We start from the raw sequence: 288,358 nt of genomic DNA, 5'->3' as shown, positions 1-288,358 counted from the left end.
GTACGGCGTTAAACAACAAACAAACAAACAAACAGATATGGTCTGAGTGATTCTCACCCCATCGTATTCACGTTTTACCCTTAACGGAATTTCCGTAATTGGAGGTCACCAGGGTCAACACATTCGAGTGATTTCTCCGACTTTAACCATGTTATGGTTGATCTATAATTTCGCATAAATTTTGAATAATGACCCATAGTTGTTTGTTTTTAATTTGGAGAATTATTTTGTGCTCTACTTTCTTTATTACGGTTGTAATGTGGCGTGTGTCCTTCTCCAGTAACTTCGACACATTGAAATGAGTGAGTATGGTTTTACGCCGCTTTTAGCAATATTCCAGCAATATCACGGCGGGGGACACCAGAAATGGGCTTCACACATTGTACCAATGTCGGGAATCGAACCCGGGTCATCGGCGTGACGAGCGAACGCTTTAACCACCAGGCTTCCCGACCGCCCCTCATTGAAAATGAAGATTTACTTTATGCAATGTATAGATAATACCTCAGTAAAGACATGCCAAGGTAGAAAGTCATACAAATCGGTCATTATTAATTAAGCCAGAAGTTATATATAACTGATCCGGAACTTGTCTCGATTGCTCGAGAAAATAGTGTTACCTAGATGAATGTATCTTCGACGAAGATGTGAGTGGTATCATCTACGTAGATAAAAGAATCATCTGCGTAGATTATATTATCATCTACGTAAATGTAAGTATTATCTACGTAAATGTAAGTATTATCTTCGTAAATGTAAGTATTATTTACGTAAATGTAAGTATTATCTACGCAAATGTAAGTAGTATCTACGTAAATGTAAGTATTATCTACGCAAATGTACGTATTATCTACGTAAATGTAAGTATTATCTTCGTAAATGTGAGTATTATTTACGCAAATGTAAGTAGTATCTACGTAAATGTAAGTAATGTAAGTAGTATCTACGTAAATGTAAGTATTATCTACGCAAATGCACGTATTATCTACGCAAATGTACATATTATCTACGTAAATGTAAGTATTATCTTCGTAAAGGTAAGTATTATTTACGTAAATGTGAGTAGTATCTACGTAAATGTAAGTAATGTAAGTAGTATCTACGTAAATGTAAGTATTATCTACGCAAATGTACGTATTATCTACGTAAATGTAAGTATTATCTTCGTAAAGGTAAGTATTATTTACGTAAATGTGAGTAGTATCTACGTAAATGTAAGTAATGTAAGTAGTATCTACGTAAATGTAAGTATTATCTACGCAAATGTACGTATTATCTACGTAAATGTAAGTATTATCTTCGTAAATGTAAGTATTATTAACGTAAATGTAAGTATTATCTACGCAAATGTACGTATTATCTACGTAAATGTAAGTATTATCTACGCAAATGTACGTATTATCTACGTAAATGTAAGTATTATCTTCGTAAATGTAAGTATTATTTACGTAAATGTAAGTAGTATCTACGTAAATGTAAGTAATGTAAGTATTATCTACGTACATGTAAGTATTATCTACGCAGATGTAAGTATTATCTACGTAGATGATACTTTCATCTATGTAGATATGTTTTTAGACTGTGGCACTGATACGCTTCCATAGTATTGCAATACACATGGCTGTTGGTTTTCTCCGTCCATTATGTGTTATATCTAAGGTTGCATTTTATGCGTTCTATTTCGGGTACTGCCCTAAGTTAGCCTTGATTAACGCTGGTTGACTCAGGTTGAATCTAGTCAACCCTGGCTGTCAGATATGTAGTGAAATCAGCTGACTCAGGTCACTCAAACTGTAATGATCGAAAGAACCTAGTGGAATGGTAGACCGATTCCATTCTCCGTCTCGTGCATGCTCCATACTGACTCACAGCCTACAGATGCGGTGTGGTGAGTTTGCATTGTAGTGGCCATTGCATTAAACTCAGTCTGGTATTTCGCAAATATACATTTGGGATTTGAACCATTGATCAGCGGATCCTGGAACGACAACGGGACGCAACTGCACCGCAAGTTGCGGAGTCTTAACCCACTGTGCCACCTGTGTCTCTCTTTTGGAAGATGAGCACCTGCCAACATCATCTTCCAGTCCATCCTAGATTGTACCGGGTATTATATTTATTTATATTTTATTCTCTCCTGTTCAATGCTTTGAACCCATTCAACCACCCCACCCCCCCCCCCCCCCCCCACCCCCACCCCCACCCCCACACACTCACTCACTCACTCACTCACTCTCACTCACTCACTCACTCTCACTCACGTTGGGGCGCGTGGGGTAGTCTTGTGGTTAAAGAGTTAGCTCGTCACGCCGAAGACCCTAGTTCGATTCCCACATGTGTACTCCGCCTTGATATTGCTGTAATATTGCTAAAAGCGGCGTAAAAACATACTCAGTCGTTTCGGAAGTGACGTCATCACTTCTATCGTTCCCATCACCGTGTTAGCACAACATGTCTCTCGCTCAAGAGATTTGATTGGTCGACTTTTCCCGCGTCGGCCTTTCTTGCTATGGTAGCGAATGGTTAGAACGCATTCATGAAAGTAGGATGGAGCTACACACTGGATAACGGGTAAATGAAACCTTTAAAGAAAGACAATAGGCTCGTGCAATGGTGTGCGTGAGTGAGTTGGCTTTAACGCCGCTTTTAACAGTATTCCAGTTATATCACGGCGTGTCAGCTTAATGTGGAAGGAAAGCCCGAAGTGATGCAGGTCTCAGACGTTTACCACTTCGGTGAAACCCACGAGCACGGGTATGGTGCTGACAAACCTAGAAACATAATCGGGGCGAACCGGGATTCGAACCCACAATCATAGGTTTCTGGCGAGCCCAAGGGACGCAACTCTGCACGGCGAATCGCGGCGCCTTAGACAACTGGGCTATCCGTGCCCCCTCGTGTAATGGGAAGACCTGACATCTTTCATTGAAAAAAGTTGTAACAACACTTTTTTACGAGTTTTTTTCTGCTCGCTCAAACTAGAAAGCGAATAATCAAACAGGGTATGGATTACCGAGGCTTCAGTTTACACAAACAGTAAACTACGTTTATAACCAACACGCTTATAACGAACTGTCTTTTTTGGTCCCCTCAATTTGCTGTATATATACTGTATACATGCTTATTACGAACTACGGTTATAACGAACTACAATTCCATTTGAGTTCGTTGTAACCGTAGTTTACTGTACATGTTATGTGAAATAAAGAACTACAGAAGCAACCTGTTTTCATTCTAACACTTTATTGCGTCAAATGTATTTCTGTACATACACATATACAGTTATAACTTTATACAAAATATATCATAACAAACAATCAAATAAATTATACAAACATATGTCTGATAGATAAAAAGACACAAAACGAGTTTTATATTCCAACAAGAGCACTTGCGTAGATGGTTTGTGTGTTTTTTAACTCCGCGCACGTCATATATGTTTCTCTGCGTGTGTAAGTTTGAACATGTTGTTTGTTTGTTGTTTAACGCCGCACTCAGCAATATTACAGCTACATGACGGCGGTCTGTACATTACTGAATCTGGACCAGACAACCCAGTGATTGACATCATGAGCATCGATCGTCGCAAATGGGATACGATGACATGCATCAACCAAGTCAGCGAGCCTGACCACCCGATCCCGTTAGACGCATCTTACGACAAGCAAAGTCGCCTTTAACGACAAGCATGGGTTGCTGAAGACCTATTCTACCCCACAACTGTACTGTTAGCTATAGCACGTGGGTATGAGGTCGGTCGAAACAACGAGGAGAGGATCAAGGTTATTCAGTATTCATAAAACAAACCACTATCACGTGACCTAGGTGGGGAGACAACGTCTGTTTGAATACTCCCAATCGGGGTGGCATTAAAAGGTATCAGCAGTAGACGGATGTAGAGTGAGTGAGTGAGTGAGTATGGCTTTACGCCGCTTTTAGTAGTATTCCAGCAACATCACGGCGGGGGACACCAGAAATGGGCTTCACACATTGTACCCATGTCGGGAATCGAAGCCGGGTCTTCGGCGTGACGAGCGAACGCTTTAACCACTAGGAAACCCGACCGCCCAGACGGATGTAGAGAAACTCCCCATCACCTGACATCACGAACTCACATGTATTTTCCTATGTTTTTGTCAGAAAATCAGTAATTTGGGTACAACAAAGTCATTTTCAACGGAAAACCAGCTCCGGATATTACGAAGTTGCAAATACGGGAAAATCAGCTCCTGATGTAACGAAGTTAGAGGAAAGTCAGCACCAGATATAAGATCATATAACGAAGTCGTAAATGCCGAAAAGTCAGCCCCCGGTATAACGAAGTCGTAAATACCGAAAAGTCAGCCCCCGGTATAACGAAGTCGTAAATACCGAAGAGTCAGCCCCCGGTATAACGAAGTCGTAAATACCGGAAAGTCAGTTCTTGATATAGAGAAGTAATATAAACCGGAAAGTCAGCTTCGGATTAAACGAAGACTACACAGGAAGGTCAACTCTGATTATGCCACACTTCACAGTGAATTAATATTGTTTATGTGGATAACGAATTTAAGTTGCGACGAAAAACAATCGCAACAGTTCGTTACATCAGAAGATAACTAGATTACAGCGTACTCCTGTTGTTTCGAACTCAGCCAGCCAATATTGTTCTACTGACAAATAATCACATGTCATGCTACATACCCTATATATCATTCTTGCAAATAATTGATTTTGGACTAGACAAGCCAGAGATCGATAACATGAGCAACGGTCAACGCCGTGTAGGTCAACGGTCAACGCCGTGTAGGTCAACGGTCAACGCCGTGTTGGTACATTGAAACACAATCGGCCAGGGTCATCTACTGGAAACTTCCGTTCACATTTAGCTTTTACGGGTTTACGAGTTTATTATAGGCCTATTCGGCCTCGAGTGAGATTGTTTAACGCCGCTTTTAACAGTATTCCAGTTATATCACGGCGTGTCAGCTTAATGTGGGAGGAAAGCCCGAAGTGATGCAGGTCTCAGACGTTTACCGCTTCGGTGAAACCCACGAGCACGGGTATGGTGCTGACAAACCTAGAAACATAATCGGGGCGAACCGGGATTCGAACCCACAATCATAGGTTTCTGGTGTGCCCAAGGGACGCAACTCGGCACAGCGAATCGCGGCGCCTAGGACGACTGGGCCACACGTGCACCCCATTCGGCCTCGAAAACCCAAAGTAGCATTAATTAACCGACACTGCCTCTTGTACCATGTGGAGATCGGGAGCCTCAACGGTGTTTGTCTTCATCATAACAAAGCCCAGTGTCGATATAGTCAAGAGCGGAGCATTTAAATTATCACCAGGAATTGTTCACCGTCCTTCGAGACCAATTTTGTCTACTGAGGTCTAGTTGATGTTAATAAGGTTTGTCACGTGATGCACGTGCGAGGACAAGGTCAGCGCGTGCTGTGTTTCAACATGGCGCCTGAGGTCCACTTTCCGCTGAAACGCGCGACCACACCTGTCGCAGGCAAAGGGTTTGAATCCAGTGTGTTTGCGGCTGTGGGTGATGAGGTTTGAGGACTGGCTGAACGCTTTGCCACATTGAAGACACTTGTGAGGTTTCTCGCCTGCAATACAAACAAATAAGATATATTAATTCATTAATATCACAGGGCGGAGTGAGCGGGGGCCACGGGTGGCCCAGTCGTCTAAGGCGCCGCGATTCGCTGTGCAGAGTTGCGTCCCTTAGACACCCCAGAAACCTATGATTGTGAGTTCGACTCCCGGTTCGCCCCCATTATGTTTTCAGCACCATACCCGTGCTCGTGGGTTTCACCGAACTGGTAAACGTCTGAGACCTCAATCACTTTCCTCCCACGTCAAGCTGACACGCCGCGATATAACTGGAATACTGTTAAAAGCGGCGTTAAACCCAACTCACTCACTACTAATATCACCCGCCATATCACGTCGAGGCAAGCGCTGATACAGCTTTGTGGAAAGGGGAGGAGCGTTGTGTGATTGGCAGTTCATGCTGCAATGTAGCCGTGTAATTAATTGTCGTGAAACCATATCACTATATGAGATATTTACAGTATTATGATACGTTTTGTTAACCTTTGGGTTAGAAATAAAAGTGTTAATAAAAATCGTATGTACACTAGTGCAAATATCACTTATGACACCAGAGTATTGTTTACGTCACCCGAACGGCATCGTTGACGTCATTCGAATCGTATTGTGACGTAATGCAAAAATGACGTCACACTAAAACAATGAAATAATGGGTAATAAAGACACGTGTAAACTCGCATGTTGGTCGCACTGATTTTACGAAATCGTGTAAGAATTCATGTATTACCCCCAATTCTGCTCGGGAAATCCAAACATTCTGTCACTCGTTTCGGAAAATCATTATGACACACTACTTGTATAATATTTTTTATTTATCAACCAAAACTGGCTCCTATCCTATCGCTACAATGAAATTTCATCACAATGCCTTGCAGACCATTGTGACATCATTGTTACCACGACGCCACAATTAAATGACATCACTAATCCCTGCCATTGAAACTGGTTAGTTGTCCGTTTTACGCTCAAGAGACGATTACTGTTTATCATCCCAAACTGGCTCCCACAGGAGATATCGCTTAGATTAGATCAAGCGATATCTACACTGTAGATATCGTTGCAATGAAATTACATCACAATGCTTTGCAGACCATTGTGACATCACTGGTTACCATGACGTCACAATCAAATGACATCACTAATGGCTCTGCTACTGAAGCTGTTAGCAGTACTTTTTTACACCAAAGACACTGCTAATTACTGTCTACAAATTGAAAAAGTTGGAAGAATGATGTTGGATGATAAATAATATCTCACCCTCGTGTCTTTTGATATCAAATATATCAACACTCGTTGATAAAGTGGCCAAAATCCTCAGCAAGCCTCGGAATTTTTCCACTTTTATCAACTCGTGTTGATATATTTGATATCAAAAGACACTCGGGTTAGATTCTCTATTTACAAACTGTATATGTTGGAAGAATGATTTCGCTAATAAACAGAATCTCACCCTCGTGTCTGTTGACATGAATTATATCAACGCTCGTCGATAGAAAATACAAACCCCTCGGAAAGCCTGGGGTCTATATTTTTTATCAACTTGTCTTGATATATTTGATATAAAAAAACACTCGTATGAGATTGTCTATTACACTAAGTACACCCGATAAAAAAACAACTTCCGAATGGATGGATCCAGCTGGTTTCAGAAGGGGATCTGGATCCACGGATGTGTGGAAAAACTCGGCGTGATGAGCGAACACATTCGTGACCAACTCGTGTTATTCCGGGACAAGCCGCAGGTTACGGAAAGAGGCGAGTGGTGACGAATGGAGCGAACTCTTTACCCTCCAGGCTAACCCTTGGGGAAAAATACAGGGTTTATTATGAGCGTGAGTTTTTGGAGAAAGGCCAGAGTTATGAAAGCCGTGGTCAATTTACGACTCGGTAAAAAACCCAAAACACGGGATTGTCCAGACACATCACATAACATGATCGGGACAATACCTGGTTACAAAACCACGATCAGTAGATCCTACGCGGCTAAGGGACGCAACTCTGCAGACAGAATTGTGGAGCGTTAGACCAAGGATTACCCGTTACCCCGTGGACAAAACACAGAAAATAAAATCAAGTCTCATTTTTGTATTTCACGTGTTTCGCACAATCGTTAGTCATTCAATAACATAATGATTTTTTTCACGAATGATCAAGAGCATGTATTACGTCATACATCAGTGCCAGAGACATTGAAATTCCATAGAATCAGAGAAATGCATAAAATATGATCCACGTAAAAAATGTCACCGAGATAATGTCCCTATTTTCATGGGAAACAAACGACTCTCGTAACACCCTTCTCTCGTTAAAGGGGGGCACCCGTCTAAATGTCATGTCCTGTTCGAGTCATAAACGTGATTGATGCGGCGGGACGATATGTCAACAGCGAGGCTACATTAAATATTTATAATGTTAAAAGTCAGCCTCATACCAATCAGCGTGCTTTACGCAGGGGCGTTACGCGGATCAAGCCAAAGACAAATCTAATGGCAGAATGTGGTTTTCTCTTTCCGATCTCAATACCAATCAGACCACCCGTTGATAAATGATGGCGGACGGCGCGCGGTCCGGCGGTGACGTTTATCCTGACATTTGAAATCTGAGCTCGTGAAATGTCAAGCTCCATTCATTAAATCCCACATGGAAACTCCTAATCAGTTTAATCCTGAAGGTGTCCAACAATCCTACTGTGGTCGTACAGATTGTCCAGCATCCTCCATTGAACCATGTTTGATCTTGGGATGGGGGGAGGATGTAACAATTAGTTTATGAAGTAATGGGACAATTAGCGCACGCGAACCAAAGATGATAAAAGCATGTTCTGTGTATAATCTCACTTTAAAGCTTTTGAAAGAGAGAGATTTGTTTCTAGACGGAGTGTCACAAAGTACTAGAGCTGATGAGCGAGTGTCGTTTCAAACAACGTTTACATATAGTCCGGCAATATCACGGCAGGGGGTACAAGATTGGAGTTTACACGTTGCATCCACGTAGAGAATCGACCCGCGTCTTTAAATTGACGAGAAAACGCTTTATCCATTAGGCTACTATTCCGCTCTGCGTACAGCCGAGATGAGCAATGAGATTTACAAAACCAAACTGATCTACGTGAGAATGAGAGTAATGCAATATGATTTATTAAACAAAGGTTTTCTACGTGAAAATGAGTTATGAAAGTGATTTATAAAACCAAAGTTTTTTTATGTGATTATAAGTTATTTTTTCGCTTAACTTTAATACGATAGTAAGAAAGACGTTTTTCTAGAGAAATAAATGTTTGTGTGCAGATAAATTGAGAAACATCTCCCTCTGCTAGATTAACTTAAATTAAACAAAATACATAGGACAAGGTGTTTAAGACATGTCAGAGAGGAACTTGTTTTTTAGGTTGTCATCATCGGCTGTCAAACGAGTGGGCTATAAATACTAAAGAATACCAGCTTCAGAAAACAAACAGACCAGCTGTTTCCTCGTATATGGTATATAGGTTTGTAAACTCTGTTTTTCGTTTGCACATGTTTTTTTACGAATCTATTACAGGGTTTATTATTGATCATATACATGTGTCTTTATACAAATTTGGGCGGTCGGGTAGCCTAGTGGTTAGAGCGTTCGCTCGTCACGCCGAAGACCCGGCTTCGATTCCCGACATGGGTACAATGTGTGAAGCCCATTTCTGGTGTCCCCCGCCGTGATATTGCTGGAATATTGCTAAAAGCGGCGTAAAACCATATTCACTCACTCTATTATACAAATTTATAATTATAAATACATTCATTCTGTTGAATATTAGATATCGTTTTGTCTATGTTTAGAGCTGACCTGAAACGAAGGTATTTATTAAATTCATTCTCAGAATATAAATCATAATAATTCTCGTTATATTCAAAGTAATAATACTTATACATTTAGACCTTATATCTATTTTTTTAGTAAGAGTTATATTTTCATTTGTATTTATACGTATATTAACAGCGTGAATTATACGTAATGATCTACATTTTAAGATAACACCAAGAATTTATCTTTGTACAACGGAACCTGTCGAAACCGTACTTATGTGGTACCAAAAGTTTAGTCCGGTTTAGACAGAGGTCCGTATTGGTGAGATCATAGCAGAAATAAATATAAGGTTGAACAAATATCATTATTTATCAGAGTAAATTCGGAACCGTCAATATCTGATACAGACAGAAATCCGGATTACTCAGAGTCCGGTTTTGACAGATTCCAGTGTACATTCATTCACTGATCTATAAGTAGAGCTTCCCCTGATTGCACCCATTCTACCGATTATGTAACAAAACATACATAGGCTGTTTAGTTTTATTCACACATATATTCATATAACGTTAAACACTTAAATATTAATCAATACTTTGAGAAGTTTAAGGACAGTCGCGATTAGCGTCCGGGGTCTAAGCTTAGCGTAGCTTATATTAAACAACGTGAATGCCACATGCAAACTGAAATAAAAAATATGATATATTACGAAAATATCTGTATAAGATTCGATTACATTATTTAATTGATACACATCGCTGATGCTCTTTAACTCCGATAAAACTTAAGCGTTACCCGTGTTCATTGTACCTGTGGCCGCATCTGCTACCAGCTGGGGGCGCACGTGCCCATCGCATAACGGGCATAGAAGGTGTGTGCGTGTGTGTGCGTGTGTGTGTGCGTATGTGCGCTTCGAACAGCTGTGGTAGGTGTTACACACGCATTGTCACAGAAGTCTTCAGTGTTAAAAATCGGACCTGTGACTCACTTAATCTCTGTCACAATGCATTTAACCATGTATTACTTTTTTTTACATGTTTACCGCCAACACACGTTGAACGCGCGCGACATCCGCCCTGTCAGTTAGGACAAAAGTTTTCTTCTTAACCTGTTTCCAAATAATTCGTATGTATCTCTTTTACAGCAAGAGCGTGGCATTTGATTCCCTGTACAGGACGTAGCCGTCATTTGTCAAAAAAACACACAAAAAAACAACAACAAAAAACAACTTTGTTTATTAGCCGAGCAACATATGGTTTTATTGCTCTGTAAATCTATCTAAGTGGTGCAGGCACAATGAGACCCGCTCGGGTAGCCGGACGTTCCCGAAACGCCGGACACAAACTAACATCTGGGGAAATAATTGTGTTATTGAATTGTGTTATTGTTGTATTGAAATTTCACCAAACATAATCCCATTAATCACGAACCAGAGATTCATGAATTACCGAACTGAATACAACGTTTCTTTTGTCTCGTTAAAAAATAAAACATTAAGTATTTTTGAATGTCGTTGACTACATGAATATCGAATTCGATGTCTATTATATTTTGTATCAAAGTTTCACTTTTGTTAGTTTGAATATCTTCTCGTGTGTGTATTTAGTTAAGATCTTAAAATCTATTTAGGATTCAGTTTTGATATTACTATTTATACACGCCGTGATTCAAATAAAATTTTGACATAATGGCCCGACATTACACACCTTGTTCCGAATAATACGCCAGGAAGAAATTAAAGTATACAAACAAGTATACAACTCATGGACTCAATTACATAGCATTACCTATCGGAATATGAAACATAAAAAAACCGACTTTTTAAGAATTGCTTGGCCTTTTATAATGACAGGTAACTTGTGCTTTTTAATACAATTAAAGATTCTTTTATTACGGTATGGCTGGATTCGTAATCCTTTAAAGACGTCATCGATTTAAACTGTTTACTTTGTATTAATATTTCGATGTCGATTGACGTTGTGAGTCTTTGTTCTCCTGTACATCAAAATTCACGTTCCGAGAGTCAACGAATCGTTTAGGATACAAAGGCAATTTTGACACAAACAGGTGAACATTTGTACATTTCAATTTAAAACGCGACCCTCTTTGAAAGGAGAGAAAACAAGCCTATTCCAATGACACGTGATTCATACGCCACATATGCACGCTCATCAAAATAAAATGTTTAATTTAATTTAATAAACTGCGACATCAATTGTTTATTTTTAAAATGTTTATCATTAAATTGAGAAATTAATGCATTATTATCTGTCTATGAAAAAAATAATCATTTGAGGTGTAACAAGAGTCTTTGAATGTGAGGGAAGTGATGCGGAATATAAAAATACTCATGTCGAACTAGACGTCAATATAGCGATGCGCGTCCAAGCTGACGCCGTCAACAATGTTTTTACTGCGGAGGAGCAGCAGGAAGACCTGTTGTTGCTACTGTTACAATTCTGTCAAAGACTTCGCTGACGTGGTTGATGCATATGTCATCGTATCCCAAATGCGTGGAACGATGCGCATGGTTTCAATCACTGGATTGTCTGGTCCAGTATTCCAGTTATATCACGGCGTGTTTAACAACAATAGTCAGTGAATGAGTGAGTGAGTGAGTGAGTATGGTTTTACGCCGCTTTTGGCAATATTCCAGCAATATCACGGCGGGGAACACCAGAAATGGGCTTCACACATTTTACCCATGTCGGGAATCGAACCCGGGTCTAAACAACAATAAAATGAATTAGAACATGATTATAGTTACTTTTGACTTTTTGTGTATAAACTCAATCTTGTGTTAGTAAATGACAACAACACTTATTTTGTTTAACATTCAAAATTTGAGAACAAACACGTCGCGCCACGGAGCTTACAGTCGGGTAATGTTAAAGGGGGTCTACACTGAGGATCCCTCGTACGGCCTGGGTAAGAGTGTTGGGACGTTCAAAACTCATGTCTTTTCGTGTCATTAGGGACATTCTAAAATTAATTCATGACCTGCTTCATTTAAAGGGTCATAATTTGAAAACAAATAGACGAAGTGGGCCGGTCCCGACTTCCAGTCGTCCTCGAAAGTCCAATCTAGAATTGGAGATATATAGCGGTTTATTTATTAAATGGCTGGTACACTACTTGTGGATCTGTGGATAAGGCAGTTCATGCTGAAGACTCGGCAAATTAGTACACTGTCGGGCAAAAGAAAGTGTCCTCTGATAGTGGCTAAATAGAGAATCTCACCCGAGTGTCTTTTGATATCAAATACATCAACACGAGTTGATAAAAGTGGAAAAAATTCCGAGGCTTGCTGAGGATTTTTGCCACTTTTATCAACGAGTTCAATTTCTAGACAGTAATTAGCAGTGTCTTCAGTGTAAAAAGTACTGCTAACAGCTTCAGTAGCAGAGCCATCAGTGATGTCATTTGATTGTGACGTCATGGTAACCAGTGACGTCACAATGGTCTGCAAAGCATTGTGATGTAATTTCATTGCAGCGATATCTACAGTGTAGATATCGCTTGATCTAATCCAAGCGATATCTCCTGTGGGAGCCAGTTTTGGATGATAAAATGACAAAAAAGGGTTAGTTTGTATTTTTGTTGTTGTCAAGTCCAATCTTCAAGTGTGTACTTTCTTTGCCCGGCTGTTTACTAAGGCAGCAATGTTGGACCAATTTTTGGCGTAGAAAACATTCCAGGTTATACAAACCCGAGACCCATCTGCCCTTATACACGTGACATTAATTATTGACCAGCAACACATCGACTAAATGATCAATGGATCCAAGGTCGGTTTATATCGATCTGGCTGGATCTATCATCGATCTTGATTGTAAACTGAGAATATGATGACAGTGGGCAATGAATTAGGTCAGGAGTAGCAGTATGAAGTACACATTCATACTACCCCCTCCCGTGAGTGACCTTCAAACCCCACGAGTGACCTTCAAACATTGCTTCAACATGTCACAACACGTCCGCTTTATTTGAATATATAAGATAGCTACACGATAAATCATAAAGAACAATGAAGAACGAAGCGTGGTTTAATTCACGATAAAACATTGTTCGATCATGGCGTCATTTCTGGAGATTCGAATATGCGCTTGCAACTTGATGACGTCATACATTGGACGACGTTATTTTATAGAGGGCAGTGTCTAGCGAGTGGCTCACCATAGATGCAGCTGGGCTACGCAGATATCAGGAGAAGAGGTACATGTGATCGACGTGAGGATTGTGAGAATATGCCGAAAATACCAAACTTTCCCCACCTGTTCGTAAAATGGACTTGTCCGACATTTCCGATTTGGGTAAATATTTTTAAAGTTAAAACATTTTATCAACATCCTTAAAGAGGTTGTACATGCTGTTTATATCTCATATAAGAAAAACACTTTAATATATGTTGTTGGACTTCTTCACTTTTTGGCAACCACAATACGTCGATGGTCATAATCGGCGCGAATTAGGGCATAGACCTACCCCGTTTTCAATATAGAGGTTTCTAACGTAGATTTGATACCTCTGGGGGACCAATCAGAATGAAGGATCCTAAAATGTCATGGTAAAATCTAGGAATCGAACCCACGACCGTCCGATCATCCTGGGACAACTAGGGGGCGCAACTCTGCACAGCGAATTTTAGTTCCTTACTTAGAACACCCATATCTTTATATTATCGGGACAGAAATCTCCCACCTTCGATATTAACAAAGTGGCGAATGATTTTTGCTGACGAATCAAATATGTCCATGGATACTTTTTATAAAAATATTTAAATTGGGGATATTTTCGTTTGTGTCAATATTTCACTGGCTTTCGATCCGGGAAGAGTTCGATATACTGTCAGTCAGTCGTTAACTAGAAAAACAACCCTGGTCGTTTATGTAGTGGTCGTATTTACTTAATTGGTTGTAATTTGAATGAAGAATTAATGCAAATACTCAAATTGATTTATTACACCTATACAATACGTATCACCTTTCTACGACTAAACTGTCTGTCTGTCTGTCAATACGTTGAAGAGAACACATGTCGGTTTAACGTTCTGTTATGAAACACCTCAAGAGACAATATATCAACTACGTCAACAGAGTAAGTGGGTGACAAACGGGTCTGGCAAGGGCCGCCGTGAGTGAGTGAGTGAGTGAGTGAGTATTGCTTACAGATAGCAAACTTGCTGCTGTTCTGGTGGCGACTCGAGATCTCAAGGCTGTAACACACACACACACACACACACACACACACACACATATGCCGGACGCTAAGACAAGGCGGGAAAACAGGCGTGGTATGATGATGATAGGCCTTTTTTGGCCATGGTTGACCCTTAGATCATATCCTTGAAGGACCTAGATGGCCCAGCGGTCTAAAGTGTCACCTTGACCTTGCAAGGATCAGTGAGTGAGTGAGTGAGTGTTGATTTAACTGTGAAAGGTCAAGTCTGCACCAGGCACATCGGGATCTGAAATCATGAGCAAAGAACGAGACACCCGATCCCCAAATAACGAACCTTCAAAAACGTGACGTGACGCACCAAAGAGCAGACATCCGAATAAGTGTTGGTTCGAATCCCGTAACCAATATCCTTCTTTATCTCGATCTGACCAGTGAAATATGTCGTAGTCTAATAACTGTGAGAATCCCCGTGAAGATACGGATTAGAATAGGTCTTCAGCAACCCATGCTTGTCGTAAGAGGCGACTGAGGGGATCGGGTGGTCAGGCTTGCTGATTTGGTTTATGCATGTCATCGTATCTTAATTGCGTAGATACATGCTCATGATTTCAATCACAGGATTGTCTGGTCCAGACTGGATTATTTACAGACAGCCGTCATATAGTTGGAAAATGGAGTACAGCGTTAAACAACAAATAAACAAACAAACAAACAAACAAACATAATCGACCTACCAGTGTGGATGTACGTGTGTTTTTTCATATCTGACTTCTGGTGGAACCGCTTCCCGCAGTAGGGGCAGGGGTAGGGCCGAGTGTCGCTGTGAATCAACAGGTGCGTGGACAACGTGGACGATCTCTTGAAGCACTTGCCGCACTCCTTACACTCGAAGCTCTTCTCCTGAGTGTGCACAGACCGATGCTGGTCCAGACTCACGGAATGACCAAATGTCTTATTGCATACGTCACAGGCAAATGGCCGCGTGCCACTATGGCAACGTCGCACGTGCACCTCGAGTCCGTGCGGCGTGCTGAAGAGTTTGCTGCACTGCGCACACTCAAATGTTGACGCGATCTCGTGAGAGTCCTTTTTGTCCGACATGTGAAAATTGTCTCGGAGGTTCCCGCCGAGTCTCGAGAACAGAGTGGGATCTTGCCTTGTCGGACACTTGACATACTGGTAGGGGTAGAAGATATTGTGAGGGAAGAAAAACAGACTGTCCAAGGGCACGTGCATATCCTTGGCGGGGCCCGCGAACAGGTAACCCGGATGTTGCCCAATCTGACTGTTTTCACATACGGGCACTGCAAAGAGATGACATGCATCATTGAATATATCCCAGTGATTGCTTCAAGTACATGTGTCTCATGAAAAAAACAAATTACTTCTTAATAATAACCTTTAAATTCTGTTAATAACTTCATTGTGTCGTGTGTCTACCGAGATGTTGGGAACGAGAAAAAATATTGTTATCATGAACGAATACTTTCAATGCAGTGTCTCAAACTTCAAGATTGACATACTCTACCCGTCAACAAAACATATCTTTGTTTAAAGCGTATTTAGTTTAATTTTGCTTTTCTTTCCAATTTATACACTCACAGAAAGCTTTCGAATGGGAATCTTTCACGGTCGAGAGTTGTGTCCCCTGTTCTTGCGTCAGCCATGGCCTGAAGGCTGCAAAATTCCCACCAATGGTTGATATTTTTGATGACGTCTCTTTGTCCTGATCGGAACGGTCACCTGATATATGTTCTGTTCCGTGGTCGCCTGTATTCACAGGGGAGGCGCACTTGTTGTCGTTCACATCTGGGAAATGAAAAGCTGTGTTTAAAATGGTTGACTGGAATTATTCCGCTGTACCTACATATTTACCTACATGCCTTCCATGGGACCGAACCGAGTGATAAAACCAATAACAAGTAGGTGCTTGGCCCGTGCTGACATGGTGACGTCATAGTGGTTAATGTGACGTCACACACTCGTTACGTCACAACAGACTTTCACTTTGAAATGTCACATGACAGTTTTTCGAATTACCACTCCTCATGAGGATATCAAATTACAACAAGGCCCTAGCAACCTATACGTGCCGTTAAATGTCACTAAATGGGTTGGGTTGTCGGGCTCGGTTAATGCGTGTACCCCACGGTGTGAGACGTTGCTCATGCTATCAATCTCTGGTTTACTTAATCCAAACTCATTTTTTTACAAGCCGCCGTCATATCACTGGAAAATTGCTGAGATCAGTGTTAACGAAGTAATAAAACAATTAAATTGCCACACAATAATTATTTTACAAGAACGTTTTTTCAGTGAGAAAGTCGCAAATTCCTTATATCTCTGAGTATAGAATTCGTTTCGGATCTATCAGCACCGTATAGCGCTTTGTTGACGCGGATTTTATCATAACACTTGACAATTTACAAACAGTATTGCAATGAAAATTTGTTCGTGTCATAGTTAGAACTAGAAACCAGTGCATCACGGCCCGCTATAGACACGCTAAACCAACCAGGAGTTGTCTGCCGCATTGTGACAGCGGAATGGGCTTGCACATGATCGCTCAGCTACCAGAGGTACAAAGAATTAATTTCAGTGAACTATTTGTGTGTGACTGCCATTAAACTCGCAACTCCAAGGCAGAACAGGGTCATTTGTGACGTCACAAGCTAATGACGTCACGTGTCGAGTTTATCATACGAGCATGTGTGTCATACTGATTTTACGAAACAAGTGTCAGAATTCTTGTATTTCCCTAGCGAGAATTTTGGTAATACATGGATTCTTCAAAATCAGTATGACACACATACGAAGATAATAGTTTCTTTATTACCCAGTGTTTCTTAATCATTTTGAGCTCCTCCTTTAGATACATGCACTGATAAAGACCTCCGTCTTACAAACAAATTGTCGAATGACGTCAACTTCAGTATGACATCGTTTCTCATGTGACGTCATTCCGACCGAACGTCACAATAAGTTTACACCGTGATATAACTGGAATACTGTTAAAAGCGGCGTTTTAACCCCAACTCACTCACTCACAATAAGTTTCTAATGAAGTCAACAATGGCCTCAATGACTTAAACGATACACTAAAGTCCGCGAGAAAGAATATTTACACCAGTGCATTATTTGTGTTATTATCACACTATGGGTAGTAATAACGACTGTGACGTCAAGATTTCCATTGAACGGGATAATAATACAGTTTAAAAATAATAATAAGTTTCTACTCAGACATCTAGATAATGTAAAAGTAATGATAAAACACAAGTGTTTATTGGAACATTCATTTTTTATGACAAAACTAAAACTTTAAATTTAAAATTCAGAACAAATGAGGAAAGGGTTGACGCGTTACCCGTCTGTAGTTGATTATCCGTTCTTTTTTAATTTAATTTTTTTTTAAAGAAATTGCAAATATTACAAATAATTAAATATATATATTTGTAACAATGACTTCACCGAAAGAGGGTGGTTAGTACATATAACATATATCTTTTTAAATTTGATTTATTCTTTTAAAGAAATTGCAAATATTACAAATTATTAAATATAAAAATAACAATGACTTCATTGAAGGAGGGTGGTTAGGATATATATATATATATACTAGTATATGTATCCCTTTCTTACATTGCGGACGTTTTAATCATGTTTATCTTGCCTTCTTTATTACATTTCTCACCAAAACGAATGTTGATATAAAACATGTGAGTAGAATTGAAAACCTAAATGCAAAGTATTTTTTTAAATGCAGATAAACATATTCATTGCCGTAGGTTTGGAGAAGGGAAGCCAAACTGACCTTTCTGAAAGTTGTTCTATCTCATATGACCAAAGAAAAACAGCTAACTTCACATTCGTCATGAGAAAACTGTTGCCAAGCCTTTAAATGTATATGAAAACATGCTCATGTTTTACAATCGTACAGTATCAATAAGTATTTACTCAAATCTCTTCCAATCCAAAATAAATATCTTCATGTTTTGAAGAAAGGTAAAAACAAGAATCATAAGCGCAATCAGTGGCGTATAATTGTTTTCTTTCCTTTTCCCATTGATTTTCCACAATTACTATTTGCGATATATTATTTTGGATTCGGAAAAATCAGTGTAAATAATTCTTCTGTGACCAATTAATCTCCACTGCGTGTAGAAGGGCGTCTGTACGCGTCGCCGGGTTATAACTCGAGTGTGCATCTTAGGCGCTGATCAAAGAAACATCTAGATAATATAAACATTCTATATTTTCCGATCTCCAATACAAGCACCTTGTGTCATTGAAGTACTCGGATTTTAATGCCAAGTATCAGTTCTCCATATTCTTTATGGATATTATAAATATTTGATATGAGTAATACGAAGCACATGCAACGCACTGTAAATATATAGGATTTTGTCGTGTAGTTAAACACTTACGTTTACATAAATGAAACTTAAATCATTCACAGAGCGCGCTGTTTTGCCCTCATGTCAGCATATAGGCCTAGAAATATTACCATTTTTTAAATAATTTTTTATTAAATATGGTGTTTATGAACATGGAACCGCAGCACTGTGTACGTAGATGTATCATAAATACGTGAATTAGCATTCGGTTTCGATCACAAACCAGTGCCGTTCAAATAGAAATACAAATTATCCCAACACATACTATGATTGTGAAGTTTAAATTTTTTCAATTTTTTGGAATCCATTTTTTAAATTGTGAGGTTAACACTTATTTTTGGTTTTTTAATGTGACTCTTCCGTGGCTCGGCATCATCAAAAGACATTTAACTTGAACGTCCCGGTTATGTTTTGTGATATTATCCAGGGTAGGATATCCTAACCAGTGCTGTTCTGTGAAGCAAATATCATTAATAAAATATATTTTCCTAAAGTCTGGAAATAATTATATTAAGAAAACATCGTCAAATATGAAATTGTCGCTTAGCTGATATTTCTTTTTGTTGTTTTTTCTCTGAAATACTGTTATCAATTTTATCAATTCTTAGTTTCCCCAAATAACTGAAATTTTGTGACACACCAGAAAACATTTAGGATACGCGTAGTGTGTTTTGTTGAAAATAAATATTATAGAATTTTAGAAGGGTTGAATGTTGTTAAACAGTCAATCATCTCGGCGAGAACAAGACCTTTCTTTATCCATACACAACGGCTAAAACTGCATAGAAAAAAAATCAAGTGATAAATAATTTTCATAAAGTTATAACACGTCTTTTTAATTACAAAATCGTACGTACATTGAATATATGAAAATATGAAATGGCTAGGATATTCCTCTCCTTACCTTTTCTCCGTGGGATGACGAGCTGGAAGGCACTAGGTGTGCAGTCGGAGGAATCTTCCAGGGAGGTAGTCATCTTCTTTATCAAAAAGGATCTTGGCATCACCCAAATCTGATTACCTTAAATCTAAACACTTAACTTCCTTTACCGAACGCACAAACTTTACCAGATTAAATCAAGTCGCGTGCACTCTGTCCATATACTGATGTAAACCCCGCCCCTAGCTAATCAGATAGTTCCGCCGCACGTGCGCGTAGTAATCTGTACACCAGCTGCAACCAATCACAGCTAAGCTTTCAAGTAGCGGTCGCGTGGCTGACAACCACACTCTAAGATTAAATACCAGCGCAAATATTTAGTTCATAGAACCGTGGCTCGATCTTTACCGTTAGAATTAATACCGTGTTTGTGGTACACCGCGTCTCAATAGACGGTGCCTAGTCACACATGGTTTGCGGTTAAAAGCAAAGTACCCGCACAAGGCAGCAGAGCTCTGCGAGCAAGCACTACGCGTCGACTCCACAGCTGATGTCTCGGTTAAAATGACATAAATTAGGAATATTTTTGAAAATTTAAATTTAAATTTTAAAATATTATTTAAGCCAAAAAAAAAAAATCTCCCTCAGCTGTGAAATGAGGCTTGGAATTTGAAAAGGGAAGAAAGTTTTCGAATGATTTATTGCCTATGAAACACCCATAAACTGACTATCTTCTTGAATAGCCTTTATACAAGTTGTATTGTCAAAGAACGACGTGCAGAATTTTTTCAAGTGGTAATTGGTTTTGTTACACTTCTTAACCCAATAATAACGGAATAGTGAGGTATTAACGAATATTTAAATATCCAGCATCTATAGGCGAAGAACGCGTAGGCGGAGTACAGGCGGGATAAACTGGTGGTGCATGTCTCAAGGCAATATCTTGAATTGTCCCGTATCGCAACTTTTGATTGGCTACACACGAAATGCACGTGCTTCATTAATTAACCAGTGGACTAGGTTGTTAAAGGTCAGCTTAACTCTTTATCAAGGTCACGTCCGATCGGAGACAATAGTTTCTGTGAATATTGGCAGGGTGTTGTGCAAGAAAGTACAAATTTGTCCTATTTAGCAATTTCCCAAATTACCATTATATAAATCTCAGAAAGCCGTATTTTATAAATGGTGAATGGTATTATTTAAAGAATGAAAATTGTATAAGTGAGTGAGCGAGTTAAAGTTTTAATTTACGTCGTCAGTATGTCGACCATGTTGTGACGAGAGCCCGTGATGCATTTTCTTGCTTAGAAAAAAACTGTCATGCGATAGCAGAATCAGTTATAATATTCGACATTTTACTTTTTTTTAAAAACAAGTCGCAAACAGATTCTGGAAAAAACACATATATTCAAATACAAATACTACTCAAAACATATATTCAAAAGGATCTGAAAAGAAATATATATATAATTTAGATAGATAGATTCTTTCGTGTAGCGGGCTTGGGTCGTTCCTGTCATCGTCGTCGTCGTCGTCATCATCATAATCATCATAATCATCATCGATCATCATCATCATCATCATTATTATTATTATTATTATTATTATTATTATATAAGACAGGAACAAGGTTTATATCCTACTTAATATCATTGAGTAAAGTCATCATCGTCGGTTTTGATCTGTGTCACATGACGAATGTCGTCGCTGTAGCCGAGATATAGGCGGGGAAGGCGGGGATGCTGACACGCACAGACTTGTACAAAACCTTTACAAAATAATTCATATTTTCAAATGAAAAAAACCCATCGCTACTGCTATAACGATATAGTCAGTTTATTTTGCTATCCGAGATTCTTCCTATCTGCTCATTTTATTTCACCTAAAACCACACAGCACACTGGGTCAGTATCGTCTTCATTCTCTTGGAATACGTGGATTTTCAAATCAATCAGATTTCCTTTGTTCGGCAATTTGTATCCAGTTGGTCAGACTATAGCGCACTACCACACAATTAAAATGTGATCTCTGACAAGATTCTTCCAATTCTATTATTGGGGCTAACCGCTCGGTCAAACCCCGCGGGGACTCCGTGTTAGAATTGGTCCCCAGTAACCTATTGTGGTCGTAGGAGGCGGCGTAATGACAGAGTGAGTGAGTATGGTTTTACCCCTCTTTTAGCAATATTCCAGCAATATCACGGCGGGGACACCAGATATGGGCTTCACACATTGTACCCATGTCGGGAATCGAACCCAGGTCCACGACGTGAATAACGAACGCTTTAACCACTAGACTACCCCACCGGCCCCTAATGGCCTGGTTTATTAAAGTGTCACGTGCTGAACACGTACCGATGAAAGCGTATGTTTAACATCCAGCCAAATCTTGGCTCACGGGACACTAACATAGCGTATGCATATCAAAATAATTTTAAAACAGTAAAATCAAATAAACTTCGATTGATAAACTACGATGCATTGATAAAATTGGTATATACATATGAATGAATAGAGTTTAACAAACTTTCTGGCGTCTGTAAAACTATATCTCTTACAAAAGCAATCTTCATTACAACAGAAAAAAAGCGGCCAATTGAGAGTGGTAGGCACAAGATGTATCACGCCATATCTAAGATCAGCCTAAAAAGACATTCTAGGAGACTGTGTGCACCAATGGATCGACTTGGTTGATTGTGTATTATCGTACCTCGATGACGTGGGATGTTGCTTATAATATCAACCACTGGATTGCCTCGTCCAAACTCGTATTTATTTCCGCCTTCATATATCCATATATCATATACCCCGTCGAAGTATGATATTGTTCATAATATCAACCACTGGATTGCCTCGTCCAAACTCGTATTTATTTCCGCCTTCATATATCCATATATCATATACCCCGACATCTTCCCGAGGCAAGGGAGTTAACTGATTATAAAAGTCCAGTTTCCACCCATGCCGAACTAGGCTGGTATTATGGAGTTACATTTTGGCTGGACTAATAAGTCTAAGCAGTCCAATCAAAATCGCGCAACGACATCGAAATTCAGTTTGTAAACTGTCGTGCAGATTTCGATCGATTGCAGGATTTGCAAAGACAACTCGTTGTCAGCAGATATTTTCCAAATCTTTTCATGTTTTTAATCAAGGTGCTCACATGATTTGATGCATTTCGCGATGTCAGACCCGTTTTATCATAATATAGATCTTGATTATCGATCAGATTGACTTGGCGCCATTTTTTTTTGGAGCGAATGCAAGTGATACGAGAGGTGGAATGTGATTGGTCCATAGGAGAGGTTTAGGAGGGACATAACTGTTAATAACCACTGGTGGAGCTACGATCGAGCCCAGTAATTCCAGCCTAGATCGGCAAGGATGGAAACTGCACTTTTGAAATCAGTAAACACTCTTAGATACCCCGACAAAGTGGGACGTTACTTTTAATATCAATCACTGGATTGTCTCGCCAAACTGTATTTAGTGGCCGCCTTTAGATATAGCTGGAATACTAATGTCTGTGACGTTAAACAAACAAACCATAAGGTGTTAAACGTGTTGGACATTTGATGGAGTGAACGCTCTCTGAGCTGTTTGCTGCTCGGAAGGTCAACTGAACCGGCGTTGGAAACTCGCGGGACTGGGGATTGTAACGGCTCCGCTGAGAGACATAATTGATTGATATAAACGTCATATCGGAAAATGTCTGATTTCCTTTTTTGAAAGTATAAATAGGCAGATATATTGTGTATTATAGGGGTTCACGATGTGAGTGAGTTCGACGGCACGCCAAGGGTCATAATCACGACGGATTAGTTTTGTCGAACTTTGCACTTTATGTCGAGCAATATTCCAGCAGCTCGAGCCTTTTGTGTCAACATTTAACAAGTTGTGAGTTATAATCGAGGTTCCTCTTTCTACGAAGATTCCAAGAGCGTCATACGACTCTTGCTCAGAAGTTGTTTGATCAAGGTTACAACATTCAAGGCCTCGGTAAAGCTTTTAAAACGTTTATTGGTAGACATGTGGAGGACAGTTCCAAATTTGACGCATCAGTCACAAAATATGATGTTCGATGCAATTCCCTATTTTAACTTGTACCAAATTTTCCCGTGTTTTTTCAAGTGAACAATTGACTTGCCTTTGCATGTGTTACAATATTTAAGGCCTTAGTAAAGCTTTACTGTGTCTTTTTCTCAGGTGAACGGTTGACTTGCCTTTGCACGTATTTGTGACGAGTGCCCGCAGAATACGCTCACCTTTTCGCGAACACTTGGTATCGTCACTATTAATGAGTGATTCATAAACACATGCTCGTGATATAGTCGGAATCGTTCTGAGGTCTCTGCTTCTTGCAGAAATTTCTATGTTTATGGTTGGCTGGTTTGTTGTTTAACGCCGCACTCAGCAATATTCCAGCTATATGATGGTGGTCTGTAAATAATCGAGTCTGGACCAGACAATCCAGTGATTGATATCATGAGCATCGACCCACGCAGTTTCTATGATTATGGAAAGAGTTTGATGTTTTTATTTACTCGTGTGAAATCAGTTAAATGTTGTTGTTTTTATTTTCCCTTAGTTCTTGTGCGATAACTGAAGAATAATGCGACATAAATATCTACATTTATTACAATTTGATACGATTTGTCTAAAAGATCACGTGGTTCCAATGTACAGACAAACAGTCAGACAGATCATTTAATAATTTCCACCCATGTGTGTACAAAACATTATGAAACAAATATGACAGTAAAATATACGATGACATGAAATCATAAATATTACAGGCACCCCGTTCCAAAACGGATTTTACGAGAGGGTAAGTTCTTACAAATTATACAGAGGGAATTCGTATTCACAATACAACATAACTGGTATAAGATAGAGTATAAACTCTACATCACACACATGTGTGGAACCTGACTGATTGCGCGTCGCCAGACGGGTGAATCGTCGCTCAAAGTCGCCAAGTCATGATCAGTCCTGGATTGTCTGGTCCAGACTCGATTATTTACCGCCGTCATGTTGATGGAATATTGTGTAATAGTGCGGCGCTAAACAACACACAAACAAATTCAAGTCTATGACTGTTGTCGTCTGCTTGGACGACGTGGCAAATACACCCAAATGTTAACCCGACTACGAATGGAAGGATACACATGCGCGTTGATCACTGCTACTGATGTTAAATGTAATTAGGGTGTCAATTTAACGCCCCCCCCCCCCCCTCCTCCTCCCCCGTCGAACCCCTACCCCTAGGAGTTAAAGGTATGGATTTTAATTGAAAATGCGAAAATATGAAGGCTGTAGTGTTTGACAAAGTAGACACAATTTATTGATAACAACTTCTTTATTTGCTGTATAGCTTTGTTTGACAACGGTATAAAGATCTATAGTCCGCCTTTACAGTAAAAAAAGAAGTTGTTATCCATAAATTGTGTTACATGTCATAAGTCAACTTCTAAGTCAGGCCTATCAAACAATTCACTGTGGTGTTTGTTTTGTTACAGTTAATGCTATTCCCCCAACACCCAAACAAATGGAAATATGTCTCTTAGAATGTACACATAATGTTAGAATAAGCCTCTTTGTAAACCAGGATAGAGAGGTGTCTAAAGCGTTCGCTCGTCGCGCCAAAGATCCGGCTTCGCTTCCAACATGAGTGACATTATTGGTATCAGTGTTGCTAAAACATTACTAAAGTGGCCAAAAAACCCGTCGCGCCAAAGATCCGGCTTCGCTTCCAACATGAGTGACATTATTGGTATCAGTGTTGCTAAAACATTACTAAAGTGGCCAAAAAACCCACTCATCCACTCACTCAGTAAAATAAAGGAATAAATAAAAAACACATATACTTGATATTGATATAGGCTCTGCTTGCTCACAATAGGCACATGAGCACGTGCGAGAAACAGACGTAATTGATAAATATGCATGAGATGGTTCTATAAAACCACTTAAGTAGCCCTAACCATGCGTTTAATTACAGAGTCTGCGGGCAATTGAGACGTCACGCTTGAGGGCGCGACTATGAAACAAGTAGATGCGTGTGCGGTACATATTGGGTAAGGCTGTGGACACAATGATATATAATCATCCTAAGTGGTTTTAGTAATATATGGTGTTAGTTTATGTCTGTTATGGCACTCGAACGCACGCAAGCTAACCATTTCAACGAATAAAAGCACAAGTTAAAGCGCTTGAGAGAGACCGTCATTTGATGACGTGGTGCACCTTCTCTGCCGACAGTAAATATCACATGACTGTGTGCTGCGCGTGCATTCGTGTAGTGCCTTATGTTTTATTTGTTTCATGTATACCATAGATGTCACGTGACATCTTTTGGGGGATCTACAGGTAAAGATATACCAGGTACTAAGGTATACTAAGATACACTAAACTACACTAAGATATACTAAGATACACTAACGTATACTTCAGTATACTAAGATACGCTTATTAAGGCACTAGCGTACAAAGCAATACTAAGGTATACAAAGGTGTACTAAGATTCACTTATTAAGGTACTAGTATACTATGGTACACTAAGATTCACTTATTAAGGTACTAGTATACTATGGTACACTGAGATTCACTCATTAAGGTACTAGTATACAAAGGTACACTAAGATTCACTTATTAAGGTACTAGTAAACTATGGTACACTAAGATTCACTTATTAAGGTACTAGTATACAAAGGTACACTAAAATTCACTTATTAAGGTACTAGTATACTATGGTACACTAAGATTCACTTATTAAGGTACTAGTATACTAAAATACACTATGATTCACTTATTAAGGTACAGGTATACTATGGTACACTAAGATTCTCTTATTAAGGTACTAGTATACTATGGAACGCTAAGATTCACTTATTAAGGTACTAGTATACTATGGTACACTAAGATTCACTTATTAAGGAACTAGTATACAATGGTACACTAAGATTCACTTATTAAGGTACTAGTATACTATGGTACACTAAGATTCACTTATTAAGGTACAGGTATACTCTGGTACACTAAGATTCACTTATTAAGGTACGAGTATACTATGGAACGCTAAGATTCACTTATTAAGGTACTAGTATACTATGGAACACTAAGATACGCTAAGGTACACTAAGATACACTTGTGTATTCTAAGGTATACTAAGGTACGCTAAGATTCACTTATTAAGGTACTAATATACTATGGTACACTAAGATACGCCGAGGTATACTAAGGTACGCTAAGATTCACTTATTAAGGTACTAGTAAACTATGGTACACTAAGATTCACTTATTAAGGTACTAGTATACAAAGGTACACTAAAATTCACTTATTAAGGTACTAGTATACTATGGTACACTAAGATTCACTTATTAAGGTACTAGTATACTAAAATACACTATGATTCACTTATTAAGGTACAGGTATACTATGGTACACTAAGATTCTCTTATTAAGGTACTAGTATACTATGGAACGCTAAGATTCACTTATTAAGGTACTAGTATACTATGGTACACTAAGATTCACTTATTAAGGAACTAGTATACAATGGTACACTAAGATTCACTTATTAAGGTACTAGTATACTATGGTACACTAAGATTCACTTATTAAGGTACAGGTATACTCTGGTACACTAAGATTCACTTATTAAGGTACGAGTATACTATGGAACGCTAAGATTCACTTATTAAGGTACTAGTATACTATGGAACACTAAGATACGCTAAGGTACACTAAGATACACTTGTGTATTCTAAGGTATACTAAGGTACGCTAAGATTCACTTATTAAGGTACTAATATACTATGGTACACTAAGATACGCCGAGGTATACTAAGGTACGCTAAGATTCACTTATTAAGGTAGTAGTATACTATGGTACACTAAGATTCACTTATTAAGGTACAGGTATACTCTGGTACACTAAGATTCACTTATTAAGGTACTAGTATACTATGGAACGCTAAGATTCACTTATTAAGGTACTAGTATACTATGGAACACTAAGATACGCTAAGGTACACTAAGATACACTTGTGTATTCTAAGGTATACTAAGGTACACTAAGATTCACTTATTAAGGTACTAGTATACTCTGGTACACTAAGATACGCCGAGGTATACTAAGGTACGCTAAGATTCACTTATTAAGGTACTAGTATACTCTGGTACACTAAGATACGCCGAGGTATACTAAGGTACACTAATGTTCACTTATTAAGGTACTAGTATACTCTGGTACACTAAGATACGCCGAGGTATACTAAGGTACACTAAGATTCACTTATTAAGGTACTAGTATACTCTGGTACACTAAGATACGCCGAGGTATACTAAGGTACGCTAAGATTCACTTATTAAGGTACTAGTATACTCTGGTACACTAAGATACGCCGAGGTATACTAAGGTACACTAAGATTCACTTATTAAGGTACTAGTATACTCTGGTACACTAAGATACGCCGAGGTATACTAAGGTACACTAATGTTCACTTATTAAGGTACTAGTATACTATGGTACACTAAGATACGCCGAGGTATACTAAGGTACGCTAAGATTCACTTATTAAGGTACTAGTATACTATGGTGCACTAAGATACGCCGAGGTATACTAAGGTACACTAAGATTCACTTATTAAGGTACTAGTATACTATGGTACACTAAGATACGCCGAGGTATACTAAGGTACGCTAAGATTCACTTATTAAGGTACTAGTATACTATGGTACACTAAGATACGCCGAGGTATGCTAAGGCATACTTCAAGTCGTACGATGGCAGTAGGTCGTGAACGAAAGAGTTCACAGGCATTGTTGGAAAGGTCTATGTTCTCATTTGTAACAATTCTTTCGTGTGAAATATTACTTTATGTGATATCCAGACTTGCGAACTAATAGAGTTGCAGCTTTCGCATAAGGCCATTTTAAATAAAGTTTACTCTACAACCGACAGACAATTGTTTCTGATCTCATGGTTCTATAATGACGTACACATAGAATGTATTTCCTGGTATAAAATATTAAAATATTTTACTCAGTAGGTCATTAGCATTGACCAAGTACATAGAAACTGTATAGGTGCAGGCTAAACAATATCATTGGATATATTGTCCATGTTTGAGCTGTTACCTTTTGAGTTTTCTTTAAGGGTTTTTTATACCAAAGTTTGTCTTATTGTATTAGACGGTGCGGAAATATGGAGACTAAAAGTTGTTAAGGGAACACAAGCTGTACATTCAGCAGGTGTAAACAAACTTCAGGAATAAGTGGTATGTGTCAGCGCATGTTGTCCGAGGTGAATATGGAAGGTATCCATGGCATATTTATACCATCAAAAGGTCTATGAAATATTAGTGCAAAATATTGAAATTTCAAGTGAGCATTAAGTAAATAAATATTATAATATGCTTGTAAAAATGTGAAAGTGATAGTTGGGTATCTAGCTTTTAGCATACATTGTAGGTCTGTGGAGTCGGATTTGTGGATAAGATGATTCAAACTGAAACATACATTTACAGGAATTTAAGGTAGACTATCAACAAGTTTCAAATTTCAAGTATGGTATCATCAAGACTGGCATTTGGCATAAGGAAAGGACAAACATATTTGGATATTCGTTGTTTAGACCTATTTTCGGTGTTGAACCATATTCCACTTAGTGAACTATTTGAAACATAGACGTGCTCTTGCTCCGTTTAGATCGGGTTGCCATAAACTACGACTAGAAACTGGAAGGTATATTGGAGGAGCTAGAAATGAGAGATTATGTCACGTCTGTAGACTGTAGTGTCTTGAAGATGAATATCCGGCATATGTAATATACAACATATCATAACTGGCATATGTAATATACAATTTGTCATAACTGGCATATGTAACTTACAACATATAACTGGCATATGTAATATACAATTTGTCATAACTGGCATATGTAAATTACAACATATAACTGGCATATGTAATACACAATTTGTCATAACTGGCACATGTAATTTACAACATATAACTGGCATATGTAATTTACAACATAGAACTGGCATATGTAATATACAATTTGTCATAACTGGCACATGTAACTTACAACATATAACTGGCACATGTAATTTACAACATATAACTGGCATATGTAATTTACAACATAGAACTGGCATATGTAATATACAATTTGTCATAACTGGCACATGTAATTTACAACATATAACTGGCATATGTAATTTACAACATATAACTGGCATATGTAATACACAATTTGTCATAACTGGCACATGTAACTTACAACATATAACTGGCATATGTAAATTACAACTTATAACTGGCATATGTAATTTACAACATAGAACTGGCATATGTAATATACAATTTGTCATAACTGGCATATGTAACTTACAACATATAACTGGCACATGTGATATACAACATATAACTGGCACATGTAATATACAACATATAACTGGCACATGTAATATACAACATATAACTGGCACATGTAATTTACAACATATAACTGGCACATGTAATTTACAACATATAACTGGCACATGTAACTTACAACATATAACTGGCACATGTGATATACAACATATAACTGGCACATGTGATATACAACATATAACTGGCACATGTAATATACAACATATAACTGGCACATGTAATTTACAACATATAACTGGCACATGTAATTTACAACATATAACTGGCATATGTAACTTACAACATATAACTGGCATATGTAATTTACAACATATAACTGGCACATGTAATTTACAACATATAACTGGCACATGTAATTTACAACATATAACTGGCATATGTAATTTACAACATATAACTGGCACATGTAACTTACAACATATAACTGGCATATGTAATATACAACATATAACTGGCACATGTAATTTACAACATATAACTGGCATATGTAATTTACAACATATAACTGGCACATGTAATATACAACATATAACTGGCATATGTAATATACAACATATAACTGGCACATGTAATTTACAACATATAACTGGCACATGTGATATACAACATGTAACTGGCACATGTAATATACAACATATAACTGGCATATGTAATTTACAACATATAACTGGCACATGTAACTTACAACATATAACTGGCACATGTAATTTACAACATATAACTGGCACATGTAATATACAACATATAACTGGCATATGTAATTTACAACATATAACTGGCACATGTAACTTACAACATATAACTGGCATATGTAATATACAACATATAACTGGCATATGTAATATACAACATATAACTGGCATATGTAATATACAACATATAACTGGCATATGTAATTTACAACATATAACTGGCACATGTAACTTACAACATATAACTGGCATATGTAATATACAACATATAACTGGCATATGTAATATACAACATATAACTGGCATATGTAATATACAACATATAACTGGCACATGTAACTTACAACATATAACTGGCACATGTAACTTACAACATATAACTGGCACATGTAACTTACAACATATAACTGGCATATGTAATATACAACATATAACTGGCACATGTAATTTACAACATATAACTGGCACATGTAATTTACAACATATAACTGGCACATGTAACTTACAACATATAACTGGCATATGTAATTTACAACATATAACTGGCACATGTAACTTACAACATATAACTGGCATATGTAATTTACAACATATAACTGGCACATGTAACTTACAACATATAACTGGCACATGTAATTTACAACATATAACTGGCACATGTGATATACAACATGTAACTGGCACATGTAATATACAACATATAACTGGCACATGTAACTTACAACATATAACTGGCATATGTAATTTACAACATATAACTGGCACATGTAACTTACAACATATAACTGGCATATGTAATTTACAACATATAACTGGCACATGTAACTTACAACATATAACTGGCATATGTAATTTACAACATATAACTGGCACATGTAACTTACAACATATAACTGGCACATGTAATTTACAACATATAACTGGCATATGTAATTTACAACATATAACTGGCACATGTAACTTACAACATATAACTGGCATATGTAACTTACAACATATAACTGGCATATGTAACTTACAACATATAACTGGCATATGTAATTTACAACATAGAACTGGCATATGTAATATACAATTTGTCATAACTGGCACATGTAATTTACAACATATAACTGGCATATGTAATACACAATTAGTCATAACTGGCACATGTAATTTACAACATATAACTGGCATATGTAACTTACAACATATAACTGGCATATGTAATATACAATTTGTCATAACTGGCACATGTGATATACAACATATAACTGGCATATGTAATATACAATTTGTCATAACTTGCACATGTAATTTCCCACATATAACTGGCATATGTAATTTACAATATGTCATAGTGAGTGAGTAAGTATGGTTTTACGCCGCAATATTCCAGCAATATCACGGCGGGGAACACCAGAAATGGGCTTCACACATTGTACTCATGTCGGAAATCAAACCCGGGTCTTCGGCGTGACAAGCGAAATATTTAACCACTGGACTACCCGACCCGCCCGTAATGTGTAACATACATTATGTTATGACTGGCACATGTATACAACATATCATAACTGGCGTATGCCATATGCAACTGATAACTGACATACATGATATGCAAGTTATAACTGACCTATGTAATATACAACATATTACAGCTAATGTTTGACGTGTGTTGTCCTTATCAATCGGGTACCCAGAATTCTCCAGTGAGTTCAAAAATGTTGTTTTTTTAAAGCATGATATCTGTAAACATCATTTCACCATTATCATGCAAATGTATTTCTGTGGAATATTTAAACATAAATTCTACCATTGTCACTTAATCAAATTTGCAAAATCAACGGGCGCTTTGTTTGGGTTCAAGAACAAAATATATTCCTCGCGTCCTGGTGAAATGTTGGTTTTAACACTGCGAGACACACATGAACGATTCGCTGAACTATTATTATATAATTTAATCGGATAAAACATTAGGAAATTCTCTCCCTTTTCACCACGGAGGAAATCCAACCCATTTTTTGTTGCGAAGGCGTTAATACGCCGCCATCACGTGACATCCGCCATGCCCCAGTGAACAGCGGGAATCGTTCGGTAAAATACGCCCGCCTCCGCAATCCGCCGAACAATGGAATCAGCTTTACTTCATAAGACTTTGTCATCAACAAGGATGTATCTTTATCAGGGACGATACCCGGCCCCGTTTCTGCAGCCAATTTCACTACATATTCCCAAATTGAAATTCCCCATGTTCCTAGTCATATAAAGCGAGTTACAACCATTGACAATGAATGTTATGGCTTCGTAAAGGCTGCTTGTATTACACTGATCACACGGCCAATGGAGTAGATCGAAAAGGCTTTGGTATTTAGTTCACTATCGCATGGGATGCAATGCTAAAATACCTCTTAATTTGAGGGAAAAAAAGTTTAACAAACATTTATATTTTAATAAAACATTATGAGTTTTTTCAAGTTTATCTGCCAAGGACACTGAGTTTGGAATCCTTAATCCAGGAATCGATCTGTGTACTCCCTTTACCATTTATTCAACAAAAAACATTACACTCTCCGGTGTGATATGTATTAATAAATCACACAAAGTACACACAACAAATTGAGTTTAAAAAATGTTTGTAAACAGAGAGATATTTTCAATCCAGACAATCAACTAGGTTTGTGTACACTATCAACCTAAAGCATTTAGATGATTAATCGAATGACCATTTACAACGATCACGAGGGAGTTTCATTCAATAATCTTTGTCATCTGATTTTAAAACGTGTCGAATGTGTACTTATATTGTTAAGATTTAATGCATTTTCACAACTTGCACAACTCTACCTATATATGTATACACGTACAGCTAACACTAGTCAGTGATGTCCTCTTGAAGGTTAAGATTGTATTGAGCTACCAGTCAACCGACGAAATCAAAGAGAAACGAATAAAGTCGATATTATCACTTTGGTTTTAATTTTGGTGTAATCGATGAACACTATTCCAAAGTGGTTTTCGATCAAACACTCGCACTCTATATATAGAGAGGGGGTGAAAAGAAAGATGTGGTTAAAAGGAATAATAAAAGCGGTTGGTAACGCGCCGAGCTTGTTTGCGTGTCTTTGAATATATTATGCTGAGGTCAGAAATAGTCTATGTTGCGTTTGGTATAATAGTTGGGGTGCTTGAATATATTATGATGAGGTCAGAAATAGCCTATATTGCGTTTGGTATAATAGTTGGGGTGCTTGAATATATTATGCTGAGGTCAGAAATAGTCTATATTGCGTTTGGTATAATAGTTGGGGTGCTTGAATATATTACGCTGAGGTCAGAAATAGTCTATATTGCGTTTGGTATAATAGTTGGGTTGTTTGAATATATTACGCTGAGGTCAGAAATAGTCTATATTGCGTTTGGTATAATAGTTGGGGTGTTTGAATATATTACGCTGAGGTCAGAAATAGTCTATATTGCGTTTGGTATAATAGTTGGGGTGTTTGAATATATTACGCTGAGGTCAGAAATAGTCTATATTGCGTTTGGTATAATAGTTGGGGTGTTTGAATATATTACGCTGAGGTCAGAAAGAGCCTATATTGCGTTTGGTATAATAGTTGGGGTGTTTGAACATATTATGCTGAGGTCAGAAATAGCCTATATTGCGTTTGGTATAATAGTTGGGGTGCTTGAATATATTATGCTGAGGTCAGAAATAGCCTATATTGCGTTTGGTATAATAGTTGGGGCAGCGTGCCTGTGATATTCCTTGAAAATTGCTAAAAGCGGTGTAAACTTCAACTCACTCACTCATTTAACCTTCTACTAAAAAAATCAGCTTGTTTTCAAATATTAGAATAGTCATCGGCTCAATCCAAGATCAATATTTTAAAAACAATAACTCATTAATTCACTCACAAAACAGAGCACATATATCATCTGGCCATGCATGGCACCATATAACAGGTCTGAATTCTGCTCTCTCTCTCTCTCTCTCTCTCTCTCTCTCTCTCTCTCTCTCTCTCTCTCTCTCTCTCTCTCTCACACACACACACACACACAGAGCTAGCAAGCCTATAGATCATAACTGTTAATCCAATAGAAAACGTGATATTTTCCCGTTTCCCCCCCCCCCGCATATCAAATTAGAAATGAAACGCCAAAAAGTATCGCCCCGAAACGACAGTCACGTGAAACGAAGCCGGAGGTGTTTACAAACGGAACGTGCATTTATTTTTTTCGTTGAAATTCAATTCAAAATTAATGCCGCAAGTTAAAACGTGTTTACAAAAAGCGAAGACCGTTTCGAAATCAATTAAGTAATTCCTCAAATTGTAAACGCTAGAACGAACTGTTAGTCGAAAAACATTATCGGCGAACTGTTAGATGGGGCAGCCAATGCCAGTCCATCCCTGATATGTTCAACGTGCTGGTACATTCAACAAATTCGCCGATTTCCAAACACCGTTGAAAGTGTATAATTTTTTCGAGGTGTTCATGAGAAGCCTACAGGTGCGCACACAGTGTCTAATTGTCTCGGAGACCAACCGCCCATAGTCGATACTCCTCCCTCTTAGAATCCCAGTTTCTCGTGTGTGACCCCAGTAAGACGAAAATCAAAGAACGCGTTTAAATACTACCTAGCTTTTGATTCAGTGGATGAATTATTCATCGTCGTACAACACCATCGATCGACCAGGTTGGTTTAGCAACTGAATTAATCTGGGGGTTCCCTCCCCGATATAGTGACTCACAATGATTTGGACAATCATTGTGTTGTTATTCTATAGCTATGGTATTATTCTTTCAAGAAGGAGTCCCTTTTTTCTTGAAAAGCAGAAACATCAACACGCTTTGATATTTTGATCCGAAACCAAGATCGAAGAACGGTTCTATTCCGGTTCGAGCACGCGAGTGTGTAATTGCTCGTGCACGGACACAAAGGCTCAATGGGATTGGATGAAAAAGCAAATTACTACGTCATTAACTGCCCGGATATGCTTTGTAAATAGTTCCGGCACTTGCTTCGTAATTGGTGTGAGGAGCCCAGGTTGCGGCGCTGCGTGGAGTGTGTAAACAGGGGCTGCATTAAGCGATAACGTACATGTGGGCCCTGGTGGGGGGAGGGGATGGGGGGAGGGGCGTTGACGGAGTCGGGCACATACACCTGCGGTGTTAAATGAACAGGTATACCGATGTAAATTTATGTAAAAAATGAGATAAGCAACTATTTCTGTCTGAATTCAATCTGTTGGCGTTATATCCGGAAAAAACTTAATACAACGGATGCACGTAATTGTTGATTTCATATCTGATTTTTTTTCTTCCCAAGATGGAGTTTCGATGCCCACGGTATGATGCAGATAACGAAGATATGTTTGTCAAAAGCGGACAAGTTTAACGAGAGTAACCAATTGATGCATTAACAACGTTAGCATATGTTACATCAAAACGCGTGTAGTAAAAAGCCTTCTTTCCTTCAAACTTGTGAAAAAGTTTTTTTCAGTAACACTTTGATACATAACTAGAAATAATCGAAACGTTTATTACTCATCATCAACCAAAAATAACTTATTGTTGTAACTTTAGAGAGCATTGCAATCGTAATTGGAAATTACAAAAACTCGAAACGAATTATATCTTCCTCTGAATCTTCACCTCTGAATGACAATCACCGGATTGTCTGGTCCAGACTCGAATATTTACAGACCGCCGTCATATAGCTGGAATATTGCTGAGAGCGGCGTAAAACAACCAACTTACCCACCTCTGAATGATCTAAACTTCCGAAAATGTTCTGACTTTTTAAATATGAAAGCCGAACAAATATTTGAGATTTATATAAGAACATAATGGCTCGAATGTATTAACAAAAAAAACAGTGTGTATGTTTTCCTTTTGACTTCATCTGTACAGTGTCCTGAAACACATGTGTTTAATTTGTTCTTTGAATTAAAAATAGCCCAAACTGGCGTCCACGTGAGCTGCATGTCAGCCGTCAAAGGAGTGCACTCGGCAGGGACTATCAATATATAGCAACAAATAAAGAAAAAATAACATATATTTGAATAAGTTAATGGGTCTGTGTGATGCTAATTTTTATACCATGACATTATCACATCTTTAAAAAAGTATTACGAAGGATACCATGTATGGAGGAGAATTCATGGATGTCAACTTCTTTATTATGAGGAACACAACGTTGATATCCACAAACTCTCTTCCTAATGTGTCTCACTGCCTTTCAAAACCTGGATATCTGTATGTTTGATACTAAATACGAGAAAGTAAAACAAAATGTATCCATTCGCGTTAAATATCAATTTGGTTCAGGCACGTTTATGAAAATATAACGCTTTCTCTCACGTCTAGTGCTGAAGAAGGCGACCCTACAATTGATCCTATTCTGTTTTGTTTTCTATCCGAGGTACATTTTATTCAATGCCATGTGTGCTCTCCGATTGCATCAAAATATTTTGGAAATATAAAGTTCTGAAAAAAATGTTGCATTTTGTCATTTTAAGTGACCGTTAGTTTGTTTCGTTGTTTAAGTTGGTGTCCGATTTTTATTATAATTTAATTTATTATAATACACGAGAAACCCATGGAGCCTAACAAAAGACTCCCCGGTGTGCTTCAGAAAAAAGCTTCTCACAACAAGCCCGACCCCGCTATTGTGTGGGTAACTACAGGTAAAGTCCACAGTAACCTGTAGTATTTACCTCCTTATCTTTGTGTACATACACTCTCTCCCGCGCCGCCCCACACAGACCCCTCCTACCCACCCCAGTCCCCTCCCCCCCCCTGTGTACCCCGAAGAGTGAAGGACAATATTTGTCCGCTTACAACGAACAATGGCGCCGCTCAAAGATGAAAGTCGCAATTATTCCCTGCCAAATTTTGTAAGTCTGCGGGCTGCAAAGTAACAAACGTTAAATTTGATAAGCGAACTTAATTCATAGAGAAATTTAAAAAAAACCTATTATACTCCAGTTCATTTGTCCATCTTTATTTCCCAATTAGCGAACTGGCAGCTTTCCCGATTCCACGGTCGCAATACACAGTCGTGCCTGTGTTTGACGTCGTGACGTTAACTCCGGTTGAGATACACTAGATTCCTTTTGCAAACTACACGAGGCTTCTTCCAGAAGTAATTTCAAAAGTACATGTGTATGAGTGAACGAGTGTGGTGTAACAGAACGTTCCTACCAATAATGCTTTGCAATCTGAAATCAAGCGAATAACTAGCACCAACAATATTTAAAATAATACGGAAAACTGTAGCACTGTTGTAAATGGACCAATGAATGCCTTAAGTGACGTTACTTATCTAGGATGACCGTATGGCCTACTGTATCCCCAAACATGGGCGTTCATTAACAGCGGCAAAAATAAATGCTGGCCTGCTAACTCGTGGCTTGTGACATTTTCAAAGGGTGAGTGAAATGTGCAGGCATCAAAACCAGTCATTGATAATTCACAGCTCACGCAGAAAATATGATTTCAAAATATGATTTATGGAAACATTGTTTCCGTTTGTCAACTGCGCAGTCACACTTAATTCACACAGCAATGTTTTGAGGGTTAGTAAATATTTTAGGCAATATTCCACATATATCAAGGTTCCATGCTGTCAGTAACGCACAATACACCCTACCCCAGTTAGTCGCTAGATGCAAGTACTAGTTGGGGGCCAACATCTCACAGTAATACCAGTGTGATATCACATGTGAAGGCCTATAAAGTAATACCAATAATATATCACATGTGTTTGTCTACAGAGTAATACCAGTGTTATATCACATGTGTGGGTCTACAAAGTAATACCAGTGTTATATCACATGTGTGGGTCTACAATGTAATACCAGTGTTATATCACATGTGTGGGTCTACAAAGTAACACCAGTGTTATATCACATGTATAGGCCTACAAAGTAACGCCAGTGTTATATCACATGTATAGGCCTACAAAGTAATACCAGTGTTATATCACATGTATAGGCCTACAAAGTAATACCAGTGTTATATCACATGTATAGGCCTACAAAGTAACGCCAGTGTTATATCACATGTATAGGCCTACAAAGTAACACCAGTGTTATATCACATGTATAGGCCTACAAAGTAATACCAGTTTTATATAATATGTAAAGGCCTACAAAGTAACGCCAGTGTTATATCACATGTATAGGCCTACAAAATAATACCAGTGTTATATCACATGTATAGGCCTACAAAGTAACGCCAGTGTTATATCACATGTATAGGCCTACAAAGTAACACCAGTGTCATATCACATGTATAGGCCTACAAAGTGATACCAGTTTTATATAATATGTAAAGGCCTACAATTGTATACCAGTGTTATGTCACATGTGTGGGTCTACAAAGTAATACCAGTGTTATATCACATGTAAAGACCTACAACGTAATACCAGTTTTATATAATATGTGAGTGAGTGAGTTTGGTTTTATGCCGCTTTTAGCAATATTCCAGCAATATCACGGCGTGAGACACCAGAAATGGGCTTCACACATTGTACCCATGTCGGGAATCGAACCCGGGTCTTCGGCGTGACGAGCAAACGTTTTAACCACTAGGCTACCCGACCGCCCCTATATGATATGTAAAGGCCTACAAAGTAATACCAGTGTTATATCACATAGATAGATAGATAGATAGATAGATAGATAGATAGATAGATAGATAGATAGATAGATAGATAGATAGATAGATTTGTTTAGTCACGTGATATACATGATATATAAAAACTATCTGACAGAATATATGTTTTATCAATATGGCTAATGAACGTATTACAGAAGTGATGTTGGATTTCATCATTAACATCTTTTTTTTTTATGTCTGTTGTTAAACATCGGAATATACTTTTTTCTAAGAAGTTCATACTTATCACATTACTAATAAAACATGAAGTTCATCCTCAATTTCTCCTTATTGGCAATTGTTACAGATACCCATTTTAATGTCCCCTTTTCACATCTACGTCTAAAAATTTACACTGAAATTGTGTAATGACACTTATGACATACTTATATACTTCTCTGGTTCTACAGCAGATTTGATATCCTTGTAATGGCTTAAGAAGGGAGAAGAAGATATACTATCGTGCCAGTTTTGACTAAACATATCCCGTAACCTTTGTTTAAAAGAGTATAAGAACAAATTTGTATCCCCTACATCTTGGGATATCCACATAAATGAATAACCACATGAAAGTCATAAATATCTGATACTGGATACCCAATTCGTTTTGCCTTTGTCATCAAGAGCTTTCAGGAGTTTATAACATTGGTAATGATATCCTTGCGGCTCCATCCTCAGTAATTTTAACCAGTATTTTGTCATTCGAAGTTGACTTAATACATGAATGGGATAACGTCCTGTTTCACCTAAAATAACTTTGTTCGAAGTATATTTTCCAACCATTAAAAACAATTAAAGTAGGAAGCATGTACTTTTTCAATAGCGTCGTTATATTTTGCGCCCCATATTTCTGCTCCATATAGCAAGATTGGCGCGTTTTTGCCGTCAATATAGTACAAGCTGTAGAAAAGAATACATGTATATTTTTGCTTGAAAAAGTTATAGATATGTATAATTGCTTTTGATGCTTGCGATGCTAGTTGTTTGCACGCAAATGACCATGATAGTTTAGATGATAGCGTCAAGCCTAAATATTTATACTAAGTAACATTTTTTAAGGCGATATTACTGTATGTCCATTTTTGGCAATGATACCTCCATTTCTAAAAACAAATACATTTGTTTTTTGACAAATTAACTTCCAATCCCCATCTACAGCAAAAAGAATGTAATACATTCAATTGTTTCTGTAGACCATTAACAGAGTATGAAAACATTATAATATCATCAGCAAATAGAAGTAACATTAAATATCTTTTGTGACAAACCCACCATGATGACACTCGTTATATATATCTGTCACGAGCTCATTAATGAAAAACAGAAACAAAACTGGACTTAATATACATCCCTGACGTACACCACTTGATGTTAAGAAGCACTGTGTTCTACCAGATTGTGTTTTAATACAAGCCTTTACCGATAAATACACATTTTAGACACAATTTCCCATGACATCTTTTGGTTAGAAGTAAATCTAACATTTCTCTATCCACATAATTGAAAGCGTTTTTGAAATCTACAAATGCACAAAAAACGACCCCTAGGTTTACACAAATATTTGGAACATACAGCTTGCAATATAAATAGATCGTCAACCGTTGAATAGTTTGGGCGAAAACCAGCCTGTGATTCAGATAGAAGATTATTCACATCCAACCAAACTCTAAGACGCTTTTCTATGATAAAATTAACAGCTTTCCCGTTACATTTAAAACAGAAATACCCCTGTAATCACTTGGCTCAGACCTTGTACCCGATTTGTACAATGGTAATATCATATCAACGTTCCACGACTCTGGAAACACTCCAGTATGCATAATTTTATTAAATAAAAGTTGTAAATGTGGAATTTTGCCCGATAACCTAAGTATATATAGACCTTCAGCAAAGGCAAAGTATGAGTTCAGAAACCTGAAACTTGGTATGGTAGTAGGTTGTAGCTCTTTTTGGTCTTTTTGGAGTTTAGAGGAGATTTTAACTAAACTGAGAAGCAAAAGAAACAATACCTTTACAATATTTTTAAAAACATAATTTGACTTAAAACTTTAAAAAATGCAGAACTTCTGATGGGCATCTGAGAATCTTATATTTGAAAATAAATAAATGTGGCACAAATTTACAACATTTGAAAATTCCTTTTCTACCCCTGTCTTCATTGAACCAATGTAATTTTACACAAACGTACCCAGTCACAGAAACTGTTTCGGGAAGGAATGATGATGAAATAGACATCCTCAAATTCTTTCAATTTTAATTAAATGAAAAAGAAACTCGGTATATTTTCTTTTGACCCTCAGTTTATTTTCAAAGTTGACTCATTTACCAATCATTTTTAAAATGATCTTTTAACATTTTACTTAAGTGAACACATCTCAGTCGCATAACTTAGTATGAGGTTCCTAGCCATGCTTCTGAGAAGAATGTTTCGATAGATATTTGCAATAAATGAGACTTGTGTTAATTATAATGTAATGAAGAAACCTGAGTGCATTTATAACAGAAGGAAACCCCCGACAAATACTGGATCACAATGACAACGGGTTTGGAGAAAAAACATCAACAAATCCCCGCCCCTTTACAGTCACGTCCCTTTACAATCCCCGCCCCTTTACAGTCACATCCCTTTGCAATCCCCGCCCCTTTAAAGTCACATCCCTTTACAATCCCCACCCCTTTACAGTCACGTCCCTTTACAATCCTCGCCCCTTTACAGTCACGTCCCTTTACAATCCTCGCCCCTTTACAGTCACGTCCCTTTACAATCCCCGCCCCCTTACAGGCACATCCCTTTACAATCCCCACATATTTACCCTCACCATCCCTTTACAATTACTATCTCTTTACAATCCCCATCCTGTTACAACCCTTGCCCCTTTACCATCACTATCCCTTTACAATCCCCATCTTTTACAATTATCACCCCTTTACTGTTACATCTCTTTACAATCCCAGCCCCCTTACGATCACTACCTCTTTACAATCCCCACCCTTTACAACCCTTACCCCATTACAATCACCATCCTCCTTCTACAATCCCAGTCTATTTATAATCACCACCCCTTTACAATTTTCGCCCAATTACAATCTCACCCCTTAACAATCACCAGTCCTTTACAATCCCCACCCTTTACAACCCTTACCCCATTACAATCACCATCCTCCTTCTACAATCCCCGTCTATTTATAATCACCACCCCTTTACAATCACCACCCCCTTTACAATCACCACCCCTTTACAATCACCACCCCTTTACAATCACCATCCCTTTACAATCACCACCCCTTTACAATCACCACCCCCTTTACAATCACCACCCCTTTACAATCACCACCCCTTTACAATCACCACCCCTTTACAATCACCACCCCTTTACAATCACCACCCCCTTTACAATCACCACCCCTTTACAATCACCACCCCTTTACAATCACCACCCCTTTACAATCACCATCCCTTTACAATCACCATCCCTTTACAATCACCACCCCTTTACAATCACCACCCCTTTACAATCACCATCCCTTTACAATCACCATCCCTTTACAATCACCATCCCTTTACAATCACCATCCCTTTACATTCACCACCCCTTTACAATCACCACCCCTTTACAATCACCATCCCTTTACAATCACCATCCCTTTACAATCACCATCCCTTTACATTCACCACCCCTTTACAATCACCACCCCTTTACAATCACCATCCCTTTACAATCACCATCCCTTTACAATCACCATCCCTTTACAATCACCATCCCTTTACAATCACCAACCCTTTACAATCACCAACCCTTTACAATCACCACCCCTTTACAATCACCAACCCTTTACAATCACCATCCCATTACAATCACCATCCCTTTACAATCACCATCCCTTTACAATCACCACCCCTTTACAATCACCACCCCTTTACAATCACCACCCCTTTACAATCACCACCCCTTTACAATCACCATCCCTTTACATTCACCACCCCTTTACAATCACCACCCCTTTACAATCACCATCCCTTTACAATCACCACCCCTTTACAATCACCACCCCTTTACAATCACCACCCCTTTACAATCACCACCCCTTTAAAAGCTCACATCTTTACAATCTCAACCCTTTTCAATCCCCGTTCCTTTACAAATCCCCACCCTTTTACAATCCTAAAACATTTGCAATTTCACCCCTTTACAATATCACCCCTTTACAATCTCACCCCAATACAGTTTCACCCCTTTACAATCTCACCCCAATACAGTTTCACCCCTTTACAATCTCACCCCTTTACAATTCCCGACCGTTTACAATATCACTCCTTTACTATCCCCGCCCCTTTACAATCCCCGCCCCTCCCCGTTTACTGCCCCCTCCCCACTGCCCACCCATCCCTTCACCATCCCTGCGCCTGAGCATAACGTCAGGTGGCGTTCACGCATTACGCCCAGTGCTTACCTGTGTTCAATTAAACACTCTCCCTGCAGGTGTTGTATATACGCTAGAATGCAGTCAATGCGCCCGTCTGTTAGTTCCAGATATGACAAATTACTTCATCTTATAAAAAATCCTACAAGTATTAATAACCCGTATCCGCCAAGGTAACGCCGCTCTACCCCTCTCCTCACCGCTGTCACTAATGGAGGACACAAAATTACCTTTCCAGAAAAAAAATCTTTAATTGTCTTTTTCCAAAAATATTGAGGAATAAGGGCGGACTGGTAGCATATTTTCCAAATCCGTGAGCATACAGTTCCCCTTTAGTAAACATAAAATCTCGTTGTCTGCATAACAAACTCAATCTTATCGTCTTTACAATACTGTTAATGCACACGAAACGGCCTTAATAATTAATACCCTCTAACAGACAAATGGCCCACACCTTATCGTTGAAAAAACACGTTGTTAACTTTTCTTATTCGATCATGACCGTGTATAACTAGATTCGTTGACCAGCTCTCTCTGGGGATTATTGTCCTTATTCAACGTGTGTAGCGCTATATGTCTGTTGCATATAACGACACAATCAGCCCCTATCCTGCTTAACCGTGCGTTACGTGCATTTACCGTTAGCTTTAAATTCACCGTTTAACCCCATAAGTGCAGCTTGGACCGTATTGGGATACTCTTTAATTTCCTTCAATTTCTTGTTTAAATGACAGCTAATTAATAGGCTGTGGCCGTTACAATCCCATCGAATAAAAACGGACCAACTTCGCTTGTTTCCGGCTAATTGCTAGATAAAGTTGCACTTTTATAGCTCTAAATTTATGGGCGGTTAAAAGGGTACTCTTGAATCGCATAGTATACATTAAGTAACGCGAGACTTTCCTCTGGTTTTAGGCCAAGCAGATGATATACTAATATATCACTGTTACCTTGGTAACGGATGTAACTGACTGTAGTTTATAGATAAAAAAACGAGAGATCGAGGAATATGTCATTCTCAGATTAAAATTAAAATGAAAGAGATAAAGGGCGAGTGGTTAACATATCATTTATCATACAGATTGACACACAAGCTTCATAATCTGTGCGTACTTAAGGGTGAGGGGAAATGGGGTTTAACGTCGCGTTCATTCTTCTTTTACTGATATAGCCACGTGCCTACATTACCCCTCGGGCCAGTGAAGATCAGGGGTAGAATAGGTCTTCAGCAACCCAAGCTTGCCGTAAAAGGCGACTATTCTTGTCGTAAGAGGCGGCTAGCGGGATCGGGTGGTCAGGCTCGCTGACTTGGTTGATGCCTTGCATCGTGTGCCAATTGCGTGGATCGATGCTCATGACATCAATCACTGGATTGTCTGGTTCAGACTCGATTATTTACAGACCACCGTCATATAGCTGGAATATTGCTGAGTGCGGCGTTAAACAACAATCAGTGCTATTCCCATTCGGTGCTTAATTAACTGTTGGCTTACACTTGTCCATTGCTAATCACTAATCAGCCCTCATTTACTGTTGGCTTCCATTTGTCCATTGTCCATTGCTAATCACTAATCAGCCCTCATTAACTGTTGGCTTCCACTTGTCCATTGCTAATCACTAATCAGCCCTCATTAACTGTTGGCTTCCATTAGTCCATTGCTAATCACTAATCAGCGCTCATTAACTGTTGGCTTCCATTTGTCCATTGCTAATCACTAATCAGCCCTCATTAACTGTTGGCTTCCATTTGTCCATTGCTAATCACTAATCAGCCCTCATTAACTGTTGGCTTCCATTTGTCCATTGCTAATCACTAATCAGCCCTCATTAACTGTTGGCTTCCACTTGTCCATTGCTAATCACTAATCAGCGCTCATTAACTGTTGGCTTCCATTTGTGCATTGCTAATCACTAATCAGCGCTCATTAACTGTTGGCTTCCATTTTTCCATTGCTAATCACTAATCAGCGCTCATTAACGGTTGGCTTCCATTTGTCCATTGCTAATCACTAATCAGCCCTCATTAACTGTTGGCTTCCATTTGTCCATTGCTAATCACTAATCAGCGCTCATTAACTGTTGGCTTCCATTTGTCCATTGCTAATCACTAATCAGCCCTCATTAACTGTTGGCTTCCATTTGTCCATTGCTAATCACTAATCAGCCCTCATTAACTGTTGGCTTCCATTTGTCCATTGCTAATCACTAATCAGCGCTCATTAACTGTTGGCTTCCATTTGTGCATTGCTAATCACTAATCAGCCCTCATTAACTGTTGGCTTCCATTTGTCCATTGCTAATCACTAATCAGCGCTCATTAACTGTTGGCTTCCATTTGTCCATTGCTAATCACTAATCAGCCCTCATTAACTGTTGGCTTCCATTTGTCCATTGCTAATCACTAATCAGCCCTCATTAACTGTTGGCTTCCATTTGTCCATTGCTAATCACAAATCAGCGCTCATTAACTGTTGGCTTCCATTTGTCCATTGCTAATCACTAATCAGCGCTCATTAACTGTTGGCTTGCTTTGTTCCCTTTCCTGGACTGGGATTTTGTCAAGAGATTAAATATTTTTTAAGCTATATTATTTATACCTGCATGATTGTGAGTGTTGAGTGGTATATTTAATTATACCTACATGATCGAGAATGTTGAGTGGTATATTTAATTATATCTGCATGATTGAGAATGTTCAGTGGTATATTTAATTATATCTGCATGATTGTGAGTGTTGAGTGGTATATTTAATTATACCTACATGATCGAGAATGTTGAGTGGTATATTTAATTATATCTGCATGATTGAGAATGTTCAGTGGTATATTTAAGAATTTACTTTCACTTTGTGTGAGTTGACTGGAGTATGGAGGTTCATATCAGGAGAGCTCCTCACTAGGAGAGGTGACATGAGCGTATATATAAACAATGTGCTCTTAAGAAACAACACGTCTTCAAATAACTTCCCCATTAGATGAAAAAACGTGTTAAGAACTACTCCTGTAAGTCAGTCACAATGACAGCGCGTCGTAATACATTTACATCAAGTACAAGACGTCAAAATGGCCGACACGATATGATGATTGAGAATGTTGAGATGTACATTTCATTATACCTGCATGATTGAGAATGTTGAGATGTACATTACATTATACCTGTATGATTGAGAATGTTGAGATGTTCATTACATTATACCTGTATGATTGAAAATGTTGAGATGTACATTTCATTATACCTGCATGATTGAGAATGTTGAGGTGTACATTTCATTAGACCTGTATGAATGAGAATGTTGAGATGGAATTTCATTATACCTGTATGATTGAGAATGTTGAGATGTATATTTTCATTATACCTGTATGATTGAGAATGTTGAGATGTACATTTCATAATAATTATACCTGTATGATTGAGAATGTTGAGATGTACATTTCATAATAATTATACCTGTATGATTGAGAATGTTGAGATGTACATTTCATAATAATTATACCTGTATGGTTGAGAATGTTGAGGTGTACATTTCATTAGACCTGTATGACTTAGAATGTTGAGATGGACATTTCATTATACCTGTATGATTGAGAATGTTGAGATGTATATTTTCATTATACCTGTATGATTGAGAATGTTGAGACGTACATTTCATAATAATTATACCTGTATGATTGAGAATGTTGAGATGTATAATTTCATTATACCTGTATGATTGAGAATGTTGAGATGTATAATTTCATTATACCTGTATGATTGAGAATGTTGAGATGTATATTTTCATTATACCTGTATGATTGAGAATGTTGAGATGTACATTTCATAATAATTATACCTGTATGATTGAGAATGTTGAGATGTACATTTCATAATAATTATACCTGTATGGTTGAAAATGTTGAGATGTACATTACATTATACCTGTATGATTGAGAATGTTGAGATGTATATTTTCATTATACCTGTATGATTGAGAATGTTGAGACGTACATTTCATAATAATTATACCTGTATGATTGAGAATGTTGAGATGTATAATTTCATTATACCTGTATGATTGAGAATGTTGAGATGTATAATTTCATTATACCTGTATGATTGAGAATGTTGAGATGTATATTTTCATTATACCTGTATGATTGAGAATGTTGAGATGTACATTACATAATAATTATACCTGTATGATTGAGAATGTTGAGATTTACATTTCATAATAATTATACCTGTATGATTGAGAATGTTGAGATGTACATTTCATAATAATTATACCTGTATGGTTGAGAATGTTGAGGTGTACATTTCATTAGACCTGTATGACTGAGAATGTTGAGATGGACATTTCATTATACCTGTATGATTGAGAATGTTGAGATGTATATTTTCATTATACCTGTATGATTGAGAATGTTGAGACGTACATTTCATAATAATTATACCTGTATGATTGAGAATGTTGGAATGTACATTTCATAATAATTATACCTGTATGGTTGAGAATGTTGAGATGTACATTACATTATACCTGTATGATTGAGAATGTTGAGATGTACATTTCATAATAATTATACCTGTATGATTGAGAATGTTGAGATGTACATTTCATAATAATTATACCTGTATGATTGAGAATGTTGAGATGTACATTTCATGATAATTATACCTGTATGACTGAGAATGTTGAGATGTACATTTCATAATAATTATACCTGTATGATTGAGAATGTTGAGATGTACATTTCATAATAATTATACCTGTATGACTGAGAATGTTGAGATGTACATTTCATAATAATTATACCTGTATGATTGAGAATGTTGAGATGTACATTTCATAATAATTATACCTGTATGATTGAGAATGTTGAGATGTACATTTCATAATAATTATACCTGTATGATTGAGAATGTTGAGATGTACATTTCATAATAATTATACCTGTATGACTGAGAATGTTGAGATGTACATTTCATAATAATTATACCTGTATGGTTGAGAATGTTGAGATGTACATTTCATAATAATTATACCTGTATGACTGAGAATGTTGAGATGTACATTTCATAATAATTATACCTGTATGATTGAGAATGTTGAGATGTACATTTCATAATAATTATACCTGTATGATTGAGAATGTTGAGATGTACATTTCATAATAATTATACCTGTATGATTGAGAATGTTGAGATGTACATTTCATTATACCTGTATGATTGAGAATGTTGAGATATACATTTCATAATAATTATACCTGTATGACTGAGAATGTTGAGATATACATTTCATAATAATTATACCTGTATGATTGAGAATGTTGAGATGTACATTTCATAATAATTATACCTGTATGATTGAGAATGTTGAGATGTACATTTCATAAAAATTATACCTGTATGACTGAGAATGTTGAGATGTACATTTCATAATAATTATACCTGTATGATTGAGAATGTTGAGATGTACATTTCATAATAATTATACCTGTATGACTGAGAATGTTGCCTGTATCCTGAAAACAATGAATTGACCTTCCCCTTTTACGAGTTAATTGAGATATGAACGAACACCGGGTACACGTGGACGACAGTGTGTGAACCTCAGATTCGCGGTCACGTGTCGGGCCACTCCTCCAACGCAAGAACCGGATATCGAGTGAACAACGTCACACAATTAACAGGTAATGAAAGCAACAATGGGAGTGCAGAATACAACAAGTTGTCGTTCAGATTTTTTTCAACTTTTGAAATGTGCCTGGATCGATCCGGTTGAAGCGAATCTTGCAACATCCTCCAAAACGTATTGTTCTTGATGTATTCGATATAACACGGCAATTACAACCTGATCTCTGATCTAATGCGTTTCTTTCTGCGTTGAAGGGTGTCTACGATTCAAATTATAAAAGAATTACATTTCCATTATTCAAAAATATGTTTCCTGCTGTCTGAGTTGGTCCGCGTGTTATCGGAAAATCATCATCTTTTTTTTCTGCACGTGCTTTGTTGTTTTGACAACACGTGGAGAATTAACGGCGCGCTCTCACTCCCGCGTTCATTTGTATCCATTGTAGAAAAACAAATTTGTCAACACAGGTCGGCACGTGCGCGTGCCCAAGTGGCGTATTGCCCCGGACAGGAGAATCAATGACACAGTTCAGACCCTCATCAAGATTCAAGTGTGCTTCCACGTAGGCAGACTCGGTAGACACAGTGGAAGGAAGATCAGGAGGGTGACACGCCGGACAGTTCACACAGGGTGGGCCCGGGGGTGGGGTAAGGAGGGGTGACACGCCGGACAGTTCACACACCGTGGTGGGCGTGGGAGGGGTGACACGCCGGACAGTTCACACACCAGGGTGGGGCCGGGGGTGGGGTAAGGAGAGGTGACACGCCGGACAGTTCACACTGGGTCCGGGGGTGGGAGGGGTGACACGCCGGACAGTTCACACAGGGTGGGTCCGGGGGTGGGGTAAGGAGGGGTGACACACCGGACAGTTCACACAGGGTGGGCGTGGGGGAGGGAGGGGTGACACGCCGGACAGTTCACACACCAGGGTGGGTGCGGGGTAAGGAGGGGTGACACGCCGGACAGTTCACACACCAGGGTGGGTGCGGGGTAAGGAGAGGTGACACGCCGGACAGTTCACACTGGGTCCGGGGGTGGGAGGGGTGACACGCCGGAAAGATGACACACTGGTGGGCGCGGGGGAGGGAGGGGGTGACACGCCGGACAGTTCACACAGGGTGGGTCCGGGGGTGGGGTAAGGAGGGGTGACACGCCGGACACTTTCACACAGGGTGGGCGTGGGGGAGGGAGGGGTGACACGCCGGACAGTTCACACACCAGGGTGGGTGCGGGGTAAGGAGGGGTGACACGCCGGACAGTTCACACACCAGGGTGGGTCCGGGGGTGGGGTAAGGAGGGGTGACACGCCGGACAGTTCACACACTGGTGGGCGTGGGGGAGGGAGGGGTGACACGCCGGACAGTTCACACACAGGTGGGGCCGGGGGGTGGGAGCGTTGACACGACGGACAGTTTACACACTGGTGGGCGTGGGGGTGGGAGGGGTGACACGCCGGACAATTCACACACCAGGGAGGGTCCGGGGTGGGGTAAGGAGGGGTGACATGACGGACAGTTCACACACCAGGATGGGTCCGGGGGTGGGGTAAGGAGGGGTGACACGCCGGACAGTTCACACACCAGGGTGGGGACGGGAGTGGGGTAAGGAGGGGTGACACGCCGGACAGTTCACACACCGTGGTGGGCGTGGGGGAGGGAGGGGTGACACGCCGGACAGTTCACACACCAGGGTTGGGCCGGGGGTGGGAGCGCTGACACGACGGACAGTTCACACACCAGGGTGGGCGTGGGGGAGGGAGGGTTGACACGCTGGACAGTTCACACACCAGGGTGGGTCCGGGGGTGGGGTAAGGAGGGGTGACACTCCGGACAGTTCACATACTGGTGGGCGTGGGGGAGGGAGGGGTGACACGCCGGACAGTTCACACACCAGGGTGGGTCCGAAGCTGGGGTAAGGAGGGGTGACACGCCGGACAGTTCCCACACCAGGGAGGGCGTGGGGGAGGGAAGGCTGACACGCCGGACAGTTCACACACCATGGTGGGTCCGGGGTGGGGTAAGGAGGGGTGACATGACGGACAGTTCACACACCAGGGTGGGGCCGTGGGTGGGAGGGGTGACACGCCGGACAGTTCACACACCGTGGTGGGAAGGGGGGGGGGGTGGGGGTAAGGAGGGGTGACTCGCCGGACAGTTCACACACGGGTGGGGCCGGAGGTGGGAGCGTTGACACGACGGACAGTTCACACACCAGGGTGGGGCCGGGGGTGGGAGTGTTGACACGCCGGACAGTTCACACACGGGGCCGGGGGTGGGAGCGTTGACACGCCGGACAGTTCACACACGTGGGGCCAGGGGTGGAAGCGTTGACACTCCGGACAGTTCACACCCGTGGGGCCGGGGTTGGGAGGGGTGACACGCCGGAGAGTTCACACACGGGTGGGGCCGCGGGTGGAAGGGGTGACACGACGGACAGTTCACACACCAGGGTGGGCGTGAGGGAGGGAGGGGTGACACGACGGACAGTTCACACACGAGGGTGGGGGAGGGAGGGGTGACACGACGGACAGCTCACACACCAGGGTGGGGGAGGGAGGGGTGACACGCTGGACAGTTCACACACGAGGGTGGGGGAGGGAGGGGTGACACGCTGGACAGTTCACACACCAGGGTGGGGGAAGGAGGGGTGACACGCTGGACAGTTCAGACACGAGGGTGGGGGAGGGAGGGTTGACACGACGGACAGCTCACACACGAGGGTAGGGTAAGGAGGAGTGACACGACGGACAGATCACACACCAGGGTAGGCGTGAGGGAAAGAGGGGTGACACGACGGACAGTTCACACACCAGGGTGGGGGAGGGATTTGCAACATGCCAGAAAATTCGAACCAGTGAATATGGCTTTGTTGGCCACACATTCAGAAAACTGGTTCTTGCAGAAATTCTGCCGCGAGACGAATGTTTGCGGTGATTTTACTGACACTTCGTTGACATTTCATTGACCAGCTGTGTTTGCAAAACCACGAAATGCGCGGTCATTAATAGATTAACATTGTACTTAGAATCAAATGATTTCATAACAAATATTCAATGCAGTTTATTTTTTACCGGTGAAGATGCGGGGTAGAACAGGTTTTCGTCGTAAGAGGCGACTAACGGGATCGGGGGGTCAGGCTCGCTGACTCGGCTGAATCATGTCATCGTATCCCATTTGCGTGGATTGATGCTCATGATGTCAATCACTGGATTGTCTGGTCCAGACTCGATTATTTACAGATCGCAGTCATATAGCTGGTATATTGCTAAGTGCGGCGTTAAACAACAAACAACAATGCAGTTTTTTTTTTTGTAAAAGGCGCAGTACCATTGACCATTCAGTTAGATTGAAGTCATTCGTTTAGAATGCCATTAACGTGTATTGTAACATAAATGTAGGTATGTTCCCTGATCTGATTGGTTAAAAAGTGTTGTCGAATGAGCATAACATCGCTGAATTTTTGGGGTCTCATCACCGTGTATGTATACATTAATTAATGGAACTATTTTTGAAATCATCAACATGGAGGAACAGATGGAAATTTACCCTGACTTCCACATCGGAGATTTCGATAAAATATTGAGTGAATGGGGCGACGAGACATTTTCTGAGATAATACAAGAATTTGAAGGTAAATGAAATTTACCTTTTTCCATTAATTACAAAATCATAATCATAAATAATGTAATTTTCTTGGGCTTGGCCAAAGGAAAAAACAAAACAAAATCAATTTTTAACACAGTAAAAAAACATTTATTGCAACTCTATAATGACTTTCATACATCCACCTAATTTTGTTCTTATTATAACCCACAAAAAGCTGTTGAAGCTGAAAACCGTTCTGAGATGGCCCCCGAACTAGGAAATACAGCCAGCGTTTCCGTAGAGCCCAAAGTTCAAGCGTCCAGTCACCGCTTCGCGTCCCTTGATACAAAAGCAGTACAGGACATCGTGGATAGGAACCTCTCCAAATCTACTGGGAGTTAAAATATTTCGACGTAAGCCATTGAAACATAAAAGAATACATAAACAAATAAAAAAAAATTCCTACGCAGATTCTATCAACATCAGCGAGAGTTACCTCCCTTACACCATTGCCATAATAGCAATGTAAAGCGTGACCAATGTGTCATCGCAAAAATTGGCAATAATATAACGAGATTGACCAAAATCTTAACATAAATTAAATATTTCGTTTTGTAAGATTTGAGATATGTTATACTAAATGGATATACGGAAATTTCATTTAAACACGACACCGTAATAATAACGAATTACTCCCACTTACCGTCACATTTGTACCCTGAACAAGGCAATCTTTTCACTTCCAGAATGGCTTGGTTTCCGAGGTTTTGAACCCACGTTCGAAGAGCTTCCTGCTTTTCAACTGAATGAGAGACTGAGGTTCTTTTATGCCGAAGTCAGAAATGCTGAGGGAGAACTTTACTCAAAATCGAGTTTTGTTGGGTTGCGTGCTGCCATACACAGGCATATCAGGGGCCGCCATTTGAGCGCAGCATAAACATTATCCAAGACCGGGAATTTCACACTGCAAACTGCCGTCACTTTACTGTCAAACGCAGGTATTGAATCGCGAGATTTGCAGAATTACCGGCCACAAATCCGATGAATCGTTGAAGCCGTATTCCATTGACTCGAGCTCGTCTCAAAAACGACATTATTCGAACATTTTTCAGAGACAGCAGCAGCTCGCTAACGAACGTAATTTGGTACCTGTCATAGATACAAGAAATCCTGCCACTGTCCACTGCTCCCGTGAATAATTTCCAGGTTAATTCTTCTGCTAATTTCCACGGCCTCTCTCACATATGTTAATCCACTGTAACAGTAAACAACTTTTTCAATCCCAGCTAAGCTGCATGTCTGAAATTTCGCACATGTTTGACGTCTCTTGTCACCACCTCAGTTTCAGGCGAGTTGACACTATCTTGTACAGGGGCCAAACAGTATGTACGTCTTTTCTAATTTTGATTATTTGTATTTCATAGTTACGCATAACTACAAATTACAAGTAAGATGAGGAACTGTGATAAAGAATTGAATTTGTGATATTTCCTGTTGTTTGTTTATTTTCTGAGAAATGAGCTTGAACATGTGACCACCCCTTTCGTAAAATGGACCCTCATTATTGGAGTACCTCGAAACCATTGATCGGTTTCGCGGCACCCCATATCATGCATCTTTTCGAAGGTGAGCACGAGGAGACGTATTACTAACGACAGTTTTGTTGTGTCATGCGCTCAGTAAATTAGTTCCTCCTAAATATCGATTTAATTAACGTTCATGTTACAATGTCGATAAATATTTCGTTTTGTAAGATTTGCGTGATGTTATGCTGAATGGATGTACGGAAATTTTTCATTTGAACACTCCGCCTTACGGCGTCGTGTTCAAATGAAATTTCCGTACATCCATTCAGCATAACATCACGCAAATCTTACAAAACGAAATATTTATCTCCTAATTGTAACATAAAAGTAGGTATGTTCCCTGATCTGATTGGTTAAAAAGTGTTGTCGAATGAGCATAACATCGCTGAATTTTTGGGGTCTCATCACCGTGTATGTATACATTAATTAATGGAACTATTTTTGAAATCATCAACATGGAGGAACAGAGGGAAATTTACCCTGACTTCCACATCGGAGATTTCGATGAAATATTGAGTGAATGGGACGACGAGACATTTTCCGAGATAATTCAAGAATTTGAAGGTAAATGAAATTTACCTTTTTCCATTAATTACAAAATAATAATCATAATTAATGTAATTTTCTTGGGCTTGGTCAAAGGAAAAAACAAAACAAAATCAATTTTTAACATAGTAAAAACATTTATTGCAACTCTATAATAGTTATGACTTTCATACACCCACCTAATTTTGTTCTTATTATAACCCACAACAGCTGTTGAAGCTGAAAACCGTTCTGAGATGGCCCCCGAACTAGGAAAGACAGCCAGCGTTTCCGTAGAGCCCAAAGTTCAAGCGCCCAGTGACCGCTTCGCGTCCCTTGATGAAAAAGCAGTACAGGACATCTTGGATGAGAACCTCTCCAAATCTACAGGCAGTTAAAATATTTCGACGTAAGCCATTGAATCATAAAAGAATACATGAACACATACCAAAATTTCCTACGCAGATTCGATCAACATCAGCGAGAGTTACCTCCCTTACACCATTGCCATGATAGCAATGTAAAGCGTGACCAATGTGTCATCGCAAAAATTGGCAATAATATAACGAGATTGACCAAAATCTTAACATAAATTAAATATTTCGTTTTGTAAGATTTGAGATATCTTATACTAAATGGATATACGGAAATTTCATTTAAACACGACACCGTAATAATAACGAATTACTCCCACTTACCGTCACATTTGTACCCTGAACAAGGCAATCTTTTCACTTCCAGAATGGCTTGGTTTCCGAGGTTTTGAACCCACGTTCGAAGAGCTTCCTGCTTTTCAACTGAATGAGAGACTGAGGTTCTTTTATGCCGAAGTCAGAATTGCTGAGGGAGACCTTTACTCAAAATCGAGTTTTGTTGGGTTGCGTGCTGCCATACACAGGCACATCAGGGGACCGCCATTTGAGCGCAGCATAAACATTATCCAAGACCGGGAATTTCACACTGCAAACTGCCGTCACTTTGCTGTCAAACGCAGGTATTGAAAATCGAGAGATTTGCAAAATTACCGGCCACAAAACCGATGAATCGTTGAAGTCGTATTCCATTGACTCGAGCTTGGCTCAAAAACGACATAATTCGAACATTTTTCAGGGACAGCAGCAGTTCGCTAACGAACGTAATTTGGTACCTGTCTAAGATACAAATATCCTGCCACTGTCCACTGCTCCCGTGAATAATTTCCAGGTTAATTCTTCTGATAATTCCCACGGTCTCTCTCACATATGTTATTCCACTGTAACAGTAAACAACTTTTTCCATCCCAGCTAAGCTGCATGTCTGAAATTTCGCACATGTTTGACGTCTCTTGTCACCACCTCAGTTTCAGGCGAGTTGACACTATCTTGTACAGGGGCCAAACAGTATGTACGTCTTTTCTAATTTTGATTATTTGTATTTTATAGATACGCATAACTACAAATTACAAGTAAGATGAGGAACTGTGATAAAGAATTGAATTTGTGACATTTCCTGTTGTTTGTTTATTTTCTGAGAAATGGGCTTGAACATGTGACCACCCCTTTCGTAAAATGGACCATCATTATTGGAGTACCTCGAAACCATTGATCGGTTTTGCGGCACCCCATATCATGCATCTTTTCGAAGGTGAGCACGAGGAGACGTATTACTAACGACAGTCTTGTTGTGTCATGCGCTCAGTAAATTAGTTCCTCCTAAATATCGATTTTAATTAACGTTCATGTTACAATGTCGATAAATATTTCGTACGTATTTCTGTGACGTCTTTCTTTTGTTCGAGTTGATTGTGTTCGTTGCCACTGTTGCACGTGCTCCGTCGCGAGCAGATCTTGTTTTATGGCTCTTGGAATGTCTTGTCAGAGTGTAAGAGTAGAGGAAACAGTCGGGGAATATCCCTCTCCGTGGAGAATGACTCGGACATTCCTCTCTACGTAAGATCAGATCGTGTGGGGAATGAGTTCTACCTATTTCTTTCCCTGTTGTACCAAACAAGGGAGTGAGTGAGTGAGTATGGTTTTGTGCCGCTTTTAGCAATATTCCAGCAATATCACGGCGGGGGACACCAGAAATGGGCTTCACACATTGAACCCATGTCGGGAATCGAACCCGGGTCTTCGGCGTGACGAGCGAACGCTTCAACCACTAGGCTACCCGACCGCCCCTGTATCCAACAAACTAAGCGCAATCACACAATCTATTCATTTTCACTTTCAACACAAAAGTTTTGACTTTGAATTTTTTCCACAAAACATACCATACACTGTTTCCCAAATGTCAACAAACTATTCCTTTGCGGGATACAGACTTATTAGTGAGTGAGTGAGTGAGTGAGTGACTTAGGTTTTTACGACTCTTTGAACAGTAGTCCAGTTATATCACGGCGTGTCTGCCTAACGTAGAGGAAAGCCCCAAGTGATGCAGGTCTCAGACGTTTACCGGGTTAGGTGTTGCCAAACCCAGAGACATAATCGGGAAGAACTGTGATTCTAACCCACGATCACAAGTGTCTGGCGTGCCATGTGACGCACCTCTTCTCACAGCGAATTACAGCAGCTTAGACGATTGGGCCATCCGAGTCCCCAACGTCTTATGGGGGTGTCATCAGATCTTCACGCATGTGTTAAATACAGACAAACATAAAAAGTATGTAAGAAAAGATTTAATTCGTAATAGTATAGGAAAACAAAGTGATGCAGTTAACAGACCTGATACTCTGCCCAATTCGTCACCATTCGCCCCTTTCCGGGCGGTCCCGGAATGACACGGATAGTCACGATGGTTCGAGATAAGTTAACAGTGTGGAAAACGTGTGTTAAATCTGAAGAATAGAATATTGCTATACCATCTGGTGACTGAAGGTTGTACCTAAGCAACCTGCCGCCAGGAGGCTCTCGCACAACCATGACGTAATCAGAACTGGAGACTTCCGGTTTGACAATCAATCCTGGGAGAACCGGAAGAATGTGAATCAGGAGAGCCGGAAGTTACGATTCGCAACTCGTGGTTTTTCGGTACAAGCCGAATGACGAACATCTTCATAAGGCATTTGAAGGAACACATTCGGTAGGACACAAATGGCCACAAATTATAAATTTCCAATCATCCAAGAAATTCAACGCGAGAATGTCGAGATGTGACCAAACGGCTCACCTCAATCCCCATGTCACGTGGGTGGCGGAAATAGCCGAGAGGGAACGACAGACAATTCGACAATGATAGCTTTCCAGTTTTCCCAGCACAAATGGATGTTCCAACTGATGTTTCTAATTCCTACCGTGATAATGCATGCAGTAGATATTCACGTGGTAATATTCAGCTGTCGATGTGGGCCTCTGCTATAGATGCACAGCAAGTAATGCTACACTAACAATTCCATACCTGAGTGTTCTGCCTAAATATAAAAGCTAGAACTAACTTAATAGTAACCTCGACAACGACTAGGACAACATTCATGGCAGGTGTTATCGTGTGATGTGAATGACATTAGTTATAAGATAAATAGTATAATTCTTGTCACTATCAAACATCTTACTCTTCAAACATTCACCAACTCTGTGTCAACTTACGCTATGTTATAGCTGGAATGTGAATCGTGTCAACCAAACATTCAATAACGTATATACTTAATTAAATATATATAAAATATCACACTAATCGAAAAAAAACAACGTGTGTCGAGTATGTGACCCGAATAATCACAGAAGAATTTTGCAAAGTGGTGGGGGGTTGAGTATACTTGGAATGATTTCAAAGTGAACATTTTCGGCGCAGAATGTATCACTGTTTCGAATTAACCGGCTTCGAGTTATCGAGAGCCAAAATTGTGACATAATAGAAACACTGCATTTAAAAAAGTGCACAAAAAGCAGCAAGAAAATACATTGCAACAAACAATAACAGTATAGAACTCTACATAAACAATTATCTCAACAAAGACTGTGTCTCTTATATATCAAGCTTCTTTAAAGTAATCGTTTTTTCGAGGGTGTTGTTATTCGCTACGGCCAAAGACTTCGTCATCTCTATAATGTCATTGGTCAGGATATACTGAATATTTCCTATAAGTATCGTCCCAGAATTTCGAGAGCATTTTAAATTATGTTATAAAAAAATCCAGTTCCTGTGTATTTTGTTTTTATTCTTCTCTCAGATTCAGCAGTTTCACCCCAAATATCAGGAAGGCGATAATTATGTTTCATATTATTATTTAAAATGGAAATTTCCATTAAAAATTGTAAATCTTTGAAAGTTTGAAAATACTGACCTTCTATAAAGCTAATGAAGCACGAAACAGAAAAACAAAATGAAATGAAATTAAGACGTCATTTTGAAACGCACGACGGTGACGGTGGTCAAGTCATCTCCGTCCCCACATCTCCGTCCCCACAAGTCGACCAGTTGAGTCAATCAAAGCAAACAAATAGCCCCTTTGCTGCACTGGTTTAGAAAATATTTTTTGTGGCTTCAAAAATGAAAAATGTTCTCAGTGCTCATCTTTAATGAGAAGTTTACCGTGTTCAAGTGTATTGATAAAAAAACACACGCTCCACTGATGTGTCACGTGGTGCTGTTTAAATGTTTTCGGGTTGGTTTTTTTAGTAAAAAATACCAGCATTCGTTTTGGACAGTTATTCAAAGTTAAATAAATCCCCTCCTTCATTATCCAGTGTAATATATCCTATTATCTTAAACACCGTGGGCCCATTCGCCATCATTGATTCGTTTCTCCATCTATCTTACCATTAACCTAGCACAATAATGACCTTAAACCAACAACCAATCAAAACCCCTTTCTGAACGTGACTTCGCATAAACCTACATTCAAAATTTCCGACTCTGGCGAGTGAGCCCTTGACGTATTTAATCAAATTAATGAACTTGTAGCTGTCAAATATATATTCCTGAGTATTAAGACAAATTCTTTTCCTACAAGCAGGTGATTTGTACCAATTCTATCGCGGATGTTTCAATTGTTAAAAAAACAGCCCAACTTTACTGGACGTCTGTATAGGCCCGTGCGATTCGAGCCAGACTGAGAACGAGGCGAATAGGTCCATGATGATTATCATTATAGAATAGAGATATAATACACTGGTCATCGATGATGATATACCCAAACTGTCTAAACACCGACGCCTTCAACAGAAACCAACATGGCTACGTAAATGTTATATATACACAAGGCGATTCCGTGAAACAACGCGACACTGTGTAGCAATGAATCCATAGTACTAGTATTGCATATACCTCCACAATTTCCAAATAAATGGTTCCATTTTCACAAACTGTTCACTCTCACTAATGATGACTGCATTTTAGTTATGACAAATCACTACAATCTCATCCAAGAGGTTGAACTTGTGGAATTAACTGTGTTGTGTCATGATGAAATGACGTCATGTGCATTATGACGTACTAAATGTCTGATGACGTCATCATGCTTCTCCGATGAGACCAAGTAGAATCTTCCTGTAGTCGCCGCTTGTGTCACCCTTGATGAAGCTCGCCAACGTTTTACCGTAGTTCCGCTCAAATTCTTCTTTAATCAGTCCCATATCGATCTAAATACAAAAAGAGAGAGATTAGATTTCGAACTATGTCTAAGCTTCGAACTATGTCTAAGCTACAGAACATTATGTCAAGGATTCATCCATTCGTGACCAACACGTGTTATTCCGGGACAAGCCGAATGGCGACTCGTGCCCCTCTCATGGCCATTTTTGCGACCGGGTTCCGTCTTAGCGCAAACGGGCATACCTAAAACAATTCTCAACTCGTTGCGTAATGGTTCACATAATATTTCCCCATGTATTATATATATTTCATTTGAAATTTTAAGCACATTGGGACGTGCGGAATTATACAGTATGATTGAACACATTTAACTGTGCCTTGGGTATATTTTAAGACATATGTAAAATCAAAAATTATTTCTGAGGGATTCTTTGACGAAGAACTTAAAATCTTACGCGCATTCTGAATGGTTTGTCGTATTTTCGCACATAACATTCATCGACAGGGGGACGAGTCTTTTTGCAGATTACAGAAAGGGGCGAGTGGTGACGAATGAATATCATCGTCACCACTCGTTCCTTTCCGTAACATTCTTCCTTTTCCGGAATTACACGAATGATCGCGAATGCCATCATACGAAGACATTTTTCATATCTTATTTTCTTAAATACACAAAGAAAAAATAGTTCAAATACAACTTGGATATGATTAACTATTGTTTCATGCATCTACATGTTCGGGGAACACTGTTTCTTCGTATTTCACCGAATATCCTACCCATATCTAAAAGAATGGCGTCAAATTTTTAAATAAATAAATTGAAGTGTTTCCTTAAACCAAAAAACATTTTGGATGATAATAGATTAGGCGGAGATTGTGTTAAATTATTGTGCTGAATGCCGTTGTTGTCCACATTGTTTGTGTGTTAATGAATAAATAAGCAGTATGTGAAGTTATTATTGTTAACGTATTTATTTATAAGAACTGACTTCAATATGGTTTTGCACTTATTGAGGTGTAAACGTCAAAATTACCTCACGCATTGTGCACACTGGTTCCATAAACACAAACCATTTTGAAGTTAATTCTTAACTTACTGTTAAATATGTTCTTAGTTTATAAATTAAGTTAATAGAACATGTCTGGCTAAGTACCCGAAAAACGTTTATGTTAACCGCTCGCATGCAGACACTCACTCACTCAAGAAATATGTTAAAAGAACGCAAAGGGGCACTTCCGTAACCCCTGTCTCGAATTTAAATAAAATATTTAAAAAAAACTACCTAGAAGTATTAAATCATCATTTATATCGGGCTAAGTTGCCGTAGCACAAAATAGAAACAGGTGTTAGGGGCGGAAATCTTCTCAAGTCAAGACTGTCCTGGAATTTAATCAGTGTTCTTAAACATTGTTGCGGAGATTAGGAACATGTGTGAGTAACTCCCTACCTCACAGCGGGAAACCACGAGTCTGATGAGGTGCTTGTCCTTGGTGCCGGCTCCCTTCATGCTCTTGTACAGCAGCTCAGCGTAGAAAGCCGGAGTGTTCCGAACCAGCTTCACTGCAAGGGAGATAACTCCATGTCAACATATTTATCACACGGGGTATTCACCACGACGCCCATGTTTCCGCAACGCTATCTGTCCGTGACACTAGCGGTCAGGCGTGATGCGTGAAAATAACTGAAGATTATTGCACTTACACACCGACATGCGTGTGCGTGTGCGTGTGCGTGTGCGTGTTGCCCTAATTATGTTTCTAGGTCTGTCAGAACCATGCTCGTACGTCCTGATGCAATTACTTTGTAACGATATTACTTGATTAATCAAAAGCTGTATCTTACTTGGCAGCCAGTTTTGGGTGATACATATGAGGTTGACTCACTAACCAACAGAGATCTAGATATTCTCTAACGAACAGAGATTCACTAACCAACAGAGATCTAGATATTCTCTAACGAGCAGAGATTCACTAACCAACAGAGATCTAGGGATTCTCTAACGAACAGAGATTCACTAACCAACAGAGATCTAGGGATTCTCTAACGAACAGAGATTCACTAACAAACAGAGAGATTCACTGACTGACAGAGACCTAGAGATTCACTAACCGACAGAGATCTAGAGATTCACTAACCAACAGAGATCTAGAAATTCACTAACCAACAGAGATCTAGAGATTCACTAACCAACAGATATCTAGAGATTCACTAACCAACAGAGATCTAGAAATTCACTGACCAACAGAGATTTAGAGATTCACTAACCAACAGAGATTCACTAACCAACAGAGATCTAGAGATTCACTAACCAACAGAGATTCACTAACCAACAGAGATCTAGAGATTCACTAACCAACAGAGATTCACTAACCAACAGAGATCTAGAGATTCACTAACCAACAGAGATTCACTAACCAACAGAGAAATTCACTAACTGAAAGAGATTCACTAAGATTCACAAACCGACAGAGAGATTAACAAGATTCACTCACCGACAGACAGATTAACTAAGATTCACTTACCGACAGAGAGATTCACTAAGATTCACTTACCGACAGAGAGATTAACTAAGATTCACTTATCGACAAAGAGATTAACTAAGATTCACTAACCGACAGAGAGATTAACTAAGATTCACTCACCGACAGAGAGATTAAGTAAGATTCACTTACCGACAGAGAGATTCACTAAGATTCACTTACCGACAGACAGATTAACTAAGATTCACTTACTGACAGAGAGATTAACTAAGATTCACTTACCAACAAAGAGATTAACTAAGATTCTCTTACAGACAGAGAGATTAACTAAGATTCACTTACCGACAGAGAGATTAACTAAGATTCACTTACCTACAGAAAGACTAACTAAGATTCACTTACCGACACAGAGATTAACTAAGATTCACTCACCGACAGAGAGATAGGCTTGTTCAAGGTGCCCGCTTGTCTCCTTCTTGATAGAGGCCTCGATGTCCTCCCCGCAGGCCATCTGGTATGCCTTGAACACCTCCTTCAGCTGGCTGTAGCTTCTCAGACTCAGGATGCGGTTAAACACTGACTCATCCGTCCCCAGCTTCTTCACTCCAGCCTGCGAATGTGAGTGAATGAGTGAGTTAAAGAATGAGAGAATGAGTTTAGTGTGTTCGAGAGTGAGAGTGATTTAGGGAGTGAATGGTATTTCATGGAGGATGGAACCTGCCCCTGTTTCGAATTAGAATTATAAAAATAATTTTGAGATAAAAAAATATTCCTCTTCCCTGGTGTGTTCCGAATTGTGACAGTGTTAGACGCCTGTACCCCTATTTTATTACCGTAGTTTCTCGATTTAAGGCACTCTTTACCCCGGGGTTTAATAGCAAGGATCATAATTGTGAGAAATCCATGCATAAAATAAATCCAGTGTTTATTCTCGGTTTGGCAATATTAAGATTTTGAAAAATTGTGCAAAATTCACTGACTGATATAAGTATATATGAATTATTTGGCTTCACCTTGACAAGTTCCTGGGCATCAATGAGTGCGTCGCTAGGATTCACTTCTGTGGTGTTAGACCGATTGGCTGTTACTTGTGACGTCAGAAAGCGTTTGAAGTGACCGCTTGTATCTGATTGGATGTCCTTCTCAAGATCCTTTTGAAACACTGAAACAAACACGCCGCATGTGGTTAAGACGAGCTCTGTCCGCGGGAGTGAGTTAACATTTGACGTCGCAACAGCATTATTCTGTCCATCTGCTGGATGAAGTAGGCGGGAATCACCCTTCTACCTCACCTGTTTATTATCACTGAAGGGGTGGCTGTCGTGTAGGGCACTGCAGATAATATGTACGGTGACACCCCAAGGCTTCCTGTCTGAATACCTGATCCATTTCAGTCGATTCTTTCAATAAACATACGAGATTGGTACCAATTCTAATCAATCAAGTCACGACAGCTTACGACAGTCACGAGGAAAATGACAGTCTGACATGGACAGAATTATTTTCAGTTGTATACCTGATGCGATGTGATCGAAATGGTAAACATCTTTTGCATTGTTTTCAAAATAAGTGAGACCGTCTCCACTTTCTAGTTATGAGAGAGTCGGTCTGAGGATTGATCCCCGGCCAATCATTAAAACATGTTAAAAGATAGTACCCTGACACTCAGCAATATTCCAGCTATATGACGACGGTCTGTAAATAATCGAGTCTGGACCAGACAATCCAGTGATTGACATCATGAACATCGATCTACGCAATTGGGATATCATGACATGCATCAACCAAGTCAGCGAGGCTGACCGCCCGATCCCGTTAGTCCCCTTTTACGACAAGCATGGGTTGCTGAAGACCTAGTCTAAACCGGATCTTCACGCATGGTGCTCACAAACCAAATAACATAGCCATGGATTGGAAAACGCGATGGCGCCCAAGAAGACTAGCCCACCCTGTGCTCCCATCTTATTATATGAAATACCCTTACATCTTTTATACTCTGCCTTGATTTCCTCAATCTCCTTGTTAGTTCGGCAACACAGGATCTCGATGAGGGTCGTTTCGTCAGTTCCAGCCCCCTACAAGGAGAAAATCTCAAATACTCTCGGATCTCACTGATATATACTGAACGAATAAAGTTAAGGATCACACATTATTTTGGGGAACATTTTTATGAAATTGTTTGCTAAGTCTTCACAACAAAAAATGTCCGCCAAAATATTCAGGATCCCGACTTTGCACAGGGTACCTGTAATAGCTAGTTACTGTTTTTGCTAACTTTCCGATGAAAAATCCTTTGAGAATTAGTATAACAGCGTGAGAGTGTTTAACGCAGATTTAAACAATATTTCAGTCATAATTAGCCTTTCTAGCTTAATACTGTGAGGTGAGGTGAAATAGGGTTTAACGTCGCGTCCAAGATTATTGCACTTATATAGCGACGTGCATGCACGAGTGTGTGTGTGTGTGTGGCTGCTTGTACTAGTCCGGACTAATGCCGATTTATAGTGCTAGCTCACTGAGATACCATGCCGCAGTTTAACATGAATACCCCACTCAGACACAGTATACTGACTCCGAGCCTACCAGTCCTTGTTTTAGCCCCTTAATGCCGAGCGCCAGACAGGGTAACAACAAGTACCATTTTTTAACGTCTTTTGGTATGACGCAGCCGGGGATCGAACCCCGGACCTTCCGCTCTCCGGGCGGACGCTCTACCACTAGACCACGGAGGCGGTCTCTTAATACTGTGAGCGAGTTTGGCCTTGATTATAGTGTCGGCGTAACGAACGTGAGTGACGATTTACACGATGGTACAAACCACGTGACATGGTACTCACAGCCACAAGATAAAACTCAGAGCGAATCTAAGCTTCAACCCAAGACAGCACATCCTGGCACGGCTGAGGAACGCAACTCAGGGAGTCACACTTTGACCAACTGGCCCCCCGTTTCCCCGAAGATCAAACGTACCTTTATTGAGGATTTGAGTTCTTTGGCGTCGAATGTCCTTGGGGCCTCCAACAGCGCCAGCGTCACGTCCTCGAACCGTCCGCTCAGCTCAGATTTCAGTTCTGCTCGTAAATCCTAGAAGTCAAACAAAATATTTTTACTTCAGTACGTGCTTTGGTATTTTGGCTGGAGCCAAAAATATTGTTTCGGTCACAGCTTCATACGGAAGCCTTTTAGGGCCATTCGTTTTTTTGTTTTTTTTTCGATACTATCTTGAAATTTCAAGATACTAAGTTGAAATTTCAAGATAATAAGTTGAACTTTCTATATACAATCTTGAACTTTCAAGATACTAAGTTGAAATTTCTATATACTATCTTGAAATTTCAAGATACAGAATTGAAATTTCAAGATATAAAGTTGAAATTTCAAGATACTAAGTTGAAATTTCAAGCTAGTATCAACTTAGTTTCTTGAAATTTCAACTTAGTATCGAAAACAATTTAAAAAACAAATGGCCCTAAAAGGCTTCCGTAGCTTCAAGAAAGAGCCGACCATTTTTTCTCCCAAACATATAATATACAACACATCCAGCATGTTAAGCCACGTTATTATTTTCAAGAATTTTCCGGAATAATATTTTCTTTCAAAAGGATTCCAGGCTCCCCAAATTATTGCTTCTCCCTCCCGAAATCCCACCATGTATATACCCGAGGCGCCGTTTTATATGTTCGTATTTCTCATCACCCGATTTGAATTATTTTACTTCCGCATTGAAGAAAATGAAGACACGAATACAGAGTTACGTCCCTTGACAGGATTACGTCCAGGCCCCTCACTAGCGCGTGACACCTTCGTGAAGGATTGTGCAAATCATATGATAAATTGATTTTTTAAAAATTCAAATTGTTTGGCCGAGCGTCTGATTTGTGTTTTAACCTGAAGACTACGTAAACTGCACAGTTTATCTCTTTCCCTTGTTCTGTGTTTTCTGAATCAGATAGGAAGTGAAAGAAGCAGAGTGAAGAGGGTTGACCATGTCAGTATATCAGTTACATCACGGCGTGTCAGCCTGATTTTGTTTGTTGTTTAACGTTCCACTCAGCAATATTCCAGCAATATGACGTCGGTCTGGACCAGACAATCCAGTGATTGACATCACGCGCATCAATCCAATTGGAACACGATGACATGCATCAACCAAGTCAGCGAGCCTGACAACCCGATCCAGTTAGTCGCCTCTTACGACAAGCATAGTCGCCTTTTACGGCAAGCATGGGTTGCTGAAGACCTATTCTACACCGGATCATCGTGGATCCCGTCAGCTTCAAAGACAGGCGCTTTCAACTTTCATGAAACCCACGGGTATTGCGCGGACAAACCAACCAACAACGACCATAATGTAATATACAAGAATGATTCCACCGCTACATTTTCAGATGCTCAGCTGGAAGACAGATCACAGAATAGCTCTGACAAAAAATAGTATGTTCTTGTATGAATTTCCCTAGCCTCGGGCTAGCGGGCTAGCAAATAGTGAGTGAGTATGGTTTTACGCCGCTTTTAGCAATATTCCAGCAATATCACGGCGCGGGACACCAGAAATGGGCTTCACACAATGTACCCATGTCGGGAATCGAACCCGGGTCTTCGGCGTGACGAGCGAACGCTTTAACCACTAGGCTACCCGACCGCCCCGGGCTAGCAAATAAAGTGGTTACCTTTCCAAACATGGTTTTGAAAGTTTTCTCGATCTCCCTCCTCTGTCTGTTGTCGTGGGTCATCATGATGTTTATAATGATGCCCTCGTCCGTTCCTGGCAACAAAGACAGCAATGCATAATTCCTTAGTTAACACACAAGTTTGTTGGCTTTGTAGACAGTAATCTCATCAAAATCTGATCTTAATTCTCGCTACCGCTAAACAAAAATCTGAGGACATTCCCTTACGGGTCACGTCAGAACGACCTTTCATCCGACCTATCAGAGCGTCGCTTACCAGATCATGAAAGTGACAGTCGCAATGTGATTTCAAATCATGCAACCTCGAAAACTTTAACACGGGTATTCCGAACGATAGGTACGGGCTTAACGACTGAATCCATACAATCTAGACCATCTATTAGCCATTCTAGAATGTTCTCTAGTTCAGGTTCAAATTGGTAATAGAGAATTTGTCGAATTATGTTTTGAAGCGTAGTCGCCAATTTGAAATTAGTGCCGTAGAGCACGAGAAAACTGCCTTCTGATTGGCTAATGTCTATATCTTGTCATTCAATTGGTCGGTCAAAGCTCGCGAAAGGTCGGTCTGAAATGACCCGGAGTGGGATGTCTTCAGATCTTTGTTTAGCGGTAGCGAGGACTAAGGTCTGATTTAAATGAGACTGTGTAGCCAGGAATATAACGGTAATATAAGTGTGGCCTGTAAATATATTTGTTTAAACACGGTGCTTCCAGCTACGTGACGGCGGCCTGTAAATACCGGAGTAACTACGACCAGCTCAGGGTGGTAGAGACCTATTCTATCTACCCCGCTTTAAGATAGCCGACACTGGACAACGCTACTTTGTTGACAGACTTAATAAGATTCTCAAATGGAAAGCAGCTAGACTTGCTTACGCAAGGGTTACTTTGGTAAATCTTTCCCCATTTCGGTGTCGATGAGTATATACAGGTTTCAGGGTTGCATATATATAGTGCACGTATAACATTATATATGTGTGTGTGTGTGTGTGTGTGTGTGTGTGTGTGTGTGTGTGTGTGTGTGTGTGTGTGTGTGTGAGTGTGTGTTAGTTACACGTGTTTATATAATATATATATATATATATATATATATATATATATATATATATATATATATATATATATATATATATGCAACCCTGAAACCTACTCTCGATGTTGTATATCGGTAAAGATCGATCAGATCGCATAACATTGATTATAGATACCCTGTATAATTGAATGTAGCATCGTTTACTTAAAGTGCAAGTCTCATGGGCATAAACAACTTTGTAGGTTTGGATATATCGTAACATCGTCAATGCAACTATCGTTTTAAAAACATCGAAAGCGGCGGAGGAAATTACCTCCAAAATAAAACGCTTGATCGAACACCCAAATCGAAATGGAAATATCTTACAATGTTAACATTATATATTTCACCTTAAATCAAGGGTACTCGGCACGCCCCTACTTGCAATACCCTTGACATACATGGAATCAATATATATATAAAACACACGATTGCACATATTCTGTACCCGGCTGGTAGAAAAACACAATCAGCTTGCAGGCCTAGCCGTCCGTCCGTGCTAATTAAGCCACGCCTCCTCGTTAGCGCTTTTAAGATTCGTTTGGGTTGTTACCAATATAGAAATGTTACCAATGACATCGAGCATCGATTGATTACGTTACTTTACATTTTCACACTAGTGTTCTCGACCATCGTAATGTACATCATACTGGCTCACAATGATACAAGAAAAATCTATCAATATTTGTTAGATACTTGCACTTGAAGTAGCTTAAGCTTGTCTTTCAAATTGTTTGAAGCAACGTAAAATAACCCACGTTTAGTCAACGCTATCATACCAAGCAGCGAGAGAGCTCCAATGCTATACACAATTTAAAGGACCTTTATATATGCAAAATAAAACACAAACTGGTCGTATTAGATCCATTCTCACAGACAAACATAATTTCTGCTCAGATTTTAATAGTAGTTGACAATAAGCATTTATCTTTCGAGTTCAATATTGATGATGAGGATTTGTCAGTCTGTATGGATTGTCTCTTCAGCTACGCCACATCATCAACCCAACACGTACAGGAGAGTCACCCCATCCTCCCCTAAAGCCGTAGTCTGGACCAGACAATCCGGTGATTGATGTCATGAGCATCGACCCACGCAAGTGTTTGTTTGCTTGTTGTTTAACGCCGTACTCAAAAATATTCCTGCTATATGACGGCGGTCTGTAAATAATCGAATCTGGACCAGACGATCCAGTGATTGACGCTATCGATTGATTGAGCATCGATCTACGCTTTTGGGATACGATGACATGCATCAATCGAGTCAGCGAGACTGACCACCCGATCCCGTTAATCGCCTCTTACGACATGCATGGGTTGGTGAAGGCCTATTCTAACCCGGGTTTTCAGGGTGGCTTGGACCAAGAAAACCAGTGAGTGACAGCATGAGCATAGACCCACGTCAACAGGGTGTGACAACATGCAGTCAGCCAAGTCACGTACTCTGACGAACCTCATAAGTCGACTGCTTAGACAAGCATGAGATACTGGGACCCTTTTTCCTACCTCTGCATCGATGGATGAATTACGCTGATGATGACTAAATATTATTTAGAAGTAGAGAATTCCAGACTACAACATACCAAGGCCTTTCATCGCTTTCCTTAAGGCGTCCGCCGCTTGCTCGGGGTTGAAGGGCTCAGCTGCGAAAACGGTTGGCTGAAAAATAGAAATATGCCATTGAAAATATGGAAAATGTAATCCCTTTAAGATAACGCATGCTCTCTAAATCTTGTGAAACATTGAACACATTTCTATCTCACGTGCTCACTTCATTGTCTTGCATATGTATAAATAAATAACCGTTTTATTTCCAATTTTATTTCTTCAGTGTATGTTTGTTGTTTAACGCCGCATTTCGCAATATTCCAGCGGTCTGTAAATAATCGAGTCTGGACCAGATAATCCAGTGATTGACATCATGAGCATCGATCTACGGAATTGGGATGACCGCCTTGATACAATCAGGACATGCTTTACCGTGTTTCATCACAAGGGATGCAGAATGGAAGAACCTCACCCTTTAATATATATTCATGAGTATAACGCGATTGACAATCCGATCCAAGTCAGCGAGCGTATGTACCAGTCAAGTCATAAGTGAATGAACTACGTTTGGCGTGTAATTACACATTCCCTTGGCGCTAAACAACACAAATCAAAATGAGTGTTATTTGTGAAGCAAAAATACAAAACATGTACTTTGTATTAGGAAATTGGGTTTAACGTCGCGTCCAAGATTATTGCACTTATATAGCGACGTGTATGCACGTGTGTGTGTGTGTGTGTGGCTGCTTGTACTAGTCCGGACTAATGCCGATTTATAGTGCTAGCTCACTGAGATACCATGCCGCAGTTTAACATGAATACCCCACTCGGACACAGTATACTGACTCCGAGCCGACCAGTCCTTGTTTTAGCCCCTTAATGCCGAGCGCCAGACAGGGTAACAACAAGTACCATCTTTTAACGTCTTTGTATTAAGGGTCGTGGGTGGCCATTGCATCTAGGCGATCCATCGTCAATGTAGACCCAGGTTCGAGTCCCTAAACACGTACATGGGTTTGTAGACTGGCATTTAGTCCTAGAAGTAACGTAATCATTTTTAAAAATATATATCTACAAAATCAAAATAAAAAAAACGCGAAAGGAGCCTAGAACAATCCTCAATTTCACGCAATCTAGATTTGCCAAATCATTCGAGATTTGAGCTGGACTCCTGTGGGTTGGGTGTATATGGTAAAATAGCATTTGTCTCAGAAAATACAGTACTGTACCGTAAGAATTCTTTCGCAGCATAAAGGAGAAAACTATTCTGTCTCAAACAAAAAATACCCCCCCCCCCCCCCCCCCTCGCATTCTCCGTACGTTGTATATTGGCACTTCTATCAAGCCTTCATGACTGTGGTACATTGAGGTCCCGCTACCACACAACCCCAGGTCATACAACCATACAACCCCGGGTCATACAACCATACAAACCCGGGCCAAATATTTCCAGCACCCCCACTACACCCTTACAGTCACATGTAATAGTCGGCCCCATGCAGAGCAACGTTGCGGGTACTATAATACACGATAACGCAAGTCACAACCTTGTCCACCATTTTAGTCGGCCCTTACGACCAGCATTAGACACGGGTCCTATTTTAACCACCAACTCCGACACAACGGACAGCTGCACTGTTTGTTTGTTTGTTTGTTGTTTAACGCCGCACTCAGCAATATTCCAGCTATATGACGGTATGTAAATAATCGAGTCTGGACCAGGCAATCCAGTGATTGACATGACGTGCATCGATCCCTGCAATTGGGATCGATGACATGCTTCAACCAAATCAGCGAGCCTGACCGCCCGATCCCGTTAGTTGCCTTTTACGACAAGCATAGTCGCCTTTTACGGCAAGTGTGGGTTCCTGAAGACCTATTCTACCCCGGAATCTTCACGGGTCTACAGCCACACTGGGATGCATTGCTTGTAGCCTGCCATTGCTATTACGTTACCCATTATACACTACCTTAACTGTGCAAGACATGTTACAATTTGATCCAGTCTTGGTCGTCTCCGTCAAAATAGTAAAGATGTAAAAATAGTTTGTCTTATATACCCTTGTCTATTTATACACATTTTACTCAGAAATAGATTCGTGACGTCACACCTTCGTTCATAAAATCACGGGTGCGCGACTGACGTCACGAGATTTCGACACTGCTGGAGTCTTTCCACACTTCGCGCGTCAGTAAAATAACCTATTGATATCACCACTTCTTTCAACGAGAAATTAAACGGATACTTCCTTCTTAACTGCACCGGTATCTGCATAGTGTTTTATTGTGTTTACTTCGCTACTCGGGCCAACGAGAGAGGGCACGATGTCACCCGACCAAAATATTTTATCGAAACATGGCCACAAATGTTTCGCAAGATGAGTTATTCCCCTTGGGCGTTCACCCTCGCACCTTGTTTGGAGAATGAACCGTGTCTAATTCAGGTTGCAGTTATGCGGAGCTTTGGGTGTGCGACTCAGCGTTTCCCAGTTTGTCATTCAAATGACAAAGCCGTCAGGGAACCACAATGCAAAGCCGCTTGTACTCAGTGCACTGGCCATGGTGCATAGTTCTCGTATAAACTTTAATTATGTCCATATTCATGAAGATATATGTTGATGTACCAGTATTTTTGAGGTCGTTGTTAGAAATGTTAATCAAAAACCGTGTCTCCGGGTCAAACTTTGTGAATATCAACGAGGAATAATAATATATCTTCTGCTTTAGGTCGCTGTTAGAAATGTTAATCAAAAACCGGCTCTCTAACTATATCCATATTCATGAAGATATATGTTGATGTACTAGTATTTTTGAGGTCGTTGTTAGAAATGTTACTCAAAAACACTCTTCGGGTCAAACTTTTTTAATATCAACGAGGAATAATATTATATCTTATGTTTTAGAATGAATAAGCTAATAGCGGTGTTGTGTTGTTCGTCGAAAATCCGGAATGTTTTTCATTGATAATCAAATCATGATTAATGTGATAATATTTATAAAAAGACACCCACAAGGCTCTGTAGCTCACCTGAATTATTACCATTTTGAGGCTTTAAACTTATTCTGGTGGGAAAGATCAACAGTGAATTTGCAATATTTGTGGACAAGCGATAAAACTAGAAAATGAATGGAGGAACGAGAGTATGTGGAGGTCAAAGGTAGTAGATTGATCAGTAATCAAAATATGACCCCTTAACGTATTCCGCATACCATCTACTTGATGCATACTGCATGCTTGACGCATACCGCATATCATAATGATACCAACAGAAAAGGCTGAGAATTGGGCGGGAAAAAACATTTCAAAATGGCGTCCATGTTTAAACTTGGACCGGAATTCTGTGAGCAGTATTCAGAGATAACATAACTGGGATCTTTATTCCGAGCGGACAAGACGGACGACCGGACTACCGACGACGGACGACATAAGCACACGTGACAATACGGTATACTAGTCTTGTCCTGTTCCCTCCGCCATTAGCTGCCTCAGATGCCGGAAACAGCAGCAGGAACCTGGACATTGATAATCTGTGTAAGTAGGTGCGTTAACGACCCATCTCCTCTCCTCGTCGTCACTCAGTCGGCCATGTTTATTGTCTGGCTGGCAATTTAACAGATCGACTTTTCTCAAATACTGAGACCGCAGTCGCTGCCTGTTTGGCATCCGAGATGTATGAGTGTGTAACGCCAGGCCACCGTTCCACAAAAGCGATCGTAGCGCTAAGTCCTAAGTCTGTATAAAAATATTGGAGTTTTGATCACATTCGCGCTAAGATCGCTTTGTGGAACGGTGCCATGACACGGTCCCCTTAAAGTAGGCGAATCACAACAGTGCTAATATCGCTTTGTGAAGATGGTCCTCATCCATTCGTCAGTTCATGACCGGGACCCAAAGAACCAACAGCGATTCCAGTGCTTGTGAGCGAATTCCTTTCAGGACAACCATTTTTCATTTCTTGTGTTTCGAGACATCAGGTTAAATATATGAATACAAATATGATCTCCAAAACCTGAAGACATGACCATTCCCCTTTCGTACTGGATTCCAAAGCTCCATAAAAAATCCGTACTAAGAGGGATATATTCTGTGTCCAGCAAATGTGTCACCAAATCCCTGTCTCAAGAGAGACTAACCACAATCCTTAATACAACCAATGAAGGACTTTCTTCATATTCACAGAAGCTATTTGAGACAAGTGGAATTAATACTATGTGAATTCTCAAAAACTCAAAGGATTTGCTTGACTTTTTGCAATCTCAGAAAAAAACAAAAACAAGTTCCATTCTGTCAAAACATTTAATTTTTCAATTTTGTACACTATTAACCACATGAAAACCTTAAGGAAAACCATCATTCCTTGATCCATGGGGCTTTTGTTACAAAACGTGGTGAACACAGATACAGTTACGTTCAGTACAATTTTTGAAAAATGAAAGAAAATATGTGAAATGCTGAACTTCCTCACTGATAACATCTATGTAAAATTTGGGGTAAAACATTTAGTCAAGAAGTAGGCATCCCCATGGGCACCAAATGTGCTCCCCTTCTTGCGGATCTGTTTCCTTATGCATATGAATCGGAATTTCTGTTCGGATTAGCAAAGTCAAAACAAGGTCATTTGGCCAAGAAGTTTAAGTCAAGCTTCAGGTACTAGTATATCGATGATCTGATATCGTTCAATATCAATCAAATAGCCAATTGCCTTCCACTGTATTACCCACCTGAACTAGAAATAAAGGAGACCAGTGAGACCGCCTCATCTGTTTCATATTTAGATCCATGCATAAAGATTCAGGGTGACAAAACACTCTCAACAAGACTGTATGACAAGAAGGATGAATTCCTCCAACAGTCAACTTTCCCTTCATGTCGAGCAATATTCCAGCAGCTCCAGCCTTTGGTGTTTACATTTCACAACTTTTAAAATACAACCGAGCATGTTCTTTCTACGAAGATTTCAAAGAGCGTCTTACGACTCTTGCTGTTGTTTGATCAAGGTTACAACATTTAAGGCCTCAGTAAAGCTTTCAATTTTTTTATGGTAGACATGTTGAGGACATTTCCAAATTTGACGCATCTGTGACAAAAATGATTTTCGATGCAATTCTCTATCTTGACTTGTACAATATGTTCTCGTGGTTTTTTTTCAGGTGTACAATTGACTTGCCTGTGCATGTGTTTGTGACGAATGCCAGCAGTGGGGCAGGATCGCTCACCTTTTCGCGAACACCTGGTATCGTCCCTATTTGATAGCGATTCATAAACACATGCTCATGATATAGTCGGAGTCATACAATCAACTCTGCTTTATGCAGGGCTGACTATTGGATAAGTACCAATACCCAGAGTTTTGTGTTTACTTCGCATGTCTCGCAGTACAGTGGATTTCAAAAGCAGACGTGATAATACCAAGGGAGGCAACTCTGTTTTCTGTGGCTATCACAGATAACTCCTACCAGCACTTTCTTAAACGAGTCGGCTGGGAAAAGAGTGAGTGAGTGATTTGGGTTTTACGCTGCTTTTAACATTATTCCAGTTATATCAAGGCGTGTCAGCTTAATGTGGGAGGAAAGCCCCAAGTGATGCAGGTCTTAGACGTTTACCACTTCGGTGAAACCCACGAGCACGGGTATGGTGCTAACAAACCTAGAAACATAATTGGGGTGAACCGGGATTCGAACCCACAATCATAGGTTTCTGGTGTGTCCAGGGGACGCAACTCTGCACAGCGAATCGCGGCGCCTTAGACGACTGGGCCACCCGTGCTCCCCCGGCTGGAAAGACCCTCGGTTATCCATATCATATCCATTACCTATAGCTAGAATGGCGACATGATACACTGGATAATCGAGTATGGGACAGGAAAATACCATGTTGAGTCAGCAGTGAAAAAAAGGACTGGGCAGCCACAAAAATGAGAAACATGACAATAAAACCGGCGCTCTTAAAAGTCATTCTGTCGTCTCCATCCCGGCATCTGTGACGTCACGAGCTGACCATTAGACATGGCCGGCGCGTAAATCTCAATGAGGAATGCCTGTTTAAATGACACCCAGTCTAGCAATCTCCGAACTTTATTTTCGTACACGTGTGTCTGAAGTTGCGGTGTCCCAAGTGGGCTTGGTCCGTTTTATGGAGATTGAACTCCGCCAATCTCTGGTAGGTGTGATTAGCGGATGCCTTGGATGTGAGAGAAGTCTGCTTCAAGTGGCAATACAAACAATATCATTATTGGTCTGGGCGTTTTAACCTATGTGACTATTTAACAATCAAGCCTCTATTTCATTATCGACTTCCTTTAGACATGGGCCCTTTAATCTACCAACGTCTCGCCAATTCTCGCTTCCATCTTAATGGTTTGTCCGGAAGGGGTGCCCTAAGTCAATCCAAATCTCGTACTGTCTCGTTCGGTTCGTGATTCCCGTGTCCGCCATTACATGCATCTCGTAATCCCCTGTACCGTTTGTGTTACATAAAACGACAGTAGACCCCATCCATGTTAAAGCAGCACGATATGAACTTAACTCTCGCGGGGCTCTCTCGTCATACTCCGAAACATTGAAATCTCCAACCGTATACATACATATCTATATCGCAAGCCAAGTCTCGCCAAAACCCCATTCTGACGCGACTTCTAAACTATCACAGCCATTTACTAGAAATTAGCGCACGCTGACTGATCCGTACTTTATCGGAACCCCCGAGCTCGGTACAGACATCGACTTGCATCTACCTCCTATCTATCATGACGACCCTCAATGGCCCCCCAATCGATCCCTCCCTCGCGGAGACTCCACAATAGCCCATTAGGGTTGAGATCACGTGATTTGATGAGAATCAAGGGACCAACTGAAAAGCTAAGAATACATTTTCGGATACACAAACATTACGTGACAATGACACCTAAGGGGGTATTACATCATGTACTCCATCAAACAGCAGTGATGCGAACTAACATTACTATAGAGCTTCTCCTAGACTGGGAGCAGTCCCTATTTTTTTTTTTTTAATGTCTACAATAAAGAAACAAACAGGACAAGAAAAAATAGAAAAGAAACGTTGTTCTTAAATGGTCAGTTAATGAATTCGGAACACACAGGTGACTAGATATTTAACATCCCTACGATTTTTCCAGTTTTATATTGGAAACGGAGACTGCTTCCAGTCTAGTTTTCTCCGCGATGGAGATCGATCGAGTGCCGTTGAAACTGACAATTATGCCATATATGCTTTTAGCGTATATTGTTCCATTAAATTGTCCAATGGTGCTTCTTTAAGTGATATAGTTACGCTCAGACAGCGAACAGCGACCTCGATAAACCAGATAATTGAGTCGTCTTGTCTCTGGAAAAATCCACTGAATTCCCACAGCCTTTTATTTCTTTTCCATAAGCGTCTTCTTACCCAGAGGGGCGGTCGGGTAGCCTAGTGGGTAAAGCGTTCGCTCGTCACGCCGAAGACCCGGGTTCGATTCCCGACAAGGGTACAATGTGTGAAGCCCATTTCTGGTGCCCCCCGCCGTGATATTGCTGGAATATTGCTAAAAGCGGCGTAAAACCATACTCACTCACTAATACCTGTCGGCAGATGTTTGAAAACCACAACAGAACACAATAATACGAGCCCGCTTGATTGCCTACCAACAGTTAACAAGATCAGGGACTGCACAGATAATGAATTTTACAAAAATAATGGTCTGCAAGAAATGGGTTTTCGCACGTGCACAGCTTTGCGCAATGTCTTCAGTCAGCACAACACCTGCTACAGACACCAACTGTGTGACTGTGTGGCCCGCCCTCACGTTGGGAACATGAAATGGATGGGGTCCCTCGGCTAATAAGACGTTTGTCTTTATTCTGATTTAGAACTCAAGCCAGCTCCTTGACAATAGACTTCAAAGCTTAGCATGAAATATGCATAGCGTTGCCGTGCAGCTAATAGACGTGGCCAATTACCGACTTGCCTTGCTCAAGCGGAATAAACTCCACACATCGCAGCTGCCAGACTCCACACAGTGTTCCTTGTAGGGATTAACTGCCGTCAGAACTGATGCAATATTAAGTTCTCTGAATGTCCCGCCGACATTGATACCAGCGAATAGCGTCGTTGGTTTTAGATCATAACTTTGTAGCTACAAGTTTGCTAACACGCCTGTAAATGGGAATATGTATATCACAAAGATCTGTCTCTCGTGTTTTCATGTCAATGTGAAAAAATGTTCTGCGCATCAGCCAGACCCTTTCATAGATTCCGTATTCAATGTAAAGCATTCAGCTCCTGTGCTCTGAGCGACGAATACTGTCTAATAAAACCAGTGATCGATAGCGTGAGCACCACATACGCTATATGGCACCCTATACTTTACTATAAGCTGACCGTGGTCTACACTACGACACTGGACTGAAGTCACCAACACGGATGCCAGTGGTCTTCCGTTTGGCCAGTCGAGTGAGTGAGGTAATTAGGCTGATGATGCTTTCAACAACAGCCTGCCAGTTTACGTGAGTGAGTGAGTGAGTATGGTTTTACGCCTTTAGCGACATTCCAGCACCACCACGGCGAGGGACACAAGAAATTGGCTTCTCATTTTCTACACTTAGGGGGATTCGAACCCGTGTCTTCGGCGTGACGAGCGAACGCTTTAACCACTAGGCTACCCCGCCACCCCGCCGCCACCCTGTCAGTTTAATGCGGGAAGTGAGGCTTCCGTGGACGTTTTCCACTCGGCGGGAACATATGTGCATAGGGGCAGACACACCAAGGGTCATAATCGGAGGATAATAGGATCCGAGGTCACAACCAGCGGATCCTGATAGCTAGCAGACTGGAAGTCACTATTTATCAAATTGATAAAACAAATTTAAAAGATCCGGGGTATATTTTTCCCTTCATTAGATGTTTGTTTGTTGTTTAACGCCGCACTCAGCAAAATTCAAGCTCTATGACGGCGGTCTGTAAACTATCGAGTCTGAACCAGACAATCCAGTGATTGATATCATGAGCATCGATCTACGCAATTGGGATCGATGGCATGCTGAAGACCTATTCTACCCCGGATCTTCACGGGCCCCCTTCATTTGAGAATTATTTGTTCCGAATGATAAAAAACAATATCTGTTGCAATTTGTTTATTTGTTTGTTTGTTTAAGGTTATATGGTACATTACATAATTGATATTACAATAAAATGGCGACTGCTCCAGTTAAAGTGGCAAGGTACACATCTGGTTGTTTATTGTCCAATCATGTAAGAGCGTTACAAAGATAGCTGAACCATGGCGTTGACCAATCAGCAGTCACACATTATATCATTCGTGACCAACTCGTGGTATTCCGGGACAAGCCGAATAGCGACTCGTGCCCCTCTCGTGGCCATTTTTGTGACCGGGTTCCCCTTACTCGCAAACCAAATACCCAAAACAATCGTCAACTCGTTGCGTAATGCTTCACATATATTTCCCCATATATTATATATATTTCAGATGCAATTTAAAGCACATCGGGACATACGGAATTATACACTATCATTGAACACAATTAACGGTGTCTTGAGTATATTTTTAGATGCAAGACATATGTAAAATCAAAAAATATTCTTGAGGGATTCTTTGACGAAGAACTTGAAGTCATACGCGCATTCTGATTGGTTTGTAGTATTTTTGCCCATAACATTCACCGATAGAGGGACGAGTCTTCTTGCAGGTTACGGAAAGGGCGAGTGGTGACGAATGGGGACGAGTCTTCTTCAGGTTACGGAAAGGGGCGAGTGTTGAGGAAAGACATTATACATGTCTCCACTTCACAACATTAATGTCCGTGTGAGGTTTCAGTTGCAAATGACTCTTTCCAATTTGTTTCCTCTAAAAGTGTCAACAGTATCGATTATTCTGGACATAGATTAAATACTGTTTACATTGTATGGCCTCGAGTGCTTGTTTTGTTCTTTGTGATTAACTCCCGTCAATATGATCACGTGACACAGGAGCATGTGTACAACCCTAATTTGAAACACTGTATGATCAGAAGCATCTCGCCTCTGAGTGAGTGGGTGAGTGAGTGAGTGAGTGAGTGAGTGAGTGCCGTTGGGTGGGTGGGTTGGTGAGTGAGTGGGAGAGTGAGTGGGTGGACGGGTGGGTGGGTGATTGAGTGAGTGAGTGAGTGAGTGAGTGTGGCCGTTGGGTGAGTGGGTGAGTGGATTGGTGAGTGAGTGAGTGAGTGAGTGTGGCCGTTGGGTGAGTGAGTGAGTGGATGGGTGATTGGATGGGTGAGTGAGTGAGTGGGAGAGTGAGTGAGTGAGTGAGTGAGTGAGCGAGTGAGTGAGTGAGTAATAGTGTTTAAGCCGATCCTAGCCACATTACCGCAACATCACGGCAGGGAACACATGTTAGATATCGAACCCAAGCCTTTGTCGTTACTAGCGGACGCAGTACCCGCCAGGAAGAAGTTCGTCAAGAGAGGATAATAGTGACTCCAACATTGTGCACCTCACACCTATTTAACAAATAATTTACTTTAACACTTTATTGTGTTTTTTTAGTTTGTCAAATACCTCACAAACAATTTAGAAACGCCTCAAAGGATCTTTCAAACCATTTTCAAAGACTAAAATTGGCGAGATTGGAACCAGAAGGGTAAAATGGCATCCAATGATAAAGAACAAATTATACGAAACAGGATACTTTCTTGTCAATAACCTGCAGCTGAAATAGCTGAAAATCAATAGCAATCACTTCCATTGACAAAAAACAGAAGGGCCACTATCACTGAACCGAAGCCGGTATTGGAAGAAGCCGAAAAAGAGCGCCTGCGTGACAATTTCCACGTTGTTTCTCGCGAGATCATCACGTGATAATTATACCGACATTGATTGGTGTTTGTTTAGTTACATCTCGAGCACTGATGCATTACGACCCTGCAGAAGACATCGCTCCTTGCAGCCCTGGAAAATAGGCCGCACCACGAAGCAGTTTACACGCAAACTTCAATTATCCCTACGTGAAGTCTCGGCGGAATAATACATTAGCACCACACGTACAGCAGGCTAATAAGTAGTATTATCAATCCCAATTAGGAGCAAATGAGTAATCAATATTAAAGCAGCTGATTACCAACAGAGCTTGGTACAATCACTGCCACCTGTGTGTACGTATGCCATCGACAACTGTCAGGAACCTACAGATATGGTGTTTGGTAAATACGGAATGACAGATTTAAGGACTGTGGTCAAAGGGTTGACCATCGCACTGTTATTGTCGTTTATCAAAATAACTAATAATAGCCACAAAAACTATTCACAAGAAATTCCTGCAAAAAACAGTCGAGTGTACGATTCCGACTATACCATGACCATGTGCTTATGAATCACTATCAAATAGTGATGATACAGGTGTTCGCGAAAAGGTAAGGCCCCATCGGTGTTACCGTCACAAACATTCTTTGATATCTTGGCGAGAAAGAGCATGCTCGATTGTACCTCAAAGGTTTGTGAAATGTAGACACCGAAGGTTGGAGCTGCAGGAATATTGCTCGACATGAAGGTAAAGTTGACTATTGGAAAGTTGAAGTCATCCCTCTTGTCATACAGTCTTGTGGAGAGTGTTTTGTCACCCTCAATCTTTATGCATAGATCTTAATAAGAAATAAATGAGGCGGTCTCACTGGTCTCCTTTATTTCTAGTTCAGGTGGGTAGATCAGTGGAAGGCAATTGGCTACTTGATTGATATTGAACGATATCAGATCATCGATATACTAGTACCTGAAGCTTGAGTTAAACTTCTTGGCCAAATTACCTTGTTTTGACTTTACTAACCCGATCATAAATTCCGATTCATATGCATAAGGAAACAGATCCGCACGAAGGGGAGCACATTTGGTGCCCATGGGGATGCCTACTTCTTGCCTAAATGTCTTACCCCCAAATTTTACATAGATGTTATCAATGAGGAAGTTCAGCATTTCACATATTTGCTTACATTTTTCAAAAATTGTACTAAACGTAACTGTATCTGTGTTCACCACGTTTTGTAACAAAAGCCCCATGGATCAAGGTGTGAAGGTTTTCCTTAAGTTTTTCATGTGGATAATGGTGTACAAAGATGAAAAATCAAATGTTTTGAACAGAATGGAACTGGGTTTTTTCTGAGATTGCAAAAAGTCAAGCAAATCCTTTGAGTTTTTGAGAATTCACATGGTATTAATCCCACTTGTCTCAAATAGCTTCTGTGAATATGAAGAAAGTCCTTCATTGGTTGTATTAAGGATTGTGGTTAGTCTCTCTTGCCATACAGTCTCGTGGAGAGTGTTTTGTCACTCTGAATCTTTATGCATAGATCTAAACATAAAAAACACAGGTGAGGCGGTCTCACTGGTCTCCTTTAGTTCTCGTTCAGTTGGGTAAATCAGTGACAGGGAATTGACTATTTGATGGTTCGAGTGAGTGAGTGAGTGAGTGAGTGAGTATGGTTTTACGCCGCTTTTAGAAATATTCCAACAATATCACAGCGGGGGACACCAGAAATGGGCTTCACACATTGTACCCATGTCGGGAATCGAACACGGGTCTTCGGCGTAACGAGCGAACGCTTTAACCACTAGGCTACCCGACCGCCCCTGATGGTTCAAGAACGATATGAGATCATCGACATAACTGAAGCTTAAGATAAACGTCTTGGCTAAAATATTTCGTTTTGACCTTGCCAATCCGAGCAGAAATTCCGATTCATATGCATGAAGAAATACACCAGCAATTAGAGGAGCGCAATTGGTGGCCACGCAGCAAGATTAGCGGCCTTGTTTAACCACCGTGAACACTTGGCACTGGTGCACGTGCTAATTGTAATTGTCCAAAGTTCGAATTTCCAGAATAACGGTGCCCAAATATAATAAGTGGCATTACGTATTGCAGCTGACAACCTTCCCTTATTCCACCACCAACATTACAGCGACACTGTTGCCCGCTTTCCTTCTGATAAGCAATCCCCGCGAAGATCCGGGGTAAAATAGGTCTTCAGCAACCCAAGCCTGCCGTAAAAGGCGACCATGCTTGTCGTAAGAGGCGACTAACGGGATCGGGTGGTCAGGCTCGCTTAGTCGGTTGATGCATGTCATCGTATTCCAAGTGCGTTGATCGATGCTCATAATGTCAATCACGGGATTGTCTGGTCCGGACTCGATTATTTACAGACCGCCGCCATGATACTTTTACAGTACTTATTCATGAACATGCAGATGCGCATGCGCACGCATCCTTGGTATCCTTTATTGTACAAATGTGTCGGGGGATAAGGTTAACTTTCACACTCCATGTAACCGAGGAACAATTCCGTGAAGAATATGGATTGTGTCGGAATTGATGAATTGATCACGTAAGTTGTTTGTTTGTTGTTTAACGCCGCATTCACCATTATTCCAGCTATATGACGGCGGTCTGTAAATAATCGAATCTGGACCAGAAAAGCCAGTGATTGGCATCATGCGCATCGATCCAAGCACGATGACAAGCATCCACCAAGTCTGCGAGCCTGACCACCCAATGCCGTAAGTCGCCTTTTACGACAAGCATAGTCACCTTTTACGACAAGCATGGGTTGCTGAAGACCTATTCTACCCCGGATCTTCACGGGTCTGATCACGTTAAATAAAGTAAACGAAATATACATCGGTCAATTATAATCAAAACACCCATCTGGTGTCAGTATCGATATCGATTTGTATCTTGCATCAGTTTGGGTTTGGTCACATGACCAATCGCATTAAAATCAATTCTTAGTTCAACACATATCTCGGGACATCACTTTACATGTCACGTCAGAACGACCTTTCGCGAACTTTGACCGACCAATGAAATGACTTACGAGATATCGCCATTATCTGAAAGTAGCTTTCTCGCGCTATACAGCACTAGTTTAAACTGGCGACTTCCATGCCATGCCACGCTTGAATAGTATTTTGACAAAGTTTTCGATTCACAAAATTTGAAAAGATAACAAAAGAACATTCAGGAATGTCTAACAGATGGCTTAGATTGTAAGGCAGTACTTCACACGTACTATGCAAAGTTTTTCCGTTCAAATGTTTTTTTTCCAGTCGTAACGCATCTTCCTGAGGCTAGGGAATTACTGACCAGTTTCAACCCTTGCCGAACTATGGAGTTATATTTTTGGCTGGACTAACGAGTCTGTGCATAGTCCAATCAAAATCGCTTAACGAACTAAAGTACTCAAGGAAATGAAAAAAAAACTGTTTTTTCGATCTCAGATTTTAAATAAATGCAGTAAATATACAAAATATATAAATACTCAAACAACTCAATTAGTACTAATTAAGCCTTGGCACAAATACAGCGTATCAAAGGTTTTTATGTCTTTTTACACGTAAAAGTGTGTTTAAATATTAACAAAACAGACTATTGTGAAACTGAGAATAACCAGGTGTTAGTAGATCAAGGTGAATGTCCATGACCTATGGCACCTTGACGACAGGTGAAAACTGGTGCTTGAAACCCACGTGCATGTGATTTGTCAGTGGTTAGTGATTTGTGAGTGGCATTGTGGGATAGTGAATCATCGTCAAAATATCAGAACGTAAAAGTAACATATTCCCTTCTCAAACAACAACTTACATGTCATTATCATTATGTACATGAACATAGCTGTTATCTTTATTGTTGTTTTGATAACTTTTTTTCCAGGCTAATTTGCATAATGTAATAGCATGTTTCTACCATGTCAATTTGGACTTTTATTTTTGAATGTTGAAAGTGCCTACAAATTACCTCCTGTAAAGTACATTTTGTATTGAGCACTGAGATAAAGCTAGCAAATCCAGACAAGTACTTTTCCAGTTGTTTTGTTATTTCGTATTTACATCTACGTAATGCTTTGTGTCGATTATTAAATCCAGCAAAACAGTTTTTTTTTCATTTCCATGAGTACTTTAGATCCGGTTTGTAAAGTGCCGTGCAAATGTCGGTCGATTGCAGGATTTGCAAAGTATATGCACCGACAACTTAGCGTCTATAATATATTTTCCAAATATGTTTATCTTTTTAATCAAGGCGATGGGCTTCAAAAATTGTACCCATGTGGGTAATAGAACCCGGATCTTCGGCGTGACGAGCGAACGCTTTAACCACCAGGCTACCCCACCGCCCCTCTCTCTAATGTAGCTTTGCGGGATGATATAATCTATTCATTCTTAGCTGCGTTAACCCAAACTCACTCACTCACTCACTCACTTTTGCAGCAGGCATGTCTCACATGGAAACGGGAAAACATCGGACAACGCGCATGACACACACGAATGATTAGGTGAGCTAAGCATGTTATCGGATCAATTCACTCTGGTGTTGTGAAAATGAAGTATTATTGATTTTGATTCCGAAAATTGCAGTATTTATTTCACTTGGGATTTGAAGTGATATTGTTATTCTTCAATCATCGGCCCGACCAGCCTGTCACACTCTGGGCTGTTTAATGCGTCCCTGTCATTTGCACGCATAAAGCTTCGGGTGAATAAACAAAAAATAAACATCATTGCCATTGATTATGTTTTAGGTACACGCCGTCAATCGCAATTTACATGCTTGGCGCACATCGGGGATCGAAACTTCAAGATAAAATACCGTAAATGTCATGTCTATGTGAGTGAATGGGTTTTAATTATTTTTCAGCTTCTGATGTAGGTAATCGATAACTGATAACCCACTAAATCAGCCCAGTCACTGGTTCACGTTCCAGGTCAACCACTTGATCACGATGTTATCGCCGTTTATGAGATGCTTGGGGCAACTCCTCATGGATACTACAGCCATGAGCTATTTATTCAATGATTTACGGTAGGTAGTACTCCATCGGAATGTTCCTGTGTGAGTGAGTATGGTTTTACGCCGCTTTTAGCAATATTCCAGCAATATCACGGCGGGGGACACCAGAAATGGGCTTCACACATTGTACCCATGTCGGGAATCGAACCCGGGTCTTCGGCGTGACGAGCGAACGCTTTAACCCCTAGGCTACCCGACCGACCCCCGACCCCCGACAACCCCCCCCCCCCCCCCCAGGGAGTTTTCGGGAAAAATATTCGGTGCACGAAAATCTGAATATCCGAGTATGACGAACTCCAAATACAGCAAATATGTCGTTATTCCAGGAGTTCGTTATACAAGGAGTTCGTATTCCAGGGGTACGTTAAACCGGGGTTTGTTTAACCGTGGAATAACATAGGAATTACCGGACAACGTAATTTATAACCGTCTAAAACGATCATTTGGACCCCTTTCGACTATTCGTCACACTGACTTCAAGTCTCGTTTGGGCACCCAGCAGTGATCGATGGCAACCTTTGATTATCACCAATCATCTAATATTACTAATCAACGCTAACAGTTTCTACGATAATTGTTTAAAAAACATTCCAAAAACCAGCTTCTAACGCAACAAAGGTCTGCCATTTTCTCAGCACGCTGGAATGTGAAAACAACAACGGGTTTTCCTTCACGGGTTTTCAAGCAGAGACTAATTATATTACCGTATAAGGCTGAAAACAGTGAACGCTGTCTGTTATAAATCTGCACCCAGTAACGCCATTGCTTGATCGGGAGCACCGGCGTTACTAGTGTCGATTTAATCATGTGGTACAGTTTGAGTAATGTAAGTCCATGACATGTGCTTAAAGATAATCACCAAAATAAGGGCGTTGGGTTCGATGGTGGTAGTGTAATGTGTAAAATAACATTTCATCGATGCATCAATATCCGTGGCTGGCGTTAAGTTGGGTAAGGCTCAATCTGCCCCCTGAGATGCGGAGAGCTGGGTTAAGAGATAAATTGAACGAAATTAACTCCAAGCTTCCACAACAGCTGTTGCTTAATTAGGAGCAAGACCTGTCGTGCTCTCAGTTTCCAGTTGAGTTTAATTACAGATTTCATAGTGGGTACAGGGCGTTTTATTTCATCGTTTACAGATTCAAAAGAACAATACAAAGAGTTTGTCGCTATGAAAAATATTTAAAAACGTTGTTTGAAGTGATCTCTTGAAACAGGAAACATGTATGAGATACGAATGTTTCTTGCTTATAGTATTCTTGGCCTAAGGAAAGTAAATATTTTCTTTGAAGATAAAAATGACTTATAAACATATACATTTTACGCTAATTAAAACCTTCCTTACTATGACCCACGATATCCTGACAGAGTTCCTTCGCACACTTTTCTGTCACAAAATCAATCAACAAATTCATAAATATCGTTATTCATGCGTAAACTCAACGTCTGACGCCTGCAGCCGTTTGCGCCTTACCGACTCGTTACTCATCACTCGTGACCATTCGTAAGTGTCCGTAGACTGAAACAATGGCTACTCGTAACCTCCGTAAGTGTCCTTCGATAAATTTCTATGAGTCTAAATATGTTTTTAACTAATCCTCTTGCAGAAAGATTTTTTTTGTGGCTGATAAGTTCTTTTTCTCTCAACAGTTTGATGAATGAATACTTTTTCACGCTTTTTTAGAGACAATTTCTTTTTTCGATAAATCTTTCAGCCCCTCACCCTAAATGTCAAATGGTCGGCCCCTATCTACACTCTATCGTCACTTATTGGTTTGAATCAATGTTTATACAGAAAGAAACTACCAACGTTAATGGCATAACGCGAAGCACTAGAGTCTTCATCGCCCCTGGCAACCAGACATGGGCACTGTCTCGACGACATTACTGTGAATGCCTCACAAATCGTACGCGTCACACACATCATATCTCCCAATTGACACAAACATCCCAAATAATACCCCTCGATATACCAAGAACAGCTTCAGCAACCACAAAGTAGGAAGTTTTATCTTGATGTTCACACGGCATAAGGAAAGAAAACTGGTGCTCTTTCCCTGTCGTTTGGGAGCCGGATAATTCCTGTTCAATTCTGAAATATCAGATATACATATCGTATAAAGGCTTCAATAACCATTGACATTTAGAGTATTGATTCCCTTGGCCAATATAAAGTCGTGTTTTCGGGGCAAAAACGGCGCACGATTCTGTTGATGTAAGATATATAGCAATTACGGTTTGCCGTATGTCTGGGACAATCATCTCGTATACGTCATACATACGTTACATGGGCGTCTCGTGGTTTATTTATTGGAATGCCAGATATATAATCCAATATCTTTTGGTAATGGTATTCTCCGGCGAAGGTCCAACTTAAAGAAGTGGTGTTCTGTAACAAAATGAAAAAGTCCAGTGCATGGAACGAATTCATTGTCAAAGTTGGTTGGTTGGTTTGTTGTTTAACGCCGCACTCAGCAATATTCCAGATATATGACGGCGGTCTGTAAATAATCGAGTCTGGACCAGACAATCCAGTGTTTAATATCATGAGCATCGATCCACGCCATTCGGATACAATGACAAGCATACGCCAAGTCAGCGAGCCTGACCACCCAATCCCGTAAGTCGCCCCTTACGACAAGCATGGTCGCCTTTTACGGCAAGCATGGGTTGCTGAAGACCTATTCTACCCCGGGTCTTCCGTGTCGACAAACATTAACTTACAAACAATAACTACCTTACACACAATAGGTTTAAGTGAGTTAAATTGTACGCAACTTTTAACAATATTCGAGTAATATCACGGCGGGTGGGCCCTTCAAATGGGGGGGGGGGGGGGGGGGGGGGTCGAACCGTGAACCTTTGACGTGAAGAGCGATACTTTAATCACTAGGCTACCAGACAGCGTGTAAAAAGATTAGAGAGGGATTTTCCGATGTGAGGGCGTTTCTGGATATAGACATAGCTGAAATTCATTGGCACTAAAATGGGGTGAACAAACCTTTATAACTGTATTCAAACGCGGAAAATACACTCGGCTGAATGAATAGCTAGACCACACGGCATCAATTGACGTAAAATTGCCAAGCATTCATGGTTTTAGGAGACACGGATGGCTTGGATAGGCTGGCCAAGTATCTAATGGCGGCGGCAATTTGCTGTACGCAGTCAAGTAATTGGCTCAGCTTGGCAACACTGGGTCATCGATCCCTTGGCTCCTCGTATCTCGTTGTGGCATCCATGGCTTGCATCAACACCCTGTGAATGGTTTACTCGCTCTTCGGGCCAGTGGACAATCACAGGCATACCGTAAATATTTGATGACATTTCTTTGCAGAACACAAGACTGGCACCATCAATATCAATATAGTATTGGCTGCTTTTATACGGACATTGTGTAGCCTAAGTCTGTTCTATTCTCAAGTGGGTGGCGATTCAAGGCAGATCTTATAGAAAATTATGTCTGTCATTGTTGTTCAGATTCCGAAAGTGTGTCACATTATTTCCTCGAATGTCGTAATTACACTAAGTCTAGATCTCGCAGATTACTAGTGCATTAAGTTTCTAAATTTGGCATACAATGTGCTCTTAATGCCTTTCTCTATGGCGACCAAAACTCAGATGGCAGTGTTAATCATTTCCTTTCTAAGGTTTAAATGGTTGTACTTTTGACAAGGAAAGGATGGAGTAAGAGTGAATGAATATGGTTTTACGCCGCTATTAGCAATATTCCAGCAATATCACGGTGGGGGACACCAGAAAAGGGCTTCACACATTGTACCCATGTAAGATCCTGGAGTTCTTTTCCACACCTATTAATTACCAACATCAATAAAATATGCTTGAATAGAGTGAGTATGGTTTTACGCCGCTTTTAGCAATATTCCAGCAACATCACGGCGGGGGACACCAGAAATGGGCTTCACATATTGTACCCATGTCGGGAATCGAACTCGAATCTTCGGCGTGACGAGCGAACGCTTTAACCACTAGGCTACCCGACCGCCCCGCTTGAATGAATAAATGACATTAATGACGAGTGGGTGGAGCGTTGAATGCAGTACTCACGGCTGCCTTAATTTAACAGAACCCGTACCGCACACAGACCAGTGGTCAAGGGCGTGAACAGCGGGAAATTGAGTCCGGATATGACGTCATAGGTCATGACAGAAGGTCAGTTGTACTACCTGCCACCTGTATGGGAGCTCATTGTGAAAATAAACCCGATTTACATAAAAAAAACTACATTAGTGTAACGGGATCGGGTGGTCAGACTCGCTGTCATGGCTGATGCATATAATCGTATCTCAATTGCGTGGATCGATGCTCATGATGTCAATCCCTGGATTGTCTGGTCCAGACTCGATTATTTACAGACCACCGCCAAATAGCTGGAATATTGCTGAGTGCGGCGTTAAACAACAGACAATCAATCAAACATTAGTGTAGTGGGTAGAGCGTCTGCCCGGTGAGTGGAAGGTCTGTGGTTCCAATCCCTGTCCGCATCAGACCAAAAGATGGCCATGTTAGCACGTACCCAGCCTGGCGCTCGGCTAATAGAAGCAGCTACACACACACACACGTGCATGCACGCAATATAAGTACAATAATCTTGAAAGCGACGTTATCTATCTACCTATATAGACAGACAGACACACACACACACACGAAAACACTGTGACGTGCATGCACGTGTGTGTATGGCTGCCGATTTTATAGTGCTAGCCCACTGAGATACCATGCCGCAGTTTAACATGAATACCCCACTCAGACACAGTATACTGACTCCGAGCCGACCAGTCCTTGTTTTAGCCCAGGCAGGCAGGGTAACAACAAGTACCATCTTTTTACGTCATTTGGTATGACGCGGCCGGGGATCGAACCCCATACCTTCTACTCTATGGGCGGACGCTCTACCACTAGACCACGGATGCGGCCAACACCAAGTGAACTTATAGTGGCATGTTGTAAGCGATTGCAGGCAACGGGGGGAAAGGCTATTTATTTGTCGAGTCTATGTTAATTCGATATTTGTCACCGTTTGATAGCTTCACATTTTTGGCTTAACGTCACACGCTGCAATATTTCGTCTCTATAGCGACGTTCCGCTATTCAGTTAGATTTATCACGTAGCCGACCATCAAAGTACTGTTTGTATGTTTGTTTAACGCCGCAATATTTCAGTTATATGACGGCAATCTGTAAATGATCGAGTCTTGACCAGACAATCCAGTGATTGACATCATGAGCATCGATCCACGCAATTGGGATACGATGACATGTATCAACCAAGTCAGCGAGCCTGACCACCCGATCCCGTTAGTCGCCTTTTACGCTGAACAGTTGCTTGAAGAGAAAATATTTGGACTATGGTGGAACACCCTGGTCTAAAACCTGCTTGTGTTTCATTTAAGATAATGTAACTGTCCCACCAGGGCTCACTTGCACAAAGCGATCTTTGCGCTAAGAATATTTACTTTTGTAAGTAGAAGTATGGGAGTTACGATCATCATTGACATCATGAGCATCGATCCACGTGGGATACGTATCAAAATGCTGAATATAATCAAACGCCATTGTAACAATGGAGCCCTATCATGACCCCGTGTGGGTAAAAGTGATTCACCACGCTCACTGAGCTCACTTCGGTTTATTTTAGTTGACAATCGACAATACACGTCAATTCTCATCCGACACCTCTTATGTCCCCGACAATACACGTCGATATAGGGTTCGAATCCCCAAGTGGGAACACTTCCGATAATGCTGCAAGGCCGTGATTAACTGAATATGATCTAAAAGAGGCCACTTCTCAATAACCTGTCAGACAGATTTACCTCCCAACTCTCCATGTGAAATATCGTGATTTCTCGTGGCACCTGAAACATCCTGGTACCCTAGGTTTGGTACCCGGATGTGTATCTGAAACACTAAATGATCCAGCTTGTCTCCCAAATTTTCCTTGAAGGACTTTCCCCTTATGTTCGTTAACTCCACTGGGGCCGACGATAGTATTTGGCGTTTTAAATGGAAAAACGGTACGATAAAATACCCCATATGCACTAGTCTCTAATAAAGAAGAAAGGGGGCGGGGGGGGGGGGGGGGGGGGGGGGGGGGGGGGATATTAATCAACCAGAGGATTGTGGAGGTCCATGCCTCTCAGACAGAGAGGCTCGCGTGACGTTAATTTCAGCCACATTGATACGAATGTCACGTGATCTACCTGGTCAAATTCGTAAATAGCAGAAAATCTATATATTGACGTACCGGCGCAGATTCAATAGCGATAGTGGTTGATTCTCCCGAAATGAGATGAGGGGATATCATATTTAGTTATTTTCGATTGGCACAGATGGACAATTGAATAGGATATCAAATTGAACGATTTATTTAGGTCGGAATACAGGCCACAGATGAGAGAGCATGGGAGAGATTGGCTAGTCCTTATAGCATACAGCCGAGTGAGTGAGTGAGGGTGTGCGTGAGTGAGCGTGTGCGTGAGTGCGCGCGTGCGTAGGTGATTGCGTGCGTGCGTGCGTGCGTGCGTGCGTGCGTGCGTGCGTGCGTGAGTGAGTGTTTTTAGCAATATTCTAATCAAGTCGGGGAACACCAGAAAAAAGTTAAACATAATATACCCACTTTGGGAATCGAACCCGGGTCTTTAAAACGAGTGAGTGAGTTGGGTTTAACGCCGCTTTTAACAGTATTCCAGTTATATCGCGGCGTGTCAGCTTAATGTAGGAGGAAAGCCCGAAGTGATGCAGGTCTAAGACATTTACCACTTCGGTGAAACCCACGAGCACGGGTATGGTGCGGACAAACCTAGAAACATAATCGGGGCGAACCGGGATACGAACCCACAATCATAGGTTTCTGGCATGCCCAAGGGACGCAACTCTGCACAGCGAATCGCGGTGCCTTAGATGACTGGGCCACCCGTGCCCCCTCTTTAACAAGAAGTGCGAACGCTTTAACCTCCCCACCGCAGCGGTTTAACACGCAAGATCTGTTACAAAACTTTGTGAAAAGGGAAGCATGGCTTCATAAAGTTCAATGCAAACCTCGAAAAAAACCTTCGCAACATACGGTAACCTCAGAGCTCTCGTCAACGAAATTGAATTTACTTAAAAGGTTTTATTTTAGAGGCACGATACAGAAAAAAATATATTTAACATCCTTCAGACAGCTTGTGAGAAGCTCTTCTGGTTAAAAATGATACAAAACATTTCAGTGAAGATCGATAATATCTATGCCAAGTGGGATATGTATATTCACTTGGGGATGTCTGAAGAGCAGGGGGCGCTCAACGACTGTCGACGACGATGCAGCTAAACGAAAAGCGGCCTTAGAAGAGGCGAATAAGAGGCGGGAGTACTCGGGAAAGATCGATAGCTTCCGTTAATCTCCGTGATGGCATGCTTCCGAATGTCGATAATGTTTATTTAGTCGCTGATGTGGTATTGGGAGATGAAGTTGCTATTGCTGTGTGTTTCAATGACCTACTCTCGAATGAACATGACCTACTCTCGAATGAACATTACCGACGAATGTATCGACATGTGGATGGGGGAGCCGGTAGCTGTTACGCTTTGGCAGATGTGTAGTTGAGTTGAAGTGTATAAAACGACAGTCGACAATAACGCAATTCTATTCCCAGATGCAAGGAGCGGTACAAAAAGTCATTGTGTTTTTTTTTAAAGAAAAAAATAATACATAACAATCTGATTTTGCGGACAATGTTGTCTGGTTTTACATTCATTTTAAGTTGTGGTGAAAAACTTTTCAAATTCTACCTGTACCGGGAATCGAACCCGGACGGATCTACGGCGAGACCAACTTTGACCAGAAGGCCATCCAACATCCAACCCATGCAACATGTGAAAGACGTTGTATTTGTTAAATGGGTAATTACTCGTCACGCTGAAGACCAGGGTTCGATTCCCCACATGGGTACAATATGTGAAGCCCATTTCTGGTGTTTCCCGCCATGATATTGTTGGAATATTGCTAAATTCGGCGTAAAACAATACTCACTCCCTCAGTGTGTAATTAAAACTGCCATGCATCGTATTTCAAACATAATCTCTCTGCAGCTGTTGTCGTGCTGCCGCAATCTGTGCGCTGATGTCGAGGACGCACCTGTTGCCACAAGCTGACACGTCTGGTATCGGTATAGCAAATACACACGCTAGGACTCAAACAGCACATACGGGGCTAAAACGTTGTCAATCGGCTACAACCTGTTTTCTGATTACAGGTGTGGCGCGATAGCCTCGTGGTGCAGGTGTTCTCTCATCGCGACTTAGATCGGAGTTCGATCTGACAGCTTTATTTGTTCGTTGTTTAACGCCACACTCAGCAATATTCCAGCTATATGACGGCGGTCTGTAAATAATCGAAACTAGACCAGATAATCCAGTGATTCACATCATGAGCATCGATCTTCGCAATTGGCATACCATGACATGCATCAACCAAGTCAGCGAGCCTGACCGCGATCCCGTTAGTCGCCTCTTACGACAAGCATGGTCTGTTGATCTTCACGGGTCTCGAGCTTCAGAGCAAGCTTTTATGCCGTTTTCAGCAATATTCCAGAATATCACGGTCGGAGGGTAACAAGATGTGATAAAATGAGGTGAAATGGGGTTTAACGTCGCGCCCGGATTTAGTGCACTCATATAGCGACGTGTGTGTGTGTGTGCGTGTGTGCGTGGTGCGTACGTGCGTGTGTGTGTGTGTGCCTGTACTAGTTCGACCGCCTCCGTGGTCTAGTGGTAGAGCGTCCGCCCGGAAAGCGGAAGGTCCGGGGTTCGATCCCGGGCCGCGTCATACCAAAAGACATTAAAAAATGGTACTTGTTGTTACCCTGTCTGGCGCTCGACATTAAGGGGCTAAAACACGGACTGGTCGGCTCGGAGTCAGTATACTGTTTCTGAGTGGGGTATTCATGTTAAACTGCGGCATGATATCTCAGTGAGCTAGCACTATAAATCGGCATCAGTCCGGACTAGTACAAGCAGCCACACAAACACACACACGTACATGCACGTCGCTATATAAGTGCAATAATCTTGGACGCGACGTTAAACCCCATTTCACCTCACCTCACATATACTAGTTACTAGCCGATTAATAGTGCTAGAGCACTGAGATACCATACTGCAGTTTAACATGAATACCCATTCAGACACAGTATACCGACTCCAAGCCGACCAGTCCTTGTTTTAGCCCCTTAATGTCGAGCGCCAGACAGGGTAACAACAAGTACCATCTTTTAATGTCTTTTGGTATGACGCGGCCTTGGTATCGAACCCCGGACCTTCCGCTCTCCGGGCGGACGCTCTACCACTAGACCACGGAGGCGGTCGAATACCCATTCAGACACAGTATACCGACTCCGAGCCGACCAGTCCATGCTTTCCAGACAGTGTAATGCCTTCACAGAATACATTCCTGTGGAGATTCGATCGCAGATCTTCGAACGTTTTAACCAGTAGGATACCCTCATCGCCCCGATTTCATTGACGGGTTTCATTTCTTCTAGACTGAATCCACACACTCACTTTAGAAACGGGTGAGGGAAAACCTACCCATTGTGAAACCAGTTTACAGTTGGTTGGTTGGTCTGTTGTTTAACGCAGCACTCGATGAAATGGGATCTATGACATGTATCAACCAAGTCAGCGAGCCTGACCATCCGATCCCGTTAGTCGCCTTTTACGACAAGCATAGTCGCCTTTTACGGCAAGTATGGGTTGCTGAAGACATATTCTACCCCGGAATCGAAACCAGTTTACAAAAAACGGAAACCCTTAGAAACGGCTTTGGGATAAAGGGAACAGTTTGGTGAAGCCGGTATCCATTTGAAACCGGTTGAAAGAAAAAGGCATCTCTTTAAAACCGATTAGGAGAAAACGCTTACTCTTTTAAACAGGAATAGAGAAAACGAAACCTCCTTGAAACCGGTTATACAAATACGCCAACCATGGAAACTAATTTAAAGAGAGCGTCATATAGACAGTGTTTGAGATCAACTCAGTGTCTGAAATCAAGTTTTCAAAGGGTGTTGATTTCCAGAGATGTTGAATTATAGAGAATGACCCTAGTTGGGCCTTTTGTCGGCCAGATTTACTGATTGGAGTCAGCGTTTGGCCCAGCTTCAGAACCAGAGAGTAATTGAGGATATACGGTGTATATAGTTCTGAGAGCATCGGCACAAAAGATGATTAATCACTTAAGTAGGTATTGATTCAGACTCTTACACCACGGTAGACGGTTGCCGGACCCAGTTGTTAAAGGTCAGAAAGGGGTTTAGCAGAAGAAAGATGTCGTTATTCATACGAATACAGTAGGTTTGAATAACTATAATCAATTTTTCTGTAACTGTTTATACGTATTCAAATTCAAATGATGTGACCAATCAACATGCGTCTAAGTACTTGTCGCATTCCGCGAAGCGATGACAAAGCCGAATTCCATTTCCGGTAAATATATTGTGATGCAAATTGCACAATCTGAACTTTGCTTGCAGCATCTGTTTCCGTTCACAGTTAATCTTTGTACCAGCGGCCGTTGACGTAGACTGAATCAAGTCAAGTTAATGCACTGCACATCAATACCTATGACAATAGGCTCCACATAGCGCTCAATATCTGTTGAGGATGCCATTCACAACCCATATAATAGGATCATGTATACTTAATAGTCAGTTCATTCTTCAAGGCTGGGATTACACGTACTAGCGGTTGAAAAGGCTTTCTACTTGGTTTCAGCGTAGACGGAGGGGTGATCGGATAGCCTTAAGGGTAAAGCGCTCGCTCGTCACGCCGAAGACCCGGGTTCGATTCCCGACATGGGTACAATGTGTGAAGCCCATCTCTGGTGTCTCCCGCCGCGATATTGCGGGAATATTGCTAAAAGCAGCGTAAACCCATACTCACTCACTTACTCAGCTTAGACGGTCTGTATGGTAAACTGTCACTCTGTTCTGGCATTATTCAAGTCACGGCGTGTACGCTTAATGTGGGATGAAATCCCGAAGTAATGAATATATGAGACCACTCCGGTAGAACCCACGAAGACGGGTGTGGTAACGACAAACCCCAAAACATAATCAGCGCAAGTTTGGGCTTCGAGCCGTCTGATTCTGTCACGTCTAAGGGACGCAACACTGCACGGCGTATTGTGGCGCTTTAGGTGACTGGATAACTCATACCAACGTGAACAGACAGCTAATGGCATTGATTTGATCTATCCCGTGGTCATGAATCCATTACAGTGAAAGCTCGTCACCTCGTCAATACCCCCCCCCCCCCGCCCCCCCCCCCCCCCCCCCCCAACCGCAAAACACGCACGCACGCACGCACGCACGCACGCACGCTTCCGAGCGACGTTGGGGACCTTAACGCAGCCATTGTGGCCATCCAATCTGCAACGGGTATCAACCTCTGGTTTCACCAAATTTCTATATAAATGCAGGGAAGGGATGGGACCTCAAAATAATATAGGACGATAAATAGCTGTTACCGACCTCAAAGATACAATCTAAAACGGAAGATTACATTTATTCAAACGGGACTACGTCCAGTCTAGAGCTTATTGAACAGAGATGTTGCTGATAAGCTTAATAAAGAAATATGCCTGCAAGGTGAATGCAGTCTAAATTCCATCTTGACCGACCAAGGAACGTAACTACGTCAATAATTCGTTTAAGTGTACGTTTGCTTTCAGAGCAGATTAACCACACAGTAACGCAGCGCCAGATCCCATCCTGTATCTGTATCCTGCAAATTAACTGTGTACACAGTCAGACCGAGGCTTGATGGGATGAGGCGCCATGTGCCGCCTGCAGCACGCGTTACTTGACTGCATGGTCGGAGGCAAGATGGCGCCAGCGGGCAATGAAGTGCAGATTGATTGGCCCAGTCGTCCTGGACCAGTTTATGTTCATAATGGCTGGTTTAAACTCAGATCACACTCCAGTTTATTGGAAGCTGCAGCATGTGGGTAGTCAATAGTGACCTACATGTTCACCCAGCGCGAGTTTGCAGGAGAGGAATGGGCCGCATAGCGAAGGGAGGATGGGCCCGTTCCCCAAAGCGAACTTAGCGTCATAAGGTGATTGTAACTCCCATACCAAACAAAGGTTGACGATCACCGAGGCGCTAAGATCGCTTTGTGGAACGGACACAGGTCAGCGAGTCAGTGAATGTTGTTTTATCTCCATTTATTCTACATGGCGATAAGACCCGTGAAGATCCGGGTTGGAATTGGTCTTCAGCAATCAATGCTTGCTGTAAGAGGCGACCAGTCTTGCCGTTAGAGGCGACTAACGGGAACTGGTAATCGGGTTCGCTGACTGGGCGGATGCATGTCATCTTATCCCAATTGCGTGGATCAATGCTACCGATATCAATTACTGTATTGTCTGGTCCAGACTCGATTATTTACAGACGGCCGTCATATAGCTGGAATATTGCTGAAAAACATCAAACAAACAAAAATTGCGATAACTGCGGTTTACCAACGCAGATGGCGTACGATGATGTATAATCAGCAGTGTTACATATTTCTCAGCATCTGATCCATCTGTTTGCTAGTTTTGTATCATTGTTGTACGCGGCAGTCCGGGCTTTCTAGCTATATGACGGTGGCTTGTGAAATACTGCGTCTGGACCAGACAAACCAGTGATTGACGTCAACAACAGCGTCCCACGCTGTCGAGGTATGATGATAGGGAGTATGTTTGTTTGTTTAACGCCGCACTCAGCTATATTCCAGCTATATTACGGCGGCCTGTAAATAATCGAGTCTGGACCAGCCAAACCAGTGATTGGCATCATGACCATCGATCTACGCAATTGGAATACGATGACATGTATTAACCAAGTCAGCGAGCCTGGCCACCCGATCCCGTTAGATCAGTATCGGGATCTATCTTGGATTCGAACACAGGAGCAGATACTTAGCAGATCAGGACTTAACCCCGTTTTCGTAAATATTGCAGTGATATCATATCAAAGAACGCCAACATTGGTCTTGATTGAGAATCGATCTTTGTCATAGGTGTATCGAGCGAACGCATGACCCACCCTGCTACTTCAGACATCGTGAAGGTACTGTTGACTCGCCACGTAGGCTCTATCAGGAATCGACCCGTGAAGATTCCGGGGTAGAATAGGTCTTCAGCAACCCATGCTTGCCGTAAAAGGTGACTATGCTTGTCGTAAAAGGCGACTAACGGGGTCGGGTGGTCAGGCTCGCTGACTTGGTTTATGCATATCATCGTATCCCAATTGCGTGGATCGATGCTCATGATATCAATCACTGGATTGTCTGGTCCAGAAACGATTATTTACAGACCGTCGTCATATAGCTGGAACATTTCTGAGTGCGGCGTTTAACAACAAACCAACAACATCTATCGGGAATCAGCCTGGAAGTCCGCGTGAGGAGTCAGCTGTCAGCTGACCACTGACCACTGACCAGCCCACCGTCCCAGATGACCAAGGCTTGACAGAGGCTACTCAATCAGATTAGAGAGCAGATCGATCTGCTGGAGTCGTGGCAAGACCAGGTGGGCAGTGTAATGGACAGTGTTGGGGAAGCAGAGGGTGATGGAGCAGATGCGGGGATGGAAGGTGCTGCTACTTTCACTCTGAGTGTGTGTGTGTGTGTGTGTGTGTGTGTGTGTGTGTGCGCGCCTGCGTGTGTGTGCGTGCGCGGGCTGCCATATAACTACTCATAGCAGCAGAGAGATTAGTGATGTCATTTCATTGTGACGTCATGGTAACGATGACGTCATAATGGTCTGCGTGATTGAGTATGGTTTTACGCAGCTTTTAGCAATATTCCAGCAACATCACGGCGAGGGTCAAGAGAAATGTGTTTCACACATTGTGCCCGTCCTCTGCAAAGCGTTTGCGAAGCAATTTCATTTAAGCGATATCAGCTGATATCATCTCCCGTTGTCGGGATTTATAATTTCCAAACAAGCTGAATGTCATTCTTAAACCAAACTGCCGAAAAGAAGCTCGTGTTAACGACATTCCACAATCTTCTCATCAACGTCACTCATTCCACTCATCTTTGAAAAGTGCAGAACCGAGTTCGTTACAACAAAGAGACACATTGGCCGTCGGTGTGAACACCAAAGTTTCATTCAGAGTACTGATGCCCCTAAAACCATGCGTACTGGTCAAGTAGACTTAAGAGGTCTTGGTGATTCTAAATTTGGCTCAAATCACCTCGTCTCTCTTATCAGTTGATTACTTGACCTGTGGGAAATTGGTAAAGGTTCCAATTGATCTAAGTCAGTCGGTAATATTCCTTCTGGAACAAAGATCTGGAAGATCACAAGTCTACAGTGACTTTGTTGGAACGCTTCTACGTCAGTCCTATTGATTATGAAAAGGCCCGTTTAAAAAAAGGAATATGGATTTCAAAATCCGGATTTGAAAGAAACCAAAATGCTCCTTTTTACCATTCGAACATGGAGTGGGGAATGATGCTGCTCGTCGTCTAATGGCAATGCCTTGTCTTCGGAGGACATCTCAAACCAATCGTTCACGTGACCCAAAGGGTGCACGTGCCAAAGGGGCTCGAGTGGCCCAGACGTTTAAGACACCGCGATTCTCTGAGAATCTTGTGCGTGCCAGAATCCAAAGGACGTGTGTTCGAATCCGGAAGTTTCACCAAAGAGGTGAAAGTAAAGACCTGCATCACTCCTGGCTTTTCTTTCCACATCAAAAGACACGCCGTGATATAACTGAAATACTGTTGAGAGCGGCGTTAAACCCAACTTCCCCCTCGCGTGCCGAAGAGGTCGGAGAGGAAAGGGTTTGAGGATGCTCCATACTTGTCTCGGCTTACACTCACTGATTACACAAGACAGGTGCGCGGAATCCAGTGACTGACATCATGAGCATCGATCCACGGAATTGGGATACGATGACATGCATCAACCAAGTCAGCGAGCCTGATCACCCGATCCTTGTAGTCCAAGCTAAGGATGCTGGGGACCTATATTCCTCCCCAGCATCCCCACTGAATCACTTTGCTACTTTGAGTGAGTGAGTGAGTGAGTATGGTGTTACGCCGCTTTTAGCAATATTCCAGCAATATCACGGCGGGGGACACCAGAATGGGCTTCACGTATTGTACCCATGTCGGGAATCGAACCCGGGTCTTCGGCGTGACGAGTGAACGCTTTCACCACTTGGCTACCCACCACACCTTTACTACTTTGAACTCCATGGGGACTAGTAGGGTGCTGAAGCACCAAAGATAATAATCGGACACAAGCTTCGGATCCTTGCAGACTAGGTTGCGGCGCCACCACTGCCCACACACCATCCAATACGAGCACAGTACTTATCTATCATCAAATTGTCTTATTTCTGCACGAACGTCAACATGGCCAAACTGCCTAATATTACAAGACAGTGAAACCTCGCTCGACCGACCCCCGTCAGGCCGGACATCCTGCAATCTGGACAAATAACGTTAGAGATGGTTTTAAAAGGATATGGTTCTTTACTACGAACTTCGTTAATCCGGACGATGTCAACAGCACTATCCGGATTAACGGGGCCTCGCTGTAGGTGTATTTCAATTGTATTGTTGTTGAACGGGTTTGGATATGAGCGTCGCGCGCTATAAGTAATTTAATTTTTTCCCCAGAATATATCTCTCAACACGTCTGAATGAAATATTGCCAAGACTGCATATAAGATAATACCACAAGCTTCAGCGACCGCGAAGAGCAAAGAGTAGCTGCAGAATTATTGATTCATTCTGTAAATCATATTTTCTAGTTCCCGAGAAAGCTATTTCATAGATGTTTCTTCTGAATACACCAGTTATGTCAATATTATAATATACTACTCAACAGTTGCTAAGGACCAAAATAATCATTTTTAGACAGGTTTGGTTTCAGCCACAGCACCTCATTTAAGCTGGCTGTTGGTTGGTATGTGGAGCGAGTGGGTTGTCTTAGGAAGCATTTCACTTCCTCACACTTCTTGAACGGGGCCAGTCATATGTTTAATGGCTTGGTGGGTTGGGGTACAGGGTTCGATCCCTCGGAAGGGTCCATCCCCTGTACCCCAACCCACCAAGCCATTAAACATTGAGAACACACCAAATCAACCAGCAGCGCCTCGGATGTTGAATTTACGGAAACCGGAACTAACGAGGTCATCGGAGTATGAGAGGTCATTTTCCCCCAATAACAATTACGGGCAGAGAAAGCGTTCCAAGCTGAAGTCAAATCCGAAACAGCTTTCTCCACAGCGAGAGGGTTTTTTAGTGAAGGCTGGAGTGTCTGTGTCTCCTCTAAAGCAATATCGACACAACTGTTCCATATTTGGCATCGACCCGAGGCTGCGCGGCCGGAGCCCGGTGGCCATGTAGCCCTATCGAAAAATATTGCTGATCTCCCTCATCTTAACATCTCCGATATATATTGATTCGTGGTATTTTTAGCTTGAATGGACCCAGGGCCAGTCTATAGCACCAGGAAGCCGGGGTTAGGAAGAGGGGGTAGGGGGAGAGAGTTTATTTTGTTAGTTGAAATGTCTTGTTCGTGCTTTTAAGTAACGTTGAACCGGTTTCGGGACATAGTTTGAAGTTTTGCGTTTAGTGACGGTTCGGAAGGCGATAAAGCCTAGAGGCAATGGCCATAGATTTGTTTAAATCTGCCTTATACAATAACACGCGGTAACCTTACATGACATCCTGTTCAAAGCGGCGTTAAAACATTCTCCTCTCTCTCTCTCTGTCACGCTCTCTCTATGTTTGTCGTAAGTTTTCAATCACTGGATTGTCTGGTCCAGACTCGATTGTTTAGAGACCGCCGTCATATAGCTTGAATATTGCTGAGTGCGGCGTTAAACTCTAGGATAACACAGTCCCTATCTCAACATATTGCCTAACTCTAGGATAACACACAGTCCTGTCACGACATATTGCCTAACTCTAGGATAACACACAGTCCCTGTCTCGACATATTGCCTAACTATAGGATAACACACAGTCCCTGTCTCGACATATTGCCTAACTCTAGGATAACACACAGTCCCTGTCTTGACATATTGCCTAACTCAAGGATAACACACAGTCCCTGTCTCGACATATTGCCTAACTCTAGGATAACACACAGTCCCTGTCTTGACATATTGTCTAACTCAAGGATAACACACAGTCCCTGTCTCGACATATTGCCTAACTCTAGGATAACACACAGTCCCTGTCTTGACATATTGCCTAACTATAGGATAACACACAGTCCCTGTCTCGACATATTGCCTAACTATAGGATAACACACAGTCCCTGTCTCGACATATTGCCTAACTCTAGGATAACACACAGTCCCTGTCTTGACATATTGCCTAACTCTAGGATAACACACAGTCCCTGTCTCGACATATTGCCTAACTATAGGATAACACACAGTCCCTGTCTCGACATATTGCCTAACTCTAGGATAACACACAGTCCCTGTCTTGACATATTGCCTAACTATAGGATAACACAGTCCCTGTCTCGACATATTGCCTAACTATAGGATAACACACAGTCCCTATCTCGACTTATTGCCTAACTCTAGGATAACACACAGTCCCTATCTCGACTTATTGCCTAACTCTAGGATAACACAGTCCCTGTCTCGACTTATTGCCTAACTCTAGGATAACACACAGTCCCTGTCTCGACTTATTGCCTAACTCTAGGATAACAGCAATCCTCATTTCAACGCGTTGCCTAACTTAAGGATACCTCATGTCGAAGCCACGACTTGTAGAGACACGCCGGTTACATCCGGTCTCGGGTCAAAATGGAAATTCAAATTCCAAGCAATCAGTCATGTTGAACAGTTTGATGTGTATGCATTGTCAGGCTGTCGAGTTCACATTCAGTTAAACTGAACAAATTTTGCAACTATATACAACCACCGTAACCTAGCAACAACATTCTCCTATCACCTATTCGTAAACATGTCTCCTCATGTCTGTCAATATCTGACTGCTGTGATCTGATTTCAGAGTGGTGTTAACTTCATTTAAAGGGGCTCGTCGAGCACTACTAAATAACTTCCAGCGTTAGATGAAAACCGACGCAGTCCGTCTGATGTGATTCAAGCACTGTATATATCCCCTTCAGTGGTGCAGATAGTTGATTATACACTATCCATTCAACATATGTATTGTATACTATATGTCCCGTGAAGATCCGGGGTAGAATAGGTCTTCAGCAACCCACGCTTGCCGTAAAAGGCGACTATGCGTGTCGTAAGAGGCGACTAACGGGATCGGGTGGTCAGGCTCGCTGACTTGTTGATGCATGTCATCGTATCCCATTTTCGTGGATCGATGCTCATGATATCAATCACTGTATTGTGTCTTCCAAACTCGATTTTTACATACCGCCGTCATATGGCTGGACTATTGCTGAGTGCGGCGTTAAACAAAAACAAAAAATACCCACACGTATCTGACCAAAGACCTTTCAGATATTTTAGGTGTCGTGGCTGTGCTCTTCATCTGACTGAAGTCGGTACTATATGGAGTGCATGTCCATGTCGGATTCAGCTTGACGCTGCCGATGATTGACAGTTTCCTTTTCCGTGCTGTCAGCCATGCGTTGCTCTACACGAGAATGCCATAACAGCCATTCGCGTAGTCTGGCCACCGCCGATGTGTCGTTCGGTTTGTTTCATCGCCTAATGGCGGGTCTATGTAGTTCCGTATTCCTACTCAAGCGACGCGCTGCACTCAGACGGATCACACCCTAATCTCGTTCCGCTTCCTCATGTGTGACTACGTTAAACAAAAGCCGATAATAGGATTCACTTGGGATTAAGGGTAAATGCTAGACTTGGGGTCATTTAGATTATCTCCCTTTGATGAAGTCACTGCCTTACAGGTTCAAGGATACATAATTATTACTGTCACGTGATTTGACGTATGAATATTGGCTTGTTCGCTGCCATGGCGATGTATATTGCTGGTGTATAACGGCCCAGGGCGAGGAATGGGCTACACCATTGTTTATACACGATAGAGCGGCTGGGGGGTGGGGGTAGATACGTCACTCAAGGGTAGCCGTGGGTATTCATGCAAACAAAATCTGTGTCATTATCTATTACTTTATCTCGGTCGTAAGGACAGACTTTGGTCAGTGAGTGAGCGTTTGGGTTGCTTGAATATTGCTAAGGGAGACGTGAACTTCAACTCACTCACTCACTCACTCACACGCGAAAGTGTAGACCTATAAGATAATTCGGAGAGCAGTCCAGTGGTTAAAGCGTCACGCCAAATACACGGTTCGATTGTCCACATAGAAACATTGTTTAAACCCTTTTCTGGCATCTAAAAAGCCAAAGCTAAAAAGATCTATTATGATAAGTACAATAGAATTGAGATATGATTCACAGGGTAGCCGAGGAGGAAATGCCGACAACAATGCCAAAAGTGGCGTAAAACCCGATTCACTCACTCACACACTCACTGTTAGAGTAGGACAAGACAGTTCGCGCCTGACATAATTTTTCAAAGCGGCGGAATGTTTCTAGGAAATATGATATATATCAGTGTATTGCCATAATTGGCCAAATGTCAGGCAAAGGTCATGGGTCAAAGGTATACACAAATAACGAACCTTGGACGTTGCTAACAGGAGGTCAGATCAGTCATGTTTCCTCGTCGTGTCTGATACAAACATTATTGGGCTCGACAGCTGCCATATTACAATGGCGATTTCAACGCTCGACGACAATAGCCTTCGTCGGGCTCTATTTCAATACATCAATTTGTCATACGCTACATCAATACAATCAATGGTATTCTTGGAAAATGGAAACATCACGTGTTCCACAGGAACCATCCAATTCACGCAATTGGGATACGATGACATGCATCAACCAAGTCAGCGAGTCTGACCACTCGATCCCGTTAGTCGCCACTTACAACAAGCATAGTCTCCATTTACGGCAAGCATGAGTTGCTGAAGACCTATTCTAAACCAGATTCTTCGCGCGTCTTTCAAACGTTGATCGATTATTGGTCAGTGATTGACATCATGGGTTTGTGAGGTTTGAAGTGAGTGAGTGAGTGTTATTTCACTGTCGATATAAGCTCACGATTGTAATAGGCTTAGCATACCTCTATTCTATAATAGAGGTCGGGTAGCCTAGTGGTTAAAGCGGTTGCTCGTCACGCCGAAGACCTGGGTCGTGATATGACTGAATATTGCTAAAAGCGGCGTAAAACCATACTCACTCACTCTAAAGATACTGTCACCACAATGTCACCAGCTTCAACGTACTAAAGGTGTAAGGACTGGATATGTTCCATTGCCGTGAGTGAGTGAGTGAGTGAGTGAGTGAGTGAGTGAGTGAGTTTGTGAGTACGGATGCTCCTCATCGACAGGGTTTCGATTATTCTCTGCTTATAGTACATGTAATTCGATTTCAAAAATGATATTTGGGTACCCCATTCTATCCGGGACAAAACATTCAAGTGCTATCAGTTTCCGGAATCATGACAATTATCACAAACTTTCCTCTATTTCCTGCACAATTGTCATAGACGACCACAGATAAAACTGACAATACATATTCCACATACAATATATATTTCATAACAGATCAAGGAAGGCTTTTATGTCTATGGATTTTCTGTTAAATGTTTGTTATTTTTGGCTCAGGTGCAGTTATTTTCTAGGGGCCGCGATTCGCTGTGCAGTGTTGTGTCCCTTTCGCACGCCAGAAACCTATGATTGTGGGTTCGAACCCCGGTTCACCCCCGATTATGTTTCTAGGTTTGTCAGCACCATACCCGTGCTCGTGAGTTTCACCGAAGTGGTAAACGTCTGAGACCTGCATCACTTCGGATCTTCACGTGGGGAGACAAGCATGGGTTGCTGAAGACCTATTCTCTACCCGGGATCTTCACGGGGGAGACACGCATTGGTTGCTGAAGACCTATTCTCTACCCGGGATCTTCACGGGGGAGACAAGCATGGGTTGCTGAAGACCTATTCTCTTCACGGGGGGAGACAAGCATGGGTTTTTGAAGACCTATTCTACCCCGGATCTTCACGGGGGGAGACACGCATAGGTTGCTGAAGACCTATTCTACCCCGGATCTTCACGGGGGGAGACACGCATTGGTTGCTGAAGACCTATTCTCTACCCGGATCTTCACGGGGGAGACACGCATTGGTTGCTGAAGACCTATTCTACCCCGGATCTTCAGGGTGGGAGACACGCATTGGTTGCTGAAGACTTATTCTCTACCCGGATCTTCAGGGTGGGAGACACGCATGGGTTGCTGAAGACCTATTCTACCCCGGATCTTCACGGGGGAGACACGCATTGGTTGCTGAAGACTTATTCTCTACCCGGATCTTCAGGGTGGGAGACACGCATGGGTTGCTGAAGACCTATTCTACCCCGGATCTTCACGTGGGAGACACGCATTGGTTGCTGAAGACCTATTCTCTACCCGGATCTTCACGGGGGAGACAAGCATGGGTTGCTGAAGACCTATTCTCTACCCCGGATCTTCACGGGTCCGAGTGAACATGGAATACGGTTCAATGCTATATATGTTAATATCTACTCTGGAATATATACAAAAGACTATTGCGCGGTGCAATGCTGCGTTCAACTATAGTACCGACACTTTATCTACAGAACGGAAACGGACAAAAAGCTATTGCAAAGTGATGAATTGAAACTAGTTGTTTTTGTTCGCTTTGGGAATGAGGACCAAGAATCAATCGACGCATAACAAAGCTCGCCGTGAGATTTACAACTAGCATCAATACAGACCTGACATTTATTAGAGACACGTTTAAGGCTAAAGTAGGTTAGTACGTGACACTTTGTTATGGACAACAATTTCTAGTATTCTTTGTAACGGCGTTTCAGAGCTCCTTCTTGCCCTTTCTTCAGGCGAAAGTATGTTGTTCCTAAGCCATAATAACGTACCATTCAAGTATTTTGCTACTGAAGATAGTTTCTAGGATTGTCAAATCCATCTCAAATATTCAGAGGCTTTCTTCACTTTCAAACGTTGTTGTTGTTGTTGTTGTTGTTGTTGTTGTTGTTGAACCCCCTGGATGCCACAGGGACATATATGTCCTTCATCTACAACCCTCAAATTGAAATGGAATAAAATTCTAAATACACCACCCACACAAATGCACTTCACAGTTTTGAATATGGTGGGAAATTCCCTGTTCTCGTGATATCATCCACTGGCATTTTAGGCCAAGCAAAACTACTCAAAATGACCCCTGAAAATGAGGTACATCGTAAATGTCGCCATTTTTAACACATTACTAAATCTCCACTCACGGCGTTATTTACAGTATGTTTTGAAATCGAAATTTCGGATATTTACTAACGGGATCGGGTGGTCAGGCTCGATGACTTGGTTGATGCATGTCATCGGATCCCGATTGCGGGGATCGATGCTTATCAATCACCGGATTGTCTGGTCCAGACTTGATTATTTACAGACCGCCGTCATATAGCTGGAATATTGCTGAGTGCGGCGTTAAAGAACAAACAAACAAACAACAATATACTCTGAAAATATCTCTCGCTCACTCACTCACTCACTCAGAATGTAGAGGTTTTGTACCCGTCGCTGTATAAGTTGATAAAAAAATAAACCCCTTTAACCTCACCACGTGGTTTTTAAAGGAAAACGCTTGAGCATCCACGTGAAGTGAGCGTAGAGATATATATGTGAAGCAATTACAAATCCCTGGGCCATATGTAAAACAAGATTGGACTCATTCTCCGTCCGTGGGTGAATGAATACACAAGACGCTGGGTAATTGGGTCGTCTTTAGTAAGTTCTGTCAGATCACATCGCGGGTCATCAGAAAAGGTTTTCTTATTGTGTACCAATAGAGGGAATTAAACCTGCACACCGACCAGTTGGCCACTCGTCATCTTACCAAGGCAAGTGAGATAACTGATTGTAAAAGTCCAGTTTACAGTTTGGCTGGATTAACGAGTCTGTGCATAGTCCAATCAAAATCGCCCAACGAACTAGATATCCGGTTCGTAAACAACATGGATTTTAACTTGCAGATTTCGGTCGACTGCAGGAGTTGCAAATCTTTTTATGTTTTTAATCAAGATGCTCAAGTGATTTGATGCACTTCGCTGAGGAAGACCCGTTTTATTAAAATGTAGATCTTGATTATCGAACAAATGGTCTTGACTCGGAGCCGCCATTTTGTTTGAAGCAAATGCAAGTGATATGAGAGGTGGAATCTGATTGGTCTATAGAAGGACATCGATGAGATTTAATTTGAAATAGCCACTGGTTGCGCTACGATCGAGTAATGAAATTCCAGTCTAGTTCGGCAAGGGTGGAAACTGGACTTTTATAGTCAGTTAAAGCCCTAGCCTCGAGAAGATGGATCCACGTGTCAAGGATTACTTCTGTCTGAGTGTGTTGCTGACATGAAAGTGAGAGACTTTGGTTTTACGCCGCGTTTAGATGGATCACAGCAGGTGGCACCACCAATGGGCTTCACACGCTGTACCCATCTGGTGCCGAGCGAACGCTTTAACCATTAGGTTACCCATCCGCCCCCTTAGAATGAAGGTTGGTGCGACCTGTATATTTAAAGAGCATATGATGGCACTGTCGTTTAGTTCATGTATTTTCTTCTCGCCCTTGTTATTTACTCTCGACCTAAATATCTTTATTTTATTTCCGCCGACGCACGGTCTTAAGCAGTGATCGTCGGGCCCAGCAGACACGACGGAAATATAGCTTTCGCTAGTTAAATATGACGGAAATATCCCTTTCACTCGTTATATGTACGGAATGTTTCATATCAGTTTCCCTCGTTATTTATGACAGAAGTATCGCTTTCACTTGTTAGACACGTTTTGAAACAACTCGTTGTAAGATAAATGGTACCTGTCAGACGCATACAGTAATCCCTATTTCCGCCATGGTTACTGGGCATGACGGTCAGTGAAACAACAACTTCATGGTATATGAGTGAGTGAGTGAGTTGGGTTTAACGCCGCTTTTAACAGTATTCCAGGTATATCGCGGCGTGTCAGCTTAATGTGGGTGGAAAGCTCGAAGTGATGCAGGTCTCAGACGTTTACCACTTCGGTGAAACCCACGAGCACGGTAATGGTGCTGACAAACCTAGAAACATAATCGGGGCGAACCGGGATTGGAACCCACCATCATAGGTTTCTGGCGTGGCCAAGGGACGCAACTCTGCACAGCGAATCGCGGCGCCTTAGACGACTGGGCCACCCGTGCCCCAACATGGTATATTACAAACACGAGTGTAGTAATCTGTTTCTTGCACACTCTAAACTCGCACTATTTTACTATCGAATCGATGCATATTTGGTCTATTCTTGTGAATAGAGACCTGGAATGCAATCTCACACATACGTCACACAAGTTAGCTCAAAAAAGTTTCTCATCCACGGGTGTGTTACGTGAACCACATCAAATTGAAACTAAACCAATTCCTCCATTTGAACTAATTTCATCACAAGGTTGGTTTGTTGGTTTGTTGTTTAACGCCACACTAAGCAATATTCCAGCTGTATGACGGCGGTCTGTAAAATAATCGAGTCTGGACCCGACAATCCAGTGATTGACATCATGAGTATCGATCCACGCAATTGGGATCGATGACATGCATCAACCAAGTCAGCGAGCCTGACCGCCCGATCCCGTAAGCCGCCTCTCACGACAAGTACAGTCGCCTTTTACAGCTTGGGTTGCTGAAGACCTATTCTACCCCGGATCGTCACGGGTCTCAAATCACACAAATACAATTCCCATCATTTACATCTGACCGTACATTTTTCCACACACGTATCTCATATAAACTCTTGGGAAAATAAACTGCACAAATTTCAAGGATGTAACATTCTACGTGAGTGTCGTGGAAATCAAATCAATCCTTCTATCCTCCGCGTCAAGCCTTGATGTGCCCCGGAGACCAGCCAGTAATTGGGTTCCGATGTCCTCAAAGTGACAACGATGTGTTCTCGGGGCAGAGTCTGGGATTAGGAGCTGGGTCTAAGGTTATTCGCTCGTGGACTGTCTGCTGAGATTAGAGTTTATTACAGTGGAATGTGTTTGATGGCGGTTTTGTCTTAAGTATAATCAAGTAATAGCTTTTTGTGTATTTGTAAGTGGCAAGGGAACAAAAAACACGGCGAAATAAAATAAATTCTTATTAGCCATGCATGGTTTGAAGCAACAACACACTCTTAAAGGGACTTTCCGAGGCTAAGCTGTGCGTACCAATAGACGTTTTTTAAAAACATTTTTTACGACACCATCGACTGTACTACATGAGTGGATAATCAAATCTTTTTCCTATCCTAATGTAATCTAATGTTGATTTGAGTGAGTGAATCTTATTACACACCGCAATCATAACTTTTGCAGCATTACCACGGCAGCCTCAAAATAATTGGGACTATACAAGGCTTGATGTACCATTATATTTTGAAATATTAAGTCTGCCACCAGTAATTACAAGTGACAAAACCCTTGTCATATGCACAAAAAATCTCCGCTAAGAGCAGAGTCTATAGTACGATTCCGACTTTGTTATGATCATGTGTTTATGAACCACAATCAAATAGTGATGACAACAGGTGGACGCGAAGGTGAGCACATCCTGCCCCACCCGTGGCACCTGTCACAAACACATGCAACGGCAAGTCAACTGTTCACCTAATTAATAGGGAATTGTACCTTCGCTAAACCAGGTACTTATCACAACTGTGCAAAACATTTATCTAATGCTGCTGTTGGAATTCTTCCTCACGTTTTTTGTGTCATGAAGACTATATATCAATCTGTAGATCTACATGTTGACACATCGGGGTCTAGGGGGGAATAAATACATCACATAATCACATTTCGTGTAAATTGTAAACCTTCTTTTAAACCTCCAAGGAAACCATGTTGAAAGTGCGCGGACCTCGGAGAAGACAACATTGAGACGTATTGTGTGAACACCACAGACTTAGCGTTTTGAGAAATAGAGTTACACAACAGACTCATCTGTTGCGGAAAGATAATGAAATTTATATCCATGATTCGGAAAATGTATTTTCACTTTATGTCAACTTTAAATCAAGTTTGCTGAAACAAGGAAACAACCGATATGTGCCAATTCGTGTCAACACAGTTACTGAATTGGCCGGGTGGGGTGAAATTTTCAGCATATTGTCGGTAGGTCAGCTATCGCCCGTGTTGTGTAACCTTGTCTTACCGCTGATTAAGTTTAGGATATTATAGTAGAGTTTGTGTATAGGATATCTGAAGTATAAGATAACAAGCAGTTACATGACTGTGCATGTGCAGATAACACTGGGGACTTGCGTTCAGGAGGCTGATAACACGAGATAACACACTGATTGGCTAGTGGCTAGTGTCAGAAGTAGAGCAAATACTTAAAGATCACTTTTTTCAGAAATGGAGAAGTGACGTTAATTCTAGTTCTAAAGGCTTATACTATAAATATTTAAAGGACACTCCGGTTCTCGATAAATATCTTCTATTGCCAAAACGAATAGCAATTCCAATACTACGATTTCGAACCTGTAATCATAATTTACCTAATGAGACTGGTCGATGGAAAAATATTCCAAAGGAAAATAGAACTTGTAAATTATGTAATTCCCCATCTATTGCTGATGAATTTCACTACTTATTCAGATGTAATTATTTTAAAAGAGAGAGGCGAACATTTCTCTCACCATATTATACTGATTGGCCAAATATTATAAAATTTGTAAAACTCTTATCAACAACAAACACACAGGATCTAAAAAAATTATCGAGATTCATTGTAAAAATGTCCATTAGTATTAAAAATGCTAGGTAATCACATGTTGTTATTGATTGCCATCTTGTCTGCTTTTTGTACATATGCATAATTATTTATTGTAATATGCTCTTGTACCACCTTTTGTGGTTTCTGAGAATAAACTGATTCTGATTCTGATTAGAGCAAACATACCTCGAAGGAGACATGTTGGAAATGCGCGGACCTCGTAGAAGACAACATGGAGATGTATCGTATGAACACCATAGCCTGCGGGAGTGACAATTTTTTATCAATTGATATATGCGCAAATATAGTTCTAATACAAACATATTCGTATGATGCGTTGCGAGCAATCCTACCTTACCACATTGTATAAGGGTGAACACTTATCAACCTTACGGATTAACGAATGTGACGGATTAACGTTCTTTGAATATATGTCATCTATGACGTCATACGGAAAAGACGGTCCTGTTAACCAACATCCGTGTTACGGCTATGCACGTTGCAAGCAGGGGCAGTATTGGCTTTTGCAGATAACATTAATAACACTTATTACGAAAAGCATAAATGCTACTTGTCACGGACAGTGTACTTGAACATTTGTGATGACAAAGCATTAGTTTTTTACCTTACGATGATAAATATGATTATTTCCTAGCTCTTCATAAGATAAAAATACAAGCAAAACAATCCCGTGAAGGTCCGGAGTACAATAGGTCTTCAGCAACCCATGCTTGCCGTAAAAGGCGACTATGCTTGTCGTAAGATGCGACTAGCGGGATCGGATGGTCAGGCCTCGCTGATTTGGTTGAAGCATGTCATCGATCCCGATTGTGTGGATCGATGCTCATGATGTCAATCACGGGATTGTCGGGTCCAGACACGATTATTCACAGACCGCCGTCATATAGCTAGGAATATTGCTGAGTGAGTCGTTAAACAACAAACAAACAAACAATAAGCAAATCAGATCAGCTGTCTGAAGATGCATGTTATACCGCTATACCATGGTGATGCACGAGTGGTGGAGCTGAATCCAACTAACACCTACTCCGTCTTTTGCTGGAGCATTTCCGGATAATGGCGGGACGTTCTCCATCGTGTCTGATACTGTATTTCAGAGGATTTAAGTTACGTCCACACATTTCAAGGATGTCACCTTCGCTTGTTGATGTGAGTGTCCGGTCAGTCGACAGTCTTCGTGCCAAGCAAGTGTCATTGTGCTCTTCAGAAACCATACATTGCCTTCACAAGAAGCATCTCATGTGCTAATTACCGCAAATAGTGAAAGCTTGTCATGACGTTAACGCTTAATTGTGCAGCTTGGTGTCTGTATGCGATGACTTAGCATTGATGGGTGGTGAGTTTTACACCGTCTTTAGTAATATCCAAGCCATAACAATACGATAGGTACACGTGACCCGGGGTAGAATAGGTCTTCAGCAACCCATGCTTGCCGTAAAAGGTGACTATGCTTGTCGTAAGAGGCGACTAACGGGATCGGGGGGTCAGGCTCGCTGACTTGGTTGAAGCATGTCATCGATCCCAATTGCGTGGATCGATACTCATGATGTCAATCACTGGATTGTCTATATAGATTCGATTATTTACAGGCCAAAGTCATAACGCTGGAATATTCCGGCGTTAAACAAAATAACAATACGAATAGCAACATTCCCGCAATATCACGGCTGGGGATATCCGAAATAAGCCCATGAAGGGAAAGAACCCGGGCCTTCGGCGTTACGAGCGAACGCTTTAACTAGGCTACCCTAAGTAATTGAAAAATATATCTAGAAATAAAACTAAACTGTAATGGTTAAAAATAAAACTGTCAAGTCCTCACGGATTGGCCGTTAGCGTACCATGTTCGAAGTGCTACGAATTCTAAGATCTGTAAGACGATAAATGCGGAATGCTGTAAAAAGAAGAAATACAAAGCAACATTCAACATTGCCCCAGTGGTGAGAGGCCCAGAGGTGAGATGGCCCAGAGGTGAGATGGCCCAGAGGTGAGATGGCCCAGAGGTGAGATGGCCAAGCGGTGAGATGGGCCAGAGTTGAAATGGCCCAGAGGTGAGATGGCCCAGAGGTGAAATGGCCCAGAGGTGAGATGGCCCAGAAGTGAGATGGCCCAGCGGTGGGATGGCCTAGAGGTGAGATGGCCCAGTGGTGAGATGGCCCAGCGGTGAGATGGCCGAGGTGAGATGGCCCAGTGGTGAAATGGCCCAGAGGTGAGATGGCCCAGCGGTGAGATGGCCCGGCGGTGAGAGGGCCTAGTGGTGAGATGGCCCAGCCGTTAGAGTGCTGGCTTGTCAATGACCGGGGCGGAGTTCTCCTGCTGCTAAAGCGGACACGAGATTGAGGTATGTTTCAATAAAGACAACGTGAAGTCACTGGACGTATTTCAGCACCATCTCTATAACGTCTTGCATTAACATAGACGTATTTATTATTTCCGCAGTTCACAACAGTTAATTCCACTTAACTCCAGGCTAGTTGCAGTCGACTGTGTTTCCGTCTTCTACCGAATTTCTAATCTCTATGTCGACAAGCTTATCTGCTAGCTCAGCCTGCCGCGACCCCCCCCCCCCCCCCCCCCCACGTCAGGGTCCTTACGTTGGTCGACGCGTGTATATTCCCAGATTAGCCCCGTGGGGTCTCCCCGATATTTCAGACGGGCTGACATGGCAGAGTCATTTGTTATTCATGTTGGGGTATAACATACTACCATCACCTGGTGTATGTCGTATCTTGTTCATGGTGCACTCTCGTGATACGGTACCTGTGTCAAGACATTCCCACGATACTAGTATCTAGGTGAGGTGAGTTGAAATGGGGTTCAACGTCGCGTCCAAGATTACTGCACTTATATAGCGACGTGCATGTGCTTGCTCGTGTTTGTGTGGCTGCTTGTACTAGTCCGGACTGATGCCGATTTATAGTGCTAGTCCACTGAGATACCATGCCGCAGTTTAACATGAATACCCCACTCAGACACAGTATACTGACTCCGAGCCGACCAGTCCTTGTTTTTAACCCCTTAATGCCGAGCGCCAGACAGGGTAACAACAAGTACTATCTATTAACGTCTTTTGGTACCCCGGAACAGGGGAAACAACAAGTACTATCTATTAACGTCTTTTGGTACCCCGGACCTTCCGCTCTCCGGCGGACGCTCTACCACTAGACCACGGAGGCGGTCACTTATACAAAGACACTCCCACGGTACGATACGAGTATCAAGTCTCCGTCATAGTACATGGGAAAAGGTTACGTCACGGCACCAGCATTCATGATAGGTTGTTTGCAAACTGCACGCGGCGCAAACAACAACGAGGCACACAGCGACATTACCCGACCGTCACCTACAACAGGTGCGGTTTGCTTTGGGCTCTGTGTGCACAGGCAAGCAATCGTCAAACCTGACTGCGTTGACCTGCTTTTGAAAGCTCCGCGGGTCATTCCGTGTTGATTCAACTCATTAATAGGTTGTACGTATTTCACAACGCCAGACACCAATATATAGACTGAGAATACCATGTGATAAAGCATGGCGAGTGGGCGAGTGGGCGAGTGGGTGAGTGGGTGAGTTAGTGTAACACCGTGGGTGCCGTTGTACAAAGTGATCTTAGCGCTAAGGTGATCGTAACTCTCACACCTTAACATAGACTTGCGACAGTCGTAGGTCGTAGTAATATTCCAGCTACACCATGTTGGCTTCTAAATAATCCGGGGCGGTCGGGTAGCCTAGTGGTTAAAGCGTTCGCTCGTCATGCCGAAGACCAGGGTTCGATTCCCGACATGGGTACAATGTGTGAAGCCCATTTCTGGTGTCCCCCGCCGTGATATTGCTGGAATATTGCTAAAAGCGGCGTAAAAACCATATTCACTCATTCTAAATAATCCAGTCTGTACCAGACAAACCAGTGATTCTTTACAAAGATCACAGAAAAGGCAAATTAATAAATAAAATTATTTAAACAACGTTGCAAATCGTTTACCTATTTAACTACTGATTTGGTGTTATGCTATTGCTGATTTTCAGCCAGGAATTCGCTGGCCATTCTGACCGTTATTCTGCTATGCCTTTTGTTGTGTTAGCCACGTGTCTTATTTTGGGCGAGTTGAATCGACTACCGGAAGCAAACAGATTCGGGTGATTTGGGGCGAGTTGAATCGACTACCGGAATCAAAAGATTCGGGTGATTTGGGCGAGTTGAATCGACTACCGGAATCAATAGATTCGGGTGATTTGGGCGAGTTGAATCGACTACCGGAATCAAAAGATTCGGGTGATTTGGGCGAGTTGAATCGACTTCAGGAATCAACAGACTCATGTGATTTCTCCGACAAACTGAGTCTATGGTTGACTATAGAATATTTAACATGTGTTAAATTGTTTGAAACCCTGGCACACTATTGAAGTAGAATAGGTTTTTCGACACAGCAGCTAAAACTTATATAACAGAACGACATTCCTTGTAGGTGTAATGAGTTGAGACAACACAACATACAACAGGCAGTTTGACATTACAAATGTCATATAATGCTCAATTTCCGATTTAATTCTCTTTGAAAAAGAGAGCTCGTCATTTTCCGCTGAATACCATCAGTTCATGAGATTTAGTATTGCAACACAGACCTTTGACCGGGTCAATCTCGCCATTGTCTGGTTTTGTATGAGGCAATGCCCCGTATAACTGTAACAGGGGGATTCACAGACGGATTGTCCGAGTAGCCGTTATTTCTAAGGAATAGGCTGGGGGCGTGGGCATATGGGGGTTGGGTGACGTCGTGGGGGTCTAAGGGGTGGGCGGGGAAGGGAGGGACGGGGATGGAGTGGGTGTGGGAAGGAAGATGTCTGGGTTACGTTAAGTCTGGTGTGTGTTGGATGGTGGGTGGGGTTTGTGGTGGGTGGAGTGGCAAGAGTAGGGGGTGGGGAAGGAAAATGTCTGGGTGACGTGTCTGGGTTACGTTTAGTCTGGTGGGTGGCTGGATGGAGGGTGGAGTGGTAAGAGTAGGGGCTGGGGGTGGGAAAATGTCTGGGTGACGTGTCTGGGTTACGTTTAGTCTGGTGGGTGCTGGATGGAGGGTGGAGTGGTAAGAGTAGGCGGTGGGGGGGGGGGGGGGGGGGGGGGGGGGGCACACGGGCACACTACGAATGATATTTTCATTGGAACATTTTTATTTCCAAATTCTCTTATGAGACTAGCCGATTTTACTGAGGTGTACGCCTATTTTTCACCTTTACATGGGACGTGTCTCGCACTGACGGACCACCAAGTCTGCTCTAACACCTTGTCTGCAAACTCAAACAACATGATCGAAGGAAACTGCATTGAATATATGACATCAAGCAGGCATTTCCCCTAGACAGGGGCAGAGCATATACAGAGATTGAAACAGGAAGTAATATGATAATGAGGATACCACCAATAGATACAAGTTTTCGTGATATAACTGGTTTTCTGTTTAAAGCGGCGGTAAACCCAAGTCCCTCACTCACTCTTGCAGACCTGGTGCATCCACGTGCAATCAAGCACTAGGCGCACGTTCTCTCTGTTGAGCAGGCATTAGGCAAACTTTCTCTCTGGCGTCGGGGAATTCTCTCCAACAGGTCAGCGAGGAACGCCATTTTTATGGTCTACTCTGATCAACCTAATTGAAAAGTGGAAACTATCTGACAGTGATAAAATATCGAATTTAACTTCGACACGACTATAAATTACAACTACTCCCTGTTGATGTCGGCTCGCTGCCCAACACGCCGCTGCAGATTGATTGGATTTTGATGATAAATAGCTAGATGTACATGTGTGTTTCCATCTATAATTGAATTAATATATCTGGTAAAATATCTCCTGCCTATCTGTCTTAGTGTATCGCCGTGCCCCCCTCTCCGTCTCTCTCTCCCCCCCCCCTCTCTCTCCGCCTCTCTCCCTCCCCTTCTCTCCCCCTCTCTCTCCCTTCTCTCACTCCCTTCACTCTCTCCCCTTCACTCTCTCCCTCCCTCTCTCTCTCCCCCCCCCTCTCTCTCTCTCTGAACACTGGGTTATATATCCTCTCTACACTCAACGTGTGTTGGCCGCAACAAGCACTGTTAACGGATCTTGTCAACTCGCACGAATCACCGTCTCCAAAGCACGAATAACATACGCATATCCCCTTAGTGGGCGTTGCCTTTTACACGAGCACGTAAATAGCTCGCTTTGGTCCACTAAATTCAGGTCCAAGCACATCTTCACAAGATGTACATAATTTCCTGCCTATTCATGACCGAATTCCTCTTCGAGCGAACGATATTGAGTGATATTGATTAATGCCCCCGTCAATCACACCTGCCTGCAGTGATGATTGCGTGCTCGACAGGTGATAACAACAACGTACATTATGTTTTATAGTGACATATACAACGGCAGTACTTACCGCTGGGGCAGGGGTAGCCATGGTTGGTTATGTAGGTAAAATCCGGTATATATACACACGAAGTAAACGTGGGGAGCACTGGCGACACACTTGAGTCCACGGCGAGTGAGAGCACACTGCAACAGTTTTCCGAGGGGAAGCGGTTTAGTGTACACACGACCTTGGCGTATCAAGTGAGGCTCTGGATGAGGAGGCCTTGAAGGCGCTTCTTTCATATTTCGTGGTAAAAATCGATAGCGTGACTTGTGTCTGGCTGGTTGTGGCGAGGGGGGTTGGTTTCTACACTGGAGGAGATAGATTGTATGTGTGTAAATAGCGGAGTGAGTGAGTTGGGTTTAACGCCGCTTTTAACAGTATTACAGTTAAAGTGAGTGTGTGAGTGAGTTGGGTTTAACGCCGCTTTTAACAGTATTCCAGTTATATCACGGCGTGTTCAGCTTAATGTTGGGAGGAAAGCCCGAAGTGATGCAGGTCTCAGGACGTTTACCTCTTTGGTGAAACCCACGAGCACGGATATGGTGCTGACAAATTTTAAACCTAGAAGCATAGGGATTGGAACCGGGATTGGAACCCACAATCATAGGTTTCTGGCGTGTCCAAGGGACGCAACTCTGCACAGCGAATGGCGGCGCCTTAGACGACTGGGCCACCCGTGCCCCCGAGTAAATGGCGGAGGTTTCGACAAAATTCAATCTATTCTCTATGTATATTGATGTTCTGATGTAAGGCTCCACTTTCGCGTAAGGAGGCCGGTCGGGGTAGCCCAGTGGTTATTGCTGGAATATTGCTAAAAGCGGCGTAAACCATACTCACTCACTCACTCAAGTAAGGAGGATGGTCTTGGAATATCCAGGCATGTCGTTGCGGAACATTGGGGCGCCTCGATTTGCTTAGCAGAGTTGTTTCCCCTTAGTCGTGCATGGATCTGCTTCAGAATAATGAGTTAGAATCCCACAATCTTATTATACTCCTTTGTATGACAGCATCATACTCGTGATTGTAGTTTTTTTTAAAAAGTGGTAGCTCGTGAAATCCGGGTAAGAATTCGGGCGGTCAGCGGGGTCGGGTGGTCAGGCTCGCTGACTTGGTCGATGCATGTCATCGTATCCCAATTGCGTTGATGGATGCACATGATATCAATCACAGGACCGCCGTCATATAGCTGGAATATTGGTGAGTGTGGCGTTAAAAAAACAAACACTGAGATACTGAGGGGGGCTTTATATTTACGACCGGCATCACTTTACGTTCTTGGCTTCACAATTGGACGAGAAAGATTCATTGCAATTTGTAAGTATATACAGAGAACACGTTACACTTGATGAAATAATATATATAAGGTTGTTGAAAGAAATCTGATTTGTTCAGTTTCTGATCGTCTCCTTTTACTAATAACTCTAAACTCTCACTCTAACACGACCATGATATAAACTCTAACACGACTTTTAAAAAATAGTATAAAAACATTAATTCTGATACGGACCCCACTCCTCGTTACCCTCCTGACCACGGGACAGTCCATTACACTAACAGGGTCCACGCAACAAGACTAACGACTTCACGGAGAGAATCCTCGAGAGGGCTGATACATTAAACATAGCTATTGACGCCTCAACCGAGTGTCTCGGTCATCACCGTGTGTTTCGAGATGTGATTACACCTAACTTGGTTTGAATTCCATCTCACAGCTCAATCGTGTGAGGCATGTGACTTATATTGGATCAGGGATAAAAGTCGAAGACGGAAAATGGTTAATAACACGCTTATCGCCCCTTGTTTTAACACCCAGCCAGTTAAAACATGACGTTGCCGGATAAGAAATGCCAAATTACACTGACGTCTAAATGTTTCAACGGACGTATCTCATTATTAAATAAATATGGTTAAATAATGTATTCACCTGCCTTTATCGTTTGTGCCGTTTTCACAATGCACGTTATTGTCAGTTGTCATCAGTCGCTATTCACTTTAAGTAAGTCTTCAAGTGTGAATAAATTTAGTTACAAAGATAGTTTTAAATCGGTTTGGTTTGGTTGTTTTACGCCGCACTCAGCAATATTCCAGCTATATGACGGCGGTCTGTGAATAACCGAATCTGGACCAGACAATCCAGTGATTGATATCATGAGCATCGATCCACGCAATTGGGATCGATGACATGCTTCAACCAAGTCAGCGAGCCTGGACCACCCGATCCCGTTAGTCGCCTTTTACGGCAAGGGTTGCTGAAGACCTATTCTACCCCGGATCTTCACGGGCGTTTTAAATCGGCTGTACGCGTTAACACGAAAGTGCAAAGTGATTCCATGTTCCAGATCCGGCAAGGTGCTTGAATTTCAGAAGCTATATAAAACCTTAACATTTCCAGTGTGCCATTTTTGCTCTTTTGTAAATATCCGTTATTTAGATTTCAAAACATACATAAATAACAGCGTGAATGGTAAAAGGTCAAAAGTAGCGATATTTATGATGAACCTCATTTTCAGCATCTTCCTGAAAATGTTCGTATACCCGAACACACATCTTCACAAGGCAAGAGAGTTAACTGACTTTAAAAGTCCAGTTTCCACCCTTGCCGAACTAGGCTGGAATTTCTGGGCTCGATCGTAGCGCCACCAGTGGCTTTTACGAGTTATGTCCCTTCTATGTCCCTGTAACTAACCAATAAGATTCCACCTCTCATATCACTTCCACTTGCTTCAAATAAAAAAATGGCGCCCCCAAATGAAGAGGATCTGATTAATAATCAAGATTAATATTATTTGTTTGTTAGTTGCTTAGCGCCGCACCTATATTCGACCTATATGAGTACAGATGGTCTGAAGTCGGCATTGCAAGATGTCAGACATTCTGGCATGGTCAAACTACTCATGGTTGTCGAGACAGTTTCTGGTTGAGTGGTGGTTTACGGATGTTATGATAACTGGCGTTGTCTATGACAATGACGTAGAGGGGAATGTCCGAGTAACTCTCCATTCCTTAAAAATAATGGAGCAGAGGCCCGCAGGGTCCGAGGCCCATTATTTTTAAGGAATGGAGAGTTACGAGGATATTCCCCTACTTAAAACTCATCCCTACTTTAACACTTTGACAAAATATTCTGTAGTTGAAAATATTTGAAAAATTCAAATGCTGCTTCAAGATAATGTACAGTTGACAAGCAACTCTCCATTCCTGAAAAATAATGGAGCGTTGAAACAATAGAATGACGTCACAGATGTGTTTTAAACTGGGGTAGTTTGGATTCGGCAGTGGCTCCGTGAGTCCGTGAACACATCCCCATCATTTCCTCATGTTAATCACCAGTTGTCCTTTTCGCCTCGAATACTAGCTCACATCCATCAAGAAGTCCGAGATCACGGCTCCGGTGTGCAAAACATTGACACCTTTACCTGTTCCTTCACCTGACGCTGGTCACATGTAGTCAGTGGAATGATTCTTATACACCCAGATTTAGTCACGGGAAATGATCCCTGACAGCGATAGTCGGGGAATGGTGCAGATAATGTGACCTCATAGACAATGGAATATTTTCCCTGGAAACTGCTCGGTACTCACCACGTGCACCGTATCGAGCCCCATCTCGTGGACAGCAATTACTATTTAATGTAGTCCGGAAAAACATTAATTGTGCCTTTAATTTCCTCCCGAATTCTACTACAAGTTGGGGGCTACATTCTGCTGATAAAGCTTGTACACAGTACGCGTAATCACCCCTTTATCAAAACTGTCGAATTTCCTTTTTCATACCGGTTTTGTTTTTGAGACGACCATTACCGTCTTTGTTATATTTACAGCATCGTAGACTTGTTGGTATAAAAGCCTAAAAGTTTGGAAGTTCTGTAATACACCCTATCTAAACCCATAATGTTTCCCATCTATCTCTCTCAAGTGTAAAGAACTTGTATACATTTCGACGTGTGGCCCAGTCGTCTTTGGCGCCGCGATTGGCTGTGCAGAGTTGCGTCCCTTGAGCACGCCAGAAACATGTGATTGTGGGTTCGAATCCCGGTTCGCCCCGATTATGTCTCTAGGTTTGTCAGCACCATACCCGTCCCCGTGGGTAAACGTCTGAGATCTTCATCACTTCGGGCTTTCCTCCCTCATCAAGCTGACACGCCGCGACATAACTGGAATACTGTTAAAAGCGACATTAAACCCAAACTCACTCACTCACTCACTCACATGTGTTTACGTGACGTACACGGATTACTCCCAAGCTTCGATCAGGGTTGGCATCTCTTGATGTAGGTGAACAGCAGGCATAGTCGTCAAAGATGTCGTGGGTTTCATCAAAGTGATAAACAGCTTAGACCTGCATCACTACAGGCTGACACCATGATATGACTGAAATACTGTCCAGCAACAAATGCAGCATCATTTTGTTATTTCTTAGATACACTTCTAAACTTTTCTCCAATTGCCTTGTCTTTGTAGATTAAATTTTTATGAAGACCTTTCGTAGCAATTCTGACAGCACTTTGTGTGGCATTTATTGACCATATTATCAGTCTCGGAGCTACCAGTGTCAAATCAACATAGGGGCTAATGGCGCTGGAAAATGAACCCGGTCCGTCTCGGGAATTACGCAGGTTATACCCGGAAACAGAAACATGACAAGTAATTGGTCAAACAAACATGTTTCGTCCGTGTTAGCACAGGGTACGATCGTCATAGCGTCATAAGTTAGCTTTACAGTGCAACGTCGCTCTCTCTCTCTCTTTCCCTCTCTCTCTCCCCTCTCTCTCCGCTCTAACTCCCCCTCTCCCTCTCCCCTCTCTCTCTCTCTGTCTCTCTCTCTCTCTGTGTGTCTGTCTGTCTCTCTCCCTCTCTCTCCGCTCTATCTCCCCTCTCCCCCTCCCCCCTCTCTCTCTCTCTCACACTCTCTCTCTCTCTCTCTCTGCATTTTGAACCAAAGACACAACAGAACAAGCAGTATCACATAACTCCACCCGCAATCCACTGCTGAAAGACGGGACATGATTGCCGAACACCAGGTGTCCATTCATAAATGTTCATAACAGTTTTTGCATTGTAAAGTAAATGGAATCCGTAACGGAAGGTATTCGAAAGCGTTATTTCTCTTTCGTTGATGTTTTAAATGTAATACTCCCGGTGACAAAATAGTTGTACAATAATATGTTCACGTGATGCATTATATAAAGCGTTAACCGACCTGTCATCAATATTTAATATTTGTTGAATTAATATTCTCACTGGTTAATATCCGACGCACCAGGGAACATGACCGCAAATGCATTAATTTAGAATAAAAATTCAAAACAAATATCACCGTTCTTTCTTCACGAGGAATATTAAAACATGTCAGATTGCAAAATTTTAATTAAATCCCATGAAGAGAATCACACATTATTCTGTATTGGCTATAGAATAAGTAGTCAACTGGTTAGCGTTAAATGACAGCAGTGCGTTATTAAACAGTTTGCCTTTGCCATTCAGTTGCGTGTGACGGCAGATAATTGAGCAACACTCGTATTCCTTACAGAAACTGAAAATAACAGCAACATATCATGATTGGTCTTGTAGAGTTGATATTTCGAGGAGGTAGAAAACGAAAACGGTGTGAGTGAGTATGCTTTTCCGCCGCTTTTAGCGATATTCCAGCAATATCACGGCAGGGGACACCAGAAATGGGCTTCTTGTACCCGCGTCGGGAATCGAACCCGGGGTCTTCGGCGTGACGAGCGAACGCTTTAACCGCTTGGCTACCCCACGACCCAAAACGAAAAACTATTACCGGGTTCCATTTCCAAGTGGTACAAAGTTTTTGTGCCATGTACCCCGCGTGTAAAGCACAAACAAGCACTCACGCAGGCACTCACGCAGGCACTCACGTAGTCACTTGCGCGGGCACTTACGATGCACTCACGCAGTCACTCACGCAGTCACTTGCGCGGGCACTTACGCATGCACTCAAGCAGTCACCTCACGCAGGCACTTGCGCTGGCACTCACGCAGGCACTTACGAAGGCACTCACGCAGTCACTTACGCAGGCACTCACGCAGTCCACTTACGCAGGCACTCACGCAGGCACTTACGCATGCACTCATGCAGGCATCTACGCTTAGTTGCAGACACACGAAGGTACATGTGCAGGAGCCCATGCAGGAAATTCACGCAGGATTTCACGGAGGATTTCACGCAGGATTTCAAGTAGGATGTGTCGTAGCAGCCACGGTGCAGCCATTGTGGTCACGTGTATTGAACTCATGTTGGGAATACCACTAAACCACTAGGCTCTTGAACCTGAAGCACTGTTAACACTGCTTTATTTCAGCAATATCACCAGACACGGGCCTCACACGTTGAACTCATATTTGGAATCGAACCCGGGTCTTCGGCGTGATAAGAGAGCGCTGTAACCACTAGGCTACCCTTTCATTGCTAATAGCCCCAGCATCACCATATTACATCACAGTCAGACTGTACGGAGGCTAAATGAATATCCTGTCCCGTCCTGCGATATATGTCACACGTTGTTTGCGGACGCGGGTGGCCCCGTGATCGGAGGCGCCGCAGTTAATTGAGTAAGAGTAATAATAGTTGCGTCCCTTAGCCATGCAAGGATCCGATGTTTATGGATTATCATTATCCGAACACGGATTTACAAAATATGTAAACATTTTACGCCTTTCCTACCGAATTAAACTAATACGCCGTATTTTGATCGAATACTGCCCCTAGTGGCGTAAAAAAAATACTCACTCCTCATTCAGACATTCACGCTTACCCCCTCTTGTCCATCCTCACTCGCACTGGTTTCTAAATTCTTTATCGCAATACAAATTTCCTTCAGCAAGCCAGACCTTCACAGTTATGGCCTGGCATAATCAAAACAAAATTTGATATGGAAGAAATGCGAAGATATCCATGGAATCGATACGACTGAAATTATCTAGCTACGGAGAATGGCGGTCAGGTTGATTTACCATAACATAGTTTGTAGCTGATGAAATAAAACATCCGCGGTACGATCGATAACTCGGTCACTGCTATGATATGGAATATGAAACGCGTTAACTGGTTATTGGTGTTTTATAATCTCGACGACGGCCCGTCTCACTAGGACATCGGCCCTGACTGTGTATATCTATGATTATGTGAGACATTTACCCTCGATTAGAGAATCTCCTTTTAACTAGTCTTAGCGTCGTGAGTCGACTAACTGCTCAACGCTAGCAATGACGGATGCGTGGAGCGGGGGTGGTGGTGGGTTGGTTACGATGGTACTTTTTAAATGGGAATCCACTCCTTCCCTTCCTTCAATGAAGATTGCCCCCCTCCCCCCCCCCCCCACCCCTACCTCAACCCCCCCCCCCCCCCACCCCCCCACCCCCCCCACCCCCCACCCCCAAACCCCACCCTCTCGGCTATGCACACAGTCGTCAAAGCGAATACTTACCAGGGGTGTGACCAAGGGCCACTTGATCATCAAGTAAATGCTGAGTTAGAACATCTATGTCATACACTTAACTTTGGAGTAGTAATTTGAAAGTAGTTATCTCCAACAGCCCCTTCTGATGGCTGTAAATAACAATGCCAGGAGTCACCCAGAGGAGCCATCCTCAGGAGCCTTCCACAGTAGCCATCCACGGGAGCCTTCCACAGTAGCCTTCCACAGGAGCCGTCCACAGGAGCCAACCACAGGAGCCGTCCACAGGAGCCTTCCACGGGGGTGGTCCACAGGAGCCTTCCACAGGAGCCTTCCACAGTAGCCATCCACAGGAGCCTTCCACAGGCGCCGTCAACAGAAGCCTTCCACTGGAGCCGTCCACAGGAGCTGTCAACAGGAGCCTTCCACAGTAGCCTTCCACAGGAGCCGTCCACAGGAGCCTTCCACAGGAGCCGTCCACAGGCGCCGTCAACAGAAGCCTTCCACAGGAGCCGTCCACAGGAGCTGTCAACAGGAGCCTTCCACAGTAGCCTTCCACAGGAGCCATCCACAGGAGCCGTCCACAGGAGCCTTCCACAGGAGCCGTCCACAGGAACCAACAACAGGAGCCGTCCACAGGAGCCTTCCACGGGGGTGGTCCACAAGAGCCTTCCACAGGAGCTCCCTGTGGATGATTCCTGTAGATGGCTCCCGTGGAAGGCTCCCGTGCCGTCCACAGGAGTCTTTCAAAGGAGCCGTCCACAGGAGCCTTCCACGGGAGCCATCCACGGGAGTCTTCCACAGGAGTCTTCCACAGGTGCCGTCCACAGGAGTCTTCCACAGGAGTTATCCACGGGATCCTTCCACAGGAGTCTTCCACAGGTGCCATCCACAGGAGTCTTCCACAGGAGCCTTCCGCGGGGGTGGTCCACAGGAGTCTTTCACAGGTGCCATCCACAGGAGCCTTCCACTGGGGTGGTCCACAGGAGTCTTCCACAGGAGCCGTCCACAGGAGTCTTCCACGGGAGCCATCCACGGGAGTCTTCCACAGGAGTTATCCACATGAGCCTTCCACAGGAGCCTTCCACAGGAGCCTTCCACGGGAGCCATCTACAGGAATCAGCCACAGGAGACTTCCACAGGAGCCGTCCACAGAAGCCACTTCCACAGGAGTGGTCCACAGGAGTCTTCCACAGGATTCATCCACAGGAGCCTTCCACGAGAGTCTTCAACGGGAGCCATCTACAGGAATCAGCTTTCAGGAGCCTTCCACAGGAGCCGTCCACAGTAGCCATCCACAGGAGCCTTCCACAGGAGCCGTCCACAGAAGCCACCCAAAGGAGCCGTCCACAGCAGTCATCCACGGGAGTCATCTACAGGAGCCGCCCACAGGTGCCGTCCTCAGGAGCCATTCACAGGTACCATCCACAGGAGCCTTCCACGGGGGTGGTCCACAGGAGTCTTTCACAGGAGCCATCCACAGGAGTCTTCCACAGGAGCCTTCCACTGGGGTGGTCCACAGGAGTCTTCCACAGGAGCCGTCCACAGGAGCCTTCCACGCGAGCCATCCACGGGAGTCTTCCACAGGAGTTATCCACATGAGCCTTCCACAGGAGCCTTACACGGGAGCCTTCCACGGGAGCCATCTACAGGAATCAGCCACAGGAGACTTCCACAGGAGCCGTCCACAGAAGCCACTTCCACAGGAGTGGTCCACAGGATTCATCCACAGGAGCCTTCCACGAGAGTCTTCAACGGGAGCCATCTACAGGAATCAGCTTTCAGGAGCCTTCCACAGGAGCCGTCCACAGTAGCCATCCACAGGAGCCTTCCACAGGAGCCGTCCACAGAAGCCACCCAAAGGAGCCGTCCACAGCAGTCATCCACGGGAGTCATCTACAGGAGCCGCCCACAGGTGCCGTCCACAGGAGCCATTCACAGGTACCATCCACAGGAGCCGTCCACAGAAGCCTTCCAACGGAGCCATCCACAGGAGCCATCCACAGGATCCATCCACAGGAGCCATTCACAGGAGTCATCCACACGGGTCATTCACAGGTGCCATCCACAGGAACCATCCACAGGATCCATCTACAGGAGCCATCCACAGGAGCCATCCACAGGAGCCATCCACAGGATTCATCCACATGAGCCATTCACAGGAATCATCCACAGGATCCATCTACAGGAGCCTTCCACAGGAGCCCTCCACAGGATCCATCCACAGGAGCCATCCACAGGAGCCATCCACAGGAACCATCCACAGGATCCATCCACAGGAGCCATCCACAGGAGCCATTCACAGGAGCCCTCCACAGGAGCCAACCACAGAAGCCGTCCACAGGAGCCATCCACAGGAGCCATCCACTGGAGCCATCCACAGGAGCCGTCCACAGGAGCCATCTACAGGAGCCTTCCACAGGAGCCGTCCACAGGAGCCATCTACAGGAGCCATCCACAGGAGCCATCCACAGGAGCCATCCACAAGATTCATCCACAGGAGCCATTCACAGGAGTCATCCACAGGATCCATCCACAGGAGCCATCCACAGGAGCCATCCACAGGAACCATCCACAGGATCCATCCACAGGAGCCATCCACAGGAGCCATCCACTGGAGCCATCCACAGGAGCCGTCCACAGGAGCCATCTACAGGAGCCTTCCACAGGAGCCGTCCATAGGAGCCATCTACAGGAGCCATTCACAAGTACCATCCACAGGTTTCCTCCACAGGAGCCCTCCACAGAAGCCGTCCTCAGGATCCATCTACAGGAGCCTTCCACAGGAACCATTCTAATGTCACTTCTAGAATTACTTTTCTTTAATTACTTGTCACGTGAAGCTGAAAATCGTCGGATGAGTCATTGAACAATTTAAAATTTTACAAGATAACTTCCACGAAATTTGCATGCCAACTCTATTTGTGCACTGTGCTGGTCGATTTAAGACTTCGATTCTCGTTTGTAATATGCTGACCGATTATGTCTAATCAGCCATTAAAGTGAACAGCACTTTTGGGGGAAAACGCACAAAAATCATATGATATTGCAGAACTAAGACCCCATCATAGCGCGCGTGGTGGTATAAACAGAATAGATGATACTATGGTGTTTAGTGAGTTTATTATGTTTGACGCCGCGTAGACTGGGATGATGAAAGTGAATGATTGAGTTTAAACGCCCCTTTTACGATCATTCCAGCCATATCGGGGGGGGGGGGGGGGGGGGGGGTACAAGCCAATGCTTTCACAAAGAGGCTACCCAACATTACCCAGTAAGATTCGATTGTGATTGAGTGAGTGAGTGAGTGAATGAGTGAAATCTGCTTTACGCCAATAGGTGTAAGTATATACAAATCCAATACGGCTCGTGTGTCAAGAAACCCAAAACACGATCATAGGTATTATAAGAAAAAGACATGGAAGATAAAAAGGTCACGACCATTGACGTGGGTGACATGACAATAGTGTAGTGGACGTATATCTAACTTACAGTCTCTTGTTTCTGGGTCAACATTAAGCATTAACCCTTGACCCGGACATTCTCGAGGCATATCTTGTACCGGAAGTACGCCCAGTTTCGGTAGTCGCGCCGGAAGTCAGCCATCAGCCATCAGCCAGACTTAAAGTCCCTTTGTTATGGACAGTTTGGCCGAGAACTTATAAATATTTAACAGCCAAGTGTGTCTTATGAGTGCTTGTTGATGTACATAAAAACGCCACAACCATCTCCATAATCATAAGAAATGGCTGCTGAAGCAGAGTCAGTAGTAGGATGCTGACTATAACATGAGCATGTGTTTATGAATCACTTTCAAATAGTGATGAAACCAGGTGTTCGAGAGAAGATGAGTGTATCCTGCCTAGTCGGTGGTATTCATGACATGCATATGTAAAGATAACGGATACTCTCACTCCATTAAAAAAGCTATCCCAAAATACCCCAATGAAAGAAAACATAAACATACACTGCTTACTTATATCGACTAGCAGGGGGGAGGTTGTTAAACAACATAATTTGGGGACTGATTGATTGTGATTGTTTGTTGTTTAACGCCGCACTCAGCAATATTCCAGATACATGACAACGGTCTGTAAATAATCGTGTGTCGACCAGACAATCCAGTGAGCATCGATCCACGCAATTGGGATATGATGACATGCATCAACCATGTCAGCGAGCCTGACACCCGATCCGTCAGTCGCCTTTTACGACAAGCATGGGTTGCTGAAGACCTATTCTACCCCGGATCTTCGCGGGTCAACTTGGGGAGTCACAGACATCAATGTTCCAGCGTGAAGGCGTGTTCACAATAATGCCAGGGCCTTGGTCAAGCAAACTCTTAGCATTATCAGCGCTACATTCGTGAAGTAATGATAACAGTCCCTCGACTGTAGTGTGGATTCGAACCCGATTGGAACTCCACTATATATGTTATGAAGAGACGGAGCCCAGTTCAGAATAAGTGTAACCTTTAGCAAGTGTTATTCCTACGCGAAGGCGTCTCATTTTTCGTGACCCAATCACGACCCTTAACATTTATAGTCATCCGAGCGGAGGAGTCAGCTGACATTTACAACAATGAGGTCGTACGCTGAAATAACTGATGGATATTGATTGTGTGGCCGTGTATCTCCAAACTGACGCTCATTAAAGATTAAATGAAACACGAACAATATACGTTCTTCACGTGCAACCCTACACCATCACAGATCCGTCAAGGTCGTATGTAGATCATCTCACCTCAGTGTCTTGGGGGGGGGGGGGGTCTTTTGATGTGAAATACACTCCCGGGCAAAAGAAAGCATACACTTGAAATCGCATTTGAGGTGAGGTGAGGTGAAATTGGGTTTAACGTCGTGTCCAAGATTATTGAACTTATATAGCGACGTGCATGTACGTGTGCGTGTGTGTGTGTGTTTGGCTTCTTGTACTAGTCCGGACTGATGCCGATTTATAGTGCTTGCTCAATGAGATATCATGCCGCAGTTTAACATGAATACCCCACTCAGACACAGTATACTGACTCCGAGCCGACCAGTCCTTGTTTAAGCCCCTTAATGCCGAGCGCTAGACAGGGTAACAACAAGTACCATCTTTTAACGTCTTTTGGTATGACGCGGCCGGGGATCGAACCCCGGACCTTCCGCTCTCCGGGCGGACGCTCTACCACAAGACCACGGAGGCGGTCTGAAATCTCATTTGACCAAAACATTCATAGAGTGAGGGCCTACATATGTAACTGTATGAAAGGAGTTTGCTTACATGAAGTCCAAGACGTCAAAATGGCCGACGCGATAAACGTGACGGGAGAGATTTCCGGAGTTTCCAAGTCGCTACGGTAGTTTGAATGTGCTTTTCTTCGGGTTTTTTTCTAAGATGAGTTGTAGCGATTATATCCTTGAACGGACATGCAATCAAACTCTCTGACTTATCCCAATGTATGCCAAAACGCTGAGTTCAAGATTAAAGGCTCTAAATGATCAGAAACAACGATTCTGTGTGTATGAATGTGGAAGTAGTCCGTCAGTGTTTACGTCATTTCAAGAACACGGTCTCGTGAAAAACATATGAACGTCTCTTTGTGTCGTTCATACACGTATGAACGTCAATTTCGCGGTCATGTGACCGACCTCTCTTTTAGACATCATCAAACATGGATGTATACTTTCCATTTCCCGACAGTGAATAACAACGAAAGTCGACAAAGGTGAGAGACTTTCATCGAGTGTGGATATACATGTATTTGATATCAAAAGACATGAAAGTGAGATTCTATTTATCATCCAAAATAATTCTTCCAACTTTCTCAGTTTGTAAACAGCCTTGATTGTAAATAAGTACAGTAACCAGCTTCAGTAGCAGAGAAATTAATGATGTTATTTGATTGTGACGTCATAGTGACGATGACGTCACAATGGCCTGCAAAGCATAATGATGCAAGTTATTGGCTTGGAAGGTCCGTGTTTTGTATATAATCTGTGATTATTACCCATATGGGCTCAAATATGCAGTGTAATAACTTTTTGATATTTGCACAGTGTGCAATTAGTGATTCTCGAAGCTGATTGGTCAGTGGAACAAAGATCAATTTTCATTGGACAACGGAACTATTTTTTTCTCATCCCATTCATTCACAAATCCAAGCTTTTCCCTTCAGATGTTTTACGTGCTACAATCTCACTGATTCGAGATTTTTAAGACAAAACACATAGTTTCATTAACAACATGATTTCACATTATCATTTTTTTCATTTATTTCACATGATTTTCATTTTACAGTAAAAACCAAAACTACGTCCGCGGCCCCGTTTGTAAACAAACATGGCTGGCCATTTGAGACCTGTCAAAGTAAGTGACCTCGTTAAAGCGGACGGAGATTTGACTGACATGAAAAGTTATTCGTATAATTCAACCTCTGAACACATTTAATGTCTTTCTTGTCAAAACTGCATATGGCCAGATTGAAGTTCCAAGATTCAGATTGTGATGTTGTCAGAAACTGTTTCTAGGGCGCCAAGATCATCACCATCACACCGTCTGTGTTAGAGGGCTTGCTGTTTGATGAATTTTTCGACCACCCGAATCCAAAAACCGGACTTTGTATGGACAGGTTTGCCTTTGTGAACGATGATGACATCGATAACTGCCAATGAAAATGAAAACACAATGAAAAAGTCTAAACTTGACAAGTTGACATGAACTTAGTTCACAAATGTATAAAGAAAAACACAAAAAATATGACTACTCACACTTTCAACGATGGCATGAGAATAAAAACAAATTCATTTTGCAACGACATTTAGACTTTCCGAAAGACATCATAAAGATACACTATTTTGTACAATTTCGTAACGTTGTGTGAAGAAATAAGGACGTGACACTTTTTATACAATGTATACGTTTTTCGTAACCGCGACGTCTGCAAAGTACGGCGCAGAGCGGTAAGCAGGCTGACTGACGTCCGCTGACATTATGACTATGAGGGTTAATGACACAGTAAAGGTGCAACTAAATATTATTTTTTGCAAATATATCATTTCGGCATGCACATCAGACAGTTCAGAATTCGAACTGTCTACTTTGAAGGAGATGAAGGGTAGCATGGAGTGTTACCTTAGCGACATGATTACCAGCATCTGGCTGCAAAATCGATGCACTTTGCTGAACTCGGAGGTTTTGAAATCAAAACAAAAATAATTAAAAATACAAGGAGAGGAAAACGTACCCCAGTGAGCTGATCCTGTGTCCGATATTGAACTAAATGAAATCCGTGAATGCGGACAGCTTGGCGCCAAATATCCAGATACCGTGTTTGTCTCTCAACAGGTATTCGACCATTATGAATCACATCAAAATATCAACAAACTCCCGTCATCTGACTGTGTCCATTCCGCGTTTGACAAATACTCCTGAAATCCCACATGCACATGTTTCCCATCAGTGACACTTGTCTCAAATCACACACGATGTTAATTAAACTTGTTGTCCGGATTAAACTGTAACTGGTTCTCTTGTCATTCCTGGTTTCGGCTGTCTCATATCTGGGTCAAGTCGGGTCATTCATTCCGACACTGTGACAGCAATCGTACTTTTCAAAGTTTACCTACTTTTCGTAACTTTTCTCTAACAAACAAGACTTCTGTACATTCCGTCTATGTCGTTGTTATAGGTTTTTGCATTTTTGTCAAATGACACATAAAACAATTGACAGGTTTTCCGCGTTTCCTCTTCTCAACGTGAAATGCATGTAGCCATCTGCCGATGCACGACGGGGGCTGTCTGTCAGTGACGAGATCTTGTCAAAACAAGCTTTGATTAAAAAACCTGATGAACCTTTTTGGATACCTGTCTTCTTTATCAATGCTAGATAGTGTACGCTGTGTAAATCGGACAGAAATATAACTGCAATAATGTGATCTTTACAATTTTTTAACAGAACTATTTTTTTTCACGCGTAACAACACGTTAATTGAATAATGCGGTTGGAATGCGTGGACAGTATTTTTTTCACACGCGAATTGATACAAAACAGCTGATTCTTGATCGGCGAAAGTTGATTGTTTTTTTCTTGAAACTTGTCTTTAATATGAATATGGGTAATAAATATAATAACCCACTCGGTACGAGTGATTACGGAAAATATGTCACTCGTGAAATTAATGTTTTAAATTCCTCGCTAAAGCTCGGAACTTAAAACATTAATTTCACTCGTGACATATTTTCCGTAATCACTCGTACCGAGTGGGTTATTCTAAATGGACACGCATAATCTACAGTGTGCGACACGTTTGATAGTTTGAATCAAGTTGACTGAATGTTACATATTACTCACATTTTCTTTATTTTGATACAAAATACACTCAAGATACACTACAACGCAAACGTTTGTTTTCGTGTTCTGCAGTTAATACAATTACGAATAAACCGTGTAGAAATATACAAGTATTTAATTTATTACTTGCCGTTGATAGAAAAAAAACAAATAAATCGTGTGTGAATAGACAGACATGAACGTGATCCACACCTTATTCAAATTGAATTTAACAGAATAATTAGCACGTCAAAAGTTGATACTTACTAATTTAATACCATAAAGCGACCCACCTTTAGAATTCAGGGGAATTCACAGACTTACGACTGTCGTTGCGCTGCGAATGCCCTTTGACGTTTTTTGTGAATTTTGTTGCAAGATTCACCGGCAAAACAATGCCATGTGACGTCATCCTAGCAACAGGGTTGCTGGGGTCATCGAGTGGGCATAAGCTCCTCTCAGTGATCTATCATCTCTACACGCAATGTCATGGAATCATACAGCTGTATTTTCATTAACTGATAGATCTCAACACGGTAAAGAAATAAGTTGCAAACAATTTACGAATAATCCGCGAATTTCTGAAAAGCTGATTTATTTGTTAGTAAAGGACAATGACATGGTCGACGCATGTAGGGCCATGGCAATAGTCTCTATTAATATCAGGCTGAAATCTTAAGATGTGATGTACAATGTGCTGCAAGTTATTCGAGTACCGTGTAGGGTATTGCAATCAGACAGACGCCAGTACGGAAGCTTTTTAAATGCCTTGTGTTTATTTTTTAATAAACGTGTTATGTACACCAACTGCCCTCGGTGCATCCGGGTAGTTTCCATCACCTGGACATATGCTTTCCACTATCCTGTTTGGCCACATGTGACAACACGCAATGTTTTGACTCAGCTACTTTATCAGGATTTGTTTTGTGTATGCAAATATATCTTTCAAGATTTTCCCTATTTGCTGTGTGCCGTATGGTGAAGTTCGTTAAATGTCTAGACGGCCAGGGTCTACAAACAGTCACGTACAAGTGGTTCAATGTGGATAATTCTAGACGGAATTTGAAACCAGGATCGTATCGAAGTTCATAGGCTAAATCCTGTATTGTTTTGGGTCGTTCATACCACATGACATATTTCTTACATTGTCTTTTAAGCTGTATACAAAGGTCAGATAAACAATCGTTGTGTTTTCTCTAGATATTAAACAGTACATCCAAGTAATGTTTTCGATAACGTGTGGGGTTGCAGGCTAACCTATCAGTTGATGCATTATCTTGTCACGTTAAGATTCGGTTTGATGTCCCATATGAATACAATGTGAACCTGTAATCTGGTGTATTTATTACTTACGAGGGCCTATATCACTATCTCACTCCACCCGTGAAGACCCGGGGTAGGATAGGTCTTCAGCAACCCATGCTTGCTGTAACAGGTGACTATGCTTGTCGACTGACCGGATCGGGTGGTCAGGCTCGCTGACTTGGTTGATGCATGTCATCGTATCCCAATTACGTGGATCGATGCTCGTGATGTCAATCACTGGATTGTCTGGTCCAGACTCGATTATTTACAGACCGCCGTCATATAGCTAGAATATTGCTGAGTGCGGCGTTAAACAAAAAACAAACACTATCTAACTCACAGAAACAAAACGTTGTATGACAAACAGTTTTTAAAAAGAAGTTTAATGTTTAAAATGCTCAGCTGGCAAAAAACAACACAATGTATATGTACAACCCTAAACGAAAATAACTGAATATAGGTTTAAGTAACTTTTGAGAGTTTGTTTATGATTATTAATGAACCAAGTTTGATTGTTCTAACGCTTGGTATTTACGTAAAGTGTATACGAAAATCTTACATAGTTATTACACTCTAGTGAACAATCGGAACTTTCGCAATTCCCCGTTTATAAATTTCCATGTTGAGATAAGCCATTGAAGTCGTTATCACCAGCTTCCTTATTTTGAATATTTCATATCCTACATTTTGCATCGTGTCAGGGTTTGTTACGAATTATGTCGATCATAATCATGCGTAACCGAGTTCCACAAAAAGGCGACAGCAACCTCCATTTACTCAGGGGTTTTGGTTTTATCCCGTGTAGAACGTCACACTGAAGGCATTATACTCGTGAACACGGTCATGTTTGGAAGCAGGATTGTCCAATTAACATCAGTGAGAGAGTGAGTGAAACGATTCCAGGAGGAATGGCGTGGTATTATCAATAAAACTAAAATAAGAATAGTGAAAAACATTCAAAAGTTAATCATATACCATATTTTAACGACAAGGGATAGAACATGTTATCCTCCACACCTCTTGCACCGACGCCCGAGAACCATAACAATAATTATCACCATACAAGGGGCAATAAGTTTCGCAAATATCGGCTAGTAATCCGCAGTAGTTCTACATTGTATTTGCGTAGCTGCGCGGAAATTTAAAAGACTTATTGGCAGAGGGGTAGAATGGTTATCGAAGTAAAGAAGTACAAGGGGTTATTTATCTATTTTAACATCCGTCGTAAAAAACATGAAATCGGCCAATCTCGAAAAAATCGTGTATTACATCGATGCAATAAAGCCTTCGACCGAGTAGATCGAGATTGTCTTTGGTATAAGCTATTCAGACTGAGAGTTAACAGGAACATTGTTAAACCTAAAATGTGGAATCGATATTGACAAAACCATTATAAGTCTACTGTTGTATGCCGAGGATATCGCTCTTCCAGAAGAAATGGCGGTCATAATTTGGTTCAACCTATTTTATCATATGGTTCGACAATCTGGGATACCAAAGAATTAGATGGATTAACGCTATGCAGAACAGAGCATGCCGTTTCTTTTTGAAAGTGTACAATAAAACTCTCAATTTGTTAGTGAGGGGTGAAATGGGTTGGTTATCTAGTGTAACAAAACAACAAAGAATTGAAATTCCCCGATATCGGAAAAAGGCCTGTAGCTGAAGAAAACAGGTTAAGTAATTTTGTACAACATGGGGCAATATTTACATCTTGGGAGCATACAGTTGTAGAACATTTTAATGAATTACAGCTAAATATTGTTAATGTTTTACCAGGTTTTTAAAATGTAAACAGTAGACGTGTTAATATAGATGAGGAGATATGGTTTAGAAAACTGTGGTATGACACGGGATTTATTAATGGTCTTAAATAAAGACATGTCGATTGTTTAAATCCTCTTTGGGTGTTTTTATGTGTGTAAGAGTACTGACAGATTGCAACGCAGTACTCTGACAACAGTTAGATGTGGCACAATACCTCTTAAAATTGAACGCGGTCGTTTCTCAAAGCCAACACTCCCCAAGCAAGACGTTCATGTAAATACTGTATGCTCACACTATGGAAGACGAAGAGCATTTTCTGCTGAGGTGTAATTATTATTCGGACTTAAGAATATATCTTTTGAACCGCGCCTGGTCTATTAACCCAGACTACATATCTTTTTCACCTATATGGACCAGACTAGGGCTGGGACGGGTAACTCGGGTACTCTGGTACTCGGGGCGGGTACCCACAGGACTACCAGGACCCGTGGTTAGTCACGTGATATACTCTTAATGAGTGAGTGAGTGAGTGAGGTTTTACGCCGCTTTTAGCAATATTCCAGCAATATCACGGCGAGGGACACCAGAAATGGGCTTCACACATTGTACCCATGTCGGGAATCGAACCCGAGTCTTCTGCGTGACGAGCGAACGCTTTAACCACTAGGCTACCCCACCGGCCTTAATTATCTAAAACTCTATGGTTACACTACAAGTCACAAATGTTCGCATTTCTTTCTTACTATGCACCCATTCCTTCTGACTTTAATATGTTTGAATAAAGATAAAACTTCATGCAGTAAACTTCAGTGTTTACATGATCAGATCGTTTTATACGTGTATCTAAATACATTTTGCCAGGGCAGACTTTTCCCAATCGGACATTTTGTACCTATCTCTAGAGGCCTACAGTAGGTACCCGGGCAGGGTCGAGTAATAGGGGTTTGTAAAATGGTGTGTGACGTATATCGACCATATTATTTGGCGCTGAAAAATGAACCCTCTCTCTCTCTCTCTCTCTCTCTCTCTCTCTCTCTCTCTCTCTCTCTCTCTCTCTCTCTCTCTCTCTCTCTCTCTCTCTCTCTCTCTCTCTCTCTCTCTCTCTCTCTAATCAGGGCACTAGGAGTAGTCACCTGAGGACACTTTATTTAATCCAGTACCATTCTAGGCACCCATCAGGTACAAACCGTATGTAGATGTAGACATGGAGATGTTGAGGGAGGGTTGTTTCTATTGACATTACGAGAAGCCTGTGGTCTCCTGTGGTCTCCTGTGGTCACGGGAGGCCCAGTCGTCTAAGGCGCCACTGTTCGCTGTGCAGAGTTGCGTCCCTTGGGCACGCCCAATATCGTGTGTTCGAATCCTGGTTCGCCCAGATTTTGTTTCTAGATTTTGTCAGCACCATACCCATGCTCCTGGGTTTCAGCAAATATGTAAACGTCTGAGACCTGCATCACTTCGGGCTTTCCTCCCATTAAGCTGACATGCCGCGATATAACTGGAATACTGTTATAAACGACATTAAACCCAACTCACTCCAAGTTGTTCAGTACCGGCTTGTGGACGGCATCAGTGTTACTTTGCCTTCCAAACTCAAAATAATCCTTCTTTTCAACGATTCCTTGTTTCGTGTGATGGTGCAGCTAACGTCCCACAGCTCCAAACAGTATGCAGCCCTCATCAATACGGTTTGGTGATTGACCCTCTCGGGTAAACACTTGGTGACGGCTCCATACTCAGTATTGTCCATGCATAGCTAAGGGGCAGGATACCTAAGAAACGAAATCAATGATCAACACTGGATTGAAGCACACCAAGTTGGAAAAAAGAGGAATAAAAAAACCAGGTCAATATTAACATATGCAACTCCACTTTTGACAGGGATATTTTTTTTATCTTTCCATGATACACAAAACTGATTCTTAAAATATTTCAAGTTTAAATATAGTTGATTAAGTGTGTATTTAAATAGGATGACACAGCTGATTATCCCTATCCCTGTAACCCATCTGGGTAGAATGACATACGACTGGACACTTTTTCCGTCTTCCTTTTCAAACATTAACTTTTTCAAAGTGCTTTCCCAGACACAATCTTATGAATCAATACCACAAGAATGTCCAATCACCCCGATACGAACATTCAGCAGTTTTCCCAACTGTCGACGCTCCCAAAACAAATAATAGCTGTGTCCCTTTGCAAGTTGACACCCGGTCGAGATCTGTATTGGGGGTCATCTCAAAACCAGTCCAGTCCTTTTGTACAAATGACTCAAATGAGTTACATGAACATTCTTATCTATTGTAAAACAGAAGGCGCTCCTGGAATATTGTACTGTCTGCAAACTGATGGTAATCACTGAGTCGGGGCGTCACAGAAATTCTGCCATGTGAGTGAATGTTGTTTAAGGCAACTGTCTGCAATATTTTGTGGGTGCGTGTCTATGTGTGTGCGTGAATGCCTGCCTGACTGTCAGTCAGTCAGTCAGTCACAATGAGTGAGTGAGTATGAGTTAACGCCGCTTTTAGCAATATTCCAGCAATATCAAGCAGGGGACACCAGAGTGAGTGAGTGAGTATGGTTTTACGCCGCTTTTAGCAATATTCCAGTAATATCACGGCGAGGCACACCAGAAATGGGCTTCACACATTGTACCCATGTCGGGAATTGAACCGGGCTCTTCCGCGTGACGAGCGAACGCTTTAACCACTAGGCTACTCGACCGCACCCAGTCAGTCACAAAGCCAGACTTACACCACAAGCATGAATTACAGGGGGCTTACCATAGCATGGAATACCCACCAATCTTTGCAATATCTACAAACCAAAAAACAATTTATATGGATTAATAATATTTATTAAAATATATCTTTTCACATTTTGTTAAACTTTTGTACAAAGATGCAACATTTCATTGATGTACAACTTCGCCACCATCCGAGCTTATAAATATAAGATTTCATTGCAGCAAAATACAAAATTTAATTCTCTCCAAGTCGTATTCTGACACCACACTCCCTTTCACTTACATTTTACATAAGACACGAGCATTCAGCACCACGGAAAGAAAAATATAGAAAAGGAGCCTTTTTAAGTCTAGCTCCATCTCCTGCCTAATGGTGAAGGTTAACACAGCTAGACTTTAGACAGGCTTCTTTGGATGTGTACACCTACTTTTATTAACAATAACAAAGGCTAACATTACCATCACATCCTACCGGGTACCCATTCACTGCTGGTTGAACAGAGGCATACTCACGGTCAGCCATCCAACTACTCTCCGCGACCAACGTGTCTTATCTTTGTATGATTTGTGGTCTGTGCGCTGCGCAAGGCACCACGTGCCACCACATAGTAACAGATTATTTTTAATTTTTTGAAACAGCTATTATTATTATTATTATTATTATTATTAGAGGATGTTTGGTCTGCACTGTATAACATTCCACAATTCTATGATTCCTTATCTTGGAGGAGGCCACTATGAAACAACACTAAATAAAATAACATGTACATGGAAGGACGTTCACATCAAAAACAAAACATCAAAACACAATGTCCAAATGCACAAGATTGCTGTTTTGCACTTCTCATGATAGAGATGTGGATTCTTGCACTAAACGCAATGTCGTCAATCTTAAACATGTCGCAAAACCTACCTTCCATAATGTTTGAGCATTTGTAATGAAAATAATTATTATCAAAGGTGACTTTTTTAATTGTTTTTAAATAAGAGGGAACCAAGTGAGTGAATATGGGTGGTGCAATAAATCAACCATACTAGGACCAAGGACATCAAGAGGAGAACTGAACCCAGACCACCGAAGTCCATCAAACTAACAGAGAGTCCCATGAAATCAAATAACTTCATGATAATTCTGCAGAGAAGTTCAGCAAGTCGAAGATATGAACAGAACGAATGAGGACCAATTCTACATCGGAACCCACCAGCTTCCCTTGTAATAACCCACAATTTGTTTACACAGATCTCCATGGATACCGTGCCGCCACCTAACTCTCCTCAGACCTGACGATCATTACCCATTTAGTGAAATGTGGTTAGAATAGGGAATTCCCATAACACGATAACCATTGTGATACTTAAAGAGACTCAATGAAATCCAAGCATTAAGTCACATTTAACATTCATAACCATTAATACCCATTTCTAGCTGTTCCCCCAGCGAGTTTATTCAGCATCAAAGAAGTTATTTACACATGCAGATTGTGGCACACATGATTCCCATAAACTCACTGCTCCTATCACAGAGCGATCAATACCAATTACCTCCCTTTGACTGAGCGATCAATACCAATTACCTCCCCTTGACTCCCTGACTCATTTCCATAGCAAGCTGATGCCCTCGTCTCAGTCAGCTCACAGTGGTGACGATGCCATATCATATGTTTTGCAAAAAAACCTCTAAGAGCTGTGTTAAAGATAGATCAGCATGTTGACATACAGTGAGTATGAGTGAGTGAGTATGGTTTTACGCCGCTTTTAGCAATATTACAGCAATATCACGGTGGGGGACACCAGAAATGGGCTTCACACATTGTACCCATGTCGGGAATTGAATCCGGGTCTTCGGCATGACGTGCGAACGCTTTAACCACCAGGCTACCCGACCGCCCCATGTTGACATACAGACAACCGAGTGTCTTTTGTATGAAGTATATCAACGTAAGTCGATAAAAGTTTAAACTATTATTAATGAGCAATGATACAATTAATAGCAACAGAAATGAGGTGAGATTCTGTCCATCATCCAAAATCATTCTTTAACTTTTAACTTAAAGAAAAAAAAATTAAATAAAAAATTTAAAAAACAAAAATTTTTTTTTTAACTTTGTGACCCGTATTAACAAGTGTCTTGAAAGTAAAAAGTAGAGCTAACCAGCTTCAGTGGCAGAGAGATCAGGGATGTGAAGTCATGGTAACCGTCGCATCACAATGGTCTGGAAAGCATTGTGATGCCATTTCATTGAAAACCAGAGCCTGATTACACACAAGCACTATCTCTGGGGTAGCCAGTTTGGGATGTTATATAATAAATGACAAGAAATGGTTTCAATAAATCTTAAATAATTCCATGAAATTAACAGAACAATTTCCAGTACCCAACACAAATGTCTGTAGAAATAAACCGATTAACATGGTAAGAGCGATGCAATATGTGAAACAGAGGGCTTGTTTCTCAAAGGAGATTTCTGGAGTGGTATCATAAGAATATATTGCACAATAACACATGCAGTTTTCACTATTGCTGCTAAACCACATGAAAAACTGCATGAAAACTATTCATTTACAATAACAAATTGTGAAGGCTGCCATAATGACTGAAACTTAGTGTTTAACTCCTTACGGCCTTTCAAAACTATTGGGACGATGGAATATACATAATATACCACTGTTTTATAGCCTCGACCTTATACATCATATTGGGACGATAGAATATACATAATATACCATTGTTTTATAGCCTCGACTGTATACATCATATTGGGACGATAGAATATACACAATATACCATTGCTTCATAGCCTCTACCTTATACATCATATTGGGACGATAGAATATACATAATATACCACTGTTTCATAGCCTCTACCTTATACATCATATTGGGACGATAGAATATAGATAATATACCACTGTTTCATAGCCTCTACCTTATACATCATATTGGGACGATATAATGTACATATTATACCATTGTATCATAGCCTCTACCTAATATCATATTGGGACGATAGAATATACATAATATACCACTGTTTCAAAGCCTCTACCTAATATCATATTGGGATGATAGAATATACATAATATACCACTGTTTTATAGCCTCTACCTTATACAGCATATTGGGACGATATAATATACATATTATACCATTGTATCATAGCCTCTACCTAATATCATATTGGGACGATAGAATATACATAATATACCACTGTTTCAAAGCCTCTACCTAATATCATATTGGGATGATAGAATATACATAATATACCACTGTTATATAGCCTCTACCTTATACAGCATATTGTATCCAACACCTTGTAATGTTGAATATTTTTGAGGAGTGAGTGAGTGAGTGAGTATGGTTTTACACAGCTTTCAGCAATATTCCAGCAATATCCCCCCAAAATAAATAAATAAATAAATAAATAAATTACCAGAGTTAAGAACATAAAGATGCTAAGAAAACGTACAACTTTATGGATAACAACTTCTGGTTTATTGCATGTAGCAATGTTTGGATGTAGATTCTCACACCGTTATCAAGCTAGAGTGATAACAACCAAGTGATGAGAGGTATACATGCATGACATTGTGATAACAGCAGATTAACATAGACAACAACAGGTAACAGATAACAAGTAGCTCACAGAATATTGAATGAAGCCAGATGTACAGAAAGAATAACAAACAGAACACAGGTAATGAAGCACACGGGATATGAAGCCAGATGTACAGAAAGGATAAGGATTGAAAGGATTAAACAGTTGTGACAAGCTGATTGGATACTCACTGAAATACCGTATTCGACGTAATAAGCGCCCTGCTCTGATAAGCGCCCACGGCGATATTTGCTAATATAATGGCTAGTGAACAATCCCAATTAACACCCCTTCCGAGTGATCAATGTACATAAAACATATTTATTCATGTATAATACGCACTCGTGTGTTATACATGTTATATGCACCCTTAATTATGGCCAATTTAATTCTGGAAAATATATATGTCGTGTTAATACGCACAGACTTTTCTTTTGTATCATTTCAGGCTGTCGGCATAAACCAAGAAATTTACAATCTTTCAACAAAATAATATTCTAATGAGGGCCCCTTATTTTTAATTTTGTGAGCGCCCTGGGCGCTTATTACGTGGAATACGGTAGTCTATTGCTTGATTAGATCTTCATAGGCAGACAAGTTGTCATACCCTTGATCGCTGCTTATCAAAGGTTTGTGGCGGCGAAGTTGTTATCCATAAAGTTTTCCGTTTTCTTACTGACTACCCAACTTCTAGAATGCCAATCAAACAGTTAAACAGAATTGTCTCCATAAACTGCATCCATATCATAACATTGATCATTGGTGATATGTGATACACATCTGCACCCAAAGAGTGAGTATTGTTTTATGCCACATCAAGATTCTCGCAACACCACGATGCAGTCAACCAGAAGAAGACTTCACATACTGAACCAGGTAGGGAATCGAACCCAGGGAGGCAGGACAAGCAAACACTTTAACTACAAGGCTACCCATCTTAAGTTAAACGACAGTTAAAGATTTATATGCCAGAAAGAGTGAGTGAGTGAATACGGTTTTATGCCGCTTTTAGCAATTTTCCAGCAATATCACGGCAGGGGGGACACCAGAAATGGGCTTCACACATTGTACCCATGTCAGGATTCGAACCCCGGTCTTCAGCGTGACGAGCGAACGCTTTAACCACTTGGCTACCCGACCGCCCCTATGCCAGAAAGAAGAGCTATCATATTAAAATCAGACCTTCGCTGGCTACCGCTACACAGAGCACACAATATAGAGGTAGTGAGCACTGAGATCTGATAATAATAAGACTGGAAAGACGAGTAATCTGTGTCTTATACAAGGTCCAACAGTAGTTCAACATTCAGCCACAATCCTGTCAGTCCTCTTTCACCAAACAAAATGAAATAAGGCCATTGTATATAAATTACTAGATTCCACCATTTGTCTTGCCTCATTTTGTAAATTGATAACATACATCATATCCATAGTCCAAGCAAACACTCCTGTGAATCACATACATCCACAATTTATGTACACATTCCTTGAATAGTTCGCTAAAATAAAATACAAATATTCCCCCATGTCAAACGTGGACGAAAATCTAATCATTAATTTATTGTGGCATGGAACATCGGCTGTGGCCTAGGGCGAATACTGGGAAACGCTTATCAAATCAGACAATGCAATGACATTTGACTAGAATAATATATATACACTGATAAGGATATACAACTTTTACAAAGATATATACATTTATAACACTGATATATACAAGATACGAGTCATGACAAAATGGAGTATATCACAATATGAGTGGGTGAGTGAGTATGGTTTAACGCCACTTTTAGCAATATCAGGGCGGGGGACACCAGAAATGGGCTTCACACATTGTACCCATGTCGGGAATCGAACTCGGGTCTTTGGCGTGACGAGCGAACACTTTAACCACTAGGCTACCCGACCGCCCCTATCACAATATGAGGCATTACACAAGGTTTATATACTCCCATGGGTTCACAGATTATCAAATTGTCATATTTAGTGAAACATAATCAGGACAGTAACCTGTCCGGAATAATAAGCTTCCCTGGTAACAAAGTGTCTTCTGATATGAAATATATCAATATGAGTCGATAAAAGTTTATAGCCATGAGTGTGAGATTCTATTTATCATTCAAAATCATTCTACCATCTGTCTCAGTCTGAAAACTCAAGAACCTTGAGTGTAAAATGTATGAGAACCAGATTCAGTGATATTAGAGATATGGCAGAGATATTGAGGTGTCATTTGATTCTGACGTCATGGTCACTAATGACATCACAATGGTCTGCAAGGCATTGTGATGCATTTGAGATATCTCCTGTGAAAGCCAGTTTGGGATGATAAACAGGATTTCAACATGTGTAATGTATTAAAATCAATGCAAATATTCATTCAATCAAAAACTTTCAACTTAAAAACCTGGTTGTTGCAACACATGCCTTTCACATACCTTGAAACCTGCTCTCTCAATTCAAGGAAGTACATCACATATAAATAGAGAGCTGTCAGGTTAGATACATCTTCCCGAGCAAGGTAGTTAACTGATTGTAAAAGTCCATTTTCCACCCTTGCCGAACTTGGCTGGAATTTCTCGGCTCGATCGTAGAGAACAAGTGGCTATTACGAGTATTTCCATCCTATTGACCAATCAGAATCCACCTCTCCTATCACTTGCAATTGCTTCACATATAATGGCGTTGCCCAGTGTAGACGATCTGATCGATAGTCAAGATCCATATTGTAATCAAAACAGGTCCTATTTTAATTTGGAAACTATCTGTTGATGCTAAGCTGTCGGTGCACATGTTTTGCAAATCCTGCAATTGACTGAAATCTGCAAGGCAGTTTGTGAACCAGATGTTGATTTTCTTTTGAGATTTTGAGTGGACTATGCATAGACTCGTTAGTCCAGCCAAAATGTAACTCCATAATTTCAGCCAAGTTCGGCAAGGGTGGAAGATGGACTTTATAGTCAGTTAACTCCCTTGCCTCAGGAAGATGGGTTAGATACCCGTCACCAACTGACAACATTGACACAAAACACCTTTTTGACATTAACTTGAAGGAGTTACCTCCCCTGTATGTACACAAAACACCTTAATGACATTAACTTGAAGGAGTTACCTCCCCTGTATGTACACAAAACACCTTAATGACATTAACTTGAAGGAGTTACCTCCCCTGTATGTACACAAAACACCTTAATGACATTAACTTGAAGGAGTTACCTCCCCTGTATATACAAACCACCTTCAACATCATGAACATTGGAATACACTGTATCAGGAGTTATTGTGTGGATTACCATCAAATAGTTTCCAAAACCACTTATCCCACATCTTGTTCGTCTTGTATCCTTGCCCAGTGTCATACAAGCAAAGATTCCATCGGGACTAGCATGTTACAGGAAGCATCTGAGGTACCATGCGATAGATAGGGAGTTATTTATAGTTTCAAACAAATGGAGTACTGACCAAATTGTAGAAACGTTTGTTGTTTATGCGACAGCAATATTCCAGGTGTATGACAGCAGCCGGCAAATAACAAGTCAGAAAAAATAGTGATTGACATCAAGGGCAAAGTCCCATGTCATCGGGGTAGGATGCCATGCATCATCTAGTCTATCCATCTATTTGGTCGTCTTGTAAGACAAGCCGAGTTGCTTGGGAACAATTCTAACCTGGAATCACACAAACAGGGGATCTGCCAGGGTCAACACACGATGTAGCTCCATTTTCTTCAAGCATAAATAGATTTAAAAGAGTTCCAGCTAACACTGTTTCAAATCAAATCTGAAATCCAAATTGCACATTAGATCGCACATGTATTTTGTAAAGCATTGGTTACCATAGTAACTAAATATTAAAGCAAATATATCAGGATATTTATGTAGCAGGGCATGGAGTCATCCCACAGATGACATCCTTACCTTGTCAGCTTGCTGACAGGGTTAACCTCTTTGGTCATGTGGACAAGGCGTCCGACCTCGGATCAGAAGGTCTGTGGTTCCAATCCACAAAAGATCTCTGTTTCCCCATCTTATTACCGGTAAAAAAATGTGATGAAGAAAGAACCCACCGGGACAACTATCATCTCCCGTCATCACACTCCTAGCACCACTGTAAACGCCGAAAATGAAAAGAATTGTTTTTACCTGGGTTCCGTTGTACAAAGCAATCTTAGCGCTAAGGTGATCGCAACTCCCATACCTTAACACAGACCTACAGCAGTCGTAGCGCTAAGGTTGTTTTGTACAATGGTACCCTGCTACGGAAGTAAACTTTGTTATGATTATTGCTTGGGTATCAGCAGAGGCTTGGTGTAAATTTAATTTAGAAGCAACAGTATTTCTGAAGTTGACTGATATAAAACCGAATAACCAGAAAAGCTACTCATTGCACTATATTTTCCCTGGGGTAGTATTTGAATCTTGTAGGGATTCGTATTGGAGGCTTAAAGTGTATAGCAATATTTTACAATGCACAAGGTCGCATTGTGATGCGTATCACGATATACTGCATAATTCTAAATTTGAATTCAGAAGCAGCTTGAAACACCAGTGTATAAATTTAAGTTTATAAATGGAATAAAGCAAAATGCTGTTTACTCATTCACTGAACACAAGTATTTGGCAAGTTTATACCCTGAAACAAATGATAAAAATTGCTATTTGAAATCACCTAGTATACTAAGCATTATAAAATGACATTGTGACACGTATCGTGGAAAGAATGAACCTCAATTTACTGACATACCGATATTACCAGGCACCCTTATTATCTAGCATGTCTAGACACACCCTAACACAGCGAGTTTGTTGTTTAACACCACACGCAGCAATATTCCAGCTATATGACGGCGGTCTGTAAATAATCGAGTCTGGACCAGACAATCCAGTGATTAACATCATGAGCATCGATCCACACAATTGGGATACGATGACATGCATCAACCAAGTCAGCGAGCCTGACAACCCAATCCTGTTGATTTTTAAAAACTGACAGTCGACATGGACTCCATAACACTTACAGGAATATTTGTATCAGAATTTAAGTACTACATGTTTGTAAAATCATCCAGTTGGATGATTTTGTGACGTTTCTCTCTCATTCTCCGTTTATGTTTCTTGTTCATTTCCTCTTCTCTGTTTCCTCTCCTCTCTGTTCACAGTACGCTGATGTCACCCTTGCAGTGGGCGCAGCAGTTGACGGTCAGGTTGTCGTAGCGAGCGTCGGGGTGGAACCTCTGAACACGGGATCCGGATCCGGGTCCAGGTCCAAACAGGTGCCCGGAGACAGACTTCTGTACCGGATCCAACTTGGTTTGTCTTGCAACCAGCTGAAAAAGACAAGCAGGCAAAGATGACATGTTTTTCTCTTTATAATTTACATTTGATGTCATAAAACAAGAAAAATAAATTTTGTTGTTGAGGAACAAATTATTTTGATTAAGAAAATACAGTTTTTGAGGGTTATCTCCCTTTCCCTTGTGTAAAGTTGCTGTGTGATGAGAGGTTGTGCCGTACTTAATGGTGCATCAAGATTTTTGTTAATCACGACACGCCAGACTCATAGGGCAAGAAAGACCAGAAGCAGAGTGAGGCTGAGCCAAGGGACATAATCAGGTGATGAGAAATTGGGTTTAACATCGCTTATGCATGTTACATGAATACACCACTGAGACACAATATACTGACTCTCATCCAACCAATAGTATCACAAGAGTGAGTGAGTGAGTGAGTGAGTGAGTGAGTGAGTGAGTGAGCGAGCGAGCGTGGTTTTACGCCACTTTTAGCCACATCAGGATTCTCACAACACCACGATGCAATCAACCAGAAATGGGCTTCACACATTGTACCCATGTCAGGAATCGAACCCAGGTCTTTAGCGCGACAAGCGAACGCTTTAACCACAAGGCTAACGGCCGCCCGCATGAGTGAGTGTGTTGTGTTTAACTCGATGTTGGAGGAAAGCCTGAAGTCATGCAGGTCTTAGACGTTTACCACTTCGGTGAAACCTACGAGCACGGGTATGGTGCTGACAAACCTAGAAACATAATCAGGGTGAACCGGGATTTGAACCCACAATCAGGTTTCTGGAGTGCCCAAGGGACGCAACTCTGCACAGCAAAATTCAAGCAACTTAGACAACTGGGCCACCTGTGCTCCGTATCACAATAGTGAGACCGAGACGTGAGACATCCTGGCTACAGTCCAAGAATGATCCATGTCTCTCGGAGAGCTGTATCCAGACTGACCTGGTGTGCGAAGCTCTCTGCATGTGTCATGGAGTTCTCCAGTTGGTCCTCGATGTTGATGGTGGTCTGGATGCTGAGTTTGCCGGGGAGAAGGCGGTACCGGATTGCCTCCGACAGCTGCTGGGACATCCTAGCCAGGTCGATGACGTTTGTGGACGGCAGGCTTGTCGACTTGTGGGCATTCAGGGGATCGAAGGCCCCTTTCACTTGCTGTAGACACCTGGAGAGAGGAGTGAACGAGGTTAGGCACAATCTCAGTCAAATCAGATTTTAGTTCTCACTACCACTGAACAAAGATCTGAGGACATCCCATTACAGGTCAGGCCAGAACGACCTTTCTTTTGACCAATCAGAGCATCGCTTGATCATGAAAGTGACAGTTGGAATGTGATTTTTGATCATGCAACCCCCCAAAAAACACACAGGGTATTCCAAACGACAGTTATGGGCTTTCTGTCTGTATTCATACAATCTAGACCACCTATTAGCCATTCCAGAATGTTCTTTTCGTTCAGCTTTTAATATATATTTTTTAATCGAGTATATGTCAAAATATGTTTCAAATCGTAGTTGCCAGTTTGAAACTTGTGCCATAAAGCTTGATTAAGCTGCCTTCTGATTGACTATTGTCGACTTCTTGTTAGTCATTCCATTGGTCGGTCAAAGTTCAGTCTGACGTGACCCATAATTGGATGTCCTCAGATCTTTGTTTAGCAGTAGTGAGAACTAAGATCTGTTTTTCATGAAGTTTGGTTAATCATAGTGGCATAATGATACAACATACCTCAAATTCGGCATAATTGCGTAAAAGGTACAGAATAACCCACCATTACCCACTTCAGTTTGAGTTGCTTGCATACTTATACAAGGCCTGTCAGGATTCACCGATACCTACAATATCATCAATACTTAGGTACACACGATACTTGAACCATCAGTTTGTGAGATCACATACACCATAAATACATGAAATAGAACAGGAACTGATAGAGTTACCTCCCATAATGGCAGAAGTAGCACAGCGCCACCTGTAAGCATGGCAGAACACACGGATGTGGCAGCTGAGGACTCCGAGACTAACTGTTACATTTAATAACCATCCCTTTTGTTTTGTTCTTTTGGATTTTTGGGGCAAAAGTTTTTTAAATAAATAAATAAATAAATAAATAAATAAATAAATAAATAAATAAATTACCCTAAGTAGCCTTTACGACTAGTGCACCTGTATTTCTACAAAGATGTCTATTTACAGATTGAATGCAGGCACCACACATGCATGGACATACAAAAGGCGCGACATCTCACTTATTGTTAATGAGACATTTACTGTAAATCTTGAAATCAATACGTCTCCAAATCAATACTACTGCTGACCCCTAGTAAAGCACTGAGTGAAGCACTCTGTAATAACAATAAACAGTGTTTTCCTAAAAACAGCACACAGTTTATGTGTTTACTGGCATGAAGGAAGTTCAAAGGCAATAAAATAACATGGTCAATGATGCCTACAGGTAGTCTGACACAAGAGGGTAGAACTCTTGACCCAAGCAGTGATAACTCACCGGATGCCTATTGTGTAATTCCTATTCTTTGAATGACAACATTACATACTTGATACAACAGCTGCTCAATAAACCGTGTTTGGGTATATATTTATATTCAAGTTGGTATTTCCGCTATCCAAAGTGTGCAGTGAGGCTGTCTTATTGCAAAGTTTCATTAATGCGAACAAAGACCACTTGTATTTTTCGAATTTAATTCACGCTCGCGTTAATTTAAAGATTTACAGTATATCGCAGTTATGATACACAAACAGCTATATATATTAGAATTTATCTGAAACAGCATTACAAGCTGAACTATTTTCCAAAAAGGGAGTGCTCATTTGTGTATAGTACCTAAAGACTGGCCCCAAGAAAGTAAACATGTACGGAATACCCAGAGAAACATCTCAATAGCCTATGTTAGTAAATACAGCTAACACAGTCTTCCGGAACCCTGGTACCTCGACAGTGTGGACAATTGCTCATGATATCAACCACTGTTTTGACCCGATTAGACACAGGCAGATGTCATCTAGATGAAATATTGCTGAGTGTTAATCGAGTTACAGCAAAATATTAAAGGGAGATAACTTACTTCATTGCCTCCAGTAAGTTTGCTCGTAGCTCATGCCTCTCCGTGAGGAGCTGCTGCAATGCATCCTGGGACTCCTGGTACTGAAGCGAGTAGAATGCTCGGGCACTGGCCAGCTCGTCAATCATCACTCTGGCAAAGACGAATATTGTGATCAACACATACAGATTGTACATGATAACTAACACGCCTCCTACAACACGCCTAGATCTGCCCTAGTCTGTCAGTCATCATTACCAGGACTCCTGGCTGTATTTTATTTGTTACTTCAGCCTTACTGAAGCAGCGGTCATCAGAGTGGAGGCCAATCATTACTGATTCAGACAGGACACATTGTAATCATCATCTGACCCACTTCCTGACGGCTTTCTGTGTCGATGTTTCACATGTCTAAAGTAGGGCTTATCGAGGTGTTCCGAGACAAATGTCTGTGTGTTGATGTTTCACATGTCTGTGACGATGTTTCATATGTCTAAAGTAGGGCTTATCTGGGTGTTCTGAGACACTGTCTGTGTCGATGTTTCACATGACTAAAGTAGGGCTTATCTTGGTGTTCTGAGACAATGTCTGTGTCGATGTTTCACATGACTAAAGTGGGGCTTATCTTGGTGTTCTGAGACAATGTCTGTGTCGATGTTTCACATGACTAAAGTAGGGCTTATCTTGGTGTTCTGAGACAATGTCGGTGTCGATGTTTCACATGTCTAAAGTAGGGCTTATCTAGGTGTTCTGAGACAATGTCTGTGTCGATGTTTCACATGACTAAAGTGGGGCTTATCTTGGTGTTCTGAGACAATGTCTGTGTCGATGTTTCACATGTCTAAAGTAGGGCTTATCTAGGTGTTCTGAGACAATGTCTGTGTCGATGTTTCACATGTCTAAAGTAGGGCTTATCGAGGTGTTCCGAGACAAATGTCTGTGTGTTGATGTTTCACATGTCTGTGACGATGTTTCACATGTCTAAAGTAGGGCTTATCGAGGTGTTCCGAGACAAATGTCTGTGTGTTGATGTTTCACATGTCTGTGACGATGTTTCACATGACTAAAGTGGGGCTTATCTAGGTGTTCTGAGACAATGTCTGTGTCGATGTTTCACATGTCTAAAGTAGGGCTTATCTAGGTGTTCTGAGACCATGTCGGTGTCAATGTTTCACATGTCTAAAGTAGGGCTTATCTAGGTGTTCTGAGACAATGTCTGTGTCAATGTTTCACATGTCTAAAGTAGGGCTTATCGAGGTGTTCTGAGACAATGTCTGTGTCGATGTTTCACATGTCTAAAGTAGGGCTTATCTAGGTGTTCCGAGACAATGTCTGTGACGATGTTTCACCTGTCTAAAGTAGGGCTTATTGAGGTGTTCTGAGACAATGTCTGTGTCGATGTTTCACATGTCTAAAGTAGGGCTTATCAAGGTGTTCTGAGACAATGTTGGTGGCAATGTTTCACATGTCTAAAGTAGGGCTTATCGAGGTGTTCCGAGACAAATGTCTGTGTGTTGATGTTTCACATGTCTGTGTCGATGTTTCACATGTCTAAAGTAGGGCTTATTGAGGTGTTCTGAGACAATGTCTGTGTCGATGTTTCACATGTCTAAAGTAGGGCTTATCAAGGTGTTCTGAGACAATGTTGGTGGCAATGTTTCACATGTATAAAGTAGGGCTTATCGAGGTGTTCCGAGACAAATGTCTGTGTGTTGATGTTTCACATGTCTGTGTCGATGTTTCACATGTCTAAAGTAGGGCTTATCGAGGTGTTCCGAGACAAATGTCTGTGTGTTGATGTTTCACATGTCTGTGTCGATGTTTCACATGTCTAAAGTAGGGCTTATCTGGGTGTTCTGAGACAATGTCTGTGTCGATGTTTCACATGTCTAAAGTAGGGCTTATCAAGGTGTTCTGAGACAATGTTGGTGTCGATGTTTCACATGTCTAAAGTAGGGCTTATCTAGGTGTTCTGAGACAAATGTCTGTGTCGATGTTTCACATGTCTGTGTCAATGTTTCACATGTCGGTGTCGATGTTTCACATGTCTAAAGTAGGGATTGCCTGTAACATCAGAGCAACACCCTGTAACCATGGTAACACACCTGCTGGCCAGGAACTTGGTGCGCCACATGTCTGCCTGGATAGACACCTTGTCCAGATTCTCGTAGTCCTCCGTCACCTTCCTGGTGTATCCACCGACCTCCATGGACAACTCCGCCTTGTCCCTGCGGACCAGGAAAACACTCCGTTAACACATCTGACACTTTCACCCCAGGTACATTCCCTTGTTGAGGAAGATCACAGATATGATACAGAAAATGAAGCTAGCAGTTCATGTCTGCGTGATGTGAAATGGGGCTTTGCGTCGCGTCCAAGATTATCGCACTTATATAGCGACGCGCATGCATGTGTGAGTCTGGCGCTGTTTGTACTAGTCCAGAAATGCAATAATGAATTTCAGTGCTAGCCCACTGAGATGCAATGCCTCAGTTTAACATGAATACCTCACTCAGACACAGTATATCGACTCCCAGCCGACCAGACCTTGTTTCAGACCCTTATGTCGAGCGACAGACAGGGTAACCATGGAAACAAGAAGAGCCTGGTGTGACACGCCTGGGGGTCGAACCCTGGACCTTCCGCTCTGTGGGCAGATGCGGATGCTCTAACATTAGACCACGGAGGCGGTTGTATGTATGATGTCAGCATCCGATCAGCAAATAATGATCTGTGAAGACATACCATGATACAGGTACGCAATTTGAAAAGGCTACTTAAGGTAATTAATCAATTAATTTAATTAATTTTAAAGGTTTTCAGGTGTGTTTGTATTCCAACAACTCAAATTTAATTGGGTCATGGTGATTTATTTTGCATATTTGCCTCAAGTACGTAGCTCATCTGGAACTCCGATGTCAGTGTCCATAGTTTCTAAATAAGTATTTTAACCAAATAGGAAAATTACACCCTTATTGAGAAAGTTTGATTTACTTTCATCACCGTTCATACAGTTCCTACATCAACATATTTTACACTTTCGACTGCTCATGACACTCCATTGATACAATAGCCGAAGTGTGGAAGGTTAGATGTGAAAATTCTCAATGTATTGCAGCACTTGGAACGTTAACTTGTGTCCATAGTGCATAATTGGGACATTCATAATAATGATAGATAATATCTTTCGTCTTTCACAATGTTGATGGACTGATTTAGACTGCCATTTTACATGCATCCTGAAGCGTGTCTTTCATAATGTTGGTGGCCTGATTTAGACCGCCATTTTACATGCATCCTGAAGCGTGTCTTTCATAATGTTGGTGGACTGATTTAGACCGCCATTTTACATGCATCCTGAAGCTTGTCTTTCATAATGTTGATGGACTGATTTAGACCGCCATTTTACATGCATCCTGAAGCCTGTCTTTCATGATGTTGATGGCCTGATTTAGACCGCCATTTTACATGCATCCTGAAGCATGTCTTTCATGATGTTGATGGACTGATTTAGACCGCCATTTTACATGCATCCTGAAGCATGTCTTTCACAATGTTGATGGCCTGATTTAGACCGCCATTTTACATGCATCCTGAAGCATGTCTTTCATAATGTTGATGGCCTGATTTAGACTGCCATTTTACATGCATCCTGAAGCATGTCTTTCATGATGTTGATGGACTGATTTAGACCGCCATTTTACATGCATCCTGAAGCATGTCTTTCACAATGTTGATGGCCTGATTTAGACTGCCATTTTACATGCATCCTGAAGCATGTCTTTCATGATGTTGATGGACTGATTTAGACCGCCATTTTACATGCATCCTGAAGCATGTCTTTCACAATGTTGATGGCCTGATTTAGACCGCCATTTTACATGCATCCTGAAGCATGTCTTTCATAATGTTGATGGCCTGATTTAGACTGCCATTTTACATGCATCCTGAAGCATGTCTTTCACAATGTTGATGGCCTGATTTAGACTGCCATTTTACATGCATCCTGAAGCATGTCTTTCACAATGTTGATGGACAGATTTAGACTGCCATTTTACATGCATCCTGAAGCATGTCTTTCATGATGTTGATGGACTGATTTAGACCGCAATTTTACATGCATCCTGAAGCGTGTCTTTCATAATGTTGGTGGCCTGATTTAGACCGCCATTTTACATGCATCCTGAAGCCTGTTCCAGGCGACATGCTCTCACCGTGCCAGTCTCTCCACTCTTCTCTCCAGGTCCTCTCCCACAGACGCAATCAGCAGCTTTTTCAGCTCAGTATTCACCTGCAAGAATCACAACACATTCCAGTGATCGATATTAGGAGCAACGATCCACGCCATCGGGGTAGGATGACACACTATCAGTATCAACTTAAGTCACAGAGATCGATCCATTTATTAGTCATCTCTTAACGACTGTGATCTGGGGCCCGTTTCACAAAGAGATTGTAGCACTAAGACGGTCATAAGTCTTTGTTAAAGTATAGGAGTTACGATCACCTTAGCCCTACGACTGTCGTAAGTCTATGTTAAAGTATAGGAGTTACGATCACCTTAGTGCTACGACTGTCGTAAGTCTATGTTAAAGTATAGGAGTTACGATCACCTTAGCCCTACGACTGTCGTAAGTCTATGTTAAAGTATAGGAGTTACGATCACCTTAGTGCTACGACTGTCGTAAGTCTATGTTAAAGTATAGGAGTTACGATCACCTTAGCCCTACGACTGTCGTAAGTCTATGTTAAAGTATAGGAGTTACGATCACCTTAGCCCTACGACTGTCGTAAGTCTATGTTAAAGTATAGGAGTTACGATCACCTTAGCCCTACGACTGTCGTAAGTCTATGTTAAAGTATAGGAGTTACGATCACCTTAGTCCTACGACAGTCGTAAGTCTATGTTAAATTATAGGAGTTACGGTAGTCCTAGCGCTACGATCGCTTTGTGAAACGGGCCCCAGGAATCCCCACAGGGTGTACAATAGGGTGTACAACAAATACACTATGAGGCAAATACAATTTGTTTCACAAATATTGGGTAATGAAAACGAATATATAAATTCACGAATACAATAACAAGTCAGCAGTCGATGTATTATTTGTTATACCGGGGGTATTCAGTGAAACAAAAGCAACATATTTTTTTGGACATGGTTTGTTAATTATTAATATATTACACATTTATATACTGCACTTATCCAGGTAGTTTCTGCTCAAATGCGACAATGACCAGTGACCACAATACTGTCAAATTAAATATAAGACTAAGAGTTTTGTCTTTGAAGAAATCTATGCATATATGATCTTATCGGTATTTTTAGGTACAGGGTATGTAAATGCACATGATTGCATATTTATAAATATTCGATTCTAGTGGCCATGAATAACGAATTCAATTATGAATAGATCGGTTCCGTTCACAGAATACATGAGTGAATCATAACAGTCCTTGGGTACAATATTTTGTCTTTGACAAATTTGGGAAGGTAGACATGATTGAAAGCAGTATTGTGGTAATGACTGTCGATGTCATCATGTGGGAGGTCATTTCAACATGCTGAAAGTGATGCAGGCTCGACCATAAGAAACATTACCCCCTTGATGTGAATCTTGGTACAGGACACTTCCACAACCTATGTTTGTTGTAAGAGGCGACTAATGGGATCGGGTGGTCAGGCTTGCTGACTTGATTGATGCATGTCATCATATCCCAATTGCATAGATCGATGCTCTTGATGTGAATCAATGAATAGTCTGGTCCAGACTCAATTATTTATAGATTGTCGTCATATAGCTGGAATATTTCTGATTGCTGCGTCAAACAACATACAACGTTATATAAACATACCAGCTTGGTAGCTAACTGATAACATAAGCATTACTCAACATGATCAACGTAATCTCTCATGAACATAAACAGATGACTATAGTTTTCATGGTCTTAGGGTCAGCATGAGTGAGTGAGCGAGTGAGTTTGGTGTTACGCCGCTTTTAGCAATATTCCATCAATATCACGGCGGGGGACACCAGAAATGGGCTTCACACATTGTACCCATGTCTGGATTTGAACCCGGGTCTTCGGTGTGACGAGCAAACGCTTTAACCACAAGGCTACCCGACCGCCCCAGGTCAGCAAGAAAGGCTTACACAATATCATGAACATTCACGACAATAGCTGTATTGGAAATGTACAATCACTGGCGTATACTAGTCTCAAATAAGGTACCAAGATCAGCTTAGTCTTTGCGAATGTTAAAACCAACCAGTTTAGCATTCAGCAAAAGATTAAAACCAAATACCTTCAAGATATTCCCACTTCAGAAACTGAAATACTGTTCAGAGCAGCGTTAAAACCAACTCACTCTCCATTAAATACCTCATGACATAAAAACCTTGAACATGTATACCGTATATCGCTGTGTATAAGGCGACCCCACGTATAAGACGACCCCCCTGTACACGCCTTCAAAATCGACCCCAAATCCTATACTCCGTGTATAAGGCGACCTGGAATGAAGCACATCACAAGTGTACACGCAAACCTTATACATGCAATAAAAATATGTTTATCTTGCGTTGTTTTTTCTACGATGATTGGTGGCGTGTGTAACTCCAGCACATGTTGCCATTTTGTGTTTACACGGTACGACACCAAATTGGTGCCCGTAAAATAAAATTCATTTACGAAATGCGAAGTTTTATTCACAAATGCTTGGTTGGCTATCGGACGCCGGTTGACATTGCCAGTGGAAGCTGAAAGTGAAACAACTGGAAAAAATGTGAGATCTTCGACTCCGTGTATAAGACGACCCCCCTTCTTAACCCCCTCATTTTAGGTACGAAAAACTCGCCTTATACACAGCGATATACGGTAAATTACGGACCCAAAAAGTACAGGAAATCTGTTCAACATCATCATGATTATCATGATCACAGTATATATATATATGACCATGAACAGCCTGTGATAAAAACAGTTCAATCTACCAGCCCAGACTAGTCCTTCCTCACGTTGGTAGATTTTACTCCTTTCATGTTTACATAAATAAAACTTAGCAACGTCTTCTTGCAAAACATGCAAAAGCTGCAAGCTGTTAAATAATTCAGAAAAAAGTGATGCTCTAACCTTATGTTGTACATCTAGATCCTGTTTCAGATGCTCATTTTCCTGCCTCAGTCGTTCATATTCATCCTTGCTGGGTCTGACCAATCCTAGCTCCTGTTCCAGTTGGAGAATTGTGGCGGAGGGGTTGGGCACAGGCACGTGACTCTCCCTTGGCTGTGGCGTACAACCCTGCACAGGTGTTATCACCTGTATTGGTTTCTGGGGCAGCTGGATCGTCTGACCTGTACTCTGCACAGCCGGTACCTGTGTGGCTGCACTTACAATTGGTACTGGTCTCACAACACCAGCAGTCTTAGTTTTAAAGTCATGTTCTGCAAAATGTTGTACTTGCTGTTGGTTGTTAGATGACACGTTTGGCTGAGCTTCTATTGTCTGTGTGGGAGGTGGTGGGGAGCTGACCTGATTTGGTTCTGGTTTGGATGTTTGGGGTTTACTTGTTTTTTTGTTGAGTTTTTTTCCTTGGAAATCATACTTGGGTCTCGCATGTCTCAGCAATACAGTTTCTTGTGGGGAGGTCTTCTTTTGGGCAGCTTGCATGTTCCTGTTGAATTTCTGGAACAAATGTGTCCGGTAACTGAACATGGTGAAAAGTGTGGAAATGGCATTTGATAATAAGCCAGAGGTTTGACTGTTGTCTTTTTTAAATAAGGCTCATCATTACCATGTTAGCTCCTGAAATCGTTTGTGTAGATCTAGAAGTACATCTGGGATCCAAGGTCATTCTCTTACTTACTTGTTGAAAACTAAGTAAATATAGTAAATCACTGGCCAAAATTAAATTTAAGTGGCCATGTGAATTGACACTACCTAATATTGGCACATAACTTTACCTATTATTGTGATGAATAAAAGATTATGTTAAATTGAAACCTATTTCTTATTTATTTGTTAATGCCATTTCTTCTTTACCAATACAATATGCAGTATTGAATTTAATCTTCAGTTCATCCACATATTTTTCATCACTTTCGTATCTACTGCATGAAATTTAGCTAAATGATATGGACGTTTTTTTGTCTGTTGCATAAATTGTAGACTCTAAACTTTTTATGTCTGTGAGATACACCATGGGCTTTAATATTTTCTCGGTTAAACTTGTGACTGCCTTTAACCATGTTAATGAAATCATTATTTCCAGGAATAGATCACAAAACAGTGTGTCTGATGATTTGTGGTATCGCAACCAGTCAAATTCTAGCAACCATGACTCCTTAAATACACATGATGGAGTTTCCTCAACTTTCGATTTCTTTTCTTGGTAGATAGATTTATCAGTTTCAATTGCATCAATTTGAAAAGATGATGTAATAGTTTGTTTCCTTTTGAATTTCCTTTCAAATTGACAGGAGTTGCGAGGTTTATGTGTCTGCTACACAAGGGCTTGTGGGAGTCTTTTCATCAATACTGTGTGAACTACATTGCGAGGTTGGATAACATAAAATCAACTAAAGTTACTTCTCTTTGAAGGATTGATAAACAGGATTTAAATCGCTAAAAGTTTTGCCGACAATCATAAGTAACTACGTTTCTAATGGAGCTCAAAAATAATTACTGACAGTATTATACAGTTATAACTGATTGCAGTTTTAATTAATGATTTTTCTACACTCACCATGAGACAAGTGTTATAAAATGCTTTGTTGCATTTCTCAAACTTCACTCGAAAATGCGACCAATTCACTCACAGCTCAGTTTTCATACAGATCTATAGAGAGCAAACTGCAGCACTTTTTGCATGTTTTTTATAGTATAATATTCACATTTTCAAAGACACTTCAGCATGTTTAGGAAGAATATAAGGTACTTGCTCAAGCCAACCCCCCCATGTAATTATGCTAAATATGGCAAATTACATATCCATCATCATCATCATATTTTTGATAGTTTGCCTATATCAAATTGAAAGTTCAGTGTACAGCTTATAATCGATCCCTAATAATAAAGACGAAAGCCGAGTCAATTTCGATGATGTTGCTCATGGAGTCTATAAATATTCTGAAAATAGCAACAGTAGTTGAAGTAGAAAAAGTTTGTGTTTTCTGTTTCATCATGTTCATTACTCTAAACCATGTTAACGTTGATAGCACATCATGTTCATATTAAATCATTATATGGTGTTCTCTGGCATAACCATAATTTTGATTACGATGAGAATCCGTGATAATTATTCAGAAGCTGGGTAATTGACAATCTAGCCAATAAAAAATAAACGAATAATCTACGTTACAACTTTCTTTAGTGTTGGAAAACTATGATTTTGTGAAAAATGACAAGTTTAGAGTCTGACAGCGATGGTAGTAGAGTTTCGTGTTCACTTAAGAAGGTAAAGGAGACCTCTTATGAAAAGAAAAACTAAGACAAACACTAATCCTTTATCCTAAAATGATATCCTCACAAAATACCATGGAAATTAATCTTAAGTTTACAACAATAACAAATTCAAGTTTACCTTTACGTGAACCACCCAAATTCCGGAAGTTAAACACCGGATATGACATTACGATTTCCTTTACTGCAGAGTAACCAATCACGTTTCGCCTTTCAAATGGCAACGACCTGACGTGTTGCTACAACAACGGTAAGAAGCGGTGATCTGAGGGGATAACTTACAGTTTGACGACGGTCTGCAACGGATTTTGTCTGTGATATTCGGGATAATTATGGTAAGTTGAACATGGAATGTTTGTGTAACGGAAGAAACTCTCACCTGTTTGCATTTTTGCTATCATTTATTCTTCAGCATGAGCGACATTTGCAATTATTTCCAACATGAAACCGCATATTTCCATCAGTCTTGCCCACAAGAACACAAAATGGTTGATTACGCTTTGTAACAAACTAAACAAATATTCATTTGAAGTTTATCTAAAAATACTTAAAATACATTTCATGCCCCCCGTGTGTATATAGCAACAGGTGAATGCAGTGGTAGCGTTTATTCACAAGAACAGACATAGTTGTTATGGAGGAAACATGTCAAAAGGGCCTCACACCCAAGTCAAAAGGGTTACACCAAAAAACCAAAAATGCCACAAACCCGAGTTAGAGTGGCCACAACAAAAAAAGTCAAAAGGGCCACATGAAAAAATATATAATGTAAAGTGTATATAGTAATTGTTTCTATTTGTTAGCTCTATTTATTTCATTAATCCAAAGCATTCACAATAAACTTTGATCAATATTGAAGCCTGTGTGTGTTGTCTTTACTAACCTTTGTAATATTGAATGTGTTGACTGACCATACTGATTGGTAAGAGTGATGAGTATAAACATGGCTGTTAAGTGTGTAAAGTCAAAAGGGCCACACATCAAAACTGCCACAAACACATCAATGGTCAACAAAGCCACAAAATAGATAAAAGAGGTCCTACCCAAAATTTTTCTGAAGAATCGGTATGCAGACTCCAGAAAGCAATGGACTCACCAGACCTGCGGCACAGGAATGAGCATAGCCTGTCTCACAGTCCCCGACCCATATTATTTTCCCTTAAGCCCAGTCCTGACTGTAATCATTTAGCCCTACGTGAAGCAAGTCTAGATTTTCCTCAGGTTCTGAATCTCCCATCTCACTGAGGCTCTTTTCAATTTAAAGGGAGTTGTTTATTTCTATAAATATTGTATATTTTCAGAGACTAAGTGTTAGTCCAGAATGAGCAGTGTTCAACAAGTCTTCAACAATGAAGATGTACTTTGTGATTCTGATGTATGCCTTTACTGTTAAATATATTTGTTAGGAAAAATGTGTAGCGTATTTTCATATTTATGTCGATACTTTTGGTTTGTGGCCCTTTTGACATTTTAGTGAGGACCTTTTTTTATCTGTTTTCTGGCTGCGTTGACCATTGATGTGTTTGTGGCAGTTATGGCGTGTGACCCTTTTGACTATAACCTATTTTTGACACACAAATAATCCCTAATAGAAAATCGTTCTACAACTTTGTAGAAGATGTACTACCCTGCAAATCGCAAATTAGCTTGCATGTTTACTTCTAATACACTTTTGCATAACTTATATCTTTATCCTTTTTAACTCGTATTACATATTTTCTTCATGGGACAACAAACTGGCCTACCTTTAGAATACAGTACCATAAACCTTTCAAACACGTGACAATACCCTATGACATAATTTGTGGTATTTTGTTGTATTCATTGAGTGTGCATGTGCTCCTCCCAGTGATCTATCATCTCTACACACAATGTTATTGAATATACCCAGCGATGTTGAGAGTTTTGAATATTTGTTTACTAAATATATACTGCGGCGGCGCATTTTATAGCAAGCGCTAAATTATGAAAGCACCTTTATTTTTAATATATTTTTTATTTATTTTTTATTTATTTTTATTCGTAATTCAAGTGCCTAAGATGATGATAAATGGGAACTAATATACATATATTTTTTCATTTTATTGATTTTCATTTTTATGCACAGGAATGCAGTTTATTAGGTAAATTATTTTGGTGCTGAACACATCCAAATAGTGATAGTGCATGTTTGATAACTTCCGAGGTGAGAATGTAATTTACTGTATACCTTCAGCCATTTTGGTAAAGGATGTGAACAAACTCATTAGTATTGGTTTATAAACTTTTCAAACAGCATGCGGTTTTGTCAAAAGCATCGAACAAAGATGGTGGATACATGTCCAGTAAGATGCATGCTTGTGTACTACTTCCTACATTGGTAGTACTAGTCAACCCACAATCAACCCACAGTCAACCCACAATCAACCCACAGTCAACCCACAGTCAACCCACAATCAACCCACAATCAACCCACAGTCAACCCACAGTCAACCCACAATCAACCCACAGTCAACCCACAGTCAACCCACAATGATCCAAATGCTACAAAGGAATATTGTTCTTGTTTTCATCTTTCCCTAGTTGTGATTTAATCGTAGTCAGAAACATTTTTCTCAGTTAACACAGATTAGTGTGTTGTGTGTTTTAGGCGGACCAAGACCGGTTTTGTTTCCTGGTGGAGTGGTACGAGGAGCAAGCAGCTCGCATCAGACAGTTCCTCTTCACATACTATGTCAGCACAAAGGGGATTGAAATGGTAAGTCATCCTATTGTTCATCAATAATCATTGTCCTGTCCGAAATATGCTTGCCGTAAGGTGGCTATGCTTGTCGTGAGAGGCGACTAACAGGATCGGGTGGTCAGGTTTGCTGAATTGGTTGATGCATGTCGTTGTATCCGAATTACGTGGATATATGCTCATGATATCAATCACTGGATTGTCTGGTCCAGATTTGATTATTTACAGACCGCCATCATATAGCTGGAATATTGCTGAGTGTGGCGTAAAACAAACAAACAAAATAACCCTTTCAATATCTTATTCTTACTCTTGACTCTAAATAGCAGTTTATGCAAAAGACGTTTGCGTCCACTACCCTGAACTTGGCTCATAGCATTATTTTCAGCCCATTTTAGTATTATCGTATGGCATTTTATTAGCTGATCTTATAGCCCCGATGGAATTTTACTAGACTCGGGCTTTGGTCGAGAGGCTAAGGTTGCACTGAAATAGTGGATGTATTCAAGGGTTTTAAAATAAAATAATATAGACATATTTGAAAACATGAAGAACCATGTTCCTTGTTGCCAAACATATTTAAGACGTGCTTCTCCAGAGTTTTGACCCCCAGGGGCTAATTATATATTCAAATATAAAAAAACTCTCTCATTAAAATCAGCTTTTTACTCAGATCTGATAGCTCTCTGCATGAAGATTTGCCAGTCCCTCCATAAGAAGTTGGGAAGTCGATTACATTAAATTAGCAGTGATGGATGAGGGGGTCATCATTTATTGATGGGGACCACAGTTATTAGAAAGGAAAACCTAACAACTTGCTATACAGAGTTATGTCCCTTAGTTGCCCGAATCTGCTGGTCACAGTACTAAAGGACTAAACAGTCTCAGGACTAAACTTTTGTTTTGTTGACAACATGTATTGATGTTTACTGTTTACTATTTACTTCTTAAGTTGTCATCAATGTAATGTCATCAGGTTAGGTCAGTTGTGATACATCAACAGTCTGAGTTATCCCCAAATTGTATTTTCCTAGTATTGCATCAAGACACGCAAGACTTACCTCAAAACCAGTCTGAAGGATAGCCCCATTGAGCTGACGGACTTGTACATTGGCAGCACGCTCAACATCCTCGGCCGACAGATCGTCATCAAGGACTACGGCGACGTCTACACCAGGAACAGACTCTCCAGCAAGAAGGAGAAGTATGTATATTGGGGTTAGCTCAGATGCCAACCATTGCACTTTGGCCAGAATAATTATGATTTGGGACCTAAAAGTAGACTTGTCTTCCCACAAGTTATGACGTTTTTCTCCAAATTGTTTATTATGCATTATTACTCATACAATATTGTGACATGAAGCGTTCTACAGCGAAACTATATTGACCAATTAGAGCCATGCTTTCAATTCACATGTTAAAATATCCAATGCTAAGTGATATTTTAAGATTTTTATTGGGTTGTTATGTTAAAACACACTCAAGTCATTTTATCAATTGATCTTTGTGGGTGCAGATAGGGAACTAATTGTACACTGATGTTACTTAAGAACTCGCAACACCACATTGTCTTTCTTAAAAACAGTAAATTGTCATGGTGAACTTTATGAATGTCAAGCTTTGACCATGTGTTTCACTAATGTCTAGGCCCGCCGAACGAAAATGTTGAAGTTAAAACCTGCACTTGTTTTTACGGGGCACTGGTGGCCCAGTCGTCTAAGGCGCTGCGGTTTGCTGTGCAGAGTTGCGTCCCTTGGGCACGCCAGAAACCTATGATTGTGGGTTCGAATCCCGGTTCACCCTGATTATGTTTCTAGGTATGTCAGCACCATTCCCGTGCTCGTGGGTTTCACCGAAGTGGTAAACGTCTGAGACATGCATCACTTCGGGCTTTCCTCCCACATTAAGCTGACACGCTGCGATATAACTGGAATACTGTTAAAAGCGGCGTTAAACCCAACTCACTCACTCACTTGTGTTTACGCGACATACAAGGATTACTCCAAAGCTTCGATCAGGGTTTGCATCTCTGGATGTAGGTGAACAGCAGGCATAGTCGTCTAAAACAGCTTAGAACTCCATCACTTCAGGCTGACAGACTGAAATACTGTCCCAAGCAGCATTAAAACTCACTCTTGAATACCTTTTATGATAGAAAACTACAGATCTATAACCTACAGGAAATCTATTCTTATCTGGATATGAAGAATTCATGATTGAGAGGTTAACAGATTTCAATTTGTTTTCCAAGGACCCTGGGTGTGGTTAAGCCAGATGCTGTCAACAAGGCTGGACAGATTCTAGACAACATCTACCGCAACGGGTTCCAGATCTCACAAATGAAAATGTGTCGACTTGACCGCAACGAGGCATTCGAGTTTTACCAGGAACACAAAGGGAAACCATTTTTAGAGTGAGTATATTGACAGACCAGTTGTATGCATGTTCCAGACACCAGACACCAGTCACCAGACACCAGACACCAGACACCAGACAACAGTCACCAGACAACAGTCACCAGACACCAGACATGACAACACAGAGGGCACCCATGATACAGCTCTACTGCTGTTGTGTTTTCTCTCTCTAGTCTCAGTGGACCACCCCCGTGGTCTAGTGGAAGAGCATCCGCTCGCAGAGCGGAAGGTCTGGGGTTCGAGATCCATTGGACTATGCATAGTCTTGTTAGTCCAGGCAAAATGCAACTCCATAATACCAGCCTTGTTCGGCAAAGGTAGAAACTGGACTTTGATAGTCAGTTAACTCTCTTGCCTCGGACTAATGCAAGTTGTTGGGGGCGCTTTACATATTGTTTTGCATAATTATATAGATATGCTACTGCAACTGCAACAGTGAGTTGCATGACAATATATATTTATACATCAAGGGACCGTATCGCTAGCTCTCCGTTGGGCGTAGATGACAGCATGTGGAGCCTTACAACCAATGTAAACAAAGGATAACTACGCAAAAACAAGTAGATGTTCATGTTTTAGGATTCTTTCTTAATGAACCGTAACCATTCTTTGACATTTGTGCCTATTATCGTGTGTTCGAGTATGTTTCCAGGTTTGTCAGCACCATACCCGTGCTCGTGGGTTTCACCGAAGTGGTAAACATCTGAGACCTGTATCACTTCGGGCTTTCCTCCCACATTAAGCTGACACGCCTTGATATAACTGGAATACTGTTCAAAGTGGCATTAAACCAAACTACCTCACTCAATGTTTTTCATGTCAACTGATATGTTTATCTCAATGGGTCGCCTGGCAAAAGTTCATATGTTCATGAGTTATATGAAATTAATAATTCAAGTGAAGATCACATGTATGTGCATACAGTAACTAGAACCGTATGTACAGTATGTTTGCCTTGATCACATTCCAGTGCTCTGCTGAACTACGTCACCAGTGGTCCTGTCATCGCCCTCGAGCTGGTGGGGGAGAATGCTATACAGAGATGGAGGGATGCTATCGGACCCACCGACCCCACCGTGGCCCGCAGCGAGGCTCCTAACAGTATCAGGTCACAGTATGGCACAGGTAGGGGAATTGTCAACAGTATCAGGTCACAGTATGGCACAGGTAGGGGAATTGTCAACAGTATCAGGTCACAGTATGGCACAGGTAGGGGAATTGTCAACAGTATCAGGTCGCAGTATGGCACAGGTAGGGGAATTGTCAACAGTATCAGGTCGCAGTATGGCACAGGTAGGGGAAGTGTCAACAGTATCAGGTCGCAGGATGGCACAGGTAGGGGAATTGTCAACAGTATCAGGTCACAGGATGGCACAGGTAGGAGAATTGTCAACAGTATCAGATCGCAGGATGGCACAGGTAGGGGAATTGTCAACAGTATCAGGTCACAGGATGGCACAGGTAGGGGAATTGTCAACAGTATCAGGTCACAGGATGGCACAGGTAGGGGAATTGTCAACAGTATCAGGTCGCAGTATGACACAGGTAGGGGAATTGTCAACAGTAATGTCAACAGTAACGTCACAATAGTAGTGATGTCACAACAGTAATGTCACTACAGTACTGTCAACAGTTATATCAACAGTGTTAATTTCACAATAGTAATGTCAACAATAATGTCACAATAGTAATGATGTCACAATAGTAATGATGTCACAACAGTAATGTCAACAGTAATGTCACAACCCTAATGCCAACAGTTATGTCTCAAAAGTAAGGTCACAAAAGTAAGGTCACAACAGTAATGTCACAACCGTAATGTCAACAGTAAGGTCACAATAGTAATGATGTCCCAACAGTAATGTCACAATAGTAATGATGTCACAATGCTAATGATGCCCCAACAGTAATGTCAACAGTAATGTGACAATAGTAATGATGTCCCAACAGTAATGTCACAATAGTAATGTCAACAGTAATGTCATAATAGTAATGATGTCACAATGCTCATGATGTCACAACAGTAATGTCAACAATAATGTCACAACAAAAATGTCACAATAGTAATGTCAACAGTATTAATGTCACAAGAGTAATGTCTCAAAAGTAATGATGGCACAATAGTAATGATGTCACAAAAGTAATGATGTCATAATAATATTAATGTCACAATAGTAATGATGTCACAATAGTATTGATGTCACAATAGTAATGTCACGACAGAAATGTCACAGGTGTAATGGTGTCACAATAGTAATGATATCACAGCATGTTACTGTGAATGTCACGTCACTGGTTTTATCCAGACAGTTCTGACGATAGAGGACACTTCTTCCTTCACTATAACCAATCAGAAAGTGCTGACAATGAAAAGAGTGTATTATACTGATATTGCATGACAGAGTTCATGTTGGCTGAGGAAAAACAATAACGGTCAGGTCAAAATGACACACATGCCAAACTTATAATCTCTTTGTGTGACTGTCACCAAATCCCTGACATCATATGGAATGTATGTGTTTCAGACAAGACAATGAATGCTTGCCATGGGTCTGACAGTCCTTCATCATCTGCTCGTGAGCTGGAGTTCTTCTTCCCATCGTCCGGCCCCAGCCGACGGAACACCGCCGTATTTCAGGACAGCACTTGCTGCATCATCAAGCCCCACGCGGTCAAGTCAGGTACCCACAATCCTGCTGTCAACTCGCACGCTATCTGAGGGAGACACACACTTAACCGACATCATCTCTTAGCAAGTCCTCACATATCAGTCACATGCTCAGTAGCTACAATTATTTTTTCTTCTGTCATTTGGGTCAAGAAGTTTCCACGAAATTGGACAAAAATATGTGTATCGCGCTACGTATTATAACGTGACCTATGTATCGTGATACGTATCCTATGGTGACCTTCCTTATGATACAGGAAGGTCACCATGGGATATGAATCACGATACATAGGTCACAATAGAATACGTACCGCGATACATGTCCTATCATGACCTTCCTGTATCGTTTCACCCCTAGACACAGCCTTAAATCCAACTCACTTTTCCCAATCCTGACTTCAGGTGTTGCTGGGAAGGTGATCAGTGGCATCACCGATGCAGGGTTTGAAGTGACGGCCATCGAGATGTTCCACATGCAGAAGGCGAACGCGGAGGAGTTCTACGAGGTGTACAAGGGCGTCGTCCAGGAGTACAATGGCATGGTGGCCGAACTGACATCAGGACCCTGCATCGCACTGGAAGTTCGGGCTCAGGATGCACCCAAAACATTCCGAGAGATGGCTGGACCAGCAGATCCAGTGAGTTGCACCTCGCTTTCTTTCAGTTGACAATGTTCATCTCACAGCTTTCACAGTGTGATTGGGATCTAGTTTGTCCCATGCATCTCAAGGAGTGTTCCATACCTTTCAGGGGATGAGATAATTGGTCTAATACTCTGCCATCAGCTCGAACTAAGTAAGTTCACTGTGTGCAGTTGCTTGTCCTGCTTGTATGCGCCAGAACTCCTTGTTATCATCACCTTCGGCATCTTGAAACATGGGCGCAGTGGGTGGACCAGTCATCTAAGATGCAGCTATGTGCTGTGCCAAGTTGTCTCCCTTCGATGTTCCAGGATCCTTTGATCATAGCTTCAAAAGTCCTGATTTGCCTTGATAATATTGATGGTTTGTCAGCCCTATACATATAAATGTCCAAGAGCTGGGCCCCATTCCACAAGCGGATCTTAGCGCCATGACTGATCATCTTAGCGCTCCGACTGTTGTCAGTCTATGTTAAAGTATGGGAGTTGCGATCATCTTAGTGGTCCGACTGCTGTAAGTCTATGTTAAAGTATGGGAGTTCTGATCATCTTAGTGCTCTGACTGTTATGAGTCTATGTTACAGTATGGGAGTTCTGATCATCTTAGCACTCTGACTGTTGTCAGTCTATGTTAAAGTATGGGAGTTCTGATCATCTTAGCGCTCCCTCTGCTGTCAGTCTATGTTAAAGTATGGGAGTTCTGATCATCTTAGCACTCCGACTGTTGTCAGTCTATGTTAAAGTATGGGAGTTGCGATCATCTTAGTGCTCTGACTGTTGTTAATCTATGTTAAAGTATGGGAGTTCTGATCATCTTAGCGCTCTGACTGTTGTCATTCTATGTTAAAGTATGGGAGTTGCGATCATCTTAGTGCTCTGACTGTTGTTAGTCTATGTTAAAGTATGGGAGTTGCGATCTTCTTAGTGCTCTGACTGTTGTCAGTCTATGTTAAAGTATGGGAGTTTTGATCATCTTAGCGCTCTGACTGTTGTCAGTCTATGTTAAAGTAAGGGAGTTCTGATCATCTTAGCGCTCCCTCTGCTGTCAGTCTATGTTAAAGTATGGGAGTTCTGATCATCTTAGCACTCCGACTGTTGTCAGTCTATGTTAAAGTATGGGAGTTGCGATCATCTTAGTGCTCTGACTGTTGTTAATCTATGTTAAAGTATGGGAGTTCTGATCATCTTAGCGCTCTGACTGTTGTCAGTCTATGTTAAAGTATGGGAGTTGCGATCATCTTAGTGCTCTGACTGTTGTTAGTCTATGTTAAAGTATGGGAGTTGCGATCATCTTAGTGCTCTGACTGTTGTCAGTCTATGTTAAAGTATGGGAGTTCTGATCATCTTAGTGCTCTGACTGTTGTCAGTCTATGTTAAAGTATGGGAGTTGCGATCATCTTAGTGCTCTGACTGTTGTCAGTCTATGTTAAAGTATGGGAGTTCTGATCATCTTAGCGCTCTGACTGTTGTCAGTCTATGTTAAAGTATGGGAGTTGCGATCATCTTAGCGCTCTGACTGTTGTCAGTCTATGTTAAAGTATGGCAGTTCTGATCATCTTAGCGCTCCGACTGTTGTCAGTCTATGTTAAAGTATGGGAGTTGCGATCATCTTAGTGCTCTGACCGTTGTTAGTCTATGTTAAAGTATGGGAGTTCTGATCATCTTAGCGCTCCGACTGTTGTCAGTCTATGTTAAAGAATGGGAGTTGCGATCATCTTAGTGCTCTGACTGTTGTTAGTCTATGTTAAAGTATGGGAGTTCTGATCATCTTAGCGCTCTGACTGTTGTCAGTCTATGTTAAAGTATGGGAGTTGCGATCATCTTAGCGCTCCGACTGTTGTCAGTCTATGTTAAAGTATGGGAGTTCTGATCATCTTAGCGCTCTGACTGTTATGAGTCTATGTTACAGTATAGGAGTTCTGATCATCTTAGCACTCTGACTGTTGTCAGTCTATGTTAAAGTATGGGAGTTCTGATCATCTTAGCGCTCCCTCTGCTGTCAGTCTATGTTAAAGTATGGGAGTTGCGATCATCTTAGTGCTCTGACTGTTGTTAGTCTATGTTAAAGTATGGGAGTTCTGATCATCTTAGCACTGACTGTTGTGAGTCTATGTTAAAGTAAGGGAGCTCTGATCATCTTAGCGCTCTGACTGTTGTCAGTCTATGTTAAAGTATGGGAGTTCTGATCATCTTAGCGCTATGATCGCTTGTGGAACGGGGCCCTGCTCTTTAGCCTCTCCTCCCACATTAAGCTGCTGCTGTTCACATGCCCTATCTACTCAACAGAATATATTTACAGTTTTGAAATTACACACAGTTGGTCCAGGTAACAATGATACGATGGAGACCTTCCTGGGTTTTTCTAGACCTGCTCAGAGACTGATATTCAGCCCCAAGTCTGAAGCACATGTCTGTAGAAATTCCCCCATTGGAATTAAATGTTCAAGTCATGTTATAGCTCATGCTTTGGCTCTGCCGAGGTGACTTGCATTTCACTGACAACAGGACCAATAAACAAGAAGATGCTGTAATATTGGTCACGGAATGAAAGATTAAAATTCCCCTGAATTTCACATTTAAGAAAATCCAAATTTTAAACATAGTTACTTTTTTTTCCAAATTTGTCAGCCAAGAGCACTTAGTTTGGCGTCCTAGATAAATACCTATACAAGATAGTCACGAGCCATCCAGGTAACTCATTGAATGTGTAACACGGTGTCATGTTTTCTCAGGAGATTGCTCGACACCTGCGACCACGGACACTACGGGCGCTGTTTGGGACAGACAAAGTACGCAATGCTGTCCACTGTACCGACTTGCCTGAAGATGGCCTCCTTGAGGTGAGTTGCTTCCAAGTCATTGTTGGATTGAATTCAAGCTGCCATCATCTGAGTGTTGTTCATACAAATAGTATGTGTTACATCATACGTGGGGTTTGTAGGTTAGGATAGGTTCTTGGACCGCCTCCATGGTCTAGTGGTAGAGCGTCCGCCCGGAGAGCAGAAGGTCCGGGGTTCGATCCCCGACCGCGTTATACCAAAGACGTTAAAAGATGGTACTTGTTGTTACCCTGTCTGGCGCTCGGCATTTAGGGCTAAAACAAGGACTGGTCGGCTCGGAGTCAGTATGCTGTGTCTGAGTGGGGTATTCATGTTAAACTGCGGCATGGTTTCTCAGTGAGCTAGTATTATAAATCGGCATCAGTCCAGACTAGTACAAGCAGCCACACAAACACACACACATGTGCATGCACGTCGCTATATAAGTGCAATAATCTTGGACGCGACGTTAAACCCAATTTCACCTCCCCCAGAATAGGTTCTCAGCAACCTATACTTGTAGTACAAGATGGCTGAGTTGACGGTGGTCTTAATGATATCACTAGTCTTGGCCACTGAAACCGGCTGGCTGTAATTTTTGCACTGAAGACATGACGTATAACTGTTATGAACTGAAGAAGTTGTAAGAATGGTTTTGCATGATAAATTATATCCTACCCTTGTGTCTTTTGATATCAAATTTATCAACACCAGTCAATGAAAGGTTGAAACTTTTATCAACTAATTGTGATATATTTGATATCCAAAGACACTAGGGTGAGATTCCCGATACTGGTGTGTACAGTGAAACCCTTTAAGTCAGGACACCCGACTTTCTGGACAAGTCTGTCCGGAATGTCACATGTAATATACGGGTAGACAGAACTCTGAGATGAGGAATGTTTAATCCAGACAATTTTATTGGGAACAGTTCTGTCCGTAGTAGGAAGGTGTCACTTTAAAGTTCCTCTCTGCCAATTCATGTATATTAGTGGTGTGTAACGAGTCAATGTTATGGACTTAAATATTTTACAAAGTATTACAAATGTAACATTGTATTTCATCATAAGTAGGTTATTTTTATCTTTCTTACGCTTGTTTGTTTCAGGTGGAATATTTCTTCAAGATCCTGGGCCGTTAATCATCCCATACGATGCCAAAAATCATCCTGAAGTGTATTGTACATAGACCCTGTGATATATGTTTACTGTGTAATCTCAATGTGTAAATTCATAAATTATTAACATTATTTAGAAATTGAAATACAAAACATTCATTTCCAGCATTAGACTCGTCATCTTTTTGATGTCAGCGTTTTGGAAGTGAATATACCTGAAGGTATTTGACATGTATGAACCTATGTGATGGACAAGGTATACCTGGTATATTCCTCCTGATTGAGACGCTTACCTCTTTCATACATAGGCTTTGTCATCACATGAACATACTGCTTTTATTTATTGTATATGTATCTGCAGATGTTTTACAATTCCAGGTGTTTTTTAATTAATTTCAACATGAAGTACCTGTACATTTGTAATGAAGACAATACAGACTTTATAGAAAATGTGTGTTTGGTTCGTATTTTGTGCAGTTGAAGTACCTTGACCTGTTGAGAGTGTCTCTGTCTCTAAACCTACTTGTCTTTAGTGCATCCCTATCCCTAGACCTGCTTGACTCAAGGTCATCCCTTTCCCTAGGCCTGCTTGACTCAAGGTCATCCCTTTCCCTAGACCTGCTTGATTCAAGGTCATCCCTTTCCCTCGACCTGCTTGATTCAAGGTCATCCCTTTCCCTAGGCCTGCTTGATTCAAGGTCATCCCTTTCCCTAGGCCTGCTTGATTCAAGGTCATCCCTTTCCCTCGACCTGCTTGATTCAAGGTCATCCGTTTCCCTAGACCTGCTTGATTCAAGGTCATCCCTTTCCCTAGACATGCTTGATTCAAGGTCATCCCTTTCCCTCAAACTGCTTGACTCAAGGTCATCCCTTTCCCTAGGCCTGCTTGATTCAAGGTCATCCCTTTCCCTCGACTTGCTTGACTCATTGTCATCCCTTTCCCTCGACCTGCTTGATTCAAGGTCATCCCTTTCCCTAGACCTGCTTGACTCAATGTCATCCCTTTCCCTCGACCTGCTTGATTCAAGGTCATCTCTTTCCCTCAAACTGCTTGACTCAAGGTCATCCCTTTCCCTAGACCTGCTTGATTCAAGGTCATCCCTTTCCCTAGACATGCTTGATTCAAGGTCATCCCTTTCCCTAGGCCTGCTGGATTCAAGGTCATCCCTTTCCCAAGACCTGCTTGACTCAAGGTCATCCCTTTCCCTCGACCTGCTTGACTCAAGGTCATCCCTTTCCCTCGACCTGCTTGACTCAAGGTCATCCCTTTCCCTCGACCTGCTTGACTCAAGGTCATCCCTTTCCCTCAAACTGCTTGATTCAAGGTCATCCCTTTCCTCGACCTGCTTGATGCGAGGCCATCCTTTGACCAAGACCCGCTAGATTCAAGGTCAACCCTTTCCTTGGACCTGCTTGATTCAAGGTCATCCCTTTCCACAGACCTGCTGGGGGGTCAGGCAGCCTAGTGGTTAAAGCATTCACTCGTCACACCGAAGACCCGGGTTCGATTCCCGACGTGTGTTTAAAATGTGCAGCCCATTTCTGGTGTTCCCTACCCTGATATTGCTGGAATATTGCTAAAGACCACAATGTGTTAGTGATTATGGTTTTACGTCGCTTTTAGCAATATTCCAGCAATATCACTGCAGGGAACACCAGAAATGAGCTTCACACATTGTACCTATGTTGGGAATCGAACCTGGGTCTTGGGCGTGCCGAACAAACGTGACTCGCAGAAATAACTAATATCAGACAGTGATTTTGTATATTTCCAACTTGCTTGGCATTATGTGTGTAAAAGTAACCACACAAAAGAATGTTTTGAGGAATTACAAGTTCGCTCAATGATACTCAAGACATCTACCAAGCTGGTGTTTTAATGTGCAAGCAATGCTTCTTTGTGCAGTAATTATGCATTCTGTTGATAAATCATGTTTGCCATATTCTAATGATGGCACTCATCTTCACAATCTTGTGAGGTTGCAACTTGGAGAAAATCACAAGGTTCAGGGTCATGAAATAGGCTGATGAAATGATGACATTACGGGAGTTTCAGCAAGTTGACAAGTACAGGTCCATCAACACGTATCTGGGGGTGTTCAGCTCATATATAATGTAATCATCCACGGCAGTTTTAACTTCACTGTGATGACACTTTAAAAAGTAATGCGATACTATAACAACACAGGTACCACTAGGTCTGACATATAGGTTGGTTGGTTGGTTTGTTGTTTAACGCCGCACTCATCAATATACCAGCTATATGAAGGCGGTCTGTAAAATAATCAAGTCTGGATGAGACAATCCAGTAATTGACATCATGAGCATCGATCCACACAATTGGGATCGATGACATGTATCAACCAAGTCAGCAAGTCTGACCACCCGATCCCGTAAGTCGCCTTTTACGACAAGCATAGTCGCCTTTTACGGCAAGTATGGGTTGCTGAAGACCTATTCTACCCCGGAATCTTCACGGGTCCTGACATATAGGACAATGTTTATTGAGATCATTATTTCAAATTGTTCGAATGTATTATAAATGCACAATAACCAAACTCCCAACAACTTGAATTTTCGGTGCCTTACAAACTCCATGTAAATCACTTCCGTTGATGCTTTGTCTTATATTGCATACCGTCATATCTACAGTTGTTTACTTATCAAGTAATGTATTGAGTTCAATTCCAGATAATATTCATAATATCACATAATAATATGGTAACTTCTTTAAGTATGATCCTTGTGTTGTCATCATGAAAACACCGATTGGAATTGTTCTTCAGCAACCATGCTTATCGTAAGAGGCAACTAACGGGATCGGGTGGTCAGACTCGCTTACTTAGTTGATGCATGTCATCGAATACTAATTGCGTAGATCGATGCTCATGATGTCAATCACTGGATTATCTGGTCCAGACTTGATTATTTTCAGACCGCTGTGATATAAGCTAGAATGTTGGTGAGTGCAGGGTTAAACAACAAACAAACAGTATATATACCCTGCCCATTTTGGACTGTTCTGATTACCTGACACACAAAGATGTACCTTGAATGCTGGTTAAAGCAACAATACACCACTCAGTCGCCATCATTATCCAGAAATATTTTAACACTGACACTGAATACGGTACCTACATATATCTGACATAGTCATTGGGAAATACATGTAATCTTGTCTGTAAAACAAACATTAGACATATACATTTTACAAGATTGTGTCAAAGTGTCAGTAAGAGTGGGTGAGTATGGTTTTACGACGCTTTTAGCAATATTCCAACAATATCACGGCGGGGGACACTAGAAATTGGCTTCACACATTGTACCCATGTCGGCATAAAAACCAAGAAAGACATTGCAATGGAATTTGACAGAATAACTTAAAATAAACTTAAATTGATTGTCATTGGAAAATCTCAGAAACCTTGGTGTTTTAAGAATGTGAGAAGCATGCCTGTCACCTACCGTACCAACACAAAAGCTTAGATGACAGGTGAAATATTCACTGATTGGATTCGTGATGGCGGACGTTTCCGAGCGAAAACTTATATAATGAACACCGGATATAACAAACTGATTTCTCTGGTCCCTTGCGGTTCATTGTATCCATGTTCTACTGTATGGGTAATTCGAATTAATCCGGGAATAATTATACCTACCAGTCTGTGAAGGACTAGACTCGATCATGTCATTGAAACATGTGTCATGGAATTAGAGTGTGGCATAAAGACTTCAAGGTCAAGGACAGTCAACTTGTGCCAGGAACACATTGGTTTTAGTCAGAGTACATGTTATACAATGGTAAGACAACCTTTATGGCATAAATACATTGCTAAAGGTGTAAATAGAAGGACAATAAGCTTCTTTTTTATTTACAGTTGTAAGCTTGCTGACTTGCTATTGTATTGTAGGCATCTTCCTATCTCGTAATAACCTCAGGTTTTTTTACTTTTTCCTAGTAAGACCTTGTATGAGGGTTTACCGTTAGAAGTAAGACCTTATGAGCTGAGTAGCAGATGAAATTTGGACTTTCAATGTTCTAAAATTGAAGACAAGAAATGAATGTTTTTCATTATGGATGACGGGACTCGGACCTGCAACTTCACATATTGTGTTTAGTTTTATAACTTAGTGTTTTCCCGCCAAGGCAGGTGATGAAATGTTTTTCAATTTTACATGTCATGACTTAGTTGTGTCCATGCTGCACGTGGTTTTTGCTCTAGGACTCTTTGATCGATATTATACCGCGACACATTGTGTTGTTTCACAAAAGATATCTTGATGTTTTCTTATTTTTTTCTGTTGTTTCATGATGTAAACGGTTCACACTTTGGATAAAACATGCCACGGTTTGGGTTGTGAGTGTAAAATTGCGAGCAACGTTTTACATTTTCAACCAGAACAGGTTAGTGTTTTATCCTTAACATATTAACTGCATGGATTCACAAAAGTGGTAAACGTCTTAGACCTGCATCACTTGGGGCTCTCCTCCCACACCAGGCCGACAGGTCGTAGGAATATAACTAAAATACTGTTCGGATACTCGGATTGGTTAGTCGATGTGTTTTGATAGGCAGGTTAGGTTCCTTGTGTGTTCATTGGAGAGCTTGTTGAATGACACCACGTAACCTTGCACTGATGTCCTTGTCCTTCACCTCCATCAAGGTCATCTCAACTGTAAACTCCTCACTCTGCTTGACGCCAAACATGGGGAGAAGTTGGGCACGCTTGAGGGACTGTGATATAAGTATCCTCTCCTTGTTGACATCAATGAATGCCACTCTCCCCCTCACTGCATCATACACGACGCCATACGTCAGCATCCACACTCCTGGCTTGTTGTCAAATGGCTTATCAAAACAGTGATAAGAATTATCACATTTTGTGCATATTGTTTTGTAAGTGTTACAGTAGCCGACTTTTACTCCACATCTATCATTATCACATATAAGCTCTTTTGTATCAGCGTTAGATGGCTCAATCAATACAATTTCAAATATAGTTGTTTGTATTTTTGCTGCTGTTTGTGTTATCTTAGCATGAGCCTGAAAGTAGTACGGATCTGTTGGGTCAGAAGACACGTGGGAATATGAGGGAACAAGTTGACCATGACCTTGGAAGGACCCGGAAGTAGTGACAGGTGCAGAGGATAGCGTGTAAGGAAGGGTCATGGAGCCGCAAGTTCCGCTGTACCTGTTTAACTTCCTCGTGGTGGATGGCGGGTTGCGAGCAGGGTGGTTGACCATGTGTCTCTCAGTGACTTCAACCAGATCGAAGTTTGCCCGCCCGACATCAAACATGAGTGGTGGACCTATTAAAAGACAAATTGACTTAACTGCAAATAGCTGTGAGTGCTACTGTGGCGTTTGAGATATATAACTCCCTAAAACTTGCATTGTGATGTGTGCAATACATACAAAAGACGGATTCGTAGGCAATAGCAGAACAGTTGAGAACGAAATGAAATATAAAATAATTTTAGGAAAAAGTTCTTCATAATCAGCCATTAAAATATTAACGTATAAACACATTCGCTTAAGATTAATGGTTTTAACTGTGTTGAAACAAATACAGTAAACTACGGTTATAACGAACACGCTTATAACGAACTGATGGATATAACGAGCTTACGTTTTTGGTCCCGACTATTTGCTGTAGTTATGCTGTATATATGCTTATAACGAACTCCGGTTATAACGAACTAAAATTAGTAGTCCCTTTGAGTTCGTTATAACCGTACTTTACTGTACATGTTTATATTCCTAAATCATTGGCAATAGTCAGGATTACATGATATACAACACTTCTGGTTTTATATCATAGCTTTTCTTCAAAGGACAAACACATAACTACTTTAAGTGTCTTTTATGTCAAAACATGTTGGATAGAGATAAGAGATTTGAATTAATTCTTTATTAAGTACTGTATATATTAATTAAAATTATGAGTGAAACTGACAGGTTGCAATAAGGTTGTTTGTTTATGCACAAATGACAAAGAGGAAACAGGATTGGAATGAACCTATTTTGTCACAGCCAGATGTCATCCAATGAATGGCAGCCCTTCGTGAAAAGTTTGTCACTGTTTCCCCTGATAAGGCATCAAATAACATATAGCCGATATATATCAGCATCTCAACATTATTTCTTTTTATCAAACAATGCCACATAGAAGGCCAGTGTTTACTGAGGAAACATATACCAAAACCATGCATCAGTACTTCCAAGTTTCGACATAACTCTGAAACCTGAAGACATGTCCATTCCTCTTTTGTCTTGGATTTCATCCAAAGCTCCCCCCTAAGCATCCACCGTACAAAGAAAGCTATATGCTGGGTTCAGCCACCAAATCCCTGTCTCAACGATTAACCATAATCCTTTTATACACTCGGCTTTATATTCACTTCCTTATATTCACAGAGTGCATTTGAGACACGTGGAATTAATACCATGTGACTGAATGGGAACAACCCTCTCCGTCCTCCACATGAAGGAGTAAGCATACAGTCCGAAACATTGTGTTCCTCAAAATAAAGAAGTTGACATCCATAAATACTCTCTTAATACCACGTGGATTCTCAAAAACCCAAAGGAATTGCTTGATATATTGGAATATCAGAAAGAACCAAGTTCAATTTTGTGAAACTGCTGTGCAGCGTCTGACGGTCGTCAGACATCAAACAAATATCTATTTTTTGCAAAGTGTATGAGTGGCGTTCGCGGGTGTTCGGGTCATGCTTACCCTTTTTGCGAACACCTGGTATTTTCACTGATTGTCAGTAAACCATTTATATAATTTTCATTGCTATTTTGCCTTTAACCCTCCATGGAATCTATGATGGTAGAAAATCGAGACTGGTTATTACCTGGCATTGACGTTATATATATGCTATGATATTCGTTGTATACTTACAGTTGAGTTTGACAGGCACGTCGGTTGTATACTGACTACTGACTAAGGTCAAGTCACTGGTCAGCCTCACACCTGGAACATGTCGTTATCTACTGTTAAATAACACATAAGTGATATATCGTCCACATTGATTGTGACCATAACTATACAATTCGTATTACAATATATTCCATTATTGTTAATTATTAATATATTTTACACACATAAATGGGGTTCGATTCCCGACATGGGTACAATGAGCCGTGATATTGATGGAAAATTGCTAAAAGCGGCGTAAAACCATACACACTCACTCACTCCACACATTGGACATATTCTATCGCAATGATTACTATAGTTTTACAGTCGTTAGGAATAGATCTAGACAATACACTCTTTATACAACCACCTGCTCTCTTCGTCCAAACCAAGACCAAAACAAACATTCCTCTTTAAGAATAGTGACTTTAACAAACCATACCAACCTATTTTCTCTGCCAGCTCCTTAAATGTGTATATTGTTCTTTGTTGTGTTTTCACTTCCTTCTCCAGAGATGTTATCGTCTAAACACACAACAACAATTAGCATGTGATGATGGAAACAACAACCGTAAAATGTCCATGTACGAACTGAGGTTTTTAAAAGTTTAGAATTGGGGGTGTTTTGTGTTCGTTTGTTCGTTCGTTTGCTCGCTGGATCGTTCGTTCCTTCATTCGTCTTAAAGCGTAAATTAACAGTGACATGAAGGATTGTATCTGACGCTGTTACTGTTATCGTATACTGGTTATTGCTGAGACGTCAACACGCCTGTCCAAGGACCAGCGTTACAGATACTTACATCACATCTCGCCTGAAGCTGTTTCTGTGCTAGGTCTGAAATATAACCAAAGTACGTCCCAGACAATCGCAAACTCCGTATATTTTATTTCTCTTTCATGCCCTATATTCTATTTATAATCACCAGGACATCCCCGAGACATGCCCGTTCTAAAATATAATAATAATAACATGTGTCCACACAAAATGACAAAATTTGTGAAATATCGAAAGTTTTTCAACTCATGTACTTTGGCAGGTATATATTTCAACAATGTCTAAAACAATTCATGATTTGTTGATAATTCAAAATTTCTTGACATTTCATACTCTGACAACACAGGTCAGACATATAGCTGATCACGTGCCTCCGATGATTACTCCCTGTTATTGTCCCTGAATGTCCCATGACTTCCCTCCCGCTATTCACGATCTTGGGGGACTAAATTCATACACGGACAGACAGGGTAACATTGTTGCCAGGGGGTGAACACAGGGGAGCGGGCATCTCAACTACTGCAGTTATTTGAAGGCGAGATGTGACAGGTGTTTGTGAAACTAACATCCTGGAATAAGTATATTGCATTTGTTCTCCATTACCTTTCTCTTCCTCCCCAGTCGTTAGTTTTTCTTTCAACATTTTCTGTGTCTGTAAAAATGAGAAATAAATTAAATTGAAATATACTTCAGTGTGAAAGGTTGAGGTTTCTGAAGTTGAGACAAGTGATAACACTTGATATTTCACTGCAGTGAACATAACACTTGATATTTCACTACAGTGAACATAACACGTGATATTTCACTGCAGTCAACATAACACGTGAGATTTCACTATGTACAGTCAACAAAACACTTGATATTTCACTATGTACAGTTAACATAACGCTTGATATTTCACAATGTACAGTCAATATAACACTTGATATTTCTCTACAGTCAACATGACACTTGATATTTCACTATGTACAGTCAACATAACACTTGATATTTCACTATGTACAGTCAACATAACGCTTGTTATTTCACTTCAGTCAACATAACACTTGATATTTCATTATGTACAGTCAACATTACACTTGATATTTCACTATGTACAGTCAACATGACACTTGATATTTCACTATGTACAGTCAACATAACACTTGATATTTCACTATGTACAGTCAACATAACACTTGATATTTCACTATGTACAGTCAACATAACACTTGATATTTCACTGCAGTCAACATAACACGTGATATTTCACTACAGTCAATATGACACTTGATATTTCACTACAGTCAACATAACACTTGATATTTCACTATGTACAGTCAACATGACACTTGATATTTCACTATGTACAGTCAACATAACACTTGATATTTCACTATGTACAGTCAACATAACACTTGATATTTAACTACAGTCAACATGACACTTGATATTTCACTATGTACAGTCAACATGACACTTGATATTTCACTGCAGTCAACATAACACTTGATATTTCACTCTGTACAGTCAACATGACACTTGATATTTCTCTACAGTGGACATAACACTTGATATTTCACTATGTACAGTCAACAAAACACTTGACATTTCACTATGTACAGTCAACATGACACTTGATATTTCACTATGTACAGTCAACATAACACTTTATATTTCTCTATAGTGGACATAACGCTTGATATTTCACTATGTACAGTCAACATAACAAGTGATATTTAACTATGTACAGTCAACATGACACTTGATATTTCACTATGTACAGTCAACATAACACTCGATATTTTCACTGCAGTGAACACAACACTTTATATTTTCACTACAGTGAACATAACACTTGATATTTCACAACAGTGAACATATTACTTAATATTTCACCAAAGTGAACATAACACTTGATATTTCACTGCAGTGAAAATTACGCCTGATATTTCACTACAGTGAACATAACACTTTGACGGAAGTATTGTCTTACACGAGTTACTCCTCTTTAATTGTCTCCCTTTATCCCATGCACAAACTGTTGACGTCCTTTTTACGTTAGTTCCACATTGACAAGGCAAAATAATGACAGATGGTCATTTATTAAGTTAATATCACTTCTTGCCGTTTGTTATTCTCTCGAATTGTTTCGTTATTAACTGTAATTTTCTCATTTAACTTGTCACTCCAGACAGGGGCGGTCGGGTAGCCTAGTGGTTAAAGCGTTCGCTCGTCACGCTGAAGACCCGGGTTCGATTCCCGACATGGGTACAATGTGTGAAGCCCATTTCTGGTGTCCCCCGCCGTGATATTGCTGGAATATTGCTAAAAGCGGCGTAAAACCATACTCACCCACTCACCCACTCCAGACAGTTCATTTCGATTTTCAGTTGATTTTGTATACATCATATCTAAATGTATGATAAAGAAGGTTTGTGACCCTAAATATATTTTTGTACTTTATTTATGTTGTTTAAAATTTGGCAAACACGAAAGGGGAGATGAACCGTACGCGTCCCTGTGTTTTTGGTAGGGAGAATTTATGTTTCAAGATTTTACGTTTTTAATGAAGTAATTTAATTTTCCGGTAGACAACTACACAAAAAGTATATCATAAATGGGATATTTCATGTCTCGTGAAATATCATGTTTCTCTCATCGAGTGACAGGGGGGGAAGGAGATACTTTCACGAGTGCATAGCCACGAGGGAAAATATCTCCTTTCCCCCGTCACGAGACATGACACATGAAATATCCTATATTATTTTTGTAGCTAAGATATAGTAGCTCATCATTTAAGATTTTTGATGAACACCCGACATTTTAAAACTTCATAAATGAAACTGCTTGTAACAACACAAATCATAATACATAATCTCTTCCGCCTTACTGACAAGTGGCTAATGATTTCTTCTTTTTAGCTGGGGAAAACATTTTGATTCCTTTAGACTCACCATCTCAAGCTCATGGTTCTTTCTCTGCAGATGTTCAAACTTGTTCTGCAGGAATGTACCTACATACAAAATATATGCACAAAGTTCAATTATATTAAAACATTTGAGTTTTCAACTTTGTACACTACTATCCCACATGACAATCGTAAGACAAAACTTCATTCGTTGGTTCATTTGTGACTAAACGCGGTGACCATAGATAAAACTGCATATCTATTTTCAGAAGTTCAGGACAATTTGTCACAAATGAAAGCAAATGTCATCTGAAGATTATTGAGAAAACAATATGTGAAATTTCTGCTCGGATTAGCAAAGCAAGGCAAGCTTAACTTGACTGAGCTTCAGGTATAGCGATGATCTGATATCGTACACTAAAGGTCAGAGACCCGTAAAGATCCGGGTTAGAATAGGTCTTCAGCATTACCATACTTACCGCAAAAGGTGATTATGCTTGTCTAAGAGGCGACTAATGGGATCGGGTGGTCAGGCTCAAGACTTACCTTGATTATCCTGTTGCTGATTGGCCTGGGATTCCTGGTCCGATGATGTAAGGAAGCATCCAAAGGAGGCAATGTCAGTCTTGAGACTCTGGAGACCCTGTCTGGAGAACGCAACACCTGCTGCTGCTTCCTGCCGCTTCATGGCAGACACGTGCTCAGAGAGACAGGAGTCCACGCTCTGTATCATGGTGTCCTGGAGCTCCAGGTACTCTACTGGTGTCAAGGTCAAGGCCTTCTCTATGTAGTCCAGGGAGGTGTTCAGGGACATCTGGGACGTTTCCAGTTCCTGCTGCTTCTCCCTGGCTCCATCTCTGATGTGCTCAAAGCAGGTGCTCAGGTCAAGGTCAAGTTCCTTCTCTCTCTGGTTGACTAAAGACTTCAGTTCAGACATTGTGTGAACTTTCAACGTTTGCAGGGAACAGCATTTCTCATCAACCCTTTTTTCAATGCTGTTCATCTGTAGAATGGATTCATTTAAGGATTCTTGATGGATCAACAGTTGATTATGTTTCGTTTTCATTTCAAGTTGCTTGGATTGAAATGCTTCGTCGACTTCTTGCACGTCATGACCAGCATGATCGCCACGTGTACACCTGGAACATATCAGAACTCCACATGTCGCATCATAGACATCAACAGGCCTTTGGTGTGTGGAGCAAACAGCATCCTTGGCTTCGATGGAGACTCCATCTTGTGCCACTTGGTCGATTGTCTGAACTGTGTGACCTTTTGTGATTTTGAAATCACTGTGAGCCACTTGACAGTTTTCACAAAACAGAGCCTCGCACTGTTTACACCACACGACAGCCTGTCCGCCATCTTGTTTGTTAGTGCATTGCAACTCGGATGGACGATGAAGGACAGTCAGATTGAAGATGTCTCTTGCCCTGACCTTGTCCTCTGGGAACTTGTGTTCTTCTCTATCAAATTCTTTGTGACAAGACGAGCATTTCAACGCCCCTGTCTCAGCAGCAGAAAGACAGACCTTGCATACAGCATGTAGACATGGCAGCAACCAGGGATGTGGTCCTTGGTAGCAAAACTGTTGCTTGCAAATGCTGCACTTAGGGAAATGGTCCATATCTTCAACTGTAACTCTAGAAGGTGAAACCCATAACATCGTAACTGTGAGAAGTTGCTGAGTAAATAGTGAATAAGACGTGCTTGTGTGGAATGGGAAAACAACTTTTTTTGTCTTTGACATTTTTTACCAACAAGAAATCGAAGACGTTTCAGTTTTTGCACTTGTTGTATACACATATAGATAAAATGGGATTTTTAGCGAGATAAGATATGTTTTTAGATACTGATACAAAACAAGATATGTTTTTATTTAATTTTTGGTTTTCTTGGCAGGCTATTTCTTTCTTTATTTTTTCAACAGTCTAATTACTTTGTTTGTTCATAACATATGGCATGAGTGATTATATAGATATGTTGACAATAGGACATCTGTATGACGGCATCGTGTAACCCCATATGGAGAATCCCACCAGGAGACAATCATGGGGCGTTGGGGAATATCTCTGCGACAGAATCACAACAGGGGAACAATCATGGGGTGTTGGGGAATAATTCTGCCTCAGAATCACAACATGGAGACAATCATGGGGCGTTGGAGAATAACTCTGCCACAGAATCACAACATGGAGACAATCATGGGGCGTTGGGGAATAACTCTGCCTCAGAATCACAACATGGAGACAATCATGGGTCGTTGGGGAATAACTCTGCCTCAGAATCACAACATGGAGACAATCATGGGTCGTTGGGGAATAACTCTGCCTCAGAATCACAACATGGAGACAATCATGGGGCGTTGGGGAATAACTCTGCCTCAGAATCACAACATGGAGACAATCATGGGGCGTTGGGGAATAACTCTGCCTCAGAATCACAACATGGAGACAATCATGGGGCGTTGGGGAATATCTCTGCCACAGAATCACAACAGGGGAACAATCATGGGGCGTATTGGAATAACTCTGCCTCAGAATCACAACAGGGAGACAATCATGGGGCGTTGGGGAATAACTCTGCCTCAGAATCACAACAGGGAGACAATCGTGGGACGTTGGGGAATAACTCTTCCTCAGAATGATAACAGGGAGACAATCATGGGGCGTTGGGGAATAACTCTGCCTCAGAATCACAACATGGAGACAATCATGGGGCGTTGGGGAATAACTCTGCCTCAGAATCACAACAGGGAGACAATCATGGGGCGTTGGGGAATAACTCTGCCACAGAATCACAACAGGGAGACAATCATGGGGCGTTGGGGAATAACTCTGCCTCAGAATCACAACAGGGAGACAATCATGGGGCGTTGGGGAATAACTCTTCCTCAGAATCACAACAGGGAGACAATCATGGGGCGTTGGGGAATAACTCTGCCTCAGAATCACAACATGGAGACAATCATGGGGCGTTGGGGAATAACTCTGCCTCAGAATCACAACATGGAGACAATCATGGGGCGTTGGGGAATATCTCTGCCACAGAATCACAACAGGGGAACAATCATGGGGCGTATTGGAATAACTCTGCCTCAGAATCACAACAGGGAGACAATCATGGGGCGTTGGGGAATAACTCTGCCTCAGAATCACAACAGGGAGACAATCGTGGGACGTTGGGGAATAACTCTTCCTCAGAATGATAACAGGGAGACAATCATGGGGCGTTGGGGAATAACTCTGCCTCAGAATCACAACATGGAGACAATCATGGGGCGTTGGGGAATAACTCTGCCTCAGAATCACAACAGGGAGACAATCATGGGGCGTTGGGGAATAACTCTGCCACAGAATCACAACAGGGAGACAATCATGGGGCGTTGGGGAATAACTCTGCCTCAGAATCACAACAGGGAGACAATCATGGGGCGTTGGGGAATAACTCTTCCTCAGAATCACAACAGGGAGACAATCGTGGGACGTTGGGGAATAACTCTTCCTCAGAATCACAACATGGAGACAATCATGGGACGTTGGGGAATAACTCTGCCACAGAATCAGAACATGGAGACAATCATGGGGCGATGGGAAATAACTCTTCCTCAGAATCACAACAGGGAGACAATCGTGGGACGTTGGGGAATAACTCTGCCTAGGAATCACAACAGGGAGACAATCATGGGGCGTTGGGGAATAAATCTGCCACAGAATCACAACAGGGAGACAATCATGGGGCGATGGGAAATAACTCTTCCTCAGAATCACAACAGGGAGACAATCGTGGGACGTTGGGGAATAACTCTGCCTAGGAATCACAACAGGGAGACAATCATGGGTCGTTGGGGAATAACTCTTCCTCAGAATCACAACAGGGAGACAATCATGGGGCGTTGGGGAATAACTCTGCCTAGGAATCACAACAGGGAGACAATCATGGGGCGTTGGGGAATAACTCTGCCACAGAATCACAACATGGAGACAATCATGGGGCGTTGGGTAATAACTCTGCCTCAGAATCACAACATGGAGACAATCGTGGGACGTTGGGGAATAACCCTGCCACAGAATCACAACAGGGAGACAATCATGGGACGTTGGGGAATAACTCTGCCACAGAATCACAACATGGAGACAATCATGGGGCGTTGGGGAATACCTCTGCCACAGAATCACAACAGGGAGACAATCATGGGGCTTTGGGGAATAACTCTGCCACAGAATCACAACACAGGGAGACAATCATGGGGCGTTGGGGAATAACTCTGCCTCAGAATCACAACAGGGAGACAATCATGGGGCGTTGGGGAATAATTCTACCACAGAATCAAAACATGGAGACAATCATGGGTCGTTGGGGAATAACTCTGCCACTGAATCACAACAGGGAGACAATCATGGGACGTTGGGGAATAACACTGCCACAGAATCACAACAGGGAGACAATCATGGGTCGTTGGGGAATAACTCTGCCACAGAATTACTAATGGAGACAATCATGGGACGTTGGGGAATAACACTAATAGAGGCTTTTTTTCGGAGATGCATGAATTATGAATCACTGCAAACTTACTACATATATATACAGTGAAAGCATGCGGGCGAGCACGTCCTGCAATGCGGTCACATGACTTCAACACCGACATTTCCATTACGCTCTGTTTAAGCCTGATTTAGATAGACAAAAACCTACCAGTTTCCTTGTAATTTTACAAAGTTGATGTTTTTGGTTGATAGCTGTGGTTAGATTATGTCAAAGACGGCACTATGTCCTCTTGTTGTAGATGAACGTTGATCGACACAGCGACATGCTGCTTGACGCAGTGCATCTGATAACAGCGTATGTCGTGGTGGCTCAAGGGCCATGCTGAGGTCAATGTGACCTACAGTTGTAAACCGGTTCTCCTGGTGGTACGCGCAGCTAGCTGGCCGCTTATGTAGACATCTGCTAGACAGGAGCCTAGTGTTTAGTTAAGGATTTTTTTATTGATTGTGAATGTGTTCTGTGATGTATGTTGTTGCTATGAGTGTCATTGTGTCAAATACTAAAATATTGTCAGGTTGAATATTCTAATAAGGCAGCGACCCTCCAACCACTTGTGTAGCCTGTGCTTTTTTATAAAAAGACAGTGAGTGTGTGTGTGTGTGTGTGTGTGTGTATGTGTGTGTGTGTGTGTGTGTGTGTGTGTGTGTGTGTGTGTGTGTGTGTGTGTGTGTGTGTGTGTGTGTGTGTGTGTGTGTGTGTGTGTGTGTGTGTGTGAGTGTATTACCATGACTACTTTTTCTCTCCTACTGAAGCTGATTAGCGATACATTTACACTCATGACACTTCCTAAGACTGTTTACAAACTGAAAATGTTTGATAAGATGATAAATAGAATCTCACCATTGTGTCTTTTGGTATTAAGTTTATCAACACGCAACTGTTATCGACTCATGTTGATATAGTTGATATCAAAGGACGCTCGGGTGAGATTCTGTGTGTCATTTATATCCAGTTTCTTTCGAATGTGGTAATATTTGCAAGTAATGCTTCTGATAATACATCCTATTTGATCCCTCTGTTAAAAATGATCAGAAGCATCGGTCCTTCCGCGATTACTTTGGCGAAACAGACGATTAAACAAACTTGGAGACATAATGAGGAATATACACTCTCCCCCTGACACCAAGCCATAAGGGTCTGTGGACTTTCTTTGTCACAGAATCCCTACTAGCTACATGGGACTTACGTCATTAAATCAATGAATTCAACGAATCGTAAATGACGATTCAACAAGACACGACACAGGCGAACATGTCCTGCATGAAATAAGATAAACTGAAAACCGACATTTCCATTACGCTCTGATGATCCTGATGTTATCGGACACCTGCCTTCCACTCTCATGTACACTATCAGTGTGTCTGGTTGTTAGATAGCCCAAGAGTGCTACGGTCAGTGTAACCTTACAGTAGTTATACAACGTCTCCCATATTACACACAGATGAGTGGCCCATTCAGCAGATATCGGAGAGACAGTTGGAGATGTCAGAGAGCGAAATACTGATCTTGCTCAAAAGCTTTTCAAGCGTTATGCAATTCCTATATGTTCCCGTATTTATTCTGGTGAATCTTACCTTGCCTTTGCATGTGTTTGTGACGGGTGCCATCGATAGGACAGGTATAATCACTATTTGATATTGATTCACAAGCACATGCTTATGATATAGCTGGACTCTGTTTTATGAAGATTTTTCTATTGAATATGGAAAGGGTTTTGTCGCCATATTTGATTAGATTAATTATATTGTAAACCTAAAACTGTGTGTTTCAATATATTTTGTGAACTGTCTAAAACAAGGTCTGATCAGCTCGGAGTCAGTATACTGTGTCTGAGTGGGGTATTCATGTTAAACTGCGGCATGGTATCTCAGTGTGCTAGCACTATAAATCAACATCAGTCCGGACTAGTACAAGCACACACACACATACACACACACACACACGTGCATGCACGTCGCTATATAAGTGCAATAATCTTGTACGCGACGTTAAACCCAATTTCACCTCACCTAGAATAGGTTCTCAGCAACCTATACTTGTAGTACAAGATGGCTGAGTTGACGGTGGTCAGAGTTGACGGTGGTCAGAGTTGACGGTAGTCAGAGTTGACGGTGGTCAGAGGTGTTAGTGTGTTCCGATAGGGTGGGTCGTTGCTCATAATATAGACTTGATTGTCTAGTCCAGACTTGATTATTTACAGGCTGTCGTCGTATACCTGGAATATTTTGCTGTGGCATTAAACAAATGTGACATCATAAAAAGTGATTGTTGTTGCCTACCAGTTGATTGGTTGATAATGTTCATCTTCAAAGACTGGCTTCCAGGCAATATCTCTTTGCTGAGATCAAGTGAGATATCACTGCCATGTAATTCCATTATGATGCTTTGCAGTCCAGGTACCATGATATCATAATCTAATGATATCACTAGTCTTGGTCACTGAAACTGGTTGGCTGTATTTTTTTAACTTAAGACATGACGTATAACTGTTATGAACTGAAGAAGTTGTAAGAATGGTTTTGGATGATAAATCAAATCCTACCCTTGTGTCTTTTGATATCAAATTTATTAACACTAGTCAATAAAAGGTTGAAACTTTTATCAACTAATTGTGATATATTTGATATCCAAAGACACAAGGGTGAGATTCCCAAGACTGGTGTGTACAGTGAAACCCTTTTAGTCAGGACACCCGACTTTCTGGACAAGTCTGTCAGGAATTTCACTATATAATATAGACAGAACTCTGAGATGAGGAATCTTTAATCCAGACAATTTCATTGGGAACAGTACTGTCCGTAGTAGGAAGGTGTCACTTTAAAGATATTTTCTTGTGAATACCACGTTTCTCTCTGCCAATTCATGTATATTAATGCTGCGTAAAAGGCAATGTTATGGACTTAAAATGCAGAAAATATTTTACAAAGTATTACAAACGTAACATTGTTTTTCATCTGAAGTAGGTTATTTTTATCTTTCTGAGGCTTGTTTGTTTCAGGTGGAATATTTCTTCAAGATCCTGGGCCGTTAATCATCCCATACGATGCCAAAAATCATCCTGAAGTGTATTGTACATAGACCCTGTGATATATGTTTACTGTGTAATCTCATAATTAATTCATAAATTATCACCATTATTTAGAAACTAGAAAATGTGTGTTTGGTTCGTATTTTGTGCAGTTGAAGTACCTTGACCTGTTGAGAGTGTCTCTGTCTCTAAACCTACATGTCTTTAGTGCATCCCTATCCCTCGACCTGCTTGATTCAAGGTCATCCATTTCCCTAGACCTGCATGATTCAAGGTCACACCTTTCCCTAGACCTGCAGGATTCAAGGTCACCCCTTTCCCTAGACCTGCTTGATTCAAGGTCATCCCTTTCCCCAGACCTGCTTGATTCAAGGTCATCAATTTCCCTAGACCTGCTTGATTCAAGGTCATCCCTTTCCCCAGACCTGCTTGATTCAAGGTCATCCCTTTCCCTCGACCTGCTTGATTCAAGGTCAACCCTTTCCCTAGACCTGCTTGATTCAAGGTCAACCTTTTCTCTAGGCCTGCTTGATTCAAGGTCATCACTTTCCCCAGACCTGCTTGATTCAAGGTCATCCATTTCCCTAGACCTGCATGATTCAAGGTCACCCCTTTTCCTTGACCTGCATGATTCAAGGTCACCCCTTTCCCTAGACCTGCTTGATTCGTGGTCATCCGTTTCCCGAGACCTGCTTGATTCAAGGTCATCCCTTTCCCTAGGCCTGCTTGATTCAAGGTCATTCCTTTCCCTATGTCTGCTTGATTCAAGGTCACCCCTTTCCCTCGACCTGCTTGATTCAAGGTCAACCCTTTCCCTAGACCTGCTTGATTCAAGGTCAACCCTTTCTCTAGGCCTGCTTGATTCAAGGTCATCACTTTCCCCAGACCTGCTTGATTCAAGGTCATCCATTTCCCTAGACCTGCATGATTCAAGGTCACCCCTTTTCCTTGACCTGCATGATTCAAGGTCACCCCTTTCCCTAGACCTGCTGGGCGGTTCAATTCCCGACGTGTGTTTAAAATGTGAAGCCCATTTCTGGTGTTCCCTACCCTGATATTGCTGGAATATTGCTAAAGACCACAATGTGTTAGTGATTATGGTTTTACGTCGCTTTTAGCAATATTCCAGCAATATCACTGCAGGGAACACCAGAAATGAGCTTCACACATTGTACCTATATTGGGAATCGAACCTGGGTCTTTGGCGTGCCGAACAAACGTGACTCGCAGAAATAACTAATATTTTCTCTATCAGACAGTGATTTTGTATATTACCAACTTGCTTGGCATTATGTGTGTAAAAGTAACCACACAAAAGAATGTTTTGAGGAATTACAAGTTCGCTCAATGACACTCAAGACGTCTACCAAGCTGGTGTTTTATTGTGCAAGCAATGCTACTTTGTGCAGTAATTATGCATTCTGTTGATAAATCATGTTTGCCATATTCTAATGATGGCACTCGTCTTCACAATCTTGTGAGGTTGCAACTTGGAGAAAATCACAAGGTTCAGGGTCATGAAATAGGCTGATGAAATGATGTCATTACGGGCGTTTTAGCAAGTTGACAAATGCAGGTCCATCAACACGTATCTGGGGGTGTTCAGCTTATATATAATGTAATTATCGACGGCAGTTTTAACTTCACTGTGATGACATTTTAAAAAGTAATGAGATACTATAACAACACAGGTACCACTAGGTCTGACATATAGGTTGGTTGGTTGGTTTGTTGTTTAACGCCGCACTCAGCAATATTCCAGCTATATGACGGCGGTCTGTAAAATAATCGAGTCTGGACCAGACAATCCAGTAATTGTCATCATAAGCATCGATCCACACAATTGGGATCGATGACATGTATCAACCAAGTCAGCAAGTCTGACCACCCGATCCCGAAAGTCGCCTTTTACGACAAGCATAGTCGCCTTTTACAGCAAGTATGGATTGCTGAAGACCTATTCTACCCCGGAATCTTCACGGGTCCTGACATATAGGACAATGTTTATTGTGATCATCATTTCAAATTGTTCGAATGTATAATAAATGTATAATAACCAAACTCCCAACAACTTGAATTTTCGGTGCCTTACAAACTTCATGTAAATCACACCCCTTGATGCTTTGTCTTATATTGCATAGTGTCACATTAACAGGTGTTTACTTATTAAGTAATGTATTGTGTTCAATTACAGATAATATTCATAATATCACATAATAATATGGTAACTTCTTTAAGTATGATCCTTGAATTGCCATTATGAAGACACCGATTGGAATAGGTCTTCAGCAACCATGCTTATCGTAAGAGGCGACTAACGGGATCGGGTGGTCAGACTCGCTTACATAGTTGATGCATTTCATCGTATCCTATTTGCGTAGATTGATGCTGATGATGTCAATCACTGGATTATCTGGTCCAGACTTGATAATTTGCAGACCGCTGTGATATAAGCTGGAATGTTGGTGAGTGTGGCGTTAAACAACAAACAAACAGTATATATACCCTGCCCATATTGGACTGTTCTCCTGATCACCTGACACACAAAGTCACGATGTACCTAGAATGCTGGTTAAAGCAACAATACACCACTCAGTCGCCATCATTATCCAGAAATATTTTAACACTGACACTGAATAGGTACCTACATATATCTGACACCGTCATTGAGAAATACTTGTAATCTTGTCTGTAAAACAAACATTAAACATATAAATTTTACAAGATTGTGTCAAAGTGCCAGTAAGAGTGGGTGAGTATGGTTTTACAACGCTTTTAGCAACAGACCAGCAATATCACGGCGGAGGACACCAGAAATTGGCTTCACACATTGTACCCATGTCGGCATAAAAACCAAGAAGGACATTGCAATGGAATTTGACAGAATAACTTAAAATAAACTTAAATTGATTGTCATTGGAAAATCTCAGAAACCTCGGTGTTCTAAGAACGTGAGAAGCATGCCTACCGTACCAACACAAAAGCTTAGATGACAGGTGAAATATTCACTGATTGGATTCGTGATGGCGGACGTTTCCGAGCGAAAACGTATATAATGAACACCGGATATAACGAACTGATTTCTCTGGTCCCTTGTGGTTCGTTATATCCATGTTCTACTGTATGGGTATTCCAATTAATCCGGGAATAATTATACCTACCAGTTTGTGAAGGACTCACCTCGACCATGTCAATCACTAAGAACATAGAAACACGTGTCATGGAACGAGTGTGTGACAAGAAGACTTCAAGGTCTAGGACAGCCATCTGGTGTGAGGAACACATTGGTTTTGACGAAAATCCTTGGTCAAGAATCAAATTGTCACATATACCAGTGGATACAGATATTCTTTATTTTCTCCGGTTTATACAGAGTACATATTATATAATGGTAAGACAACCTTTATGGCATAAATACATTGCTAAAGGTGTAAATAGAAGGACAATTAGCTTCTTTTTTATTTACAGGTGTAAGCTAGCTGACTTGCTATTGTATTGTTGGCATCTTCTTATCTCGTAATAACCTCAGGGGGTTTTACTTTGGTTTGTGAATGTAAAATCGCGAGCGACGTTCTACATTATCAACCAGATCCGATAAGTGTTTTATCCTTAACATATTAACTGCATAGTCAACATTTATCATGCTTTCTGTTCATGGATTCACAAAAGTGATAAACGTCTAAGACCTGCATCACTGGGGTCTTTCATCCGCAACAAGGCCGACAGGTCGTAATATAACTATAATACTGTTCGGATACTCGGATTGGTCAGTCGATGTATTTTTATAGGCAGGTTAGGTTCCTTGTGTGTTCATTGGAGAGCTCGTTGAATGACACCACGTAACCTTGCACTGATGTCCTTGTCCTTCACCTCCATCAAGGTCATCTCAACTGTAAACTCCTCACTCTGCTTGACGCCAAACATGGGGAGAAGTTGGGCATGCTTGACGGACTCTGATGTTAGTATCTTCTCCTTGTTGACATCAATGAATGCCACTTTCCCCCTCACTGCATCATACACGACGCCATACGTCAGCATCGACACTCCTGGCTTGTTGGCAAATGGCTGATCAAAACAGTTACAGTATTCACATTTTGTGCATATTGTTTTGTGAGTGTGACAGTAGACGACTTGTACTCCACAACCATAATAATCACATATAAGTTCTGCTGTGTCAGCATAAGATGTCTCAGACAATCCAATTTCAAATATACTTGTTTGTATTTTTGCTGCTGTTTGTGTTATCTTAGCATGAGCCTGAAAGTAGTACGGATCTGTGGGGTCAGAAGACACGTGGGAATATGAGGGAACAAGTTGACCTTGACCTTGGAAGGACCCGGAAGTAGTGATAGGTGCAGAGGACAGCGTGTAAGGAAGGGTCATGGAGCCGCAAGTTCCGCTGTACCTGTTAAACTTCCTCATGGTGGATGGCGGGTTGCGAGCCGGGTGGTTGACCATGTGTCTCTCAGTGACTTCAACCAGACTGAAGTTTGCCCGCTCGACATCAAACTTGAGTGGTGGACCTATTAAAATACAAATTTACTTACCTGCGAATAGCTGTGATTGCTACTGTGGCGTTTGAGATACATAACTTCCGTTGTGACATGTGCGATGCATACAAAAGACGGATTCGTAGGCAATAGCACAACAGTTGAGAACGAAATGAAATATAAAAAAAAAATAGGAAAAAAATTACTTTGCAATCTAAGCCATAAAAATATTCATGAGTAAACAGATTCGCCTAAGAGTAATTGTTATAATTGTGTTGAAACAAATACATGTTTATATTCCTTAATCTTTGGCAATAGTCAGGATTACAAGATACACAACACTTCTGGCTCCTATATTGTCGCTATTCTTCAAAGGACAACCATGTAACTACTTTTTAGTGTCTTTTATGTCAAAACATGTTGGCTACAGATAAGAGATTTGAATTAATTCTTTATTAAGTATAAATTAATTAAAATTAGAGTTGAAACTGACAGGTTGCAATAATCATTTGCCCGACTGTCACTCATTGTCTCGCCCAAATGAATTTCAAATATTACAATAGTGGTTTGTTTATGCACAAACTGACAAAGAGGAAACAGAGTTGGAATGACCTATTTTTTCCCAGCCAGATATGATCCAATGAATGGCAGCCCTTCGTGAAAGGTTTGTCACTGTTCCCCCTGACAAGGCATCAAATAACACATAGCCGATATATATCAGCATCTCAACATTATATCTTTTTATCAAACCATGCCACATAGAAGGCCAGTGTTAACTGAGGAAAACATATACCAAAACCACGCATCAGTACTTCCAAGTTTCGACATAACTCTGAAACCTGAAGACATGTCCATTCCTCTTTTGTCTTGGATTTCACCCAAAGCTCCCCCCATAGCACCCACCGTACAAAGAAAGCTATATGCTGGGTTCAGCAAATTTACCACCAAATCCCTGTCTCAACGATTAACCATAATCCTTTTATACAATCAAGCTCTATATTCACTTCTTTACATTCACAGAGTGCATTTCAGACAGGTGGAATTAATACCATGTGATTGAATGGGAACAGCCTTCTCCGTCCTCCACACGAAGGAGTAAGCATATACCCCGAAACATTGTGTTCCTCAGCATAAAGAAGTTGACATCCATAAATTCTCTCTTAGTACCGTGTGGATTCTCAAAAACCCAAAGGATATGCTTGATATTTTGGAATCTCAGAAAGAACCAAGTTCAATTTTGTGAAACAATTGAATTTTCAACTTGTACTGCTGTGCAGCGTCATAGGGCTGGGATGTGTAACTCGGGTCGGATGGATACTGAGTTGGATGGTTACTGATACTGAGACCCGTGGTTAGTCACGTGATATATTGTTAAATGACAAAACCTCACTATAGCTCAGTGGTTACACTACAAGTCATTAATGTTCGCATTTCTTTCTGACGATGCACACATTCCTTTTAACTTGTATATGTTTGAGTAAAGATAAAGCTTCAGTAAACTTCAGTGAACGCATGATCTCATTGTTTGATATATGTATCTAAATACTTTCAGCCAGGGCTGTGGTAAAACAATTACCAATCAGACATTTTGTTCCCAACTCTTGAGACCTACAGTGGGTACCCGGGTAGGGTCGGGTAATAGGGGGTCGGGTACCCGGGTAGTAAATTTGGACTCGTCCCAGCCCTAATCGTCAGACATCAAACAAATATCGATTATTTTTTTTTGCTTACCCTTTTCGCGAACACCTGGTGTTTTCACTGATTGTCAGTAAACCATTCATATAATTATCATTGCTATTTTGCCTTTCAGCCCCAATGGAATCTGTTTTGGGAGAAAATCGAGACTGGTTATTATCTGGCATTATATATATGCTGTGATGTTTGTTGTATACTTACAGTTGAGTTTGACAGGCACGCCGGTTGTATACTGACTACTGACTAAGGTCAAGTCACTGGTCAGTCTCACACCTGTAACATATTATCTACTGTTAAATAACAAACATAAGTGATATATCGTTCGTCATTTAATCCATATTGATTGAAACCATAACTATACAATTCGTACTATAATATATTCCATTATTATTAATTAGAAATATATTTTACACAAATAAACGGGGCGATCAGGTAGCCTAGTGGAAGACCCGGGTCCGATTCCATACATGGGAACAATGAGTGAAGCCCATTTCTGCACACACACACACCCACACACACCCACGTACTGACTATACACATAAACACATGGACACATTCTATAGTTATGATTACTATAGTTTAACAGTCGTTAGGAACAGATCTAGACAATACACTGTTTATACAACCACCTGCTCTCTTCGTCCAAACCAAGACGGTAACAAACATTCCTCTTTAAGAATAGTGACTTTAACAAACCATACCAACCTATTTTCTCTGCCAGCTCCTTAAATGTGTATATTGCTGTTTGTTGTGTTTTCACTTCCTTCTCCAGAGATGTTATCGTCTAAACACACAGCAATAATTAGGATGGGATTAAGTCATTATGGAAACAACAACCGTAAAATGTCCTTGTACGAATTGAGGTTCTTAAAAGTTTAGAATTGGGATTGTTTTGTGTTCGTTTGTTCGTTCGTTTGCTCGCTCGCTCGTTCGTTCCTTCATTCGTCTTAAAGTGTAAATTAACAGTGACATGTAGGACTATATCTGGCGCTGTTACTGTTATCGTATACTGGTTATTGTTGAGACGTCAACACGCCTGTCCAAGGACCAGTGTTACAGATACTTACCCCACATCTCGCCTGAAGCTGTTTTTGTGCTAGGTCTGAAATATAACCAAAGTACGTCCCAGACAATCGCAAAATAAAATAAAATAAAATAATAATAACATGTGTCCACACAAAATGACAAAATTTGTGAAATATCGAAAGTTTCTCAACTCATGTACTTTGGCAGGTATATATTTCAACAATGTCTAAGACAATTCATGATTGGTTGATATTTCAAAATTTCTTGAAATTTCATGCTCTGACAACACAGGTCAGACATATAGCTGATCACGTGCCTCCGGTAATTACTCCCTGTTATTGGACCCGTGAAGATTCCGAGGTAGAATAGGTCTTCAGCAACCCATGCTTGCCGTAAAAGGTGACTGTGCCTGTCGTAAGAGGCGACTAACGGGATCAGGTGGTCAGGCTCGCTGGTTTGGTTGATACATGTCATCGATCCCAATTGCGTGGATCGATGCTCATGATATCAATCACTGGATTGTCTGGTCCAGACTCGATTATTTACAGTCCGCCGTCATATAGCTGGAATATTGCTGAGTGCGGCGTTAAACAACACATCAACCAACCAACCAACCCTGTTATTGTCCCTTAATGTTCGTTACACTTTCAAAGCATGGCTTCCCTCCCGCTATTCGGGATCTGGGGGGATTAAATTCATACACGTAGAGACAGGGTAACATATTACTCCATACCGATTGAAACCATAAATATACAATTCATATTACAATATATTCCATTATTTTTAAGTATTAATATATTTTACTCACATAAACACATGGACACATTCTATCGTAATGATTACTAAAGTTTAACAGTCGTTAGGAACACACGTAGACAATACACTGTTTATACAACCACCTGCTCTCTTTGTCCAACCCAAGACAAGAACGAACATTCCTCTTTAAGAATAGTGACTTTAACAAACCATACAAACCTTTTTTCTCTGCCAGCTCCTTAAATGTGTCTATTGCTGTTTGTTGTGTTTTCAGCTCCCTCTCCAGAGATGTTATCGTCTAAACACACAACAATAATTAGGATGGGATTAAGTCATTATGGAAACAACAACCGTAAAAATGAGGTTTTTTAAATTTTAGAATTGGGTATGTTTTGTTTGTGTTCATACGTTCGTTCGTTCCTTCATTCGTCTTAAAGTGTAAATTAACAGTGACAGGGAGGACTATATCTGATGCTGTTACTGTTGTCCTTACACGCCCATCCAAGGACCCGTGTTACAGATACTTACATCACTGTTCGCCTGTAGCTGTTTCTGTGCTAGGTCTGAAATAGAACCAAAGTACGTCCAAGACAAACGCAAACTTCGTATATTTTATTTCTCTATCATGCCCTATCTAAAATAAAATAATGATAACATGTGTCCACACAAAATGACAAAATTTGTGAAATATCGAAAGTTTCTCAACTCATGTATTTTGGCAGGTATATATTTCAACAATGTCTAAGACAATTCATGATTTGTTGATATTTCATACTCTGACAACACAGGTTTGAGGGCGAGATGTGACAGGTGTTTGTGAGATGTGACACGTGTTTGTGAGATGTGACACGTGTTTGTGAAACTAACAACATGGAATAGGTATATTGCATTTGTTATCCTTACCTTTCTCTTTCTCCTCAATCGTTAGCTTTTCTTTCAACATTTTCTGTGTCTGTGAAAATGAGAAATCAAATAAATTATAATATACTTCAGTGTGAAAGACTGTTTTCTGAAATTGAGATAAGTGATAACACTTGATATTTCACTGCAGTGAACATAACACTTGATATTTCACTACAGTGAACATAACACTTGATATTTCACTGCAGTGAACAGAACACTTCATATTTTAGTACAGTGAACATAACACTTGATATTTCACTACTGTGAACATAACACTTGATATTTCACTGCAGTGAACATAACGCTTGATATTTCACTACAGTGAACATAACGCTTGATATTTCACTGCAGTGAACATAACGCTTGATATTTCACTGCAGTGAACATAACGCTTGATATTTCACTGCAGTGAACATAACGCTTGATATTTCACTGCAGTGAACATAACGCTTGATATTTCACTGCAGTGAACATAACACTTGATATTTCACTACAGTGAACATAACGCTTGATATTTCACTGCAGTGAACATAACGCTTGATATTTCACTGCAGTGAACATAACACTTGATATTTCACTGCAGTGAACATTACACTTGATATTTCACTGCAGTGAACATAACGCTTGATATTTCACTGCAATGAAAATAAGGCCTGATATTTCACTACAGTGAACATAACACTTTGACGGAACTCGTCATACACAGGTTACCACTCCTTAAATTGTCTCCCTTTATCCCATGCACAAACTGTTGACGTCCTTTTTACATTAGTTCCACATTGACAAGGCAAAATAATGACAGATGGTCATTTATAAAGTTAATATCACTTCTTTCCGTTTGTTTCGTTATAAATTGTAATTTTCTCATTTAACTCGTCAATGAAGACAGTTCGTTTCGCAAAGCGCCATTTTTGTTACTTGACAACAGGGGTCCCGTAGTTTTCAAGAATATTTTTTGTTAAAGTTGATTTTGTAAGTCATCATATCTAAATGTATGATAGAGAATGTTTGTGACCCTAAATATATTTTTGTACTTTCTTTATGTTGTTTAAAATTTTGCAAACACGAAAGTCGCAAACGCAAGGGGAGATGAACCGTACGCGTCCCTGTGTGTTAGATATGGAGAATTTAGGTTTCAAGAATTTACGTTTTTAATGAAATAATTTAATTTTCCGGTAGACAACTACACAAAAGTATATAATAAATGGGATATTTCATGTCTTGTGAAATATCATGTTTCTCTCATCTCGTGATGGGGAAAGGAGATATCCCCCCCCCCCCCCCCCCCCCGTCACTCGATGAGAGAAACATGATATTTGACTTGACACATGAAATATCCTATATTACTTTTGTAGCTTAGACATAGTAGCTCATCATTTGAGATCTTTGATGAACACCCGACATTTTAAAACTTCATAAATGAAACTGCTTGTAACAACACAAATCATGAAACATAATCTCTTCCACCTTAATGACAAGTGGCTTATGATTTTTTTTTTTTAGCTGGGGAAGGTATTTTGGTTCTGTTACACTCACCATCTCAAGCTCATGGTTCTTTCTCTGCAGATATTCCAACTTGTTCTGCAGGAATGTACCTACATACGAAATATATGCACATGCAAAGTTCAATTATATTAAAACATTTGAGTTTTCAACTTTGTACACTACTATCCCACATGAAAAACGTAAGACAAAACTTCATTCCTTGGTTCATTTGTGACTAAATGCGGTGACCATAGATAAAACTACATATCTATTTTCAGAAGTTCAGGACAATTTGTCACAAATGAAAGCAAATGTCATCTGAAGATTATTGAGGAAACAAAATGTGAACTTTCTGCTCGGATTAGCAAAACAAGGCAAGCTTAACTTTAGCGATGATCTGATATCGTACAATAAAGGTCAGAGACCCGTAAAGATCTGGGGTAGAATAGAATAGCAATATTCTAGCTATATGACGGCGGTCTGTAAATAATCGAGTCTGGACCAGACAATCAAGTAATTGACACCATGAACATCGATCCACGCAATTGGAATGCGATGACATCGTTCAACCAAGTCAGCGAGCCTGACCGATCCCGTTAGTCATCTCTTACGACAAGCATAGTCGCTTTTTGCAGCAAGCAGGGGTTGCTAAAGACCTATTCTACCCCGGATCTTCACGGGTCTCTGACCTTTATTGAACGATGTCAGATCATCGCCATACCTGAACGTTAAGACATAACAACGAAGACAAGACTTACCTTGATTGTCCTGTTGCTGATTGGCCTGACACTCCTGGTCCGGTGATGTAAGGAAGCATCCAAAGGAGGCAATGTCAGCCTTGAGACTCTGGAGACCCTGTCTGGAGAACGCAACACCTGCTGCTGCTTCCTGCTGCTTCATGGCAGACACGTGCTCAGAGAGACAGGAGTCCACGCTCAGCATCATGGTGTCCTGGAGCTCCAGGTACTCTACTGGTGTCAAGGTCAAGGCCTTCTCTATGTAGGTCAGGGAGGTGTTCAGGGACATCTGTGACGTCTCCAGTTCATGCTGCTTCTCCCTGGCTCCATCTCTGATGTGCTCAAAGCAGGTGCTCAGGTCAAGGTCAAGTTCCTTCTCTCGCTGGTCGACAAGAGACTTCAGTTCAGACATTGTGTGAGCCTTCAATAGTTGCAGGGAACGCCATTTCTCATCAACCTTTTCTTCAATGCTGTTCATCTGTAGAATCGATTCATTTAAGGATTCTTGATGGATCAACAATTGATTGTGTTTCGTTTTCATTTCAAACTGCTTGGATTGAAATGCTTCGTCGACTTCTTGAACATCATGACCAGCATGATCGTCACGTGTACACCTTAAACATATCAGAACTCCACATGTCGCATCATAGAAGTCAACATGCCTTTGGTGTGTGGAGCAAACAGCATCCTTGGCTTCTATGGAGACTCCATCTTGTGCCACTTGATCGATTGTCTGAACTGTGTGACCTTTTGTGATTTTGAAATCACTGTGAGCCACTTGACAGTTTTCACAAAAGAGAGCCTCGCACTGTTTACACCACACGACAGCCTGTCCGCCATCTTGTTTGTTAGTGCATTGCAACTCGGATGGACGATGAAGGACAGTCAGATTGAAGATCTCTCTTGCCCTGACCTTGTCCTCTGGGAACTTGTGTTCTTCTCTATCAAATTCTTTGTGACAAGACGAGCATTTCAACGCCCCTGTCTCAGCAGCAGAAAGACAGACCTTGCATACAGCATGTAGACATGGCAGCAACCAGGGAGGTGGTCCTTGGTAGCAAAACTGTTGCTTGCAAATGCTGCACTTAGGGAAATGGTCCATATCTTCAACTGTAACTCTAGAAGGTGAAACCCATAACATCGTAACTGTGAGAAGTTGCTGAGTAAATAGTGAATAAGACGTGCTTGTGTGGAATGGGAAAACAACTTTTTTTGTCTTTGACATTTTTTTACCAACAAGAAATCGAAGACGTTTCAGTTTTTGCACTTGTTGTATACACATATAGATAAAATGGGATTTTTAGCGAGATAAGATATGTTTTCAGATACTGATACAAAACAAGATATGTTTTTATTTAATTTTTGGTTATCTTGGCAGGCTATTTCTTTCTTTCTTTTTTCAACAGTCTAATTACTTTGTTTGTTCATAACATATGGCATGAGTGATTATATAGATATGTTGACAATAGGACATCTGTATGACGGCATCGTGTAACCCCATGTGGAGAATCCCACAAGGAGACAATCATTGGGCATTGGGGAATATCTCTGCGACAGAATCACAACAGGGGAACAATCATGGGGTGTTGGGGAATAATTCTGCCTCAGAATCACAACATGGAGACAATCATGGGTCGTTGGGGAATAACTCTTCCTCAGAATCACAACAGGGAGACAATCATGGGTCGTTGGGGAATAACTCTGCCACAGAATCACAACATGGAGACAATCATGGGGCGTTGGGGAATATCTCTGCGACAGAATCACAACAGGGGAACAATCATGGGGCGTATTGGAATAACTCTGCCTCAGAATCACAACAGAGAGACAATCATGGGGCGTTGGGGAATAACTCTGCCACAGAATCACAACATGGAGACAATCATGGGTCGTTGGGGAATAACTCTGCCACAGAATCACAACATGGAGACAATCATGGGGCGTTGGGGAATAACTCTTCCTCAGAATCACAACAGAGAGACAATCGTGGGACGTTGGGGAATAACTCTTCCTCAGAATCACAACATGGAGACAATCATGGGGCGTTGGGGAATAACTCTGCCACAGAATCACAACATGGAGACAATCATGGGGCGTTGGGGAATAACTCTGCCTCAGAATAACAACAGGGAGACAATCGTTGGACGTTGGGGAATAACTCTTCCTCAGAATCACAACATGGAGACAATCATGGGGCGTTGGGGAATAACACTGCCACAGAATGACAACAGGGAGACAATCATGGGGCGTTGGGGAATAACACTGCCACAGAATCACAACAGGGAGACAATCGTGGGTCGTTGGGGAATAACTCTGCCACAGAATCAGAACATGGAGACAATCATGGGGCGTTGGGGAATAACTCTTCCTCAGAATCACAACAGAGAGACAATCGTGGGACGTTGGGAAATAACTCTTCCTCAGAATCATAACAGGGAGACAATCATGGGGCGTTGGGGAATAACTCTGCCACAGAATAACAACATGGAGACAATCATGGGGCGTTGGGGAATAACTCTGCCTCAGAATGACAACAGGGAGACAATCGTGGGACGTTGGGGAATAACTCTGCCTCAGAATCACAACAGGGAGACAATCATGGGGCGTTGGGGAATAACTCTGCCACAGAATCACAACAGGGAGACAATCGTGGGACGTTGGGGAATAACTCTTCCTCAGAATCACAACAGGGAGACAATCATGGGACGTTGGGGAATAACTCTGCCACAGAATCACAACAGGGAGACAATCATGGGGCGTTGGGGAATAACTCTGCCACAGAATCACAACATGGAGACAATCATGGGGCTTTGGGGAATAACTCTGCCACAGAATCACAACAGGGAGACAATCATGGGGCGTTGGGGAATAACTCTGCCTCAGAATCACAACATGGAGACAATCATGGGGCGTTGGGGAATAACTCTGCCTCAGAATCACAACAGGGAGACAATCATTGGTCGTTGGGGAATAACTCTGCCTCAGAATCACAACATGGAGACAATCATGGGGCGTTGGGGAATAACTCTGCCTCAGAATGACAACAGGGAGACAATCATGGGGCGTTGGGGAATAACCCTGCCACAGTATCACAACATGGAGACAATCATGGGTCGTTGGGGAATAACTCTGCCTAAGAATCACAACAGGGAGACAATCATGGGGCGTTGTGGAATAACTCTGCCTCAGAATCACAACAGGGAGACAATCATGGGGCGTTGGGGAATAACTCTGCCTAAGAATCACAACAGGGAGACAATCATGGGGCGTTGGGGAATAACTCTGCCACAGAATCACAACAGGGAGACAATCATGGGGCGTTGGGGAATAACTCTGCCTCGGAATCAGAACATGGAGACAATCATGGGGCGTTGGGGAATAACTCTGCCTCAGAATCACAACAGGGAGACAATCATGGGGCGTTGGGGAAAAACACTGCCACAGAATCACAACATGGAGACAATCATGGGGCGTTGGGGAATAACTCTGCCACAGAATCACAACAGGGAGACAATCATGGGGCGTTGGGGAATAACTCTGCCACAGAATCACAACATGGAGACAATCATGGGGCGTTGGGGAATAACTCTGCCACAGAATCACAACAGGGGAACAATCATGGGGCGTTGGGGAATAACACTGCCACAGAATCACAACAGGGAGACAATCATGGGTCGTTGGGGAATAATTCTACCACAGAATCAAAACATGGAGACAATCATGGGTCGTTGGGGAATAACTCTGCCACTGAATCACAACATGGAGACAATCATGGGTCGTTGGGGAATAACACTGCCACAGAATCACAACATGGAGACAATCATGGGGCGTTGGGGAATAACACTGCCACAGAATCACAACATGGAGACAATCATGGGTCGTTCGGGAATAACTCTGCCACAGAATTACTAATGGAGACAATCATGGGACGTTGGGGAATAACACTAATAGAGGCTTTTTTTCGGAGATGCATGAATTATGAATCACTGCAAACTTACTACATATATATACAGTGAAAGCATGCGGGCGAGCACGTCCTGCAATGCGGTCACATGACTTCAACACCGACATTTCCATTACGCTCTGTTAAAGCCTGATTTAGATAGACAAAAACCTACCAGTTTCCTTGTAATTTTACAAAGTTGATGTTTTTGGTTGATAGCTGTGGTTATATTATGTCAAAGACGGCACTATGTCCTCTTGTTGTAGATGAACGTTGATCGACACAGCGACAAGCTGCTTGACGCAGTGCATCTGACAACAGCGTATGGCGTGGTGGCTCAAGGGCCATGCTGAGGTCAATGTGACCTACAGTTGTAAACCGGTTCTCCTGGTGGTACGCGCAGCTAGCTGGCCGCTTTTGTCGACATCTGCTAGACAGGAACCTAGTGTTTAGTCAGGGATTGATTATTGATTGTGAATGTGTTCTGTGATGTATGTTGTTGCTATGCGTGTCGGGGTTCAGTGTTCATGTATACTTTTAATCCTCTAGAGTGCGAGGTGATTGTATCAAATGATCATATAGTTTGGCAACTGCTTGAGTGTCAACACTGTAAAAAGTGAAAACTCACACGACTCTTACATCCAGACACAACTAACAAAAATAGTTGTATCATTGTGTCAGATACTAAAATGTTGTCAGGTTGAATATTCTAATAAGGCAGCGACCCTCCAACCACTTGTGTAGCCTGTGTTTTTTTATAAAAAGACAGTGAGTGTGTGTGTGTATGTGTGTGTGTGTGTGTGTGTGTGTGTGTGTGTGTGTGTGTGTGTGTGTGTGTGTGTGTGTGTGTGTGTGTGTGTGTGTGTGTGTGTGTGTGTGTGTGTGTGTGTGAGAGTGTATTACCATGACTACTTTTTCTCTCCTACTGAAGCTGATTAGCGAAACATTTACACTCATGACACTTCCTAAGACTGTTTACAAACTTAAAGTGTTTGATAAGATGATAAATAGAATCTCACCATTGTGTCTTTTGGTATTAAGTTTATCAACACGCAACTGTTATCGACTCATGTTGATATAGTTGATATCAAAGGACGCTCGGGTGAGATTCTGTGTGTCATTTATATCCAGTTTCTTTCGAATGTGGTAACATTCTGATAATACATCCTATTTGATCCCTCTGTTAAAAATGATCAGAAGCATCGGTCCTTCCGCGATTACTTTGGCGAAACACACGATTAAACAAACTTGGAGACATAATGAGGAATATACACTCTCCCCCTGACACCAAGCCATAAGGGTCTGGGGACTTTCTTTATCACAGAATCCCTACTAGCTACATGGGACTTACGTCATTAAATCAATGAATTCAACGAATCGTAAATGACGATTCAACAAGACACGACACAGGATAACATGTCCTGCTAGACTAACATCTAGTCTCTGAAATGAACATATCGTACAGAAAAAAACAGTTGTTCAGTTATCTTAATAAAAATATAATACAAGGGAGCTCAGTTACTGTCTTCATTTTCAGATACTGCAGTAATCTGGACTTGCCAAATATTATAGACTTGCATGGGCTGTATTTGATATATATATTTGTATCAGGGTCTGTAAGACAGACTAATGTCCTGCTAGAAGATCAGATAAACTGAACACCGACATTTCCGTTACGCTGATGATCCTGATGTTATCGGACACCTGCCTACCACGCTCATGTACACTATCAGTGTCTGGTTGTTAGATAGCCCAAGAGTGCTACGGTCAGTGTAACCTTACAGTAGTTATACAACGTCTCCCCTATTACACACAGCTGAGTGGCCCATTCAGCAGATATCGGAGAGACAGTTGGAGATGTCAGGGAGCGAAATACTGATCTTGCTCAAAAGCTTTTCAAGCGTTATGCAATTCCTATATGTTCCCGTATTTATTCTGGTGAACCTTACCTTGCCTTTGCATGTGTTTGTGACGGGTGCCATCGATAGGACAGGTATAATCACTATTTGATATTGATTCACAATCACATGCTTATGATATAGCTGGACTCTGTTTTATGAAGATTTTTTTATTGAATATGGAAAGGGTTTTGTCGCCATATTTGATTAGATTAATTATATTGTAAACCTAAAACTGTGTGTTTCAATATATTTTCTGAACTGGCTAAAACAAGGTCTGATCGGTTCGGAGTCAGTATACTGTGTCTGAGTGGGGTATTTATGTTAAACTGCGGCATGGTATCTCAGTGTGCTAGCACTATAAATCGGCATCAGTCCGGACTAGTACAAGCACACACACACACATACACACACGTGCATGCACGTCGCTATATAAGAGCAATAATCTTGGACGCGACGTTAAACCTAATTTCACCTCACCTAGAATAGGTTCTCAGCAACCTATACTTGTAGTACAAGATGGCTGAGTTGACGGTGGTCAGAGTTGACGGTGGTCAGAGTTGACTCAGTGACCTGGTTGATAGTGTGTCAGTGTGTGCGGATAGGGTGGGTCGTTGCTCATAATATAAACTTGAATTGCCTAGTCCAGACTTGATTATTTACAAGCTGCCATCGTATACCTGGAATATTTTGCTGTGGCATTAAACAAATGTGACATCATAAACAGTGTTTATTGTTGCCTACCAGTTGAGAGGTTGTTGGTTGATGATATTTATCATCAAAGACTGGCTTCCAGGCGATATCACTTTGTTGAGATCAAGTGAGATATCACTGCCATGAAATTCCATCATGATGCTATGCAGTCCAGGTACCATGATATCACAATCTAATGATATCACTAGTCTTGGTCACTGAAACTGGTTGGCTGTAATGTTTGCACTTAAGACATGAGGTATAACTGTTATGAATTGAAGAAGTTGTAAGAATGGTTTTGGATGATAAATTATATCCTACCCTTGTGTCTTTTGATATCAAATTTATCAACACCAGTCAATAAAAGATTGAAACATTTATCAACTAATTGTGATATATCTGATATCCAAAGACCTTTGGGTGAGATTCCCGATACTGGTGTGTACAGTGAAACCCTTTTAGTCAGGACACCCAACTTTCTGGACAAGTCTGTCAGGAATGTCAAATATAATATACGGGTAGACAGAACTCTGAGAGGAGGAATGTTTAATCCAGACAATTTCATTGGGAACAGTTCAGGTGTCACTTTAAAGTTACTGTCTGCCAATTCATGTATATTAATGCTGTGTAAAAAGTCAATGTTATGGACTTAAAATGCAGAAAATATTTTACAAAGTATTACAAATGTAACATTGTATTTCATTATAAGTGGGTTATGTTTATCTTTCTGACGCTTGTTCGTTTCAGGTGGAATATTTCTTCAAGATCCTGGGCCGTTAATCATCCTATACGATGCCAAAAATCATCAAGAAGTGTATTGTACATATGTTTACTGTGTAATCTCAATGTGTAAATTCATAAATTATTAACATTATTTAGAAACTTGAAATACAGAACATTCATTCCAGCATTAGCCTCTTCATCGTTTTGATGTCAGCGTTTTGGAAGTGAATATTCCTGAAAGTATTTGAAATGTTGTAAACTATGTGATGGACTAGGTATACCTGGTATATTCCTCCTGATTGAGACGCTTACCTCTTTCATACATAGGCTTAGTCATCACATGAACATACTGCTTTTATTTATTGTATATGTAACTGCAGATGTTTTACAATTCCAGGTGTTTTTTAATTAATTTCAACATGAAGTACCTGTACATTTGTAATGAAGACAATACAGACTTTATAGAAAATGGGTGTTTTGTTCTGATTTTGTGGAGTTGGAGTTCAAGGGCATCCCTATACCTTGACTTCGGACTATTACTATCTCTTAACCTGTTTGACTTGGGGCTATCACTATCTCTTGACCTGTTTGACTTGGGGCTATCACTATCTCTTGACCTGTTTGACTTGGGACTATCATTATCTCTTGACCTGTTTGACTTGGGACTTTCACTATCTCTTAACCTGGTTGACTTGGGACTATCACCATCTCTTGACCTGTTTGACTTGGGACTATCACTATCTCTTGACCTGTTTGACTTGGGACTATCACTATCTCTTGACCTGTTTGACTTGGGACTTTCACTATCTCTTAACCTGGTTGTCTTGGGACTATCACCATCTCTTAATCTGTTTGACTTGGGACTATCACTATCCCTTAACCTGGTTGACTATAGTGCATCCCTATCCATGACATGCTTGACTCAAGGTCATCCCTTCCCATGGACATGCTTGATTCAAGGTCAACCCTTTCCTTGGACCTGCTTGATTCAAGGTCACCCCTTTCCATGGCCCTGCGGACGGTTGGGTAGCCTAGTGATTAAAGCATTTCCTTGTCACACTGAATACCGAGGCTCGATTCCCGACGTGGGTACAATGTGTGAAGCCCATTTCTGGTGTTCCCCACCATGATACTGTTGGAATATTGCTTAAGATCACAATGAGTGAGTGATTATGGTTCTACGCCGCTCTTAGCTATCCATGTGTTTTTGTATATTTCAAACTTGCTTGGCACTATGTTGGTGAAGGTAACCACATAAAAGAATGTATTGGTGAATTACAAGTTTGTTCAATGACACACCAAGACGTCTACCAAACAGATGCTATATTGTGCAACGCCTTGATATAACTGGAATAATGTTAAAAGCAGCATTAAACCCTACTCACTCACTAACTGTATTGTGCAAGCAATGCTTCTTTGTGCAGGAATTATGCATTCAGTTGATAAATTATGTTTACCATACTCTAATGATGGCACTTGTCTTCACAATCCCGTTTGGTTACAACTTGAGGAAAATCACAAGGTTCAGAAGTCATGAAATAGGCTGATGAAATGATGTCATTACAGGTCCATCAACACGTATCTGGGGGTGTTCGGCTCATATATAATGTAATTATCAACGGCAGTTTTAACTTCACTGTGACTACACTTTAAAAAGTAATGCGATACTATTACAACACAGGTACAACTAGGTCCGACATATAGGACAATGTTTATCGAGATCATTATTTCAAATTGTTCGAATGTATAATAAATGCATAATAACCAAACTCCCAACAACTTGAATATTCGGTGCCTTACAAACTCCATGTAAATCACTCCCCTTGATGCTTTGTCTTATATTGCATACTGTCATATCTACAGTTGTTTACTTATTAAGTAATGTATTGTGTTCAATTACAGATGATATTCATAATATTATATGATAATATGGTAACTTCTTTAAATATGATCCTTGTGTTGTCATTTTGAAGACACCGATTGGAATAGATCTTCAGCAACCATGCTTGCCATAAAAGGCGACTATGCTTATCGCAAGAGGCTACTAGTGGGATCAGGTGGTCAGACTCGCTGACTTGGTTGATGCATGTCATTGTATACTAATTGCGTAGATCGATGCTCATGATGTCAATCACTGGATTATCTGGTCCAGACTTGATTATTTGCAGGCCACTGTGATATAAGCTGGAATGTTGGTGAGTTCAGTGTTAAACAACAAACAAACAGTATATATATATATACCCTGCCCATTTTGGACTGTTCTGATTACCTGACACAAAAAGTCACGATGTACCTAGAATGCTGGTAAAGCCACAATACACCACTCAGTCGCCATCATTATCCAGAAATATTTTAACACTGACACTGAATACGGTACCTACATATATCTGACACAGTCATTGAGAAATACATGTAATCTTGTCTGTAAAACAAACATTATACATATAAATTTTACAAGATTGTGTCAAAGTGTCAGTTTCAGTAAGATTGAGTGAGTATGGTTTTACGACGCTTTTAGCAATATTCCAGCAATATCACGGCGGGGCACACCAGAAATTGGCTTCACACGTACCCATGTCGGCATAAAAACCAAGAAAGACATTGCAATGGAATTTGACAGAATAACTTAAAATAAGCTTAAATTGATTGTCATTGGAAAATCTCAGAAACCTCGGTGTTCTAAGAATGTGAGAAGCATGCCTACCGTACCAACACAAAAGCTTAGATGACAGGTGAAATATTCACTGATTGGATTCGTGATGGCGGACGTTTCCGAGCGAAAACGTATATAATGAACACCTGATATAACGAACTGATTTCTCTGTTCCCTTGTAGTTCGTTATATCCATGTTCTACTGTATGGGTATTTCAATTAATCCGGAAATAATTATACCGACCAGTTTGTGAAGGACTCACCTCGACCATGTCAATCACTAAGAACATTGAAACACGTGTCATGGAACGAGTGTGACAAGAAGACTTCAAGGTCAAGGACAGCCATCTGGTGTGAGGAACACATTGGTTTTAGTCAAGAATCAAACTGTCACAGATTCCAGTGGATACAGATATTCTTTATTTTCTCTGGTTTATACAGAGTACAAGTTATACAATGGTAAGACAACCTTTATGGCATAAATACATTGCTAAAGGTGTAAATAGAAGGACAACTAGCTTCTTTTGTATTTACAGGTGTAAGCTTGCTGACTTGCTATTGTATTGTTGGCATCTTCCTATCTCGTAATAACCTCAGGGTTTTTTACTTTTTCCAAGTAAGACCTTGTATGAGGGTTTACCTTTAGAAGTAAGACCTTATGAGCTGAGTAGCAGATGAAATTTCGACTTTCAATGTTCTAAAATTGAAGACAAGGAATGAAACCCTTTCATTATTGATGACAGAATCGGACCTGCAACTTCACATATTGTGTTAAGTTTTGTATCTCACTGGTTTCCCGCCAAGGCAGGTGATGAAATGTTGTTCAATTTTACATGTCATGACTTAGTTGTGTCCATGCTGCATGTGGTTTTTGCTCTCGCACTCTTTGATCGATATAATACCACGACACATTGTGTTGTTTCACAAAAGACATCTTGATGTTTTCCTATTTTTGCTGTTATTTCATGATGTAAACGGTTCATACTTTGGATAAAACACGCCACGGTTTGGGTTGTGAGTGTAAAATCGCGAGCGACGTTCTACATTATCAACCAGAACAGGTTAGTGTTTTATCCTTAACATATTAACTGCATGGATTCACAAAAGTGGTAAACGTCTTAGACCTGCATCACTTAGGTCTTTCCTCCCACACCAGGCCGACAGGTCGTAATATAACTATAATACTGTTCAGATACTCGGATTGGTCAGTCCATGTGTTTTGATAGGCAGGTTAGGTTACTTGTGTGTTCATTGCAAAGGGCTTGTTGAATGACACCACGTAACCTTGCACTGATGTCCTCGTCCTTCACCTCCATCAAGGTCATCTCAACTGTGAAGTCCTCACTCTGCTTGACGCCAAACATGGGGAGAAGTTGGGCACGCTTGACGGACTTTGATGTTAGTATCTTCTCCTTGTTGACATCAATGATTGCCGCTTTCCCCCTCACTGCATCATACACGACGCCATACGTCAGCATCCACACCCCTGGCTTGTTGTCAAATGGCTGATCAACACAGCGAACACGTGGAAAGCCTTCATGTCGTGTGCATATTGTTTTGTTAGTGTTACAGTAGCCGACTTCTACTCCACAACTAAAAGAATTACGTATAAGTTCTCCTCTGTCAGCGTTAGATGTCTCAGACAATACAATTTCAAATATACTTGTTTCTATTTTTGCTACTGTTTGTGTTATCTTAGCATGAACCTGAAAGTAGTACGGATCTGTGGGGTCAGAAGACACGTGGGAATATGAGGGAACAAGTTGACCTTGGCCTTGGAAGGACCCGGAAGTAGTGATAGGTGCAGAGGACAGCGTGTAAGGAAGGGTCATGGAGCCGCAAGTTCCGCTGTACCTGTTAAACTTCCTCGTGGTGAATGGCGGGTTGCAAGCCGGATGGTTGACCATGTGTCTCTCAGTGACTTCAACTAGATTGAAGTTTGCCCGCTCGACATCAAACTTGAGTGGTGGACCTATTAAAAGACAAATTTACTTATCTGCGAAAAGCTGTGATTGCTACTGTGGTGTTTGAGATATATAACTCCCTAAATCTTGCATTGTGACATGTGCAATACATACAAAAGATGGATTCGGAGGCAATAGCACAACAGTTGAGAACGAAATGAAATATAACAATTTTAGGAAAAAAGTACTTTGGAATCAGCCATAAAAATATTCATGTGTAAACACATTCGCTGAAGATTAATGGTCATAACTGTGTTGAAACAAATACAGTGAACTACGGTTATAACGAACACGCTTATAACGAACTGATGGATATAACGAACTTACGTTTTTGGTCCCGACTATTTGCTGTAGTTATGCTGTACATATGCTTGTAACGAACTACGGTTATAACGAACTAAAATTAGTAGTCCCTTTGAGTTTGTTATAACCGTACTTTACTGTACATGTTTATATTCCTAAATCTTTGGCAATAGTCAGGATTACATGATATACAACACTTCTGGTTTTATATCATAGCTTTTTTTCAAAGGACAAACACGTAACTACTTTAAGTGTCTTTTATGTCAAATATGTTGGATAGAGATAAGAGATTTGAATTAATTCTTTATTAAGTACTGTATATATTAATTAAAATTATGTGTGAAACTGACAGGTTGCAATAATCATTTGCCCGACTGACACTCATTGTCTCGCCCAGATGAAGTTCAAATATTACAGAAGGGGTTTATGCACAAACTGACAAACAGGAAACAGGATTGTCCAAGCCAGATGTCATCCAATGAATCGCAGCCCTTCGTGAAAAGTTTGTCACTGTTCCCCCTGACAAGGCATCAAATAACATAGCCGATATATATCAGCATCTCAACATTATTTCTATTTATCAAACAATGCCACATAGAAGGCCAGTGTTTACTGAGGAAAAAATATACCAAAACCACGCATCAGTACTTCCAAGTTTCGACATAACTCTGAAACCTGAAGACATGTCAATTCCTCATTTGTCTTGGATTTCATCCAAAGCTGCCCCCATAGCATCCACCGTACAAAGAAAGCTATATGCTGGGTTCAGCAAATTTACCACCAAATCCCTGTCTCAACGATTAACCATAATCCTTTTACACAATCAAGCTTTATATTCACTTCTTTATATTCACAGAGGGCATTTGAGACACGTGGAATTAATACCATGTGACTGAATGGGAACAACCCTCTCCGTCCTCCACATGAAGGAGTAAGCATATACCCCGAAACATTGTGTTCCTCAGCAGAAGAAGTTGACATCCATAAATTCTCTCTTAGTACCATGTGGATTCTCAAAAACCCAAAGGATTTGCTTGATAGTTTGGAATCTCAGAAAGGAACCAAGTTATATTTTGTGAAACAATTGATCTTTCAACTTGTTCTGCTGTGCAGCGTCAGACATTAAGCAAATATCTATTTTTTGCAAAGTGCATGAGTGGCGTTCGCGGGTGTTCGGGTCATGCTTACCCTTTCTGCGAACACCTTAAACCCTCCATGGAATCTATGATGGCAGAAAATCGAGACTGGTTCTTATCTGGCATTGACGTCTTATATGTGCTGGGATGTTCGTTGTATACTTACAGTTGAGTTTGACAGGCACGCCGGTTGTATACTGGCTACTGACTAAGGTCAAGTCACTGGTCAGTCTCACACCTGTAACATATTATCTACTGTTAAATAATACACAAGTGATATATCGTGGGTGGTCCAGTCTAGACGACAGGCGCCGCGATTCGCTGTGCAGAGTTGCGTCCCTTAGGCACGCCAAAAACCTATGATTGTGCGTTCGATTCACGGTTCGCCCCGATAATGTTTCTAGGTTTGTCAGCACCATACCTGTGCATAAGTGGTAAACGTCAGAGACCTGCATCACTTCGGACTTTCCTCCAACATTAAGCTGACACGCTGTGATATAACTCTAATACTGATAAAATTGGCGTTAAACCAGACTCACTCCGTAATTTACTTCATATTGATTGAAACCATAACTATACAATTGGTATTACTATATATTCTATTATTATTAAGTATTAATATATTCAACACACATAAACACATGGACACATTCTATCGTAATGATTACAATAGTTGAACAGTCGTTAGGAACAGATCTAGACAATACACTGTTATACAACCACCTGCCCTCGTCGTCCAAACAAAGACAAGAACAAACATTCCTCTTTAAGAAAAGTGACTTTAACAAACCATACCAACCTATTTTCTCTGCCTGCTCCTTAAATGTGTCTATTGCTGTTTGTTGTGTTTTCAGCTCCCTCTTCAGAGATGTTATCGTCTAAACACACAACAATAATTAGGATGGGATTAAGTCATTATGGAAACAACAACCGTAAAATGTCTATGTACGAATTGAGTTTTAAATTTTTTTTTAATTGGGCGTGTTTCGTTTGTGTTCATATCATTAAAGTGTAAGTGTAAATTATCAGTGACATGTAGGACTATATCTGACGCTGTTACTGTTATCGTATACTGGTTATTGTTGAGACATCAACACGCCCATCCAAGGACCAGTGTTACAGATACTTACATCACTTCTCGCCTGAAGATGTTTTTGTGCTAGGTCTGAAATATAACCAAAGTGCGTCAAAGACAATCCCCAAACTTAGTATATTATATTTCTGTTTCAAGCCCCATCTAACATAAAATAACATGTGCCCACACAAAATGACAAAATTTGTGAAATATCGAAAGTTTCTCAACGCATGTATTTTGGCAGGTATATATTTCAACAATGTCTCAGACAATTAATGATTTGTTGATATTTCAAAATTCTGATCACCCGCCTCGGATAATTACTCCATGTTATTGTCCCTGAATGTTCGTAACACTTTCAAAGCTTGACTTCCCTCCCGCTATTCACGATCTGGGGGACTAAATCCATACACGTAGAGACAGGGTAACATTACCTTGTTGTCAGGGGGTGAACACAGGGGAGCAGGCATCTTAACTGATGTTAATTATTTGAGGGCGAGATGTGACAGGTGTTTGTGAAACTAACAACCTGGAATAAGTATATTGCATATGTTCTCCATTACCTTTCTCTTTCTCCCCAATCGTTAGCTTTTCTTTCAACATTTTCTCAGTCTGTGAAAATGAGAAATAAATTAAATACTTCAGTAACCAAGATGTAGTACCTCATCATTTAAGAACTCAGATGGATCCGTGACATTCTTAATTTTTTTAGGAGAAACTGCTTACAACAACAAACAATATAAATCTTAATTTCTTCTACCTTCCAACAATGACAATTATTAACTGCTAAAAGTGGCTAATGATTTCTTTTTAACCGCGAAAGGTAGTTATAACTCCTACTCTCACCATCAGAGATCTCTTCTCAAGCTCATGGTATCTTCTCTGCAGATCCCCAATCTCGTTCTGTAGGAAAACGTACTTTGATGTACCTAAATACAAAACACATGCACATACAATAACAAGGCTCTAAGGCAGCTTGCACAGTTTGATTGGACAGACTATTGCCTTTAGTTTTCGTAAGATGCTTCCAGAAACGATCATATACTATAAACTAGTTCAGCATTCCAGCTTTCTAGTTAAAACATATTTGCAGCTGATCGTAGAGAAAGTAAAACATCAGCAACAAACAACTACTTGTTAATGCAAATTGTATGATTGGTTGTTTTACGCCGCACTCAGCAATATTCCATCTCTATGACAGCTGTCTGTAAATAATCGAGCCGTGACCAAACAATCAAGTGATTGACATCATTAGCATCGATCCTATGATAACAAAACGAAGACTTACCTTGGTTATCCTGTTGCTGATTGGCCTGAGATTCCTGGTCCGGTGATGTTAGGAAGCATCCAAAGGAGGCAATGTCAGTCTTGAGATTCCGGAGACCCTGTCTGGAGAACGCAACACCTGCTGCTGCTTCCTGCTGCTTCCTGGCAGACACGTGCTCAGAGAGACAGGAGTCCACGCTCTGCATCATGGTGTCCTGGAGCTCCAGGTACTCTACTGGTGTCAAGGTAAAGGCCTTCTCTATGTAGGCCAGGGAGGTGTTCAGGGACATCTGGGACGTCTCCAGTTCCTGCTGCTTCTCCCTGGCTCCATCCCTGATGTGCTCAAAGCAGGTGCTCAGGTCAAGGTCAAGTTCCTTCTCTCTCTGGTCGACAAGTGATTTCAGTTGAGACATTGTGTGAACCTTCAATGTTTGCAGGGAACAGCATTTCTCATCAATCTTTTCTTCAATGCTGTTTATTTGTAGAATCGATTCATTTAAGGATTCTTGATGGATCAACAGTTGATTGTGTTTCGTTTTCATTTCAAGTTGCTTGGATTGAAATGCTTCGTCGACTTCTTGAACGCAATGACCAGCATGATCACCACGTGTACACCTGGAACATATCAGAACTCCACATGTCGCATCATAGACATCAACAGGCCTTTGGTGTGTGGAACAAACAGCATCCTTGGCTTCTATGGAGACACCATCTTGTGCCACTTGGTCGATTGTCTGAACTGTGTGACATTTTGTGATTTTGAAATCACTGTGAGCCACTTGACAATTTTCACAAAACAGAGCCTCGCACTGTTTACACCACACGACTGCCTGTCCGCCATCTTGTTTGTTAGTGCATTGCAACTCGGATGGACGATGAAGGACAGTCAGATTGAAGATCTCTCTTGCCCTGACCTTGTCCTCTGGGAACTTGTGTTCTTCTCTATCAAATTCTTTGTGACAAGACGAGCATTTCAACGTCCCTGTCTCAGCAGCAGAAAGACAGACCTTGCATACAGCATGTAGACATGGCAGCAACCATGGAGGTGGTCCTTGGTAGCAAAACTGTTGCTTGCAAATGCTGCACTTAGGGAACTTTTCCATATCTTTTAATTGTAAACTCTAGAAGGTGGAAACATAATATATAGTCTCAGCAGGGAGCTTCTTCTTTGATGATGACTTGTTGGAACCAACAAGATCTGAATACTTTTCAGTGTTTGTACCTGTTCATATACACACATATAGCAACAAGTTGATTGGGAAAGCAGTAACAGATATGTTACAGCAAGAATGCAACGTAACAATATAAATGTGAAAGATCCATGTGGGCCTAGACAACTTTCCTGATGCCCAAAGTTTTATCTGACGTTCTTCCCGGTTGACTACCACACATTACTTAATGGTGACCATAACTGCCCATCTACCAGTCCCCTTTTCCAGTTATGGATCACACATGGAGCACAGTCTCCAAGCGCTCGCCAATACATCTGCCTCAAAATCCCAACAGGGACTACCAGCGATATACACTCCATGTCAGAAGGTCTTTAACACTGTATCGTGATAGTACCGTGAAGGTATGGGAAAAGAGGCGAGAAAAAATCATGTAAAATGGCGCATTAGTTGCGCTTTAGTGACGCGATCATGATGTAATAGTGGTGTTATATTGTACCAAATTGGCACGCACATGATAACAAACAGAGGTGAAGGTAACCAATAAGGAGACTAACATACTTTAGGCCATCAGCGTTAACTCGTCATGCCGAAGCCCGGGTTCGATTCCCGACATGGATACAATGTGTAAAGCCCATTTCTGGTGTTCTCCCGCCATGATATTGCTGGAATATTGCTAAAAGCGGTGTCAAACCAATCTCACTCACTCACTCATGAATACAGCTGGCAGGATTATGTTCACAGCTTGATCATGTCTCTCAACATTTAACGGAGCCCCATTGGCTGCCTATTGCCACACCAGTCAACTAAACGTTCCTCTTCAATGCCTACAACCTTGCACTTGCCTACATCAATCAACTCTTAATCTCCTAAACGAACTTGCCAATCTCATCAACAACATCTATTCATAGTTCCCCTGGTTAGGCCTTGTACTTGTACTATGGAACAATCTGCCGGAAAATCTGAACTCTACTACCACAATATATCCACTTTCAAGTCTCAGCTTAAGGCATTTCTGTGTCAACAGACTTACAGTAGCTAAAGCGCATAAAGCATATATATTCGTGAATTGTTGCTCTCTATAAATACTTAATCTTATTAATATTATTTACATAGTAAAATATTAAATGAAGCAAAGAAGGTTTGGGTGATCCTGGCACATATAGGGTGGCATCTTGATAAATATTGTCATACATGACGATTCAATGATTGCCATCACATACGTGTATTTAATCAATTTTAAGACCCCAATGGAAGCATTGTCTAAGGCGGGTAGGTCCAGTATCCCCATCATTTATACTACTTCTCGCAGATCGTCTGCAGGTGTCCAGGTGATGTGCTATCCCCAAATAGAGAACTGAACACTACCTTCCAAATATTTAGTACCGTAATTCTATCAGTATAGAAAATATTATCAACTTCCCAGTGAATGCTGCCTTGTCTGTCACTTGCTATTCACAACTTAAACATTAAAACAAGCTAAAATTCAAGATTAGAAGATAACATGAAGAAAGGTTATTTTCGCCTAAAATCTACCGCTCAGCGCATGCAAATCAAGGGCTTATGTATATGTTTCCAATAGGCCCCTAAGGACGATGAAGAAATATATGAATACTTCTGCAGAATAAAATAGTCATTGCCAAGGGTACTCATGTCAAGAAAAGTGAACAATTCGTTAAACTGAATGGCTGATGAATCATTAATCACTGCCCCAGAATATTAATAGTTAGACACGGCGTACATGGGACTATTGGACCGGCAGTGAATCATGACTCCCCTGAAAAGACAGACATGGCGTACATGGGACTATTGGACCGGCAAGTGAATCACGACAGACATACCTACCAGTTTCCTTGTAAACTGTACAAAGATGATGTGTTTAGTTGATAGCTGTGGTTAGATTGTGCCAGCACTGAAAAGACGGCACTATGTCCTCTGGTTGTAGATGAACGTTGATCGACACAGAGACATGCTTCATGACAGTGCGTGTGACACCAGCTTATGTGGTGGTAGCACAAGGGCCATGCTGAGGTCAATGTGACCTAAAGTTATAAACCGGTTACCCTGCTGGAAAACTCAGCTGAGACCGCTTCTGCATATATCTGACAGACATTGCTTACTGCTTGAGCTGCATGGGTTCTGTGATGTGATTGTATTCAATGACAACTGGTTGAGTGTCAACACAATAGAAACCTACGCGACTCGAACATAACTAACATAAACAGCTATAGCATAGTGTCAAATACCACAACGTTGTCAGGTTGACTCAGCAAGTTGTATTCAAATGTTCCAACAAGGCGGCAATCATCGATTCGCCCGTGTTAAAGAGGTCTTATAAATAGACAGTGGGTGAGTCAGTGAGTCAGTTTGGTTTAAAGCCAAGTTGAACAGTATTTCAGTTACGTCACAGAGTGTCAACTGGTGGCCCAGTCATGTAAGGCGCCACAATTGGTTCGGGTCCTTCAGACGTGCCAGAAACCCATGATTGTCGGTTCGAATACTTGATCGCCCTGAAAATGTGTTTAGGTTTGCCAGGCGTGTGTGAGTGACTGAGTGAGTGAGTGAGTTGGGTTAAGTGACGCTTTTTACAGCATTCAAGCTTTGAGTCGGCCAGTCCTTGTTTTAGCCCCTTAATGCCGAACGCCAGACGGGGTAACAACAAGTACCATCTTTTAAGGTCTTTTGGTATGACGCGGCCGGGGATCGAACCCCGGACCTTCTGCTCTCTGGGCGGCCGCTCTACTACTAGACCACAAAGGCAGTTGTAAGTGTAAGAAAGTATTAAAGTGTGTAATGATACGAGGTGCTTTCGAAAATGAAATCGGTACGTACAAAACTAAAGCTAAAATCAATAAATGACCACACAAGATCAATGAACAGTTCACAAAAGATATTGAAACACACAGTTCTAGGTTTACAATATAATTAATCTAATTAAATATAGCGACAAAACCCTTTCCATATTCAAAAGAATAATCTGCATAAAACAGAGTCCAGCTATAGCATAAGCATGTGCTTGTGGTAACACACAAACAAACAAACAAACAAACAAACAAACAAACACACACACACACACACACACACACACACACACACACACACACATACACACACATTGTCTTTTTATAGTGGTCATACTAACACACACGCACACACACACACTGTCTTTTTATAGTGGTCATAGTAACACACACACACATACACACACTGTCTTTTTATAGTGGTCATAGTAACACACACACACACATACACACACTGTCTTTTTATAACAACACAGGCTACACGTGTGGTGGGAGGGTTGCTGCCTTATTAGAATATTCAACGACTAGATGTCCATACATACATACATACATACATACATACATACATACATACATACATACATACATACATACATACACACACATACATACATACTCTTTTTATAAAACACAGGCTACACGAGTGGTTCGAGGGTTGCTGCCTTGTTAAAATAGTCAACTAGTTGCCCAGTATTTGACACAATGATACAGCTGTTGTGTGAGTTTTCATTTTAAACAGTGTTGACGCTCAAGCAGTTGTCAAACTATATGATCATTTGATACAATCATCTCGCACTCTAGAGGATCAAATGTATACATGAACACTGACTCAGACACACATAGCAACAACATACATCACAGAACTCATTCACAATCAATAATCAATCTCTGACTAAACACTAGGCTCCTGTCTAGCAGATGTCTACAGAAGCGGCCAGCTAGCTGCGCGTACCACCAGGAGAACCGGTTTACAACTGTAGTGAGTGAGTGAGTGAGTGAGTTTGGTTTAACGCCGCTTTTAACAGTATTCCAGTTATATCGCGGCGTGTGGGAGGAAAGCCCGAACTGATGCAGGTCTCAGACGTTTACCACTTCGGTGAAACCCACGAGCACGGGTATGGTGCTGACAAACCTAGGAACATAATCAGGGCGAACCGGGATTCGAACCCACAATCACATGTTTCTGGCGTGCCCAAGGGACGCAACACTGCACAGCGAATCGCGGCGCCTTAGACGACTGGGCCACCCGTGCCCCCCTTTACAACTGTAGGTCACATTGACCTCAGCATGGCCTTTGAGCCCCAACGACATATGCTGTTATCAGATGCACTGCGTCTAGCAGCATGTCGCTGTATCGATCAACGTTCATCTGCAACAAGAGGACATAGTGCCGTCTTTTCAGTGCTGACATAATCTAACCACAGCTATCAACCAAAAACATCAACTTTGTAAAATTACAAGGAAACTGGTAGGTTTTTGTCTATCTAAATCAGGCTTTAACAGAGCGTAATGGAAATGTCGGTGTTGAAGTCATGTGACCGCATTGCAGGACGTGCTCGCCCGCCTGCTTCCACTGTATATATATGTAGTAACTTTGCAGTGATTCATAATTCATGCATCTCCGAAAGATAGCCCCATGATTGTCTCCCTGTTGTGATTCTGTGGAAGAGTTATTCCCCAACGACCCATGATCGTCTCCCTGTTGTGATTCTGAGGCAGAGTTATTCCCCAACGACCCATGATTGTCTCCATGTTGTGATTCTGTGGAAGAGTTATTCCCCAACGCCCCATGATCGTCTCCCTGTTGTGATTCTGTGGCAGAGTTATTCCCCAACGGCCCATGATTGTCTCCATGTTGTGATTCTGAGGAAGAGTTATTCCCCAACGCCCCATGATTGTCTCCCTGTTGTGATTCTATGTCAGAGTTATTCCCCAACGCCCCATGATTGTCTCCATGTTGTGATTCTGAGGAAGAGTTATTCCCCAACGCCCCATGATTGTCTCCCTGTTGTGATTCTGAGGCAGAGTTATTCCCTAACGCCCCATGTTTGTCTCCCTGTTGTGATTCTGAGGCAGAGTTATTCCCCAACGCCCCATGATTGTCTCCATGTTGTGATTCTGTGGCAGAGTTATTCCCCAACGACCCATGATTGTCTCCATGTTGTGATTCTGTGGAAGAGACATTCCCCAGCGTCCCATGACTGTCTCCCTGTTGTGATTCTGTGGCAGAGTTATTCCCCAACGACCCATGATTGTCTCCTTGTGTGATTCTCAACATGCGGTTATATGAAGCCGTCATACAGATGTCCTATTGTCGACATATCTATATAATCACTCATGCCAAATGTTATGAACAAACAAAGTAATTAGACTGTTGAAAAAATAAAGAAAGAAATAGCCTGCCAAGAAAACCAAAAATTAAATAAAAAATATCTCATCTCGATAAAAATCCCATTTCATCAATATGTGTATACAACAAGTGGAAAAACTGAAACGTCTTCGATTTCTTGTTGGTAAAAAATGTCAAAGACAAAAAAGTATTTTCCCATTCCACACAAGCACGTCATATTCACTATTTACTCACCAACTTCTCACAGTTACAATGTTATGTGTTTCACCTTCTAGAGTTACAGTTGAAGATATGGACCATTTCCCTAAGTGCAGCATTTGCAAGCAACAGTTTTGATACCAAGGACCACCTCCCTGGTTGCTGCCATGTCTACATGCTGTATGTAAGGTCTGTCTTTCTGCTGCTGAGACAGGGACGTTGAAATGCTCGTCTTGTCACAAAGAATTTGATAAAGAAAAGCACAAGTTCTCAGAGGACAAAGTCAGGGCAAGAGAAATCTTCAACCTGATTGTCCTTCATCGTCCATCCGAGTTGCAATGCACTAACAAACAAGATGGCGGACAGGCTGTTGTGTGGTGTAAACAGTGCGAGGCTCTGTTTTGTGAAAATTGTCAAGTGGCTCACAGTGATATCAAAATCACAAATGGTCACACAGTTCAGACAATCGACCAAGTGGCACAAGATGGAGTCTCCATAGAAGCCAAGGATACTGTTTGCTCCACACACCAAAGGCATGTTGACTTCTATGATGCGACATGTGGAGTTCTGATATGTTTGAGGTGTACACGTGACGATCATGTTGGTCATGATGTTCAAGAAGTCAACGAAGCATTTCAATCCAAGCAACTTGAAATGAAAACGAAACACAATCAATTGTTGATCCATCAAGAATCCTCAAATGAATCGATTCTACAGATGAACAGCATTGAAGAAAAGGTTCATGAGAAATGCCGTTCCCTGCAAACGTTGAAAGTTCACACAATGTCTGAACTGAAGTCTCTTGTCGACCAGAGAGAGAAGGAACTTGACCTTGACCTGAGCACCTGCTTTGAGCACATAAGAAATGGAGCCAGGGAGAAGCAGCAGGAACTGGAGACGTCCCAGATGTCCCTGAACACCTCCCTGACCTACATAGAGAAGACCTTGACCTTGACACCACTAGCGTACCTGGAGCTCCAGGACACCATGATGCAGAGCGTGGACTCCTGTCTCTCTGAGCACGTGTCTGCTATGAAGCAGCAGGAAGCAGCAGCAGGTGTTGCGTTCTCCAGACAGGGTCTCCAGAGTCTCAAGACTGACATTGCCTCCTTTGGATGCTTCCTTACATCACCGGACCAAGAATCTCAGGCCAATCAGCAACAGGATAATCAAGGTAAGTCTTGAGTGAAGGACCAGGAATCTCACAATAGCCATCAACGGGACGATCCTGGTGAATCTGAGTTACCCTGATAGTAAGCTGTTTTCCTGCTAACTGATGAGATATTAATGAGATCATCATCCTTATTAACCTAAGGGAAGCTGAATTCATTTTTAAAATCGGCCAGATTTCGCTCTCAATATTTAAGTGACCCACAAGAGGTCATCATCCACAATACCCTGTAAATGTTACAAGACTATGTATGCATGTGTTAATAAGATGTATTTTTATATCCAGTGATGTCAAATTATGAGACCCTGAAAGTCAAATTTGAGAAGCTTGAGAAAAGTAAAGTTGAGCTTGAAAAAGCAGCTGCGGGGGTAACTATTTTCCTGTGTCATATTTCTTATCTATTTCCCCCCCCGTGATATTGATGGAATATTGCTAAAAGCGGCGTAAAACCAAACTCACTCACTTATCTATTTCCTTTGCTAAATATTAATGTTTTATTTTGTGATTTTGGTGACATATTTTTAATTCAACAATGACATGCATCCCATATATTGTAGGAAACATGTCATACGTCTAACCGAATCAGCCTTAGGAATACTCACCAACTTCATGTATGTCTTGTAACATAAGCATTCCGTATTCTATGCTTGATGCCAAAGGTGTATGATCCAATACCATTTCTTCAGTCTATATGTACCACAGTATTTCTATTTATCTAAGTCTGAACTACACTTACAGCATGTTCTTCAGGTCAAAACATTTTTGGTTTTCTTCAATATATATGTTTTTTTTATATTTCTTAGCTGTGCTTGTAAACGACTGACACAAGCTTTAAACATTTCTCCACTTCAGAAAGAAGAAATGTTAAGACACGAACTAAAGAGCAAAGAGGAAAATATCAAGGAGCTGACTCGACAGAAAGGTAACAGTATGCTCTGTCAGATGATTAAGGCATCTTTTTATTTTGTTAAATAATAAGAACTATTTTCATATTATGGAAACCTTAGGGAGCAGCTGATGCTAGTGTATCAAGAGATAATAAATTCATTATCAGGGCTACACATCGGTCTGCACCGGTGCAATACATTGGAAGTTGTGCCTTCTGTAGATGACATCGTATGCAGAAAAACGGTGTATTGTTTCTTTGACAACTGAAGGCCGATCGATGTGTCTGTCATGTCTTCCGCAACTTGCCACCTCCATGGCTATCAGAGTTACATTGTGTAAGAAAATGCTTGGATCGTCACTTGTCTGTTAAAATAAAAATTGTCAGTGCAGGAGAATAACTTGTCTAGATTAAAACCCAAACAGATTCCGTTGGTGTAAAAGGGCAAAAAGGCTGTGAAAATTATATGAATGGACCACTGAAAATTAGTACTGACACCATGTATTCGAGAAACTTCAATTTGCATTATCTATTAATTGAGTTGGTAGTTTAGTAGGGTTAAAAAGTACTGTTCAAGTGGTGTTAGACCCAACCTGCTCACTCACACGTCCAACATAGGAAGTCCTTGGACAGAGAACAATCTATCCAGAGTTCGCCACGTTGTTTGAATGGATGCGGACATCTATCGCTCCTTTGTGCCCCTTGGCAACTCTGAAGTTAAACTCCAAAGCTTTCAATTGGATTTAGTCCCTGGATTCCAATCCAGAATTCAGAGACAGCCTAAAAAATGTCAGAAATCCTTGCACCTCACCCTAGAAGACCTTGGTACATATTGATTATTCTGTGGCGCTGAATTGCTCAGAAGAGATGAAGGACTAAAGGCCAAGTGAAAGTTAACATGAATACCCCAATCAGACACATTATTATGCCTTAAAGTGAGATTGACCAATCATAGAGCAGATCTACTGACCCCTCATGAGTCCGTTTATCGTCAGTACAAATCCACGATGGTTGATACTGACCTAATATGAGACCGTATACAGTCAGTAACAGCCATTTTGGATTTTCAAACACCCACCTCACATATTTCACATGAACATTCTGGTACCGAAATTCGTTATTTGATTTTGTTTTTAGTATCATTAATTGTGATGTGCAAGGACATTAATCTGTTTTTTTAGATCACGTTCGTGTCTTTATTGATAAAGATTACAATTATCAACAAGGTTTGGCCTCTAAGGTTTGAAGAGTAGTCTCCCTTTGACCCTTCACGTCAACGTACGGTTATAAGTGTCAAGTTTTCATTTTGACATGACACGTGCGATATGGATGCCAGAGAGTGTAAACTTTTCGGCATAATAAATTCGATATGGTGTCTTTAGTTGCCGGACACGGTGTCATATTAGGTAAAAAGAAAAATGTAGGGCTCGGTTCGAAGCCCCGACCTTCCGCTCTCCTGACAGACTCTCTGTCCACTAGACTACTAGGCGGGCATGTGAATAGTCTTACGCCTCTTTTAGTAATATTCCAGCGGGGACCACCAGAAAGCTGAAGTTGTGATATGTTATCCCCACGTAATCCAGGCGAACACAGCATGAATGAGGGTCCATTTGGAATACACCAGCACAACTGCTAAGAAAGTTCTTCATGGCACTTAACGAACTGAATAACAGACCCTTTTTCATTACTACGACTGTTGTGCAAAGATGAGGTCACAAGCGTTGGATATCGACAGGGGCCCCCACAGTGATCATTTAGGTGTATTGATTTACAAAACATGTGATCTCTTGTCTTCAACCTTCATCTTCTCATCCAAGCATGTGTCAGTGGCCGATTCATACGGTTTTATTTCAGACATGATGCACAGACTGTTTGCTGAGGAGAGCAATGTAAGTATAAGGTGACAGTTATGCTCTTTCTTCTAGGAGGGAACTAAGTTTTAGAATTACCTTAAAGCTAAAAGGACAACAATGAATTGGATTGGATTTATTTAGTTTGATGGTCACAATTCTGCAACTGTTTTACATATACTTTTTAAGCCCTTGAACGACTGAATTATGAAAACCATCCTACATGTAGATTGATCGCATCATAATTTCAATACAATATCTATTGTGGAGCTATCTTGATACTTTCTTTTGTGAACTTTTATTTAGAAAGTGAAGACACAACAAACATCAATGGAGAAGTTTCAAAAACTAGCACAGCAGTTAGGTTTGTATCCATCCATCCATCCATCCATCCATCCATCATCTATCTATCCATCCATCCATCCATCCATCCATCTATCTATCTATCTATCTATCTGCCCCGATGCTACAAAGAGTAAGAAATGCACCTTATCACAGGTTTATCACGTACATGAGCCTGGATGAAGTTTCTAGGTTTATAAGCATCCATGATGGATTTCAGTGGATTTCATCCAAAGTGGTAAACATCTAAGACCCGTATCACGTCAGGCTTTCCTCCCACATCAAGCTGACACGCAGTAATGTAGCTAACATACTGTCGCAGTGGCGTTAAACCCAACTCACTCACTCTGTCTAGTCATCATTGTTAATGTCTTCATCTCATGAAACCACAAAGAAATTTACCTTATCACACCTCTCTTTGGTGTCTCTTCATTAACTATGTATTCATCATGTTATTAACCAGTATTTCAAGATGTTTAACTTCCAACATGGTATTAACTGGTCCACCTGCAATGTATACTCTGCAAATTTAAGAAACACAAAAGCAGTAAAATCGTAAATATCGAAGAGTGTTCCCGAAATCCATACAAACTTGATACCAAAAATGAATTTGTCATTTTTGCATGGATTGGGGTTGATTTGTGTGGGGAAAAAGAGGTACTGCAGAAATTTGGTGAAAAGAGGGAAAATCGTACAAACACAACCACGTGACAGCCTGGTGCCGAATCACATGTTTGGTTTTAATGTGTATGCCATCACAATCTTACAGCAAATGAACAGCGAAAACATGCCACGACTGGCCATCGGCCGACTGCATATAGGCGAATCCTCTTCAGCCGTAACCAGGTGTTTCCACATAGCACCAAGCACCATTACAAGACTGTGAAACCGTTATCATATCACGGGACATTACGTGACCTTCCCACATTCGGTCGACCACGTATCACTACCAGAGCACAGGGCAGAGTCATACGGCTACGTGACTTACGTGAAGAACCACCACGACCACCTATACAACTACGGCAATACCAGGATTACGTTGGATACCAGCCCAGACAGTGAGAACCCGTTTACCCCCTGAAGGTATTCGTGCCAGACGACCAGTTCCAGGGATCACATTTGACAGATCTGTATCGTCGGCTGCGACATCAATGGTGTCAAGGTCACAGAGTCTGGTCACAACTGCGATGGAGCAAGTTTGGTTTCGTGATGAAACATGAGTTTGGCGGTGGCAGCGTGATGATGTGGGCAGCCATCGCCTACACTGGTATAAAAGACATGGTGAACAAAGGGAATTTAACGGCACAGCGTTACATAGGTGAGATTCTTCGGCCACGCGTCCTTCCCTTTATGCAACAAGCGAACGTCATTTTCCAACAAGACAACGCCCGACCTGACACGGCAAGACTGACAACAACCTTTTTGAGGAATCACAATATCATGGCCAACAGGTCTCGGTATATAAAACCAAAACGACTGCGAGCACGTCAGCGATAACCACAGAACCTCCAACAGTTGGCACAAGCACTGCAGGAAGAATGGGTGAACATTCCCGAGGCCACAATTCGGGATCTGACTGCTTCCATGGGACGACGATGTCAGTCAGTTTTGCACTCTAAAGGTGGCAAAATAAGATATTGAGCACAGATGACTTTCACCTTGAAAATCTACTGTTCCATGTGTGCCATATAGAACAGGTTGTCAATGAGAACGAGACCCGTGAAGGTCCGGGATAGAGTAGGTCTTCCGCAACCCATGCTTGCCGTAAAAGGCGACTATGCTTGTCGTGAGAGGTGACTAACGGGATCGGGTGGTCAGGCTCGCTGACTTGGTTGAAGCATGCCATCGTGTCCCAATTGCGTGGATCGATGATCATGATGTCAATCACTGGATTGTCTGGTCCAAACTCGAATATAAATTTACAGACCGCCGTCATACCGCTGGAATACTGCTGATAGCGGCGTTAAACAACAAATAAACAAAAAAAAAACAAAAAAAAAAAACAATGAGAAGGATGTGTGCCAATTCTGAACAATCGATTACCATCACATAAAATATACATCTAAAACAACTTTGCATTTCTTTTTTTGCAGAGTATACTGATGATACGGATACGGCTTCTTGAAATTAATTATGAAAACAATAAATATGTAAGCGAAAAAATATATATAATTTTTTTTAATAAAGTTGCAACAATTCGATAAAGGGTTGAGACATATGGCAATTAAATGTAATTTATTCTCATTAATATGTCCATTTGTTGCGTAACAAGGAACAGCACCAGTTACGTAATATAGGACATGTTTTGTTCCTGTTTAAGGTGTGAGAGTCTCTGGTGATCTGTCCCTTGTCAGTGAGCAGAACCCAACAGGCGTGCCCCTCAAGCTCAACTGTAAGTCCGACACCTGTTTGTGATGAGAATCATTTACATATATATCTCAAACAAGTGTGTGTGTCTGTATGCGTGCATGCCTGTGTGGGGTGTTTTGTTTGTGTTTGTTATTTGTGTGCTGTGTGTGTGTACAGTGTATCTCTGTTTGTGTCGTTTGGTGTGTGTGTGTGTGTGTGTGTGTGTGTGTGTGTGTGTGTGTGTTTGGGACACAGTATGTGTGATGTATGATATGATATGGTGTGTGCATGAATGTGTGTTTCTAGTGTATCTGTGTTTGTGGTGTGCGCGTTTGTATATGTGTGGTGTTTGTGTGTGTGTGTGTGTGTGTGTATCTGTGTTTGTGGTGTGCGCGTTGGTATATATGTGGTGTTTGTGTGTGTGTGTATCTGTGTTTGTGGTGTGCGCGTTCGTATATGTGAGGTGTTTGTGTGTGTGTTTGTGGTGTGCGCGTTTGTATGTGTGAGGGGTGTGTGTATCTGTGTTTGTGGTGTGCGCGTTCGCATATGTGTGGTGTTTGTGCGTGTTTGTATCTGTGTTTGTGGTGTACGCGTTTGTATATGTGTGGTGTGTGTGTATCTTTGTTTGTGGTGCGCGCGTTTGTATATGGGTGGTGTTTGTGTGTGGTGTGTGTTTGCAGTGTATCTGTGTTTGTGGTGTGCACGTTTGTATATGGGTAGTGTGTCTGTGTGTGTGTTGTGTGTGTGTGTGCGCGTTTGTATATGTGTGGTGTGTGTGTGTGTATTTGTGTTTGTGGTGTGCGCGTTTGTATATGTGTGGTTTGTGTGTGTGTGTGTATCTGTGTTTGTTGTGTGCGCGTTCGTATATGTGTGGTCTTTGTGTGTGTGTGTGTGTGTGTGTGTGTGTGTGTGTGGTGTGTGCTTGCAGTGTATCTGTGTTTGTGGTGTGTACGTTTGTATGTGTGAGGTGTTTTTTTTTGTGTGTGTGTGTGTGTGTGTATCTGTGTTTGTGGTGTGCGCGTTTGTATGTGTGAGGTGTTTGTGTGTGTATCTATGTTTGTTGTGTGCGCGTTCGTATATGTGTGGTCTTTGTGTGTGTGTGTGTGGTGTTTGTGTGTGGTGTGTGTTTGCAGTGTATCTGTGTTTGTGGTGTGTACGTTTGTATGTGTGAGGTGTTTGTATGTGTGTGTGTGTGTGTGTGTGTGTGTGTGTGTGTGTGTGTGTGTGTGTATCTGTGTTAGTGGTATGCGCGTTTGTATATGTGTGGTTTGTGTGTGTGTGTGTGTGTGTGTGTGTGTGTGTGTATCTGTGTTTGTTGTGTGTGCGTTCGTATATGTGTGGTCTTTGTGTGTGTGTATGTGTGTGTGTGGTGTGTGCGCGTTTGTATATGTGAGGTGTTTGTGTGTGTGTATCAATCTGTGTTTGTGGTGTGCACGTTTGTATATGTGTGGTGTGTGTGTGTGTATCTGTGTTTGTTGTGCGCGCATTCGTATATGTGTGGTCTTTGTGTGTGTGTGTGTGTGTATCTGTGTTTGTGGTGTGAGCGTTGGTATATGTGTGGTGTTTGTGTGTGTGTTTGTGGTGTGCGCGTTTGTATATGTGTGGTGTTTGTGTGTGTGTGTGTGTGTATCTGTGTTTGGTGTGCGCATTTGTATGTGTGTGTATCTGTGATTGTGGTGTGCGCGTTTGTATATGTGTGTGTGTGTGTGTATCTGTGTTTGTGGTGTGTGCGTTCGTATATGTGTGGTGTTTGTGTGAGTGTGTGCGTGTGTTTTCAGTGTATCTGTGTTTGTGGTGTGCGCGTTTGTATATGTGTGGTGTTTGTTTGTGTGTGTATCTGGGTTTGTGGTGTGCGCGTTTGTATATGTGTGGTGTTTGTATGTGTGTGGTGTTTGTAGTGTTTGTATGTGTGTGGTGTTTGTGTGTGTGTGTATCTGTGTTTGTGGTGTGCGCGTTTGTATGTGTGTGGTGTGTGTATCTGTGATTGTGGTGTGCGCGTTTGTATATGTGTGTGTGTGTTTATCTGTGTTTGTGGTGTGCGCGTTCGTATATGTGTGGTGTTTGTGTGTGTGTTTTCAGTGTATCTGTGTTTGTGGTGTGCGCGTTTGTATTTGTGGTGTGTGTGTGTGTGTGTGTGTGTGTGTGTATCTGGGTTTGTGGTGTGCGCGTTTGTATATGTGTGGTGTTTGTATGTGTGTGGTGTTTGTAGTGTTTGTATGTGTGTGGTGTTTGTGTGTGTGGTGTTTGTAGTGTTTGTGGTGTGCGCGTTTGTATGTGTGTGGTGTGTGTATCTGTGATTGTGGTGTGCGCGTTTGTATATGTGTGTGTGTGTTTATCTGTGTTTGTGGTGTGCGCGTTCGTATATGTGTGGTGTTTGTGTGTGTGTTTGTGTGTTTTCAGTGTATCTGTGTTTGTGGTGTGCGCGTTTGTATTTGTGGTGTGTGTGTGTGTGTGTGTGTGTGTGTGTGTGTGTGTTTGTGTGTTTGTGGTGTGCGCGTCTGTATATGTGTGGTGTTTGTATGTGTGTGGTGTTTGTAGTGTTTGTATGTGTGTGGTGTTTGTGTGTGTGTGTGTGTTTGCATTCCACACAATCGGATTAAAATACTGATAAATATGGTCAGCTTTGCCGGGACCTGACTGTGACTTTAACACAAAACCGGGGATTCGACACAACCGAGCTCGAGACAACGAGGTTTGACTGTATATACGTTACCTATTTTCCGGTACACTTTCAGGCCCCCCACTCGAGTTCGATACAGGACGTGCAAACACCGATTTTGTAAAAGTATCAGAGAGATCCATGGTCAACCGTCCAAATCCAGATGACAAACCTGGTAAAAGAAAATTCAACAAATACAGAGGCACATGCGGTACAATGACTTTTCCTTACCAGATAGCCTCGTTACCAGCTCCTACTTCCGGTCCAGGTCGGCTCACCCACGCTTCCCAGTATGCCCGACCAGACCCTACAGATCCATACTACTACCAGGTTCATGTCAAAATGGGAAAATTACAAGAAAGCTGATCTTCGAAATCGGACTTTGCGAACCAAGGAAAGCGGATAATCGTTCGTTTCGCTTTTCAGAAGAGTACACCGATAGGCCTATGCTTATCGTCGGTTACTGTGACAGTGATAAAAATATTTGTACCCAGCAATGCTTTTTATGTTTGGACAATCCGTTCCATGTTGACGTATGGCGTCGTGTATGATGTCGTGAGAGGGAAGGTGGCGTTCGTTGACGTCAACAAGGAGAAGATACTCACAACGATATATGTCGGTGCCAAATACAGCCATCTACTCCCGTTGTTTGGCGTCCACGACAATGAGCAATTTACGGTGGAGATGACCTTGGATGAAGTCAAGGATGAGGACATCAATTCAAGGTTACGTGGTGTGATTCAGGAAGCTCTGGGACGCTGACCTTCAGTTGACGTTGGTCTAGAAGTCATTGGAGACGTTTCCTTTAACTCAGAGAAGAGTTTTGCTTGTGAGATCCAAAACCGGTAAGAGACACTCAAGGACCGACAATTTTCAGGGTTGTGCGGTTGAAATGAATAATGTGTTGCCTCATTTGGTGTGGGTAGGATGGTGTTGATTACTTGTTTCAGAAAATACTGGTAGCAATAGGTTAGCCTACGGTTGAACACACAGAAATCACAATATGTCCTAAAGAAAATTGTGTTGTGGGTTCCGAATATACTAGTAATTGTTTGTCTCAAAAATTATGTGTGTCTTAAAGACATAACCGATACATGTTTTCTTATAGTTCATATAGTTCATATAGCTCAAATAGCTCGTAGTCATTGTAAATATACTATGCATGTTACAACAATATACAGGCATATAATGTATATTGTCTACATAATTACTTCTTAGCTCTTTAAGACATTTACATGATGATAATACAAAGAAATCATCACCAATGCGGTTAGACTGACGAAGGTTACATTTTCCTTCTATGAAGGGAGTATTGTTCATCGCCCGACTTCTACTGGAAGACGATGAGTAACAGTGCGAAACTGAGATAATATAAATTGTAACAACTGTTGTTTGAGGAGCTTAGTGAAGTATGGTTCTGGAATCCATTCTGTTTTAACACTCCCGAACTTTTAGCTTTTAAAGAGTAAAATATTTCAAAATGTCATTTTTTTATAAATTGATCTTCAAGCATCCCCTTTACGTTATATTTAAAATAGTTTACGTTTAGAATTGTCTGCGCGTGCCATATATAAATTACCCCACAATCTGAAAGAATATTTTTAACAACATTTAACCATTTATTGATTTTGTCTAATTTATAATGTACATTAAACGATAGTTATACGTTTGATATAATTAATAAATGATACCAGTTATCATTTTTGCCCAAAACGTTACTACCCGGGTGTATTTCAACGTATAGCGGCTTCCTGCCTAATTCGGGGCGGTCGGGTAGCCTAGTGGTTAAAGCGTTCGCTCGTCACGCCGTAGACCCAGGTTCAATTCCCCACAGGGGTACAATGTGTGAAGCCCATTTCTGGTGTCCCCCGCCGTGATATTGCTGCAATATTGCTAAAAGCGGCGTAAAACCATACTCGCTCAATCACTCACTCCTGTCTAATTCACTATAAATCATGTAGTTTGGTGTACTTTTTTCTTAAGAGGCAATTTTCAATTTTATATTTGCGTAATATCTTGAAAATATGCACACCTCGCAACCTTGTAACAGTATTGGGAGTACAATAGCATCAAAGAATTTAGGTTGTGATGGTACTGATAAGTTGTCACTTCGCCTTCCTAATACATTAGGGCTGGGACGGGTAAGTCGGGTACTCGGGTCGGGTGGGTACTGAGCAGGAGCCGGGTACCCACAGGACTACCCGGACCCTTGGTTTGTCACGTAATATTTTGTTTTACGACAAAAATTATCTAAAATTCTATGGTTACACTTCAAGTCACTAATGTTCGTATTTTTCTGACCATGTACCCATTCCTTCTGACTTTTATATATTTGAATAAAAATATAACTTCAGTTAACTTCAGTATATGCATGACCAGAACGTTTTATACGTGTATCTAAAAACATTTTGCCAGGGCTCACTCAAACTATTCCCAATCAGACTTTTTGTACCCAACTCTTGAGACCTACAGTGGGTACACGGGTAGGGTCGGGTAATAGCGGGGTGGGTACCCGGGAAGTAAATTTGGACTCGCCCCAGCCCCCCACATGTATATAATAGACCGATTGAGCTGCTTCTTCTACCAGTGAATTTCGAGCATTTGTAAATATATTGAGTCTATGAAATATTATTCCAAGGTCGTCCTCATATTCCAGTTTTGTTCTGTAAATTTTAAAATTATTTACAGTTTATCACATGATGAATACGCAGGTAGCGATCTTTGTTGTGTGGGGTGACTAGTGGTCGGCTAGTCCTGAGTCTTTCTTACCACTATCTGCGGGTATCATGACACCACCCTGGTGATAGTTCGACCATCCTGGCAGCGGTGTCATGTCCAACTCCCAACTGCAGCATATCTTTTTCTTGTTTGTCTGTTGTTTAACGCCACATACAGCAATATTCCAGCTATATGACGGTGGTCTGTAAATAATCGAGTCTGGAAAACCATCCAGTGACTGACATCATGAGAATCGATCAACACAATTGGAATACGATGACATGCATCAACCAAGTCAGCAAGCCTGACCACCCGATCCCGTTAGTAGCCTCTTACGACAAGCATAGTCACCTTTTACGGCAAGCATGGGTTGCTGAAGACCTTCACGGGTCGCAATGGAATCGGTTTCGGCAGAGAGTCGAGACTATTCTCGTGCGTTGACGTCTTGAATTGTATCTATATTCATCATGTCACCTTGATGCACGTGCATTTTCAAATTTGGTAATTTTCACGGAATACGATGAACTAAAGCAACATTTTCAGTCGCACCCGTGTCTGTTTTCTTTGGACTATCGGTTGTGCGTGCTTAAAGAACATTATTTCGTGTTCTTATCCATTCTTATAAATCTGACCTTGGTACAGTATTGTTTGCTCGTCGGACTATTTTAACGCAGTACACATTGTGAAATATGTATCTTTTCAAATGTAGGTTGTTGACTATGTTGCCTTCATGATGTGGTTGACTCAATCTGTGTTTTTATATTTTATTGTGACACGAATTCGAATACGAATATGTGTATCTCTTAGATGTGTTTTAATTTGTACCAAATACACGTTGATATAGTTTTCGTTAGGCTATGATAGTCATTTTATTGATCTTTATAACTTGAAATTTCAACTGTCAAGTTAATGTGTCCACGTTATGTACTTATTGTTAAAACTATTAAACAGTAAATATTGCCTATCATAACGAGTGTGCTATACGTCACTGATTCAAGCCTGCTGTGATAATAAAACTATATTAACAACTATTTTGCCTCTGTGAGACTGCTCAAAGGAACAATGGAAGCCAACATTGATCATATCCTGGTCAGGGATCTTATAATGTCAGTTAATCTTTACCGATTCTGAGTGGAAGCTGAGTTGTTCATAGCGAAAGACGTTAAAGATAGCATTTTGATGGGAAATCCATGTCAATCTGCGGCAGGCATGGTATCACAGCGGGCTAGCACTATAAAACCGGCGACAGTTTGAAATAGTACAAGCAAGCAAACCCCCACGCATGCATGGATGTACACACGCACACAGGCACACACACACGTCGCTATATACATGGAATAATCTTGGGCGCGACTTCATACTTCATGAGGGGGCATGGACGGCCCAGACGTCTAAGGCGCCGCGATTCGCTGTGCAGAGTTGCGTCCCTTGGGCACGCCAGAAATCTATGATTGTGGGTTCGAATCTCGGTTCGACCCGATTATGTTTCTAGGTTTGTCAGCCCCATACCCGTGCTCGTGGGTTTCACCAAAGCGGTAAACGTCTCAGACCTGCATCACTTCGGGCTTTCCTTCCACATTAAGCTGACACGCCATGATATGACTGGAATACTGTTAAAAGCGGCGTTAAACCAAACTCAACTCAACTCAGACTTCATGTCTCTTACCTCTGATGTTCATAGTTCATGATTTGCAGCAATCAGCTACATTCCAGCTTTATCCCATGTTCGAGTCTGGGTCAGATAAACCAGTAGTTGACACTACTTGGCAGCACGAACAGTCTATGGCCATCGCGCTACGAAGACACACACACAAGTCACCAAGGGTGACCACCCGATACACTTCCGACGATTACGTTAATTGGGACAAAATATACGCTGGAATCACAGGGTTCGTGGAAAAGTTTGGAGAGTTGAAATAATGGGGTTTAAGGTGGCGTCCAAGTATTGCACTTAAATAGCGACGTGCATACACGTGCGTGCGTGCGTGCGTGCGTGCAATTGTGTGTCTGCTTGTACTAGTCCGAACTAATCCCGATGTTATAGTGCTATCCCACTGAGATACCATGCCGCAGTTTAACATTAATTCCCCACTCAGGCACAGAATACTGACTCCAAGCCGACCAGTCCTTGTTTTATCCCTTTGATGCCGAGCGCCAGGAAGGGTAACAAGGGTACCATCTTTCAACGTCTCTTGGTGGTTGTGGAAAGAGAAGGGTGTGTTGGTAATAGCAAAGAAAACGTAATGCTTCCAACGATCCCTCCCTTGAAGGACCTCTAAAGCTAGAATAAGAAACGGGCAGATACAGCAATCCCCCTACTCTTCCAACAAATGGATTTTGTAAATTCTGTACTAATTGTGTCGGAGACGAAAAGTATTTTCTACAAAAATGTCCATTTTATAATGATATTCGCCTAAATGAATTACAATATAGCTATAGATTTGCAGAAAATCCAAATATTAAAATCAAGTTTCTCACACCTCACCACTCCTATTGGTATAGAATGTGTTCTCCAAGTTTGAAAATAATCTATTCAGTAGTGTTCAAGTTATAGGTCGCACAAACAATGTCCTCAGAAGGACAGACGGACGGACGGAATTGCTTGGTATAACTATAAACCCCCGCCCTTTTAGGACAGGCGTATAATAATAGAATTGACCATGTCGCAACTGGAGCTAAAATATTAAAAGACTTACTCATTGTAATAGGCGATGGTGCGTCTCAACTGGAGGTTAATATTAACATTAACTCTAAATACTAGTATATGGATTTTGCACGTCTCAACTGGATCTGAAACATCCAAGGTAAGGTTATATGAGGTGTTGCATTTTGATATAGTCTTAATTTTGTTTTCGCAATAATTGTTTAGTAGTTATACGCAGATCGTTTCTTAACTGGATCTGAAACACTGACAGATTCTGTTCTTTATACCTCTAGCTTAGAGCTAGCTATTCTGTATTGGACTGGACTTAAAACGGTAAAAGACAAGCTCATTATAATAAAAAGTGGCGTGTCTCAACTGGACCTAAAACGGTAAAAGACAGGCTCATTATAATAAAAAGTGGCACGTCTCACCTGGACCTAAAACGGTAAAAGACAGGCTCATTATAATAAAAAAGTGGCACGTCTCAACTGGACCTAAAACGGTAAAAGACAAGCTTTTTATAATAAAAAGTGGCGTGTCTCAACTGGACCTAAAACGGTAAAAGGCAAGCTCATTATAATATAAAGTGGCGTGTCTCAACTGGACCTAAAACGGTAAAAGACAGGCTCATTATAATAAAAAGTGGCGTGTCTCAACTGGACCTAAAACAGTAAAAGACAAGCTCAATATAATATCAATATTAATATAGAGTCTTGAGTTTGTTTTGGCAATAATCCAGAAAGAGAACTCACTACGAAGGTCCATAGCTCGGAATCTTTGCACAGACTATTGCGCTAAATTGTTTGTCACACCGAGACAGAATGTCTCTTCTTTTATATAGGTAGCTTAGAGATATTCAGTATCTACCAATGTATGTACAAAGATCGGACTTCCAGACGACCTCAGCTGACACCACAACTGCCTTTCTACGGTAACTGGGGTATCATTGGGTGTGGACAGCACCCGCAACTCATTCTTACACTTCACCATGAATGCGGAAGGTTATACTTTCCCGCTACTCGGAACATTCTGACCAGCAAAATACACCCCTATATCTACTGATCACATTCTTCACAGGAAAGTCCAGCAAAGCATGGCTTTCTCAGAATGGAGCCCACGTGACCACGGACAGCTGTAGTGTGTAACCCATGTCCAGGCACCTTGGTCGTCTAGGTATAACCTACTATTGTAGACGGACACGTTTACATCCATGACAAATTATGTAGAGTTACAGTTAGAGTTATTGCCGAATTCAACCATACCATTGAAAAAAGATCTTACTGAATAATATATCTGCGTCGTCTAAGTGATCTGTCTAAACTTGAGATGAAACATTTAAAACCAAAATAATTCTAATGGAAAGTGGCGCGACTCGACTGGACTTTAAACATTAAAAAACAACTCATTATAACAGAATGTGGCACTTCTCAACTGAACCTGAAACAGAAAAAGACAAACTCGTTAAAATAAAAAGTGGCGCGTCTCAACTGGATCTAAAACAGTAAAAGACCAACTCATCCTGATAGAAAGTGGCACGTCTCAAATGGACCTGAAACAGTAAAAGACCAACTAGTTATTATAGAAAGTGGCGCATCTCAACTGGACCTGAAACAGTAAAAGACCAACTAGTTATGATAGAAAGTGGCGCGTCTCAACTGGACCTGAAACAGTAAAAGACCAACTAGTTATAATAGAAAGTGGCGCGTCTTAACTGGGCCTGAATCAGTAAAAGATTTACTCATCCTAATAGAAAGTGGCATGTCTCAACTGGACCTAAAACAGTTAAAGACCAACTAGTTATAATAGAAAGTGGCGCGTCTTAACTGGACCTGAAACAGTAAAAGACCAACTAGTTATAATAGAAAGTGGCGCTTCTCAACTGGACCTGAAACAGTAAAAGACCAACTACTTATAATAGAAAGTGGCGCGTCTCAACTGGACCTAAAACCATAAGAGACCAACTCATTCTAATAGAAAGTGGCACGTCTCAACTGGACCTGAAACAGTGAAAAACAAGCTCAATATAATATCAATATTAATATAGAGTCTTGATTTTGTTTTGGCAATAATCCAGAAAGGGTACTCACTACGAAGGCCCATAGCTCGAAATCTTTGCACAGACTATTGCGCTAAATTGTTTGTCACACCGAGACAGCATGTCTCTTCTTTTATATAGGTAGCTTAGAGATATTCAGTATCTACCAATGTATGTACAAAGATCGGACTTCCAGACGACCTCAGCTGACACCACAACTGCCTTTCTACGGTAACTGGGGTATCATTGGGTGTGGACAGCACCCGCAACTCATTCCTACACTTCACCATGAATGCGGAAGGTTATACTTTCCCGCTACTCGGAACATTCTGACCAGCAAAATACACCCCTATATCTACTGATCACATTCTTCACAGGAAAGTCCAGCAAAGCATGGCTTTCTCAGAATGGAGCCCACGTGACCACGGACAGCTGTAGTGTGTAACCCATGTCCAGGCACCTTGGTCGTTTAGGTATAACCTACTATTGTAGACGGACACGTTTACATTCAAAGTCACCGTTACTATACAAATTATGTAGAGTTACAGTTGTGCCGAATTCAACCATACCATTGAAAAAAGATCTTACTGAATAATATATCTGCGTCGTCTAAGTGATCAGTCTAAACTTGAGATGAAACATTTAAAACCAAAATAATTCTAATGGAAAGTGGCGCGACTCGACTGGACTTTAAACATTAAAAAACAACTCATTATAACAGAATGTGGCACGTCTCAACTGAACCTGAAACAGAAAAAGACAAACTCGTTAAAATAAAAAGTGGCGCGTCTCAACTGGATCTAAAACAGTAAAAGACCAACTCATCCTGATAGAAAGTGGCACGTCTCAAATGGACCTGAAACAGTAAAAGACGAACTAGATATTATAGGAAGTGGCGCATCTCAACTGGACCTGAAACAGTAAAAGACCAACTAGTTATAATAGAAAGTGGCGCGTCTCAAATGGACCTGAAACAGTAAAAGACCAACTAGTTATAATAGAAAGTGGCGCGTCTTAACTGGGCCTGAATCAGTAAAAGATTTACTCATCCTAACAGAAAGTGGCATGTCTCAACTGGACCTAAAACAGTTAAAGACCAACTAGTTATAATAGAAATTGGCGCGTCTTAACTGGACCTGAAACAGTAAAAGACCAACTAGTTATAATAGCAAGTGGCGCTTCTCAACTGGACCTGAAACAGTAAAAGACCAACTACTTATAATAGAAAGTGGCGCGTCTCAACTGGACCTAAAACCATAAGAGACCAACTCATTCTAATAGAAAGTGGCACGTCTCAACTGGACCTGAAACAGTGAAAAACAAGCTCAACATAATATCAATATTAATATAACGTCTTGATTTTGTTTTGGCAATAATCCAGAAAGGGTACTCACTACGAAGGCCCATAGCTCGAAATCTTTGCACAGACTATTGCGCTAAATTGTTTGTCACACCGAGACAGCATGTCTCTTCTTTTATATAGGTAGCGTAGAGATATTCAGTATCTACCAATGTATGTACAAAGATCGGACTTCCAGACGACCTCAGCTGACACCACAACTGCCTTTCTACGGTAACTGGGGTATCATTGGGTGTGGACAGCACCCGCAACTCATTCCTACACTTCACCATGAATGCGGAAGGTTATACTTTCCCGCTACTCGGAACATTCTGACCAGCAAAATACACCCCTATATCTACTGATCACATTCTTCACAGGAAAGTCCAGCAAAGCATGGCTTTCTCAGAATGGAGCCCACGTGACCACGGACAGCTGTAGTGAGTAACCCATGTCCAGGCACCTTGGTCGTCTAGGTATAACCTACTATTGTAGACAGACACGTTTACATTCAAAGTCACCGTTACTATACAAATTATGTAGAGTTACAGTTGTGCCGAATTCAACCATACCATTGAAAAAAGATCTTACTGAATAATATATCTGCGTCATCTAAGTGATCCGTCTAAACTTGAAATGAAACATTTAAAACCAAAATAATTCTAATGGAAAGTGGCGCGACTCGACTGGACTTTAAACATTAAAAAACAACTCATTATAACAGAATGTGGCACGTCTCAACTGGATCTGAAACAGAAAAAGACAAACTCGTTAAAATAAAAAGTGGCGCGTCTCAACTGGATCTAAAACAGTAAAAGACCAACTCATCCTGATAGAAAGTGGCACGTCTCAAATGGACCTGAAACAGTAAAAGACCAACTAGTTATTATAGAAAGTGGCGCATCTCAACTGGACCTAAAACAGTAAAAGACCAACTAGTTATAATAGAAAGTGGCGCGTCTCAACTGGACCTGAAACAGTAAAAGACCAACTCATCCTGATAGAAAGTGGCACGTCTCAAATGGACCTGAAACAGTAAAAGACCAACTAGTTATTATAGAAAGTGGCGCGTCTCAACTGGATCTAAAACAGTAAAAGACCAACTAGTTATAATAGAAAGTGGCGCGTCTCAACTGGACCTGAAACAGTAAAAGACCAACTCATCCTGATAGAAAGTGGCACGTCTCAAATGGACCTGAAACAGTAAAAGACCAACTAGTTATTATAGAAAGTGGCGCATCTCAACTGGACCTGAAACAGTAAAAGACCAACTAGTTATAATAGAAAGTGGCGCGTCTCAACTGGACCTGAAACAGTAAAAGACCAACTAGTTATAATAGAAAGTGGCGCGTCTTAACTGGGCCTGAATCAGTAAAAGATTTACTCATCCTAATAGAAAGTGGCACGTCTCAACTGGACCTAAAACAGTTAAAGACCAACTAGTTATAATAGAAAGTGGCGTGTCTTAACTGGACCTGAAACAGTAAAAGACCAACTAGTTATAATAGCAAGTGGCGCGTCTCAACTGGACCTGAAACAGTAAAAGACCAACTGCTTATAATAGAAAGTGGCGCGTCTCAACTGGACCTAAAACCATAAGAGACCAACTAGTTATAATAGAAAGTGGCGCGTCTTAACTGGACCTGAAACAGTAAAAGACCAACTACTTATAATAGAAAGTGGCGCGTCTCAACTGGACCTAAAACCATAAGAGACCAACTCATTCTAATAGAAAGTGGCACGTCTCAACTGGACCTGAAACAGTGAAAAACAAGCTCAACATAATATCAATATTAATATAACGTCTTTATTTTGTTTTGGCAATAATCCAGAAAGGGTACTCACTACGAAGGTCCATAGATCGAAATCTTTGCACAGACTATTGCGCTAAATTGTTTGTCACACCGAGACAGCATGTCTCTTCTTTTATATAGGTAGCTTAGAGATATTCAGTATCTACCAATGTATGTACAAAGATCGGACTTCCAGACGACCTCAGCTGACAGCACAACTGCCTTTCTACGGTAACTGGGGTATCATTGGGTGTGGACAGCACCCGCAACTCATTCTTACACTTCACCATGAATGCGGAAGGTTATACTTTCCCGCTACTCGGAACATTCTGACCAGCAAAATACACCCCTATATCTACTGATCACATTCTTCACAGGAAAGTCCAGCAAAGCATGGCTTTCTCAGAATGGAGCCCACGTGACCACGGACAGCTGTAGTGAGTAACCCATGTCCAGGCACCTTGGTCGTCTAGGTATAACCTACTATTGTAGACAGACACGTTTACATTCAAAGTCACCGTTACTATACAAATTATGTAGAGTTACAGTTGTGCCGAATTCAACCATACCATTGAAAAAAGATCTTACTGAATAATATATCTGCGTCATCTAAGTGATCCGTCTAAACTTGAGATGAAACATTTAAAACCAAAATAATTCTAATGGAAAGTGGCGCGACTCGACTGGACTTTAAACATTAAAAAACAACTCATTATAACAGAATGTGGCACGTCTCAACTGGACCTGAAACAGAAAAAGACAAACTCGTTAAAATAAAAAGTGGCGCGTCTCAACTGGATCTAAAACAGTAAAAGACCAACTCATCCTGATAGAAAGTGGCACGTCTCAAATGGACCTGAAACAGTAAAAGACCAACTAGTTATAATAGAAAGTGGCGCGTCTCAACTGGACCTGAAACAGTAAAAGACCAACTCATCCTGATAGAAAGTGGCACGTCTCAAATGGACCTGAAACAGTAAAAGACCAACTAGTTATCATAGAAAGTGGCGCGTCTCAACTGGATCTAAAACAGTAAAAGACCAACTCATCCTGATAGAAAGTGGCACGTCTCAAATGGACCTGAAACAGTAAAAGACCAACTAGTTATTATAGAAAGTGGCGCATCTCAACTGGACCTGAAACAGTAAAAGACCAACTAGTTATAATAGAAAGTGGCGCGTCTTTACTGGGCCTGAATCAGTAAAAGATTTACTCATCCTAATAGAAAGTGGCACGTCTCAACTGGACCTAAAACAGTTAAAGACCAACTAGTTATAATAGAAAGTGGCGCGTCTTAACTGGACCTGAAACAGTAAAAGACCAACTAGTTATAATAGAAAGTGGCGCGTCTTAACTGGACCTGAAACAGTAAAAGACCAACTCATTCTAATAGAAAGTGGCACGTCTCAACTGGACCTGAAACAGTGAAAAACAAGCTCAACATAATATCAATATTAATATAACGTCTTTATTTTGTTTTGGCAATAATCCAGAAAGGGTACTCACTACGAAGGCCCATAGATCGAAATCTTTGCACAGACTATTGCGCTAAATTGTTTGTCACACCGAGACAGCATGTCTCTTCTTTTATATAGGTAGCGTAGAGATATTCAGTATCTACCAATGTATGTACAAAGATCGGACTTCCAGACGACCTCAGCTAACACCACAACTGCCTTTCTACGGTAACTGGGGTATCATTGGGTGTGGACAGCACCCGCAACTCATTCCTACACTTCACCATGAATGCGGAAGGTTATACTTTCCCGCTACTCGGAACATTCTGACCAGCAAAATACACCCCTATATCTACTGACCACATTCTTCACAGGAAAGTCCAGCAAAGCATGGCTTTCTCAGAATGGAGCCCACGTGACCACGGACAGCTGTAGTGTGTAACCCATGTCCAGGCACCTTGGTCGTCTAGGTATAACCTACTATTGTAGACGGACACGTTTACATTCAAAGTCACCGTTACTATACAAATTTACAGCTGTGCCGAACCTAACCATACCATTGAAACAAATATCTTACTGAATAATAAATCTGCGTCGTCTAAGTGATCCGTCTAAACTTAGGATGAAACATTTAAATACCAAATCATTCTAGTGGAAAGTGGCGTATCTCAACTGGACATAAGACAGTAAAAGACCAACTCATTATCACAGAAAGTGGCGCGTCTCAACTGGACCTAAAACAGTAAAAGACTATCAGATTATAATAAAAAGTGGCGCGTCTCAACTGGACCTAAAACAGTAAAAGACTATCTGATTATAATAAAAAGTGGCGCGTCTCAACTGGACTTTAAAACAGTAAAAGACTACCTGATTATAATAAAAAGTGACGCGTCTCAACTGGACCTAAAACAGTAAAAGACTATCTGATTATAATAAAAAGTGGCGCGTCTCAACTGGACTTTAAAACAGTAAAAGACTATCTGATTATAATAAAAAGTGGCACGTCTCAACTGGACTTTAAAACACTGAAAGACTATCTGATTATGATAAAAAGTGGCGATTCTCAACTGGACTTAAAACACTAAAAGACTATCTGATAAAAATATAAAGTGGCGCGTCTCAACTGGACCTGAAACAGTAAAAGACCAACTCATTATCATAGAAAGTGGCGCTATCAACTGAAAGACATTAAAAGACCAACTCATTCTAACTGACACTCGCACGTCTCTGGAAACATTAAAGACAAACATATTGGTATAGGTGACGATGCGTCTCAGCTGGAGCTACAACTTGGCTGGAGGCCAAGTCATTATTATAGAATAACTATTAGCGATGCGATTGGAAGCACACACAATAGAATGGAATGAACACCTAACACGTCATAATGACAACATGTATTCAATAGAGGTTAAGTAGCTTGGGTCGCCGAAGGCCCGGGTTCGATTCCCGATGCGTATTTTTGTTTGTTTGTTTGATGTTTAACACCGCACTCAGCAATATTCCAGCTATATGACGGTGGTCTGTAATTAATCGAGTCAGGACCAGACAATCCAGTGATTGACATAATGAGCATCAATCTATGTAATTTGGATCAAGTCAGCGAGCCTGACCTCCCGATCCCGTTAGTCGCCTCTTAGACTAACATGGGTCGCTGAAGACCTATTGTAACCCGGATCTTCACGGGGGGAGACAAACATGGGTTGCTGAAGACCAATTCTAACCTAATTCATGACGTAATTTACAGACTGAAATATGTATTACTGAGTGTGGCGTTAAATAACAAACCAACACTTCAGAAGGTTCAAAGTGACTTTCAACTCTCAAGGAAAAATTACATCTTCTAAAACAATCCACCCACATCACCTTCGGTGCTTTCAATTTTGATTTCTTTTTTGTAAAACGCTGTAAAGATATTGATGTTCAGGTATGGAACGATAATATCACAGCTTCTCCAAAGTTTTACTTTTTTACAGACATGATAAAATAGACTATGGTTTGGAAGATTATATGTTCTGTATTCGCAATAGGATCTATCTTAAAGCTTTAGCTAGATTTAGATGCTCTAGTCATACTTTAATGATAGAAATAGGTCCACAGTACAGAATACCATTTCTGCCTTCAATGTCCATTCTATGCAGATTAAGGAGACAGCATTTATACCAAAATATTATTCTGTTCATCCAAACCAGCAAAAACTTAAAATGCTATTCTCAAGCTCGAATCCGCCTTTAATATATTTTCTTAGCACTTAAGAAAAGCAATAGATATTTTAAAGATGTCATTAATTATCCTAAGTAGTAATACTGTCCACTATTGTACATCATAAGGTAAATATGTTGGCGCCTTCTGTCAAATATATATATGTGTGTGAGTACAGTAAACTACGGTTATAACGAACTCTAAGAGACCTCTAATTTTAGTTCGTTATAACCGTAATTCGTTATAAGCATATATACAGCATAACTACAGCAAATAGTTGGGACTAAAAAGTTAGTTCGTTATATCCGTCAGTTCGTTATAAGCGAGTTCGTTATAACCGTAGTTTACTGTATATACTTGTATAATGGGTCGGTGGTCTCATTACGGAATAAACAACATCAATTACTAAGTCCACCCTATTAGGAACAGTTCAATGCACCCACTGACAGTTTCGACCACCTCTTAAGTACATGCAAATATGACATCATCTGCACAAAGTGTGGCTGCGAAAATCAAGAAACTGTTGACTACAGATAGATTCCGATGCGTAAATTGTAAGGCCGAAGGACATGCAGACACTTCGATCACATGCCCAATCAAACAACTTTTACTGACAAATAAACAAGCACATCATCAACCAGACCTCCCAAAACATGCAACAATCACGTAGTAGTGCAAATAACAAACACAATTCATCCACTTCGGACTAAAGCACAAATACAACGAGATTCACAGCACCTACCTCTATTAACACCCAAAACATACAACTATCCTCCCCCGACCACAACCCCTCCCCCAACCCAACCAATCCACAAGTTTAAATCAACAAAATAGCCACAAAACCAACCCCGAGCCCCTCCAACACCAAAAGCAACCACAGCCATCATTCCCCTCATAACCAGTCTCATCTAACACAAACACACAACCCTCTCCGCCCCTCCCCCACCCACAATCAGCGTTCCCAATCCCCCTTCAACTACTACCCATAATGCCACGCCACCGACCCATAGGGAAAAGATTATGGCAAATAAAATTTAAACACACACACACACACACACTATTCATCAAAACCACTATACACCTCAAATCTTGACGCCATGGCCAATAAAACATCCATTCGGAAAACGAAAATAAATAGTATTTATGTCCAAACTGCCTGGCGAAAGAAAGCATACACTTGAAAATTGGATTTGACGTTGAAAATCCCAAAATTTATCAAAGCTTTAAAAGACTGATCTGTTGTGAGATAATGGAGATTATCATACTAGCATGTGCATCATACTAGTTTTACGGAACGAGTGTCAGAATTCTTGTATTTCCCGAGCGGGAGACACACATACGAGGGTTATAATTTCTTTATTACTCATTATTTCTTAATCCTTTGGAGCTCCTCTTTAGATACAACAATCGGCGGAAAACGTTAACAACATTCCGCTATGACGTCATTTTCTCGTGTGATGTCATTCCGACCATATGTCAGAAAAAAATTCGAATGACGCCAACTATGACGTCCGAATGACGTACACATAACGCTGGTGCGTTATCATATAAAAAGCAAGTATTTTACAATCGATGACCTGGAAACCCACACACAACATATAACGTTTTATACTCTGTTTACAAGGGGCTTCGATGCACGTCATACTGGACAGCAACAGCCTAATTTGTTGAAACGACAACCAACCCACTCGGCTCTCCTGTAACCAACGGGGGCACGGGTGGCACAGTCGTATAACTATGATCGTGGGTTCGAATCCGGGTTTGCCCCGATTATGTTTCTAGGTTTGTCACCACCATACCCGTGCTCGTTTGTTTCACCGAAGCGGTAAACGTCTGAGACCTGCATCACTTCGGGCTTTCCTCCCAAGCTGACACGCCGCGATGTTACTAGTATACTGTTAAAAGCGGCGTTAAAGCTAACTCACTCACTCACTCAAAATCCAGCAGCAGTGGATCTTTCTGTTACAATTAGAAACCTATCACAAAAACTTAGCTGGGATGTTCATAATGACTTTGGGCAGTGATCGCTTCGCAATGTAAATCTATTTTAAATAACCTAGCAACCCCGAACAATCATCTGTCCAAACTTCAGATAAAAATTAGCGAATTAAAGACAACTTAAAAAAAATAACAGGCAGCTGTTTACAAAACTATGCAATCAAAAAGACACAAGAGACATTTAAAACAAACACAGAACCTAAAACACAAACTTAACTTGTACAATTCATGATATAGCAGCCAAATGCATACCCGCAACAAAAACCAAGCACACCTATTGCCTTCAATCAGTCAAAAAATGTTTGACTAAACAAATAGGAAACAAAACTAAAGACTTATTTACAGCAACTAAAAAGAAACATTGGCAAACCTTTTGTTGTACTTTACAACTCAGCCATTGGGTTTTCTGTGGGACAAATTCAAAACTGTAAAAGGAAATTCAATTCTCTCACCAGAACCAGTCCACACATTTAGACAATTTGGTTGGTTGGTTGGTTTGTTGTTTTACGACGCACTCAGCAATATCCCAGCTATATGATGGTGGTCTGTAAATAATCGAGTCTGGACCAGACAATCCTGTGATTATTATGATGAGCATCGATCCACGCAATTGGGATCAATGACATGCATCAACCAAGTCAGCGAGCCTGACCCCCCGATCCCGTTACACACCTCTTACAACAAGCATAGTCGCCTTTTGCGGCAAGCATGGGTAGCTGAGTACCTATTCTACCCCGGATCTTCACGGGTCACCTTTAGACCAAGTAAACGCACTAGCTGCCCCCTTCTCGGCCACTAGTAGCTCCACCAACCACACAAATAAATTCCTAAACTGAAGACAAAAACTGCCCAAACAATACACCAAAACACAGCCTACACCCTCCTACTCCACAAAGCCAAACAACAAACTTATATGAACTACAAATTGAACTTACAAAACAACAAAAGTACTGCCTCTGACAAAGGATAAGACAACATCAGCTACATTATGCACAACCACCACCCCCCACCACCCATCAATTTTGGTGTTTTTTAAAAAGTGCAACTGTTCAATCAAATTTAGAACTTTGGTACCATCCCTACAAACTGGAAATCAGTTGCGGTGCTACCAATTCTCAAACCAGGGAAACCTAAATGACTCAAACCGCCCCATCTGATCAACCTCACGATCATGGAAACAAATATTAATAACAGTATTAACAATTAATTAATAAATTCCACATATCAAAACATCAACGCAGACCAAAGCGGCTTCATCCCAAACGGGCAAACTTTAAACCACATTCTCATTTAGCACAAGGTATTAAAACAGCGCAAGCACAAAAGAATACACTTTGGCCAGTTTTTATTCACTTAAATACTGTAGCATTGGACATGGTTGGCCTTATATGAAAGACTGAACGCAAAGCCTTAAATAAACGCATTCTAAATGTCATATATTCTTTCATAACCGACAGAAATATTACAGTAAAATCAAACATAATCTATATCAGTAAACCAGCACACAAACAAATTCTACCAGTACTAAAATTTAGTAATTCAAAATTGGTCTTTCAACTGGGGATTCAATAGATACAGTAGAATTAGCTTATTATGAAAACCAATTCATGCCATTTCAACACCCAAACTACCCTTACATAATGAAGAAATAACTAAATAAAGAGCCTAATTTCTTTGGAGAAACTCTCTGCCAACACCTAACATGGACACCCCACATGTCAAACTTGGTCAACTCGTGCATGTCATAATTAAGTCCTAGTGAAAACGGCCAACGTTGAAAACGGTTACAGAAAACATGTCACTGTCGGTTTTTAAAGATGTGTAACAAGTTTCATCTTATTTTCATCTCTACAATCACAACATTAAAAAGCATTGGCTTAGTTTATCAAAGTACTCCACTATCAAAACATTATAAACAAGAAGACAGCGTTATCACTATCCGCCAAGGAGTGAGGGAGTGAGTTTGATTTGACGCCGCGTTTAGCAATATTCCAGCAATATTACGGCGGGGGACACAAGAAATGGGCTTCACACATTGTACCCATGTCGGGAATCAAACCTGGGTCTTCGGCGTGACGAGCGAACGCTTTAACCACTGGGCTACCCGACCGCCCCTATCCGCCAAGGAGCCATAGTAGTAAATATTCATGAAGACAAAACATACAAGCATCAATTGTGTGCCACGTGTAGGTTGTGTTTTGTGAGCATCTCACAATAATTCACCATATACCTTGTACACGTTCCTTTGTCAAGAGGGACACATATTCTCAGACAATCCCACATAGATCTTTTTGTAGAAAATCCAAAATAGCATGACAATTTCAGTAGCGTGTTCATATGTGAAAAATATTTCGTGGAAGATATATTTAACAAATATGGATGTATGATCTAGAAATGAACACTACAACATACCTGGTTTTTAAGTTGTGCTCTGGTAATGAAAGCAACCTCTATGTGGGTTAGGGACAAGTTGTTACCATAGAGGAAACAGCAAAAGGCACCAGTTCAGCATGTGTTTTTGACAGATGTGCAAAGTTTCATAATAAAATACCACACGGTTTACGAGTTATGCTCCGGAAACGATTGCTATACGTATCTCCAATATGTTGCCAAGGAAACACCAAACATTTTCTTTCAGAAATACCAAATCCATGCATTTGGGATACGATGACATGCATCAACCAAGTCAGAGACACTGACCACGCGAGCCGCTTCTTACGACAAGCATGGGTTGCGGAAAACCAATTCTAGCCCGGATCTCCAAGGGTCCTATATAACCTATATAATATTGTTCGAATTATTATCAGTCCGTGGTTGATTTTTATTTTATATCGCGCTAAGCCATATTATTACAGAATGAAATATAGTCCCAAATGCTGACACTTTATCATTTTAGAGTTGAAAGAACATTTCATTAGTAAGAACGAAACAATAACTGATATGTATGAAATATTACACAATTTATCATTTGCAGTTTTGCTGCAAACAATAAACAATTTATGTGTGTATATGAAATATGCACAGTCAATGTGACGATGTGTCTGTCAACAGACAAATCACATCGTTAATTAGGCTCTCATAATAAAACGTGATGCATCTAAATGTTCAATGAAAGATAGAGCTCCAGTTTCAAGAATATAAAGAATGTAGCTCACAAACAATTTACGTAAACGGCAAATATGAATATATTCAAAAAGCTTATTATTGGAGTATATAAGAGCCAAGAGCCATTAATATAAGGGCGGTCTTTGATCGCGGAGTAATGTGCAGAGAGCCAGGGAGCCACGGCCGTGGAAAAGATGGGGCTTCAGTGAATGTGTGTTCAATTTAACTAATTACACAATTATATTTATATTTCAGCCGCATTAAGACGGGAACACCAAAGATGGGTTTCACACATAGTACTCAATTGAGGAATGGGCCCAGGGTTTTCGTTTTAGGAGCGAACGTTTTAACCACCAGCTACGTTACTTCATGCTACACCAGTGACATAAACAACAGCAAACAGCCTCGTGTCCGCCATAAAGGCTTCCTCGGCACGATTATGCAATGTTAAATATACCATTTCTAAAATACACCAGTACAAAAAAGTCGATATATCATTTATCGGTTTCAAAGTAGTCTTGTAAAGAAAATATTCCTAGTTTCGAATACAGTTTGTTTTGTTTTGTTTGTTGTTGTTTTGTTTGTTTGTTGTTGTTGGTTTTTTGTGGGGTTTTTGGTTTTTTGGGGGGAGGGGGGGCATTGGGATTATTAGGGATATCATACCAAACAAACCGACAGAGGGGCGGTGGGCTAGCCTAATGGTAAAAGCGTTCGCTTGTCACGCCAAAGACCCGGAGAGGCATGATATAATTATATTGTTTTGCATAGACTATAACACCACGGGATAATCTGTGAATCGTCGTTAAACCCTCAATTCATCTCTCACTTGTACCCCAAATGTTACAGTTGGAGTGAGTGGGTGAGTGAATATGGTTTTACGCCGCTTTTAGCAATATTCCAGCAATATCACGGCGGGGGACACCAGAAATGGGCTTCAACATTGTACCCATGTCGGGAATCAAACCCGGGTTTTCGGCGTGACGAGCAAACGCTTTAACCACTAGGCTACCCGACCGCCCCTGTTACAGTTGGAGAATTTGGGGATATGTAATACATTATATGTTTACCAACAGATTTCAAAACATAGTCTCATCAACGCAGACCAAAGCGGCTTCACGCCAAACCGGCACACTTTAGACAACATTCTACATTTAGAGCAAGATAAATACAGCGCAAACACAAAACACATTATAATTATATATTGCTGCACTTACCTTTTAGTTTTGTGTAACATTGTCTCTAAACTAACAAACGTACGGCAGGCAGGAAATCACGTTGAAAAATCTTCGTGAATACTCTTCACAGGACCAAATTTAAAAAGCAACGCGCACCGTAGCGCGTAAATTTAGAAACGCGAGAAATTAGGATCTAAGCTCATTGAAATCTCAATTCTAAATGAATTCTAAACAACTTGTCGGAACAAAACTTGATATGGACCGGTGAACTTGATAAATTTAGTCACGTCTGCTGCCATCAATGGAGACTGGATCACGCGCATTAAAAGCTCGTGCGACGGAAGTGTGTCCCGATTGGCTAACCTCGTAACCATGGCAGCACGTGACAATTCTGGCGAACACCTGCGTGAAAGATACAACTCTTCTGGCCTGATTTGACAGTTGTTTATATAAGTAATCTTAACCGACGGAGCCAGTGGCGGTTGGGTTGAGTTGAGTTGTCCAGCGATGGGGGAACCGAACATTTGATATTTTAGGGTGTGTTATTTTATCGATTTTATCCAAAAAAATTCAATTGTCACCGAAAATTCTTGAAAAATATGATTGTGCTTCAGACTGTTGGAAAAAAAAAGAAATTGCCTGCCACAAGAATTACATTGTTGCAAAGTGTTTTTCTCTAAAAAAAATTCAGGCTCAAAGTTTTAAATAACAAAATATCTGGTTTTGTAGCTCTACCTGAAAGATATCTAATATCGACACCAAATCCATGTGGGCAGTCGCAAGCGCGGCCAAGCGCATTATCATTTTAATGCAGAAATAACATTATGATGATTATGAATAAAAACTCAAATTATGATCAGTATAAATAAATTACTTCACGAGCAAAAATCAAAGTTTCTAAACTGGGGTGCAAAAGAAAGTATACAAAGTTTGATTATTATGGAATGGAAATTGAAAGAAATGGTAAATTTGATATGTCTATCTAACCCTCGCTTATGTTTGCAAGAGTTTGTAAAAAGTAATCTGTGGCTGGGTAATTTTGTGTAAACATTTGTTCTATGAAGACTGGAGTAAGAAATGATTTTGCAACCACATGACCCCTGACATGTTTGCAGTGTTGTAAATTTGTGCCTCCAAAAAGCATATTATGCGAATTATTTGTATTAATTTTTAAATCAAATTATATTTTGAAAAATAAAACCATGAGTGCTGACTACGGGCAAGTACAGTTTTTGTTTTGTTTATCTATCTATCGGTAGCTTAAGATATTTTGAATTGAGAATCCAGCATATGATAAAACCAGTCGCATAAGGCGCATAAGACGCCGCAATTCTCTGTGCAGAGTTGCGTCCCTTGGACACGCCAGAAACCTATGATTTTGGGTTCAAATTCCGGTTCGCCACGATTATGTTTCTAGGTTTGTCAGCACCATATCCGTGCTCTTGGAATTCACCGAAGTGGTAAACGTCTGAGACCTGCATCACTTCGGGCTTTCCTCCCACATTAAGCTGTTAAGTCCAGAACGTGATAGGGACGTCTTTGTTTTACTTGAGTAACCGATGCCACAGAAGCTATGTACGTAGCACACACATATTGTCAATATTATCAGCGGCGTGGATATATACATATACTCAATTACACAAGAAGCGGACATCCTAAAGTTTGGACGTCGCCAACTGAGATAAGCCGTCGACAACCGACGCACTGTGTTTACCGAGTCAGGTCTGTGGTGGGTCTGCCTGACAGTAGAGTGAGTGAGGTGGGTTTAACGCCACTTTTAACAGTATTCCAGTTATATCGCGGCGTGTCAGCTTAATGTGGGATGCAGGTCTGAGACGTTTACCACTTCGGTGAAACCCACGAGCACGGGTAGAAACATAATCGGGGCGAACCGGGATTCGAACCCACAATCACAGGTTTCTGGCGTGCCCAAGGGACGCAACTCTGCACAGCGAATCGCTGCGCCTTAGACGACTGGGCCACCCGTGCAGTAGATAGCGCAGGTAGATGGCGTTAGTGCAAGTGCAAGTATCATAACAATGGCTTCACGTTATCAAGTTACACGTTGACGTCCGCTCATTGCTCGATCCTGCGCACTGCGTGTCAGTGCGTTACATTTACATTACATTACATTTAGCAACCCAGGCTTGCCGTAAATGGAGACTAAGCCTGTCTTATAGCTAAAATGGATAGAATTATCATTAAACCGCCCGCACGCTATCAGAAATTAGCGGGGCACTGTTCCTTGATAATGCCGTCATGTTGCTTGACGACGGGCCATTATCAAGCCCGTTCTTAGGTGACGTCATAGGGTAGAGAAAGTGACGTCATGTATTATAGTGACGTCATCTGGTTTGTTCTATGACTTTTCGTTTTGATTGCAGTAACTGTTTCATAACCGATATTGTCGTTTCTTTTTATTTCATAACAAATTCCATCCATTTTAGCTATGATGACGGTAACGCTCTTTTTCAGGGCATTATCATTTGCAGAAGCCCTCGGTCTTTTCAACTGTCCTCTTTCGTCGGGCAATTAAAGGAAGACCTCGGGCTTCTACAAATGATAATGCCCTGAAAAATAGCGTTACCCTTATAGTAAGAAGCGTCTAACGGGATCGCTGACTTGATAAGTCTATCCATTTTAGCTATAAACTGTTTTATAGCTTAAATGGATAGAATCATCATTAAACCGCCCGCAATGTTATCAGAACTCAGCGGGCCACTGTAACTTGATAATGCCCTCATATTGCTTGACGACGGGCCATTATCACGCCCGTTGTTAGGTGACGTCATAGGATAGGGACAGCTGGGATATTGCTGAGTGTGGCGTAATCCAACCAACCAACCAATCATGAGGTAAATTATAGTATGATAGTTTCCCAGAAATGTTCAGATTGAGGGTAAATTCTGTTATAGCCCCGAATAGAAATGATAGAATAATTGTTTCCCTTTTTATGTCGAAATCAATTAAAATTTAAATTTAAACATCATGTAAATCAATTAGAAAAAAGAAATATGCATTTCTTTCTGATATTAATGTTTCACAATGTAAAAAAAAGTGGCTGTTATATATCAAAGCAGAGGTTGCATTCTTTGGAAAGTTTTTTTGCGTGATGAGACTTTCACACAAAGTATTTGACACTTTAATTTCGTATCAGTTATCTACTAACGGGACATGCTTGTGTTAATACATTTTTTAGCCATAATTGTTCTTATTATTTACATATAGTATCATTAATATATTTCGTCATTTCAATTTTCGAGGGTAAGTTTATCAATATATGCAGTCCTTGTCTGAAGTCCAAAATTCGCAATAGTACGTTCTGGTGGAAATCTTTTATCTAGATCCTGTAAAGGGTGTGCAAAATATCTGTGCGCCTTTCAGCAGATCAGGCATTTTGACCCTTTGTGTCAAAAACATATTCACATTCATATAGGCTGGTTTTGAGAATCATTCTGAAACATAATTTCACGCATGAAATTGGATAAAGATCACAACTATTTAATCCTAAAGATCTTAAGGAGTTGATATTTTTTCTTGAATTCTGACAGTATTTTTCTGGGCAGAGCGTATGATCCGGCTAGAGTTAGTGTAGTATCGTCAGCAAGCAAGACTGTAGAATATCCATACCATATGAACGAATGCCACAGTGTGCTTGTCCAAGGACTGTAGTAAGATCATTGGTAAAAACAAGGAAAAACAAGCAGAGATTATATTGCCTTGTCCTACACCTTGCCGAACAATTTATCTGTCTGATTGTTCACCCTGGTAGGAATTAAAATCATAACTATCTGTATATCAATGATGATGTAGTTGTTTCCGCGTATTACCTCTAATACCCAGTTCATGTTGTTTGTAAAGAAACCTGACCGCCTCCGTGGTATAGTGGTAGAGCGTCCGCCCGGAGAGCGGAAGGTCCGGGGTTCGATCCCCGGCCGCGTCATACCAAAAGACGTTAAAAGATGGTACTTGTTGTTACCCTGTCTGGCGCTCGGTATTAAGGTGCTAAAACAAGGAATGGTCGGCTCGGGGTCAGTATACTGTGTCTGAGTGGGGTATTTATATTGAACTGCGGCATGGTATCTCAGTGAGCAAGCACTATAAATCGGCATCAGCTAGTCCGGACTAGTACAAGCAGCCACACATACGTGCATGCACGTCGCTATATAAGAGTAATAATCTTGGACGCGACGTTAAACCCAATTTCACCTCACCTTGTAAAGAAACCAATTGTGCCACATTCTATCGAATGCGTTTTCATCATCTAAGAAAGCAGCATAGACTGTATTCTATCAAGGTAAATACAGGCATAATGGCTAAATCCAAACTGTAGCATGCCACGAAAACAATGTGTCTTCTGTGCGTTTGAGCAGTAGTGTTTCAAACACATGTCAAAGTTATACCCCTATAATTTCGAGAATCCGATTTCTCCTTCCTCCCCTTATATATTGGTATGGCCATGCCAAGTCTATTGTCATAGGGTACATACTGCAGTTTTATCCGAAAATTATAAAATCTACATAAGGATGAAATAAGATGTTCTCCTGCATAAATAATATGTTCATTAATGTTGCAATCTACGGAAGCCTTTTAGGGCCATTTTTAAAAATGTTTTTTTCGATACTATCTTGAAATTTCAAGATACTAATTTGAAATTTCTATCTTGAAATTTCACCTTATTTATCTTGAAATTTAAACTTATGTATCTTAAAATTTCAACTTAGTATCTTAAAAGTTCAAGAATTCTATTTTTTTTAAATGGCCCTTAATGGCTTCCGTAGTAATCTTGTCTGGGCCTGGGGTATATAGTCCTGCTGAAGGATTTTACGACCTCTCTTATCTCTGAAAATCTCCCAATTCCAGGTCAGGGCTCTCGCGTCTCTGTTTACATATATGTACCTTACTTGTTACGTCTTCTTTGTTTACATAATACAATTCTGCGAGGAAAAATCTGCTGCTAATCCAGCTCTACATAAAACACAGTATGTTTATCTTCTAAATGCGTCAGCGTTGGTCGTGATTCACAAATTGCACGTGCACGAAGTATTTAATGTGTTCTAACCTACTCAACTTGTGTCAGTGTGTCGTGGAATATTAGGGATTTGGGGATATCAGAATATATAAACAGAATAGACGCCAGGTCCAAGGCTTCTAAATTATCCCATCTTGTTTGGTAACAAATGTCAGGTGTGTTTAAAAGTATATGTGTTATGTAGGTAATACCAAACAGATATTTATTATGTACTTGTAAGAAGGCGTTTATTCAAGATATATAATATGTACATTTATGTTTATAATATACAAAGGCTGTGGGATAGCCAATAATTATTGGTAAAAGTGAGTGAGTATGGTTTTACGCCGCTTTTAGCAATATTCCAGCAATATCACAGCGGGGGACACCAGAAATTGGCTTCACACATTGTACCCATGTCGGGATTAGAACCCTATTGTTAAAAGCGTGAATATTGCTGGAGTATTGCTAAAAGCGACGTAAGGCCATTCTCACTTTTAATATACAAGTATTAATGGTTTATACGTTCCCTTTCATGCGGTACTATCTAGACTAACGATACACATAATAACAAGTTTATGTCGACGTTTTGCGAAAATAGCGTTGTTTCTAATAAACTCCTTTTCCTTTTTGAATGAGATGCGATATTTTCCTGATCGCAATTATAAAATAAGACACATCTAGAGGAATGTATATATCTAGACCACGTTCTCGGTGATGGAATGCTATGGATAGTTCCAACACATATATATCTTTGCCATATTAGAATATGATAGACTGGATAACCGAGGCGACTATTGTTTGGCTGTCGAACGTCGCCTTCACCGTCACGCCAATGTGAGTGGTGTACGGATCGTCTACGATGACGTAGATGAAATGCAATATATCCACAAAAAGCATACAATGTGAAAGCTTATTTTGCAATTGTTAATAAACACCCTGTAACTAGTCAGATTGAATTTTTTTAAGTGTTCAACATCGATCACTGAAAAATGTTTTTAGGAAACTATGATGTTTCGAAAAGCTGCAATTGTCACATCACACGGAGCGAGGATTCAGATATTTCTATTTTCTCTCAGATATATTGTAATTTGTCGGTATCATTTGTATACAAAAAAATACATGTAGTATGTAAATATCTTATTTGTAAATGAGTTTGCCTAGGTGCGATTTGGCTAGGTATTTTAATTAACATTTAAACAGAACATGTTAAAACAAGAACGATAAAATAATATATTTCATGGTCTCTGGTTTAATAAATAGGAAAAATAATGATTTAAGCAATTGTAATTACACAATTTAGCCTTATCATAAATATAATGCCACTCCACAGGGTGCAGATGTAATGAAACAAACAAATAAATAGTAAACGCAAGAACGGCATTTAATTTAGATGTATGTTTTCTAGCGGCGAGATTTGTAGTTTCTTTCGACATTTCTGCTGTCCTTTGTGTGCTGGGTATGGCTGTAGGGAGACATTATTTTTCTCGTTTGATATTTACATAAAACCAGGACACATTTATCACTTAAGGTATACTAACCGCAAACATAAGTGAAACTATAAGGGAAATACATGGTTAATGTAGTAAATAACTAAAATATAACACAATGGTCAATATACAGATCGACACACTTACTGGTCCCTAGGTCAGCGAAATGAGACTATAAATAGCGTTCTTTGTGGACTCTACTCCATCTTGTTTTATCCATCTTTCGTCGGTAAAGGGAAACGACAACCTTCCGTATGAATCCCAATGATACCCATCAAAATGGAAAGGGTCTAGAGCAGCAGGTATATTGTGTAGACATATTCTGTCGAATCTTTTACAAAAAATATTTAGTTAAACCGCGATTTTGACCTAAATTAGTGTCGTTCTATTTTGTGCTCTGAAATGGCATGGCGATCTCGCCGACCACGTGAAGAGAGCGTGAACAGCGATCGCACAAATTCACTCTCATTGTTATATCTTTCCTGTTGAAAAGGTATTTCTTTGTTTTCAAAACATAAATTCATCAACGAGTAAGAGTTTTTCGATGTGAATAGTCATTTCATGAATGTTGTTTTAGCTGGAAGAAATTCCTTTGAACAAAATTTTCCACAGTTCGCGGTCGGGGTCGCGTGGTCCTTTATAGGCTAGCTGAGGCCGCATGGTTTTGGACGCTGGTAGGGAAGTGAGGGATTTCATGTTCTCGTGGACTTCATTGATCTGTAGATGAGCCTGAAATAATGGGCCTAATTTCTGCACTGTCATGAGATATATGCCCGCTTCGTTTGATCGTAATTGCGCATGATGATGATCAGATTTGTAAGTTGAAATCGGGACCACGATTTATCAGTTTTGTATATTCACACTATAGAGTCTACCTTCGACAATTTCCGTTAATAGGGAGAGGCCTTCCTACAGAACCATGTCACACATCGCTACATGTGAAAAACAATGTTCTAAAAGTAGAACATGGTCCATGGATGCTTAATCTTAACTAGGAATGCCACTGAGTTCACTAGTATCATCTATTCTTGCGTTGAGATTTGCAGTTCAGAAACAGTCTCGTGAATTCAGAAGTTACAAGAAGAATCAAAATTTGTTAAATTCAAAATATTGATTTCCTTATCACATTTGTTCATTTTGTTCCAAATTAGTGTAGATCGAAATGAAACCAAATTTGAGACTAAACGATGACATGTTTGGTAGGATCGGGAAAATTACCATGCATGGTTTGTATAGGACAATGCGCCATTCCTATTTTTCCTGTATTTCAGTATTGGTTTTGATGTTAAGTGTTTACGATAATGAATCCTGTTATTACAGCCTGAACCATTATTCCAACAGCACAAATTTGAGTTTCAAATAAGATGTTTATTAAAGAAGCACGTTGTGACCATTAATATTTCATATTAGTATATGTAATCATCCTCAAACTTTGAATATATAATTATGACTGCTATGAGGTAGTTATCCAGCAAATGCAAAGACCTTTTAGGACACAGATCACATGGTGCTTACAGCAATGTTCCTCTCCTGACAATGAGTGCTAAATAGCATTGTGACCTTCATCTTTTCACATTGCTTCAATATCAGGCAGTGGTTGGGTTTACACAAAGTTCATTCACAGACTAGCGCTCATGAGAAGCCATGGTGGATACCTCTGAACTTTGTTATATTTTAGAATAACAGTTTTGACCAGAATGTTCCAAATTGCTTCCCACAGGCACTTACCATGCTTACTGTAACTTAGTTTGGCAACCTAGATAAATATAGTTATAAATTGATTTATAGATAGTAGGAATTGCCTTTTGTTGGCTCAGTTATGTGCTCATTTTATTAGCTTTTTAAAATACACACATCTAGTCTATTGCACAACATAGTGGCAATGTGTATTCACGGTTGGAGAATGTACTGTAGAACTATGACAAGCCAGTGAACTATCGATATCTCATTGCAATATGACAATAATGCAAAATTATTAACAAGTTGAATTTTTTTCTTGTTCAATTATAATACATACTATAGTTGAATTAATATAAGACATTTTCTTGCAACAAGGAAGCTTAGCCCCGTGAGAACTGGCCCAATTGCTTTGGTTGAATTGGCAAGTGATGTTATTCATTGATATTGATCCTATTGATCAGCTTGTCTGTTACCATCAGGGAAATAACATTTTGCTTTGGTTTGACATGTTCGAGGTTAAGTATATATTCGTAGCGACAGCATCCAGAAATATAAAAAAAGAAGAGTAAATTGTGACTGAACTTTGTGTGAATGACGAGTAGATCTAACTAGGTTACTTCAGTGATGACATCTTTGCAATCAAACATGTCGAAAGAATTAAAGCCAGGTCATTTTCATATGTTTATTTATTTGTGGAAAGTTTGGACTGACAAAAAAATTAAGGGGACTGGTAACTTTTAGAGTTTCAAACGCCACCGTGAACATTGATAATAGCTGCTAAACTACCAGGTGTCAGGTGCCTCAAACTAATAAAGAATCATTTCAGGAAGCAGACATTGAAAATAAGGGTTGAATCGTATGATTTAGTTAACTTCAAACCATGATCAATCCATTTGCTTACCAGTTAGAGCAGTTCTTCGTTTGTCTTCAATGTTATGTTTTGATTTGGAAGGATTTTAAGTCAGACAAGCACATTGACCCCCTGCTTGAACAATATAAGTCCAAAAGGCAAACAGATTCTACGAGATAATAGTTTTGAACACATCGCAAAAGTAGAAACTGTCCTTTAAACCAGCCAGAACTTGGCTAGTAGCATCACTATTAATACAGCTAAGTGTTATTTGGTATTATAATTTATATTAGCTGAGCTTACTACGCTGAACAGGTGACTTAGTGGATGATCAGATTGACTTTAACTACCATGGATCTATGCTCATGACGATCACTGAATTATGTGGTCTAGATAATTTACAGTCTTGCATAGCTGGAGTATTGCGATGTGCAGCAAGAAACCAACAAACACTAATCTGTGCAATAAAAAATACTTTCATAAATGTTAAGTTACAGTACATATCGACAGTACTTTAGACATTTCTACCAGTCCTGTGGATATGGATATCGCTACCATATTTTGATTGTGGCTTCTGGGCCCACTTGCACAAAGCGATCTTGGCGCTAAAATGATCATAACTCCCTTAATTTAACATAGGCTTACAATAATCATAGCTCCAAGATCGCTTTGTGCAAGTTAGCACTTTGTATGAAGTTCTTGCTGAATCTGTGCAGTCGTACATTTGGTTTTATGTTAACAGTTTGCTGGGCTAGACTTGAACGGCGCCAGCCGAGGCCGTGGTCGCGGTGACTGGACTGCCCAGGCTTTCCCAGCTGGGCCACCTAACAGTGAGTAGTTGTTGTTGCAGGTCGGCAACAGGTATTTCCGGTAGCACCACCTGCTCAGCGGTATTTCCAAATGTTGGTTGGGAGATTTGGTTTTATTTCCACAGGCCTGCCATTGATCTTTGGTGTCATGTACAACATTACGAAAAGTTCCGCATGCAACAGGAAATTATTTGGTTTAAATTTAGAATGATTCCCTTTTTAAAATTGTCACAGTATGGACATCGTTACCAACTTAAGAATGAACCATTTAAACTTTGTACGTGTTCTTTTCTTATCCCTTTTAATAAGTGAGCGATCATACAAAGAAATAGAAAACAGCTTGATGGTAGACCTGTGATCTTAGTGCTGTATAGAAATGTTTACATCAAGTGCATGCGTTCTTAATATAAGAGTTATACCTACCTTGTTACTACTGTGTAAAAGACGAAATTGTTTTCTCTGTACCTGCATAGGAAATCAAGGGTGTAAGTAAGACTGAAATAAGTAAGCCATTTGAACATGTTGAAAATAACTCCTTTTGTATACTTAAGGTTCAAAACAACTTAAATTTTAAGTCTGTAATTTTTGAAGAGCATCTTTCTGCCCTATAAAGCTTGTATACTGTCTGATTTCAGTGATCTTTTGTCACTTATAGCGATATCAGCATTATCCTTATATGCTGGTATATTAGCAGTGATAAGCATGTCAGGCGTACCCGTCTTGAAAATCAGTGCTTTTGGGAAGTGTAGGGAATACACAATATGCCATTTCAGCGTTAGAAACTAACAGTTTTCGTCCACTACTCCTTAAAATGATAACATATAGCAAAACCCTTAAAAATGGCAATTTTCTACTAGTCCTTGTGATACCTTTACCATTGGGCAGTTTGGCAAGGACTATAGTGCCATTTTCTAACCCTGCCATTTAATGTAAGAAATATTTTGAAATGTATCTTTGCAGCTTAAAAGAAATTGTATCGTATCAATTATTGACAAATCGTTCCTAGATAGTAAAATCCTGTTGTTTTCCTAGGAATTGGAATGTATTTCTTTCAATTTGGAGTATTTGACCAGTTATTAAGGTGCATGTGAGCTCCCGCTTGACCAGTTAACGTTGACTTGTGCATTCCTAGCCTTTTGTCATTACCAGCACTCTGTGTGTTGCTGTAAGCTCTGGTGGTATTTATTGTTTTGATTTGAAATAAAACTTACACTACACCTGTTTGTCTTAATTTAAGATTTATTGTGAAGTGGAGGTATATTTTTGCTGTGAATATGAATTTTTTCTTCACATTTAGCAGTTGAATAATATAAATGCTTTTAACAAGATGATACTGTACATCAAATTGCATTGACTGTGGAAGTGATCTTGCACTTACTTCTGTTTGATATAATCCACAAGAAGTGTCAATTTGTCGGCCATGTTTTAAGACAAGATTCAAGTATGGGCTGAAAGCACTTTTCCTGATCTTCCAGTGAAAAGATCTCATTGTCTTGGGTTTCTCTCGGAAAAGATTTATCTACAGACTACAGTAATCCCCGCATTTCCTTACCATTCAAATGTCATGTAGTGATCGAGAGCAGCTTTTGAAGTAATTTAACAGGGCGGGGGCATTAAACTGGAAAATAGTATTTCTTCGAGGTTCCTACTAATATCAAAACGTGCAAGAGCACTTCCATTTACTGCTTGTTACTGTGTTTTGTAGATGGCCAATTCCGACCAAACAACCGATATCCGCCTGAGCAAATCGTATTCTACGGGCAAGGTTTTGTATCATATTTGATACTCATGCTCTGTGCTATCATTTAATAATTAGCCCAAGCTTGTATTTTGCTTTTGTTATCTTTCTTCAATATTTTAAGTTAGATTATGTAGTATTTCTCATCTTGTGAATGATGTAGTGAGTGTTTTCAAACGAACAGAAAATGTCCAACATTACTGTTTTGGGATTGGTGCATGACATTTGATATTTCAGCGTTTAGAACGTAGATGTATTATATATTTTTTACAAACTTGTGTCTAAAATATGAAGTTAGCGCCAGCATGCTTTATTGTAAGGTATGTGTGACAAGTTTGAACAAATAATACAGAAGTTACTGTAGATTAGCATGTCAATGTTGAAGACAGCCAAGTGTGAACATAATCTTGCTACTGTCTTTTCTTTCGTTTTTTTAGGAACACTTGATTTTTTTTTGTTCCAAGAAACATTTTATTTCAGATTTTTTTACATTTTCGCTTGTCAGTTCACCTATTCAAAAGTTAGTGCAACTGAACAGACATAACAATTTCCACACTGATATTTTCTGTCTTTGTTCAGCCATTTAATGTAATTTCTTTAAGGTGCTATTCACGATCATTTTGGCATTAGAAATAAAGTACAATATCACCGAATATACCTGTATGATGGTTTGAAATTGTATTTCACTTTTTTATGCGAGATGAACCTCCTTAGTAGTTGTATTTGTTTTCTGAAGCTAGTAATCATTGTCTAAAGTTTGTTTTTTTGTTTTTTGGATGATGCCCATTGGTTTGAACAGTTTTTAGCAGTTTAATGTTTTGAAAGTCGCATCAATTTCAATTCATTGCCATTATTCTCAAACAGCTGATTGAACATTTGGCAGGAGGAACATTGAGTGCAACAGGATGATTGCTGCTAGTGTAGATGTCAGGATGAGGCTATATATGAATCCTACACTGAGCATTTTCATTTTGGCAACTGTTTCAATAACCATCAAATTCAAAAGGAAGATATTATGCTACTAGTATACCATACTTATTATCCAATCATGACTAACACCGTTTCAAGTTCTGTTTGACCAGAATGTCACACTAAGCTGACATTAACAGGGTCTGTATTACCAAGGGCGTATAATCTATGTACTACCTGTTGACATATCGGTTGTTTCAGATTTAACAATAGCTGTAACATAGTTCTTGTTTCTTGGTGCATTTGTGTGAAATCAGATAGAAATGTAGTCTTTCAAGTGTGCACTTTGGAGTTTATGCAAACCAACAAAATGATCTTGGATAATAAAATGATTTATTTCAAATTCTGTTCATTAAGCATGTTCATAAGTTCATTTCCCATGGGGTTTTCCGGTTTGTCATGCTTTACATTTCTCACTGACTTCACAAAGAAAAAAACATCACATGGTACTTTTGTTTTAAGAAATGTGATTCGTAGATATGGCCTTTAAGCTTTTGGAACTCATTTTGTACTGCTTGGTTATCAAATTGGCCATAACAATGATACTCCATTATGAATTTTGAACCCTGGAACTTTGAGCTATATTAGAGGTCCCTTTGTTGACTTCTGAATTTTGAAATTTGTGCAAGTGTAGAGGTATGCTATTCTGACATGTACAATGTCAGTGGTCCCCCAAAACATATAAATAAGCTTTTGGTTCAGCAACTTGACTGCGATTACCCTTCTCACTGATCACTTAAGGTGTATGTGATAAAACTTGACATCACATCATGAATCAGCTAACACTAATGTGATTAATGTGTTCAAAATCGTCAAATCAATTTTGATCACACAACTTAAATATACTTTCATCTGTCAAACTGAAGTTGTCTTTTACTGTAACAGTAATGTTGCTGAAGACAAATGCTATGATGACATTTTCATGATTTTTCACATTTTGGCAGATCATTTTTCTATAACTGTTTGGTTACTGTCAGCGTTCCTGTTTACTGGTAATTACCAGTTTTTTACCGGTAAAATTAGGCTTGGACCGGTAATTAATGTGTCTGCTAGTCCCTGTGGACCAGCAAATAAAGTACCTAATAAATCCTGTTGAACAAAACATTGGTGATATTCATAGAAGTACATTTTATTTAAGAAAGTCAGCTTGTCTTGTTACCATCAGGGTTTCCCAATGTCTATTTCTGGGTTAAATATCCATTTGTAGCGAGTTCGTCTGGAAATATTAAAAAAAGAGAAAATTGTGACTGAAGCTTGAGTAAATGACTTATAGATCTAAGTTACATCAGAGATGACATCTTTGCACTGAACAAAATGTTGAAAGAATTAAAACCAAATAATTTTCATTCGTTTTTGAATTTTTTGAAAGTTGGGACTGACAAAAAAAATGGTGGGGACTGTTAATTTTTAGAGTTGTGGACGGGCAGTTTCAAAAGCCAGCGGGAACACTGACTGTTTAAAAAAATGAAAAATGTCTTTAGGAAATGTTGGATGACAAGTGGTCAATGTCATAGAAGAATGAACTGATCAAAAAGATGCAGGAACTAGGAATGGGAGCACATTAGTATCTTTTATCTTTACTCTATGATGTACCTGACAGGGCCTTCTGCAGTCACATTTGTCCTTTTTGGTAAATTTAGTTTTATTTATGTTATCACCTATTTAATCTACTGATGGAACCAGTCTATTATGTTTATATGTTTGTGAACAAGATGAACTCGTATCTACCAGCATGACGAGAACATGTGAATCTAGAAACACGAACTATGTTGTGGCGTGGAAACATTGTATTCCTTCATCTGTATTAATAAACATTTTATTCTTAGACAAATTTTAAACTTGTTTGGTTTAGTTTTGCACATTTTCACAATTGATTGGTTTCGTTTTGCTATATCAATATTGTTCGTATGCACTGTCCACCATATTTCGTCACCTTGATATATCAGATATGTATTTTATGTGAATAAATATGTGATCAACATGTACAGTTTGACAATCTGACCAATTGTGGCTAAGGTTATGTTGACAGTTGACTCTACATAATCAAGCATTGAGTCGTTTGGCTTCAACTATCGTATATCTATCATAACTTCCATTAGAAAGCAAATATTTAAACAAATTGGTCTTTGTCTGTTTTACAGACTGAAATACTTTAACTTTTTTATAATTTAACCTTAAGACATGCGTAAGCGAAATCTTGTTAAGCATGTTTAACATGTGTTGGTTCTCAGTGGTGACACATTGGTCTATCTGTTGCAGGTGCCGCTCCTCAGGCAGGGCGCTATGTCCCCCCTCACATGCGAGGAGGACCCCAAGGGATAATGACTCCCCAGGTCCCCCCACCAATGCCACCCCCACAACCACAACAGCAGAGAGGTTGGGGTGGTGGGCGAGAATACGGTCAGCAGGGGGGTGATGGAAGAGGTTGGTTGTCTTGTGTTAACTTTAGAGTGGATAGAAAAACAGCTCTGGATACCTTGAGTGTTGCTGTTATTAAGCATATTTAGGACTTGTTAAACTGTCCAGCATTATGTGACCTTGTTTTCAAATGTAGTGGTGATTCTAGTTCTTAGTCGGTGTACGAAATTTACTAGAAAACTATCTGATATTAAACCTAGCTTGTATGATAGCATAGGCCTAATGTGAAGGTTCATCAAGGGCTTGGTCAGTGATAACAATGTCATGAATGGTCTTGATATGTCCTGCTTAACACATATAAGGAAGACTAAGTGCCCAGCATTGTGTACATGGTGCAGTGCTTGTACCATCATCAGTGAATGAGTCGTTAAAGTTTGTTAGTGCATCAATACATACATTGGAGTGGTCGGAGGTTGCTCTGTGTAACCTAGAAACTGTTTGAACAGTTTACTCCAAGCAGCGAACATAGCAAAGTACATGATTTTTGTTTATCAGTGTATTTTTTTTGGTGTGTACATGTATTGAAACTATCGATAGTCAACTATTGATATTTGATCTTATCTGGCCCAGTAGTTGCACATCAATGATAGCTCCTCGTTTGGTTTAACATTGTAACATTGGTGAAGTTACTTTTCAGACGGTAGCTATCGTGGAGGTTACAACAGCAGTCCGGGAGGTTACCGTGGAGGTTACAGTGCTCCCATGCCTGGGCCTCAGGGTAAATGATTGTTGTGCTTTCTCTGCAGTAGACATTGTAGATCTTCCACTTTTTTTTTATGGGTAATTTTTTTCTTTCTTTTTTATAGTAAGAGTGTGAGTAAGGAGTGTTAGTCTGAATTTTGTGATGTATGTGAATGATTTATGCCGAGTCAGCAATATTTGAGCTACGTCAAAGCAGTCTTTAAAATTGGAGAGGCCAATGGTTAAGGTATTAAACTTACTCGTGTATTGTGTGTAGCAAGCATAATGACGCTATTGGAGTGTCTAAGGATATAAATATCGGATTCAAATATAATGTTAAACATAGAGGGGTGAAATCTTCTGCAGTCGAGTATGCTTTCATTTATGGCTACTAACATGCCAACTGTGACAATTTGTTATTTGCTTTCGGGATTGCCACCCACACATGGTTCATTTGAATGAAGCGTCCTTGTTTTGGTGTAGATTTGATGTTTTACTTTTCAAAATGTTACAAGACCAAGTATGAGAAATGAATCATTGGCATGTTGGTGCTAGTAGTGTTAGGCACAAAGATCACATCAACTGTCTACCAGTGCCATTTTACTAGATACAGTGTTAAGTGTTAAACACTGGAAAATTGCATCAGACCAATAGAAGTCCCTTGAGAAAGTCATTGACATCCAGATAAATAGTAAAATGTAATGAGGACTGTGTGGTATGTGTTACTTTGAAGGTTGACATTTTATGTATCCTGTTGACTTTGTTTATTGGGAAGACTAGTGAAATCTGTTTTCCTCCATTGACAATGTAAGCTATGTATTTAGACCAATAAATGTTCTATTTTCCGCAAATAACCGTAATCCCACAGAATAGACAGAGATGATAATTGAAATAGAAACATGTTTGGCACCCTGAAGACCTCGATGTCAATTCAGACCGAAGTAGTTAGGCCTTGAAAACAAAAATACTCATCTATGATACTGGCGGTAGGTCCATCAGGATGATCTATATCCGTCACTGGTCACTACAAGTATTTGATGACACAGCTGCTTGGATCCATTCAGATTTGTATCTCCGACTAACCATCCCTTTCTCCCTACCCCATCATAACTGACACACCCACCATGTCGTTTTCTACCCCACAGCTGTTAATGAACCATTTCCTTCTGGTATGCCAGACAGGATCGTTATTTGGTCACATGATATTGAGAAAAGTTCAGTTGCAATAGGTATGATATATGTATACCAGCTTTAAGGTGCCGGTTTATTTCCAGGAATTCCAGACCAGGGTGGCTACAATACCTTCAACCGAGGCGGAAGACAGGGCGCCAGCTTCAGCAACTTCAATAACCGACGAGGAAGTGGTGGAAACTTCCAAAGAAATGACAGGTAGAATCCGTGTACTTCAAGCACTTCTCCAAATTAACCTTATTGAATTAAGTGATATGTGTGGTTCAATGAAGATTTTTAGTGTCAACCTTGAAAAGCCTTGAATTTGTACAAAATGACAACCTTGTATATAAAGGTATTAAAACACAAAAACAAGTTATGTACCAAGAATATGTGTCATTTATCACAGTGACATTCATGACACGACTTCTTTTCATTTTTGACGGTTGTGAAAATCAATCTTGTTTTGAAATTTGTGATGTTCATACTGCTTTTTATCCCCTGCCGGGCCAGAATGGCCGAAGGGGGATTATGTCCGTCCGTCCCACAGAGGGTACTAAGCTTGTGAAATCAACTCCTCCTACAGTTTCCAGAGAATATCCCTGACACTCTACACTCAAGATGTCGACATGTTGATGATACGCATATCGCAGTCCCGTTCATTTCGACTAATTTTGACAGAGTTACTGCCCGTTTTACAGAGCTTCATTTGCCTAATTGTGAGAGAGTAAACATGACAATGAAAAGGCCTTGAATTTAAGTATTCCATGTCAGTATGAACCTTGTAGTCAGCAAGCTGTAGTTACAGAATGCAACACCTCATGTCGGCATGGAAACGGCAAGGAAGTTCCCTTTTAACAATAACTTCAAATATCCCCTTAATTTCTAATATAGTCCTTAATCATTTATGATGGCTTGTTAAAGACCAGACAACAGGTGGGGTGGAGATCAGTATGACCGTCAGGGGAGTCTTCCCCCACAGCCTGTGGGAAGCAGCCGATGGGACGCCCTGGCCGAGGACCGCACCCCACGTAAACGAGAGTGGGGCCACAACAAATGGGACAACAGAACTGACGGAGACGCATGGGCCGGCCGTAATGGGAACCAGGATATCCGCAACGAAGATTGGTCTATCCCTTTGCCGAAAAATGAACGACTTGAACAGTGAGTAAATCTTGATCAGGTGTCATTCAACATGACGTGATTGGTACTTGCATATTCAGTCTTAACATCAAACTCAATTTTGTGCTGTGTGTGTATTAAATGGTTTACTGATGTTGTTCCTAGATGCCACTGAAAATTGATTGTAATTACTATCTTTCAGGGAGCTATTTGGATCAAGCAGCACTGGCATCAACTTTGAGAAATATGATGATATTCCTGTTGATGCTAGTGGAGAGAACCTTCCTAGAGCTGCTGACAGTGTAAGATTTACTGCTTTCATATGACACAATCTCGTGTATGTAACTTGTTGCAGGCTCGTGTTGAGATTTTGGTGCACCTTCTGTGCTCAGGCTTACCTTTCATTTTAACTAAATCAAGATTAGACAACTGATGTTGAATTTAAGTCCCAAACTATCCTTTATTTATTTTGAAGATGACCAACATGGGTGAAAAGATTCAGCAGGGTTAAGTGTTCCATGTCTGTAAGACGATACATGGGTCACAATATGATACGTATCACGATGCGCATATATACGTAATATCGCATAGGAACTTCTTGATAATGAAATATTTCAGAACGGGTTCAAAAGGAGAACCCAGCTATTGATACATGTTCGTAGCAGCTATATTTAGAAGTGAACTCTAAATGCTAATTACAACACATATTTGACTGACAAAGACATTGGAGATCATGAAACGAGTAGGTAATGTATTTCAGCAAGTGTATTGTCTTCTATCGATACAGAAAAATGCCTATTGTGTATCGCATCATCACATAAAAGCTCCAGATGCACCAGTGCAACAAATGTTACACCCCTAATGACCAATTTATATCTCTATAGTGTCTCGTATGTCCAATTCACCACATCTGAAGGTCAGAACTATGTGATTAATCATTTACGACTATGCCTAATACTATGATTCTTAACTGTTTTCAGTTTGAGGACTGTGAACTTGGTGAGATCATCAGGAACAATATTGCACTGAGCAAGTACACAAAGCCAACCCCTGTGCAGAAGTACTCAATCCCAATCGTACTAGGCCACAGAGATCTGATGGCATGTGCCCAGACCGGCTCTGGCAAAACTGCTGCTTTCCTTGTGCCCATCCTCAACCAGATCTACGACAAAGGACCTGGTCAAGTCCCTCAACAGGTAGTAATATTATACCCTAAGAGTTTGTGACTATATAGTCATTCCAAGGAATTTTGTCTATCCTTCCAAAGACATATTTGTTCTGACCTATAGCTTGAAAACTACAGCATAGATTCTTTTCAAACTTGAACAGTTTCTTTGTGTGTAACGATGTGTTACTGTGTAATGACGTGTTACTGTGTAATGACGTGTTTTGTTTCTTGAAGCAGCAGCGGCAATACGGCAAGCGTACTAAGCAGTACCCCATTGCCTTGGTTCTCGCCCCCACAAGAGAACTGGCCTCTCAGATCTACGATGAAGCCAGAAAGGTGAGTTTATGATACAAGCATGATCAAATCTTTGGGATTTATGAACACTGGCCATCACCCACCAGTGTTGAATTGTCCCAAGAAAGCCATTATTTCCACACTAAATAAGTTTCTACAGGGGTCAAGCTAAGATTTAATTAAATGCAATCTAAAAGTATATTTGAAAGTTGACCATAACCCATCCCAAACTCTCTCCAGATGTTGTATGGATTCGAAATTTTATGTAATTATTGCAAAGCCCCTGCCACTATTACATGTGAGCCAAACGTCCTGCATCATGGATGTCACCACACTATAAAATCTTCAGATTTTCAACTGAACTCTCCTTCACTTTGACTTTCAATATCAGTTGTGCAGGTGGATTCCAAAGTTTGTGATTGATCCCCAAAACAAATGTTTTCATGCAATTGTTTTCTCCGATGTTGGTTCATCATGTTCATTGTTATTAAAACTAGCTCATGTATCAAAGAACACATAGAAATCCTTTTTAGTCTGAAGAATTTCAATCTCACGTAAATGACAGTTAATGTTGGTGTGTTTATAGTTTGCTTACAGATCCCGAGTTCGGCCATGTGTGGTGTATGGAGGTGCGGACATTGGCGCACAGATGAGAGATCTAGATCGTGGATGCCACATGCTCGTGGCAACCCCTGGTCGTCTTGTCGACATGGTGGAGAGAGGCAAGATTGGGCTTGATTACTGCAAGTGAGTGTATTTACAATTGTTAGGGTGTGGCATTTGTGATAGCCTACCCTTCCACCAGACAGTGATTGCAACTCGACACTGCAAAGTTGCTTCCCATAGATGATAGGGTCAACTGGTCAGCTTGACCTTGGTTTTTATGGTATTATAAAGAAGTGTTTAATTGTTTCTTTGCAAGATATAGCCCAAGTGATGTTTGAATTCCTCGTATTGAAATCCTCTTTGGAATTGAAACGATTTTCATTGTCTGATGGGCGTCTTTGTGAAGTCTGATTCTGAGGTCAGGGTGTAATTATGAATTTGGTGCATAGCTGGGTCTTTAGTCTAGGGCACTACAACTAGCTATGCGGACTAGTTTCCTTGGGTCCCTGGCTTTGATGTCTGGGTTTGAAGGCCAGATTTAGCTCCATTATGATCCTAGGTCAGTAAGACCTTCATTACTTCAGGTTTCCCTCCATCAAACTGACCCTTGAAGATCGGGGGGTAAACAACAATCCTTCATCAAACTTGTCAGATGTAACTGAAGTATTGTTCAAGGCAGCATTGAACCGAACTGTCTTAACTATACGTTAGTCATGCATTTTGCCCAGATGACCAAAATCATTTTGGGGAATCCTCAAATGTATAGCCTTCCATGACCTGTTGTGACGTGATACTTTAATGTTAGATCACAATACATAACATCAAAATAAAAACACAATTATGAACATTGTCCCTGTCTGGTTGAGATGTAGGTTGTCTGACACTGCAGAGTTGTTTCCATTAGATGCTAGGGTTGACTAATCAGATTGACCCATGAAGATTCCGGGGTGGAATAGGTCTTCAGCAACCCATGTTAGCTGTAAAATGCGACCTATGCTTGTCGTAAAAGGCAACTAACAGGATCGGGTGGTCAGGCTCGCTGACATAGATGCATGTCATCGATTCCAATTGCGTGGATCGATGCTCATGATTTCTATCACTGGATTGTCTGGTCCAGACTCGATTATTCTACAGACTGCCGTCATATAGCTGGAATATTGCTGAGTGCGGCGTTAAACAACAAACAAACAAACTAATCAGATTGACCTTGGTTTCATCATACTTACAGAAACACTAGCTTTGTGATTTTTCTGGTTAAGTTATAAAGCAGTGTTTGGTAATTGTTTCTTTGCAAGATATAGCCCAAGTGATGTTTGAATTCCTCGTATTGAAATCCTCTTTGGAATTGAAACGATTTTCATTGTCTGATGGGTTACCACGTAAAATGTAATTACATTCATTCATATCTGGAGTTTGACTGATCTGTGAAATTGTATTAACTATTTCACTTCTATAGGTTCTTGGTTCTTGACGAAGCTGATCGTATGTTGGACATGGGTTTTGAGCCCCAGATTCGTCTGATCGTGGAGAAAAATGGCATGCCTGCATCCGGAGAACGACAGACCCTCATGTTCAGTGCCACCTTCCCCAAGGAGATCCAGGTAGGTACTGACTTACATGAGCCAAGATATATCCTTCAGAATGTGCCCGTGAAGACGCCGGGGTAGAATAGGTCTTCAGCAACCCATACTTCCCGTACAAGGTGACTATGCTTGTCGTAAGAGGCGACTAACGGGATCGGGTGGTCAAGCTCGCTGACTTGGTTGATGCATGTCATCGTATCCCAGTTGCATGGATCGATGCTCATGAAATTAATCACTGGATTGTCTGGTCCAGACTTGATTATTTACAGACCACCATCATATAGCTAGAATATTGCTGAGTGCGGCGTTAAACAACAAACCAACCAATCAGAATGTATTGCTAGATCAGGTTGGTACTTAACAATGGCAAGTTTTGTGTTAAGACCTGCATTGAAATTATCTACAGCATTATTTACACTGTTATATGCAGATTTCTCTTCTCCATTATAATATTTTAATACAGATTGAACTAAGTGTAGTTTTTAATTCGGGTGTGGGTACAATATGTGAAGCCCATTTCTGGTGTCCCCTCTCTCACTCACACTCGCTCACACACACACACACACATACACGCACCATTGATCATGTTGATATTGATGGAATATTGCTAAAAGCGGCGTAAAACTATACTATCACTTTAATTCAAGTGAATGTAGTTCTTGAAGCATTCACCTGACATGCCAAAAGCCTGGTTCAATTCCTCACATTGCAACGATGTCTGGAGCCCTTTTCTGGTGTGCCCTTTTGGGATATGGCTGGATTCTCAGTGGTAGTTTTAGTCCACTGGTCCTTACAATAACATATAGCAAAACACTAGGGCAAACTTCTGATAGTCCATAGGATTTCTAACCCTGATTATTGCTGAAAGTGGTGCAATACCATGTTTTCTTGTTTAAACATCCATAGAGAGGAACCTTTCATCTGTCCTTCCCTTACAGATCCTAGCCCGTGATTTCCTGGAGAACTACGTGTTCTTGGCTGTGGGCCGAGTTGGCAGTACCAGTGAGAACATCACGCAGAAAGTGGTGTGGGTGGAGGAGAACGAGAAGAGATCCTTCCTCCTTGATCTTATCAATGCATCAGGTAGCCTTGCAGAGTGGCGCAAGTTTCAGCTGCTTTACACTGAAACACTTTACACAAATTTGTTTATTATTGAGCTGTCACCAAGTTGATTGTATAATGGCATTAATAACTTATTTCAATATGACTGGGTGATAAGTATTTATTCCATGATAGTTTTCTATGATATGCCTTTGAGAAAAGCTAACCAGTCAAATCTCTTGTGTTAACAGAACTAATCTTTTCAACCATATCTCAAGTATTTCAGAATATTTAAAGGCTTAAATTTCCTGAACCCTTTCCTCCAAATTTCTACATGTACGCTTGCCATGACCATAAGTACAATAGTGTAGTAATGTGAAAAATGAGTATATGTGAATATACAATATAAGTGTTTATAAGCGATTCATTGTCCTAGGACAGCAGTCTGTTGTTAATTTAAAGAAAACTGTCCTCGGACAGCAATTTCTTGTTAATTTAATAACTGTTGAGACAACCGAAATATTCCACTCTAGTGTTGCAGGTATATGCCTATCATAACCACTGGGTCTGTCACATTCATTTGTCAAAAGTGCAGGGGAGAGATTTATGACGATTCCTTGGATTTATCATGATCTCCCCAATCTATACTGTCCACATTTTCAGGAGCCAAGTTTGCAAACAACAAAAACCAATTATGATAAAATAATGACCCTTATTTCTTTGATAACTAGTAATAGGTTGCTTGATTGTTTGCCTTAAAAAGGGCCTCCAGGAGAATGCTGGTCACAAAGTTGTTTTTCACTAACTTTTTATGGGTGGTCTTTTTGACTTCCAAGACAGACACCTTTCCTTACCTTCCACAGTAGGGAGTCGGTTATTAACGATGAGCCTTTCCCTGTGACACTATGGTACATAATTCTCCTTTCACCTTCACTGCCGCCTGGACAGTCAGGGCTCGATGTGGCAATATAAAACATTCATAAGTGCAGCCTTTAGTTGAAAAATGCAACCTAATATGTAGGGCTGCAACGAATACACTGAGGCGAATACAATTCATATCACGAATATAGGGTAACGAATACGAATATTATTTCACAATTACAATTACAATAAGTCAGCAGTTTATGTATTACTTATTATATTCAGTGAAACAATAACATAATAATTATTAATAAATTATGCATTTATATACTGCACTTATCCAGGTTCTAGTATCTGCTCAAATGCAAAAATGACCAGTGAAAACAATACTATCAAATTAAATATTATTAGAGTGTTGTCATTGAAAGAAATCTATGCATATAATATGTTATGGATATTTTTAGGTACAGGGTATGTAAATATACATGATAGCATATTCATAAATATTCGATTCTAGTGGCCATGAATAACGAATTCAATTCATGAATGGTTATGGTTCGATTCTTCGAATACGCGAGTGTATCGTAACCGCCCTGCTATATGTCTACCTACACCAAGTGCATGTGAAAAAAAATACATCTAAATTTGTTTCTGAACGCTTACTTTCCACACATGTGCAACCTGGTTTTGTTGGTACCACTTGGTTTTCAAGTTCCTTACTCGAGCCCTGATAATGCTCTATTATAACTTGCTACTCCTTATATTTTCCCACCTAATGCCAGTGTTTCAAACAGTTAGTCCTTTCCACGATTAACCTGAGCTTTGGCAACATAACAAATCCCTTTAGCTTCTCTCTGCAACCTTTTGTCTTTTCCATATTTATCTTAATATTAACCTTGGCGGTACGTACGTTTGGACTCTGAACTGGAAATACAGTGGTGGAATATAAGATTCGATAAGCCCAAATGATGTGTGAATTCCTCGTATTGAAATCCACTTTGGAATTGAAACCATTTTCATTGTCTGATGGGCTTCTGTGTGCATGCTGATTGCTGAAGTGAGGTCACCCAAGGGTATCTCTCCTACATGAGCAAATGTCTAATACCCTCTCCATGTCTTAAAGGCATGTTCACTACAGGTCCTGAGTCCCTCACCTTGACCTTTGTCGAGACCAAGAAGGGTGCCGATGCACTGGAGGAGTTCCTGCAAAAGGAGGGTTATCCTGCTACCAGTATCCATGGCGACCGGTCGCAGCGCGAGAGGGAGGATGCATTGAAGGTGTTCCGTTCAGGAGACAGGCCGATCCTAGTAGCTACTGCGGTATGTATTCTGTTTTCGTGGAGCAAATTATAGATTAGAATCTATTGTCCAAGCTAAAGCTAAATCTGAGCTAGATAGTAACAATCCCCTGTTTATGATTCTGCTCCTAAACAACTTGCGCTGACCATAAGAGGCAACTTTGTGGTTTGGGTGGTCGGGCTTAGTGACATGATCTTACAGTGTGGGTCCTTGCTCACAGTATAAATCACTGGATTGTTGGGTCAAGAGTTGATTATTTACATGCCCTGTCACATTGCTAATGAATATTTAGCAGAACTCGAAAACCATTCAGTGTATTTGATCGAAACTTGGCAAATCTATCACTCACATACTGAAGTGGTGCCTTTTGCTATTTAGGAGTTTTTGAAATTTTTATTTTTTATGTTTCCATGGCAACAAGTTGGATTTAAAATTTATTATAGGGTGGGTTCACTTATGGTGTATAACAAATATTTCCCTGCCAAACATTGCATGTCTATATATAAAGCACATACTGAACTGGTGCCATTTGATATTAAGGAGTTTTAGAAATGTTAGAATTTCCATTGCAGCTATTTTGACATGGGCTGAGAGAAATGTGGGGTCAGTTACCTTGTTTGGGACCATAACGTGTTAAAATGGGTGGGGGATATAGATGACTTCGTAAACATGTTAAAATGGGTGGGGGATATAGATGACTTTGTCGACTATTCGCTTGTTTAGTTATTGATTCTTTAATTTGTTTGCATAAAAAAATCCACAGAAACACAAGTCTTTTAATTTGCATTTCATATGGATGCGACCATGGTGGATCTTTTGTGGGTAAACAATGTATGCTTCTTCAAGAACATTCACCTTTCTGATGACTTGTTGAGTGCAGTGTTAAACAACATATCATGAATGCATTGTAGCTGATGCTTGTTTAATACTTTCAGGTTGCTGCAAGAGGTCTTGATATTCCCAACGTTCGTCACGTCATCAACTTTGATCTGCCAAGTGACATTGAAGAGTATGTCCATAGAATTGGGCGTACTGGACGTGTCGGCAACCTTGGTGAGTAGCAGCTTCTATCGTAGAGGATGCTAGTAGTATTAGACTGCAATGTAGCTGAATACGTTTATCTGTAATGGGGATTCTGGGATAGAATAGATCCCCAGCAACCTGACTTTGTAGGAGGCAACCAAATGGATCACTTGGTCAGGCTCGGTGACTCTGTTGCTAGTGTCATCATACCCTAAAAGGAGGGATCATTGTTCACAATATCCATCACTGTATTTTCTGGTCCAGACTTTATTATTTACCGACTCACTGTCATGCATTTGACGACAAAAAAAAAAAAAGAATCATTTCCTGGAAAATGGTCACCAAATGTACTAGTAATTATGGTGGGAAAGGACAAGTGCTAGTGACAGCTTCTGTGAGGCTTTCATGGGGTTAAAGATGTCTGCAATGACTCATTCCCTGAATCGGCTATAGCCAGAAACTGAAACTGGAAAAACAAACGTTACGTTGAAGGTGGAAATTTGGGTTTTCTTTTATTACTAGTGTAAACCTTTTTTCAGTAATCCCCAGATTTTGTACTGGTCCTATTTGAAGGAGACAAATGTTAACTGATGTCCGTTGTTTTTAGTTCCAGTTTCTGGAAAAAATTAAGCATTGAGAACTTGTTTGGAATTATAGCCCTCAAATACTACTAGTCAATGAGGACTACCATCACAGGATTTGTGTTTTTCCTTAGCACAGATTAATATTCTCAGGATAGACAAGCATGAATTCGGAAGGCTCTGTAGCCATTTGTAGTAAGCTCGTCCAATAGTACATTATTAAGCCTAAAATCTACTGAAAATGTTGCCGAGAGAAAAGTTTGGCTAGTTGAATCAAAAGTTTTTGCCATAGACTGTTGTAGATGCTTATCAATTCCATGCTATGAAAGGCATCCTGACCTATGTGCATAGTGATCACTTAATCTGCATACCACAGGTATTCATGACTGATAAATATTTGCTAGCACCTGAAATGAATCATTTTGAGCCCAGCAATGTTTGAATTCCTGCAAATGAATGCATGGAGAGATGTTTGAAAGTGACACTAGATCATAAGGGAGGGACAGCTTCTAAAACATGGTTATAATTTCTTCCATATATTTCTGTTTCCAGGTCTTGCCACGTCTTTCTTCAATGAGAAGAATAAGAACATTATCCGTGATCTGCTGGACTTGCTAGTGGAAGCCAATCAGGAAGTTCCAACTTGGCTCGAGTCCATGGCTCACGAGGCTCGTTCATCTGGCGGAACAAGCAGACGTGGCGGTGGGAGACGGTATGTTGCAGGATATACTCTATATAAAACGTAATTGGATCAGCATGACAAGATTAATACCATACAATAAACAAGAAGAAGATACGTCTGTTTATGTCTGCTGCAGATGTTCTTTCAGACCTTTTGTTGAATTAGGGGTCATGGGTAGCAGAGTTGTCAAGGTGGCAGAATAGTGTCCCATAATCAGGCCATGATCTTACAAGAACGTCACTTTATAAGTGCAATAATCTTGGACGCGACGTTAAACCCCATTTCACCTCACCTCACCTCACCTCCTACAAGTGATGGGTTTGAATCCCATTCTTTCTTAGCATGGTCCCTGGTGTGTCTGCTGGTATGGACTGATTTACTGTCGCTCAGAGATCTCTACTTCATAATCTTTGTGATTGAGCTGAAATAATGCCTAATAATAAAAGTAATATATGCCTTTTTTTATAAGAATAATTCCACAACTTCTTAATAAGTGTTTTGGCAGCATGTAGTCATTGTGCGCATTTCCCTTCCAGCTATGGATCTGGAGGATTTGGAGCTCGTGATTACCGTCAACAGAGTAAGCAGAGTAAATCTGGGGGCTTTGCGACCCCTGGGTTCCAGCAGCAAGGCTTCAACCACTACAACCAGTACAATCAGTACAGCAACTATGGAGGGGCGTACAACCAACAGCCAGCTGCTAACGACTGGTGGGGCAACTAAATCACTGCTGACCTCCACGTGCTGGAACAGGAGACAAAGCTGCAGTTGTCTCCCTTCAACTCCAGTTTGGTTTTTGTCAGTGCAGTTACCTCCCCTTCTCACATATTGCTTGGAACGGTGCACTTTGTTATTTTGACTGGCAAACAGTTGATGGAACCAGTAACAATTATTTGACTGATATTGTGCATGATCAAGACTCGTGTGTGGTCTTGACTTGTGCCAAAGTTAACCTTGCAAGGCATGCTGACGCCTTGCACTGTTCAACAATATCAGAATGTACCCCTGTGACAGGATACTGTTACGCTCTGAAGTTACAGATGAAGAAAACAAAACTGTCAATTTTTGCAAATTTTACATGAAAATGGCTGGATTTGTTCAGCATCTATTTAGACAGTTGTGCTGTCTTTCAAAATATCACTTGTTGGGTGAAATGTCTTCACTCACTTAATACAGATGTGGAAATTGTGTTATTTTATAATACAGAGATACTCACTGTTGATGGAACGACGTTGTGTCCATCCAACAATGCTGGAAGACTTTTATGAGCCTTGTTTTAAATGTAATCGTTCATCTGTTACTACTGGTAAATTATCGAAACAATTGGAAACTCACACGTTTATACTGGTTCTTCACCTGTTTCCATCTAAAGAGCCAGGCTTTTTATTATCATCATTTTTAAAACAATTTTCTTGGTGTTATATTTTAGATTAGTTTTTGTGTATAAGATGCCGTCCTGTGATAAATTCAGATTTGGTCGTGTATGTGCAAATCCAAGTCCACTGACAGATCACTAATGCAGAAAGTATTAGTGATACTTAGATAGATGGTTGGTTGTAAGGTGGGACTTATTATGGCTGAACATAGTCAGCTGACTGTGTTCGACAGAGGGATGATTTCCTAAGCCTCAAAGCACATACGAAGGGAAAACAGAAGCACAGGGTTTTATATGTATTGCCGAACGTTGTCGACTCCTCCCTGAATAGGGCATTGACAAACTGAAGTGCCATATTTCTACAAAATGTAAATGTTCTTGTCTTGTTCATCTCTTAACCTGTGTAAAGGTGCGTAACTAGCCGTACCTCACTACGTGTGACCAGTACAGTTCACACTTGCAAGGCACTTCACCAAGACTTTGTATGTTAACACATCTTTACCTCAAATGCCCTGCCTGAAGAACACTATGTTCACTCTCAAGAAATGCATTTATCCAAGAAGTGTTAACATATTTGTTTTAATCAAAACATTTTGCAGATATTTGTAACTAATACATGTATGGAACTGTGTAGGCCAGGTCGGGCTGTTCTCTGATTGCCAGAGGTCTCGTTGATGCATCGCTGAGCAAGATTGAAATTATTGAGAATGATGCCTCACTACATGTTCACTACTTAAACCCTGTGCGTCGATTGTGAAACTCTTTCCTTTAGCTTTAAAAGTTGCATTACAGTAATCTATGAATTATATTATTCGATATGTACTAAATATGGAGTAATAAGGTGACTAGAAGTATCCATTCAATCAGGGGATACCTCAAAATGACTGCTCCCAAATTTTAAGCTAATGCACCGAACTGTGGTGGCAGGGATAGAGGTTATCGGAGATCAATTGAGTAGTTAAACATTTGGAACCATTTTTGTTGACACAGCAAAATTGTTCTTTGAGAATGTTCTATATTTCTTTAATGTTTCACAACAAATATATGCCGTACATTTATTCATATAAAGGAACCGTCAGTTGAAATATTATGCTTCGTTATAGTTAGAATTTAACATGACATTCATTTGCCTCGTATTCCATTGTCATGTGATGTATATAGTCTAACTGTCTGAATTAACTTTGAAATTCCACTACCCATTTCACAAATGATCGAAGCCTATTTATTTGCATTTCAAGTGCCAATTTCCTGTACTCCAAAGTTAGTGCAATGTGTTAAGAAGTGATGATGACGACTAGTGTTGTGTCATGTATGGTAGAATATGGTACGCTATACAACAGTATACAACAGTATTTATGTCTATACAGGATCAATCTGTACCTATAGGCTGGTCCCATTTAGCTGCAGAGAAACCCTACTGCTAGTGATAGGACGTTTCAAGTCCGCAACAGTCAAATTGATCATGACATGATAATACAACATTCCATGTTATGTACAACTTCATAATACAGCATAAGTGATTTTCATCCAGTATCATGTTATTTTAATCAACCTCCATTCAAACTCTTGCCCATATAGTCATTGGAGTTCTTACATAGAGAACCGAGAATATCCAGCACATATAGGTGCCTCGATCTGAGAGACATGTCAGGCTTGCCTTGGTGAACCTTTTTCATTCAAATGGTTTGAATATCACTTATTTCATAGCCCAATATCTGTGATAGATCTTGTTCATGACATAGATAGCCCTATGTGCAATTCCCTGTATGATGATCCATCAGTATAATGGCCTTGCCACAAGCAATTATGGGGAGTGTTTTGGCATGAATTGTATGGTTGGTTCGTTCATTAGGCAAGCCTGAATAATGGAACTTAATGTCTCGGAGACTTTGGTGCTTACGTCTTTTTCCCTACCCACTGACTTGTGAAGAATGCTCCCATATTTGTGAGAGTGGGTGCCTGTCTGCCTGCCTGCCTGAAGTGTGCGTGTGTGAACGCGTGTGCGAGCGAGGCTGCAATTGAGTCGTTGGTAGCTGGCAAGTCTGTCTGGTCCTGCTCAGGGTCGAGCATTGTTGATGTCTGAAGTACTTGCATACTTATGTTGATATCGCCAGGGACCACATTGAACAATCTGTGATGACTATGAGGACGTATTGCGTCATTCATTTCTAGCCAACTGCAGATTATGGGGTATTGTGCATTTTGAAGAGGTACCCATTCTTTTATGTGAGCATTTTACTTGTTGGTATGATCTTGATATGCTGTTAATGTTAACTTATGATCACATAGTGAAATATTCACTGTTCCTTCCACTCAAATTTTGACTGTGTAACAGTCTCCCATCGTGTAGATGAAACTCGCTGGCATCGGTGAGCCTAACATATCATGTCTTTTTATCAATACTCGACATTACTTACTTTACAGGGACGTAGTCTCCACTGTATGACATGATCAGAGTACTTACTTGAAGGATCTCTGAATTTTCTTTCTGATCATGTATCATAAAAGTTATCATGGATTTTATGATAATCAAACTACATTATTTTTTTTACATGTTATTTTTTAAAATAATGTTGCCCTCTTAACTGCGCAAAGATATAACATGTTGATCCATATGTAAAGTTTAAGCTCAGGGAAGCCCTGAACGGGAGTGAGAGCAGGGATTTTATTATTGATTAGTATTATTTGTATTGTCCTGAACTAGTCATGTACAAATGACAATTACTCCTCCCAACTTAGATCTGACTGTTACACAGGTCTTGATTTGCAATTAGGCTGTTGGTTGCTATGTGATCGGCCCCTTTTCACACCAGTATGATCCAGTGGCATTCAGTTTCCCTGCCTGACCTGTGGATATTTTAATGCATGGTAGGAGATGTGGCCTTGGCAAAACACAGGTCTTGATTCTTGGGCAGCCATGCCAGTCCTATGTAATATCTGAACAAGCTGAAAGAACAATGGAAACTAAACAAGTTTTCTCCTTTTGTTTTAACTATTTCTTGCCCAACCTTTTCATGATCCGAAACATGGTTATTTGCCCAAGAACTCCCAAGAATGTTTTTGCCATGTATATGCGAACAAAGGGTTCTCTGCACAGACAATGGGATTGCAGGTTTTTTTTCTATACAGCAATACTCTGTAGTATTTGTTTTTCATTGTTATATGTGATACTTAAGCCATTATCTTATACATGTACCATTTCATGGTTTTATTAAATGGTTGAATCAAGAACCACGAGGCAAATTTATAAAGCACTAAGGAGAGAGTTGATTTTTATATGGGACGGCATTTTTCTCATATTGACAAACTTATTTAGTTGTGTAAAAGTCTGGCTAACCGTCGAGATGTTACATTTGGTCACCTCCGTGTAAATGGAGTAATGTGTCGCCCTAACGTATGCCATGATATTTGTGCTGTATGTCATTCTACACAAACACTTGAGTCTAATGCACTTGGGAGTCCAGATTGTGTGTTTCAATCTGTCTCGGTCCAAATAATTATTGAACTTGTCAGAAGGGACATGTTTGACAGTTTCAGTGTTTGAAGATTTTTAAACAGCACAAAATATTTGTGGTTTGACACCTGAGGTCAGCGAGATATGAGAATGATTGAGTTGTGGAACACAGTTCAATGTTTGTTCACATGA

General features: G+C 40.9%; 11 protein-coding genes and 1 pseudogene across 17 annotated transcripts; 4 read left to right on the top strand and 8 right to left on the bottom strand.

Annotated features, from left to right (window-relative positions):
* Positions 1 to 5,344: 5,344 nt before the first annotated feature.
* LOC139448437 (zinc finger protein Gfi-1-like) lies at positions 5,345 to 20,008 on the bottom strand. The gene is made up of 4 exons (XM_071229987.1): positions 19,873 to 20,008; positions 16,174 to 16,380; positions 15,306 to 15,875; positions 5,345 to 5,600 (listed from the first exon to the last, which is right to left on the bottom strand). The coding sequence occupies exons 1-4, from the start codon at positions 19,970 to 19,972 to the stop codon at positions 5,377 to 5,379; spliced, it is 1,101 nt and encodes a 366-aa protein (XP_071086088.1). The 5' UTR covers positions 19,973 to 20,008; the 3' UTR covers positions 5,345 to 5,376.
* Positions 20,009 to 58,008: 38,000 nt separating this feature from the next.
* LOC139447214 (annexin A11-like) lies at positions 58,009 to 119,955 on the bottom strand. 2 transcript variants are annotated; one of them, XM_071228438.1, is made up of 9 exons: positions 119,786 to 119,955; positions 70,705 to 70,780; positions 68,030 to 68,124; positions 66,330 to 66,443; positions 65,344 to 65,434; positions 64,373 to 64,521; positions 63,792 to 63,969; positions 62,327 to 62,439; positions 58,009 to 60,925 (listed from the first exon to the last, which is right to left on the bottom strand). In XM_071228438.1, the coding sequence occupies exons 1-9, from the start codon at positions 119,804 to 119,806 to the stop codon at positions 60,800 to 60,802; spliced, it is 963 nt and encodes a 320-aa protein (XP_071084539.1). In that variant the 5' UTR covers positions 119,807 to 119,955; the 3' UTR covers positions 58,009 to 60,799. The 2 variants fall into 2 exon arrangements, with proteins under 2 accessions (XP_071084539.1, XP_071084540.1); XM_071228439.1 differs by lacking the exon at positions 119,786 to 119,955 and adding an exon at positions 72,640 to 72,683.
* Positions 119,956 to 127,883: 7,928 nt separating this feature from the next.
* Positions 127,884 to 130,048, top strand: LOC139449075 (TRIO and F-actin-binding protein-like). Its single transcript, XM_071230541.1, has 2 exons — positions 127,884 to 128,597; positions 128,702 to 130,048. The coding sequence occupies exons 1-2, from the start codon at positions 127,884 to 127,886 to the stop codon at positions 130,046 to 130,048; spliced, it is 2,061 nt and encodes a 686-aa protein (XP_071086642.1).
* A 17,824-nt stretch (positions 130,049 to 147,872) lies between these two features.
* Positions 147,873 to 162,886, bottom strand: LOC139447471 (golgin-45-like). The gene is made up of 7 exons (XM_071228860.1): positions 162,848 to 162,886; positions 160,399 to 160,950; positions 157,481 to 157,557; positions 155,372 to 155,494; positions 153,291 to 153,419; positions 151,152 to 151,371; positions 147,873 to 150,233 (listed from the first exon to the last, which is right to left on the bottom strand). Exons 2-7 carry the CDS (start codon positions 160,933 to 160,935, stop codon positions 150,060 to 150,062), a joined length of 1,260 nt encoding a protein of 419 aa, XP_071084961.1. The 5' UTR covers positions 160,936 to 160,950; positions 162,848 to 162,886; the 3' UTR covers positions 147,873 to 150,059.
* A 69-nt stretch (positions 162,887 to 162,955) lies between these two features.
* LOC139447593 (nucleoside diphosphate kinase homolog 7-like) lies at positions 162,956 to 175,537 on the top strand. The gene is made up of 9 exons (XM_071228998.1): positions 162,956 to 163,061; positions 165,356 to 165,463; positions 166,480 to 166,649; positions 167,697 to 167,858; positions 168,833 to 168,987; positions 170,388 to 170,543; positions 170,933 to 171,168; positions 173,903 to 174,010; positions 175,098 to 175,537. The coding sequence occupies exons 1-9, from the start codon at positions 163,059 to 163,061 to the stop codon at positions 175,128 to 175,130; spliced, it is 1,131 nt and encodes a 376-aa protein (XP_071085099.1). The 5' UTR covers positions 162,956 to 163,058; the 3' UTR covers positions 175,131 to 175,537.
* Positions 175,538 to 175,546: 9 nt separating this feature from the next.
* Positions 175,547 to 178,716, bottom strand: LOC139449074 (U1 small nuclear ribonucleoprotein 70 kDa-like). The gene is made up of 2 exons (XM_071230540.1): positions 178,681 to 178,716; positions 175,547 to 176,485 (listed from the first exon to the last, which is right to left on the bottom strand). Exons 1-2 carry the CDS (start codon positions 178,714 to 178,716, stop codon positions 175,547 to 175,549), a joined length of 975 nt encoding a protein of 324 aa, XP_071086641.1.
* Positions 178,717 to 178,991: 275 nt separating this feature from the next.
* On the bottom strand, positions 178,992 to 187,333 carry LOC139447732 (uncharacterized). Its single transcript, XM_071229200.1, has 7 exons — positions 186,248 to 187,333; positions 185,748 to 185,806; positions 183,415 to 183,463; positions 182,837 to 182,871; positions 182,483 to 182,561; positions 182,019 to 182,090; positions 178,992 to 180,417 (listed from the first exon to the last, which is right to left on the bottom strand). The coding sequence occupies exons 1-7, from the start codon at positions 187,326 to 187,328 to the stop codon at positions 179,702 to 179,704; spliced, it is 2,091 nt and encodes a 696-aa protein (XP_071085301.1). The 5' UTR covers positions 187,329 to 187,333; the 3' UTR covers positions 178,992 to 179,701.
* A 6,148-nt stretch (positions 187,334 to 193,481) lies between these two features.
* LOC139449073 (major curlin subunit-like) lies at positions 193,482 to 194,183 on the bottom strand. The gene has a single exon (XM_071230539.1). It carries the CDS (start codon positions 194,181 to 194,183, stop codon positions 193,482 to 193,484), a length of 702 nt encoding a protein of 233 aa, XP_071086640.1.
* A 2,849-nt stretch (positions 194,184 to 197,032) lies between these two features.
* On the bottom strand, positions 197,033 to 208,649 carry LOC139447733 (uncharacterized). Its single transcript, XM_071229201.1, has 8 exons — positions 208,488 to 208,649; positions 204,391 to 205,487; positions 203,684 to 203,742; positions 202,148 to 202,196; positions 201,773 to 201,807; positions 201,464 to 201,542; positions 199,664 to 199,735; positions 197,033 to 197,800 (listed from the first exon to the last, which is right to left on the bottom strand). Exons 2-8 carry the CDS (start codon positions 205,469 to 205,471, stop codon positions 197,088 to 197,090), a joined length of 2,088 nt encoding a protein of 695 aa, XP_071085302.1. The 5' UTR covers positions 205,472 to 205,487; positions 208,488 to 208,649; the 3' UTR covers positions 197,033 to 197,087.
* Positions 208,650 to 215,484: 6,835 nt separating this feature from the next.
* LOC139449072 (uncharacterized) lies at positions 215,485 to 223,186 on the bottom strand. Its single transcript, XM_071230538.1, has 8 exons — positions 223,038 to 223,186; positions 220,046 to 221,144; positions 219,604 to 219,686; positions 219,321 to 219,369; positions 218,813 to 218,847; positions 218,482 to 218,560; positions 217,849 to 217,920; positions 215,485 to 216,251 (listed from the first exon to the last, which is right to left on the bottom strand). The coding sequence occupies exons 2-8, from the start codon at positions 221,124 to 221,126 to the stop codon at positions 215,485 to 215,487; spliced, it is 2,166 nt and encodes a 721-aa protein (XP_071086639.1). The 5' UTR covers positions 221,127 to 221,144; positions 223,038 to 223,186.
* Positions 223,187 to 225,368: 2,182 nt separating this feature from the next.
* LOC139448394 (E3 ubiquitin-protein ligase TRIM33-like) lies at positions 225,369 to 236,560 on the top strand (annotated as a pseudogene).
* A 26,398-nt stretch (positions 236,561 to 262,958) lies between these two features.
* LOC139447243 (ATP-dependent RNA helicase DDX3X-like) lies at positions 262,959 to 287,833 on the top strand. Of its 6 annotated transcripts, none has more exons than XM_071228504.1 (17): positions 262,959 to 263,064; positions 266,035 to 266,122; positions 267,807 to 267,866; positions 271,068 to 271,232; positions 271,864 to 271,944; positions 273,182 to 273,296; positions 274,002 to 274,241; positions 274,402 to 274,501; positions 275,180 to 275,395; positions 275,605 to 275,703; positions 276,248 to 276,408; positions 277,724 to 277,868; positions 278,789 to 278,933; positions 280,876 to 281,072; positions 281,987 to 282,104; positions 283,208 to 283,367; positions 283,874 to 287,833. In XM_071228504.1, the coding sequence occupies exons 1-17, from the start codon at positions 263,017 to 263,019 to the stop codon at positions 284,058 to 284,060; spliced, it is 2,325 nt and encodes a 774-aa protein (XP_071084605.1). In that variant the 5' UTR covers positions 262,959 to 263,016; the 3' UTR covers positions 284,061 to 287,833. The 6 variants fall into 6 exon arrangements, with proteins under 6 accessions (XP_071084605.1, XP_071084606.1, XP_071084604.1 ...); XM_071228505.1 differs by having other exon boundaries at positions 275,602 to 275,703; positions 280,891 to 281,072; XM_071228503.1 differs by having other exon boundaries at positions 275,602 to 275,703.
* The last annotated feature ends 525 nt before the right edge of the window (positions 287,834 to 288,358 follow it).

This window comes from Haliotis cracherodii, unplaced genomic scaffold (genome assembly GCF_022045235.1).
Source record: "Haliotis cracherodii isolate W230 unplaced genomic scaffold, xgHalCrac1.p SCAF_7, whole genome shotgun sequence".
NCBI lineage: Eukaryota > Metazoa > Mollusca > Gastropoda > Lepetellida > Haliotidae > Haliotis > Haliotis cracherodii.
The sequence above is the reverse complement of the archived record's forward strand: the minus strand, read 5'-3'. Positions and strand labels throughout refer to the sequence as shown.

Excerpts from the sequence above, each read along its gene's own strand:
- LOC139448437 (XM_071229987.1), bottom strand. The coding sequence starts at position 19,972 with ATGCCAAGATCCTTTTTGATAAAGAAGATGACTACCTCCCTGGAAGAT. Across the intron at positions 16,381-19,872 it reads CGTCATCCCACGGAGAAAAG|ATGTGAACGACAACAAGTGC; the intron begins GTAAGGAGAGGA and ends TTCATTTCCCAG. Across the intron at positions 15,876-16,173 it reads TTCCCATTCGAAAGCTTTCT|TGCCCGTATGTGAAAACAGT; the intron begins GTGAGTGTATAA and ends ATCTCTTTGCAG.
- LOC139447214 (XM_071228438.1), bottom strand. The coding sequence starts at position 119,806 with ATGGCTACCCCTGCCCCAGCG. Across the intron at positions 66,444-68,029 it reads TCAAAACCATGTTTGGAAAG|GATTTACGAGCAGAACTGAA; the intron begins GTAACCACTTTA and ends TTTGACTTCTAG. Across the intron at positions 62,440-63,791 it reads ACAAGCCTATCTCTCTGTCG|TGAAGCTGGTTCGGAACACT; the intron begins GTGAGTGAATCT and ends TCTCCCTTGCAG.
- LOC139449075 (XM_071230541.1), top strand. The coding sequence starts at position 127,884 with ATGGCTCCCGTGGAAGGCTCCCGTGCCGTCCACAGGAGTCTTTCAAAG. Across the intron at positions 128,598-128,701 it reads TCCTCAGGAGCCATTCACAG|GAGTCTTCCACAGGAGCCGT; the intron begins GTACCATCCACA and ends GGTGGTCCACAG.
- LOC139447471 (XM_071228860.1), bottom strand. The coding sequence starts at position 160,935 with ATGCAAGCTGCCCAAAAGAAGACCTCCCCACAAGAAACTGTATTGCTG. Across the intron at positions 155,495-157,480 it reads AGAGTGGAGAGACTGGCACG|GGACAAGGCGGAGTTGTCCA; the intron begins GTGAGAGCATGT and ends CCTGGTCCGCAG. Across the intron at positions 153,420-155,371 it reads ACCAAGTTCCTGGCCAGCAG|AGTGATGATTGACGAGCTGG; the intron begins GTGTGTTACCAT and ends CGTCTTTGCCAG.
- LOC139447593 (XM_071228998.1), top strand. Across the intron at positions 166,650-167,696 it reads CTCTCCAGCAAGAAGGAGAA|GACCCTGGGTGTGGTTAAGC; the intron begins GTATGTATATTG and ends TTGTTTTCCAAG. Across the intron at positions 168,988-170,387 it reads CAGGTCACAGTATGGCACAG|ACAAGACAATGAATGCTTGC; the intron begins GTAGGGGAATTG and ends TATGTGTTTCAG.
- LOC139449074 (XM_071230540.1), bottom strand. The coding sequence starts at position 178,716 with ATGGATACAATGAACCGCAAGGGACCAGAGAAATCA. Across the intron at positions 176,486-178,680 it reads GCAAGGGACCAGAGAAATCA|CGGGTCTTGGTCAAAGGATG; the intron begins GTTTGTTATATC and ends CCTTGAATCTAG.
- LOC139447732 (XM_071229200.1), bottom strand. The coding sequence starts at position 187,328 with ATGGACCATTTCCCTAAGTGCAGCATTTGCAAGCAACAGTTTTGCTAC. Across the intron at positions 182,872-183,414 it reads GACTGGGGAGGAAGAGAAAG|ACCTAGCACAGAAACAGCTT; the intron begins GTAATGGAGAAC and ends GTTATATTTCAG. Across the intron at positions 180,418-182,018 it reads CGTGCCTGTCAAACTCAACT|GTCCACCACTCATGTTTGAT; the intron begins GTAAGTATACAA and ends GTCTTTTAATAG.
- LOC139449073 (XM_071230539.1), bottom strand. The coding sequence starts at position 194,183 with ATGACCTTGAATCAAGCAGGTCTGGGGAAAGTGATGACCTTGAATCAA.
- LOC139447733 (XM_071229201.1), bottom strand. The coding sequence starts at position 205,471 with ATGGACCATTTCCCTAAGTGCAGCATTTGCAAGCAACAGTTTTGCTAC. Across the intron at positions 201,808-202,147 it reads GATTGAGGAGAAAGAGAAAG|ACCTAGCACAGAAACAGCTA; the intron begins GTAAGGATAACA and ends GTTCTATTTCAG. Across the intron at positions 199,736-201,463 it reads GGAGCTGGCAGAGAAAAAAG|GTGTGAGACTGACCAGTGAC; the intron begins GTTTGTATGGTT and ends AATATGTTACAG.
- LOC139449072 (XM_071230538.1), bottom strand. The coding sequence starts at position 221,126 with ATGGAAAAGTTCCCTAAGTGCAGCATTTGCAAGCAACAGTTTTGCTAC. Across the intron at positions 219,687-220,045 it reads TCAGCAACAGGATAACCAAG|GTACATCAAAGTACGTTTTC; the intron begins GTAAGTCTTCGT and ends TTTTGTATTTAG. Across the intron at positions 219,370-219,603 it reads TTGAGAAGAGATCTCTGATG|ACTGAGAAAATGTTGAAAGA; the intron begins GTGAGAGTAGGA and ends TCATTTTCACAG.
- LOC139447243 (XM_071228503.1), top strand. The coding sequence starts at position 263,017 with ATGAATCCCAATGATACCCATCAAAATGGAAAGGGTCTAGAGCAGCAG. Across the intron at positions 274,502-275,179 it reads TTCCTAGAGCTGCTGACAGT|TTTGAGGACTGTGAACTTGG; the intron begins GTAAGATTTACT and ends AACTGTTTTCAG. Across the intron at positions 283,368-283,873 it reads AGACGTGGCGGTGGGAGACG|CTATGGATCTGGAGGATTTG; the intron begins GTATGTTGCAGG and ends TTTCCCTTCCAG.